The following is a 288,358-nucleotide window of genomic DNA, read 5'->3' as shown; positions in this document are numbered from 1 at the left end:
AGTCTCTGGATTTAAGGATTTTACAGTTCAGTTGGAGGGAGGAGCCCATGAAAAAAATAAGTGAAAGAGCGATCTCAATATTGTGATGGAGAAAATGCAGATTGCACCTTGAGGTGTCAGAGAAGGGTTTCCGGGTAGGACAAGAGGGAATAGATGGAACTTGAGAGAAGGAACACCAGAGCTCTGAGGCAGGGCAAGCTCTGACAGGCCTGACTACAGGCTAGACAGATACCTCTTAAGTGGGAAAGGGCTCAGGGAGCAGCCGATCTGACTCTGAACCAGCCCCAAATTTCCAGCAGTGATGGCTAAACATTTCAAATTTGGTGATTATGAACACACATTTTTCTAATTCAAAAGAACTAACTACTGCATGTCTAGGCAAGAACTTTTCATTTCCCTGTTTCTCAACTTTTTGCTATTTGAATCAGGAGCCTCGGGGAGCAACACGGGGGTGGAGAGTCCTTCACGATGGATGCAAAAGCCACAAAGTCTCTCCCCCGTGCCTCTTGGATAGAGAGTGGCGGATGACTTAAAAGCCCTATATTTCAGGCAAGGAAGAGTTTGTTGGCAAAACCACACAGGAGGCAGCAGAGTGCTAAATTAGAGCTTTCGCAAGCAGGGTATTTTTATCACTGAACTCTTGGCTAACACTCCAAATGGTCTGCCTTAGCCGAGTCCACTCACCTGCGGATGGGTGAGGGCCTTGAAATTACAAGTTTGTTGCAAATGGTCCACAAAGAAACCAAATTAACATTTATCTTACTTTCTATAAAAAGATAGTATGAGAAGAGGAGGCTCTTTGGCTACTAAACTGTGAAACAGGATTATGTTTCTCCGGCTGTGAAGAGTACAAATTAATATTCTATTTGGGGAACCTCAACCACATCACCAAAAGGCCAATTCCATGTTGTAGAATCATGTCGCGGGTAGATATGGAGTAATGCCACAACATTCCAGATCACACAAGATATAAATGACATACTATTCATCTTAGGTGAATGTGGCAAGAAAATATAATCCTTGGGTGAGTAATCAGAACAGACTAAAGACATTTGGGTTTCACTGTAAACCACGTCCTCTAGATCAAATTACGTAATAGGTTAGCCCATGAGTGTAGAATAATACATGCATTAGCTTATGACAATAAGACAATCTTCAGAAATGCCTTAGTCACTTCTGGCCCTAAATTTAGTCCACCAAGTGATTAAGGAATTAAGAAATAATAAAAATAGCCTGGGAAAAATTGTACCGCAACTGTGCAGCCACTAACCTTTTACATCAACCCAAGGTTTCTCCAAAAATGCTAATCATTTCTAGAACTATCCGGGGGGGGGGGAGCACAAATTTTTTCTTAAAGGGCCAGATAGTAAATATTTTACGCTTTGCAACTCTGCCATTGTACACAAAAGCAACCATAGACAACCTGTTCATGTATGGCCATGGCTGTATCCCAATAAAACTTTATATTCAAAAATAGGAGATTGGACTGTGGGCCATATGAGCTAACAATTAAGTTCGCGAACTTGTTGCAACGATGTCGCTAATTTTTTTTTGGTATCAGAGGGATTATTCATTATGAATTTGTACCAACTGGACAAACAGTTAACCAAGTTTATTATTTGGAAGTGCTGAAAAAGCTGCATGAAAAAACGTAGACTACCTGAACTTTTTGCCAGCAATTCGTGGCTCTTGCATCACAATAATACACCAGCTCACTCGGCACTGTCTGTGAGGGAGTTTTTAGCCAGTAAACAAATAACTATATTGGAACACCTTCCCTACCCACCTGATCTGGCCCCCAGTGACTTCTTTCTTTACCCGAAGATAAAGGAAATATTGAAAGGAAGACATTTTGATGACATTCAGGACATCGAGGGTAATACGACGACAGCTCTGATGGCCATTCCAGAAAAAGAGTTCCAAAATTGCTTTGAAGGGTGGACTAGGCACTGGCATCGGTGCATAGCTTCCCAAGGGGGGTACTTCGATGGTGACCATAGTGATATTCAGCAATGAGGCATGGAGCGCTTTTTCTAGGATGAGTTCACGAACTTAACCAACCTTATTTCTCACTTCATTCCTATTTCCATGTCTTTGCTTATTTTTGTCCCCACTATTTCTCCTATTAATTAGAATACTTCCTCCCTGGGTCAAAATATAACTATAATATTACCTATAACAAATATAAACCTAATATTATCTGTAAGAAAGAGACAGGGTGAAAAGAAAATGAAAGCTGTATCTGTTCCCTTCCCTCTGACAGCCAACATTCTGAAGTAACAGTCAATGTCTGGTGACCATTAGAAACATGACAAAACTATAAAAAATACATGAAATTGAAGCTTCTGGATGAAGATAGCAGAATGAAACACACATTTAGGTTTTACGCTTCTCAACCTCCCCACATAAAACTACATTAAAGGTATTTATTTGGGTTAGGGAGTTGGAGTAAACCGTAAGGATAAAGAGAGCGAAAGAAGATACCAAAAGAACCAAATTTTTGGAGGGTAGCAAGCAGAAAAATGGTATTGGACTTGGCTGACAAAAGACCAAACTGTAAACTGACTTTAGATAAAGATAAAAATAAATTCTTTATCTTTCTTTACCCAATATGTGCCCCAGAATCCTTCACACAGGTGAGGGTGGGTATGAAGTACTTAAAACAGGAAAAATAACCGAATGCATATATACTGAATACTAAGTCTTCCTGCTTTCCTCCTCCACTTTACCTTTCAGACAAGAGAAACTGGAGTACTACTATTCTGTGTAAAACATGATCATCTCCAGAGGCATTATCTAAAGATGCTGACTTCAACAGTCCCTTCACAAACAACGCAGAGATCATCTGACATCAGTGATTCTCAACTAGAAGCATATGGCAATGTCTGGAGACGTCACAAACCTCAGAGGAGTGGTACTGGCATCTAGTGAGTAGAGGCCAGGGACGCTGCTAAATATCCTACGATGCACAGGAAAGGCTCCACAACAATTATCCAGTCCAAAATGTCCGTAGTGTCACTGCTCACAAGCTGCCTGACATGAAACTCATGGTCAACCTGCCCACCAACACAGGCAGGTTTCCAATACTCTTCCCACTCTGTTAAGAATAAGCAGAAAACAAACAAACAAACAAACAAACAAACAAAACCTGACCAGACATATGAGGAAAACTTCTAACAAGGAAGATAGAGAACTAGACAGAGAAAAGCAATGTGAAGAAAATAGAGTGTAGGAAGAGGAAAACTCCAAAAAACTATACTTGACTTTCACTTATGACTATGATGGATTACTGGGGACATTTACCTTTCTGCTCTAAATTAGAAAATTAGACATTTAGATAATTGCTTTCTGATATTGAACAGCAGGCACAGGAGGACTGCCTTTCACATTTAAGTCATGGATTTGACTTTTGTGTGTAGGGATCCAGTTTGAATTTACTGAAGAATTTCCCCACTGATTTATAATGCCACCTGTGTCATATACCACCTTTCTATGGATGTACTCGTCTACTCCTGGACTCTGTCTGTCTTTGTTAGGTACCATACTGTCTTCAGACTTCATTTTTGTAATAAACTTCTATACTTGGTACCGCAAGTCCCTCCAACTTGTTATTCTTTAAAAGTGCCTTTTGGCCCTTTGCTCCTCCATATAAATTTTACAGCTTGTTGAGTTCTATCTTGTTTGATAAAATTTTATAACTTTCTACATAAATGACTTGGACATCTTCTATTATATTTATTATATTTTTGGTTGCTGTTACATACAGTGTATTTTTTAATTACATTTTCTGTTTTGGCTGCTATGTAGAAATGCATTTTACTTTTGTGCAATGGTGTCCTTTGTGGTAAATTGGATAAACTAAGTTTATTCATCCTAATAATTTGCTGTGGATTCTTTTGGAATCCACAAAGTACTGGAATACCACAAATAATGACAGTTCTGTTTCTTCCTTCTGGTCTCTATATTTCTTCACCCTTTGTCTTGTTAGGGTCTCCAGTATGTTGCATAGAAGTGGGAGAGTAGGCATTCTTATCATTACTGATTTTAAAGGCAATGCATTTAACACTTGATATGAATTTGCTGTGGGCTTTTTGATGTTACCCTTTACTAGGTTAAGAAATTTCTGTTCTAGTCTACTTACAGTTTTCATTATGATTGGTTATTGGATTTTATCAAAAATAGCTTTTTCATTAATTTGTTAACGTGGGTATTAATAGGTTTTTCTAATGTTGGCCAATCTTGTATTCTAGAGATTAATCCACATTTGTCACAAAATACGTATTAACTGTTGTGCATTGCTGGATTCATTTTCAAATATTTCCATCTCTGGTCCTGATTGATAATGCCCCATAATTTTCCTTTACAGTATTTGCCTGGTTTGGGCAACAAGGTTATACTAGCCTTATAGGTGAGTTGGGGAGTATTCCCATTTTTTTCTATTGCTTGAAAAGTTTAAGTTTGGAATCACCTGTTATTAGAATTTTTATATAACTCACCTATAAAACTATCTCATTCTGGTTTAACGCCTGATAAAATTTATGGTTTCTTTAACTTCTTATAAAATTTCTTTAATGATTATAGGTCCTTTCAGATTTTTAATTTATTCTTGAGTCAGTTTCAATCCCTATTATTTTTATATGAAAGTGTTTCACCTAATATTTTTCAAACATTGGAATAAGATTCTTGAAAACATTCTTTTTTAAAAAAACCTGTGCTGCATCTGTAATTACATTTATTTATTCCTAAAATTGACTGTTCCTTTTTATCAGTCTTGCTACAAGTTTTAGAATTTTACTAGTCTTTACAAAGCATTTTTTGTTCTGTTGAGCTCTATTTCTTCTATTTTATCTTTGTTTTATGTAATTCATTTATGATTTTATTTTTATTAATTCCTTTTTCCTGTCTTTGGACTTGTTTTCTAACTTAAGTTCAATTCCTAGCTCATTGTCAGACTTTTCTTATACAGCATAAGCATTTAAAGCTATATATTTCCTTCTAAATTCCACAATATTCTAAATTTAGCTGTATCCCACAAGTTTTGATAAAATATTTTCGTTATTGTTTGATCTTAAGTATCGTCTAATTCCGCTATGATTTTTTGATTCATTGGTTATATAGTGTTTTAAATTTCCAAATATATGGTTTTTAAAAATTACCTTTCTGCTATTGATTTCTAAGCTAATTGTATTATGGTTAGAAATTGGTTTTTCTGATAGCAAATTTCTGAAAATTGTTGAGACCTGTCATGGCTTAATACATGGCTACTTTTTGTAAATGTTCCTTGCAAGCTTAAGAAGAATGTGTATTACTCAGTTATTGGGATATTTTATATGTCTATTAGATCAAGCTCATTAATTATATTGTTCAAATCTTACTGAACTTTTATCTTTCAGCTGTTTTCCCAACTACTGTAAGAAGTGTGTAAAATCTTCCACTACAGTAGTTTGTCATTTTTGCTTTATGTATTTTGAAGTACATTACTAGGAGGATAAAAGTTGAGGTTTTTTTTTTTTTAATCTTCTGGAAAGTTCAGCCTATTATCACTGTGTAATAATGTTTTTTCTTCTAGTTATGCTTTCTTGCCTTATTTTCTCTATATTAATATAGCCATATCAACTGTTAGTATTTGCCTGATATACTTGCCCATCCTTTTACTATAAACTCACATTTAGCATACATTTAGCTGGAACTTAAAAAAAAAAATCAATGTGATAATATTGTCTGCTTTAACTGGAAATTTTAGTATATTCACATTAATTGTTATTAGAGACATATTTGCATTTCCTCCATCTTATTTTCTTTTCTCTTTCTTTTCCTTTCCTCTCCTTTCTTGACTTCTTTTACATTGGTATTTTTTCCCTCATTCCACATACTTCTGGTTTGGAAATTATGCACTTTATTTTATTCTTTAGTCATTTAAGAAATTTTAATATATATTTTTAACTTGACCAAGTTCAAAGTTTGTCATTATCTTTTACTTTTTGAATAGTTACTCTAATCAACCAAACTATATTCTATTATTTTCTAGTATTTTAGTTATTTACTCCACAAATGTGATATTATCATTTTATATAATCAATGTTTTTCTACAATTATAGGTGTATTTACCATTTTCTGGGACTCACTATTCTTTCTCACATTTTATATCTTTCTTTTGAGCTCATTTCCTTCCGTGTGCCTTTTGGAATGTCCTCTAGTGAGGATGTTAGTTGTAAACTCATTTGCTTGCCTAAAAATGTCTATTTCATTTTTCTGTTTTTTAAAAGAACAATAATGAAAAAAATTTAAATATATCTGTTCTGGAACATTGGGTGGTAATGTCAGACCATTTTTCCTCTTTCATGTTTCAATTTCGATTTCAATTTTTGATTTCTGGATTTTTGTGCTGCAGTCTCTGGTGAGATTTTTTTTCTCCCTGGTTTTCCCAGAGCTAAGGCCAAGACACAAAAGTATCCCCACTATCTTTGTGCATATGTGGGGGTAGTCTAGTAAACCGACTGAAATTGTTGCCTTGCAGGGCTCTATACTTCATGCACACGTCTCTGATCTAATCTTCCCATCTTGCTCAAGCCCAAGGGTTTGTCTTCCATGTATGTGATGCCCTTTAAAGCTTAGGTTTTAGATCCTGGGAGATTGGCAGATATTCCTTAAGGCAAGCACTGGCTTTGGTGTTAGTTTACCTTTTGAATTTGTACTTCTCCTTTATTTCTGGCCTCCGAGGATCATCATTACTTTCTTGCCAGTGCAATCATGTGCATATTTAAAATTACACACATACATATAAATTTTGTATACTTATATGCATACGAGGTCAGACAATTGTTTGTGAACCCATCCTAGAAAAAGTGCTACATACCTCACTGCTGAGTATCACTAGTCACCTTCGAAAAAATCCCCATGAGAAGCTATGCACCTATGCCAGCACCTAGTCCACCCTTCAAAGCAATTTTGAACTCTTTTTCTGGAATGGCCATCAGAGCTGTCATTGTATTACTCTTGATGTCCTGAATGTCATTAAAATGTCTTCCTTTCAATATTTCCTTTATCTTCGGGTAAAGAAAGAAGTCATTTGTGGCCAGATCAGGTGAGAAGGGAGGGTGTTCCAATACACTTACTTGTTCACTGGCTCAAAACTCCCTCAGACAGTGCTGTGTGAACTGGTGCATTGTCACAATGCAAGAGCCATGAATTGTTGGCAAAAAGTTCAGGTCGTCTAAGTTTTTCACGCAGCCTTTTCAGCACTTCCAAATAGTAAACTTGGTTAACTGTTTGTCTAGTTGGTACAAATTCATAATGAATAATCCTTCTGATAACAAAAAAGGTTAGCATCGCTCCAACAAGTTCACAAACTTAATCGTCAGACCTCGCATGTATGTATGTATGTAAATATTTTCCAGGATTTTTATTGTTATATGGTTAAGTTTCCCTGGCTATCTTGTTCACAATTTTGTTGGAAACTTAAGTCCATTTATTTGATCTTTAAGTTGCTAAAACTAAATCTTTTAGTATGACGAAAAATTAAAAACCAAGAAAGAACACCATTGCCATCTGGTGGAGAAAGCTTCTATTACCACACCTAAATGAGACCCACTATGACTAACCTCATTCCCCCTACATTTAGTCAACAAATCCTGTGGAATCTTCTTTTACCAGGTCTTTCCATATCTATCCTTTCATTTCCATTCTCCTAGTACCACCTTAGTCTAGTTCCTAGTTTTTTGTTTTGCTAGTATTGCTTTTGAACCAGCTTCTCTTTAGTCACTATTTTTTCAATATATTTTCTTTGTTCCTATTGTCACACCTTACTTTTATAATTTTACATTAATTTGATGGGTTATCAATTTCCTGCTTAAAAGAAAACATTTTAGAACCAATAACAGCAGTCTGACTAGGTATGAAAAGAAAGTATAGATCCAATAAATGTTAGCTGAACTGAAAAAAGTATTTAGTACCATTTGTTCATTTGTCAAATTTACCTGCGAGGCAGCTTACGTACAGAAGTTTCCAAGGTTTTTTTTTTGGTAATAACAGACTGATGAATGACACTCACATGTGTAATTCCCCTGTGGGCTTGGCTTACCTAAATTTTTTAAAAAACTTAAAATTATTTTTAATTACAAAATGCATGACCAATATAAAAAATGAGTAATATATTGTTGGGAGCTAGCATTCCCACTGTAGAAGATACAAATACGGAATGGAGAAAGGCAAGGAAGAACCCTGTGGGGTTTGAATGGAATTGGAGTTATCGATAAAACCTGTGATGTTTAATACATATGTTTTCTAGATCTTTCTGTTGAGGCCTAGAGGCAATGACAACCCAACAGGCCCAGATCTTAGTTTCTAAACACTATTCTCCACTAAAAAAAACAAAGGATCTTTGGAGAAATGGCTGATTCCAGAGCTGGGGTGGGGGTGGGGGGGAGATAAACTTGGAACACTTGTGCTGGGAAGTATTTTTCAAAAAAATGGTAAGAACATGTCAAAAAGACCCAAGAGACAGCTTGAAAGGTCTCCCACTGGCCAAATCTAGGACAATTTGACATCAAAACATGAAAGTAACAGACTGAATAAAAAAGGAATCCATTAGTTCATACTAATATAAGTGAGAAGAAAGAAAGTATTTTCTTACAATAGAATGCCAACTAATAAATGTAGAAGGAATGATAGAATTGTAAAACCACCATTTGGCAACCATCAGAGTATTAATTCAACCAAGAAACATCACTGGATTAGTGTGAAAGTTTGCTGAGAAACAATAGTCTCAAAGAATCTCCCCATGAAATGCTTAATTTAATAGGAAAAAAAAACACTTTATAATGGAGAAATCTAGCAGATGCCACGTAAAACAAGTAATCAAAATTAACACCTTGAAATGGGACAACCGACAGCATATGATGCACTGAAAAATACACATCACTTCTATGACATTCAGGTCAAGATGTATAAGCTCAATCTAATTGTGAAAAAACATCAGAAAAACTCAGACTAAGGGGCATTCTATATAATAACTGGACTATATCGTTCATGAGTTTGACATGTTTGACAGATTGAAGAATTGTTCTAGATTAAAGGAGACTATAGAGACACAAGAGGTAAATGCAATATGTTATCCTGGATTGGATCCTGGCCCAGTTTTTTTTGTTTTGTTTTGTTTTTTGACAAAGGCCATTATTGGAACAACTAGTAAAATATAGAAAAGATTATAGTATTGCATTAATGTTAATTTTCTCGTTTTGATAATTGTACTATGGTTATATTATAAAATATCCTTGTTCTTAGGAAATACACACTTAAGCTTAATTATTTGAGGTAAAGAGGCATCATATCTGCAGCTAACATACAAATGGTCAGAAAAAAGGCATTTATTCTATATTGATAAAGGGAAACCTGTTCCTTAGAGTAGAATGACAACTAATTAATACACAAAGAATAATGTAGTTAGAAAATAACAATTTTGTAAACATCACAGTAAAATTTTTTTCAGATAAGACTCATCAAAGGATGCTAATCTAGGAGGGGCGGATTTGATGACTAGAGTATCAAATGGTCTCAAAAATCTCTCTTCACAAATTAACCACTAATTGCAAAGGAAAAACAATAACTGTGCAGTGGAAAACTGGCAACATCTTACCGAAGCAACCAAAGTGAGTATCACCAATAAGGGGCAAAGGGAAGTTCTATGAGTCTGGATATGACACTGGAGGATGCATCAGAATATTTCAGCCCACACTGCATAACCTGAATTTAACCATAAGGAAACATTGGAAAACCCACACTGAGGGATGTTTTATACTTTTTCTGTCCTATACTCTTCAAATACAGCAATACTACAAATGACAAAGAGAGTCTAAAGAACTATCCCAGATTAGAGTCATGATAAAGTAACATGATCTTGGACTAGATCCTGTAACTGAAAAAAACCCAAAAAAAACCAATTGAACAAATGAAATTGAAATAGGGACTATAGATGAAACACTGTTACCGATGTTATAATAAATTCCTGAATTTGATAACTGTACTCAGTATGCACATCTGTTGTACTGAATGGTAAAGGGTATAATGTCTGCAATGTACTCTCAAAAGGGTCAAGGAAAAAACATATAACAAGAGATCGAAAATGGTAAAGCAGATATGAGAAACATTAAAAAAGAAGTCAAAGTGCAGAATATATGTATTTTTTCTATTTAAAATTCTCAAAACAAATACATACATGTGCATGTAATTGTCTATTTCTAGGATACTAAAATTAGTAGTACTCTCCTGCTCCCCTAGGTAAGGGAACTAGGACTAAAAAGTATTAGGTGATTGGCATGAGGCTGTAAAGGGTTAAGTCTCTCTTTTCCCAACCCTGAGTTCCACTGCTCAGAAAAAACAACACTAATAGCTTTCAGATGTTTCCTATATGTATACCCAAACTTCTGCACATATATAATTCTTATATCATCTTGATGGCTACATATTCAAATGAATAAATGTATTGAAGAAGTGTTCTATTGGTACTTAAGTTGTTTCTAATATACTGGAGGTGCCAAAAACAAGTATACACATGACTTGTATTCAACTTTTATTATCGGTATATATTGAGTATTACAATTTTAAGTATTTTTCCTTTCTTAAAATGTGTATGCATTTTTTTGGCACCCTCTGTATATATTTAGATACGGTCTGAGATTTAAAAAAATACCTTATTTCATCACTTTTTCATTTACTTTGATGAAAACTATGTTTGGCCCTAATTGTGTCATCTTATTTAATGTTACAGTTTCTGTTTTTATGACTTTTAAAAAAATATTTTAAATTCATGTTTTGTTTTGGGATTTGACTTCTCATCTAGTAACGTCAATGTATGGAAGTCATATTATTACTTCAACAATATGAGTATTTATAATACTTATATTCTGTTCTGTGATTTAATATGAACAAAATTCTTCATAGGAGAAACTGAGTCTGGCCACTGGATCACTTATGGAAGGAGGCTCCTCAAGGTAGGAATATGAAATGTGAGTTGCGGAAGACCAGATCCCAGTTAATACCTAAGAAATGCACCTTTCCCTAAGTCGACCAACCCAACTTTTAACGGATCTGGGCCACTCTCTAAGTGGGTCCTATTATGAGTCCCTTGTGGTAATTTTAACTGAAAATCCCCAAAGTGACTAAAGCATGAAAAGATACTTCCTGTCTTCACAGCTATTGTTATTTATTGTATTTTACATTCTTCTTGTGCTTTCAGAATATGAATAACGTATCCTAGAAACACTATTTAAACAACCTTATAAACAGTTAAAACTTTACTTTCCATAATAACTTTAATATAAAAAAGCAATATCTATACTATGTATAGCATCATGTTACCTATTCTACACATTTTATAGTGATAAGTATTTATACATACTGTACTTGGTAGCAGGGAATGCTTTTTTGGTCTCCCCTAGTAGGCTGCAGATTTCCAATGAAGGCAGCACAAGAAAAAAATCTTTCTTTGAAACCTAAAAAATATATATATATATATATATGTACATATATACATACATACATATAAGTATACATATATATATGTATACATATATATATCAAAATGTTCGTTTTGTTCTATTTATTTCTTTTGGGGGGCGGGGGGGAATACAAGAAGTTTGATTTCTGCTTCAAAAAAACTTTCCCAAAGAGTGGTGACTCATTTTCATTATACATCATCATGGATGAACACTGTTCTCCAGGCTTTTATGACAGTATGAATTCAAGGTAATGTGTATGACATATTTTTCTGAAATCCAGTGCATTTATTTGGACATATATGGGGTGTCCCTTGTGTTCTTGTTCTCAGATGAAAGGTATTAGCACTTTGGCTTCAAGAACAAAGTTTTAAAAACCATAAATACAACTTGTGTTTGATTTGGGTCTTGGCTAATTACTAAGGAACCATTCAGCAATAATGGTCTCAGATATTTAAATACTCTGTGAAGCTGCAATTAATTAAGGGACTACTGATTCTAAGAACTATGCAACCCACAAGAGAATGAAGGTAGAATTATAAGTCTGGATGCCAAGTTCTGAGCAAATATCAATAGTTTCCTTCTCACTTTTGCAATATCTATAAATAAAGGCGAGGGAGAAGAATTATATGAATAATGTTAAATAAAAAGTGCATATAGAACTGGGAAATTTTTTGTTGTTGTTAAATTTGCCACTTAATTCCAGTTCAGTAAGATGCTTATAAAGAAAATACAGGAGCCTTAGTTACATTGTTGCTATTTAGAACTTCTTGAGAGCAAAGAATGAATACCAATCAACTTCCCTGGTTTAAACTTAATTTGTCTTAAAACATGTTATTTTGTAACTTGAACAACTATGATACACCTTGAAAATTTAAAGCAAAAAGCAAAATGATACAGAAAGCCAGAAACTTCATCAATACATCTAGACAGACGTTTGTTTGTAGTTCTTGGTATCCAAAACCTTTTTCCCACACATTGCACAGATGCCTAAAACAAACAAACAAACAAAAACATGTGAGCAACCAAATCATAATACAAACTAATAATACCAATCAAATATCTAATACTAACAGTTTGGTTAATATAAAGCAATACTGAAGCTAAAAACATAATTTAACAGCATCAGAAAAGAGAAAAAAAACCTTTTAATAATGAACAAGTTCTATTTTGCCTTAGGAAAAAAGAGAATTTTACTACAATAGGATTTACGAAAGGCTACTCCTTTTTCTCTATTATCCAAATCAGTACTAAATGAAACAGGTTTGATATGAACAGAAAAATGGTATTAAACTTACCCTTTTTGTAGGCACAGCCCTGGCAGTAATGAGAACCGGGTTGGTGCACAGAACTTTTACAAATTCTGCAAGTGGAAAATTTATTCTTTCCATATGGATCGAATCTAGAGATTTTTTTTTAAAAGAAAGAAAAATGTATAATGGCAACACTCTTAAATAACCTCACTTAAGCAATAAATGAGATTAATCCATGCTCTTTATCCCGTCAAACTCTATAACTCTTCCAGATGGCTACTCTCTAAAATGCCTACACACCTCTGCCCCTTCCATGTAAGTTGTATGCTTATAAAGAGTCATTTGTACTTAACCCCAAACCTGTTTATATTAGCTGTATTTGGCAATCTATTTGTGTGATAAAATTAAATGCTATGAAAACTGATGAAATATGAGTGCAGAAACAGTGATTGATTCTATGAAAAACCAAGTGAACGCTTTAGGATGACTATGTAAGTGTGAATCATTAAAACTTCGATTGTTTTAAGTATGGATAAGACAACTGTTAAAAATTGGGGAAAAAATCATAGCGGGAGGATTTGGTACTTTGCTACTGTTAGTTCATGCTCCACTTTAAAGATATTGGAAATATATATTCTGGTTATGATTTGTGGGAGAAAAATGTAGAACTCAAACAGCCTTATGTCAAAATCAAGTGGTTGATGAATTCATGTACAATTATGTGCTTTAAAATAAGGTATGTGTATTTTTAATGATAGTCTAATTTAACTGACATCTTCAATTAAGTGATCCAATATCTTCAGATAAAAGGGTTCCTACTATACAAAAATGCCACCTTATAGTGATTGAAGTGCAAAATAACTTCAGAGGAAATACCTCCCCCTAAATTGGCAATAACTTTTTCTAACAATACTCATATACTGAATAGCAAGACTGTTTCTTCTCTTGGGGTACAGTACAATAGTTCACATTCAAAGGTTAATTTTCCCAAACTCAAAAGAACGTCACTTTACTCCCCACAAGAGAAGACAGGCACTATTCTTCTTTTCAATAAGCTCAATTTGTTTGGACCTGTATGTCTGGAGATTAGTTTTTCTTAAAACCGTATTTTATCATTCTAAGATGTATATTTTATTATCTCTGAAATCTTAAAATTAATTGGCAGAGCTTTTTCTTTCTTAAACCAATGATGCACCCTATAAATGATGGTATCTTAGCTACAACACAATACAGTAGTAAAAATTTCCAAAGTGAGATATTTAGAGAATCAAAACTAATAGTTACTTTTTAATATCAGAGTAAGTTTGGGAACATAAAGGAACTAGAAGTATGTAAAATTTTACAATCTATAAAAATAACTTAGTAATAACTGAATGGTCATAGAAGAGCTCATTAAGTCTGTCAACAATATAGTGTGACACTACTTGTCACTTAAAAGATTAAGTCTATTGTGCTATTTTACGTGCCAGGTACTGTATACAGTAAAAGTTTTACTTTTATTATTTCTAATCCTTGGGATGAAGTCATGAAACAGGTATTTATTTATTCGTTCAGCAAATATATACTGAGTGTCTACTATGTGCCTATTACTGTTCTAAATACTAAAGATGAACTTGGCAGTCAAAGTGTCTGCCCTCATCAAGCTGACGTTCTAGTGAGAGGAGATGGGCAATAAGTAATGAAACAAACATGCTTTTCAGATAGTAATATACAGTGTAGATAAAATTCAAACAGGATACTATGGCAAACATGAGGGGAAGGAGGGAAGACATTAGTTTAGATGCCAGTTAGGGACACTCTCTGAGGAGGTGACATTTCAGTTGAGACCAAAGTCACAAGGAGCCAGCTATTTAAGCTCTGAGGGGTGAGCTGTAGGAGAGAGAAGCAAACACAGACCTCTTTCAGTGGGAGCGGGCTTGGCATATCTGATGCAGAAGTTGGTACAATAGGAAGCAGGAGGGGACAATCATGGAGGACCTTGTAAGAACATACATAGTAGGGAGCTTGGATTTTATTCAGTACAAAAAGAAAACCAATGGCGGGTTTTGAGCAAAGGCTTACATGCCCTTTAAAGGACCACTCTGGTTACTTTAAGACTTAACTGTAGGGAACTAGAGAGGAAGCAGGGAGACAGACAGTTATTAAGGTATCCAAGTAGGAAACGACAGTGGTTTGGAATATGATAATAGCAGTGAGACGGACAGAAGCAGGTGGATTCAGGTTATATTTTGGTGGCAATGCCAAAGAACTTGCTGGTGGGTATGGGAAGTGAGGGAAAGGAGGCAACCGGTGAGCAATTCTAGCTTTCAGGCTTACACAACTGGATTGGACAGTGGTGCAATGATAAGACAAGATTAGAAGACTGAAGGAAAAAGAAGTTGCCTGTTAAGACATCCAATTGGCTAAATCAAGTGGGCAGCTGGAGACATGTCTGGAGCTCAAAGGATAAGTCAGAACTGAAGATACACACTTGGGAGTCATTAATGGACAGTTTGAACTTAAAGCCATTGTACTAAAGTCACTTGAGGAAAAATTATAAATTTATGAAAGTCTAGGATTGAGTGTAGAGGCACTTGATTAAGAAAAAATAGCCAATAAGTTGGGAGGAAAGAAGAGCACGGTGTCCCCGAGCCAAAAGGCCATCATTTTAAAGGTAACGTGTGACCCTGACAAGAGTAGTTTCAAAAGTGTGGTGGGGAGGAAGGCCTGACTGGAGTGGCTGCAGGAGAGAATGAAATTTAAGGACACTGAAAGTATCTAATAAGGCTTTTGAAAACTTCTGCTATAAAGGGAAGCAAGGAAATGGGATGGAAACTGGAAGGGTTCATGGGATTTTTAAGACTGGATATAATAAAGCATAGTGTCAAGAATTGTTTTTAAGGTGGGAGACATTTTTATCCCCATTCTCAGATGAAAAAGTAAAGTTCAGAAAAGTTAAGAAAACTGATTTAACTTGTGTAAGGTCACACAGATAGACAGTGACAGAGTCTGTATTCAAATTGAGGTCTGACTCTAGAACTTAAACTCTTTTCACATTTTTGTGCAGCCTCTCATTTGCAGGATAATTAAGAACTAGAAAAAAAAAGTCATGTTTCTGGTGAAATTATAAAAAGAAAGTGGCACTAATAACTTCATATAGTGATATAGTGAGGAGGGACAGGGTGAAACTAGCAGGTTATAACAGACAGCTTGGTTTTGCGTGACAGGAACTATCTAACTCTATGTTTTATCACAATAGAATGATGCACACCAAATTCACTTCAGCACGTGTAATATTAAAAAGAGTGGTAATTTTATATATTACTGCTCTACAGATGCTCCTATACCTACCTTGCTTTTTTTGAGGTCAAAGCTTTATTTTCATTCAGCTTTCTTCCACCACTTTCTATATCAAAATATACATGTATTTCAGTGAGTCATGTCTACACATTTCACATATAAAATATACATATAACATTTAACAATGAGTTTAAAAGTTCATTTTGACATCCTACTAATAGACTGGCCTATATCAATATTTTCAAAAATCTTCATTTAATATCCAGGTTCTTAAGACACTACTTAAAACATTTATTAGGAAAACAAAAAGAAAAGCCAAAAAAAATTGGATAACAGAATCATTTTATTTCTCAGACTCAAAGCAAGACTTCAGGAATAGGTCTACGTTTAATGTATGTATATAAAACCTAGAAGCCACACTTTGGTGCCATAGACCTTAAATACAGTGGAAGTATTTATTTTCCTTCCATTTGACATTTTCACTGTATTTAATGATTAGGAAGGGGAAAACATTTAAATGATTTGTTTAAGAATATAAAAATCAGGTGAGGAAAGGGGGAATTAAACACCAACTATAATTATATAAGCTGAATCAAATCCATTACTATGATATACTCATTGCTTGAAAATTATTTAATTATTATGTCATCATATGCCTACCAAATTAGGAACTCTGACATGTAACTGAGAGAACTAAATAGAATAAGATATTAAATTGCTGGGGGATCCAGTATCCAGTATTCTTTAATATTTAATAGATGAAATATTTTGTACCCATAACATTTCATTTTACAAGTAATGTAAAAGTTAAAACATTATTCACAGGAAGTTTCTGATTCAACTGTGTTCAAAAAGGAAAAATACCTGTGGTATTCCTTGCACCATCTTTCCATGTATCTGGAGTGATAACAGTACCAAGTTTCTTTTCACCTGTTATAACAAGATATTAAAAAGAAGGGGAATTAGTCTTTACTATCTAATAAATACACTACATTGTACCTCAAGTTCACAATAGCATTAACAGTCACATTAACAGTAGGAGCCTGTTAACGCTAATGCTGGAGTCGGGGCCAGTGACCTGAGACTTCAGATATTAACTGTGGGCAATGGAAAACTGACTGACTCTTAGTAAAATCTGTAGTATAATCGTATGGTTTATAATAAGCTTCCTCTGTACATGTATACTTTGAACAAATCAGGTAAACGTATCTGTTAAGTATATTCATTCCATAAATAGTTACAAAGCATCTATAAAGCATTTATACTATGTATAAACTATTGTACAAAATACAAAAGAAAAACCCAATGAGTTACAGTTCTAAATTTCAAGGAGCTTGCTGATTTCTCTAACAGTAACTGGGTTTCACCGGTGGACCTTAGGAGATACGTGAACTAGATGAAATTGTACACAAACCTTTTGTATATCCCTTTTTGAATAGATTTTGGTCAGAACTTACAGTTTTCAACAGATCCTCAAAGGGTTAAGAGAACCAAGAAAAAAAAAAGTTAAGAACCATTCAACTAAATATAAGCTACAAAACAAACAGTGTAAGCATTGAGAACTAAAATATATTGAGAGCTAATGTACTAGGAAAAATTCCATGGAAAAGAAATAACCTTGGCTAGGAAAATCAGGAAAACTTTGTGGGAAAGGCAACAGAGAGGATACGTCACAATCAGACTGTGACGAAAGAGGAGGAAAGATGATGGAGACAAACTAATAGAAGAACACGTCCTGAAGAAAAGCATGGAAAGCTAAAGGTAGACATGGGCATGCAACATAGTTTGGTTTGGCCAAAGTGGGAAGAGGATAAGGGTCAGTGAAAATGAAACTGGAAAGATAAGCTGAGGCCTTATTGTGGAGGGTGGTGCTGAATGCCAGGCTCCAAATATAGAAACCACAAACTATTCTCCGCAATGAGAATTTATGAAAGTAACTCGTCCGTGTTCATTCTTTTACCTAACGAAAGATCTGTGATTCAAACTCATGGGTGTCTGTGTTCAAAGTTTTATCTACTGGGGGTATATAAATGAAATGGATCATGTTAGAAAGTAATCAGGATACGAGGACTTGAAACATGCCACAGAGGAGCCGGGGATGTCTAGCCTGAGGAAAAAGAGACTTGGGTATATGACAGCTGTTTTAAAACAAACAGTTTGCAAGATAAAAAAAAAAAAAATCATAAGGTATCTTTTATAAATCTCACGGGTTGGCATTAGAATCATTGATGGCAACTATAGGGAGGAAAGACTTTTCTAAAAGCCAGTGAAATCTACACACACTACTTGGAAGGTGTTGCGAATCTCCCACCACCACGCCTCAAGAAAAGAGCGCTTAAGTAATTGGATGGGAGATCGACTTAGGGTTGTTGGATAAAATACAGGATGCATAATTAAATTTAAATTTCAGACAAACAACGAATCCTTTTTCTGGAAAGACTGTCCTAAAAGTAAAGTGCTTTGGAGCAGCAAACAACCAAGTCTCGAATACTGCATGGGATATACTAAACATTATCCGTTCTTTACCTCAAATTGAAATTTAAGTGGGCGTCGATATTTTTATTTGCTGAAATATGGCAGATGTAGAAGTGACTAAGATCCATTCCAACCGTGAAGGTCTGTGAGGCGAGGGAGCCCGTTAAGAAGCTGTAGGGGATGAAATCCGGGGTAGGAGGAAAGCAACAGAAATGGACAAATAGGTGCCAAAACTAAAACCACCCCGAACGCACAACATATAGGGCTATATGGTCGTTGGGAAGGGGCAGGAATCGTCAGAGGGTAGGGGAGACGGACAGAAGCTATAACCAGAGACCTGAAGCCGAAAGAAAAACAAAGAAAGGGCAAAGTTTCTGGGGAACTTCAGTTAGGTTGTTCTTCCCTTTTCCCGCTCCCGCAGAAGCGGCCCCTTAACTCACATTTTTCGCACACCATCCTTCCGCGACTGTTCTCTTCTTAGCCGCAAAAGCAGCAGCAGCTTGAAAACGTCAATATTATAGCCAGGGAAAGATCCCTCTTCCGGGTTACGAAAACCCACTTCCGGTCCCTCCTCCCTCCGCCCCGCCTATCATACACCTGGAAAGGCGAGGGAGGAATAAACAGCAGCGGGAAGGCGGGGCTGCTTCCTTTGCCCGCCCCTCCACTTTTCCGATTGGCTTTGCTACTTTGCGTCTCCGCCCCACAGGACTGCGCCTGCGCCTGCGCCTGAGCGAGGGTCCTGACGGCTAGGCGCACCTGATGGTGGGAGGTAGTGGCTACCTTTTCCTTTGTGCGGGCTGGAGAATTAGGTAAGCAAAGCCGAACGCTCCATCACGCGGGCCTCCTGGGTGTGCAGGCAACTCCCGCTAACTGCCCAAATGGCTGCTAGCTTCTGTGCCCCCGGCCCTGCCGCGCCCGCCACCTGCTCGTGCGCCACCCTTCCTGCGTGACCCACGGGGCTGCCGTGATGGACGGGTCCTCTGACTGTGTCTGCCCCTCCGTTTCTCCTGGTCTCCACGCCTGTGCTTTTTGATTATGCCTCTCAGCTCGTCCCGCGCTGCTAAGCCGGCTGAGCCTTGGGCAGAGTCCCGAGCGACATAGTTTGGGATGGGGATGCTAAAGGTCCGGCGATCCCGGCGAAATCGGGAGCCGTTCAGAAGGGCCTTCTTTCCCGCCACAATATCTGCGGGCACTGGCCCGGTTAGACCTGGGACGCCAGGGCCGTGGCCCCCGGAGGGGAAGCCTGACGGGTGTCCTCGTACGCTCGCCCGGGCCTAACACAGGACTGGTTTCTCAAGAGGGGCAAACCCTTTACCCATTCTCCTTTGTTTCTTCGTTGCCTCGTTCATTCGTTCATTCATTCAGCAAACATTTGAGTTTGGGTACTGCTCACTGTATTACATCCAAATCTGCTCACATCAGTTGGGATTCTGAGTGGGCCGTAAAGAAATGTCCGAAGGAGCGTCGAGACATGTATTGTGGATCCCCCACCCTGCCAGGATAGGACCTGTGAGAAACTTTTCCTTTCTCCCTCCTTGCCGTTCATTCTCTTCTTGAGCCCTAGTATATACATTTATAACAGAGAGGCTAGGCTTTGAAATGGCTTTAACACTTGGGACCTTGGACGTGTCCCTTAATCTGTCTTAGCCTGTTTCCTTATCAGTAAAATATTTGCCTTTGAAAATTATAATGTGAATTAAATGAGAGCTGTTTGGATAGGGCCTGGACTTTTCCCTTTTGCGTTAGTGGGTGTCTCCTCTGTGTGTGTATAATATATACATATATAATATATATATTATAATCATATATAATACTATATATTATATATATATTCTGGAATATTCACCACAGTGTAACTAAATTAATAAGGTCCTTAACATTAGTCAGTGCTATGTATAAACTCTGTTAAGTCATTACAAATAAGTATATATGTATAAAATGTTTTATTTATATATATACACACATATATATAGAGGAAAAGAGAGAGAGAGAAAGTAAATTTTTCTGCTCCCTCCCTTTATGCTGTACTTTTGATTGGAAGCTGCACCTGTAACAGACATTGTCATTTTGGTATTTCTGGAACACTGGGATCTCTTAGTTTAGCACAGTGTTCTTTAAACTCTCTTGATTACACACTGGCCACGGTTTGAATATTCGAGTGTGTATTGGTGTCACTTGGTGTTTGCTAGAAGATGTGAACTACTGTGATGTTAGGCAAGGGTCCACAATGGCAAAATATGCCAACAGTTTAGCCAAAGTATATTCAGGGAGGTTCTAGAAAGCCTAGGCTATATTTCCTACAGGGGCAGATCACAGTTTGTTTTCACCTCTGATTTTGGCACAAAAAAAAGAGAGAGAAAAGAAATTGCTTACTTGGTCCTAGCACATGACCCTTTGCAGAAAATAGTCACACATATTTAAGAAATTAGAAAATTTGTTCTTTTTAGGTTCTCAGAGCTGTTGACCATATTAGTCTATATGTGCATTTATACGTATGTATCTTCCTATATTCTGAAACTAATATATTATTAGCCCATAGAAAATTGTCTTTGGTTCGTGACTTATTTTCAGGTGTTGGAGCATTTAGGACAGTGGAAAAAGTATTATTGCATATGCTCTTCTTAATTTGCTTTTCATTAGGTAGCTACTGAAGAAAACACCATGAAAGATACTGATATCAAGAGACTACTGTATATCCATCTTTCATGCATATTCTCAGTTATCCTAAGCATCTTCATTCCATCATTCTTCTTGGAGAACTTCTCAATATTGGAAACGCACTTGACGTGGTTGTGCATCTGTTCTGTTTTTGTAACTGCCGTCAATCTAGTATTGTATTTAGTAGTGAAACCAAATGCATCCTCTAAAAGAAGTTCATTATCATATAAGGTAAGGCTTATTTCTTGATAACTGATTTTTACATAGAGGTTGTGTTTCTCATAATGGGAAACAAAGCATTAGTCAAGTACTTATTAGGTTATTTACAGTGAGTAAAGAGGACCTAATTTTTATTTCAAATTAGTAACCTGTTACTTGCTGGAAGGCTACCCACATGGAAGGATTTATGTTTGATAAATCCTTGCCTTGCACTAATTGTGGAACTTGGACGTCTTCAGGCTAATATAACAAATGTTCCATGTATCATCACATAATAAGGACTGTGTTTGTGTTCTTATGTTCTAGCAGTCTGTTATTGGCAACTATTTCATAAGTACTGATTCACAGCATAGCTCAGTACATACCATACAAATAGGCAGGCTTTTTGACTCTAATGTTAGTTGGGTGGGTGGAATATGATGGGATTCTTGCCTTACAGACATTTTTACAGGCTGTACTGAGGGCTGTGCACGTGACTATGCACAGGATATGTGATCTGACTTCAGGATACCCACATCCAAGGAACATTCAACTGTTTCACACATGGGAATACGCTCTATTTATATATAAAATGGAAGCATTGGCTGCCCTTTAGGCATTCTCTTGAGTTTTTAAATTATTCATTTCTTTTTTAGGTAACCAGATTTTTGAAATGCTGTGTCTACTTTCTTATGTCTTGTTTCTTCTTTCATGTAATTTTTGTTCTGTATGGAGCACCACTAATAGAGTAAGTCTGAAATTTCTACCTTAAGGCAATTATATTTTAAAACATTCATTGACTAAATAAAGGGCTAATTCTTTTGGTGATTAGAGAAAACTGGTGTGTTTGATTACTGGGTCATGGAAGGATACTGACCTCATTGCCCTTCCTTAGCAGTGTTATTTTTTTTTAAAAACAGTAGAATAACTTAATTCATCAAACGCTCCTATTACCTAGCCTTCTATTACCTAATTGCATGTGGGAGGAGGTCATGAGAAACTATACTATACCAATAAATGTGTGGCCCTTAGAACCTCTAAGAGAACTTGTTATAGTAATACAGATAAGTTAGTTATAGTAAGCATGTAAGTTCTTAGTAAGTGTGATTCTGAAGTGCTTGAAAATAATTTGTTTTCTTAAGAAAAGTCAATAGAGTCCTGTATTTAAATACTTGGTATGCTAATGTTTATAGTTTAATAGTAAAATTTAACTCAATACTTTTTCAAATCTGACCAATTTTAAATTAGTGAAAATTAAATTCATGAATATTTCTTATATAATGTTTATTATAGTTTGGGAAACTTTAGTTTAGCAGTAATTAATGATCATGGTGAAATGAGTGATGTTTTTTATATTTATACACACAAATATAGCTATACAGCTATATTTATACACACACACACACACACACACACACAGTAAATTAACAGGTAATTCTTTTCTAGAGAAGGGAGGACAAGACCTTTGTAATGGTAAATGGATGTTTGTATCTAGTCCTTATTAGAGGAGAATGAATGTCTAGACCAGTGGTTCTCAAACTGTGGTTCTAAAACCAGCAGCATCAGCATTTTATCGAAATGCAAATTCTCAAGTCTCGGTAGAAACTCTAGAGGTGGGCCCCCCCATCTTTATCCAGCTTTCTAAGTGGCTCCAAGATAAGCTAAAGTTGAACTACTGGTTGCAGAGAAAGTTCCAGCGACTACTGAGGAAGAAAGTTAATGATCTAGAATGGGGTTTCTTGCAATGGACAGTATGGATCATAGGGTATTTAACACTTGTGAGCTCATTAAAGTCAGATGTTTGATAGATTTTTTTTTTTTTTTTGCTTGCATTTTTTATAGTAATCATTTTGGTAAGACTTATGTTACCTTTCAAGGTAAAGTATAAGTAAAATATTTTCATATTAAATCTACTTAAATAACAAAGGTTAGGTATGTGTGTATATGTGCTCCTTTAACATTTTTTAAAAAATTGACGAAAATTTTTTTTTCTAGGTTGGTGTTGGAAACATTTTTATTTGCAGTTATTTTGTCTTCTTTTACTACTGTACCTTGTTTGTGTTTGTTAGGACCAAACATCAAAGCATGGCTAAGAGTTTTCAGCAGAAATGGGTAAGTTTTAATTTTATATTTTAGTGATGTTTGAAAATCTTAAAAACGTAATGTACTTTTCTATTAATGGCAACTTGCTGATTGTTCCATGAGTGTTTCTCAGCATTGTATAGTTCTTGGAGATGCCTAAGGGCCCATTGCATTTGGGGACCGGGGACAGGGAAGGGGTGGTGTGAACTTGTGGGGGATACAGACACAACTACAGGTTCCTCCCTCTACTTTAGCAAGATCAGCTCTGCATTTTTTCTGTGGTAGAATTCCACTTAGCCTTTTGTTTGAAAAAAGGTTTCTGCTACCAAAGGTTTGAAAAACCACTTCTCAGGGATAATTTGTCACTGTGATAAAATTGCTACAGATAAAATTGCTTCCATCCATCTTATAATGTAGAATTGGGGTCCACAATCTAAAAATGTAAGAACTGTTAATTTCTCATTTAGCCTCTTTTGTGATATGACATCCGGGTACAAGTTTTACAGGATTTTATTTCCTTGGCAGCCATGTGTATTTTCAGTATAGCTAAATGAAAATGTAAGCTTCTTGAAAGGCATTGAAATGGTTTCTATCAGAAATGGTTGAGTTGTAACTAACAAAACTGGAAGGTTATCTGGTGTCCACGATTTTGTCCTGTTTATCAACTAGCAGTAAAAGCTCTTGAGCTCTTCCTCTGTGTTCCATGTTGTACAGCTCTGTGTGGATTCTCAAGTCTTAGCCATGATTCTCTCCCTGAGGAACTTGTATGTTCAAGGGACAAGAATGAAGTGAGTAAACTGTGAGGCTAAAATTGTGTAAATCAGAAAATCAGGATTCAAAGCGGTAGGCGACCACTGAAGAATGAGCTGGAGGGGGCGTGATCTCTGAGGGTCTTGGATCAGGAACATGAGATTTGGTGAGACGAGGGGAAAGGGAAAGACACTTCGTGCTAGGAGAATGAATGAAACCACGGAAACTGAAATGAACGTGGTATTTTTGTGCGATTTGGAAGGGAACAGCCCAAGTAGAGCAAAGGTTGCATGCTGGGTCGTAGGCTCCATAAGATTACCGACTTTTTCCTTTTAAAATGAGCACTGTTTGTTCCCCTTCAGAATCATCCTCTAGTGTTCACAAAATTCTGGAAAACAAAGTGTAATCGTTGAAAACTTTTCCCACACTGTTACCATAGTATCCCAAATGGCATTACTTTCTTTTAGCATTTTAGTTTCAAATTTTTAAACAGTAAAAACTGGTTGAAACCTTGTTGATTTGGGTTGATGATCATCCAGCTTTGAATTCTGTTTCTTATAATGGTGTGTTTGGGGGAGACATTGTCATCTGATTCCACAGTTAATCCTGCTGTAACATGGCACATGCATTCCTAAAATCCCCGCACTGTGCAAAATTGGGCAGTAAAAAACAGAGCTTATAGGAAAGATGGGATTGGGGTATAACACTCAGAAACTTCATCAATAACACATTTGAAAAGATAGGAAATTAATAAAAATGGTAGGACAGTTTTACACATTAAATAGTTAAGGAATACATGAATATTATAAATAAATATGGTACTGTTCCTTAAATTCGCTTTTGGGAGTAGGTATGGGAAGGGTTGCCTCTTGCAAGTTATGAAGTAGTAAAGGAAGGTTGTTGGAAATCTGACAGAAAGTTAAGAACGGATGTGGCTCATACACATGAGGGGAATTGAGGTAGCCAGGAGGAGAGATTTTTTTAAATAGCATTACAATATAATTCAAATACCATATGCTTCAGTTAAAGTGTACACTTCAATGGTCTTTAGTGTATTCATAGAGATGCACGATAATCACCACAGTAAATTTGAGAACATATTCATCACTTCGAAAGGAAACTGCATACCCTTTAGCTGTCACTTCCTTTTCTGCTCTTCCTAGCACTAAGCAACCACTAAGCTATTTACTGTCTCTATAGGTTTACCTATTCTGGACTTGTCATTAAATGGAATAATATAACATGTTATCTTCTGCATTGGGCTTCTTTCACGTAGCATAGTGTTTTCAAGGTTCGTCCATGTTGTAGCATGAGTCAGTACTTCACTCTTTTTTATGGCTGAATAACATCCCATTGTGTGGATGTATACTACACTTTGTTTATCCTTTTATCAGTTGATAGACATCTGGGTTGTGTCTACTTTTTGCTGTTATGATGAAGCTGCTTTAAATATTACTGTACAGGTTTTTGTATGACATATATGTTTTTATTTCTCTTGAGTATATGCATAGGAGTAGATTGCTGAGTCAGTGGTAACTCCGTGTTTAATCATTTGCGGAACTGCTAGACTGTTTTCCAAAGTGTACATTTACATTCCCACAACAGTGTATGAGGGCTCCAATTCCCCTACCTCCTCACCAACAGTTGTTTATCTGACTCTTTGCTTATCACCATTCTTGTGGGTATGAAGTGTTATCTCACTGTGGTTTTTATTTGCATTTCCCTACTGACTGATGATGGCATCTTTCATGTGCCTGTTGGCCATTGTATGAGGTCTGAAAATTAAGTTCACGAACTCGTCCTAGAAAAAGTGCTCCATACCTCATTGCTGAATATCACTATGGTCACTTTCAAAGTACTCCCCATGAGAAGCGATGCACCGATGCCAGCGCCTACTCCACCCTTCAAAGCAATTTTGGAACTCTTTTTCTGGAATGGCCATCAGAGCTGTTGTCTTATGACCCTTGATGTCCTGAATGTCATCACAGTGTCTTCCTTTCAATATTTCCTTTGTCTTCGGGTAAAGAAAGAAGTCACTGGGGGCCAGAGCAGGTGAGTAGGGAGGGTGTTTCAATACAGTTATTTGATTACTGGCTAAAAACTCCCTCACAGACAGTGCCGTGTGAGCTGATGCATTGTCGTGATGCAAGAGCCATGAATTGTTGGTGAAAAGTACAGGTCATCTAACTTGTTCATGCAGCCTTTTCAGCACTTCCAAATAGTAAACTTGGTTAACTGTCCAGTTGATACAAATTCATAATGAATAATCGCTCTGATATAAAAAAAGGTTAGCAACATCGTTGCAACAAGTTCACGAACTTAAGTGTCAGACCTCGTATATTTTCCTTGGAGAAAAATCTCTTGAGATCCTTTGCTCTTTTTAATTGGGTGATTTGTCCTTTTGTTACTAACTTGTAAGAGTTCCTTATGTATTCTAGATACTAGTCCCTTATCAGATAAATGAGTTATAGATATATTCTCCCTTTCTGTGTGTTGTCTTTTCACTGTCTTAATAGTGTCCTTTGAAATACAAAAGGTTTTAATTTTGATAAAATCTAATATATCTTTGAGTTACTCTTATGTTTTCTTTTAAGAGTTTTATAATTTTAAACTTAACATTTGGGCCTTTGATCCATTTGTTAGTTATTGTACATGGTGTGAGTTAAGGGTCCAACTTCAGTCTTGTGTGTGGCTATTCAGTTGTTCCCGCACCATTTGTTAAAAAGGCTATTTTCCCCCTTTGAGTGATCTTGGCACCCTTGTCGAAAAGCAATTGATCATAAACACATTTTATTTTTTGGACTTTCGCTTCTTTCTGCATTGGCATATAAGTCTATCCTTACGCCAGTGCCACACTATCTTGATTAGATGGTAGATGTTTGAGGGGTGTGAATGCTTTGCCTATTCTGTTTGATGAATTGGGTGCAGTTTTTTGTATTCAAATTAGTGTTTTAGACTAAATTGCTCGTGTTATTCCTTGATATATCAGTCAAATTGAAACAACTTTGAATGTTCAAAACAAGCATTATAGCAGAACTGATTGTATATATAAATTCCTAACATTCTAAAATTAAAAAAACAACAACCAAACTTTAAAGCTCAAGGGATTTAAAACTTAGCTATTTCTAGTTTCTCTTAGTAACTTGTCATGAATTTAATATGTATACATTTTCTGAACTTGTTTTAATCCTATTTCTACTCTTGCCTAAACCATATCTTACAGTAATGCCTATTATTTTCTGCTGGGTTAAAAACTTCTTATTTTTTATTCATTATAAAATTTGCCTTTTGCATCTTGGGAGATTTGCAAAATATATCTGTTGTCATCTTGTTTCATACCTACCAGCACTTCTCAGAAGGATCTATAACAAAAGTAAAACTAAAAAGTATAGGAAGAGGAATACCATTTTCTAGCTAGCAGATTCACAAAGATCCGTAAGTTTGGTAATACATAATGTTAAAGATTTGGCGGAAGTAAATGCCAGTGGGAACATAAATTGGCTCTAACTCTATGAGGGCAGTTTGGTAATACCTATAAAAATTACAAATACCCATCTTTGACCCAGCAGTTCCACTTGTGGGATTTTATCATAGAAATATTTGCACACTTACAAAATGTATATATAAGATTACTCATTGCAGCTTTGAAAATAGCTTAAATGTCCTTTAATAAGGGATGGATTAAACTTAATTGAATCTACACTATGCAGCTGTGAAAACAAACGCCTAACCCACTATTTACTGATGTGCTGTTAGGTGGAAAAAAGCAAGGTGAAGAAATGTGTGTAGGATGCTACCATTTATTTAAAAAGTTGGCAGGAGACAATAGATATACCTGTATATCTTTGGTAGGATACATAAGAAACTGATAAAATACTGGTTCTCTCTGGGGAGGGATCTGAGAAGCTAGAAGACAGGTAAGGAAGCTTTCCACTGACTGGACTACCCTTTGGTATCTTTTGAAATTCAAAGCATACTAATGCATACCTACTCAAAATCAAAATGAATATATTCAATCTGTACTAGTTTAATTTAATTTGTGGCCTTAGTATTATAATTGTTGTGGGTTATTTTTCATTTGCAGACTTTCTTATGACGGAAAGTAATAATCTACCTTAAACCTATGCTTCTCATTGAAGTTTGCTTTTTCACTTATTACTTCTTTTGTGCCATTATTTGAATATTTAAGTCAGAATCGGATCACTTCTGGTGAAATGAAAAAATAATTTCTGAATAGATTCCTAAATCTGGTTGTCTTGCCAAGGTGAAGGTAGTAGATCTATTTGTGTAGACAAAGACAACAGGCCTCTTTTTGTCATCTTTGTATTGAAATGGATTTTGTATTGAAAAAACCACTGTGAACACCAAGTAAAACGATATGAATAACCAAAAATGTATACATATAAAAAATAGGTAATTTAGCCTAGATGTGGGCACAAAAATTTAGTGGCAAAGAGGTATATTTTAACTAAATTTCCTCATGATCTTCATATTTCTATTTTTCTTTTTTTTTTTAAGAGGCAGTGATTTTAATAATCATTCAGTGGCTAAGGGGAAAGTTTATATAGAATTATATAAAACATCTTCAGCCACTAGGAGGAGTTGTGTGGTGTTTCTTTTTCATATGAAGAGATGAACTGTTAAAAACATCATCTCCATCTAAAAAGCGGTTGTGATGACAGGCTGTCTAAGGCATAGTAGTTACTTTTAACTACCTCAGGTATCTGATAAAGTCTGGCACATACTAGCCATCAAAATGTTCTGCTTATTTCAATTAATGTTTGATGTAGTGAATTTCAGTGGAGTCAAATAATGTGGACAGGTACTCGGAACTCATCGTCATAAAGACTGATCTGCAATACTGCTTTAGTTACTTTTTAAGTTTATTCATGGTGAGCCATTTATTCTATTCTCAGCCCTATTGATTATGTGTATACAATATGAAAAAAATAGCCAAAAACCATAGAATTCAGATGACTTTATTAGGGAAACATAAAATGAGAATGAACCAATGTCAGTACTGCTATAAATTAGTTTGTAGAAAGAAACTTCCTTTTTGTTTGTTTTTATCTTGTTTATTACCAAAGAATATATATTGTAAACATTCAAATAATAGAAAAATACAGAAAGTTAAGCATCCCACTAATCCTATCAAAGAAGCAGCCATTACTAATAGATTTTATATATTCTAACTTTGTCTAACATGTATGTAATTTAAAAATAAAAATGGTTATACTAGACAATGCTTTATAAACTTGCTTTTTTTCCCACTTTTTAGGAACGTTTTTAATTGTGTGTATATATTTCTTCAAAGTGTCCTTAGTATGTCTTCCTTCATCTATAAGTAATAGAAAACTTCAGCTTATACTGGTTTGAACAATAGGGAAACTGATTATCTCACATAACAGGTTGTGTGGTTCTAGATACAGATAGTCAAGGTGTGGCTGTGCTTCTCACTGATCCTCCTGGTTCTCATCCTTGGATGGTAGTGAGATGGCAGCAGCTTCTCTTCCTTGAGTTTTCCTTAACTAGTCACTGGGAAAGAGAATGGGATCACCATGGTTTAATTAGTCTAATCATCAGGTGTGAGATGAATGTAGGGTAATTAATCATTACAAGTATTCCATGTACCATGAGTTATTTAACTAACTTCCTGTTGAATGTTATCAAATTTTCATGATTATAAATAATGTTGCTATGAACATCTTTGAACCATTTCACTGTGTATAATTGTGCAAGGATTTCTGTAGACTAGATTCCTGGAGTAGAATTTCTAGAGTAAAAGAAGTTGCTAGGCAGTGCCAAACTAAAGTTCTAATTTGAAGGATATGTATATACTTACATACCTGTATACATATGTGTAAAGGTGCTGGTTTCGCTGAGTCCCCATCAAAGCTATATACATTTTATCGATCTACCAGGGCTGTCTACTGGGCTCTGCCAAAGGGGCAGATTGTGCTACAGTAGCTTCATCTGATTTCTAATGGGATGCATAATCCGGGGGCAAAATTTTTTTAAAGTTTGATTTGTGGAGCTACCACTTATTAAATTTCAACTGAATATTACTGATTAAACCTCAGAAATAGCATTTTCCTTTCTCTGTCTCCTTGAACCCATTCTCTCCTGCCCTCATATTACAGAAAACTGGATAGAAAATAACATCTAGTCCTCAAAAGCAGCTTCAGCACAGGAAAAATTGGTGCCGGTTAAGATGGGATGACCACTGATTGTATCTTGGCAAATAGGTAGTCTGGGCAGCCTGCCCATGTGAAGTGTGGGCAAGATGAAAAGAAATGGCATGAAAGCCCTAAAAACGCACTGTAGAAGAAGAAAAAGGCATGTGGAAGACAAAGAATCCAGCCTGGAAGAAAAATACTGCCCAAGGAATAAAACCCAGAAAACACAGTTTACCATAGAGTAATGTTATTGAGGATATAATTCAATATAAGAAGAGCTCTGAGATGAGATAATGAAACAAAATGAGATGGAGAAGGAAATTCCAAATTAATGAAATAAATTGAGAATCCAAACCACACCATTCAAGATCATAAATTAGAAACAAATGAGAAAATCAAATTCTAGCATGGAGGAAAGATTTGAGCTGAGGAACAGCTCTCAATGAATCAGGGATAGGGAGGGGGTTGGGAAGAATAAAGCAATTCGAGAAGAAATGACAAATAGAGAACAAACAAATGAGATCAACTTAAGATGAGTTAGTGCCCCTAAAATACAAAATAAAACATTAATTCAAAGATAAGATAGGAGACAAGTTTCCCCAAATGAAATAATTAGTTTGCATATTAAAGGTGCTCACTGTATCAAGAAAATAATTGAATTAGGGTTTCAGAACAATGTAAATACTATAAAAAATAACATAAGCAATAGAAGTTATACAGTAGGGGAAGGGAAGATGGAGAAAATATAATTGTACCCCCAAACTACTCGCTATCGCCAGATCCTGAGCCTATTCGGTGCAACTTCTTCAGAGAATAAGGATTAAATAAAATTCTACATACTGAAGAATGAGTCCTCACCTTACGCCTAGTTCTTTTTATCTGCTTGGCTTAGAATACTGACAGCCAGGCTATATCACCTGGGTAGAATGTTGAAATATTTCTTTCTGGGAAAAATGGTACAAAAGAAAAACAGCTACTGACCTTTGGGGGTTCTCTAAAAGGCAGGGGTCCTACCCAGTCCCTAGAACAGTGAAGCCCAGCAGTTGAGTCGTGCTATTCATGCACAGTGAACATCCAGTCAGCTGTTTAGTGTTTCACTTTTTGGTATTTAAAAATAACTTTATTGAGATACAACATCATACCATAAAGTGGTTTTCAGTATAGACACCGTTTTGCAACCATCACCACAATTTAATTTTAGATCATTTCATCACCCCCCAAAAAAACAATGCTTACTAGCAGTCATCCTCCATTCCTACTTTTCTCTCCCACCCAGTCCAGGCAACCACTAAAATACTTGCTGTGTCTACAGGACGTTTCATATATAGTGTTTTAAGCAGAATGAGAAATGAAGAGTCACTAGACATCTGAGTAACAGTTGTCTGAAAACAAAAAACAAACTCAGTGGAAACAAAGGCAGAATAAAGGTAACTAAAAAAGCATATGTTTTACATCCATAAAAAATGACCAGGAGGCAATCAAAAGGAGTACTGAGAGAACAAGAAAGCTCTTGAGAATTAAAAATACGATAGAAAAAAAATTTAGTAGAAGTAGAGACAAAGTTAAAAAGATCCTTTAGTCAAACAAAAAGTCAAAGATACAGGAAATGAGTTAGAAGGTAAGAAAATAAGAGAATTAATTCCAAATGGTAGTATTCCTAGCAAAAGGGTAAGAAAAACAAAATTCTTAAGGGATCTGGACAGAAGAAAAGCAAGCCTTTAAATAAAGGAAAATTTCAAGAACCGAAAGACCTGAGATTCTAGATTAAGGAGGCCCATGTATGTCCAGCATAATGGATAAACCCACTCAAAGACACATTATTGTGAAATTTTAAATAACCAGGAATAAAGGGTCCCAGGGAGGGAATGGGACAGGGGAAACATCTTACCTACAGAGGACTAGGATCTGCATGGCTCTGAACTTCTCAGGTGGGAATCAAAACAATGGCGTTATACCTTCAGAATTCTGAGGCAAAATGATTTCCAACAATTACAGCCAAGTCATTTTCAGACTTAAAACATCTCTCAAATCTGTTTTCCGTGTACTCTTTTCAGGAATCTAATGAAGGAGGTGCTTTAAGGGGGAAAAAAAAAAGGCAAATGGAAGCAGTCTCGGAATCTAGGAAACGGGAGACCCAAAAGCACTGAGAGGCAAAGGGAATTCACAAGATGATGGTGTAGGGAGCTCGAGCAGCAGCTGTGCCTCAGGCTTAGGGAGCAACCAGTCCGCTTTGAAGCAGGTGAAGTGTCTCCACAAAAGAGAAAGCTCAAGCGAGCATTTAGAGGTGACGCTTAGTTTCTGTGGAATATTTAAGGATGATTTCATGACAAGTACGTAAGCAAATGGAGGCGAAAAGGGAGGCAGTTCTTAACATCCAAGGAAAATTAAAAATTATATGTACTATAAGAAAGGAAATATAATTGTGGCTTACTGCGTGATTCAGCTGTGATGAATATTTTCATAATCGTAATACTGTAGATACTGTGTTCGGGATTCAGCCGAGAGGAGATGTTATCAAAGAGGGGGCGATGAGTCAGAAATGTGTATGTGGGAATAGGAGGCTTGTGGGTAGAGTGCTAAATCTTCCATCATAGAAAGCAGAAAGTAACTAAATCTTGAAAAATCCATACATAATGTATATTCTTTGGAATTTGAGGTACACAGAAGAACCCGTGAAGAATTGAAAGCGTCTGTCGCAGGAAGGGATTTATATTATGATTAGCCTAATTGTAATCTTTGACTTTAAAAGTATTGATATATATTACTTTGATAAATATAAAATTTTAATTTTAAAAAGGCTACAGAGTATTTTTTAAACTAGGCTTTGGTTCCATTTTCTTTTTACATTTATTATATGTAAGATCATAAACACTCTTGGATACATCAAAAAAATAGAGGACAGCCTCTTAGATGTTTGCACTTTTTAATCTTAACAATTATAGGATGGCCACAAATGTGCTGTAACAAAACTGTGAAGCCATCGGTCTTGCCCCTTAGCGCAAGTAGCTTGAAGCTTAGAGGTTCGACAAGGCATGTACATAAATCCTATTGAAACGCAGGTCTGGTCATACTGCTGTCTTGATGTAAAAACTTCAGTGGCTCCTTTACTCTGCCTTTTAAGGCTTTTCTAAAATGCTTACCCTGAGTCTACCACAGTGAGATAACACTTCACATCCACTAAGATGGCTGTAATCAATAATAGCAAATGTTAGCGAGGATGTGGAAAAATTGGAGCCCACATACACTGCTGGTGGGAATATAAAATGGCTCAGCTGCTTTGGAAAACAGTCTGGTAGTTCCTCAAAAGGTTAAACATGGAGATACCACATGACCCACAAAATCTATTCCTTAGTATATCCCCAAGAAAAATGAGTGCATACTTCCACATAAAACTTGTACATGAATGTTTATAGTAGCATTATGCATAATAACCAAAAAGTCAAAACAACACAAATATCCATCTACCGATGCATGGAAAAAAGAAAATGTGCTGTGGCCCTACAACAAAAGAGAAAGAAGTATTTTTACATACTACAAAATGGATGAACCTTGAAAACATTATGCTAAGTGAAAGAAACCAGTCATAAAAGACCACATGTTGCATGATTCCATTTACATGAGATGTCCAGAATAGGCAAATTTATAGAGACAGAGAGTAGATTAGTGGTTGCCTAGGGCTGCGGGGAAAGGGAAATGAGGAGTGACTCCTAGTGGATGGAGTTTCATTTTGGGGTGATAGTTGCACAAGTTGGTAAATATACTAAAAAAAAAATTGGGTTGTACACTTTGAATGAGTGAATTATATGCCTGGAGAAGGATTTTTTTTTTTCAGCAAGTGTTTACTCAAAAATCCTAACTGTAAACTACCTGTCTAGTCTTATTTCTCATTCTTCCACTCAGTTTCAACCAATTTTACTACTAATCCTTTTTTTACCTGCAGTGCAGCTCTTTCTCCAGTTCTTCAAGACCAAATGCTGCCAATTCTTCCAAATCCAGCGAAACTTCCTCCTCTTCCATAAAATGGAAAGAGTAAACTCTTCTGAGCAGAAAGTAAACTCTGCTCTCAACCTCTACCAGACTTTGTGTCTTTAGGCACAGCATGTTATGTATTGCAACATAGAGGAGTTTCATGTTAACTGAAAAGCTACTCAATATTTGTGAGCCACATACAAGTCAAAATTACTCTAGAAAATCCTTCAAATTGCCTGAACAGTACAGTTCTCTACGTACAACTTGCTAATTGTTTTTAAAGCTTGTAACAGATATCTGTTCTGTTGAATGCTAGTTGAAGAAATTGACTTGCATTTATAGGTGTTATGTAAATAAAGAACAATAAAGCCCATCAAATAACAAATTTGCATATGTGGTGATTGGCACCAACCTTCTTTCAGCCCCAATTTTCAATAGAACAAGCTAAAGCTCTTGTATAGGTGAGGAAAGCAGAGTAATGAGATGACCAGGTGATGGAGGGATTGGTTTATGAACTGACTTCTCATTTGAGACTTCTTTAATTCAGTGTACCTTTTGGTGTAACAATTGGCTTATTTCTAATAAAAGAAATTATCTAACAAAACAAACGTTCTCCCCTTTTGCCACACTAGCTGGAAGAAAGTGCATTTCATAAAATTCATAATAACCCCGCATCTTAAACAATTATTTGGACCCTACTTACTGCATTGTGGTGGGGTTTTACTCTACTGTAACCAGACTCAACGTTCCCCATGGCTAAGTGGTCACACTGTTAGGAGCAGGCTGAAACCAAGACCTACTAAGAGAATGGCAGAATTATGTCTTTCCACCTTTGCACTCTAAGATGTGCACTTAATAAGAATGGTAGGCAAAATTACTGAATCTTTTGAAATATTTTGTTCTTGTTCTCTACTCCTCCACCAAATAAATAGAATTGATTTGTTTAAATAAGATGTGCCATAAGAAGGACTAGCTGAATAAATGATATTCCCTCCTTACAGTGGAATACTATTATAACTATTAACGAGGGAAAACATAACAGTAAAACTGGGTTTATAACATGATGCGTTGAGTTTTGTTTTGAAGGATATATACATATATGTGTGCATATATGTAAATATACATATGTCATTCTAAACAAAAGTGTGTGTATTTGTGCATGCATAAAACATTTCTAGAAGGATATGTAATACGTTGGTAATAGCAGTTGCTTCTGGGGAAAGAAACCAGCGGTGATGATAAGGGTGGGAGGAAGACTTAGATTTCACTGCAAATGCTCTGTCGTATTGTTTGACTTTTACTATGTGCATATATTACTTTTCCAACTGAAAAATACTTATTACCATTTAATTGTTAATATTTCATGGTAAATAATTGTCAATTTGAGATGCTTATTTTAAATGAAGAGAACATATATGAGTATGTATAATGTTCCTTTTGTGCTTCTGTTTCTTTGATTCTCCAGCAGCTAAAATATATACCACCAATGATTTACGTGTTTGTATTTTACAGACTTACATCCATTTGGGAGAATAGTCTCCAGATCACTACAATTTCTAGTTTTATAGGAACATGGCTTGGAGCCTTTCCTATTCCACTTGATTGGGAAAGACCATGGCAGGTTGGTTTCAGCTACTTAAAGCAACAAAATAAATGTTTGTACAATAATAAAACTGATGAAGCTATAAACTGAAACTGATATATGTATAAGTTGTTTTGTTGTTCGATTAAGTAGGGACGCCAGTTCCCTCTGTCACTATAACCTAGGTGATTTCTTTTTGGGGCCTGTCTGTGTCACAGGCGTCTACAGCAGTCTGGGTCTATCTTCCAGCACTATTTTTTCTACATGTATAGGTGAATAAACAAGCTTGGTTTGTGGGTATGGATAGGAGTTTTTGAAAAATAGGCCAGAAGTTGCAGGGATTCCCTATTTTCAACTTGATATTCATTGTCTTTGTGGTCTTAGATTCATATTTTTGTTAACTTGATTGATGGCCAAATTGAATGATCTTGAAATATTTTTTAAAAGCATATAGCAAAATAAGTTTTTAAAAGGGATATGTGAGACCGATGTACGCCTATAAACATCAGGTTTTTTGTTTCCTATCCCAGTAGGATATAGCTAATATGCTAGGTAAAGCAATTTGACAAAAGTGTTCTTTTTATCCCCATTTTACAGTTGAGGAAAACAGGTAACAAGAAGATATGCAGTATTTCCAAGGTCACTGAGCTAGTAATGCATATATCTTTGTCTTAATTTTTAATGGCTTACTAGTATGCCATTACATAGTTATTCCAAAATTTATTTAACAAATTCACTATTGATCATTTAGGTCATTATCAATATTTTACTATTAAAAATAGTTCTGTCATAAACATCTTTAGATCTGTATGTCTTCATAGATTTTTTTACAATTATTTTCTTAAGATAATTTCCCCCCAATTTAACTGCAATATTAAAAATAAATATACTTTCTTTTTCCAACATGAAGAGAATTTTTTCTGATTACAGTTTATATTTAGAAAATTTAATCAGTATTAATAATTATAAAGAAAAAAGCAGAAATTCTCAAATATCCAACCACCTAGAGGCAACTCCCATTTGTTTTTTGGTGATAATTTTTGCAGCTCTCTCCATGTCTATTAACTATTCATAATATGTTATTTTTAATCTGCTTTTTTTTTTTCAATGGAGCTTCAGGTGGAGCTCATTCTGTATCAGTGAAAATTTACATACATGTAATATTCCATTATTTGGGTAAAATCACATACCAATTTCTTATGAATGGACATTTAGATTTTTTATAGTTTTCCCTACTATTTTATTATTATTATTATTATTAAGGGTGATTATCATACTTAAACATAGATCTTTGCATATTTGCCCAGTTTCCTCTTTAGTATAAATTTCTAGGCAAGGAATGGCTAGGTTAAATCTTTGATACGTATTTCACTTTCCAAAGGCCCTTGAGGGAGCCAGGCTGTATGTCTTCCACTTAACTGCCTGCTTTTAAGTCCTTTCTTTGTGCTTTTTAGTAGATGTTGTGTCTCTCCCAGACAAGTTGTTCTTGTACATTCCATAAGTCTGGTGGGTTTGCCATTCCCTGTATTGGTTCTTCATTTACTATACGTTATAGAAATCCCTAAGGGTTTGGAATATATGCTGTCACTGATACCCTTCCCAAGGCTTTTAGTACTAAAAAAGGTTTCCTTTATATTTCATTGGCCATCTCTGTGATCATTGGGAGATGGGGATTCATTTGTACTGTTACTATCCGATGGAACTTAATTTCATTCAACAGTGTCAGTGATTTCCAAATTGGGGGACAATAAGAGTCATTTAAAAGTACACATGGAGAATTGCGTTTTAATCTGTAGTAGAGTCATTACTTTCAGATACATGCAATTAAATCTAAAGTATTGATATACAAAGCATCATGGACCATCAACTTTAATGAGTTGGTAAGGTAATGTGTAATTAACATGTCAGTTTGCATATAGATGGACTATTTTATAGTGTAAAAGTTTGATATCTTACACTTGTTTAAAACTTCTGTTTACAAGATTTAGAAGTAGAAATTGAATTATGGGGAGTAGATGTTTCTTTGTAAAATCTGGGTTTAGGTTTGTGTAGAAAATATGTATCTTATTTATAATCCAATTATTCATTTTGGATTGTTCAGGCTTTTAGCTACTCTCCTTTTTCAGTGTCAGTGCTTGTTTACAATAAGAGGTGAGCTGGATCCAAATTGAAGGAATCAGACTTTTAAAATTAATATAAAGTTTCCATTTGAATTACTGACCTTTTTTTTTTTAAGTTTATTGGGGTGACAATTGTTAGTAAAATTACATAGATTTCAGGTGTACAGTTCTGTATTACATCATCTATAAATCCCATTGTGTGTTTACCACCCAGAGTCAGTTCTCCTTCCATCACCATATATTTGATCCTGAATTATTGACTTTTTAAAAAGATTTCTAGCTGTCAATTTAAATATGTAACAAGTGTTGATCTTCATTAAGAATGTTTAATTCGACTAGAATATTACTGGTTGTTTAATTATCTTTACCGTTGTGTTGTTTTTAGAATAGTCCAAGTTAATGACCCACTCATCACTGTTTTAAAATTATGATACATACTGTTGGTGGAATGGTAGAACTGATGTATAACGAATCATCTTTTATTTATATGATAACTACCCACCCCTCTCCCTTTTAGCAGTTATTGGCTAGAGAAAAGGTGAGGATTCATTTTTTTGGCTTTCATTTTTTATTTTGAGCAAACAAGGTTTTTTATTTTGTTTTCTTCATGAGTCTGACTGCACGGAGTAAGTACTCAGTGTGGCTCATTATGCTGACAGAATCTGCCAGAAGAACAATAAACCAGATAAAAGAACATGGCATTATCTCAAAATGGAGACTTTTCTAGAATGTCTTCATGAGAAGACACTACTGTATTTTGTATCTAAAATATAACATATTAAGAAGAGATTTTAGTTTTCTGTCCCTTGTAGCCCAATTCAGATTTGATACGTTTGTGGTAAATCAAACTTTACTGGATTGTGATCAAGTTTTATTTGTATTCCAGTCAGAAAAACAAGAGTATCTGGTTAAGCAATTATACCTTCTTTAAAAATGCTCACGCACACTGCCACAAAAACTTTTACGTTTTATTTCAATTTTCTCTACTTTGAACTCAAGTCTGACTTTGTATAAAGTTCCAAAGGCAAAACGTAAGATTATAATGGTGTGAGTTCTGTATTGAGCAATTTCAAGCATATTTATATTTTTTAAATTGTTTTATCATTAAAGGACTGGAAAGGCCCATTGAAAATATGTAATCTCAATGAAAAAGTTTTACTTACTAAGAGGAATTTTAAATAATTGTAAATAATGACAAGTGACGAAAGATGTTATTCATTTTTCTCAGCAGTCCTTCAGTTGGTAGAGTGGATTGTTAATTCATCTTGTTGTTTCTCTGGTATTTAGGTTTTTAGGGTATTTGGACTTCAAATAATTTTCAATCCTGACATTTCAGATGGCAATAGAAAGAAAGCCTAATGTTTAGATAACCCTATGTATGTGGAACTTGGCACTGTCACACAAATATCTTAATCCTGACAACCGTAGTGCGAGGTAGGTTTCATTCCCATTTTTACACATAGGAAAGTTAAAGTGTGGGGAGAGGAGTACGTATCTTGCTTAACATGACTTGGCTGATAAGAGGAAGACTTCCTTTAGGATCCAAACCAGACCACCAGGACACAAGTCTCTTCATTGCTGGAGACACTAAAACAGTTTTTGTTTTTAAAAAACGGCCATAGCTTACTCGTACATCTTTTCGGAAAAGCTTTAGTTGTTACATTGTATTTCTCTTCCCACATAAGAATTTCATTTAAATGCCATGACCACTCTGCTGGTGTATGTATTTTAGACCATAAAATTTAATACATTTGTAGGAGAGCATTTGAAGCTAATATGCAAAGCTTTTGTGCCTCGAAAACCTACAAATGCCTTTAAACTTTGGACTTAAGTGCTACTATCTCCAAAATGGATTTGAACCAGGTAATCAAATCTCTTCTGACCTTACTTATTTTTTAAAAAGCAAAGCTGAGATTGTCTTTAAAACAATTTAAAATGGTTTTAAAATCCTTGTATGTATTCCCATCAGATACCAGATAAAAGAAGCATTGTTATATTTAAAAATCCTTTTTGTTCTCTCTGGTATTATTAGGTTAAAAATGTAATATTTGGGAAACATATTCATTTTGTAAAGTCACAGATGCCACAGATAATTCTTCCATAAATTGAAACTAGAGAACATAAGGATTATGACTAAATGAATGACTACAAATAATGCTACGTGGAGTGGGGGATAAAACAAAGATTATGGCTTTAATTATTGAAGAGTTGCCTGTTTCTAGGTTAATTAGTGTTTCTGTTGCCAAAGGTATTATACAGTGTTTTAGACAGACCAAAATAAATTTATATGAATATGATTTATTATGTTCCAAACATGGGAAAGAAACTGTAACACTTAACTGACAGAAAGCGATCTTGGATTTAAAGGCAGGTTCATTATAGGGTAATCATGTTGCTCGTGCTCTGCTCGCAGGACTTTCAATGTGAAAGGAACAGTGCTGGACAAGTTACCTTATTTGCATGTGATTGTGGCAAGGTCCATTTAGTGTCACTGACAAGAAGTTCCGACCAGACTGTACTCTGAGGCGTAGGACAGCAGTAGCGTATACATGCATCGGTGCAGATTTACAACTAGAGAAGTGTGTGCAGAAGAGATCATCTGTACATGTATTCCTGCATCAGACAATATTTGCTTTAAGAACACCTGGAAAAACATCACTTACAACCAAATTCAGAGGGAAATATAAATGGCCATTTAAAATCAGTAGAAGTGTCAGCAAGCTTTGAAAGATGAATTGTCTGTCCTGCAGATACAAATTTGTGATAAGCACAATAAACAAATATTAGGTTGGTGCAAAAGTAATGGCGGTTTCTGCAATTTGTAATCTCTTAAACTGCAATTACTTTTGCACCAAGCTAATACATTAAAAAGTAGCTCGTGAGAAGTTTAGAACCGACTGCCTGGGTTTTATCTTCCTTTTTTATCTGAAAAAGCCAGTAATCCTAATGGTTGTTGAGTTGTTCTAAGTGTTTTTAGGTGTTCTGGTATCTGTGATGGCATATACCTCTCTAACACTTATAATTAATTATATTGCAACACATTTTTAAGAATTTGTTATTCAAACATATCTAAAATTAAATAATTTGTACCTTAACTGCTTGGTTTATAGAGACATAATAGTTGTGAATGAATGGAATCATTCATAAGAGACGCTTAAAAATGACACAAATGTCTACCAGTGGTTGGTTTAGAACCTACATTGTTCTGTACTGATGCTTTTTAAAATTTATGAAAAATGACAGCTAGGAGCAGGAATTGCCCTATTTCTGAGGTGAGGCTGCATATGGTTAATACAATGCAGTGTGTTTTCTGTTGTAAGCTTCTTATTCCCCAGGTATTTCATGTAAAGAATAGCATGGATTAAAGATGATTATATTACAAGGGCAAGGGAGTAGTTCCTACAGCACAATATAACATTGCTCATGAACCATTTGTTCTAAACTGCTGGATCTAATTATTACCTCGCAGTGTCGTTACCTAAAAAAGATTTACATTAGTGATCATAAGTTTAATGTTTTTCAAGTTAGAACATGTAATATACAAAATGATACTGATGCATACATGGTACTTTACAGCTTTCATGACAATGTAAAAATGTTACTTCATTTAATACAGTAGCCCCATGTTTTAAGTACTAGAGGTGCTAGTATCCTGGTTTGCACATTGGGAAACTGAGGCTCAGGTGTTAAGTGACCTGGCCACGGTAATGTGGTCAGTAAGTGGCTGACTTGGCCCTGCAAACTCACATCATTCTCACTCCACTGTCCCATGCTGCGTCCCAGAAAAGCAAAATAAAGCTCCCAAGTAAAATGTGAAGTATTTTTAAAAGTAGTCTAATGTTTTCCTATAATTATTTTTCAACTTTTTGTTGAATATTTTTAATTTGAAAAAAATCATAGCTATCTAATTTCAAATACATGACCATTTTAGGAAATCTGCAGCAGCTAATAAACAACCATAGTCAGTGACAATACCAACTAGCTGTTATATGGAGTATGAAAAACTCGGGAATGTCATTTTAATGACATTACAGGGTTAAAAATCTATTTGTGCTTAATATAACAGGAACCTACATAATAATGTGCATATTATAATTAAGTACAATTTAAACTTTTTACTCAAATCATATAACAAACAAATGCTATCTACATCACTGAAAATGATCCTTAAAATTCTGAAACCAAAATGTAAAAGGTCATCATATTTCTTTGGCTAACTAGAACTGTTAATAAAAATACTTGTTAAGAGTGGTGGGCTTCTTACCCAGGAGTCCATAGATGGGCTTTCAGAGGTCTATGAACCCCTGAAATGTGTATGTATGTATATATGTATTGTGTTTGACAAGAAGGAAACATGATTCTGTTAGATGTAGTTTTTTAAAAAAATATTTACAGTACTTAAAATTTGGGCAGGACTTTTTTTTTAATAGGGGCAGCGTTAGAGATGGTGTATTTCGGGAATGACGGTGTTCTACACTGTAATACAACTTATTTCATATGTGCCCATTGGGAATATGAACTAAAAGATTATCAAGGATAGTTCACATGTACATACTGTTATAAGTGTGGTTGTAAGTACTACATTTATCTCATTTAATCATTACAGCAACTCCAGGAGGCAAGTTTTATGATGATCATTTTGCAGATGAGTAACCAAGGCACAGAAAGGTTAGGTGATCTGCCCAGCGTCACATGTTAACAAATGGCAGAGCTGAGGTTCAAATCCAGTCTAATACAAAAATCAGTGTTCTTAATCACTGTTCTGTACTACTTAATACGTGCTTTGAAAAATAAGCACTATATAGGTACACTGGTACTTTCCTTTCCTAAAATGTAAGCAGAGTTCTACAGTAATGCATGATCAGAAGAGAGCAATGTGGTTTTCACCTTGCCATAGTGTAGTTCTAAATGTTTTAAAGCAATTATAAGGTTAGTGAGAAATTGCTTGAGGAAAGGTTCTTAGTGGGCAACCTCCCCCAATTCCCTTCAGCTCGTCCTTTGCCGTACCCTGTCTCAGTCCACAAAAATCAGGAACGTTGCCCTTGTAGAGAGATTCTTTTTTAAAAATGGCTGTTAAAATTAAAGACAACTTAGGCAAGTCAAGCTGGAAGACGTGATCCATCACTAGGAAACAGTCTTCAAAGCCAGTCCAACATTTTAATTTGCTGATGGCATGAATTTCTCGAGAAATTTAATAATAGTAAGTGTTCCAAGCCTTACCCCTTCATTAGACAAAACTTCTAACTAATATTTATTTCATTTTTTGGCTTTCCACTGGAGGTGAAGTATAGCAGCTGTTTAAGGAATGTGTGTGTGTGAACGTATGTGTTTAGAAACAAAGAGCCATACTGAAATTACAACGTGATTAAAAGAGAACTTAGTAACCCACATTGGCATTTGGCAGGGATGCACAAGGGGTTATTGTTCTCCCCACCCTGACACTGAGCTTTTTAACAAAGTGCAGGTGCTCACACTTGGCCGATGATGAGTAGACTCAACAGCATGAGAAACAAAGGAAAGAATATTATCCCAAATATTTACATAGGGTGTTAAATAAAAACTATTAAGGTAAGAAGTTCAATGCTTTACATAGATAGTAAACTATGCATATTATTTTATTTGTAACCCCATGTGTTAAGATGGGACACTGTTAAAGTAACAATCACTTAAAAAGCAACAACCAACAAACCAGTATTTAATTTGGTACTTAAAATTAATAAGTAAAAATCAAATGGAAGCAATGTCTAAAGTAACTAAGATAATGCACAATAAAAACCATTAGTTCAGGCTCTACTTATTGGAAATATAGTAATTCAAAATGGGCTAACCTAAAACGTACCTTTAGAGATAGGTGTAATGTAAGTTAGCAAAGTATTAAATAAGATTTCAGGGAGCCTGTAAAATCACTTTTAAGAACTTCAGAACTGATTATACACAAAAAAATATTAACCAAGTTTAACTTCATTCGTACATGGCCTTATTTGAAGCAGTATATTTGCATTCACTAGCAAAACTCATGTAAGATATTTTTTGAAGTATTTAATATCCCAGGTATTTCACTAGTTTGAACTAGCTGTTCCAGGACTAGTTTGAATTTCTGTTGAAACCTAAGCCTTTAATGAAGATGTACTTCTGAAAATAAGGCAATTTTCTACAATCTGCTTATGAATAGAAAACAAATCTTTGGTTTTTAGTTAAAGCGGCAGGAAGGGTTTTGCAAAAAAAAAAAAAAAAAAAAAATACTAAAGAACCAAAGCAATGAAATGGCTCTTAATAAGCAATGGGAAACTCCAAACCCCATCAAGGTCAATAGAATACCTAAGGCACCTCAGGTTAATGATACAATCGTCTTTGCTTAGAGTTCTAATAATCTATATACAGGATTTTTACCACCTTAAGAATGTGAAGCTGAAAAGGTAATGTCAAACCATTATTGTGAATAAGAAACAAGAGAAGCATGAGTTGATGAATGGGAGAGATACTGGAGAGCATCTCTTCTACCTCTCATATTTATAGATGAGGAAACCGAGGCCCAGTCATGAAACCAGATGACACCAGAGCTGTGTTTCCAGATTCCTAGTCCATTTCTTAGGGTAGGACAAATTCTAGATTTTAAATTTCATTGGCTAGTAAACAAGTGTGAAGAGTTTCAGAGATGAGAATTTGAGGGGGGAAAAATCCCATCAAATCCCCAAAGGCAAGTTGGAAATGTATAATACTTTAGTGTCTTAATTCTTTTATACCAAGTGTTGGACAACTTAGCTAATATACTAACTGATTTATACAATTCCTTTCAATTCTATCTAAAAATAGCAGACCAAAATTAAAGGAGAAAGTTACATAAGATTCCATTTGAATATACATAAGGCCGTGGTACTTAATGTGAACGACCACTTCTTGGGAGATAGAAGACAACTCCACTGTCCAATTCCGAGAGAAAGCTCCTGACTAGGTATCCAGTAGACTCTCCACTCCTCAGTAGGGAAGATGATGCTTACATTTCTTAAAATCTTTACAAAGCTCACATACAAGATTGTACATCCCAGATTTGTGACTGATATGATGAGCATTTAAGGCTGTCATTTTCAAGTATAAAAGTTTAGTGTTCCATTACCCAATCTGTGCAACAGACACAGCTATAAGCTCAAGTCATGGAAATTAACAGGAGCTCACAAAAGGCATAAAGAAATCATAATTTAGGCAACAGCAAGTTTAAATGTAAGAAAGACTGTTGGGGGGAGAAATCTATGAATTAGGTTGTTTCTCTGAACTGCACTAGTTTGTTCACACTGAAACCTTGTCTAACACTACTGTCTGTTGCATGGCATTTGGAATAAGGCAGATCCACAACAGACCAAACAAGGAAGCTTAATTAGGTAACAACCAGTAATTAAGACGGTTCACCTCTAACACAATTCTATGGCCTATTCACCCAGAGAAAGGTTAGAAATGGCTCTACTATACCAAATAAGTTTCATAGTTGAACATGAAAAAAATTTTAAAGCAGGACTTTTCACCTAGGGACCAATATACACTGCTTGTGGATGAAATAAATCAACATTTACTTCTGGCTTGATGTAATATTGTGAAATGTAATATGGCTAGGGAAAATATGGGTATTTGGAAGCAAGTATTTTGTTTAACTTACATTCTAGGCATTTGACTTAAGTTGTAGTTCTGTAACTTCTGCCATGGTGCCAACATCTGTGTCTGAAAGGTGACATCAGTTTTATAATGGAAGCAGTTGCTTTGTTATAAATTCCATGTAACATGCTTGAATTGGAGGTCTTTTCTCTTTAACACAATTTAAAATTTCTCGTGGTTTGGTCAGCATACATACTTCTCATTTCATTTGCTATACAGCCAATGTGGAAATTCAAAAACAAAATTACCAACTAGTTCAGAGAGCTAAACTGAGTCCAAGATTATGGTCAACTCTGACCCAAAATTTTAATTTTAGGATGTCTGTCATGCAGTTTGGGGAGCATCAAACTAAATCTACAGTCGCCAGAAGCCTTGTTACAGTTAAATGCACATGAACTAAAACGTGTACATTTTTAGTGTTCATGATAAATGCAGTTACGACCTTATTACACTTTTGGCATTGTTTAAGAAAGCACATTAAGCTTTAATATAGAAATATGTAGGTTACACTTGTGCTCAAGTAATAATAAAACATTTGTTCTTTTTTGACCTCATACATTCTCTCCTCAGGTATGGCCCATCTCCTGTACGCTCGGAGCGACCTTTGGCTACGTGGCTGGCCTTGTTATCTCACCATTCTGGATATACTACAATAGAAAGCAACTTACATACAAGAACAATTAATTGGAACAAAGGGAGAAGATATTTCTTTGTGCAGATTCCATCAAGACTGTGCAGAAATGTATATGGTCTAAGCCAGGCAGTTCCATTTACAGCACTGTTTTTTATGTAGTTACAGGATGTGACTGTAGCTTTTTAAACTATGAAACCCCTGAGAGATTGTACCTTCTAGTTGAAATAAAGTATTTATAATGGATTGTGGCTTCAGATGCTGTTTGCTGCTTCTTGGACCTTTAAGAAACATTCTTAACTTTATAGAATTCTGAGGAAAGCTTTGTTTTTTTTCTTTCAAGTTTTAAACTGCTTCAGTGTTTATAGGAGGTCTGGGTATAGCTGTAGCATTTCATACGCTTTCTTAGAAATGGGCAGTTTCCTTGGCCACTGAAGATGTTTCTCACGTTATCAAACAACAGTTTATACATCTTGATCCTATTCTTTTTTTTACTGTGTGTTTCTTTGGAGTCAAAATGGCTATGATAGCCTCATCAAAAACAGTCTTCAGTCCCTTCTGGGTTAAAGCTGAACATTCCACATAGCAGCACGCTCCTATCTGGGAGGGGAAAAAAAAAATCACAAATATATAAAATCTTTTTTACATAATTGGAATGACACAAAGATACCATTATAAGAGAATTATAAAATACAGCTATGCAAAAAGAATGAAATCATAATACCCAGAGATAGCTAACTTAAAATACTAGTGAATATCCTTCCAAACTTTTTCTATGAAAAATTCCTTTGTTCATCAAATACTGGGTACCTACTATTATATGCCAAGCACTGTTTTAGGTGCTGGGGATAATGTCAGTGAAGTGAGTGGTAGAGCAAATCCCTGCTGTGTGATGCTAACCTTTGCTGAGGTCCTACTGGGGGCGGGGAAAGGAGGCACTATAGAGCAGATGGTGGTACATGCTCTGGAGAAGAAGACAGCAGACTGAGGGAGATGAGGAGAGCAGAAGACGGTGGTGGTGGTCAGGGAAAGCTGCTCAACAAGGTGAAGTCTGGGCAGTGGGGGATACCTGGAAGAATTTCTAGGCAGACGGAGCCACCAATGCAAGACCCTGATGCAGGAGCTAGGGAGGGGTATTCAGGGACCAGTAAAGGAGCCAGAGTAGCAGGAGAGAGTGAGCAGCAGGGGGGATGGCAAGAGATGAGGTCAGTGAGGTGGCCTGGGGCCACCCTAAGGACTTGCACTGCTTCTTTGGGAGGGAACCTATTCATTTCCTCACTCACAGAAAATGTATTGAGTACTCTTTGCCAAGTGAGAGAGTACAGCAAGGAAAAAAGTAAGTCTGCTCAGGAAGTTCACACTTCAGAGGGAGAAGACCATGAACTCATAGAGACGTAGAATGTCCAAAGGTAATATGGAGTCTGGAGAAAACAGGTCAGGAGTGGGGACAAGATCAGGCAAGGTCTATTAAAGTGATACGTGAGCAGAGATCGGTAAGAACATTCCAGGAAGAGGGAGCAGCAAAAGGAGCAAAGCCCTGAGGTAGACTTCGGAAAACAGCAAGGCGGCCTCGTGTCTGGAGCAGTGAGGCGACCAGGTCTCGGGGGCCACAGTGAGGACTATCGCCGTGACTCTGAGTGAGCTGGGAGCTGCTGGAGGATTCTGAGGAAAGCAGTGAGCTGGTGGAGCATATATTTTAAAACACTCAGGCCGCACTGTTGAGCACAGATTAGCATGCGGCACAGACCAACGCAGAAAAGTGAATTAGATGCGGTCCCATAATCCAGGCCAGAGATGGAGGGGCCTGAACCTGATCGATGGGGGCAGGGTGGGGACAGTATGGTGCGGAGGGTTTGGATTCTGCAGGAAGAGCAATAGCTTTTGCTGCAGGGTTGGCTCTATGCTATGCGAGAAAGATGCAAGGTCAAGTGTGACTTCAAGTTTTTGACCTGAGTAACTGGGAGGATGCGCTTGGAGGGTAAATTTAGGAACTGTTCTGCACATGTTAATTTTGAGATGCTCAGCCACCCAGGTGGACGTGTCAAGGGAACAGCTAGATAACGAAGTCTAGAGGTTAGGGAAGCGATCCAGGATGGAGACAGGTATTTGGGAATCTTCAGTCACAGACTGTTCAAACCACAAGACTTCCTATCAGCTCACCTAGCCCTAGAGAATGAGTGTGGATATAGCAGAAGAGATGTCAAAGCAGTTGAGTGCTGATCCCTGGGCCCTCCAACATTCAGACACAGGGAGATGAGGAGATAAAGGACAGGCCAATGATGGGGGAGAAAAACCAAAGAGAGGGCATTCAAGGAAGCCAAGTGAAAGCATTTTAAGAAGGAACCAACTGCCACATGCAGCTGAGAGGTCTAAAAAATGGGATTGTATTGTTTTGCAACCACTTTTTTTTTTTCTTAAACTACATAAAAAATATGAACATCTCAATGGATATATTAGTATAAATTTTTAATAGTTGCAGAGTTTTTTGTCCTTATAGACAGTGTAGCAACTTTGTAGCCATCTCTTGAAGTACATCCCTAATGATTTTCTTAGGATAAATTCCTACGTATGGAATTGCTTGATCAAAAGTGCATGATTTTAAGGCTTTTGCATATCATCGAGACTGCTTTTATGCAACGACCAACAGTACAACAGACTGCCCACTTCCTTGAACCCACAGAAGAGTAGCTATTATAATTAATTTCTCATTTGTTGCCAATTTTGGAGGTGGACATTGACTACTAAGGAGTCTGGACATATTTCCTAACTTCAATGGCAATCTGCATTCTAAAAGTTTTCCACTGATGTTCTTTTCTATTGGGCTATATGTGTCTTTTTCTGATTATTTCATATACAATGCTTCCTGTAAACCAAGGATATTAACGCATTTTTCTGCCATATTTGTCAAGTTTGTGATACTTTTAATTTTATTTCTGGCATTTGACGTATTAAATTTTTATGTAAATCATCAATATTCTCATTTATGACTTTTACCTTCATGACATTTAGAAATTCCTTCTCTCCCCAAGATTATAAAATTGAATATGTGGACGCTTTAAACTGATTGGCTGGTGAAGCTATTTATCTTTTGCTTTAGGAAAAACTGTCCTCCAAAAAGTGTCCTTGCTTTCTCCTGCCTTCTGATAGTACAATTTAAAAGACCTTATTAGATTCCGTTTTCCCCAAAGTCCTATTAAAGTCACAACATATAAAAAATAGAATCCAATAATGTTAGGACCCAATGGAGAAAAAAGTAAGCCTAGCGTTAGGACAAGGGAAGAATACAAGTTACAAGGTAGTATGCATATCACAGTTATGTGTTTTTTAGAATGCTACTATTTTCCTATCTTTCATAAAAAGATTGGAAGAAAATTCAACTCACTTTTCAAACCTACCCATCATTTTTTGTTTTTAACAGATTTAAACTGTCACCCTACGCCACTCCACTACCTTCTCCATGAGTGTCAACTGAACCCAGGGCCTGATCTGGCACAGTACAAATATTTAAGTGATTACGAAGAACTTAAAGATCAGCACCTTTTTCTGATGTCTCTTTCTACACATGACTTATTAGGAAAACATGGGTGGTAGTGTAAGACCCTGGGCTCTAGAGTCAGGCATTGACTGAAAACCAGCTCTGCCATTCATTACCTGTGAGACCTGACAAGCTACCTGACATAGCCAAGCCTCCGTTTTCTCTTCTGTCAAACAGGGAAGTAGCCAGATCTACCTCACAGTCAGCACAAGGATGAGATAATGCACGGAAAGCACTCAGCACAGTGCCTGGCATACAGTAAGTACACAATAAATGTTAGCTTCTATTATCACCTTAGCTGCTCTTACATTTACTTTTAAATTCTTTAAAGATTTCATTACCTCTTTTGCTAGTTTCTGTCCTTGTTCCACACATATAGGTTTTTCTTTCATATCATTCAGTCTTGCTAAAGTTTTGGGGTCATCCCGGAGATCAATCTAATTAAGAAAGGTCAATAATGTCCCATAATATTACAAGTCTTTAAAGATAAATCAAAGCATGTAGACCCATTTAATCCCCACATTCCAATAAAAGATTAAACACAAGAACTTAATTTTTAAAACCAACTAATATAATAAATGCCTCCTTTTGGCACTACTTTTTCCAAAAATGTGATAGCATTTGTTACAACTTACAACTGAGATTAAACATGTGCACCATTTGCTAAACCTTAGGACCATTTGTCTGAAAGCAACACCACAAGTTAGGCCAGAGAAATTCTTCTGAAATGGGTAAAATCAAAGCAGACATACCTGAGTTCCTATTAATAAAAAGGGTACATTTGGTGCGTATTCCTTCAGTTCTGGTACCCACTCCTCTTTCACATTTTGAAATGAGGCTGGATTTACCACAGAGAAGCATATAAGGAAGACATCAGTCATTGGGTAAGATAAAGGCCTCAGACGATCATAGTCTTCCTAAGGAAGAAAGAAAAATCTCATTATTTCCATTTCTTTAGTTTACTAACAATATGTACCTTAGATCACATGGTCAAAGAAGCAAAGTCAGGAGTACTCCACAAGTGGAATATATGGTACTCTACGTAAAATAAGATAATGCCATTTATTTTTGCTATTTTTTAATCTCTGAAGTTCTGAACACCAGTGGGGTAAAAATATGACAAGATCATTGACGACTACAATGAAACGTGGAGAAAACATGTGGTTACTAACGCTGTCATTGGAAACATTTTTAACTGAAAAGTTTGCACAATGAATTGATTGTAGCTAGATGTTGTCTAAGTATTATCATTTATAATAACTAACACCGAATGTTTACTGCGTCAGGTACTGATTTGTATGCTCTCCCAAGTATTATTTATTTAATCCTCATAACAACTACATGATAACGTAAATACCATTATCCCTGTTTTCCATTTGAGTAAACTGAGGCACAGAAGTTACATAACTTGTGTTAAGGATGTGAGGCAGTAAGTAAAGGAGATGGGATTTAAACCCTGGCCGTTTTACTCCAGAGCCCATGCCTTGCCCACTATACATCTTCGCTGAGACCGTAAATCTTTGCTTTCCCTGTGTTTTTTTTTTAATTGTGTGTGTGTGTGTCTGAAAATTTAAAGATAGAAAAATATAGAATAAATCCACACAATGCCCCCATTTCCTCCACAATTTCCAGTCCCTTCCTGAAATGGAGATGTTTTCACATGTATCTTTCCAGTTCTTTCTCTGTGCATGTGTGTACCTACAACTGCACACATTCAAACACCTGTACATAGAAGAGACCGTGCAATCTGCGTTGTTCTGCACCCTTCAGTATGTCTTGGAGATCTTTCCAGACCAAAATATGTTAGACTACAAAGTCATTTTAAACGGCTGCTTCATATTCCATAGGAGAGCTGTGCTACTGGTGGCTGTTGTAGCATCTCTGTCACAAAAGGCAGCGAAGATCTTGTCTGGCTTAGACTATTTTCTGTGACACAAAATTCTGCTTATTTACATTCTGGTGAGTGAACAGAGGCAGGATTCCATTTTTTTTCAGGGCTAGCCTGTCATTTGGTTTCAAGGAAACTATTTTTGGCGTAGGCCACCACCCCACTTAAATGACCCACTTTACTACTAGAACTTCAATGAACGTGGAACTAAAAGAACATTTCAACACATCTTTCACTCTCAGTCTCAGCAGTAGAATTTCCCTTGTGGAACCATTTTCCTGTCATGTCCTCTTCTAACACCTTTTCTTACTGCAATGTGCAACTCAAGCATATGAATATCTCAGAGTCATGATTTTGGAGTTAAGCCTGTTTTTCTGCAGTGTTTTCGAAGAGCCCACCCACAGTCTGGAGCCGTGGGCACTGAAAGATTTCTCAGGTATTAGCTATTACCCGACAAGAGGGGAAATGCCATCTCCAACCTTCTTTACCCTTTATTTTCAAAAGTGGAGGCCTCTAACTGGTCTTGAATAAAGCAGTGTCTGGTGTTATGAAATTATTCATGAAGAAATCAAGTAGAGGCGGGTCCCAGCCAGCTACTATTAGAGGACTATTATCAAAAACAGAACATGTTTTGAAAAATCAGTTTGAATGTTAAGTAGTACGATTGGGTGCATTAAATATACTGTCTGTGCTCTGCTGCCTATTTCAAACTGCATGTCAGTGGTGGTGGGGGGGGGGGGGGAGAGACAGCACTTAATCTTAGTATCTAACCATAAACTACATTCCAAGAGAATTTGGCATGGTCAAGGAATGGGGGTACTTTTGTTTAAAAGTCTCTCCTCATCCATATGTAGACCTAACTTTTACAGAATTAGAAATGCAGATACTATCTCATTGGATTATGAGGAATGAATGAAATAATGCCACGAAAGCACTCAGCGTAGTGCCAGGTACAGAAAAGAATTCCTCCAACACTTTCACATAAATTTTTCATCCCACGGGAAACTTGATTCTCCTGTTCTTCCACAAATCCAAGCAGGGTCCCAGCAGCCCCACACCAGGCCTGCTTTTGCATCTCCCTCCAACCACAGAGAAGAAAATCCTTTAGTGAGAAATAAAATTTTGTACACTGGCATCAACACACACGAATCAAACTGAGGTCTCTTGAGGACAGTATACTTTTCAGATTAATAAAAAATAATATTATTACTGTACTAATTAGTCATTTGGGGACTCAAAAACCTTTCGACTATTTAAAATGTAACCAGAAAAAAAAAAGATTTATATATTTCTAAGAAAACCAAATTAGGTTTTTTAAATGAAATTTTTACTTTTCAAGCAAGTTAACCTACCTCATTGGGGAAACAGAATGTGCACTCTTTCTCTAGAAGAGTATTACAGGAATGAAAAGTAAGTGAATGCAAAGTTCCCTAGAAATGCTTAATAATATTACTCCAAATATTCTGCAGAACATAAGTTTGTTATATGATTTGCCTTCATAACCTTGGTAAATACTGACTTTCCTCAATGAGAGACATGTGAGCACAAAGGAAAGATGCTAGACTAATCATTTCTAGATATTTGTTAAATTGCAGATTTTGGTGAAATAATTAAAATGTGAAGGATTTGGGTTATAAAAAAACAAAGACAAGTATGTTTAGAACTCCTTAATAAATAAATTTTACCCCTTAAGTCTGAAGTCTACTATCTAAAATGAACTCCTATCTGTAATCTCCAGGTAATAAATTGGCAGTTATTATAAGAATGAAACCTTCCTACTTCAATCCAGCCAGAGTAATGAGAAGCCTAATAATAAATAGCAAATTAAAAAAATAAATTATCCCCTATGCATACTGTACCCTGCATCATATAAAATCATGTATATCCACTGAGCAGGATCTTGGGTGAAGTTAATGGGAAATTCTGGATTTGGGGAAAAATAAATTGAAGCACGCATCACCTTTCATCTCCAGCTACTGAAATTTGACAACACAAAGAAAGTTAAAATGTGGCGCAACTGCCCTACTTTTAAATAGCCCCTTATCAAAGACAGAACTTCACACCAATTCTCTAGTGTCCTCCTAATTAACAAATCAATTATATTTTACTGCTTTAAAAAAAAGGTAGGTATTAAAACATTTCAACATGGTAACTGGAACGTAGAGAAAAGTGTATTAAACACTTTTAGGAATAAAGTGCATTAAACACAAATGTTTTACATCAAAACCATGAAAAACAATGTGTGAGTTCGGTCAACAGGATTGTTGGACTACTTTGTAACGTCTTTAGTTTCTAACCAACTGGCTAATGACCAATTTTTTAGACGTGTCTTCTGGTAGCTTAGGCTCTCCATTCTTGTCACGACTCTTTAATCTGTGACGATGACAACCTTAACACCCGAGAAATATCCCACACTTACAACCTGACAAGGATTCACAGACAGAAAGAGACCGAAGAAATGTGCTCTGAGAGGAAACCAAAGACCTTCTGGTGTAACAGAGCTGTAGCCAATGACCATCAGGTGGGAGACCCCCTTTTTATGTACAGCTCAGCCAGCAGTGCCCAGGAGCACCCCTACTTCTCTATTACCTTTGTCTCCTTCATGTGGACCTGGGGCTCCCTTCTATTTTAGTGGATTCTCTTTAAAATACACATTTTTTAGCATGTGTATTTTAAAAACATATCCAAAACATGAATTTTAAGCAAAACCACTCACAGCACAGGCCTTGCCGTGCTTTGTTAACTGGCAGGCTGTCCCACACTGGTCACTTCAAATCAATTAGCAAAGATTTATTAGCTCCTACTGCATGGAAGGATACATCTAAGGATACACATAAATATAAGAAATAACTGTCGCCCTGGAGCTGATAGTTTAGTTGGGAATTTAAGACACATACATATAAAAAGATAGTCATACACAACAATGGGAGAAAGAAAAGTGTAAACTGAGCAGATGAATATATAAATGCTTAATCCAAGAGACATTAATAAGGCACCTAGTATGTGTCCAGAATGGTGCTAAGTGTAATGAATCACCAGAGAAATGAAGGAAGGACAAGATTCAGATCCCATCTGATTTGTATAACATCGTAAAAATATTTGCAAAGATACCTGGATGGTAAAAATAAGGTAACGAGCTCAAATGAGCAATAATAGTACACGCAATGTAGCCGTGCACCTCAGCAGGGCTTTGCAGACCTCAAAGCCACAGTCTAGAAGAGAAGAAATCGTGATGCTGGTGTGGGAACATGCATAAGGTTAGCACAGAGGAGGAAGAATTTGATAGGTGGGGAGAGACACAAGCATTTATAACAGGCTCTGCTCTTAAGGAGTTCATGGTAATGGAGAAAAATGTATGTGAACGCAATACTACAAGTCAGAATATGGTAAACAGCAAGAGTGGTAATTAGGAGACACCAAGGAAAGACTAGAATCTTAAAGGAGGTGGTATTTGAGTTGGGGCTCACAGAATGGACGGGATTGGCACATACACAACCTATTAGGTTGGTGTAAAAGTGATTGTGGTTTAAAAGGTTAAAAACAACTGCAAAAACTGCAATTACTTTTACATCAACCTAATATTAGCAACGTGGCCCTGGTCAAGTCACTTATTTCTCAGAGGCTTAGTTTCTCTGTAAAATGGAAGCGTGTCAGTGACAAATGCTTTGAAGACTATAAAGTGCTATAAGAACATACGCTACTCCTGAATAATCCAGGATGTTCCTTTGATTTCAGAAAGTCATTTACCAAAGCCTCTAAGCGTTTCCCTCTGTAACAACCTAGAATGAGAAAAAGTGGGATCACAAGCAAATAATTCTTTAACCGACACGCCCCCGACTTCAGAAGTTTAAAACAGCTTCTAACTACTTTAAGAAATACAGAAAATGTAAGACAACTAAGAATGCCCCTGACAACTGGTGGCTTGTGGTATATGAAGGAGCAACTCTGTCACTTCCAAAGTGCACAGTAATTTCCATCTGAAACATCTGTTTCTCGTGAGAAGCCCAAAATAGGTATCAGGCACGGCTCTTGAAACACTGCAACCCCCAAAGGGTGCTGTACTAAAGCCAAGAGGCCACGTGGACCGAAGCTAGCTTCCGAAGATGAAAAGTGTTTTGTCATAAATCTAACTTATAAATTATAAACATTCCTACAATATTACTTAGTAATAATAGTCTATGAAACCTCATTTCCTTTGCATATTCCTTTTTGTCATTTCTGAGTTCATTTTGTATTTAACTTTCCGAAATGAAAATATTGTTTTTCACCCCCTTAACAATAATTCTGTTTTCAAAGGAAGCTGGGTTGGATCCATACGGGAAGCATTTTGATAAGTTTGGTTCCAAATGCATCAGTAATGAGTTTGTTGAATTTGCCTGCCACCACCTACTACTGCTGGATGAAACAAAGTTTGGGGAGGAGAAAGAACTTTTTAAAAGTGCTATACATTCCTAAGAGGTAACTGTTTTTCAAAAAGTTTTCAAACATTTGGCCTTTTTAATAATCTTCAGTTCAGTTGTAAAATGGTATTTATAGCTATCACTGACCTGATTAGCTCTTAGTAAAAGAATTCTTGAAATTGAGGGTTTAGCTTCTAACTTTCAGCAACTGTCATCTTCATATATTTTGATGTATAAGTCAGTCTCCCAAGTGATTTACCAACTATTTAAAAGCTAGTGAACCAGACAGTTGGCTTCTTTCCCATCACTATTTTCCTTTTGACTGCCTGACTGACCCTAACTCCTGTTTAGGTTGGCTGGAGAGAAAGGAGAGAAAGTTTAAACGTGCTATAGCAGAAAGACAATCCGCTAGAGAACTAGCCCAGCCCTTATCTAAACATGTCATTATGAACCAGCACTTCCTCTTCTCTAAAAGGACAGGACTGAACTAAATCGCCCCATTACATGCTTCAAAATGCTCAAACTAACACTTTTTACCCTGGTGAGCAGCCCTAGTAACAGATTTAACGTGGGAGGAGATTTAAACGACGGGTAAAAAATCAAGCTTTAGGATTCTGTTTTATCTAAGCTGACCCCACAAGGCAGAGGATCAAGACTTAGCTAAATATGGCCCTCAGGCAAGTTCCCCATCTGTGAGGGGAGAATAAATATAGCATACACATGTTAAGATAAATGAGGGAGCTGGTCAAGTGTTTTGAGCTCTTCAGTAGACGAGCCTGACTTGCCAAAAAAAGACAAACCACAACTTCAGAGCTGGTGCAGTTTTCTTTTGTGCATGGTGAGACGACTTCCCTCATTGTAAAGGATTTAGAACCGAAATTCTACATAGTCTGGAGCTATAATGACAAATCTCTTTCACTAAAACAGAGGTCAGCTGGCCTACGGCATGCAGAAAGAAGGTAAATAAATGTCAGGTCATGCTTCCAGGCGGTCTATTCCTTTTTGAACTTTCTCGGCACAAGTTTCATGCTGGTGGACTATTCATTCATTTATTAATTCTAACAAATAACGACCAGCTCGGTGCTAAGCATTGTATGTGCTCTAGTGAAAAACAGAGCGGGTCCCGGCCTTCGTGGAGTTCCTAGTGTAAGCGGTGAGGGAGCAAGAGCCTCTCAACTAGGGCTGTGCTACTCTACGTCTGGCGTCTGGTGGACGTTTTGGAAATGTGGGAGATGTTTTTGATTGTCAATATGAGTGGGGGTCACTATGAATGACAGCAACTGTCATTCAGGGGTGGGAGTCAAATGTTACCACCTGTGTGCATGACTGGTGAGTGTATGCGAGGCATTGATGAACACGAAAAACCCCTTTTATAATTACTCGAATCTTAGGACCTCCTAACTCGTGTACATAAAAGCACAAAGTATGTTTTGTACGGTTTTAATGAATTTTCTAGGAAGGTAATTTTAGTGCAAATTGAAGGAGACTGTGCTTACCACTATAGAAAATTGTACAACACCGGCAATACTGCTCTTAGTATTTGAATCACCAATAAACCACAACTACGTCAGGCAACATTTGTAGCTGTTGTATTCATGGTAATTATACTTCTAGGTGCAGGCACAGGACTGCTCATTATGACTTCTGGAGTACTTCAGCTCTGGGAACTTAGGAATTCAATACTGAAATAAATATTTTTATTATGAATTACTTTCTTTTTATTTCCCCTTCATTTACTGCAAGGATGTTATACTGATTTAAAACTATGTGTACAGAGAGGTTATATTACCTGTAGATTTCATTTGAGGATAAGAAGAAACATTTGTTTAAAAGTGGGGATAGTTCTGATGGGGTTGGGGTACTGAGCCAGGCATTTAATAAATTGGACAAAAATGACTATAAATGCAAATTGGAATATGTGCTATGAAGGAAAAGAGCCAGGTACTAGGAGAAAGGACAACCAGCTTCAGTCTGGGTGGTCGGAAAAGACCTCTCAGAGGGAGCAACATCTAACCTGAGGTATGAGGGAGGGTTTAACGAGCTAGATAAGGGTCAGTGTGTGCAACAGTCCCATAGCAGAAAAGCCCTGACAAAATCTGAAGGCCCTGGGAAAAACGCAGGGTGATTCAGTGGGGTTGGCGAGGTAGCCATTCTGAGTCATAAGAGCCCACTGCAATGGAAAGTCAATGAAAGGTTGAGAAAAGGGAATCATGTAATGTGTTTTTTATAAAAAACAATTCAGGCTGCTTTGTGGAAAATGAATTAGAGGTGGACAGGAGCACAAGGGGAGAGAGTATTACAATAATTCAGGTGAGAGAAGATGGTGGCTTGGACTAAGTGGTAGCAGTTGACAGCTAGAGAAATGGTGGATTCTAGATATATTCTGGAAGTAAACTTAGGCTTGAGTGATGGGCTTGATGTGGGGCTCAAGGTCAGGGAAGTCTCTGGAATAATCCATGGTTCAGCTTGTTTAGTTGCCTGGATAATGCCTTTTACAGGGATGAGGAAGGCTGAGGGTGGAGAAGAACATTAGGGAGAAAACTCAGGAAGCCAATTTTGGACATGTGAAGCTTGAGGTGTCGAGAAGACTGTCGGAAACGTCTATATGGAGGAGCTCTCTACCTCTGGAGTTCCAGACTCAGCGACGGACACCTCCTTTTGGCTAAGAAGCATCTCAAATTCAGCATTTCTAAACTAAACTCATTTCTTCCCCCTCACCTCTGCAACACCTCCTGTGTTCACCATCTCAGTAAAAGATAACACCACCCAATCAGGCTCAAGCCAGACCCCTGGAAGATCTCAATATCCACCCCAAACACACAGCAACTCAGTCACTTGCCCAGCCAGCATCCCTGTCCTTTCCCTTGCCACACTCCCTTACCTAAGAAGCTCTTACTCATCTTTCAGGCTTTGGTCTAGAAATTTCTTCATCCAACAAATCTTCCCTGAACCCCCATTCAGATTTAGCATCACCCCTTAGTATTTCTGTAGCACCCTGGCTTTTCCTGTCATCCCCTTTCTTACCCTGTAATAGAATTGCCTCTTATGTGTCATCTCCACAGGACTCCCTGAGGGCAGGGACTAGTCTACAAAGCCTGGTGTATAGTAGCTGCTTACTAAATTCTTGCTGCGTGAAAGAGGATAATATGGGGAAGGTGAAGTCAGAGAGGTAAACTGCAGCCAGATCACAGGTGGCTTGCACTGTGCTGGCCTGCACCTCCTTCACCGGCTACAAAGTGGGAGAAGGTGGATCAAGTGTCTGACTTCTGCAATAACAGGCTAATTTCTCAGGTTGCATTTACCACATTCAGCCAAGAATCAAACTGCCTCCTGTGATCAGGATTATTTTTCTGTGGTGTACTGATGGGTCCAACCTATCTGCCCAAACAATGGGAGCTCTAAGGAGGAGAGCCTCAGATTGGGCCATAGACGTTGAGCATTTCAGTTCCTGCTACGTTTTTTTCACCGCTGCCTTTTTTTTCTCATTGTCTAGACATTTATTTTACCTAGGTTGACTGTCTATTGAGCATCCTTCTCCTATTTCCTTCTTCTTCCCAAGGACCTACCTTTCCTGTATCTAGACATGCCCCTGGGGACCCTGACCCCGTATTTAGCTAAAAGAATTCCTGGTTGGTTTAAGCCAATCATGAAGTTTCATTCCCTGTGCCCTAGCCAAAGCCATTGGTTCTCAGATGGGCACATGACCTAAGGAGTCCAATCAGAATGAAGTATTCCCTAGATTATCTAAGGTGGCTTCTCACTCACCCTTTTTCTCCTTCTGCTGGTTCTCCTCGTTTCTCCTTCTCCTTCCCTCCCTCCTCTCACGCACTATGTAAGGATTGGCCACTCACTGAACCTCATCTCTGCAGCTCAGGAAGACTGTTCAGGGATCCCTTGTACATCAATCATTGTTGTGGTCCCTGTATCATACCGGAATAAATGCTACCCAGCACCAGCTATCTAGAGGGAGGCACATACACGTTCCGGGCCTCACACTTGCATGGGAACAATCCTCTCACCCTTTTCAATACTTAGGCTATAGGACCCTTGGGCATTGTGGATGCAGGTCACCGGGCTTCCCACAGTGGGGCTAGGGGTGGGGGAGGGGAACAGCCAACACAACTCTAAGTTATGGATGGGCCAAATCTAAAGAAAACACCATACTCCTCAGCGGTGGACTAACACCTGCTGCTGAGGTTGGAGAAGGCGCTTACAAAGACTTAAGTCTCTCACTGGCATGTACCCTTACACCTGGCCTTTTAATGTACCAAGAAGACAAGTAGCCAAGCAGCAAGAGAGGACCCCAGGAACTACAGTCTGATTAAACCTGACATACTGGTTTCCTCCATGACCAGATGAGGCAGCCAAGCTGCATGGAGGAGTGAAACCATGACTGACAAACCCATTTGGAATTTGAGTACTTGATCCACACTCCTTGGCCAAACATACAGTGCAATCTACCACCTGAGGACGAGGAAGGCTTCTCAGCAGGAGAGCAAAATCAGGATGACCCAATGCAGTTTGAAAATACACTTTTTTCACAGAACAGACGGTTTAAAAACTACAGTTTCTGTTGGGGTCATGAAAATGTTTTGGAATTCTATAGAGGTGGAAGTTGTGTGTCACTGTGAATGTACTCAATGCCACTGAATTGTCCACTGTAAAACGATTTTAGGTTGTGTGAATTTCACCTTAAGAAAAATACACACAGGTCCAAAAGTGCAAAGCTGGGACCTTGCGGGTCTCCACACACAGGCACGTACACGCTCGCGCGCACACACACCCACACACACAGCCACAGAAATTTCTTTGAAATTCAGAGAGGTGCTGCAGATGGCAGAAAGACCCTGCAGGAAATCCCCAGAACCCGACACATCAACTCCTCAGGACCTGTATTAATTAGAAGTTTTGCTGGTTTAATAAGTGCTTATGTTTACATGGTAGGCAAGAACTGAAGTCGTTTCTTAATTAAAACACCTGAATATAGTGAACCCAATATACCTCAAATATGATTTTTTTAAATGATGGTTAATGAGACCTAGGAAGTGAAAAGGAGTCAAGATGCATGTGGATTTTTTCCCCCCTTCTTCCGCCTCCCCCGCCTCCCACTCTGGTTCAAGCCATTGTTTCTCAGTCTAGTTGTGTGCAGGACACAGCTCCCTGGCCCATGCTGGTATTATGAGCCTTGTACTACCCGCCCCTGGCTGAGGCAGTTGGTCACCAGTCATCGGTTGGCAGCTCACGGCAGCTCTCGCCGGCTGCCGGCCACTCACACTGGCCACTGCCCGCTCCTGGCAGCACATGGTAGCCGGTAGCAGCACACAGCAGCCTGCGGCAGTACTCCAGCAGCACTCAGCCGGCTGCAGCTCACGCCAACCTCCAGCTGCTCACGGCAGCCCAGCTCCAGGGAGAGTCGTTGTTCACAATCTTAGCTGTAGAGGGCGCAACTCACTGGCCCATGTGGGAATCGAACATGAGACTTCTACTGGGCCGGCCCTGTGCATGTGGATTTTGATGTGACCACTGAGCCCTTCCTTGCTCGTGTGTTGCACACAGCCACAGGCAGTTTTCAGTGGCTGACTGTAAAAGGTTAATTAGACACACGTTTGCACCAGAATCCTTTGTGTTCTAAGAAGCTCAGCCAATCCAGGGTCCGACTTCCCACTACAAAGAACCTGGCTAGGGAGACATGACATTTACCGATGTGAACCGAGAGCCAGGGAAACAAAATCAAAGAGAAGCCACACTACAGGCAGACGAGGATACTGGCAACAACTACAAAAACAAAACTCAATAAGAAAAGCACCAGCTAAAGGTCATTCCAGTGGTTTCAAGTGTCCATTCTCTTTAGCGTATCCTCATAAAACCTTTGGCAGCAGCATTAGGACAGGTGCTTTCATCCTGCCCTCCAGGACAGTGAGCGCAGCAGCTGAACACAGGGCCCTAGGTGAAGTGTTGCCAAAACTATTAGTGGGGCATTTGGACTGGTCAGGATGAGAGTGGGGGTAGTTTTTAAACTTTGAAGTATGGACCCTATGGTCTGGTCAAACTGCACAGGAAACCACGAGGTTCCAGCTCTTAGCCCTGCCCTGTGTTACCCACTAAGGTGAGTCCTGTAGGAGCCAACAGTCGTCATGTCAAGTCCTTCACTGAATCTGTGTTATGTGCTGCCTGGAAAACCACACAGCATACATCTCCCTTCAGAGAGCCCACTCGCTTAGTTAGGCAACCTAGTAAGACACTGGCAGCCAGACGAAGTCGCTAGAATAATGAATTCTAGATCTAGAATCAGATGGCCTGGTCAGAGTTCTAGCATTGCCTCTCATGGGTTGTACACCCAACCTGTACAGGACATTTCAGTGTCTCAGAGTCTTTACGGATCCATTAAAAAAGGCAGGGGAAGGGGGAGGATAGTATCACCCCAGCAGGTCACTGTTATGATGAAATGGGATAAACAGGCCCACAGAAGTCCTCAAATTGTAGACACGACATTATTGACAAGAGACCCATATGCTAAGTGCCACAGGAATTCAGAGGGGAGAGAATACATCTACCTTTGAGGCCTAGAAAAGGCTGCATGGAATACCTTGTCCTACCTGTGACCCCTGCCCATCCTGAACCCATACACACATGCCATCTCCTCACTTAGGAAAACTGTTCGGACTCTCCTGCCACCATCCCCAGAGCTGAAAGTGCTCCTTCCAGCCTCCCAATGTCATTGACACCTGTAAATACAGTTAATAAGTATAGCAGAACTACAGTAGGATACCCTAATAATTTGGCTTAAGGCTACATTTTGAGAATTAAGGAAAATCAAACCATAACAGTTGTTAGTCATCTGCTGTGTGGGTCATACTAAGAGATGACTGAAACACTTGAAAACAGCCTTCTAATCAAAGTAACTAAAGAATGCTGTAACCTAATAAGAGTATGTTTTGGCCTGTCTGAAAAATATTTACTGAAAAGTCATGGTCTCTAAAGACTGTACACAGAGGAGAAAGGAGAAATTGCATAATTAGAATGTTAATGTCTATCCAGCTCTGCCCGATGCTAAGATGCTGAACTTGATGGGTACACAGGTCCTGGTCACTAGAAAGCTATGCTCTCATGCGGAAGGGAAAGTTCATCATGAGATTCCAGGACCTGGAAGAAATACAAATCTCCTCTAAGACTTCTAGCTCCTTTTGCTCCGAAGCCTCAACCCCAAACAAGCTTCTCATGAATGCAGTTCCCCAGGTACCCTGATGCTGAGAAAAGATACACTGGATAGCAGGCACTGGAAAAGAATACCCATCACTGTAGCTTTGTTCTTCATAATTTGTTTTCTAATTGTAAAAAAAATTGGGGAAGACTTCAATTAAATCCCAGCTGATTGAACACATATATTTATCTCTGATATCGCCTAAGTCCTCTCACAAGTACACTAATTTAGAAAAAGAAAAAGGAATAGAGTCACAAGGACAAAGCAAACAGGAAAGGAGACAACAGCAACATGATTTTGGACACTAGAAGGCGAAAGAACAAGTTGGAAGTGATTTAGCAGAGCCAGGGAGCCAAATCCTGGGCCAGCAAAGAAGAGAAAGGTGAGAAGCACAACAGAACGCCCAAAAGTGTGGGAACCGTACCGGTGTGTTCTGCAATTGGGTTGAAGGTAGAGCCACCAACAAGAGGGTGGATTGACAGTCTGCTCAGGAAGCCACTAAATCCCAGATCCCTTTATCTGTCATGGGAAACACTCTCCCCAAGCCTGATGAAAAGCAGAGAATATTTATTCTCTGGAAAGGGTAGAACAGCGGGTTCCGTGGTTGGGAGGACACAAGGCCCAGATGAACGCACCAACCACACAAGGCCAGGGTACACACTAAAAATTGAGATTCCTACCCTACTTCCTCTACTCACCTCCCCGAACACTGGCAGCCCCACAGGAACCCCTCAGGCAGGAGAACAGAAGATTCTTTTCTGGAGAATATGACCAGCCCAAGAAAACTAAAGTCTGACATTAGAGCTTCCCCAATGTAAAGGCTCAGACAGATCACCCTACAGCAGTGGTTCTCAACTGAAGGAGTGAGGGGAACAGTTGGCAATGTCTGGAGATATTTTCGATTGTCATGACTCGCATGGGAGTGCTCCAGGCATCCAGTGGGAAGAGGCCAGGGATGCTGCTAAACATCCTACAACACACGGGACAGCCCTGCACAATGAAGAATTATCCAGCCCAAAATATCAATGGTGCTGAGCTTGAGAAACCCGACCTCTAGTCAAGGCCAGAGTCAGCCAGCCCCACGCATACACAGAGCTTCCCACATGCTCCAGTGACATTCTCGTAAATATGAGTAGGCACTTGAGGAACTCCCAGGAAAGCCAGAGATCAAAATGAGAGACTACGCAGGGCGACATAAGCTTCAAAAAACTACCATTAATATCCTCAGAGAAATTAGAGAAGATACTCAATCAAAAAGCCAAACCCAACTTAGAAGACGCTAAAGAAAAGGAACATCCAGAGAACAGGAAAAGACTCCTGAAAATTAAAATTAGAATTACATTTAAAAACATAGTAGAAGGGGGAGATGATAATATTGAGGAACTCCTCCCAAAATAAAGCCAAAAGACACAGAGGAAGCAAATCCAAGGAAATCAGAGGCCCATCCTAAGAACTCCAACATCTAAATGCTAAGACTTCTAGTGTAACAGAGGAGATTAACTGGAAGCAAAGAAATCAAAGAAATAAACCAAGAAAATTTCTCAGAATGGAAGGACTTGAGTTTCCAAATTGAAAGGGCCCACATAGGGAGCTAGCCACTCCAAAGTCCATGACCGTGAAATTTCAGGAGCATGAAATGGCAGATCCTGAAAATTTCCAGAGAGGAGAACCAGGTTCCTAACAATGAATCAAGGATCAAATTGCCATCAGACCTGTGATAGCACAAATTGAAGCTAGGAAACAATGAAGACGTTTTTCTTCAAAGTTCTGAAAAAAAGACGATGACTTCCAATCCATTTTCAAACTGTCAATCAGGTAGAAGGAAATAAAAACACTGTCAAACACAGTAGGTATCAAAATGTTTTGCCTGCAATGCATCTTTTCTCAGGAAATTAATAACATATATGCTCCACCGAAATGATGGAATAAACCAGGAAGACATGAAAAATAAAAATAAGGATCTACTACAAGGGATAGAGCTAAAGGGAATCCCAATAACGAAGAAGGGAAATCCCAGCACGACAGCTATGTAGCAAGCTAGAGGCAAGCAGGTCAGGATCACGAGGGATGCTTCCAAGAAGAAACTGACAGAATACCTGATATGCTACATTGCATGGAAAGGCAAGTTTGACATGCAGTGAAAACTAAGCAGGGGAAGAAACAATTATTAGTTCCAAAGGAAACGAAAAATGGTAAAGAAGGAAAAAGTAATTATAGTACACTTAGTGGCTCAACTGTGATAACATAGTAATAAAAATATAACCACTAGTCAAATATAATTGAAAAATAAAATTTAAAAAAAGCAAATGGCAGCAAGGAAAAAGAAATGTATAACCACTGATCAGTGATCAAATTACAATATAGCTGGGGCGGGGAGGATGAATGGGAAGTGGAAGGTAAGTGTGAAAGAGAGCTAACGCCTCACCATGCGAGCTGTGAAGTCAATAGAGGATTTTTTTTTTTAAAACAAAATAAACAGCTAAAAGTTAAAGTGGTTGCCTCAGAGAAGTGGGAAATGGCTTTACTGTAGGGGAAGTTAATAGGGGTCTTTTGTTTCTCCATAATAGGATCTTATAAAACTGTTGATCTCTAAGCCATCTGCATGCATAACTTTAATAAAAAACGACCTTTTTAAAAAATTGGAGGAAACCAAAATAAAGCATAAAGTAAATTATTAAAAATATTTAATATCACCACCGAGAACTAACCAATTTAACAATTGGACAATTTTGTTCCAATCTTTTCCTTGCACATTATACATACGCATATTTTCCATTTTGTAATTATTGTTGTAATCATTCTATATATATAGTTTTGACTTCTGCTTTTCCACACTTAACACATAATTAGCCTTTTCACATATCTTTAAATATTTTTTTGTTAACTTTTTTTAATTAAAGTTTATTGGGGTGACCATTGTTAGTAAAGTGACATAGGTTTCAGGTGTACAATTCTGTAATCCATCATCTATATATCACATTGTGTGTTCACCATTCAGTCAGTTCTCCTTCCATCACGATATATTTGATCCCTTCTACCCTCATCTACCAATCCCCTCCCCACTTTGTTGAAAGTAGTTTTTAATGGCTGTGATTAATCTAATACACATCATGCTATCATTTAATAAACCCCTTTTTACTATGCATTAATGTGCTTATAAGTTATCACTATTATAAATATTGTTGTGAAGAATATTATTTTATGTAAATACAGAGGGTGCCAAAAAATGTCTATACATTTTAAGACAGGAAAACTGTATGAAAATTGTAATACTCAATATATACTGATAACAAAAGATGACTTCTGCAATTACAAGAGGTGCTCAAAGTGGTTACCATCAGCGTCCAGATACTTCTGATTATGATGAACTACTGCTTGAGCAACACTGACCAAAGTGTCCACTTGCAGATGTTTTTTTTTTGGCACCCCCGGTATTTGTGTACTCTGGATGTTTCCTTGGCATAAATTCACAGAAATGGATCTTTAAAAATTTAAGGTCTTTGCCAAATTAACCTCGGTGATATTGTAATTTATAAGAAGAAATATGTATTTGGTTTTGGTCCCTTTTTCTCGCATAGAGCTAAAACCCTCGGGATTTCCTAAGTGATGACAGCATAAAGGTGTCTCTTGTGTTGATGAGGTGACTTTTGGACCCTATCCTTAGGTTACCAGGAAACCCAACCATGTCATTATAGGGTTGGAACTTGTAGTCTGGGAAGTGGGGAGGAAAGAGGGGCTGTCGTTGAACGAATTACCAATGGCCAATGATTTAATCGTGTCTATACAATGAAGCTTCCACAAAAACCCAAAAGGAGAAGGTTCAGAGAGCTTCTGAGTTGGTGAATACGTGGAGGTGCTGGGAGAGAGGCATGTTGGAGAGGGCATGGAAGCTCCACACCCCTCCCCACATACTTTGCCCTATGCAGCTCTACATCTGGCTGTTCATGAGCTATATATCCTTTTATAATAAACCCGTGATCTAATAAGTAACATGTTTGCTAGAGCAGTTCTGTGAGCTGCTCTAGCAAAATAATTGAACCCCGAGGAGGGATTCATGGGAACCTCTGATTTATAGCCAGTCAGTCAGAAGGACAGGTAACAATCTGGATTTCTGATTGGCATCCTGAGTTGGAGAGGGTCCTTGGGAACTCCAACCTGTAACCGGTCGGAAGCACAGGTGTCAACCTGGGCTTGCAACTGGTATCTGAACTGGTGTGGTGGTAGGCGAAGAGTCTTGTAGGACTAAACCCTTAACCTATTGAATCTGATGCTGTCTCCAGGTAGATAGTGTCAGAATTGAGTGAAATTCTCGGACCACCCTGCTGGTGTTTGCTTGTTGTATGGGGGAGGATGGCCCCCACCACACACACACATTGAAATTGAGTCTCAGAACACTAAATGAACCTCCAAATGGTTTGTATCAGTTTGTACTCCAAACAACAGTGCACAGTGTATCCACTTCTGGGCAACAATTTTTCCCATCTTGTCCAATGTGATAGGTGAAAAAAGAAAGTTTTTATTTGCCTATCTTTGCATATCACCTGTTCACTGACATTTTGCTTTTCTTCTTTTGTGAGCTATTGGTTTATGTCTTGTGTCCATTCTTCTACTGAGACCACATGGTAAATTAATCCTTTGGCAACCTCATTTATATCTGGATCTCTTAGGAATCAATACAGATCAGACCCATGGACCTGATGACCTGTGAGTGCCTCAATAAAATCAAGTTTCTGAATCTAGACGGCCCCACTGAGGCCCTACCTGTGAGGCTCTGGGCAAGTAGCCAAGCAGTTGGGCATCTTCATGACATTCCTCACACTCCACAATTTTTGGCTTCTCAAGGCATGTCCCATTTTCTACCTGCATTTTGGTCACCTGTATATATCTTTCCCTGCCACTAGACTCTAAACTGCTATGGGGAAGAACCCTATCTGATGGCTCTTTATGTCCCTCATCTCTCACCTGTGGTAAACAGATGTTCATAACAGATGTTCACTTGATGAATAAAGATATAAGGGTGGGGACAGGGGTAGGGGAGGCTATGAACAGAGCCACAGAAAACGAGGACACTGGAAGGGTAGAGGGGAGACCACGCCCACCCCTGCCTAAGGCAGGGATTAAGACAGCACAAGACTTGCATGACCAGCAGAGCCTCACTTTCTGCCTCACAACCTGGAAAATGACTCCCAGAGCCTGGGGCAAAATGCCCATGTAATAAAGACTGATAAAAGGGAATAAAAAGCAAAGACAATGATTATTCAGCCATAAAAAGGAATGAAGTATGATACATTCTACAACACGGATGAACCTTAAAAACATTATGTTAAGCGAAAGAAGTCAGACACAAAAGGTCACTTATTGCATGATTCCATTTCTATGAAATGTCCAAAATAGGTAAATCCACAGAGACGGAAAGTAGATTAATGGTTGCTACGAGTTGGGGGGAAGGGAGAATTGAGAGTGACTGCTAATGAGTACATGGTTTCTTTGGGAAATGATGAGAATGTTCTGGAATTAAATAGCAGTGATGGTTGCACAACTTTTTGAACATATAAAATCCAATGAATGTGAATTACATCTATATTTTTAAAAATACATCAAGCAGTTTGGCCCACCAGGAATCTCTGACTAATCACTTTTTTCACAACACCAGCTTGCCTAGACTCTGATGATTCCCGCGCTGTTAGGTCTGGCAGCAGAATGTCAGGGGTCCCTCCAGGACAGCAGGCAGCATTCAGCTCCTTCCTTCCTATCAAGGCAGAGCTGAGCAGGTCAGCCATTCTCTGCGCCCTCCCTGCCCTGCTTCTAACAGAAGGGGCCACAGGACACTCTAGAGCAGGGGTGTCCAAACTTTTTTCAACGTTTTTCACCAAGGGCCATATGCGGTAAAATACACAAACAGTTGGGCCACTAACTCGAGGTGAAGTACGTATTGCCTCACCTGGTTTATTTAAGTAAACTAAATGTATTTTTGGAATTTGCTGCGGGCCAATTAAAAATGGATTGTGGGCAGCAGTTGGCCCACGAGCCGCAGTTTGGACACCCCTGCTTTAGAGGGACAAATGACATTAAGCATACTGAAGTATTCTTTAAATTCCAGAAGTGCTAGAGAACAGTTACATACACATCTTGGCCAATATCTTATCCAAACAGACCTGGCAGCCTTTCTGCTAATGGGCACCATGAGAAGAAATGCGTTCTATTGTGCTTAAATGAGCAATACTTTAAGATGACCACTTATAACCTGATTTTAAAGACATTTAATAATGTCCAGACAGATCAGAATCCCCCTTAAAGTGAGCTGATAAGAAAGCCAATATGGAAGTGATGTAAAGTCATGGGAAAGGTTCTTTCCACAATAATTGTGTGAAAAGATTTCCCTAAATCCAATACATACCTGGTTTCTACTGGAGCCCCCCCAAACCTTGTGCTAAGTGCTATGTGCCACTTTACCATCTGGGTGCCTGCCAAGTAAAGATTTACATGTGAATAAAACCAAATGCTAGACTACAGCCTATAGGCAATTTACTCAGTTGAAATTGAAAGAAGGGGGGCCAGCCAGGTGGCTCAGGTGGTTGGAGAGCCGTGCTCCTAATGCCGAGGTTGCAGGTTCGATTCCCACATGGGCCAGTGAGCTGCACCCTCTACAGCTAAGATTGTGAACAACAGCTCTCCCTGGAGCTGGGCTGCAGTGAGCAGCCAGAGGTTGGCGTGAGCTGCTGCAGGCTACTGTGTGCCACCGTGAGTAGCTGCCGTGAAGTGGCCGACTGATGACCGACTGACTACCTCAGCCGGGGGGGAGTGCAAGGCTCATAATACCAGCATGGGCCAGGGAGCTGGTCCTACACAACTAGACTGAGAAACAACAGCTTGAACGGGGGGTGGAAATGAAAGAAGGAGTTCAACCTCAAGAAGGCTGGGGTCACTGAGGAGAGCATGATGCCTCAGCCTCAGAAGGACCTTTTCACTTTCTGCAACTAGATGAAGACTTAGCTACCTCCTAGCAGACAAAGGCCCTGTATGAAGAAAGCAGGGACCCCACCTCTCAACTCTGTCCCCATCTCACCCCATCTCACCCCAGTCCCTACCCCATCCCTCCGGGGCCAAGGAGCCCACTAGAAATACCTTAAGGTAGTAAATGTGAGCCCTCAACCAGGTTACTGGGGAGGACAGCCCTTTGAAAATTAAGCTGGGGTTGATGGAACTTTAATTGAACTGGATAATCAGAATTAAATGTGCTTTCTCGGCATCAGCTCTTAGAGGGAGCATTCTTTGAGACAACTCATTTATAATCCCAACCATTATGCTGTTTGAAAGAGGATCGTTTCTCTACACCGGCACAGTTTGGAAAAAAAGAGAAAAGTGGGGGGAGAAAGGGAAAGAGAAAGGAAGCTAGAAGGACCAAGAATTTTAAAGTGGTGTGTGTGTGTGTGTGTGTGAGAGAGAGAGAGAGAGAGAGAGAGAGGAGGACACTTAACACAGAAAGCTTGAATCAGCCAGAGAAGTAATAACTGCCAATACGGATGTCTGAGTAATAGCCTTTCTTCCAATCTCTCCTGCTGACCTGCCTGAGAAGTTTTAATACAAAAGGACCTCATTGCCCATCTCTTGCTTTGGAACTAATTTAGCACAAACCACACTGGCATCCTCTTCAGGGGCTGGCCTATCACCACCCAACGTGCTAACCTCAGTTACAGTAAACAGAGCAGAGCCCGGGCCCCAATCTGTCTGGCCGTTTACTGTACAGGAGAGAAAATGGCTTGGCCCTTCGGCCTCATCAAGGAATACCCATGTTGCATACTGTGTGCACAGCCCTGGGCCAGACTGCGGACCAATGGAGTCAAGGGAGGCTTAGGAAATTATGGCCCCATCTCCACCAGGTGAGCTGGGAAGAGTGTACCTGTGGCTGAATGATGTTGCAGCCATGTGTAAAGAACTGCAAAAGAGGTGTGTGTGGCGGAGCTGGGGTTTAAAAAAGGAATAAATTATGTGCTCCGGGGCAAGTGTGTAAGGTGGGGGTGCCTCGTGTGTGTGTGTGTGTGTGTGTGTGTGTGTGTGTGTGTGTCTGCGCACGCGCGTGCACACAAGGATAAGGGGAGAGGAAGAGGGCTCGCTAGGAGGAAGCACATAGTACACAAACACTAAGTCACTCAGTGGCTCTGACAGTTCTACCTGCATCAGAATCACCTGGAGGCCTTCTCCCAAGAGGTGGCCAAACCTTCCTGATTCAGGGGGTCTGGGATGGAGCCTAAGAATTTGGATTTTAACAAGTTCCCTGGAGATGAATATTGGTTCAAGGAGCACATTTGAGAGCCGGTGCAGTAATTCAAGCCCTTCTTAAGCACCTAGTACATGTAAGAATCCAATCTGAGCATTTTCTCCACCAAAAATCAATCTGGAAAATCCCGTGGTCAGCTTACCTCTTAGGAGCAGCTCATCTCCTTAGAAGGACAGACCTGGCCTTCTCTGTATCCCCAGTGAACAGGTACCCACGTCTCCCCCATCACTCACTGTTGGCCCAACCCCTTCATTGAACTGTGAGCTCCTGGGGGTAGGGCCTGAGCCTGACCTGCTGTGTAAGCCATGCCCCTGGCCCCAGCCCAGATTTGGTGCTTGGAGAATGTTCCTCCAGGCCTGACAGCCAGCCCAGGCAGGAAGACAGGAGAGCCCATACAGAGGTCGATGGGGACAGCCCAGGAAGACGTGCAAAATGAGCAGCAGGTGGCAGAGGAAGCCTGGGTGTATCCAGGGCCTCTTCAGATGGAAGAGGGAGAAAGATATGAAATGGCAGTTTTCACCTAAATAAAAAAACTCTTAGAGGAGAGAAAAAAGGCTTGGGGCAGCTGCTTGGGATGCAACAGACACCTGTCGTTTGCAGGCCAGAACTGCCCTATCCAAAGCCCCCAAACAGCAAGCTAATGTCAAGGCTGGCAGGCAGAATAGGGGTGACAGTGCAAAGGGGCTGGGAGGTAGTTCTGGGTCTGAGGAGAGTCAGCTTTTGTCAACATAAAGTAGTCCCCTGGCCTCCTTCCCCGGAAGAGGCTCCACAAATGGCACTGAGCTTCTCCCACACACTCACCAGTAATGCGGCCACCCAGGCATGCCTCTTTTTAAGCAAGAGTAGAGATTAATGAACAAACTGACAAAACACCTTAACTTCCCAGGTGGGCGGGGGGCGGTTTTTTGTAGTTATTTTAGCAGCAGCCCTTACTGTTCCATCTACAGACACCAATCCACCAACTCTTCTGTCTAGAAAAGCAGTGTGCTTGGAATTTACTCTTCACATTAAATATTCAACGATGGAATATATGCAATTAAGGGAGACATTTAACATTGTCGAGCTCTTTGGCGTGAGTACTTTAACCCAGGACTCACAGGTGGACAGCCTGCCCTACAATCTTGGTGTTGCCTTTTATCAGCTGTGTGGCCTGGAGCAAGTCACTGAACCTCCTGGAACCTACAAAATGAGGCAAATACCACTGGCTTTTTTCACTCTTGGAGCAGGTAAGAAGGCTCAAGGAGGTACCAAATGCAACATGCTTTGTACTCTGTAAAAATGCCGCTCAGTGATGAGTGTGTCATTATTCAACCCCAAGTTCTAACCTGAGCCCTGGAAGGACTGGCAAGTCTGGGGATCAGGAGAGAGGGAGCTGGTTTACTCCTCCCACCAGTCACTTGAAAAGAAACAGCGACAACAATAAAAGCCCCTTCCCCCACTTCTTGTTTTTTCTATTAAAATCAAAAAGCACCACAGCACTAGATTAATACCTCTCTAATTACTAAGTTGTCAGTTACTGGGTGAAAAACTCTATAATTTAGTTATCAACCCTACTCCACATGTTGATACTGACAGCAGGGATCCAGAATCACAGAAAGACACATTCGGGAGCCCCCCTTCCCCAGTGCCTGCACTCCCCACACTGCTCCTTCCTATCCTTTCTATCCAGCACGTGAGCTCCCATGACCCTCTGCCTGTATGAACTCATTTAGTCCAATGCTTCCCCAGCTTTCACTTTATGGTACAGAGAAGAGAGATTATGTGTTCAACACACAGCAGTTGAGATGGAACGGCCATGAGGCAAGTGACAGAAGTTGGACTTTTCAAACTGGAAGGGACAACCCAAGCCCAAGGCTGTCTGTCTCAAGCCCCACCTAGCCACCTTGAGCCTGAAAAAAATCCATTTTCTGGGACATGGGAAGCTCTGAGTTGATCCAATGACTCTACAAGGAAGTACTATTGTAATCCCCATTTTACAGATAAGGAAACTGAGGTTTTGAGAGGTCAAGCCCCTTGCTGAAAAGTGAGCCCTAGCAGTCCAATGTGAGGACCTGCCATGGGAACCAGGATACTCTACTGCCTCCCATCTCTTCCTGAAAGTCTAGATCTTCCAAAAATCTTATCCCTGCCATCTCTTCCTAGTTGGGACTGTGGAGCACTCAGTTTCACATGATGAGCTTTCCCAGTTGCATAGGTGGACCTTTCTGTGGTCTGATCCCCCTTTCTTCTCCTGCAGAAGGTAGGAACACAGAACAGGTACTGAGTCAACCCCCACTGAACTGACCTGGAGTGCAGCCCCCCACGCTGGTCTGGGCTATCACTCTGACTTACCACTGACTGAGCACCAGGCCGTATGGGGCAACTGCATACTTCACCTCTAACTCACAGCAACCCTGAAAGGCAGACATTATCTCCCATTCATAGGGAGGGAGAAGGCTGGGATCACAAAGGTGAGCAGGCTTGCTGATTGTCTCACAGCTACAAACAGGAGGACCTGGTATTTGAAGTTGGTCTGCAGAATCTAAAACCCACACTTTTACTGCCAAGCTGCCTCCTCCTCAGGCAACCTGGAAGTGAGAAGTCTCAGGAAAGATGCAAAGGCCTGAGCCCAAGAGAGAACCGGTGGGCCACTGGGGACCACGACGCCCCAGGTGCTGGGTGGGGTAAAACTGTATACCTCTATACAGTCACTCTTTTGAACCTTGGAGAACCTACTTTTTAACAAAGCTTTTTTCCCCCAAGAAAGGGGTGGTGCCTGAAGCTATAACCTTAGTCTTTAGTTAACCTTTTAGCAGAAATGAGTTGACAGCCAAATGAGAATCAAATCAATCTAAGAAATATTTTGTTGCATGCCTTCTACACACCAGGCTCTGGAAACATGGAGAAAAAGACAGACATAGTCATCTGTCCTCATGGAGCTTAGAGAGAGCAAAAGCAGAGCAGGAGGTGCTAGCAGGCAGTGGATCTGGGAGAACTCTTTTTGGGGAGGTGGGAAACCTGGGGAAGTTCTGATGACCTGGCCACAGCCATCCTGCCACCCCATGCAGCCTCCTTGGCTGCATGTCCCCTCGCTTCCTCTGGCAAAGCAGCTGCCTGCCAGAAACTAAAAGAGGAAGAACAAACTGCTGAGGTCAAGGAAAGCTGCTCCTCGACTCACACAAGCCAAAATAGGATAAAACCAAGCCCCTCCAAATAAAAGGATATTCAGCAGAGGTTCAGGAATTTTAGTTTTTGAAAACGACCAGTGGTCTTTGGTTTTGTTTTTTTGCAACTGCTTCTCTTGCTTCCTTCTTGAAGTATTGCTATTTTGTATATGAGGCCTCTTGGACCTGCTGCTGCCAACACATATGTCATTGCTAGAAACTGATACCCCCCACTCCTTTGGACAGCTGCTTTGTTTTGTTTTGTTTTAATGCCATTAGGTCTCATCTCCCGAAACTCCAAATTCCAGGACAAAACCACAAACACGCAGCTCTCCAGAAGGCCTCTGACCCATGAACTTGAAAGCCATTCTTCCTTCCCACCTTCTTCATATCCTGGCATGCACAGAAAATGGCAACATATGCTCAGCCCCCTTGGGGCTGCACTGCGCACCCCCCAACTGAGAGGATGGTATCTCAGCACACCTGTAACACCCATTCCTGATACACCAGCTGGGGAGCTCCCAGAGTTTAAATGTCACCAAACCTCAAGAGAATCATGACCGAAGTGGAGAAGCCAAAGGGGTCAAAGAGTCAGGAAGGTGACAGGCCCATCTGAGGCACAAAGAGAAACCAATTAGAGCTGGTTGGGGACTGTTCCCACCCCGAGGTCCCTGCCTGCCGGTCTGAGGTAGCATTTCCCAAACGCACATGACAGTCCCAAGAGGGGGAGCATAGGGCATTTAGTCACTGCAAAGGCTTTGGAGCCAACAAAGGCCATCCACCTTCCCAACACAGAGGAGGAAGCCAGCATTCCATGTGATGTGGTTCAGGCTGGAGATATAAATAGCTTCTAAAAAGGATAGCAAAATGCAGATGACAAATCTACAGTAGGTTACTAAGGGAAACCAGGATGCTTAGTGCCAGCATCTCACCTGTTGCAGCTGATATCTGGAAGGAAGCCTGTGGCTCCTCCCAAACTCTGCTCCCTAGGTCCCTCAGGAGCCTGGGTGATGGGAGTGGGTACTCCCTAAGCCCTACTGGTGTGCCCTGCAGGTTCCCTGCAAAGTAAAGAAAAACTTTTTTCCTAACCGCCTCTCTGTCTGCTTTCCATAAGCCCACTCACTCTCAATTTCCTCATCTGGGAAAAGTCTACCTGGGAAGATATTGCGAGGAAGGCAGCCTGAAGGTGGAAGGAATTCGATGAGTGGCAAAACTCTGGCCCTCTTTCCGTTATACTGAGCCCTTGGTGCTGCCCCATGACACGCAGAAGGGGCATTCTGAGGCTGCCTCTCGGGAAGATTCCCTTCTGGAGGGGAAGTGCTTCCCTGACTGTCCAGAGCGATTGCAGGGCAGCCACAGCTGCTGGGCTATGTCAAGTGAGACACAGACTTTGCTTGTCACTGAAAAAGCAACCCCAGGGGACCCCTGAGTTAAGGAAATTTATAGCTCTCATGTATGCGCCCTTGAACTTGTGTGTGTTTAAGTTAACAGACATAGCAAACAGCATGCCCCAAGCGCACATATGGACTTCCACACACCGAGGCACTGGCTAAATCTGGAACTCTAGCGAACCCAAACTCACCCCTAACACACTCTCCTGAGTGTGGGTATTCCGGGACCTGGAATAAACTGGGCGTCAGTCCTCTCTCTTCAGGGTATCAAGTTCTGCCTTCCTGCCAAGAATTAAGATATCAGCCTGGAGCCAGCAACTGCAGAGCAGCTTGCCAGGCAGCTCCCCCTGGCTTGTCTGCACAGAGAGTGAGAGCTCTTCCCACTTCCCATGTGCTTCAAACAGTGCAGAGGCAGGGGAAAGTCTCGTCTCTCCAGTCCTCCCTGAGCAGACAGTAGGGCTGGCAGCAGCCTATGTTAAGTCCTCAAAGCCAGGCAAGAAAAGAGAAGCTCCACAGAGGCCCAGGCCGGAAGCCAGACCCCCGCACAAGGCCCCAGGGAGGAGGAAGGCGATGCCCTCAACTTCCACTCCAGAATGCTTGGCAGTCAAAATGTCAGCTGCTCCTGGACCACCCAGGGGCTTGGCCAGGAGAGGGGGCTTTCCTTTGGCAGTAATGCTAATGAGCGTGTCAGGGATATGGAGGGATGTCCCCAGGCAGAGCACGTGATGGGGACTAACACTAACCAACACACTTACATTTGTATTTCTCCCTCTCCCCTCTTCCCTCTCCCTGTCCGGTCTCCTGTCCCCTTTCCCCTCTCACTCTTCCTCTCCCTCTCCCCAGTAGCAGCAGAGGTCAACAGGGGAAGTAGCCTGCTCTGGAAGGCACAGGGTCATCTACTGTAGGCATACCTCAGAGACACTGCAGGTTCTGTTCCAGACCACAGCAATAAAGCGAGTTGTAATTTTGTTGTTGGTAGAAGGTCTTGCCTTCAATTTGTAAAACAATGCAACAGCTATGAGATGCAATAAAGCGAAGTGCAATAAAATGAGGTATGCCTGTACAGTCATCCTTTGAGTTCCCTAATATAGGAGTATAAACTGGGCAAATGTTTGACTATGGTTTTGAACTTCGCGGGAGTCAGAGTTAAGCACATTGACCAGAAGTTCCAACCAGAGGGAGGCGCTGTTGCTGTTATTAAAATACAGTGAGTGCCCATGTGGAAGAGCAAACTTTCTACAGAAAGCATCTGTGGGCTTTCAGTGCTGTGAGCGTCCTCCCCATCCCACCTTACTTCCCAAAGTAGAATCAACTGAAACCTACACACGCCACTTGTTTCTCAAACTCTACACTGAACTCTTATTTTTCTAAGAGTTCCTTTTACATCACTGGGGACACAGGCTGTGATTAAGAAAGGAAACCATATTAAAAGGAAACAAAAGGAAACCATATGACACAACAGTGCACTTAGAGCAGGGAGCACTCAACGCTGTCCATGAGTCCGTGATGGGGGCTGTGGGAATTAGAAAGTGCAACGCTGGCTCCACAACTCTGCTGAGAACAGTGTAGGATCTGGCATCCTAGTAGAATTGCTATCAACTCCAGCCATAACACGCTGTCCTCTTCCACCCGCGATCCGTTCCCCCCACAAAACTGCCAAGAGTGGAGTACAATAATTTCTTGTAATATTTATTACACATATACTACGAACGAAGAACAGTGTCTGCTGCTTTTACATACATTAAACAATATAAGCTGACCTACAACACTACACAGCATAGAGTCTAATTATTCATATTTTTACTAGGTCACGAAGAAGGTAAATAAGTTAGCTGGAATCACATGACTAGTAGAACAAGCAGGAGATCTGAGCCCAAGCCTGTTTGGTTCCAAAGCCCATGGGCTTTCCCTCTGCTGCCCATCAGGCTTAAAAATTCTGTGTGCATGCGCGCGCATGTGTGTGTGCGTGTGTGTGTATTTATTGTTATTGTAAGATTAATCTGATACAGATTCATAGACATATAGAGGTATGGAGTCTTCATGACCAACATAACACAGAAATCTGCTACATAACACACATGAACAGGCATCTGTTCCAGACAATACTACCTATGCTGTCAGCAGCCATGGCAAATCTCTATTTTAAATTCATTCTTTTGTAACCCCCAGGTGCTTAGCGCAGTGCTAAATACATGGTGGGCACCTGTCATTTAATCGCACTGATGATTCATTTGCTAAGATTGCTTATGAACAATAAACTCTTAAATGCTGAAAAATGAATTATCACTAACTTTGATCCAAAACCAAAAGTCTTAAGACACTGGGAGAAACACCAAGGGTGCCTAATACACTCCTTGGCTAACAGAGGAGATGTTCCATTACTGGGTAAAAACAGTAATATATCATTTGAACCTTACGAATAGGTTGATCCGATTTGTATATCTTACCATCTCCACGGGAAAAAGAAATTATGATGACATATGGAAAGCCCTGGTTTTGTGAGTGGGCCCACATTTGGGTGACTCATTGGATCTGAGTTCTCTACTCTGTAGGGGTGGCATATAACCCCCACTCAGAGAATGGCTGTAAAGATTCCAGGTACCCTATCTACAGACACACAAGCAATCCAGTCAACCCAAGTGGTATCTCAGCACCTCCCATAGTTTCCTGTGTATATAACCACCTCCAACTGGGGCAGAGTCAGGTCCGAATCCCAGCAACACCTCTCAGTAGCTGTGTGACCTTAGGTTAGCAACCTAACTTCTCTGAGCCCCAGATTCCTCATCTGCAAACATGGAAGATCACCTATCGTATAGGGTTGTTTTGTGGAGAAAATAACATTTGCATGTGGCTGTCCCATGCCTGATATGCAAAAAGAACTCAGTAAATATTAGCTGGGTTTGAATGTGCACAGAATAGCTCTGACATATACAAGTCCTGCTGAATAGGGCTCATGGTCCAAGAATGGTCATAGTGACAAGTAAAGGAGAACAGGAAAGAGGGAGAGTGACAGAAATTAAAATTAGAGACAATTTTTTAAAACCACTGTCTTTTCAACCAATAATTTCAACCTTTTCTTTATCAACTGTACTGCTGAAAACTTGGTCTTATCTGATTGAATAAGTTCTGCCTCTTTGCCCCTCCATACCTTCTGATAGAAGGCATAACAACTACAAGACACAACCGAAAGGGGCCCTGAATCACTTTGGTGAAAGGGGGCAGCCTCAGGCACCTCTCATTGCCAACAGGCTATCTTCAGATGTTCCTCTAACTTAATTGTTCAGAAATCAAAGGCCATATCAAGGCACCCCTCCCCCCATAAGACGTTTTTCAGAATCTAACCTGGTACCACAATTTTGAAACCCAAATCTAGAAGAACCACAAAGGACAGCTCTCCTTTATTCAGCACCTACCTAGTATGTGCTCGACTCAGTGCTAAGTATCTGGCATATCATATCTGCACAGCAGAATGGTCTGGGTCTTTTAAGCCTCATTTTACAGGTAAGGAAACTACTACTGGACATCTCCCAAAGACACTCTCTAAGCCCCTCAGCTCCTATGTCCTCAAGGAAACAAGTCTGCATGACAGGTGGAAACTTCAGACCTAATCACAGGGCTGGATTCTGCAAAACTTCATCACACACAATCATCTTAGCCTCACAGTAAAAGTGGGTCTGGGAAGAGGGTGAAGCTGGGACAGAGAGAGAGAGAGGAGATATATTCATCTTTTAGGAGCCACCTCTAGCTTGCAAATAATGGTCAGAGGCTATCTGGAGGAGTATGACATTTTCTTTCTGCACAATAACCTCTCCCAGAAAAAACCCAGACAAAAGTGACCTGGCATTTCCAGGGAAAAATAAAAAAATAAAGCTCTTCCTCCAAGACTCACACTGAACTCCTAACCCTTCCTGCCCCTCCCTGTGCCAGAGTGTGGCTAGATGGTTATTGTTTCTTTTCTTTTTTCCCCTGTGGTCCCCTGGTAACACAAATTACGTTTTCAGGGACTGGAGTCCCAGAGTGCAGTGATGTTGTAATAAACATAACCAGGACCAAATGCCTTCCCATCATATTAGATGATGCCATTTTCCACCAATCAGGCTCCTCCGGCGGCAGACCAATCACCAATGAGGGACCAGACGGAGGCTGTGAGGGGGAGACCTGGTCATCTGCAACTAAAAATAAGGGCGCTTCACGATTGGCCGCTGCCACTTTGCAACAGGAGTTGGGACCCACACACCAAGCACCATACTGAAGGCACACACAGGGAAAAACTTTCACAGCCCGGGGGTTCATATGAGGTGGGCTAGTCTGGGGTTGTTGGGTTTTTTTCCTTTTCCTAATTTGCTGACTTGAAAAAAGAAATAAAGACTTGATCCAGAGGGGACCCTCGCAGACACACCCTCCCTCCTAGATACCTCAGTTTCCAAAGGCCCTTCGCAGCCACCCTGAATCGAGAAAGGGAAAGGGGTGTAGGCCAGGGGCCAAGACACTCACCTGTCCGGCTGTGTCATAGAGTCCCAGGAGGTACTGCTTGCCCCCTACGGTGACGCTGACTGCAAGGGCAGAAGCGGGGGCAGGGAGAAAAGCTCACAATTACTCTGGAGCAATTTCGCTCCCCACCAGGACCCTCCTTTCCCAATCCAGCTGGAGGCAAGAGGGTGCTCGCAAAGAGATGTCATCCCTTTTCCCTCGCGCCCGACTCACTGTGAAGTGGCTTGAGGTTCGGGGTGCAATGGGGCCCCTAGCTGCTCACTCCCTTCTCCCAAGTCCCTTAACCACGACTCTCTCGCCCAGTACCCCCAAATATTTGGGACAGTAGGGGAGGCGGTTGTGGGAAGGTCAAGGAGGTCGGCCCAGGACGCCAAAAGGGTTGGGAAGTGCGGGGAGCTGGCTCTGGGCGCGGGGGTGGGGGTGGGGGATAGGAAGACGGGTCCGAGCTGCCTGCGAAGGGGATGGCTTAGAGGCAAAGCCTGGGGGTGGGGCCGGGCGCCTGGCAGAGGGCGCGGCGGGAGAGGGGTAAGGAGAGAGCCCAGGGGAAGCAGCGAGGGGGCTCCACCAAAGTTGCTCCAAAGTTCCCGGCCCGGGGAGCGGCCCCTTAGTCAGCAGTTCCGACTCTTACCTGCGTAGTGGTCGAAGACGGTGGGCACGTACTCCTCCGGGAAGGCGTCGTTGGCATAGCTCATAAGTAGGCACGTCTTGCCCACCGCCCCGTCGCCGACCACCACACACTTGAGCATCAGCGCGCCGGGCCCGTGAGCCATGCTGCAGCCAGCCGGCCTCCGGGCATGGTCCCCCCGGAGCCCCCGCCCCGGTCCCCGGCTCAGCCCCAGCCCGCCTGGGGGGTCCGCCGCCGCCGCGGCTCCGCGCAGCAGGACCGCCCCCCCGGCCCCATGCAGCGGCTCCCCACGCTGGAGGGGAGGAGGCGGCGGGCCCGATGTGCTGCCGCCGCCTTGGTTGCTGCGCGGATCCCTGCCCGGGCCCCGGTCGCAGAGTCCGCCCGCTGCCCTAGCCGCTCGGCTTCCGCGCCCTCTCCCCAGTCCTGCCTCCCCAGGAGAATCCGCTGGATCATAAGACTGTCCGGCCCTGGGGAGACCGCAACTTTAGGGAGGGCAGAGAAGGGAGGGGCCAGGCGGCTCTGCCCGCCCCTCGCCGCGCCGGCCCCGGGCCCCTCCCGGCAGGGCCCAGGAAGAGGGCGGGCCGAGGCACCTCCCCCAAATGCGGGCTCCTGCGCCCCGCGCCCTGCACCCCGCCCGCGGCAGCCACTCGGCCCTGCCGGCTCACCCTAGCTTGACTCCCCGCGAGGGCAGCGGAGAGGGGGCGTGGAGGAGGAGCCGAAGAGGAGGGAGGGAGGTAGGTGAGGCTGGAGGAGGGAGTGGAGAGGGAAGCGCTTGGGAGGAGCCGAGGGTTCCTCTCGAAAGTGCCCGCAGCGCCCGGAAGCGTCCAAAGGCCCGGTTGCTGGGAGAAGACGTGGAGGCCTCATGGGGGACCCACGACGACTCCAATGATGACGCAATACTCATGCAAAATTGTACATATAGATTTAAACTCCACCCGGACGGCAAGATCCATCCCATCGGCCTCTAAGTGCACAACCGCTCTAGAAATAGGAAAGGAAGAAAAGATAAGAAGGTTAAAAAAAAAAAAAATTTAAGGCGCGCGGAGTGATGGGAGAGGAGTGGTGGTGGTCCCTGACTTGGAAAGTAGGTACTCCTGGATTATTGCTTGGGCCCCCTTCCCACCATCACCCATGCCGTTCACAGCAGAGGCTTGAATCATTTACTATGAAACTGGTGACTAAGGAAGTTACAGCATCTTGAATCACTGAAGCATCCGCAACCAGCCAGAAAAGGGAGACACTGCTGGCTCTGAATGACAAATGTACCTGTGTTCCCCTGGAGACGACCTTCTCTGAAGCCCCCTGGCAGTGTGCCTGGAAGGTGTTAAGTTGTGATCCCTGAGGAGTGATACACTCTTGTGCTCTAATACTTGGCCTGTGATCCAGGTGGCAACCCCTTCCTGGGCAAAGCTTGGAAACACCTGGCTGGCCAGATCCAGTTCACTGGCCAACAGTACTGCTTTGAACATTAGGCACTGGGGGAGTGAGGTAGGGGAGAGTGAGTACACCCCCCCACACACTGCTGACCTGAGATAAATCACTTCCTTTCATCGATTCACAGGATTAGGAAATGCTGTCTTGAGAAGCAGCACACAGCTCAACTGGATCGTCTTCCTTAGATCTCCCTTACTTTGTAGGTAAGCAAACAGACCTAGAGAGCTGAAGTGGTTATCCCAAAGGCTTCCCTAATTCCAGCATTTAAGGACTTGGAGCACACTTTGCGAAATACTGCTATGTCCCCACACCCCACTTCTCAGTCCTCAACTCTCAACCCCGAAATATGATTTCTGTTGTCACAGGAAGATTTCCTGGATGATTGGAAGTTCCCTGTGGAGTCACAGGCCACATGTCACCTGACCCCTCCATGTGCATCTGAGTGTGGGCATTTGCAATGCCTGCTGCTTTAGATTAAGCAAGGAATCCGAAAGATAACTTTGTATGTACTGAAGGACAGGTTAAGAAAGGCAGCTTTGAATTCAGGTCTTGGTTTAAGACCAGTTTCTGCTGCTTCTTAGAGGGGAAGAAAGGAGGACTGGCTCCCTTTGCCTGCAATACCATTTTTCAGGCATTTGCTGGGATCAGTATTCTGAAAGGAGGGTCTATCAGAAGAGGTTAAGGGGCTACTGGAGTACACTCAGCCAGGAGAGTGCATTTGTCCCATCTCTGATGCTAGTTAACAGTGTTACCTTAAGCATGCCACTTCTCTAGACCACGACTTTCTCATCTATAAATGTGATCGCATCCATAAGAGTAAGATCAGGTCTCAGCCTTGAAACTCTAGGGCTGTCTGGAATGTGTTCTGAGAACTCCCAGTAGTAGCCTTGGAACAAGGGGAGAAGCAGTTGATGGAGACATGGGGAAGGCCTTTATAAAGGATGAGCAGGTCTGCCCCAGGCCTGGAGGATGGAGGCTTCCTGGAGACTTCCTGTTCAGGGCTCCAGCCTCCCAGCTCTTACTCTAGTTCTCAGAGGGGCAGACATTTACTAGGGATGCAGAGATCTGGAGGATCAGCTCCAGAACCTTGAAAAATATCAGGGACCCCAGGTTCTGGATGCTCTGGGAGAAGCTCGGGGAATATCAGAGCACCCCACGTGAGGAACTGATGTCAGATGAATCATGCAGTGGTGACTTCATTGGTGAGAGTGATCTCATTCCTTTGGCCCGTAGAAAAGCCAAAACTGACTGCCAGTAATGCTTAGAGCTCTGGGCTGATTCCACCAGTGTGTGTGTGAAGTGGAAGGGGAGAATTATCCTGGATGACCCAGGTGGGCCCATGAATGGGTTAGCTGGAAAGACCAAACAGATCTTAACATAAATCTCACCTTCCTATGTGCAAAGAAGACAGTGTCTCAAGTGGATTAAAAAAAGTCCTCAAATTTCAGGGATTGAGAGACAGAAAGCAACCGATTCTAAGCCTCCTATAGGCTCTGTGCTCAATTTCCTTCCTTTGTGTCAAATGCAAATGTCAAAACACATTGATTGGTCTGTGTGAGGACAGTGAAATCTCTCCTTAGCTTTCCCTTTTTCCTGTAGTTCCCACTCTTCATTGATACACTAGTATTTCATTTCACAAGCATTTATTGGGGTCTACTAGATGCCAGGCTTTATGCCTGGGCAGGGGACAAAGAGCTGGAAAGCCACAATCGCTGGAGGGAGAGGTGGAAAGGAACTGATGAGCAGATAATTACTATATAATGTGATCAGTTTTGGGGTAGAGGATAAAGGACGGGCTTTTGGAAGTGAAGGGGAGGCAGTTAGTACCTGGCTAGCTCTGCATGTGCTCAGGAAGGATTTGCACAAGGGTGTGTCATTGGGCTGGGGTTTAAGAGGCTAACAGGAGTAAGAGAAGAGTGCCTGGGAAACACAGCCCCAGACCACAGCAAGAAGGAACAAGCACACAACTTCTTGGGAATGATGAGCCATCTAGGGTGGACAGTGCAGGATCAGTGGTGCAGAGGAGCTGGTTTGTGTTTAATTGGGAACTGAAATGCAGCCAGTCCTTGGGCCTCTGAAAGCTTTGTTAAGGAGCATGCAGGAACCCTCCCGGTCTGTGCAGTCTGAGCACCGTACAAAGGTGAAGGGAGAAATCTGGCCCACTTGATATCCATCCACAAAGCCATAACCCTGGCTCAAGGCTGTGTTCATTGGAAGAAGGAGCATTCTTTTCTTATCATAGATATGACTTCTGGTTTGTCAAACCTGTGCCCATAGGGCTGCGTCCACCCAGAGAGGGGCACCATTTTCTACTTAGCAAAAAACAAAGGCACTATCTAGGTAAACAGTGGCTCTGGGAATGAGAATGTGATGAAGGGAGGAAAGGAGAGCTTGCAGGACATCTGCTGTGTACTTAGCTGTATACTATGCCCAGGCACTGTCCTGAGTATTTGATGCTCACTTTTATAGCGCATCTTGTTTCACCTCCAAAGCAACATGCAAGATAAAGTTTGTGGAGAGTATCTATTTGTTTGCCTGTCCAGAACAGCACCATTTGCTTCTGCTAAATATTCTTTCTAATTTAGTCTCTGTGATCATGTGGTTTAAATGGAAGGCGCCATCTTCTTATATATCCTGCCCCTGACCCCCGTTGATGAGCCCTGGGTAGGTAGCTGATCTAAGATGGGGCAGTCTGAGCCATCCTTGAAAGGTTTGAATTTAGGATTCAAAACAGGAGTCTCCCCTCTTTTACTTACTAAACTGGAAGATGTTGGCCTTTCATGTTTCATGTTTCAGCCATTCATAAAAAAGCCAATCCAAGCAAATGAACCTAAAATGCAGAGAGAATAAAAAAATGGAGAGATAAAGCCCCCTTCTAAACAGCTCCAAAGGTAGATATAACACAGACCATTTGTGAGTTCCTAATTCTAGGTATCCCCAAGACCCTGCTGCGCTACTGTTCTTCATTTGGTCACTTGAGTTAATAAGTCCCCCTTCCCTTTTTGCCTAGTGAGTATGGGTTAGTTTTCTGTCACTGGTAACCAAAGAAATCCTGACCACTACAGTATTATCACTGGAGTTCAGATAGGTGACGTGCAGAGAGATTAAGAAATTTTCCCAGTCACACAGCTGTTAAGTGGCAGGGCTAGTTTTCAAAATGATCTGTCTTCAAAGCTCATGTTATTTCCCATTGTCCGTATCAAGGAGGCATCAAAAGTGTTTCAGTAAGAAAATGACAAGTTGAGAGCTGTCATTTGAAAAGAAAATGTATAGAGAATTTTGTCACTCTGGGAGTGGTGTAGAAAATGGATTTGGAGGGGATGAGAGTGAAGGCAGAGAGAGTGAAGAAGAGACAGATCGTGATGGTCTGAACCAAGCATGGTTCAGAAAAATGAAGAGGCAGCCATGGGTACCAGGGATATTTAGATATGAGAATCTTCAGGGCTTGATAACACAGCATGAGAAGACCTAGGGTAACTCTAAGGCTTCTATGTTTTGATTCCATCAATTTTCTCTCCCTCTCTCTTTTCCTTTTTAATCTCCTCTGCCTTTACCCCTTCTACTTCTTCTTTGGGCTTCTTCCTTACTTTTTAAATCTTTCCCATCGCCTATGGATTCCTAACCATGCAACCAACTGCGTAAATCAAGCTGAGAGTAGGACTCCAGGACAGTAAGATTCTAAAATATACTCATTTTTGTCATTTTGTTTGTGTTCCCTCACATCTATCCCAGAAATGGCAAAATGGATTCCAATAGATCATTTGATGTGACTAGGATGCTTTGGGTTGCAAGGAATAGAAGTCAGCCGAAATTGGCTTCAACAACAAAATAACTATAGACTTCTTTAACTGAAACATCTAAAAGTAGCTCAAACTTCAGGTATGGCTTGATCAAAGCTCTGGCTCTATTTTTTTCTACACTTTTTCAGTTTTTCTCTTCTTGGGTCAACTTCCTCCTTACATTGCGTTCTCTCTTAGAAGCAAAATGGTTGTATCAGGACCAGGCCTCACAACCCATCCACCTCAGTGTCCAAGAGAGAGACCTTCTCTAGACCCACTCATTAAACTAAAATCTTGGCTTTCCTCTGATTAGATCAGATTAGTTCATCCCTGAACCAATCATGGTGGCCAGCAGAATGTCATATGGTTGTTGCCTTAGGTCTGGACCACTGCCCATCCCTGAAACCATTACTGTGACTCTCTTGATTGGGCCTATCAGCGCCCACCCCAAGGCGAGAGTTTTATTCCCACTTAAAGTATAGGGTACTTGTACAGTGGGTGGCAGGTACTGGGGGGAAATGCACCCTGGGGAGGCACCTAGCAATATCCATTACATCTGGATCATAGCTCACCGAGTGTGCTAATCCACACCCCCATTCTGAGCTGCACAGTAAATAAAGAACTTTAGAAAAGAAGCAGATTTTGAGGAGAGAGGGAGGTAAGAAGGATCCAAGTGAAATCCATGATTTATTCCAAATTTCAGTCAGTTGGTTTGTCGATACATGAATCCATACTCGCTCTGAATCCCTAATTCTTGGCCTATAGTAGGTACTCTTATTCCTCTCTGAACCTCCTTCTTAGAATAATTGGTAAGGAGGTAAAATGGTTATCATCCTTTTCTCTGGTTCACCCTGTTCTTCTATTAATGCTATTCCCTCCACACATGCCCAGTATCTTCAGACTACCGCCCTTTCACTCTTCAGGGCTCTCTTGCTTCCCAGACTCCACTTGGCCCACCTTTATAGCATCTTGCTTTATGCCACACCTATTCCTCTTTTTCTCCCCACTTCTAAAACCTCCTTTTCTCTTAGGGCTCAAATGTAATGTACATTGCACAAGTTTTTGAGCTAAGGTATTAATGGCTTAAACACTGCAGCAATTTCTTAAAGATCAGTGGTCCCTAATGATCATAGTGATAAATAAATCCCATAAGATTGGGTCACTTGGTTTTCATTTCTAGTTATGCTTCTAGAATGCATCTAGTTCCCTTTTCCCATTTCATAACAGAAACTCCAAAGTATGCCCCAGCTTCAGAATTTTGGCTCAAGCTCCCTTAATAATGTTTTGCTATCTTCATTTCTGTCTTCTGCTACAACCTTTGGTCAGGAGACCAGTTGTTATTAAATGATGGTATTGGCACTCATTGCTGGGCTATAGGAAAGGACACTTCCTCAGAGGTTACTGTATGGAATATTCCAATGATCTGGGAGTGGCCCCTCTCATAAGCTCAAAGGAGGCTGAATCACAGACCCCTCTTCCAGCAATGAAATTAGTGATGTTATTCCACGCGTCAGTACTAAGAATGCCAGAAACCATCTGAGACTCACTTATGGTTGTTCCTTTAAAGCGCATGTTTTGGCTACCAAGCATCATGATCACATTTCGAATCTGGGGAATCTCTCACTTTGAGGGTCTTGGTGGGAAGAAAAGAGCATCCCTTATAGCAGCTGAAAATTACAGTCCTGGTTTCCTTGTCAGATTCAAGAGCTATTGCAACTACAATTAAGTACAGGGCACACTCCCTCTGGAGGCTGCAGCTTTAGCGGTGGGTATACAATTCAATAACTGACACAGGAAGTGGCACATAAGGGTAGGCCATGGTGGCGGTTGTGGTATAATTGAGTTCCTGGTGCAGAAGTGACAGCTGTACACATTGATTGTTTAGAGTTTGATGGCAGCAATGGTACCAAAAGTGGTTTTCTTATTAGAGCAATTCCTGAGACATGTTGGGCACAGTTCCTATAAAGACAGTCCTGAGCAGCGTCTCTAGCCCTCCCACAGTCCTGTGAGCTACATATGATCCTTTGAGGTTCCTTTTTCATTCAGTCAGCCACTGATAGCTTCCGTGGCTTACAACCCAGCCTCCTAAGAAGGGGTTGGAGGAGCAGATCACTGTAGTGAATGTGCTTTACGCAGAGGTTCCCATTTCTGCTATACCCAAGGAATTGGTCCTAGACCTACCTGCTGTCTGAGTCCAGGCCAGCCGCTACAACAAAATACCATAGATTGGGTAGCTTATAAACAACAGAAATGTGTTTCTCATAGTTCTAGGGACTGGAAGTGCCGGATCAGGGTACCAGCATGCTTTGGTGAGGGCCCTCTTCTGAGCTGAAGAATTCTTGTTGGGCCCTCACATAGTGGAAGGGACTAGGGAATGTTGTTGGGCCTCTTTTCTAAGGGCACTAATCCCATTCATGGGGGTTCTGCCCTCATGAGTTAAATCACCTCCAGAAGGCCCCATCTACTAATACCAACACTTGGGGAATTCGGTTTCAACATATAAATTTTGGGGGGACACATTCATCCTACAATACCCTTCTGATGTAAGCAACTTGGAAATTGCACAAAATATATAAAACCACTGTTTTCAGATAGCGGACAGCACATAGCACAAGACTATGATTCCTGAAAAAAAAAAAAAAAAGAACAAATGGGGCAAGCTCTACTATCACCCTTTCTGCCAGAAGTACTTTCTGAATTGCAGCACAGTGAGGGGAAACCAAAGCAGACCATAGTGGTTTTGCTGAGTTGAGGAGGTAGATGAGGAGACTTTTCAAGATGGAGTACCAGAGACGAGGGAGTAAAGCAGCACAAAAAGCTCCAGCATGATTCTCTTGAGTCTGCTGCTGATACTAAATTGTACATGCATCTACAATTCCACAGTGCCAGGGAAAGAACTGCCAGGGAGCATGAGCTGATTGGTTTCCATGGCTCACGCAGGGCGGGGAGATGTTTGACTTTCAAACCAGCCAATGGGAAGAGACCTGATAGAATGTCCAGAGGATTCAGTAAAAACTCTAGAAGGGTTAACATTTGTAGAAGGGCTAAATTAGCCCTAGAATAAAAGTAACTCTAGATGTCCCCCAACAAAGTTTATAAACAAATCTCATAAAGAAAAAGCTCATCCACAATTACCATAACTACCACCTAAAACAACATTCATCATTTTTAAAAGGACAACAACAGATACAGACTTTCAACAACATAAAATTCAGAATGTCAAGAATTACTAGACATGCAAATAAGTAGGGTAATGTGATCAGGAACAAAATCAGTCAATAGAAACAAACCCAGAAATGACAGAGGTAATGGAATTAGCAGACAAGGATTAAAAAAGGAATTATAAATATACAAAAGAATTTAAAGGAAAATGTAAAGATCAGGAGGAGAGAAATGGAAGATATAAAAAAGTTACCAAATTGAACTTCTAGAATTGAAGACTACCTGAAAGGAAAATTTCACTGGCTGATCTTAACAGCAGATTAGACATTATAGAAAAAAAAAAAATGTCTGTGACATTGAAGACATAGCAATATAAACTATCCAAACTAAAGCACACAGAGAAAAAGACTAATGAAATAAAACAAAACAAGAAACACAGTAGCTGTGCCCTAACCTATGTATTGCTGAGGCCTTTGGTTGAAGGTGAGAATTTCCAGCAGATGCCTAGGGATAAGAGTAACCTTCAAACCTTTTCGACAGTGTAGCCGAACAGGTTGTATAATAACTGAAATAATTTCATGTCGGTTGGTAAATGTTCCCTGCCCTGAGTCCTCCTCCCCCAGGTGCCCCAGTCACCCCAGACCTTTCCCTGGCTCCCTCTGACCTCCTGATTCAACATAAAGGGCTAATGCTTGGCGGAGCAAGAGGCCTTCAGGACCCTGTTCCAACCGAGGCAGGCAGGGCTACTCTGATTGGTTAGCTGTTAATTAGGTTGAGAGCCATCTCAGATTACAGGATATGTTAGGATTGTGGGAGTCTACCTGGACCTTCAAGTTACCTTTTGTGTATAATAGACTCCACGAGAGGACTGAGGGAATTCATTGAAATAACTTACATTTTTAAAGTTTTTGTTGAGTTCTGTGTTCCAGGAATGTGGGCAGGACTGGAGGAGGTGTCCCTCTGGGGCAGGCCACAGCTGTTTCTGTTCCCCTGTTCCCATCTCCCCATTCCTCCCTCTTTTTTCTGAAAGAGGGTTGCAAATTCCTAAGGTTGTGATAGTCTATAGGGGAGACTTCTTTCCTCACCACCATCTATTCATCTATACGTCCAACTTATTATTAAGCAATTGCTGTCTACTGGACTCTGTGGGAAGTATTAAGATGAGTCAGAAATGGTCCTTTCCCCAGTGAGCTCATCATGGAAGTGCCACTCATGATGAGGAACAGAGTTTGATGAATATACTCTCTTCCTCGCAAACCAGAAACCCGTATATCTCAGTAGAGGTGAGGCCACGACCTATCACAATGAGTGTTAAGTCAATATTAAAGCAGTGTTTGGCATCTGAATATGTGCCCTGAGCTGAGTGAGGACCGTGTGTTTCTGAGTAAGCGGAACATCTGAGCTCTGTTGATGCTGTCCTTGCCCTTGGCTCACAGGCTGGAGGCTTAGCCAACCATTTCTCTTTGAAGGGCTTGTGTCCTGAGGCTCCTTGCTGACCTCATACTAACTCTCAGCACCCTGGAGGCTTCCTGGGGCTCTAACCTCTGGTCTGGACCTACCTTTCCACAAGCACCTCAAGGAGCGTGGTTCTAAGAAGGGCAGAATGAGGGGTGGGGTGTTTGTGAATGACATCTGACATCCAGTAGCACTTTACAAAGCTGTTCTAGCCTTGCATCATTTGGCTTTCACAGCTCCATTGAGAGAGCAGCAGAATTCCTCATTAACATCCTTATTTTACAGATGAGCCTTTGTGTCTTTATCTGAATGGAATTCAGGTAGATTTTGAGCTTTTATCCAGATTGCCCAGCCTCTGAGTGACATCAGGGCTGAAACCTGAACAGTCTAATGCACTTCTCATGACACTAAGCTGCTGCCCGTGGAGGCATTGGAGGCCAAGAGGGAGACTTCCTATTTCAGGGGCAGCCTGGTTCCTACCCTCAGATATCTCCTGGTATGCAGAGGGAGAAGTGGGTCCTGCCTTGGAGGAATTACCATCCCATGATATCCCATAACCACCCAGAACATGGGGCATGCTCAGTAAACATTAGCCATATAAACTGCTTATACATCATGTATTATAACTGGAATCTCAGACCACTCCCACTCACCCCCATCCCCACCTTATAAGAGGCCTATTTTGAAGGGTGAATACTTTGAAAGGTGGATTAAGTGAGATCTTCCAAAGGTGTCTGCTTAACAACAGATGGTTGCTTAACTGCTTTCTGAAGAGGGTGGATTCAGTTAACTTGATGCCAGTGTTTCTCAAAAGTTTTGTACTGCCCATCACAGTAACAAATGCAGTTTTCACTGTGTATCAGAATATATACAAACGTACTTGTTACATATATCTATGCATATATACATACATGTATACACCTAGACATATACATATAGGAAATAAAAGTTTGACTACACAATATTTAACCTTATTACCTGTAATGATCTCTAGATTTTTCTATTCCATTTGGCTGCATGGCCCACTCTTTGAAAAACCCCTCTGTAGAGCTCTGTTTGCTGGATGGCTGTCTGGCTTGCAACTGGAAGTGAGTGCTCAGGACCACAGAGGAATAAAGAACTACAATTCAACAATAACAGCAACAAACAACCTGATTAAAAAATGGGTAAAGGACCTGAATAGACATTTTACCAAAGAAGATGTGCAAAAGGCCAATCAATAAGCACATGAAAAGATGCTCAACATTGCTAATCATTAGGGAAATGCACATCAAAACCTCAATGAGATACCACTTCATACCATTAGATATTAGCAGTTATAAGACAAACAAACAAACGAAAAACAGAAAATAACAAATATTGTCAAGGGTGTGGAGAAATTGGAAACCCTTGTGCATTGCTCGTGAGATTGTAAAATGGTGCAACTGCTGTAGAAAATGGTATGGCAGTTCCTCAAAATATTAAACAGAATTGCCATGTGATCCAGCAATTCTACTTCTAGGTATATACCCAAAAGAATTGAAAGCAGGGCCTCAAACAGATATTTGTATACCCATGTTCCTAACAGCATTATTCACAATGACCAAAAGATGAAAGCAACCCAAATTTTCATAGATGTATGAACAAAATGTGATATATAAATTCAAGGGAATGTCATTCGGCCTTATAAAGGAAGGAAATACTGACACATACTACAACGTGGATGAATTTTGAAAACATGCTAAGTGGAACCAGCCCATCACAAAAGACAAATATTGAATGTTCCACTTATATGAGGTACCTATAGTAGTCAAATTTATAGAGACACAAAGTAGAACGGTGGTTGCCAGAGGCTGAAGGGAGGAGGGAATGGGGAGTTAGTGTTTAATGGGTACAGAGTTTCAGTTTGGGAAGATGAAAAAGTTCTGGAAATGGATGGTGGTGATGGTTCCACAATAATGTGAATGTACTTAATGCCACTGATCATTACTTAGCGGTTAAAATGGTAAAAATTTATGTTATGTATATTTTATCTCAGTAAAACAAAGAAAATGGATGAATTTTACTTTTAAAATGGCATTTCCAACTTCTATAAAATACCAGATCGTATGACCCCAAGTCCACATTTCCTAAGGCGGCAGAAGTCTGGGCCCTTTAAACAAGGATGGAATCTTTTCGGGGAAACCAGGATTGAAAACCTTTTAGCTATGCAACTTTAAGCGATTTGCTCTTGGGGAGAACCTGACTGCTTTCAAGTAACTTTCCTGCAGAGGTTTGAAAAAGAGAAATTAAGGTGTGAATTCTTAATGTAAATTATTTGAGGAGAAATGTCTCTTGCCCTGCCTGGTTCTCTCCTTTATATGACCTGCCTGGCCGCTGTAGGAGGTCTTTGGAATATTTGGAATAATATTATATGTGTCATGTGGTAGCTCTATTCTTAATTTTGTGAGGAACCTCCATAATGTTTTCCATAGTGGCTGTACCAAATAAATTTAAATATATTTCTGTATTTGTATTTGTATATATTCGTATATACACACATATATATGTATATATACCGGGGGTGCCAAACAAAAAAAATGTATAAAAGTGGACATTTGGTCAACGTTGCTCAAGCAGTAGTTCGCCGTCATCAGAAGTGTCTGGATGCTGATGGTAACCACTTTGAGCACCTCTTGTAACTGCAGGAGTCAAACGTGACTTGTATTCATCTTTTGTTGTTGGTATATGTTGAGTATTACAATTTTATTACAGTTTTTTCCTTTCTTAAAATGTGTATACATTTTTTTGGCACCCTCTGAATATCATATATACATATATATATATATATATATATATATATATATATATATATATATAACTGTATATGGCCCCTTACTCATCAGCACTGAAGCAGAGACAAAGCTCTCTGGGCACTTCTGATTTTCTGTCTGGGTGTCTCCCTCTATGTCCAGACCATTGCCTCTCTGTGGCTCTTGTTGGTCTTTCCTCAGTTTGCTCTGAAGGCAGCAGGGCGCTTAGTGCCTGCTTTCCCTCCTCCTCACCCTGAGCTGAGCTGCTCGGCCCCGTGAGTGGAGGTGCAGGAGGCACCGTCAGGGCCTGACTCTAAGTCGTCAGACCTGCCATCTGGCTCTTGTACCACATCTTTTTCCATCCCAAAGCCTCCCTTCTTGTGTTCTTATCTAAGCCTTCATCCACACACAGACTCCACCTGGCATTTGGCTTATAGCCAGACTCTCTTGCCTCCGCCACCACAGGGCTAATCTTCCTACACCCAGGTTTGGCCAAGTTTCAATCCTGCTCAGAAGCCTTTGATGGGTCTCCTTTGCCTAATGACCCAATCTCAGTCTGACATTTCAAACCTTCCCCAGTTGAACTAAAACTGGCTTTCTGGACACTGCTCCCTGCCACGGCCACTGCAGGCCTGTCTGCTGCTGCCAAACCAATCTGGTCTCTGCACCCAGACCTCCTGCAGATCCCCACCGCCGTCCTTTGCCCATAGCATTCTCCCCATCTAGACAATCTCGCCCTCTCTTTCTACTTATCAAGATGGTCAGTCCCTCAATGCCTGTCTTCACTCTGCCGTCCTGGATTGACCCCTTGCCCACCAGACCACTCCTTCAGCTGAAGCCTGCAGCCACTCAACCTGTATCCATTCCTGGATCTTATACCATCCGATTTTGGGTGCCAAATACTGTTCCATATTTCTGAACCATGGTTCTCTCTGGACACCCAAAGGTATTGCCTGTAGAGTCAGGTGTCCATAAAGACTCATTCGATTCTTGTCTATTTGTATAAATTCTTCTCAATGAATACTATCAACTTGCTACCTTTTCCAGGTGACTTGTCTCCAAGTTAAGGCATCTGTCAGTGATGGTACGTTACCCATTATAGGGTTTACCTGTCTGTAGGACAATACATTGTAAAAGAGCCTGTGATGAACTTGGAAGAGGAATCAGGGACTGGATCCCTTTCTTCACTTAGTTTTCTTGAAACCTCTGGTTCCTAACATCCCACACTGTCACATGATTATCTGCTTAAGGGTTCCTCTCCCCCATTACATCATGGGCTGGGGAGGCAGGGCTGGTATCTGTCTTCTCTATTCTATCTCCAACGCCTACACAGTGCCTGGCATGTAATGTAGAATAATACTGTTCATCAAGTATTTCTTGAAAGACAAAAAAAGGAATGCCTCCTTCCCACATATTTAGCATTTGAAATCTCCCAAAGGACACAGTATTCCTCTAAATTGCCTCACCTACGTCCTGGGCCCTGTGAGTTGCCCAGCGCTCCAGGCCCTGGAAAGCCCCTTCCCTTCCTCACTCTGCAATTTCTCTGTGTGTGGAGGTCCAAATTGGGTTACCTCTCTTTTGGCCAGAGGTAGGGAGCCCACTCCCAGACATATTTGCCCTCAGACTTACAAATCCTAGCTGGAATGAAGAACAGTTGTTTCAGGGTCTGGGCAGGGCTCCAGACTGACAGACATGTTTTGCCCATTGAGCACTTCTGCCTGCCCTCCTCCCTCTCATGGTGCCGTGGATTCTACACTTCCCCACGGTGCACACAGGCTCTCTCGTAGACAAGGATGAGGGGGCCAATGAAGGGAGATTTCTAAGCTCACACTTCCACCAAGGACTCCTCCTATGGCCATGAATACAAAATCATCAGTTGTTTTTTCGTGTTTTTTTTTTAATTTTATTCAGGAATATTGGGGAACAGTGTGTTTCTCCAGGGCCCATCAGCTCCAAGTCGTTGTGTTTCAGTCTAGTTGTGGAGGGTGCAGCTCAGCTCCAAGTCCAGTTGCTGTTTTCAATCTTTAGTTGCAGGGGACACAGCCCACCATCCCATGTGGGAATTGAACTGTCAACCTTGTTGTTCAGAGCTTGCGCTCTAACCAACTGAGCCATCCTGCCGCCCCAAAATCACCAGTTTTGAAATGTCTCCTTCATGTCCTACGGAGGGGCTTCTGGGGTGCTGGTAACGTTCTATTTCTTGACCTGAGTGGTGACTACAGGATATTTGTATATCATAATAATTCATTGAGCCATACCTTTACATTCTCTACACTTTTTCCATACGCATATTATACTTCACAATAAAAAAGACAAAAAAAGAAAGTCCTCCCCAGACCCTCAGCCCTTAATCCAATCAATACATGTTAATTCATGCCTATTTCCACCCATCCCATTGGTGCTTGTCCTCAAGGAATATCCTGGAAGAAGCAAAATAATTGTAAAAATGACACTGAATCCAGCTCTAACTTGTATCTGGAACATAGGCCATGCTGTCATTTTGAGGAGGACTCTAGGGGTCAAGGAGGTGGTGAGACTCAAACTGAGCCTGAAAGTATCAGTGGTATTTAGGTAAGTGGAGAGGAGCAAAGGAAGGCATTTCAGCTGAGAGACCCGTATGACCAGGTGCTGTTAGGTGGGGCAGAGCCTGCCATGTTTAGGGGGCCAATGAAGAGACCCTGCTACTGAACAGCTCATGGGAATCAGACCGTCTTGAAGGGCCCTAGATGCTGTCCTGGCCCCAAACGTGGGCAATGGGGTTGCCACTTGTAGCACAAGCCTGCCTCATCTTATCACAGGGGTCTGGGCCCTCACGCAACAGCAGACATGGTGCGTTTCACATTTCTCAGTTTGTTTTGCTCAAGCCACAGGCCCATGTGGCCTCATAATCCCCATCCCAGACAGACTGGAAGTTACATCTGCCAGACATATTACATGGGTACCCAAATTCCTGCAGAAACACTTGCTCAATCCCTGACTTTTAACCCTGCCCCACCCTGCAGCTGCCTTCTGGTCGCTGCACTGATAAGCTATTTAGTAGCAGGTGTGTGGGAGGAGGCAGGATTGTGATGTGTGACAGTCTGTGAGATGACTCCACCCAGGCCCACGAGCCCTGGAATCTGGGGACTTCACCCACCATCACTAAGGATATGGCCAGCCACCTGAGCCTGTGGGGAAAGGTGCCATGAATTGTTGGGGGGTTCCCAAACTCCAAGCAGGGCTCCTAAGTTTAACACAATACAAGGAAGCAAGACTAGACTGCATTTCCACTTACTTTAGACTGCAAACCAAATCAGTCACAGGTACTCTGTACACACAAAGAGTGACTGAGAAGGAATGCGGCATAAAGCAGAGGAGAAAAGAGAATAAGTAACAGTAACGATGATAATAATAACTACCAAGCATGACGATTAACTATGGCCTAGCATTATGCTAAACATTCATTTCTTTCATTTCATCCTCATAACAATCCTGTGAAGGGGATATTATTTTTCCATTACACAGATGAGGAAACTGAGGCTTCAAGGGGTGAGCGGCTTTGTCATACAAATGGTAAATACAGCACTAGAATCTGAATTCCGGCAGTCTGTCTCCAGAGCCCATCCCATGGAAGCTGGCGATGCTCGTGTCAGTCCCATCTGGGCCTGCAGAAGATGGCCTCCCTCACCAGCAAGAGCAGACTAGCCCCTGTGGGGGGGGTGGCCCTCTTAAAGACCATCTGGCACATCTTACTTGCTCTGGTTTCTCGTTAAACCGCCTTTGGATTTATCTTCCCAAGCGACTCACGTACAGGAAAGAAGGCCAAGATCTGCCAACATGACAGCTGTATTTTTCATTAGTAAATTAATAAACTGGCTGCCCGTGTTCACAAGCATATCCATTTCTGAAGGCTTGGCTAAGGTGAGCCCACCCCAGACCTGAAGTCCACCATATGTCAACTTAATTGCGATTCCAAGCATGCAAGGGTAGTCCCTGGCATGGCCTGTGTGCCAAGGAAATCCCTGTTGGCCTCCCCTTGCAGACTTGGCCAGCCTTCCCCAGTGTCAGTCTGGCTCTTTGGATTCAAGCTGCCTGGGCAGCCTGTGAGGGTCGTCTGAAGAAAGAAGGAAGTAACAGTGCCAGGTTCCAGTGTGCGTTCCAAGTTCCACATTCCGCCTGCAGACTCCCGGCGCCAGAGCAAAGGCTGGCCTTTGGTGGGGGACTGGTAAGAGCTCATCTGGTACATTTTATTTTTCGACACGCATAACCTGGGGCTTCCTGGCTCTCCCCCTCTCTCTGCTTTCATTGACAGTGGTTTCCAAAGCTGGTGACCAGCAGGGTTACCCAGGGAGCCTTCCCCCCACCCCCAACCATTTAATTGACTGTCTTATTTAGGATCAGAGAATGTTTTGCTCTATTTAAAAAAGTGCAGTTTAGAAAAATATATTACATTCTAAAATAATGGGGCAATGGGTGGGATAAATCATTTTCTTTTTAAATTCCAATGACAGTGTGTTAGGTTGAACCCAAAGTCTTGGTCTTTGTCACAAACACTGGGTTATTTTTCCACCAAATTTGGTGAGTGGTGCATCTTTCTGGGGCAGCATTCTATTTTTTTATTTAAAGTGTGTGAAAAAACACATAACAGGAAATCCACCCTCTTAACAAATTTTTAGGTTACAGTGCAGTATTGTTAGCATTGTAAACTATATGCATATTGTTGCATAGCAGATCTCTAGAACTTGATCTTGCATGACTGAAACTCTGTACCCATTGAACTTCAACTTCCTAACTCCTTTGCCCCTGGCAACCACCATTTTATTTTCTGCTTTTATGAATTTGTCTACTTTAGATACTTAATTTAAGTGGAATCATGCAGTCTTTGTCCTGTGACTGGCTTATTTCATTTAGCATAATGTCCTCAAGTTATATCCATGAAGGAATTTCCTTGTCATATTTTAAGGCCAAAACAATATACCATTGTGGTATATACAACATTTTCTTTATCTATTCAACTGTCAATGGACACAGGTTTTCTTCTACCTCTTAGCTATTGTGAGTAATGCTGCAGTGAAAATGGAGGGCAAATACCTCTTTGAGATCCTATTTTCTATTCTTTTGGATAAATACCCAGAAGCGGGATTGCTGGATCATATGGTAGTTCTATTTTTAACTTTTAAAGGAGACTTCATACTGTTTTCCATAGCTACTGCTCCTTTTTACATTCCCAACAATAGTGGACAAGTGTTCCCATTTCTTCACGTTCTCTCCAACACTTATTTATTTTTTGCTGCTTTTTTCTTTTCTTTTCTTTTTTTTTTTTGTTAATGGCTATCCTAATAAATGTAAGGTGATATATCTTTGTTGTTTTGACTTGCAGCTCCCTGATGATAAGTGATGTTGAGTACTTTCTCATATACTTTTTGGGCATATGTATGTCTTCTTTGGATAAATGTCTATTCAAGTCCTTTGCTAATGAAAAATTTTTTTTTAATTTTTTGCTTTTCTTTTTTGCTATTGAGTTGTAGGAGTTCCTTATATATTTCGGTTTAATCCCTTATCAGATATCTAGTTTGCAACTATTTTCTCCCATTCCATAGGTTGCCTTGTTGCTATATTTATTGTTTGCTGCACAAATTTTGAGTTTGATATAGTCCCATTTGTCTATTTTGCTCTTGTTGCCTGTGCTTTTGGGCATGTCAAGAAATAATTGCCAAGACCAGTATTATGAAGGCTTTCCCTATGTTTTCTTCTAGGAGTTCTATAATTTTAGGTCTTATGTTCAAGTTTTTAATCCATTGGAGTTGATTTTTGTGTACAGTGTAAGATAAAGGTCCAATTTCTGTCTTTTGCACACAGATATTCAGCTTTCCTAACACCGTTTGTTGAGGACACTATCCTTTCTTTATGCTGTAGTCCTTGTACCCTTGTCAAAAATCATTTTACTGTATATATATGTATGTTTATTTCTGGGCCCTCTGTTCTGTGGCATTAGTCTATAAGTCTGTCTTTTTTCCAGTACCATACTATTTTTATTACTGTAGATTTGTAATAGGTTTTGAAGTCAGGAGTGTGAGGCCTCCAGCTTTGTTCTCTTTCAAGATTGTCTTGGCTATTCAGGGTCCTTTGTAATTCTAAATGAATTTTAGGGTTGTTTTTTCATTTCTTTAAAAAATGTCATTGGGACTTTGTTAGGGATTGCATTGAATTTGTACATAGTTTTGAATAGTATGAACATCTTAATATTGTCTTCTAATCCATTAACATGGGATGTCTTTCCATTTATTTGTGTTTTCTTCCATTTCTTTCAGCAGTATTTTGTAGGTTTTGGTGTAAAAGCTTTTAGCTTCCTTGGTCAAGTCTATTCTTAGCTTTTTTTTTATGATACTGTAAATGGGATTGTTTTCTTAATTTCCCTTTTAGATTATTCATTGTTTGTGTAGAAACACAACTGATTTTTATATGTTGATTTTGTATCCTGCAACTGAATTTGTTTATTAGTTTTAACTTTTTTTTTTTTTTTGGCGGCACTGTTAAGGTTTTCTAGATACAAGATCATGTCACCTGGGACTAGAGATAATTTTACTTCTTTCTTTCCAATTAGGATACATTTTCTTTCTTTCTTTTGCCTAATTGCTATAGCTAGGATTTCAATACTATGTTAAATAAAAGTGGCAAGAGTGGGCATCCTTGCCTTGTTCTTGATCTTAGAGGAAAAGCTTTTAGTTTTTCATTATTGAGTGTGATGTCAGCTGTGGGCTTTTCATATATAGCCTTTATTATGTTGACGTAATTTCCTTTTATTCCTAGTTTGTTGAGTGTTTTTATCATGAAAGGGTGTTGGATTTTCTCAAATGCTTTTTCTGTATCTACCAAGATGATCATGTGATTTTATCCTTCATTCTGTTAATGTGGTGTGTCACATTGATTGATATTTGTATGTTAAACCATCCCTGCATCCCAGGGATAAATCCCACTTATTCCTGATGTATGATCCTTTTAATAGAGTGTTGAATTCAGTTTGCTAGTATTTTGTGAGGATTTTCATGTCTGTGTTCATCAGGGATATTGTCTTGTAGTTTTCTTTTCTTGTAGTGTCTTTGTCTAGCTTTGGTATCAAGGTAATGTGGGACTCATAAAATGAATTTGGAAATGTTTTCTCTTCTTTAATTTTTTTTGGAAGAGTTTGAAAGGTATTGGCATTAATTCTTCCTTAAATTTTTTTTTAATTTTTATTGGGGAATATTGGAGAACAGTGTGTTTTTCCAGGACTCATCAGCTCCAAGTCAAATCGTTGTTTTCAATCTAGTTGTGTAGAGCGTGGCTCACTGGCCCCTGTGGGAATCGAACTGGTGATGTTGGTGTTAAGGGCACTGTGCTCTAACCAACTGAGCCAACCGGCCACCCTCTTCTTTAAATTTTTGGTAGCATTCTCCAATGAAATGATCTGGCCCTGGGCTTTTTTGTTTGTTGGAAGGTTTTTAATTACTGATTCAATTTCCTTACTAGTTGTAGATATGTTCATATTTTCTACTTCTTCATGGTTCAGTCCTGGTAGATTGTATGTTTCTAGGAATTTATCCATTTCTTCTAGGTTTTCCAATTTGTTGGCATATAATTATTCATAGTAGTCTCTTCTAATTCTTTTTATTTCTGTGGCATCTGTAGTAATGTTTCCTGAGTATTGAGCCATCACTGACTAGAAAACGTCTGGACTAGGTCTGCCCTAACCATCTCATTATTGTTTGATGATAAGAAGGTAGTGAGTGTAGTGGAGACAGAACTCTAGAAGCCCAGGTGCAAGTCTTTGTTCTTTTATGGTATCGCCTTGGACAGGTTGCTTTCCCTTTCTGGGCCTCAGCAGTGGATAGCTGTTCTTCATGATCCTTCCCTTTGGACGCTGACTCTCTCCTTCCTCCCTTTATCCACAGCTAAGGAAGTGGAACTCCAGAGACACTCCTGAAACTGCCCTAAAGCAAAGGAACCAGAAGATCTGCCAGTTCTCCCTCCACCTCCCTTTCTGGGAGCAGCCATGGCCCTGAGTGATGTTGACGTGCAGAAGCAGATTAAGCACATGATGGCTTTCATTGAACAGGAAGCCAATGAGAAGGCAGAAGAAATCGATGCCAAGGCTGAGGAAGAATTCAACATCGAGAAAGGACGCCTTGTGCAAACCCAACGACTAAAGATTATGGAGTATTTTGAGAACAAGGAGAAGCAGATAGAGCAGCAGAAGAAAATCCAGATGTCCACTGTGAGGAATCAGGCAAGGCTGGAAGTCCTGAAAGCCCGAAACGACCTCATCTCAGAGTTACTGAATGATGCAAAACTGAGACTCAGCATGATTGTGGCAGACTCAGAAGTCTACCAGGGGCTGTTGTTTAAACTAGTGCTCCAGGGTCTGCTCCGACTGCTGGAGCCTGTGGTGATTGTCCGCTGTAGGCCGCAGGACCACCTCCTGGTGGAGGCTGCGGTGCAAAAAGCCATCCCTGAATACATGGCAGTCTCCCAAAAATGTGTGCAAGTCCAAGTCGACCGAGAGCTGCACCTGGCTATGAACGCAGCTGGAGGTGTGGAGGTTTACAGTGGCAATCAGAGAATCAAGGTTTCTAATACCCTAGAAAGTCGACTGGATCTCTTAGCCAAGCAAAAGATGCCAGAAATACGAAAGGCCTTATTTGGAGCCAATCCCAACAGGAAGTTTTTTGCATAAGCCTCTGGGAAATGTTGAACTGTTAAGTCATAACATCATAAGTTATTAAGGCAAAGGAAACTATTTATGTTTCCTGTTCTTTGTTGCTCTGATATTATTCCACCTTCTTTCATGATATACCCTTTGAATAGCTAAAGGCATTATACTTTGGAATAAAGCCTCACTAAATGCTTAGACATCTAATTCTAGTTCATCCATAATACCACAGCTTCTGGTCAATTCTGCAGTCTGGGTTGAAGGGAGTAAAGACATCTATTCTTTAGCTCATTCTCCAGATGAGATGCGAATAGTATACTTGACTTATGGATCTGAGTGCCCCAAGTTTCTTTAATATGTACACGAAGTGTGTTTTCCGTTTTTCGCTTCAACTTCCTGTACTTATGTTATTAAATGAGGTTTATAGATCTTCCTTATATGTACAGAGCCAAGTTCATGGGCTATGTAACCAGTGCAATCACACAGGGCTCTCTGCTCAGAAAAACTTGGTGCTTGGGGTTTAATGCTCTGTAGCTACTGCCTTTATATTCTTAATTTTTATCTTTGAATGTGTATGTGTTTTGTAAATGAAGCCCCATGGAACTTTGGAGCATGGGCCAGGGCTTAGAGCCTTGGCTCATACATGGTGCCAACTCTCGAAGTTTACCTACCACACCATGGGATGGGTTCTTGGCCATCCACTGCCCAGCTTCCTGGTGCCCCTGAGACCCAGCCTTTCTTTCCCTCACTCAGTGAATACTGCTGCCCTCTGCCCCTGGTGATGGCCTGGCATGCAGGCAGGGAGGATCAGGGTGAAGTATGCATTGCGTGTTCTGCAAAGTCTTATGAATGGGTATAATAGAGGCCATCTTCACCCCTGGCTGGCAGCTCCATGGCACATTCATCAGGTGACTCAATGAGGGTGAGTCTCTTACCTGTCAGATACTGAGCACATCCCAGTGTGGAGGTTTCAAGACCCTGGGGTTCGCCTGTCTGCTGTCAGCCTATTGGAATAGAAGATGCCTGGTTGGGCTTTCCTGACCCTAGCCATGGCATAGCACATAGACCTGGGGGCTATTGGAAAGAAGGATGCAGTCGTCGTCAAGCTTGCTGGTCCTGAGTCTCAGGGTGGGAACGTCAGGGTCTTATGAGGCTCTGCACTTGCCCTGTAAAGTATCCCATGCCTGACAGAGTTCTCCATCAGACAGCTCAGCGCCTGGGGGGCACTTGGGCTCATCTCTTCCGGCCAGCTTGATGAATCTTCCAAGAGAAGCCAAGAAATACAGACCGTAATTTCAGTGATTCAACATATGGGCGTTGCACAATATAGAGATAAATGGTAAAATTCATGCTAATGGTTTAAAATTTTAATTTTAATTTTCTTAGACATTAAATAACAAATGAACACCATGACTAGTCAAAAAGAGACACTGCAGAAAAACGGAAAAAGCTTTATATTTTAATAACTTTAGTAACTTTAACTTTTGAACACAGGATACATTTTCATTTTGCATTGAGCCCTGTAAGTTATTATATGTAGTCAGTTCTGCATGGATATGATGATTTAAAGTCTAATTTATACCCGAGTGTGACTTATGTATTAAAATAAAAGTTTTTTTGAAGGAAAAAACCCCAAGTAACTCTCCCAAGGGCGAAGGTTGCCTTGTGTGGTCAGGAATGTGTAAGGAACAGAAATTTTGTGAAGCTCCCACACAAATTAGGGGACAGGTTATTAGTAAACCGGGGTGTCTCCCAGAACCTAGGGATAGGACTCCCTCATGGTCTCAGGAGAGGGCTGGACTTGGGGATCAGAATCCATCTAAAATCATCTGGCCACTTCATTTTCTTTCTTTAAGGAGTGACTTTCTCTACTCTTCAGTTTAAATGTGGAGTATGCATACCCCACCAAGTTTACATTCCCAAATTTACATATTGAAGTTCCAGAAACAAATTTGCTTCTCGTGGAGTCAATTCCACTTTTCTGAGAGGGCATCCATTTGGCCTAGCTCAGGTCAGATGTCCACCTATGGTCCAGTAGGTGTCTGGAGGCAGTTCTCAAAGAAAAGGGAGTCTTCTTCAGCTAGACAGACTCCCCACAGGGTGTCTTCTATGTGGGCTCTTTTGAGTTGCAAATCATCATTCAATGCATTTTCTGAATGCCAACAATGAGCTAGGCCCTGTGCTAAGTGCTAGGCTGCAAAAAATACAATTTGGTCCTGTCCTTCTATTAGTCACAGATACATAAAAAGATAATCGTGGAAATGAGACAGTGTAGAAATGCCAGTCTAGTGCTATATACAAGGTACTGTGGGAATATAGTAACAGGAAGAGAGGGTCACAGAAGGCTTCTGGAGTGTTGGATATTGAGTTGTGGAAAGTACTCCAGGCAAAGGTGGTGGGAAGGAAGCATAAGCAAAGGCCCTGGGGTATGAAAAAGCAAGTTGTGTTAGAAGAACTACCGTGTTTCCCCGAAAATAAGACTTAGCTGGACCATCAGCTCTAATTAATTTTTGGAGCAAAAATTAATATAAGACCCAGTTTTATATTATATTTATTATATTATATTATATTATATTATATTATATTATATTATATTATATTATATTATATTATATTATATTATATTATATTATACTGGGTCTTAAATTTATATTAAAATAAGACCGGGTCTTATATTAATTTTTGCTCTGAAAGACACATTAGAGCTGATGGTCCGGCTAGGTCTTCTTTTCAGGGAAATACGGTATGTGCAGTTTGGTGTGATGAGTATGGGGGTGAGGGGGAAGTGACCATGGATGAGGCCTGAAAGACGGACAGAGCCTGATTGCATGGTGCTTCAGGCCCTGCTCAGGAGTTACATGAATTGGTGGGTGGGTGATGAAGGGTCATTGAAGGACTTTAAATAAGAGTGACACCATGAGAGCTAGACTTTCAAAAGATCATTTTAGTGTCACTGTATGTGGAAGCCACATTAGAGGGAGAGCGAGACTGGAGGCAGAAGCTCCATTGGTGGCGATTTATCCGCCCAAGGGAGAAATGATAAATAATCTACCCAGATCTTCTGTGAAGTAGGTCAAATTCATTGATACATAGGCTGGAAGAGATTAGGATCAGTGACCTACATCCTATCCACTCCCACCTCCTTTCCTCCCACCTGAATAAATCCTTGCACTTGTCTAGGACTTGAGGCTTTTCATCACAGTTTCACATCATCTTACAACTTTTTCTAATCAGAGTCCCCCACCCTCATAGTCTTCACCCTTTTCTCCTCGCCATCTCCCAGACCCAGCAAAGCAGTCCCTTCCCAGATGACCCAGCACCTCACCATCCCCCCTTTCTGAGCACTCAGACCCCACTTCCTGTAGCCCAGGAGTCTCTGAACCCCATTGGCCTACTCCCAGCTCAGGCTCTCTGAGCTGCCCTCAATCCATTATTAAGGCCCTGATATTAATTCATCTCCAAAACAATTGATAGGTAGGTTCTGTGAAAGATTTTGTGGGAAGTTGAGGAGAGCTTTCCATCGCGCTGGCGGGGCAAAATTTCCCTTAAGTCCCATTTAAACATCTCTCTGTTTTTCCAATTTTCTCTCTCCCAAAGCCAACAGATAACGTTTTCTTTCTCCCCAACCTTCTCCACAGCCCTCTCAACCCATGGTTCCAGTCTCCTCCCTCAAAATGTTCCCTCAGCAAAACAAAAATTGGTGGGCAACCAAGCCCCGCCCCCCCTCAGTTCCCGGTTGCAAGGGACGGCCCCTCCCAGTTAGGCCTTCTCCTCCTGGATAGCAGCTTTTCTACTCATCTCACTTTTTTAAAACCCCACTCCTTGTGGGCAGGAATATTGTTTATTCTTTGCATTCCCTACTGCCTTGTTTTTTCAGTGCCGATGTTGGCTGTGCATGTAGTAGGTTCTGAACAGACATTTATGGTTGCTACATTCTTCGTTCCCGGCCTGACTCCGGTTTCTGGATGGAGACCTCCAGAGTCTGTCTCCTCTTCAGCCCATAGATTGTGCCATGGAAAATGGCAAGGATGTGAGATGGAGGAAGGGAAGATGGGGCCGCACTGTCATCCAGAGATGGTGCTTGACAAGAAAATCCTTCTCTACTGCTCCTGGGGAGAAAGCTGTGGATGTGTGGAGCCTGAATTTAAGCAGGATTGTGCCCTTTACTCACCTCAGTCAGGGCTTGGTTACTTTCTGGACAAACCTAGGGCTTTATTGCCTTTCTTCCCTCCTTGGGAAACTAAAGGGGGAGAGGGGGTGTTTTGGACCTGGGTGCAAAGCTAGGGTCTGTGGACAGGCTGGGTCCTCCTTAGGGGCCTCAGCTATGGGAGAGGTGACCCCGAGCTTTTATGTTTCTGTAGCCCCCAATGCTAGCCTTGCCCTGTGGGGCAGACTGCTTGTCACCATTCTGACAGCTGCACTCCTGTAGGGGTCTTTGCTTTAGAAATGCTTGCACTGGTACTTTCTGTTCGTTGACTGGTAAAATCGTACAGGCATTCTTTATTAGCCTTAACTGTCCTACCCTCAAGAAGGCGTGTTGCTCCTTTAAGCTCCTCAATCCCTGAGAACCAAAAAGAGCAAACTGTTACAACCACAGGCAGGCACAACCCTTCCCCACCGCTTTCCTCATTGACACTTCTTCCTGAGGTGCAAGGGAAGCTGTTTGCTGCTGATGCCGACAGAGGCTGTACTTAGGGCGAGGCTGCTTTTGTAGGCTCACTCCCTGCTGGCGGAGGAATGAGAGATCTGAACACTCACGCACAGCCAGGCCCCGCCCCTGGCTGAGGCCTCCACCCCAGGAATCCTGTTGGCAGGGGAACTCAGAGCACAGTGTCAAGGTAGTTCTGATTTTAAGCTGCCTGGACAGCCAGAAATGGAGGGGATACTTTGAACCTGTGCTAGAACCTCAGAGCAAGCAAGGAATGCAAACCAGCAGAACAGAAAATGCTGAGGGCCTCCTCTCTGTCCCTGGGGTCCCAGGACCCCCGGAAGAGGGTCAGATCCAGAGCTGGATCAATCATAACCCCCACGCCTCTGGGGAGCAAACGCAGCCCCAAGCTGAGCTTTCCTGAGAAATTGCTCTAGTTTTTGTCCCTCCCTGTGCTTTCCTCAGTTCCCATCCCTACCGCCTTCCAATTCATCACCTCATCCTGAAATCATGCCTGTTACTGACAGCACTGGGAAATGACTGAGTCTTTCCTCCCTCCTCCATCTTCCTAGACTCTTCTACCTTGTTCTCTCACAGCACCCTAAGCTTGCCAGCACAATCTCACAGTTCACCCCGTGGCCTTTCCCTGCAGGCCAGCAGCCCTTTCCCTGGGAGGCAGGCTACTCCACTTCTCTCTGCAGACACAGCAAAAGGGACCCCTGCTCCCAGAGACAGTCCGGAGACCCTTGCCCCAGTCACCACACCCTCCCACACACTCTGGGATTGATGGAATTGAGTGTGTTCTTTTTTTTAATTATTATTATTGGGAGATGAGCTCATAGAGGGTGATGTTTGACTCATCCTGGTGGCTTCAAACCTGAGTGGATTCACATCCTGGAGGTTCCAGAAGGTTTAGAACTTAAAAGAATCTTGAGAGCCAAATGTTCATTAGAATCTGAAGCTCAAAGGAAGCAAGAAAGCAGTCCAGGTTCATAACCGGCTAGTGAGACTCCTGGGACTGCAAAGAAAAAGCCTGAAAAGACTGGGTTGTTGTCATTCATTTTATGAAAAACTTCCTATATAGAAGCTTCAGAACTTTGGTTCCCAGCAGGACAAATACCCGGGGGGGGGGGGGGGGGGCAAAAAATGTATACACATGCCTTGTATTCATCTTTTGTTATCAGTATATATTGAGAATTATAATTTTAATACAGTTTTTCCCTTTCTTAAAATGTGTATGCATTTTTTTGGCATCCTCTGTATGTTAGCAAATGCATGGCCACAGACGAGAATCCTTCTTTTCTCTTTTCTTGGGTGTTCTAGCCTCAGGGCTCAATCACAATGAAGGCCCACAGAGAAGGGGTACCAGTGAATGAGTGCATGAAGGATGTGATTTGAGGGGACCCAGGGAAAGACTGGGGCCCTGTGGGAAGTCAGGGCACTAGGGGCATGTTGGGGAGCAGAGTGGTTAGGAAGGTGGGGCCATCACATAGCAACTAACCCAGAGTTAGCACAGAGCAGGTGCTAATGAAGCTCTGTGAAAGAAAGGAGGGAAGGAAGAGAGGGAGGGAGAAGAGGAGAGGAAAACGTGGAAGCAAGATGTGCAGGGGCTCATTTGGAAGAAGGTGAACAATAGGGAGTGTTTGAACTCTTTCCTCATTTGGAATTTGAGCCCTGGGTTTTCACGCAGTTAAATTCAAATCAGCAGACCTCTTATTCATTCATTCATTCCACAAATATTCATTGAGTGGTTATCAAATGTCAGGCTTTGCCAGGCTCTGCAGCTCTTGTAGTGAACAGGACAGTTAAGGCCCCAGCTTTCACAAAAAAATATTCTAATGTGGATGGGGTGGGTGGGTGGGAGGAGTCAGGACTGGGAAATGGACACCAAACAAGTAGACAACTGGTGATTTGGGGTTGATCTCAGTGCTACAGCGATGTCAGGGGCTATGGGCAGTGAGGCCTTCCCTGACCACTGCTCAAGTGGGGCCCATGCATCTAAAGCTTGAGAAGGAGCTGGCCATGCAGACAGCAGAGGGGGAGGGTGGGTGGGCAGAAGGGAAGGGCATTTTTAGCAGAAGGAACCACAAATGTAAGGCACCAAGCCAGAAAAAATTCTTCTGGTTTGAGAAGCAGTGAGGAAGGCCAGTGGAGCTTCACTAAGCCAGTGAAGGGGAAAGGAAAGGGTCAGGGACAGATCATAAAAAGGTCTTGTGGGTGGCACTAAAAAATTTTAGATTTATTCCAAGTACACTGGGAAGCCATTGAGGGCTTGCAAGCATGGAAAGGGCATGACCTCATTTTACTGTGTAAAATATATAAGGTTGGTGCAAAAGTAATTGCGGTTTAAAAGGTTAAAAATAATTGCAAAAACCGCAATCACTTTGCACCAACCTCATGGCATGTTCTCTGTTTGGTTCCCGATATATAGCACTTGCCGCTTTCCCTTCTTTGCTTACAAACCACACCAACCCCACAGAAACAGGAAAGCAAATCAGCCAGTTCAAACCAATGGCAGGTCTCTTTATGGGCAACATTGTTTTTTTTTTGTTTGTTTGTTTGTTTGTTTTCTGAAAAGCCCCCTGTAAATAACATTCGGGGCCAATGACATCCCCTTTCCTTACAGAAAGTACCATCAACTTTATTTCGTCTTCAGTAGCAGGAACTGCTAACATTCAGATATTCCATGGTTTCTACTCCGAGGTGGGAACAAACACTTAAATGCACTATTTACAGAAATCACCTTGTTAGGCCATTTTCAGGCGGGGAACAGGAACCTTTTTATCTTAAAAGCCATCTTGTCTTGCTTTGTATCTTGTACCTGTCAGCTTGTGTTTGCCTTAGGCCTGCAGAAGCCGCCTGGAATGTAGAAACCATCTTATTCTGTCTTGCTTTGTACTTTGTTTGTTTCCTAGGGGCTTGTGATCTGCAGGCCTGGGCCGGCCTGGACGGTCAGGTCAGGTTGGAGGCCTGGGAGCCAGGGTGAGAGGGCTTGGTCGTTCCCGATATCCTTTGTTGATAGAGACAATGCAAGGAAAACCCCCTGAAGCATTGAAGGGGGGAAACCCCCCCCTCCTATAAAACTCCATACCCCTTTTTGCTTGGGAAGGTTATGGTCTTTTCTAGCCTGACCTCCCACAGCTCAAACATGACAAATAAATTCTAATGGGCCAGTTTTGGTCTCCGGTGACTCATTCCTCCTAACAGAGCCGATCCAGTCACTCACACCTCCGTTTCTCCTCATTCAGGGCCTACCCTGACATCAGGATTGCTAAACCTAGGCTTAGCTCCCCCTCATAACTCTTTGTGACACTACCACATCCACAGAAACTTTTGGTTTCTCGTAGCCCTTTATACTAGCAGGCTTCTCTTTCTGGGTCACTCAAGTCCTACCTCTTCCAGACTCCTCTGGCCTTCTGGAACCTTGCCCCACCTGGCTCTGGAATCCCTGGACTTGGACACACCCTTGGACTCTCAGCCCATTGGTTTGTTTCCTGTGCTTTGGAGTTTGGGTTTGTCTCCCTGGAGAGGGAGTTGCCTCCTTGCTGGTTACTTCCCAGATTTTTTCCACCTTTAACTATGGGGTCTCTTGACCCCCAAGAGGGGTGGGATTGGAGATAGGGTACTGGCTCTAGCCCCATGAGAACAGAAAAATCTGGTAAGCAGGGATGGCACTGGGTTTATCTTGAATTAATTAATGAGTCTGACTCTGTGAAGTCTGGTGGCCTGGCCTTTGACTGATTCCCTGGGGTTTTGGTTTGGATTCACTTCTACTCTCTTTGGCAGGTCACACTCTATCTGTTAAGTGAGGGGCAGGGCCTGATGATGAAGTTCCCTGGGGCTTCTCAGACCCCCAGCCCCCTATTGCTGGGTTCACACACTGCGGCTGACCTTTGACCTCTTCTGATCTCTCTTTCCAGGCTTGCATCTCCCGTGTCCACCTGGTTTGCAACTGGCCTTTGACTTGTGCTGGCCTATGGGGTTCCTGCTCCTCTAATGGGGGCTGTGAGCAAGGCTGTACCCTAAAGGGAGAGGGGGAGATTAAACTGCAAATGACTGACCTCTCTCTCCATCAAAGGGCAAGATGTTTCCTGAAAGCCTGTTTTGGGGACAAGGCAGGCTGTGTGTGTGGGTATGGGTGTGGGTGGAAGGGTTTGGAGGGTGGCTGGAGACAGCCTTAGGCGTGCCCTCTCTGAAGACAAAGAGCATAAATAGGGTATGCTGCCTGCTTCCAGGCTCTCACCCATTGGAGAGAATCAACACTTGGATTTCAGAGATTGAGGTCTTAATAACAGTAGCTCGTATTTTCTAGGCAGAGCCATGCAGCCTTTTACATAAAGGAATGGTTGTGGTTTATAGGCCAGAGGCCTGGAGTGGGAGACTTCAGGCCTAAATTCTAATCCCAGGGTATATTAGCTAGTTTACTCCAAGTAACTCATTCACCTCCTTATGCCTTAACTTTCTTATAGGTAAAATGGGAGAATAAAAGCCTATTTTCATTGGGGTGATTTGGCAATGAAATGAGCAAAACAGAAAGGCAAAAGAGATTCCCATGGAACACCATGCTAATTTTGATAACTGAATCTTAACTCAATGAAAATATTTGTATTATTATGCAAGAAATAGGAAAACATTATAAAAGCTCAAAAACTTTTTAAAATCACATATAATTTTACCGTCTTAATACAGCTACTGTTTTCTTTCAGATTTCACAGCGAAAGCCTCAAATAATTGTTCATTATATGCTTCCCATTTTATACCATGATTTTTCACATAATGGTATCACTTGGTCTTTGTTACTCTCCTTTTCAATGCCTGCAAATTATTGCACCTGATATGTTTTATAATTTATTTAATTATTCACACAGTAATTGACATTTGAGCTACTTTCAAGTTTTCATTATAATAAGTAATGCTGTAATTGACACATGGCTTTTTCGTGGAATCAGTCTGTATATAACATTTTGTCTACTTGTTAAATTAATAGACACACATTGTAGAAAAATTTAAATATCCAGAATAGCATAAAGAAAATTTAAATCATTGGTAATTGTGAAAATGTGGTGTCTGTTCTTCCATTCTTTTTCTAGGTATATATTGTGTGTAGGGACACACAAGTGCATACACGTTTGTGGCCTGATGCTGTGTATGAGCAGTGCTGCATCCTGAGTTTTTTTCACCAGTTACTATTGTGGCACACAGTTGAACGCATGGGAGTTAAGAGTCTGGATTCTGAATTCAAATCCTGCCTCCGCCACTTATTCAGTGAAACCCTTTGAATGAACTCTAAGCCTCAGCTTTCATACTTTACTAGCTAGTCAACTTTAGGCAAGTTTCTTCTCCAGGTTGCAGTTTTAGAAGGATAACAATAGTTATCTGTCTCCTAAGTTTGTAAGACTCAGTCCATATAAAGCATTTAGCAAAACATCTGGCACATAGTGAGTTCTCAACATGAGTGCTCCCTATGGAGCACTCCCTATGGTCCCTATGGACCATACTCCCTATGGTCATTTTTTCATTTCATGGAAAATTCTTGGAAATCACCATTTATGAGTGCCCAATATTGTATTGTTCTTTTATACCCCAATCTAGTCAATTTCATATATATATATATATATTAGCTTCAATAACAATGCAGTGAAGTTTGTGTACCTAAATCCTTGCCCCAGGTTGGATTATTCCCATAGGCAAGCATCCTACTAGAACTGGAATTAATGGGTTAAAGAGTATGACGATTTTCAAAAGACTCTTTAATACATATGCCAAATTACTTTGGCAGAAAAGATTTTAGAGAACAGGAGCTTAAGCGTGGTTTTCAAACTCTAGGAGCAAGAATCTTGGACTTTTTTCCTCTCTTCTCTCCTTTCTTTACTAGCCCTTAAGTTGTAGCATTTGGATCCAAACCCTTCAGTGTCTTAGACTTTTGAGACGGTCCCTTGGCTTGAAAGGGGCCAGCGCTCCAGAGAGGGAGGAGGGAGATAACTGGTTTGAATGTCACACACCTCAACTGTCTTAGTAATTGCACCACAGTTGACAGATGCAGCAGCGGTCACGTGACCCGAACATGACCTCATAGCTCCCAGCTCCACCGGTTCCTCGCAGCCGACCCGGCGGCCGGAGGCAGGAAGGGGAGGGCGTTTTCGTCACTCCTAGTTAGGAAGTTACCTGTGCAGACCTGGAAATTTGGGAACTGTCTGTCCTTGGTTCCCTGGGCGAAGAAGAAGGGGGACACTAGAAAGCCCAGACTTCGGTGATCACTGGCCAGCGAGAAAATTTAACCGCACGATCAGCAAGTATTTGATGAACACAACTGGAAGCTGCAGGCTCGGCTCGGTGCCAGGCGCTGTTTAAATTTCCTCTCGCTTAATTCTTTTTATTCACATCTTACTGTTGAGGAAAGAGACTTGGAGACACAGACGAGAAAACTTAAGGCCTAGTTGAGGAGTGAGCCCAAAGCAACAGAAAACTGGAGGAAGCAGTGGGTGCCACACGCTTAAAACTGGTATTAGACTGCGGCCACGAGGCTGCGTGGCGTGGGGTGGAGGTGGGAGTGGGGGCACTGTCTGCCCACAAAGTTTCCGGAAGAAAGGAAGGCTTGAGGCAGCAGGGGAAAAACGCAGAACAGATCCCACACAGACCTGATGGGTCATCTATATTGGAGAGAATGGGATTTTGGAGGAATGCTTAAAACAAAACACAAAAGACTGGAGTAATGTATAGATAGGAGAAAGGGACCGCTTCTTGGCTCATTTCCCAGCACCCGTGATAGTCCTCCTCCCCCTTTAAGGGTGATGACAGGTCCCCCAAGATTTAGGGACTAGTCAAATCTGTTGATTTTGCGTTTGTTCTAGGCACACTCCCCTTGCAGGCAAGAGCCAGACTCCACGTGATCCTAGGGCTCTAAACATTTTCTTGCAAACTCCTTAAAGAATTTTGAAAATTAAAATGTTTTCATAGGATAGTTACATAGGGTGTGCTTTCATACATAGGGTGTATGCAAATATTGACATTTTAAAGTAAAACTGTTTCAGTTCTCTAAAAAATCTTTCTAAATGAAATACTATAGTGATTGGATATCCACCACCATCCTTTTAAAAAAATACGTGAAGTTCTTCCTTAAAAGAGGGAAAAATTTTCATCTTTCTTTTTTCTCCTTGGATTTATATTTCCATTTTACTTCCCCCATAGAATTTTATCCTAATATATTTTTATGATTGAATTTATTTTATGTATCATCCTATCATGCTGCTGTCCAACAAAGCTATGCATATAAAACAAATTTATTTTTTAAATTTCCTGTGACCATAGACTGTAAATATTAGAAATATTTTGTCTGGATTTGTACCATGATGTGTAGTACACAATTAATCAAAACAAATGCTATTGGACATTTTAATAGATACTAAGGAAGCATAAAAAAATAAAGCTTAATTGGAAATGCATCTCTTAATGAGATGAAGCTTTTCTCCCTCCACACTAATTAGTTCATATATCCATGGATGACTATTACTCATTGCTAGAAGGGGTCAGGGTTCAGTGTTCTATTTCTGGTATTTTTTTTTTTTTTTTTTTTAGATCCAAGAGCTGAGCTCAGAAACATTTTCACATACATAAGTACAAAGGAATGTAAAGAGTTTTGTTACCATAATGTCACTCAATTTCACAAACTCCTTTTGAATTATATGCCAAAGATCATATGGGTGGATCATTAAAAATTAGCTGACAACTAGAATAGATTTTCTTTCACTTTAAATGAAAGCAGAGAATTGGAAGCTAGTTGATCTGCCCAGTCTTAGTAATTCCTTTTCTCAACTTGGATACCAGAATTTTGACTGCCCCTTTGTTTCACCATATGTTTTCTTCCCTAAGACAATGTAATATTTGAGATGGGTGCCACAAGGACCGTTCTTTTGGGAAGTGGAAGAGATAGGAGAACCAGAAGCAACATTCATCCATGTGCTCAGAGATCATGCCTGTATTTTGTGGAAGTGGAGGGCTTGTCGTGTGAGGCTCTTAAAATGACCCACACCCAAATATGTACCCTTTGGAGAATCTTCATGTAACCCAAAGAGTGCCTGTACCTTAGTCTGTACTGTCCTTTGCTGGATTGATGAGAAAAGAGGGGAAGGTAATAGGGTGAGGGGTTCCTGCAGGTTCTGAAGGTCTATTTATAGTAGGAAAGATGCTCTGGGCAGATGTGTCCTCCCTGATGGGTGATCACCTCTCTGTAGCATCTTTCTGAGATAGCAGAAGCAACAGCAATCTGAACCCCAGATACTCTGGCTTCAGTTTGTCTTATGATCTAGACTCTTTTAGAGCCTTCATGCAGGGCCTCTGCAGGCCAGCATGGGGTTCTCACAGAGTAGTCAGAATGGAGAGGACATAGTGGGGCCAACAAGGGCCAGAGAAAACTAGAGTCCCGGTCAGCCCCTGACAGAGTGCTGGCTGCTTTACTGGCTAACCTCCATCCCATGAAGTACTCATGCATGGGGCCTTGGTTGGCCTCAGTGGCACCTTTGTATCATTAGAAAAAGGCCTCCTCTGGGTGGATGCAGACCCATGATCCCCTGGGTTGGGGCACACAAGACACCTTTGTGCTAAGGAAAAGGCTCCTCTTCCACTGCACTGAAGAAGCTGTGTGCTGAGGGGCATGGCTTGGCCAGGGCAGGGTGGGCTGCCTTTCACCTCCCACTTGTCCCCTCACCTGGGCACCTTCTGGCATTGCACAGCAGCATGATCATGTGGGTATGCTGCTTGTTCCAGCCTCTCTGCCTCTGGGTGCACTGTTTCCCGGAGCTGAAGTGTTGACCTTCTAGCTATATTAGCCAAATTCTACCCATCCTTGGAGGTCCAGTTTAGATGTCACCTCTTCCTCCAAGAACCAGGCTGTTGCAGCCCACAGTCATCTTCCCTTCCGTGGGCTTCCTGCAGTGCTGTCAGTGTATAGACATTAATTACGCTGGAAATTGTGGGGGGTTTACTATAGAGCAGTGGTTCTTAACCGGCAGCAAATTTGACCCCCGGGGACATATGGCAGTGTCTTGAGACATTTTTCGTTGTCACAACTGAGGCAGGGAGCCTTTTATTGACATCTAGTGGGTAGAGGCCAGAGATGCTGCTAAACATCCTACAATGCACAGGACAGGACCCTTTACCCCCAACACAGCAAAGAATTTTCTGGCCCAAAATGTCAATAGTACCAAGCAGAAACTCTGGATGAGATGATCTCTAGTCTTGAAAGGACTTCATGTCACACCCTAAATGGTATTGTGGGATTTTTTTCATATTGTATTTTAATGACTTCAGTGTCAGTGTTATTGCCTCCACCAGATGGTGACTTCTTTGAGGACAGAGACCACGTGTCTTGCATGTTTCTACTCCAAGGACACTAGCACAGGATCCCCCAGGGTTTTTGGCCTTCAGGAAGATGTAGAAGAAGGATGAACAATACTCTCTGGCCTGCCCCAGCCCGGCTCTCAGATGTTTCTCATGAGCTTCTCTTAAAATGTCTTGCCAATTGGACTCTATTACATTATATATTAACAAAGCAAAACAAAAAACAGGAGAACAAGACTGACATAGAATTTCTTATTGTGGCTTATATAACCACCCCAGTCTTCAGCCCACACCTCACTACATGCCTAAGCTGTGGGCTCAGCTGAGAAGACGTTGAGAGAAATCATTAAACTTCAAGGTTGTGGGCAGGCATGTGTCAGCTTTCTCTTTAGCCTGGAGCAAGGAATCTATGAACCGTGTTTCACAAATCCTTAAATGCAGCCTGGGAAAATCCCACACCAGCATTCACAAGAAAGAAAAGCTCTGATAGATTTCTCTCTTAAATCTGACCAGGAGGTCAGATCTTTGTATTTGTGGGGGTCCAGGGGACAAATGGAGATCCGCAAACCATGTGCTTGAATATCTTACAATTATAAAGCAAGCTAATAAATTGTTCAAAGTTCTAGCTTCCTATCTTGAAAAATGTATCTTCACCATGACCTGGAAGGTCAAGTTGAATTGAGAATTCTCATACTCCTCACATCACCATGATGGAACACAGTGGTTGTGGGAAGAGCTGGCCCCCCAGATCCTATAGTCATGGCACATGGCCTGTCCCCTTCCTCCTCTCCCCCCAGCTCTGCCTCACCCTTTCAGGGGTCTGATAAGGGTATTCCAGCTTACCGATCTAAGTTCTAATCACACCTCTTGTACATTCACTACCAATTCAGTCTGCCCTGGGGAAGATGGACATGGAGAAGAGGCCTAAGTGCTCTAAAAATGGGTTTGGGGCCTTTTGGACAAGGAATTCCTGTATACCTAGGGCATGGTTTAGGAAGAAGCTGTGAGTGTGGTGGCCACATCCACTTGGCTTCACAGACACCTTACCCGAGGGAGAGACAAGAGAAGAGCCAGAGTGGGGACCCCTTAGAGTGCCAGCCCAGCGTGAGGTTCTGCTTCTGTGGTCTAAAGACAGAACAGCCTCTCAGAGTAGCAGCGGCTGCGTGATATGCCCTGGGCCCCTGGAAGCCGACTCCCAACTCTTGCCCCACCACACATTGGCAGGAAACTCAAGAGCCTCTTTTTCTGGTAACAGCTTTATTGAGATATAATTCATATACTATACAATTCACCCACTTAAAATGTACAATCCAATGGCTTTTAGTATATTCAGAGTTGTGCAACTACCACTACAATCAACAAAAGAACATTTTATCACCCCCAGAAGAATCCCTGTACCCTTAGCTGTCAGCCCCCAATCCTCCTGCCCCTGTAGCCTTTGGCAACCACTAATCTACTCTCTGTCTCTCTAGATTTACCTCTTCTGGACATTTTATATAAGTGGAATCATATATTATCTTTTATGATTGGCTTCTTTCACTAATAATGTTTTCAAGATTTATTCATGTTGTAACATATATCATAGAACTTCATTCTTTTTTATTGCCAAATCCCACATTTTAGATCCCACCCATCAGTTGATGGGCATTTGGGTCGCTCCAGAACTTTCATGGTCTTTTCATGGACCCTTTTGCGAGTGCAGTGCTCTTTATATTGGCCACACATGGCATATGGTTGTCTGTGGTGTTTCCCACTGGGCATCGTCTTTCAGCTGGGGCCACGCTGCCATTTCCCTTGGTACCTTCATGGTGACAGAACAGGGCTGTTTTCCCTCAAAAAGTGGGGAAATGGCTTCCTTTCTTGATCAGAAGTACATGTGAGAACTCCACTTCCCCCCATGTCTCCAAAACTCCCTCATTTAGTTTTAATCCCACAGCTTTCTCCATAGGACAGGCTGGAAGCAGATGCCATGATACCTCCTCCATTAGCTGTCGCTGAGCTCAGGTTCCAACTCATATAATCCTCTTTCTTTAGCCAAATTGGAAAGCTCCATGATTTAGAACTTTTGGTTCCAAGTGACAAAAACCTATTCAAATCAAAGTTAATAGCAACAGAAAAGCTTAGGGATGTCATTTTAGGTGGATCCAGGGGCCCAAATTATGCCAACAAGAGCTCACTTTTTCTCTCCTCTCCTCCATCTCTCCTTTCTCCCTCCCTATCTGTGTCTTCTCATCTCTTCTTTCTTTTTAAACTTTTATTTATTTAAGTGTGTTTTTCCAGGACCCATCAGCTTCAAGTCAAATCGCTGTTTCAATCTAGTTGTGGAGGGCGCAGCTCACTGGTCCATGTGGGGATCGAACCGGCAGCCTTGTTATTAAGAGCACCGCGCTCTAACCAACTGAGCCAACAGGTCACCCTCTTTCTCACCTTTTCTTGGCTCTAATTTTCTGTCAGCTTTATTCTCAGGCAGGATTTCCCCAAGTGGAACAAGATAGCCACCAGCCGCTCTGGACATATTTTCTGTCAGCTTAGTACCCAGTGGAAAGAGAGTTTACTTTCCCAAGAGTTCCCGCAAAAGTCCTAGTTCTGAGACTCACTGGTCAGGCTTGGGTCATGTGTCTACACAAGAACTGAGTATTTTCTTCGGGAGATGGAATGCTCTAATGGTCAGGTCTGGGTCTAAGGCCCACTCTTGACTGTGAGTCAGCCGACGTGAACCTCATGGACAAACATTGAGGAACAAGGATTTCCCCAAAAGAGAATCAAGGGAAATGAATTCTGGGCACACAGAGCAGATGTCACCGGAACCGTCCTGTGGACTGGCCTGTCTGGAGTCTGCCCTACTAGTTTATCATACATGTTCAGTTTTGCCTGAACCTGAGTAGTGGACTTCCCTAGACTGAAGCTGAGATCCTGGCTACATGTGATCAATTAATTTCTAATGAGTTTCTAGAAATTGATATCCCAGATATTCGCCTTCCTAATGAGGGGCTGTCATTGAACATGGACAAAGCTATAGTTTGAGAAACTTTGCCCTAATGGTGGAATTATAGGCTTTATGGAAGTGCAGTGGAGAAACTATTTTTGAATTCAAGAGGCCTTTTGAGACCCAGAGGATCAGTAAGTAGGTACCCGTCCAGGCCACCCTTGTTTAGGATCTAAATGTCCGTGATGTAATTTCGCAGTAATTTATGCCAGGGATGAGCTGAGTCCGGTGGGGGGGTATCAGAGGAACCAGGTTGTCACAGACAAGGTTCCTGGATGGAGAGGAGACGGCTGCTTACAGACAGCAGCACAACATAGCTCTTCTCTGAGCTTCACCCCTCACTCTCTCTCCCTTTTCCTTATTCTTTTGTCACCATGGCAACTAATGATGCTGCATCCTCCTCTTCCCTTCTCTGGCCCGCTTTGGTCCCTGGCCCCCACCTCTCTGTCTGACCAGCCTCACAGAGCTGCTGCCATCCTCTCACTACATCACTCAGCCTGGGCATCCAGCTCTGCCTTTCATCCCAACACACTCTCTCTCCTCATTTCCCTGTTTCCAGGGCCCTTCTTTAATCCTGATCCAGGCTTGAGCCGAATTCCCATCTTTCTTCAAGACGTTGTACGAAAATTAGATTTTTGCCCCTCTAACCTGATTTGAAATGCATTAAGAGGTCTGTCTCTTAAAACACATCAAGGTGAGGCAATTTGTGAAGAGAAGTGTCCCTTATTGCTTCTTCTGTGCTTAAACCCTGTGCTAGAGTGAATCACATTCTATTTTTGTACTAGGAGTGTTTCTGTTTAAAGAAATCCTCCAGCAGGTCTCTCGTGTGAAACAGACTCTATTGTAAGGGAAATCACATCTTAAGTTCAGAGACTGTGAGCCGGTGGGCCCACAGACTTTTGTTAGATCCCTAAAGTGGCTAACAAACTTGAATCAATAGCTCGACATCAGCAGGTATCACGTACGAAAATTCGATTTCCGGCTGCCCTTGAACAACGGTACATGAGGTCTGCTTCCTCACATGGTCAAAATGGGCAGGAGGGAGGTGCGTAGGGGCTGATGTTTTTACACTGGCTCTTCCTTTCCTGTAAGCTGCACCTGGCCAGTGTCCCTCTTTTACCTGCCCTACCTGAGTCCTACCGGCAACCCAGTTTCTGACCCCTGCTGTAGGTGACCTGTGTTGAGAATCAGGATTGTCTTGCAGCCTGTGGCTTGCTTAGGGCAGTCAGCTGAAGTTCCTTTGAAGTTAGCTTGATATGTGAGAGCAGGGGAGCTTTCTACCACTTTGTTCTGCTTCCAGGGTCTTCCAAAGCACATCATTTTGTAGTAACTCACTGGGGTAGCTCTGATACCAGGGTGGTCCTTGTGTATGTGAGAATACAGAAATGGCCCAGAATTGAAAGTCAGAGAGAGTGAGGTACAAGGTTTCTCTCTGGGCTTCACCACCTTCCCCTACTTTCATACACCTGCCATAGTATCCTGTCTTCAGAGAGAGGGCTATGCATAGCTGATTCAAGAGGGAAGACCCCCAGGCCAGCTACAGACGCACTCGCCTGACTAGAGGGACAAAGTAGAGGATGTTGGGAGGGGTTCAGATGAAGCTATCCAGGGCTTTGAGTATGGATCTCTCAAGAAAATGGCAGGCACGTGGAACGGTTGGGCCAGTGAGTGAGGACCTATATCCTTCTCCCCTCTGAAAGACATTTCCCCCCCACAGCCTTTGCTGGGAGGGTAGAATAAAAGGGTAGGTTTTTAAGTCAAACACCTTTGAATCTGCTACCACTAGGTGTACCCGTGGAGAGAGACACATGGGGCCTCATGAGACCATTTGAAACACAGTAGCACTACTCTTTACGTCATTAAAGCAGCTCTGAATCTTCATCCACAAACCCAAATAGATATGACATGTATGTCTTTGTTTTCTTTAAATCAGCTTTCAGCTCCTTGCCACACTTGGTCTCCGTCACCTTCTGGCTGAGGAAGCTCCGGCCACTCTTGAACCTCTGAGTCTGCTTTCTCAGCTGCGAAGTGAAGACAGTAAGAGTGTTGCCTCAGGAGGTGGCTGTGGGAGGCAGTGAGATGACATAAAGTGCACTGGACGGGCAGAATATACAGTAAGTATTGGGTGCTCCCTGTCCCCTCCCCAGGAAGCTTTCATAGACTACTTCAGTACGTAGAGACTTTCTCAGGTTGCCGATTGCATCCTTTGGTTCATTGAATTGTTCATTCATTTATTTCTCAAGCATTGATTCAGCCCCCATCACTTGGGTGGTCCCTGCAGCCACGCTATTAGCTGCTTCGGCATCTCCTGGCTGAAGCCAGAGCTGGGTGCTGGGACAAGAGCGGCTCCATAGTAGTAGGGAGCATTGGCACTAACCCTTCCCGGGGCGGAGGGGACCTCTGGAGACCCCTTCCCCCAACCTCGTCAGCCAAGAGTTGCCTTGCTCAGCACTTTCTGCCTGGCTTCCTGGTGGCTTTGTTCCAAGGCCTGCTTTCTGCCCTGGGACCTTACAAAGGCCCCTTTCATGAAAAGTTGGAGGCAAAGGGACTGTGTCATTTGATACAAATGAGGCTCATGGGGGTAAAAGTTGAGCTTTATTCTCCTAATTTTGGATTTTCTAGCCCAGAGCAAAATGATCAGCTGACGGGGGGGGGGGGGGGGGGGGGCCGAGGGGTGGAAGCCAAGAGGGAGGGGAGTCACGGAGGGAGGGGAACCACAGAGGCCTGGGGAGCTGAGGCTTCTGCTAGCCCAGTGGTTAGGAGCTGCAAGCCTGGGGCGTGACCTCCATGTAGAGAGGTGCCTCCTGCTCCCCCAGACGCTACTTCCAGAGCTGGCAGGTGAACCAGGAGCGCACTTTTCCCAGAAGTGGGACTTTCCTCCCCTTAGACTACAAGACTCAGCTTCCTGGGCCTGCTCCTGTGGTCCCCCTGCTCCCCTCCCTCCTGCTAATGGGGTGGCCAAGGACATAGTGCCTCAGGGTGGGATTTGAGAGACACAACAAAGGTCCCCTACCCCAGTCTCCTTCATGCACCTCTAGGGCTGGCCTCTTGGGCATACCACCAGGGCAGCGGCACTGGGCCCTGAGCTCAGGGAGACCCATATGTTCAGAGGGACCCTTGTGCTGGGTGGGGGTTGCCACACTTGGTTTTAGGCTCCACTGTTACCGTCTTGAAATTCTTAATACTTTTTGAACAAGGCACCCTACATTGTCCTTTTTGCACTGGGCCCCACAAATCCTGGAGCCGGTGCTCTCTGCTTCTTCCAATTCTTGAAATCAGATGGGCTATCCCTACACCTTCCCTGCTCACCTCTTACTAACACCTGTCATTTGTATAGATCCACATTTACCAGGAGCTTGTAGCCCCCTTATCGTATTCACTTGTCACCACCTGTCACCTACTCATGGCTGAGGAGAAGGTAGTTAGTGGGGATTTGTCCCATGGTTCCAGGCCCTTTGATCTCCTTGAGGAAAAAGTGCCTACCTCCTGACACATCTATAAGCCCCTCTTACTTAAGTGTAGAAAATTTGAAAGTCCAAAGCTGATTCTCTACTTTACTCTTAAGAGCCAACCAAGTCCTCCAAGGGCGCTTAATAAATACTGACTAATGAACCTGCAGCTGCTGCTCCTTTGTCTAATTAAGTCTAATTAAGTCACAGACTTTAAATTATGCAACAAGGGTTGGCCAAAACCGCTTAAAAATGTGGGAGCCCTAGCTTTTCTGCTCTGCCCTGTGGAAAAATCCCATCTTTTAATCATGCTTAACCTTCTTGAAGGAACAGTGGCAGCCTTTAAATAATGAATGAATGTATATTAACAAGATTTTCTCAAAGCTACACACATCAGAGCCAGATCAAAAAAGGCACGGAGGCAGAGACAGGCCTGGGGGGATTCCTGAAGTTTCTGGTGAATCCCAGAGTCCTGGGAGCTATTATTTGTTTTCTCAGAAGGCGGGAAGCAAGGACTGCAAAAGAGCACAGGGGGCAGAGGAGGGATGGACCAGCACCCTGGGCTGCACCCAAAGCTGACAGAGGCTCCCACAGCACTTCCTGCACCCCGTTTCCCAGACTCTCCAGGCCAAGAGATGTGTCTTCACAACAAAGCATAGGTTGAACTGAGTCACCTCACCTAGAGCAGTGAGCTTCTTAGACTTTCTAAGGTGCCCCAGGAAATGTGGATGCAGCTGGTCTTTTCAGATCACATGTTGAGCAGCAAGGATTTAGGTTTTGTCATGTTGGTTGCCCATGACAACCCCCCACCCCCCACACCATTGTAGATCAATTAAATCAGATCCTAGGCTTTGATCCTTTAATTTTTTTTTTTTTATACTGAGTTAGAGTCTAGATAACTTATGGGTCACCCAAATGAAGCCTAGAAAGTTTAACCGCCTTGCTTGCAGTTGGCCATCTGTTAACCTGGGATGAGAATCAGGCATGGCAGGGAACCAAGCCTGCTGGGAACCGAGGCTGCTCCCTCTTCCCTCTCGCAGATTTCAGCAGTGTCCAGGCCTCTCGTCTTGTCCTTTAGCTTGGGGTTGCAACCTATGTGATTCCACGTGGGGAGAAGGAAAGATATTTCCATCTTTCTCTCCCTAAGCCTGCCCAAAGCGTTGCCAGTACTGTTTGTTTGGGTGAAAGCTGAGTGTAATGTTGTAGGATCTGTTATGCACTCATTCTATAGCAGCTTGACGTGAGTGGGCTCACAGGAGAGGTGTCAGGGGCGCTGGGCTCTGTTTTGCGGGATCTGGGACTCAGTAGGGGTGGGGACTCTAGGGGCAAACTTGCCTCTTCTTGCAGCTTTACTGAGGGCACCCAGCACAGAGAGACCCCAGGCAAGGCATCTGCCCTAGTTGTGTAAGGTCATGAGGCCTCAGGCAGAGGGCAGGAGGATGAAGAAAGAGCTGTTCCAGTCCTACTTCCAGAGAAAATCATGACCTTTCTGCTGTGGTATGTGAATGAGACCTTAAGGCAGAAGTGGGCCAGACCCAGCTTGGCTGCAGCTTGCACCACCCAATTGTCTCAACCTCTACCATGACTGGGTCAGGGTTGGGGAAGGAAGTGGGAGCTGGACCTTAAAAAAGCAGTGGTAGACATAACCACTTATTCACTATCCATCCTGCCCTCCCCCTATACTATCAGAATCCTAATTTTGTTCAATTCTTCCACAGTGTCCCGGCAAAAAACTTACCACCTCAAATGCCTGTTGCTAGGAGCAGCCCCATGACCAGACTGGCCAATGAGAGGTAGGCAGAAGTCTCTAGGTAAGTCTTTCTAGAAAGCTTTTAAAGGGAGTCCCATTTTCATTTTTCTCTCTTCTGACTTGGAGTTGTGGACCTGATACATGATGCGGCAGCAACCATCTTGATCATGAGGCTGAAAGCCGTGGCATGAGGAGGATAAAAGCTGTGTGCTAAGGATGGTGGAGCAAAAAGAAGCCTGGGTCCCCTATGACTTCAGAGAGCGATTTCACCAGTCATGGACTGTCTTACCTGGGACTTATTAGTATGTGAGAAATATAGACCTCTATTTGGTTAAGCCACTTGTGGCTGGGTTTCTTTTATAGCTGAATGCAATTCTCACACACAGGACCTTAGAAAGAATGTTCCTGAGATGGAAATGGGCAGAAGGTCAAGGAAAAAACATGGTCGCCTGAGAGGAGGAGGAAAGGAGACTTTTCCCCCGCTGTGTGTGTGTGTGTGTGTGTGTGTGTTTGTGTGTGTCACTATCTCACTCTGCAATCTTCAGGGATTCCCTATTCCCAAGGGATTAAGTTGATATTCCTCAGACCAACATTCAGGACTATAAAATTTGGCCCCAAATTAATTTTCTGGGCCCGTTGCCCTTTGTACCATTCACTGGAGCCAGGATGAGCATTCTCTTTCTCTTGAATACATCTTATATACTCCACCTTGATCTCAGTTTGTATGAGTTCTCCCTCCTCCTTCCTGTCTCAGGCTTACCTGCTCTCATGGGATGCTCTTTTAAGAAGACTTTCTATCACCCTGGGCTCCAGGTGCCTTCTTCTTTGATTTCCTTCATCACCAAAATCTTCACTTTTTATGTGTCTTGGCCTCATCTCCCCAGCAAGGCCGTTGTGTCCTCCAGGGCAGGATCTTGGGAGCATGGTAGTGTAGAAGGATCATGTGCTTGGGATTCAGACTTGAGATCGAAGATGGTCTTGAGTATGTCACTTAACCTCTCTGAGCCTCAGTATCCTCGTCTGTGGAAGGGGGATAAAACGCATTTCTACCTGCCGGGCTTTTGGTGAAGACAGCCTCCACAAAGCACTGAAGGAAGTGCCTGGCGCACTGGAGGTGCTCAAGAAGTGTATGTTGACATGTTGCCTGCGTGGTAACCCCTCAGCTGTGCCTTTTTCCTATCCTTTGCCTCTCTTTCCACCTTTGTCTATTTCTGTTCTGATTTTCTGCTTTGCACTTGAATTGGGGGAGACCTGTACCAAGTTTGGGGAGTGACCCTGAATTGTTTTTGTTTTTGGAGAAGGCAGGTATTAGGCTCCTGGCTTCAGTCTTCAGTCACAGTAGGAGGTGTACAGGGGAGATTTCATGCCCATTGCTAAGGGAGTGAGATGAGGTGTTACCTGCTCAAGGGAGTTAACTAAGTCTTTCTCTGAAGATTGATTGGTAAGGAAAATGGATGTGTTAAAGCCCAGTTTTATCTGGCAACAGGTGACGAACTAAATGACCTTCTAGCACTTGTTAATGTTTTGCAAATTCCCAATTCTGTCTGTGATAAGGTAAACATCTGGACCTCAACTTTTTAAAAAAAAATTATTATTTATTTATTTGTTTTTTCGTGACCTTGGGATAGGAAATATTATTTTATTTATTTATTTATTTATTTATTTATTTATTTATTTATTTATAAGGAGGGCGCAGCTCATAGTGGCCCGTGTGGGGATCGAACTGGCAACCTTGGTGTTATTAGCACCACGCTCTAATCAACTGAGCTAATCGGCCACCCTGGGTCTTAACTTTTTTGATATCCTGATCGCTGCCTCCTTTTGCCTCAATTCCATCCCAGAAACCCAGATCAAATAAGATGGTTGTGAGAAGTGACCTATAGCAAAAAATCCTATCATTGAAGGTTTAATGAGAAGTGATGGCTTTCTTACTTCCCAATAAATCCCTGTCACATGGAGCTATAAATCGGGGTAGATGCATTGAATGGGGTAGAAAACAAGAAGTCACCGTAGACTTAGATGGCAGGCTAATGTGTACAGACGTTGAATCCTGGGGCAGTCTTCCTCTTTTCATGTGTTTTCACTTGAAGAACCCAACAAGACAGAAACTTACTCTTTTGTCCCTCTTAGGGCAGAGAAGGGGTTTATAAAGACCTGATTGATTGCACAGCTGTGTCCGGCATCCTTCAGTTTCCCCGCATTGTCCCCTCAAGTCTCCTATGCCTCAGCCAGGCTGCCAGCCATCATTCCTGGGCGAGATGGGTGGGGTCAGGGCAGCTATTAGCTAAGGGCTATGTGTGGTAGAGAAGGGGTCGTGGAGCTGGCAATGAGGGTGTTGAACCCCTTTTCCTTGTTACGTACACACCAGGCGGTTTCATTTTGTGCTTCCTGTGAGCCCTCTAGTGTTCAAAGACTGTTCGTTAAGGTATGGTTGACAGTTTATTTGGGGGTGGGGCTTGTACACCTCCGTTGGGGACAACTGTTTATTTGCTCTCTCTCTCTCTGATTTGAGGGTTGGGCTGTGTGGCCTGTTTTTTTTCCTCGTCCTACTTTTCCACTACAGCAGCATTGCTGACTTGCTGGGGGCCCAATCGGGCGTTCAATTCTTCCTTCCCAATGCCCCTAGGAGGACACCTCAATTTTGCCACCCCGCCTTACCCGGCATGCACTGCTCAGTGGTATGGATACCCTTTGCCATCAGATTCTGATAGGCCTGTCCTGGGCTCCCTGGAGCTTCAGTGTCTTTTTTTTTCTTTTCTAACTGTATGTGGCCCAAGGGTAGGCTCCAAGCCTGCAGGATAGACTGTGTACAGTCCTGCTCAGGCCTAGTGCTAAGTGGACCTTTGCCAGTGGTCTGGTGATGCTATCTTGACACGTTTGCAGAGCTGGAAAGAGCTTGAGGAGTCTTGGCTCCTATATTAGTTTCTTGTATTAGTGTTGCTGCTATGACACATAACTACAAACCTAGTGGCTTAAAGCAACTCCAGATTATTTTTACATTTCTGGAGGATGTAAAATGGGTTGGCAGGGCTGCATTCTTTCTGGAGGATCCAGGAGAGAACCCATTGTCTTGCCTTTTCTAGCTTCTGGAGACTGCCTGCATTCCTTGGCTCATGTACCCACATCACTCCAACCCGTTTTCCATGGTCACGTCTCCTAATCTGATCCTCAGGGTCCTGTCTCTCTCTTAGAAGGACCCTGTGATTACGTTGGGCTCACCTGAATAATTCAGCATCATCTTCCCATTTCAAGGTCCTTAATTTAATCACACCTCAAAGTCTCCTTTGCCACATAAGCTGACATATTCACAAGCCCTGGTGATTGGGACATGGACATCTTTGGAGGGCCTACCCCCAAGGCTACCACAGCTTCCCACACCTCAGAATCTATGAAAGTGAGTAGATGTGATGGATCCCAAGCCAGTCTGGTCTGGTCATGGTGTGATTTCTGTAATTCTGGAAAGGCTTTCTAAACCCCTTTTCCCTACAGATCCCTCCCTGTTAACTTCTGAAATCCTTCTCTTAGCAGATAAAGCATGTTCATCGACAGTGGGAACTCAGGCTCGGTACAAGGCTGGAACATGCTACTTCACACTACGGTGTGAATGGCTGGCCGCAGATCCTTTCCTAACAACAAGTTCTGACGACTGGAGGCAGGAGGTGCCACGGAGGTAGGAGGCAGGGAGGCACGGGCTAAGTTGGGTCAGGTCTTAATAACACTTTAGCGTGGAGGTTCCCAGTGATGGACAGAGTGAAGGCACTTGGAAGTATGACCATAAAGTTTTAATCAAACAGAGCAAAATGGCCACGATGCAGAACAGGTAGTGCTTGGAGAAGAGAAAGATCGTCATCTCCTTGGTGACATAGATTATGTGTATAAAGATGAAGCAGTACAGGAACATGGCAAACTGGTTCTGGGGGAGCAGGAGGTCCTGGAGGCCTCCCGAGAACTGTGGGGGAAAGAAGAGGGTGGAGCTGGCAAAACGGGGGCAAGCGCCAGGCAGAGCTGGGCTTCAACCCTGCTCGTGTCCCTTCCTGAATGTAACCGCTGGCAGGGCTTCTTCCTCACCCAAGGGAAGGGGAGTAGCGCCCACCTCACAAGATTATGAGGTGGGTGAGTGAGACAAGAAATGAGAAATTCCTAGTCAGCTCACTGGCATATAGAGGGCGCTCATGAGCTTTTACTGCCTGAGCCTGCTCTTGTCCCTCCTGGCTCAGGCCAACACCTTTCTCTCTGGCCGTTCCATCCAGCCTCTGAGGCACACGGGTGTGCAGTCTCTCTCTGACTCTGAGATCCCAGATTGGGATGCTAAGTCCTGGAGTGTTCCCTGGATGGTTTTCCCTGATACTCAAGCTTGTTTTCTGGACAGTGGCACAATGAGAGGGTGCCCTTTGGATACAAATGACTGTTTCTGATTCTCTTGGTCCTGGCCCATGTCACATGGAGTTAGTACATGGTCCTTCAGCCCAGGGTTTGGTCTCTCCTGCAGACAAGTGGTGAGAAATGGGTGGTGGGCCTCCTTGAACTCTCAGAGACTTGGGCATAGGGGAAAACAGCTTGAGTTGTCTGGCTGACGCTGCCTCTGTGTTGTTCCTTTCCAGAATCTATGTAATTGAAATTTGACAGAGTCCATTTTAATCGCAGAAAGCATCAACATATAAGTCAAGCAAAAGCTGATACAGTATTTTGATCTGCAGTGAAGATACTACCCATGGTTTATTCTTTAAAATACCTTTTAAAATCAGGCCACATTTTTTTTTGTAAGAAGGCAGATGACAGGGACTGTGATTCCCTAAACCAGCTAGAAACTTACTCACAGATGTCTTTTTCAATACAATGAAATTTACCTACCCACCCATTTACCCAGAAAAAGAGAGAGTGGGCAAGAAGCTTAAAAATCAAGTCAACTCTCTACCTTTCAGTAAATCCACAAAGAGTAGAACACTTTTGTAAACTATTACCAGAGACAGGGGTTTTGGGCACACCATTATTGAAACAAGTACATAAAATGTGAGGGCAGCTAAATAAAACTGAGGGGTCAGAAAACAACTCCAGTGATGCTACCTGTAGAATGAACAGCAAGGGAGGTGGAAGCCCAGAGGAGGAAACCTGGTGTTTCAGAGGGAGGACAGATCTAACGGCTTTCTGCAGACCCCACATGGCTCTGGATCTGTTCACTTCCTGCCACCTTGTGCAGTCTGCATGTGTTTTCAGTCTGAAATGCTGATAGATGATATTTATGATTTAGATAACAAAACATGCATCTGTGAAACCTTTTGTTTTTTTTCAAAACACTTTCAATGGTCTAGCTTTTGAGAAGAAGACGAAGAGCAGATAGGACTATATACCAAGGGGTTCCAATTCATCCAGCAAGGAAAAAGATTTTCAAACGGAAAATGGAAAACAAATATGGTTAGGAGGACACATTGACCAAAGGCATAGTACCACACCATATGTGCTTTCAATAGTTTCAGGCTCCAACTTGTAACAAATTTTATCCCAGAATACTGAGAATAAAACCACAAGTTTGGAACTGGAACTTATTTTTTTCAGGTGTCAAAAATATTAAGAAATGAGGAAGAATCTTAGAGACAGGCAAATATTTTCTAGATTTTTAAAAAGAGGGGGAAAAGGATGGATTCTGGAAATCGCAGTTCAGTAAGCTTGACTTGGCTCAGCAAAATCATTTAGTGTATAATTGAGTATATTGTAACCAAAAAAAAGATAATTGTTAAGAAGCCAGCATGTGTTCATTGAGAACAGATCATGTAAAACCAATCCCATTTTCTTAAAAACAATCGACCATTCAATTGGAGAAATGCTACCGGTAGTGTAATATCTTAATTCAGGGAAACCATATTTCCTTGACAGTATGTTTCAGGATAGTTTTTTGAACAAAGAGAAATGTGAGCTGGATAAAATGTAACACAAGGGTGGTGATTAATGGAACACAGCTAACCTGTAGGGAGATCTTTTAGTGGTATTTACTTAAGTCATATCCTCCTCAACAGTTATGACAATGACTTGGATAAAGACAGAGGCGAGTTTCTCAGAATTGAGGATGACTCAGAGCTGGGAAGCATAGCTAATACATTACATTCCAATCAAATTAAAAAATGATGAACATAAGTTGTTGCATTTGGGTTAAGAAGTGAATTGCATGAGTACATAAAAATGATAATAGCTAATGTTTATTGAGTGCTTACCTAATGTGCCAGGCTCATTGCAAAGTGCCTTATGTGCATTCTCTCATTTAACACTCACGATGACCCGATGAGGTAGGTATGACCTTATGGATGAGCAAACCGAGGCTCCAGGATATTTAGTAACTTGTCCAACGTCACACCATTTATACGTGGTAGAGCCAGGGTTTCAAACCAATACTGATTTTAAAGCCCAGATGACATTGCTTTAAACAATAGCATCTTTCATTATTTAGTGCTTATGATGGCTAAGCATAGTACTAAGCATGTAACATCCCATTTAATCCTAAATAGGCATTCTTATCCCTATTTAGTACAGATTAGGTGAGAATGGTCCATTTCTTGCCAAAAGAGGTCTAAGTTTTAGTTGACAATGAGGCAGAGTGATCCAACAGCAAAAGCAGCCCTGATCAGAGGAGGTGGTGTTTTTATCAAAATCCACCGGCCAGACTGTGGTGGGAGTTCTAGTGTTAGGCATTACATCTCTTAAAAGAGATGCAGAGAGGAATGGAGAGTGGTGGAAATCCAGTCACAGAGGAAACGTTGAAGACTTTTCCCTGAGAAGGAAAGCCATGGACAGGTGGGTGGAAAAAGTGGTTCCGGAACACCTCCTTGGGCCAACTCTCCTTAAAGAGGCGAATCTCAGCTTAGCATAGAAGCTCTAAAGCAGTGAGCAGCCCAGCTCTGGATCCAGGGCAGGAGGCAGTGGTGAAGCAGGTAGGGTGGGCTCCCGGACATGTCAGGGACAGAGGTGTCCCTGATCCCCAGAATCAGCCCCTGGCCCTTGGGGCTGGACCTGCAGGTCTCTTGGTCAGTCCCCCCCACCCCCTCCCTGCCACCTACCAGGCGGGGCTTCGCCTGCTGCTGCAGCTGCTCCATCATCTCCTCGTGCTGCCGTTGGCGCTCATTCTCCTCATGCAGGTACCTGAGCCTTGTGAGCTCAAACTCCATGCGCACCTTCTCCAGCTCTAGCTCGGCCTTACAGTCAGTCCCTTGTGTCCCCGGGGCCCAGGACGGCACTGCAAGTTCTGGTCCATCACCCGCCTGGCCCTTGGTGGTGGGGCCGCCTTTGGGGGACAGTGACATAGGTGGCCCTGGGCAGCCTCTGTCGTCACAAGTTTCCATCTCCTCCAGGTAGTCATAGGAGGAGTCTGGCTGAGGGGACTCTGCCTCCTGGGGCTGGGAAGGGGGAAGTCAAGGGATGGTGAGGGGTCAGTATGGGACTGTCCCCCACCCCTACTCCCACCCCACGGCACTCCCATTGCTCCAAGCCACAATGAATTCAGGTGTTTCAAAGAATGTTGTGAGTTGTAAAGATCTAGACTGAGTTCTTATTAGAAACACACTAACATGGAGTTATCAGGACCTCAGAGTTAGGAAAAAGAAGAGGACAAACTGACACAAAGGAATGGTACCCTAAAGTTGCAAGAGGAGTCACTGAGGAGATGAGATAGAGGCTATTTTTCTGGTGATTTTTAAATCACCATGGAGGTCACTTCCCTTCCCCCAACTGTACCTAACTTTGAGAAGAGTTAGATACCCAGTCCTCTTGGGGCTACAGTGGGAGGAAGAAACCAGGGTCTGTGTGCAGAGAACCTAAATATATAGGAATCAACAAAAGGACTCTGAAGGGAGCTGGGTCCTATTCAGAGAGAGGAAATGGCCCCCAAAGGGGAAGTAGATGGGAAAGACCAAAGCTAGCTTCAAGTGACTTCACAATCTTATGACGGGCTCCATGGTTATAGCCGGGTGCCAGTGGTGAGGAGGGGGGTCCACGTCACCTGCTCTTCTTAGCAGCTCTCTGGAACCTCCTAGCACTCACCTACTGTCACCTGTCCCCACAGGACTCTCCCTCCCTCTGAGGGAACAGACTTGGGCAGTGCGAGCAGGCATTCTCCTTACCAAAGCAGCCCTCGGCTTCCCTTCAGACATGGGGTCATCAGGCACCATCTTGGGGAAGTTTGGGCAGCTTTCTCCCGCCCCCCGAGCTTCCATCATCTCCCTTTCCTCTGTTGCCATCCAGAGCCACAACGCTGCCAACTGGGGTCAGAGGACATCTTTAGAGGCACTGACATTTGGCCTCCTCAGATTCCACAGCCCGGCCATCATCACAATCCCCTGTCCTCATAATAACCCACATTCTACCAGTTGCTAGGGACCCTTTGGCAGAGGATGTGACACCTTTGAGGTGCCACTATTAAGAACTGCAGGCTGGGCCTTTGCCACCCCTAGTGACTGCTTTGAAAACTAGAATTCCACGACTTGAAGTCCAGAATTCCATCATTTGAAATCTACTCCCTTGGGGTCCACTTTTAAATGCCGACTGTATTTGGATGAGTCACAATTAGCTCCACACACCCTGTTATTGGCTGAATTGTGTGTCTCCCCCATTCATATATCGAAGTCCTACCCCCAGTACCTCAGAATGTAACCTTATTTAGAGATAGGGTCTTTACAGGGGTGATTAAGTTAAAATGAAGTCATTAGGGTAGTTCCTAATCCAATATAACTGATGTCCCTATAAGAAGAGGAAATTTAGACACAGACATGCATAGAAGGAAGATAAGGGGGAAAATGGCATCTATAAACCAAGGAGAGGCCTTGTATGAGTCAGGGTTTTCCAGAGAAACAGAACCAGTAGGATATATCTATCTATCTACACACACACACACACACACACACACACACACACACACGATTTATTATGGAGGCTGAGAAGTGGCATATTCTGCTATCTGCAAATGGGAGATTCTGGAAAATTCCAGTCTGATTCTGAAGGCCTCATACCGGCTTGCCCCGAAAATGAGACCTAACCAGAAAATAATCCCTAGCATGATTTTTCAGGATGCTCGTAATATAAAATAAGCCCTACCGTATTTCCCCGAAAATAAGACCGGGTCTTATGTTAATTTTTGCTCCAAACGACGCATTAGGGCTTGTTTTATATTACGAGTACTGTGAAAAATCATGCTAGGGCTTATTTTCTGGTTAGGTCTTATTTTCGGGGAAACACAGTAAGCAGAAGAGCTGCTGATGTAAGTTCCAGCCCAAGACCAGAAGACGGCGGCTATCTCAGTTCAAGCAGTCAGGCAGAGAGCACCAATTCAACCTTCCTCCACCTTTTGTCCTAGGAAGGCCCTCAAAGGATTAGACGATGCTCATCTACCCTGGGTAGGGAAATCAGCCTTCCTCAGCCCACCAATTCAAATGCTAATCTCTTCCAGAAAAACCCTCACAGACACACTAAGAAATAATGTCTAACCAGATAGCTGGGCCTCCCATGGCACAGTCAAGTTGACCCACTAACCATTACAGGCCTGGAACAAAGTCTCCCTCACAGCCTTCAGAAGGAAGCAGCCCTGCCGACACCTTGATTGTGGACATCTAACCTCCAGAACTGTGAGAAAATAAATTTCAGTTGTTTAAGCCACCCAGTCTTTAGTATGTTGTAACTGCAGCCCTAAGAAATTAATACAACCCCTGTTATTTATAGAGTGAATTGAGGGGAACCAGCAAAGGGACTGGGGGGCTGGGGAATATACTTTGCTGCCTTCAGTTTTGTAAAAATGACATTTTTGGTAGTTGGAGGAAGGGTTGCATTACAGAAAGAGAAAAGGCTGCATTAGCATTCTAGCTTTGCTACTCTCTCTAGCTGTGTACTCATTAGTGAATAGGGATGAGGGTTTAGCTACTCCCTACTTTGTAGGACTGGTGTGAAAATAAGATAGTATATTTGCCCACTACCTGCCTATCCAGGGGCTAAGTAAATGATAACCATCATCGTCATTATCATAAGGGGTGGGTTTGTCACTGGAGAGAAGAAAGTACTCAGGATATACCTTCTTGCAAATCTTTAACTGGACCATGGCTTTCCTATCCCACTATTATGATGGGGACCATGGGAACTATCTCATAGCTATTGGTACGATGTCCGTTCTGCCTCAAGCACTAGAAGTAGGGTGGCCAGATAAACATAAGATGCCCAGTTAAATTTGATTTTTAGATAATTTGTAGTATAAATGTGTTCTAAAAATCACATGAGACACACTTATACTAAAAAATTAATCAGTGTTTATCTGAAATTCAAAGGTCACTGGAGAGCCTGTATTTTTATGCGCTAAATCTGTTACGTTAACCTACCCAAAGAAACAATTATATATGACCAAATAATGAACGGCTATTCAAATCACCAAGTACTGAAATGTACAGTAAGTGTTATGGGTAGTTGTGTCAGCTGTTACACCAAACGAGCATAAAATCTCAGTGGCATACAACAATAAACATTTATTTAGCCTGGACATCTAAGAGTTGGCTAATCTTGGCTGGGCTCAACTAGGGGTCTTGGCCAAGGCAACTTTGTTCCACATGTCCCTCATTCTCTTCTTGGGAACTGTGGGCTGGCCTGGGCATGCTCTTTTCGTGGCAATGGAAGTAGCATAAGAAGTCTTGGAACTGGCACACCATCACCTCCATCTTATACTATGGGCTTTGGCTAGTAATATAAGATGTTTAATGGCCACACGAGAAATCAAAGGATGGTGAAATGTACTCTGCCCCTTTAGTGGGTGTGGAGTTGGGGCAGGATGAAGAGTTGGGGCCCAAAAGGTAATCTATCATTATAGTCAAGAAGGTCAGTGCTGATATGGTTAGAACAGCGGGGGGACGTTTGGTGGATGAGGTGACATGACGGGTAGGTGGGATTTGGGCAAGATGGAAGGCTCAGCATGAGCAAAGTCTCGCCTGAAAATTATTATCCATTTGCTCTCTATTCCTGCTCTCTGCCCTTTGCCACCCTGCCCTTTCCCTAGAAGGCTGACCTCCAAGAAACCCCATTAATTCATTAAGCAAAGTAGTATACTCTCACACAAAACGGAGTCTAGGACTCTCATTTCCTCTCTCTCAAGGTAAGATCCTCACACACCTATTCTTTAGGGGACTCTGCAGGAAGCTGGGGAGATAGGTCTCCTAAGCTTTGGGTTGGTTTGGCACTTCTGGAAGCATGAAAAGAGTCTCCCCTTTCTCCATTGAGGCCAGAGAAAGAAAGGGATATTATAGTAAAGCCACAGGAGAGAACAATAGAGACAGGACAGGGACTTGGCTGACTGAGTCCCTTGGGGACTGTGCTGGATTCAGCAGCCAGGGCGGGCACACCTTCACATGCTTTGTCATTGTTATAGCTTCTCTGCTTCTGGTGTTTCTGCTGCTCCGTATCCTTTCACTTTTCACCAACATCCTTCCTGATATTTTTCCTACCTCATAGCTGCAGTGTATGCAAGGTTCCTCCGCATTTCAATGTACTTGTGACCAGCTTCTAATGGCCCTTCATGACCCTGACTGCATGGCCTCTCTCCCCATGCCTTCTGTGTTGTGTCTGTCCAAACTATCTTTTTTTTTTTTTTTTTTTTTTTTTTTAAAGATTTTATTGGGGAAGGGGAACAGGACTTTGTTGGGGAACAGTGTGTACTTCCAGGACTTTTTTCCAAGTCAAGTTGTTGTCCTTTCAATCTTAGTTGTGGAGGGCGCAGCTCAGCTCCAGGTCCAGTTGCCGTTGCTAGTTGCAGGGGGCGGAGCCTACCATCCCTTGCAGGACTCAAGGAATTGAACTGGCAACCTTGAGGTTGAGAGCCCACTGGCCCATGTGGGAATCGAACCAGCAGCCTTCGGAGTTATGAGCATGAGCTCTAACTGCCTGAGCCACCGCGCCGGCCTCAAACTATCTTAGTCACTCATGATTTCCTAGTAGACTTTTCCAAGGGCAAGAATTAGAATGACCTGGTTTGTCTCTATTTGGGCAGAACATTTCATTCTAGCCACTGCACAGCCTGCAGATTGGGAAGATGCCCAGCCTAGTCCAGTCAGGGATGAAGTGGAAGGACGGGGAGGGCAGGGACATATGGGGCCTGGGGTTGTGTGTAAACAGGAGCTGTGTATAGAGGGTCAAGTTTCCCTTAGAAGGCACCATGTTGAAGATTGTGGGCACATTCATAGAACAACATGTCAATTGTAGGTTTGGCAAATAATCAGAGGAGAGACTTGTGTATGAGTACAGCACTCAGAAGTTTGTGTGTACATGATCTCATTTGATTCTCAGAATGCCCTTGTGAGGCAAATGAAAGCAGGTACAATTATTGCTTCCTGACAAGCAAGGGACCCCAGTCACACAGAGAGATGAAGGGATTGGTGTCTGAAAGCAAAGGACATTAGTGGTTGAACCCGGACTGGAAGGCAGGTTTTCCACCCCCTTCAACAAGCGGTATTTTTATACTAGATCATGAGAATATGAGAATGGTCTTTGGGGCTCTAAGAGATAAGATAATTTTTCTACCAAAAAAAAAAAAAAAAGGAAAAGAAAGAAAGAAAGAAAACAGTATGTAGATGTTTATTACAACACTGTTTATAATAAGAGCAAAAGACTGGAGAAAAATTAAATTTCTGCCAGAAGCGATCTGGTTAAATGATTAGTGCTGTATCCATATTAAGAATACTATGAAGATTTTTAAAATAATAAGATTAAAGAAAAAAAGACAAGTAAGGTAGATGCATCCGTGCAAATATGGAATGCTTTCCAATATATATAATTCAGTAGAAAAGCAAAAACAGTGCTCCCATATGTATTAAAATAAGAACATGTATCATATTTGTATATGCCTAGAGTATGCAGGAAGTTTAAGATGTATAACTTGTTCCAGCTGAGGACAGACAGGCACCTTGGAGCCACTGGGTCATAGCCAGCCTACACATCATCTCCCACCCCTTTGCCTCCTACCTGTCTAGGGTAGTCTTTAATCACAGACGGATGTCTTACTGCTGCAATGTCCTCTTTCCTTCCTGGCTGCTTCAGATACACACTGTTGTGGTTTTGGGACACTTTAGCTCAGATGTACAGGAGCATTTAGAGGATTATAATAGTAACACTAATAATAGCTTACATTTATTGGGCCCTAACTATGTACCAGGCAGCAGGAATTTTCATGGATTATCTTACGTCATTTTTCAGAGGAACTCTGTAAGAGTTGAGAACTATGTAAGTATGAGTTAAGTACTATTATGATCCCTATAGGAATGAGAACTGAGTTTCAGAGAGGCAACGGCACCCAGGCCACAGTGACAGGAATAGGGGAAGCCGAGACTGAAGCACCAAAGCCCCTGTAGTAAATCCCTTCCTGCTGGAATACTGAGAGTGGATTCTGTTTTCTTGAATGAACTCTGGCCATACAGGGGGTATTCAAGAGGAGGAGGTGACTCAAGATGCTCAGAGGATTTGCTGGGGAAATCCAACTGAGGAGGAAGCAGGGAGCTGCTCGAGGAGGGCCCCTCCAGGATGTTTGCAGGGATGGGTGTGAAGGCATGTGTATGAGTGTTGTATCAGTCGGGGTCCAATTAGGACACAGAAACTACATAGACAGTAACTCCAACAGGGAAGGTAGACTGTAAAGAATTATTAACTACTAATAGGGATTGTCTACTTAGAGGTAAAGAGAACTCCAAACAATACAGGAATACATTTGGGAGAGGTGTTCCTCTGAGGCTGAGATTCAGATCTCATTGGAGAGGGTGTGGCTGGAGCCACTGGATGGTGTAAAAGTTCACTGAGGTCGACGTCAAGCAGGTCAAGGTCAAGCAGGAAACTACTCAAGGACATGCCAACAAAACTGATCAGGAAGCTGCCTAAAGGGTGGTGTTAAATATGCTAGGAAGTCACGAGAGAACCTCAGCTGAGAAACTTGAGAAGCTGCCCCTAAGGTGCCCATGGGACTCTTGGGAGTTGAGTGCCACTAGGTGTGCTGGCCAAGCACTGCCGCGCTGAGGGAGTAAGAAAAAAGGAACGTGCACCAGAACCGGAAAGAGGAGCCTTTTCTTCCTGCGATGTTTCTCTGGCGCCCTCTACTGACAAAGCTTAACATCGTGGACTGGCAAGAGAAATGTTTATAAGGTTCAGCTTGAGTATCAGCAGGGCAATGAAGGGTGGATCTGTAGCTGAGAGGCAATAAACTGATAACTGGCACAGCGTGTGCATAGCAGGAATTTAGTTCCTTTTGAACACATCTGCCTCATTGCCCTGGGTGGAGGTCCTGCCCTTTGAGAAGTTCACCCAAAACAATATTTCAGAAGCCCCTTCCAGGTTCGTAACCCTGTGCTTGGTAGGTCCTGAGGGAAGACCAAAGATCACCACATACAGCTCTTACCTTTGTTGACTATATAATCTACACCCGATACCTGCTTGTCTTCTTGATTTTTTGCTGGCGGTTTCCTCAGCCCACAAAATGCTCTCTCTTTATCTCCACCTATGATAATTCTCTCCAGCCTTCAGAGCCCATCCCAGTTACAACCACCTGTGAAAGTGGGTGCTTTGTGTGTCTGACTGCTTTGTCTGAAAAGTATCCGGTGTTTGTTTCATCTCTCCTCCTAGATTAGCGGCTGGGCGAGCACAGAGCACGTTGTCTTGCTCCCAGTAGGTGACAGAAAAGGGCTGGTTTAGCCCATGGCCCTGGCCAGGCTGTGGCTCCCTTCTCGCTCTGAGTGTGACAGGCAAGCCGACCAGAGGATCAAGGAGCTACACCTTCTGTTCGTCTTTACACACCCCAAGAGGAACCAGAGGCCTCCAGTCCTAGGCACTTTCCTTGTTTGATCCCTTGATCCTAATGTGGGTGAATTAGCAATAGATGAGTTGCCCCAAAGCCGGGTGTAAATCAGTCTTTTAAGTTTAACTTTATTTTGGGAAGTAGGATGATGAGTGTGGGAACTTTGTTATTTAAAGGAATTTTGGGTTTAATTTCACAAAGGTGTTTTTCCCCCAATCTATAATTTATGCACATCTATGACCATTCATCTACTGGGCTTGTTAAAGCAAAGTCCACCTGTGGTGACCTCAGAGAAGCCTGAATACAGGTGCCCTTGTGCTCTAACCAGGCTGGAGCTCCTAATGGGAGGAATGTTCCAATGAAGAGCCCGCTTAAGCCTGAAATTCTGGGCTTTCATTATTTAGAGCTGGAAGGGGCCATGGATACCCTCCAGTATGAGCCACAGTGACGCTCAGTAACAACTGCTGATTAATTCATTTGGGATAAGAGACGCAGCCCAGGGGAGTACAGTGAAAAACGTTCTGCACCAGGGATAAGGGGTCTGGGGTTCTGGCCCAAGCTTTGCCATAGCTAAGCCAAGCCCGTGGTAAATCACTGAAACCCTCCAGAGGTAGAGCTTCTGCCTGTAGTAAAAAGCTGGGGCAGTTAAGGCTGCCCTCTTTCATACAGGCCTATTATAATTGTTTCCACCTTACAACAGGTGGGCTTGGAGTCCAGTGGTGCATTTGCTATTAGAGCTGCCCCACCTGGCCTTGTACATGTGCTTTCCAGCAGTGGGTCTCTGGTGGGGTTCAGCTGGAAGAGGTAATGGGATTGACACTGTTGAAGTCGACCGCAAAAAAGCCTCCTGTCGTGCAGGGTATCAGGCGGGGTCTCTGCTCCTGCTCCCACTATGTTCTCGCTGGCAGCTGGGGTGGAGACACAGGAAACAGGAGCCATATGATCTGCAACCCTCACTCTGCCACTTGCTAGCTCAGCCGCCATCTTCTTGCTAGCCCCCATTTGCTGCTAGCGTAGCCACTGCAATTATATTAGTGGCCAATGGCTCACTGGTTACAGCTGACGGCCAAGTAGCCATAGCTGATGGCCATCCAATCACAGTTGATGGCCATTTACTACCTGAGCCAGCACCTTTCCACGTGAGGCCGAGAGCCTGGAAACTGCACTCCTGGCTCTGTCCCCACACCTCCTTAAATGTCTTACCTGACATATTTTTTTTCCATTTCATGTAAGTTTACATAAAATAAACTTATTCCCATAAAGGACTTGACTCTCCTCTTCTTTGTGCTGCTTCATACCCCTCCCCCTAACCACAAAGTGACCACAACTCTGTGAAGCTAGTGTTGGCCAATGCTGCCCCCTGGTGGTCCAGCTTCTCCTTACTGGGAGGCTTTCAGCCCAGGAGTTTTTCTAGATTCCTGCTCCAGGCCATTTGCAGAATTATCAGATGGTCACCCCAGAAAAGCTGAACCCACAAGACCCTTGGGAGGGCTTGCATCCCCAGAGAATGCCTGGTGACAACCCAAATCTGCAGAACTGGCTTTGTGGAGGTCTGTGTTCCAGGGAGAAGATTAAAGTGGAGAGGAATACGTCACCAACATAAATACCTGGGAACAGAGCCCAGACAGAATCACATGAATGAGAATGAAAATAGAAGGGGCCATAAGAGGGGCATTCGGCATTTGGGACATCTAGCTGGAAGCAGTCAGCAACCCTCCCAGCAGGCAGGTAGAGTGCGACCCCTGCAGGTTCCCTCCAGCAGGTAGGAGAGCTGTGATAGCAAACAACTGGGTTTGTCTTGGGGTTTGGGGTAGGACCCCTGATCCTTGAAGAGTTGTAGGGCTACAGATCTGGGGGGCCCGAAGTGGAGTGACAGGCAGAAACTAAGACAGGAGGAGAGGAGTGTCTGGCAGGCAATCAAATTTGGGGCTTAGAAAATAAGGTGAGGGGACAAGAGCAAGCGCTCAGGTCTTCGAACTGGGGTAGCAGGTGGGCTCAGTTACCAGAATTAGGGGTCACATTAGAGCAGGCCTGGCCTTGAGTCTGACCTATGCTTGTAAGTGCTATGTAATCCCACAGGTGACTAGAGGCTTCAGGGTAGATGGAAGTCTCCAGAGGGGGTGCTGAACCTACAGGAAAGTTAAGATTAAACGCCTCTAGGGGCTGTCACTTCAGGCTTGTATTTAGCTTTTCACAAGATTCCATGTAAGACCTGAGCTTGATAAATTCTGAAAGAGCTGACCTTGAGTTTCTTCCCTGCCAGACTTGGCAGAGCCCTGTTCCCCTCAGACAGCTGGGCCTGCTCCTTCCCTCAGCTTGTGCACTTGCTTTGGGCCTCAGAGCAAGTTTCCCTGCCAGGAAAACAAGGCTGCCCCTGGGGCTGCTACCTGAGAGGGATGCCATCTACTGAACACACCACATCTGGTGGCTGCTGGGGGCTCATCAAGGCGTATTTGCATTCGGAGTGGTATCAAGTCCTCTACACTGAAATGATGGAATTTTAGGTGCAGAGCAGAATAATGGGAGAGATGGCTAGGAGTCTGGGGAAGGCATCTCAGAACCCCTCATTGTTCCACAAGATGAACACCCCATCAGCTTAAAATCCAGCACTTATCGTGGGACAATCTTAAAAATCCCACATGTGGGCCATGGCTATGCTGTCTTTGCTGGCTAAGAGGGTATTTTCACCACTGGATCAAGAACGGCGTATTCTGACAGGGACTGTTAGCGCCTTTGTCCTGCTTGCAGTTTATAGGAGTTTGGGATGTGGTCTTGCTTTCAGGTGTCACTTCCCAGAAAGCCAATCCTAAGGGATGCGTATGAAGGTCAAGTTTCCATGACCAGATCAGTTTGGGAAGCACTATATACCATACTTGCCTGCTAGAATCCTCAACCCATATCAGCAGATTATAGGTCTGAGAAGCCTAGCAGCAAAGGAACTGCATACTTTTGTTTACTGTGACTTCCCAAATTTATTTGCTCTAGACTCATTTTCCTCTGTGTGCTCTGTGCGTCCCTTCCTTAGAACTAGTTTCCTACGGAACTCACAGGGAACCTGCCTTCATGGCACTGAGATCATTATGAGAGGGTGAATCAAAATGTAGCTTTGACCTGCAGAAGCTGCCCGAGTTCCCCGCACCTTCCATGGCAGCCGCAAACTACTTCCATCATCTCCCTGGGCTACCTCGGGCCACACCCCCAACATGAGATTGGAATTAGGGCTTCCAGATTTAGCAGCTAAGAATACAGGAGGACCAGCTAAATCGGAGTCCAGTGAAACAACAAGTAATGCTTTAGCATAAGTATGTCCCATGCAGTCTGTGACAACCCTGCTTGGAAGATGCCTGAGAGGTGGGGGGTGCCTCTGGGAACAAGTGAATGCATACACAGGTCTTCAGAAGAACCACAGTAGGACTTTGGCATCTTGCCCTGATGAAACCACAGCCAGTCACTTATGGGGGCCCGTGTGTGTGAGGTCTCGGGCTGGGCTCTGCATGCTTTGCTTCATTTAATTCTCCAGGAGCAATTGTTATCATCACCTTGCAGCTCAGAGACGTGAAGTCACTTTGCCCATGTCCTATAGCTGTTAAGTAGCAACGCTGAAATCCAAACCCAGGTTTCTTTTACTCCAAAGTGTAGTGTTTTATTTTCTTTTGGCCACAGCACTTACTGTCCCACACCTACAGACTGAGGCAATAGCCGTATAGCCACCCCCCACGTCATCATCAAAAAAGATCCCACAACCCTTCACCTCTCCCCCTTCTCTAGATGCCTTCCAGGCCCGCAGTGACCAGTGTTCTTGTTCTACTAACAGCGTTGCTGACCACTGTGGAGAGTGAAGGAAGTGGTGAGAATTTTCGATTTGACAAGACTTAATCGAACCTTCTCTGCCCTCCCTTTCTGCTGCTCACCATCAGTCAAATGTCACCTTCTCTGTTCCCTTTGGACCATTCCCCCTTTCTGCCCCAAGCAGACTTCCTCTTTTGGGGCACATGGTACACCCCTCCAGGCACTAATCACATTGAAATGCGTGTTTCTGGACCTCTGGACTTCAGGCCTTTTTTTTTCCTAAATTTTTTTTTTTTTTTTTTTTTTAGAGAAGTTTTAGGTTCATAGAAAAAGACTTTAGGCTTTTTATTTAGGACAGGGCTGCCTGATTCATCTCTACCCCAGCACTTAGCATGGTATCTAGCACATAGTATGTACTCTACATGCTTGTTAAGTGATAGGTGAGGCAAGACGCTCTGCAAATGACTAAAAACAACAGCAAATAAGTATATCATTAAATGTACTTTTGATGTAGAAAATTAAATTGATTACAGAAATACCTTGTTTTATCTTGCTTCGCTTTATTGAGAAGAGTAATTTTTTTTTTCAGATCCTTCCCTGGTAGATTTTCAACTTTGCCCTAGAAGCCTCGCTGGAGAATCCTCTCCCTGGCAGCAGTACCGCCTTTGTCCACAAGATGGCGGGAGAGGCCAGCAGGACAGCTTCGCGCTGTAGCCCGGCCTGTGCAGGTGACCCCTTTTCATAAAAGATGAGGAAACCTGAATCCTATCGGCCAACCCTATAAAGGCGCAAGGGTGGTGAGAACTGGCCTTTGAGGTAGGTTTTCTGGTTGATCCCTGTGAAAAGCAGCCTTTCGGAAAGGGTGTTTAAACGAACAATGTGACAGCAGGCGGTGGAGAGGCTGCTCCTCATAAATGTTTGAGTAGTGTTTCTTGAAACACGTGGAAAACGAACTTAATACAGAGCAGACACAGTCCTCAGATGCTAAATGACTCAGGACAACATCCTTTTTGCCTCTTGAAGTGCATTTTCTTTGGAAATCACTCCCAGCTCTGTGGCCACCTCCCCAGTTAACTGGAAGCTTCTCTAAGGTCACACCCCTCTTTGTGCCGTCTGCACACTCTGAAGAGGTAAGTAAAGACTTTTCTGGCTTGAGCTGACTGAAAAGAAGTGATGGATTAACAAAATGGCCTGGGGAATTTCCAGCACGATGGGAAGTTGCCAAATAACTCTTTTGCAGGGCTGATGAGGCCTACCCGTATTTTCTCTTCAAAGCAAGCTGTAACTGCTAAGGCAAGGCAGCTATCCCCTGCCCCAGGGGGCATAGGTGTGACAGTGGGAAGAGGGGAAACATCTCCCTAATATTGTGCTAAAACAGGTTTTAAGGCAGCAGCTCCCTCCACCCCTATTTTCCTTCTGACCTAAATCCTCCCCTGAAGCTGAGCTGGGCTCCAGGCCAGGGTGTCAGCTGTGGACAAAGGCGCCCTGTTTTGAAGGCCTGGCTACTGTGTTTTCCTACAGTCTGACAAAAGGTGTTGACCTCCCCGCAAGTTCATGAGATAACATAGAAATATGTAACGAGGGCAATTGCCTTAGTCCTGCCTCCCAGGAAACCAGAAGCACTGCCTCCTCGTATTTCTACCACACAGCAACGGGGTTGTTTATATGCAGCTGCCCACTCCTCTGCCCCAGGTCTGTCTGATCATGTGGTACCGGTGGCTGCTGTGCCGGAGGCTTCCTCAAGCCAGAGCTTGCCCTATTTTTTCTGGCTGACAGGGGCGCTGACCATTACTGACTGCCTTTCCTCAGGGTCTTTGGAGCGTGAGTGAGTGACGTTTTCCTCCCCCCACACCCCCAGGGCCAGTTCCTTGTTACCCCCCACCCCTTCCTCTGGCTCCTCTGCCTCTCGGTGGTGCGAGAGGGCTGGGTTGGAGACCAGGACCACTTCTGCCGAAACTATCCATTCTTGTGAAACTTGGAGACAGAGCTTTCAGCTCTTTGGGCACAGTTTCTGCTCCTGCAAAATGAGGATAATAACATCTGCCCTGTCTTCCTTGCCAGTTGTCTGGAGGCCATGTTCATATAGATGGTGCGGATGACAAGTGGAGTATGCATTCAAGATGGGCAGGTCTCTCTGTGGGCCTGGAAGGTGCAAGAACGAGGGAAGGTTGAAAGAATGAGAGGGATTTAGACAAGTGCACATTTTGGGAGAGGGTGTGCCAGGTGAGGAAACGGTGGGAACAATGGTACAATGACAGGAATCCATGAAACATTTCCTAGGAACAGTGGGCACATCATTCTGGCTTAGTCAAAAGCTGTGGTGTGTGTGTGTGTGTGTGTGTGTGTGTGTACACATGCAAGTGTGCCCTTAACGGGGAGATGAATCTGGAAACTTGGTATGAGGTCTATTATGGACTGCCTTGAAGTCCTGGCTCATTAGTTTGGGGAACATGGCACGTTTATGAGCAAGGATCATATACAAGGTAGTGGGAGGAAGATTAGTGTGGCTATTTGTGTATGGCAGCGGGTTGGAGAGACCAGGCAGAGGGGGCCCATTTAGGAGACTACTGTAAGTTTTAGGTCAGAGAGGAAATTGTGAAGACTAAGATGGCACTTGGGGGACAGATATAACAGCCATTATGCAGGAAGAATCAACGGGACTTGACTGAGGGTAGGCCTCAGAGCCTAGGAGGATGATGATATTATGGAAGAAACAGGCAAGGCAATACAGGCAAAGCCTGCAATGGGGAGAAACTTCAGCTCTAAGGCAATTCCACCTGAGATTAAAGGGTTCCTTTGGACAAATATAAACAGTAATAGGTGAGGACAGTTGATAGGGTTTCTCCAACAGGCTCTCCTCAGCACTCTAGTCTCCTTTTCAGAACGTGCTCTCCACGCTGGCCCTGTGTCTTGACTTAGCCTCCAGCTACCTACCAGTTTAAGAACCTGGGCCCGCTGGCCTGGCTCTGTGCTGAGATCTGAACTTGGCCTAGGCAGAAGGATCCCTGGCTATGGCTGGGCTTCACCTCACCGGGAGCTGTTGTTTCTCTCCCTGCAAAGCCAGGCGTCAGCTGGTTTTGCTGGCGAGGTAGAAAACTTACCCACCAGAGGTTCTGTCTCAGAAAGGGGAAAGAAACAACAAAGATGGTAGATCATTTTCTGGGAAAAGCAAAAGGCAGCAGGAGGCATTCAGGGCCTTTCAGACATCTGCTCACATGATTGATGGAGACATTGATTTGCTGGAGTTTCCTTGGAGTCACTAATTTCTGGTAAATGCTCAGCTCCTGCAGGAGAACATTGCTAGCATTGTGAAGTGTGCATTTTCATTCTAAGGGAGTTGCCGATGCAGGCAAGATACTGATTAAATATAGAACTAGCAGGAGAAGGTAGGTGTTAAGTACCCACAAGGAGGAGTTGGGTGGGGGGAGGGAGGCCCAGCTCTGTGGCTAACCAGTCCCTTCCTCCCTCCAGACCTCGGTTTTCTCACCTGTAAAATAAGAGTCCCAGCTGGAGGACCTTCCAACTCCTTTTGTACCCTGATGGTCTGCAATTTAGCTTGTGTCATGGTCCCAGGCTGGACCGGGGTTATGTGGGCAGTGATGGAGAAAAACATATAGACTTTGTCATCTGGAAAAGGCCACCTCAAAATTGACCACTTCGGGCCCCTCAAACGCTTTTGAATGAATCTTGATCAGCTGAACAGAATTCTGGTCTTGTGAGCCAGTGGCAAAACTCACATTGTCCAGAGTTTGGCTCCTACCAAAAGCCGGTTTATATGACATAACTTTTACGAGAGCTGGTCAAAGACTAATTTTCAAATATTTTTGAAACCAATGAAGCCCTTTTTTCAAAGGGAATTTTATGTGGACTGCAGGTAGCCCAGATAAAACTCTAGCTATCCTGGTAGAAGGGACCTAGAATCCCCAGGGTCCTCTGTGAACCCACAGGCTCTGCGGAGCACAGTTTGAAAGTGGATGCCGTAAGGGTCAGACTATCTAATGACAGACACAAAGACAAGTGAGTTCCTGATTCCATGTCCATGTCATGCCATTGCATTTTAGCAAAAGTCACTTTAAGAACCAGTGCACGAATGCCCCCTTCTGTCTTCTGTTGAAGACACTGCACTGTAACATCATGTAATGTCCTCCATGGAATGTCCCACGTGAGAAGTTTCTTTCAGCAGTTCCTATTAGGAAAATCTTTCTTCCCCCTCTACCCCCTCCAGGAACTAAAACGTCCTTCAGTTCTTTGTTCTAAAACAAATAAACAACGAACAAGCAAACACTCTGTCTCCCCTGAGAGGAGGAGCTTGTCCATAATAAGATGGGTATCACTTCACGCAATTCCCTCTGTGCTGTGGTGGGGATGCTGTGGATTGGCACTTGGCATCCATTTCAAACTTCATCTATGTGTTTTCCTGTACCTGAGAGGCTAGAAAGCTAAAAATGGCCAATTCCCCTGCTGCTGAGATTCTAGATTTAAATTAGTTTCCATCATTAGAGGCACTAAGGCAATATTTGGAGGTGGATGTGAAGGGAGTCTGTCTTTCTGCTGTGCTGGCTGTTGCTGGCGACCAGTGTGATTCTGGGTATGGATGTTTCTGCAGCTGTGACTCTATGTGCAGCCACTAACTCCATGGAGCCACTAACTGTCATGGCACGTGGGTGGGGTGGCCATGCTTTCCTGGTCCTGGAACTGGAGTTGTGGTGTGTTCTTCATTTCTACGTTTCCATGTGTTGGGCTTTCATTCTCTGCCATCCTGATTATGGCAGAGGTGGCAGCTTCCCTCATGGGCCAGTTAGGCTGCAGGGTTTTGGTCAGCATTTTTGACAGCCCAGCCTTGGGCTCTCTTCTCCAGCTCTTTCCATGATGCATTCTTTAAGCACCAGATTCCTTATGTTACAGCATTTTTGTTTAACAAACATAAGTGGATTCTTTCTCCCTGAGTGATACTCTTCAGTTACCAGGATGCTTAGAGCCAAGTCTTTTAGCTCCTTGTTGAAGTTCCCTGAGCCTCAATTTCCATAGCTATAGCTTCATGATAGTAGTAATGTCATTGTATTATATTGTACTTGTTTGTTTCCTTGTATCTCTCACTGGTGGCTCCAACCTCTCTCTGAGACTAACATCTGTTTGAAGTTTTACAGCTTACCAAGCTCTTTCCCCTATTATCACTTGACCCACACAATCACCATGGTAGGTCAATAGGGAGGCTTTATCCTAATTACAAGATGACAAGGTAATTGTCATGGTGGAGGCATGTACAAAATGTGACTGGAGAATGAACGGAATGCTTCTAGGTGCCTGAGGGAACCAGAGAAGGCTTTAGGAAGGTGTTGTGCCTGAGCTTTGAGGAACAAGATGTCTAAAGACAGCTAGGCAGGGAAAAGCATGCACAGAGGCATGAGCAGGCATGGGAGATGGCAAGCGTGAGTGCAGGGCTGTCATAGTGGGGACAGGAGGGGTGTGGCGGGAGGTTAGGCGGGCATGGAGGGCTCGTGTGAAAGGCCTGGCACTCCTGCCTGAGGGGAATTCAGACCTTCCCCTGTAGATGGCTGAGAGGCAAGGAAGCAACACGAATGAGTGATCATGCTGAGAGAGGAGGAGGAGGAGCTGGAGGGGTGAGGTTAGGAGAAGAGAGACTGTGAGAAGCCTGTGATGGCAGTTCACGGAGGAGGTGATTAGGAGATGGCAGTGGGGTGGACAGAAGACGACTGGTGATTGACTGCATGTGGAGGGTGAGAGAGTGGGAGTGATCCAGGGTGATGCCCAGGTTCCTGGGTTGGACACTTGTGCAAATGGTGCTCACTGACCGAGAAACGGAACTCTGAAAGAAGAGCAGGGTTGGACACATTGAATTTCAGATTTCCTGGTGACCAGATGATGATATAGGTCTGAAACTTGGAAAGAAAAGGTCTATCTGAAGATGTAAATTTTAGATCAATGTTCAGGTGGCAATCGAAACCTTGAGTGGATGACCTTGTTTAGGGAGAATGTGAAGACTAGGGAGAGGGGAGGATTGGGGATAGGGCTGGAAGGACCATCACTCCTTAAAGGAGGAGAAACATGCAAACAGGAGGGGAGGGGTGGCCAGAGATATAGAAGATAATGAAGGGAGGAGAGAGATTCAGGGGAGACACCGTGGTCAACAGTGTCAGAATTGCTGGGAGATACAAAATGGTGAGGACTGGAAAGTGCCCCTTGGAGCTGGTGAAAAGTCACCAGTGACTTTGGCAATTTAATGGAATTCATTTTCAACAAGCATGTTGAGTGTCTACTGCATGCCAGGCTCTGTTCTTAGCACTGAGGATGTATCGGCAAATAATTCTATTCTAGTGAGGGGAGATAGCTAATAAAGAGTGGACGTTACAAATAAGCATATTTATAGTATGCTAGAAGAACTTTAGAGTCAGACATGTTAAGGTGGAAATCAGGAATGTTGGGCAGGCGTTGAAATTTTGAATGTGGTGGTCAGGAATTTACCTGTATGCAAATACTTGAAAGTGGTAAGAAGTTAACCATGTGAGTATCTGGGAGGAAAAGCATTTCAGGCAAAAGACATAGCCATTGAAAAGGCCTTAAGTGGGATGTGCCTGGCGTGTTCTAGGACGAGCAAGGAAGCCAGTGTGGCTGGAGGGGAAAAATAGTAGGAGATAAGCTCAAGGAGGTAAGAAGGAGGGGGAGGCTAAGCTTCCAGGGCCTGGAAGACCATTGGAAAGACTGACCCTGGGGAGTCACTGGAGTGTTTTGAGCCAAGGAATGACATGGTATAATGCATGTTTTAAAAAGAGTATTCTAGTACTGCACTGATAATAGACTGTAGGGTGGGGAGAGTAGCAGCCCACAGGCTGTTATAGTAATCCAGGCAAGAGATGATGGTATCTTGAGTCAGAATGGTGGCACTGGAGGGGGTCAGAAGTATCAAATTCTAGAACCCCTGATGGATTGGGCTGTGTGGTATGACAGAAAGAAGAAAAGGATTATTTTGAATTTCTTAGCACGAACAATTGGAAGGATGGCAAGGATTGTGAGTGAAGGTTTGCGTTCAGACATGAGAAGTTTCATTTTGGATGCGTTGAGTTTGAGCTGTTCATTAGCCACCTGAATGTAAATGCTGACTAGGCATTTTCAGTGGCATGGGAGGGGTAGAACCCAGATTGTCCATGTTTGTGGAGTGGATGGGAGGTGAGAAAGTGGAGACTGAAACTCTAGACTACATGTCCTATAAGTCTGGCTGTGGAAGAAGGGTGAAAGATGGGGAGGGATAGGTTGAAGGAGAATTTTTAAAGAAGAGGAGGCATGAGCTTGTTTAGGAGAAAGTGAAGAATCCAGTGGGAATCCACAGATCGACAATCATGGAAGAGCAATTGTTCCTAATGGAGCCAGGTCCTTGAGGAAGTTAGTGCTAATGGATACATCTGAATAGCCAGATTGTCTTTTCCTCTGAGGAGGAGTAGTGTTGAGGGCAAATGTAGATATATTTCTAGGTGGTGGCAATGAAGGGGCAGGAAGTTGAGAGATTTTAATTTATATTTCTGTACAATAATAATTAGGGTCAACAAAGAGACAAGGGAGAAGTCACGGAGAAGTTGCTGAGAGTGATGAGGACGTAGCTGATGCTGTACATTTGTGGGGCACCATCCTTCATTGTGGTGAGATTTTTCTCCAGCGGTCCTAAAAGTAACGCTGGTATAGGAGGTGGGTATCTAGAATAATCCAGGGTTAGGAGTTCATGGGGGTAGACGCGATAGAAAGACAAGCAGATGACAGAGCTGAGGTGGATTTCAAGAGAACAATTGAAGTGAAATCTTGTAGGATCTTGGCTAAATGGGGAAGGAAGTGAAGTCAGGAGATGCTGATAGATACGGAGAACCAGGTAGAGTTAAGAGCTCAGAGATCAAGGTGAGGTCAGATGTAGGTAGAGTGGGAGGACCGGAGTGAGAGCTGGAAGAATCAGAGGTGGTGATGTGGGAGTGGAGTATTGAGGCTACGATTTCAAAGATGAAGAGGTTCTCAGTGGTTGTAATACAGAAGGTGAGACCAAGGGGTTGGGCGGTCCAATATGGAAAGGAGGTAAAGGTCACTGGAGCTGAGAAGGTTAAGGACCTGGAAACTGGGATGTTAGATATCATTTAACATGGATACAGAATTCCCCCAAGATGATTCTGGGAAGTGGGTGACAAGGAAGTCAGTGGGTCTGGATGATAAACTCCTCAATCTAAGTTAGGGAGAATTCAGGTAGCCCCTATAGAATTGTGATGATAAGGGGTTGGGGACAATGTGATGGTTGGCTTAGCCACCAAAGAGGGAAGGGGTCTTGCCACAAAGCTGAAGAGGAATGGCCTACTAAGTTTGTTCCTCTTTCTGAGGTTCCTCTGCATCGTTTTTGCACCTCTGTGATAGCCTATATTTCATTTGGCCTCCTGCTATTACAGGTAACTCCCACATAACAGGGTTGTTAGGTACCTAGAAAATGCCGTGTTATGTGAATCCATGTTATACCAAACAAAGAACTAGTACAAAAAAGGGGGTTGGTTTCCAAAACTTAAAAAAACATACTATTATATTTTTATAATTAAGAGAAATATATTTATTAAACAATTTTCACCAAAAGTATAACATATTAATATGTATTAAATAATGTTTTCTTCGTCATCACTACTAAGCTTTTATTACGTTCTGTGTTGTTCAGTGATTTCCCTGATTTTGAAGGAGATTTTTTTTGTTCTTAAAAGCTCTCATTACGCTCCATGTTGTTTGGGGATTTCTCTAATTCTCAAACCATGTTAGAGTGAAACTGTGTTATAGAGGTACCGTGTTATACAGGGGTTACCTGTACTAACCTTTTTCAGCCTTTCTTTTACAATATTGTTAGATCCTTGAGGACAGGTATAGTGTACGCTCATGTTGCAGGTACTTAATAAATGTTGGTTTAAAATGGAAAGTTGGTCAGATTGTGACTTATTTGGGTACATTAACTGAAACAAGTTCTTGAGAGCTTTATTTTTCCTCCATCAATGTGTATTTTAACATGAACACCCCATCCCCTAAATTCAAGGTCATGATGGTTTGCCTCTCACATGGAAAGTACAAGAGATGTTAGATTCCCATATGTGTCATCTCCTGGGACCTTGGGGTCCGAAAGTGTCCCTGAAACCTGAGTGTGCTCAGGCTCCTGGTGAACTGACAACTGATGAGGAAACACAAGTAACTGGAAAAGGTGCCAAGCCCAGAAGTGGCTTCTGGAAACCAAAGACTCTAACAGAAAAATCAGTTGTACAATGAACAGCAAACTGTATGCAAAAGCAAATATTTAATTTGAGGTGGAGCTTTATTTTCCTTATATAAGAATAATACAGACTTTGGATCAAAGCCTTGGGGACTAATGTCAAAAAAATTAAATTAAGTGTAATTATATGCCACTCAGACTCCTGGGAAGCCATTCAAATATGCAAGTGTCCTTTGTGAAAGGTGGAGTTAGTTCTTCCTGATGGAGAGAGGCAAACTGAAGAGGAGGTGGGTTGAGTGGTAATTATATTTGATAAACTCAATTACCACTTTCAGCAACTGTAATGGGTTTTGCTCAAACAATGGAAAACTGATTATGTGTTTTATCCCTTTGATGATGCAAGTGAATAAAAGAAGAAATAACAAAGTTTCTAGAACCTGGCAACTTCAAGGCAAGACCAGATCCTAAATTATGAAAGCTACTTCAAGACTCATTAATACTGACCCCTTTAGCACACTGGTGGATAGCAGATATTTGAAAGCCAGACACAGAGGGATGTTGGGATCCACCTGAAGGCAGGTACTGTGTTTAACACTCTTTGTTACCCTCCTGCACGTGGCATAGGAATTAGCCATAGTTGGTTTGGGAATACTCACTCTTTTTGTTTTTGTTGTTGTTGTCAAATATAGTTTGCAAAGGGAAAGAACAAGTACATTTTTTAGAATACAAGTATACAGACACAGCATCACACACTGGGGCCCACAGGAGGGGCAGCAGAGATAACACTTTTCCCTGGAAATAGCAGCTCCAATCCTAGGAATGGTTCTTGGCAGATGGTGGGGTAGCCTGGAGAAACCTCATCCAGCCCCAGCCTCAGCCCCTGCTTCAGCTGGGATGCACCATTTCCTGTACCTCTCCCCTATCCCAACTCCTTATAAAGAGCCCCAGGAGCTGTGACTAAGGAGAGGATCATGTTCCTTGGGCATATGCCCCATGTCTCAGAAGAAATACATACACTGCACAGCAAGCATGTGGGAGAGGAGGGCCACCACAGGACAGGGAGAGGCAGGCACCCCAAGAGGTGGATGGGTGGAGCTCCCAGCCAGGGGCTGCTCACTTCTGCTCCCCTGAATAAGGAGGATTTGCTGGTGTTTTCGATATACAGTTTTCTCTTTGAGGCTGATTGTAAAAGGCAGCTTTAATCCACGCATTGATTCTGCTTTAGCCCTTAGAGATTTAATGTAAAAATTAGCAAACAAAGCAAACCAAACCATAACTTTAGCTGAAAACGAGTTAGGAATTGAATTGGATTAACAACATTCATATCACTCTCAGTGTTAATAAATGTTTTGTCTCCCCAATTTGTTAACCCTTACTTTTGTCCTAACCTTAGACCACATGTCCAGCATCCCTTGGTACTGGCTGCTTCCATAGGCGCTTCACATACAACCCTTCCCTTCTCCTTCTCTGCACCTTGTCCCTCACTATCCTCCCCAGTGGCCTCCACCCCCAACTGCTCAGAGTAACTTAGGGTCACCTTTCTCTGTCAGCTAGTCCAATGGGTACTTCCCAAGTAGCCCTCTCCCAACTTTCCTCTAAAATCTGTCCTCTTTACTCCAACCCCAGTAACACAGTCCTAGCTCACTTGGACGGGAGCAGCCATTTTCCAGCTGGCCTCCCTGACTCTTCTCAGGGACCCATCCTTTGTGTTGTTCTGGAATACTCTGAAAACAAAGGCAAACGAAACAACACAAAGGCATCACATTGCACGTGGCATAGGGGTTGAGCGCACTGACTCTGGAATAAAAAGCCTGGGTTTGAACCCCACAGCTCTTCCTTAGTTGCCTCACTGGTAAAACTAGGACAGAAAATAATCCCTCTTTTTAGTGCAACAACCCAGTGAGCGCGTCTGTAAAGAACAGAGCCTGGTGCAGAGTTAGCATTCAGTCAGGGTTAGCGATCAGTAGCCTCATGAAAACCCCTCCCATGATTGTCCACCACTTACAGCAGTGTTTTTCATACCGTGCTTTTGGAGGGCTGGGTTTGTTGTGTCAGTGTAAGTTTTTTGCGGGAAACTTACTCTGGGGGAAGGAGGGAGCAGAGCAAGGACACCTAAAAGATTATTCAGGGTCTACCTTTATTTCAAAATTTATATGAACATTTTAGGTAGAACACTCTAGTTTCTCCTTAAGCTTTTAAGTTTGACCTGCAAATTTCATAATTCTATTGCTAAATCTAGCAAATATTTAGAACCTCATTGAAGGGGGACCACTGTAGTTTTTTTCTAAAATATTCAAACTGCCTTTAAAATTCAGTGTATTCTATTTTTATTTTTAAGAGCTCCAACTGTCTGAACAATCAATATTCTGAAGCATACAATACTTGAAAAAAATTTTCAAAAGTAAATTAAACATATAAATATGGTAACTCCAGTGTTTTGTATAAACTTAAGAAAGCATCTTAGAATTTTCAACTTAAAATCATAAGTCCAAAAGTAATACACATTTTATATTAGAATCACAAGTCTAATTTGTCAGATACTTTAATATACAAATTCTTTTAAACATTATATGGACTTGAATATTAAATTTACATAAAATATTCCTAATTTTAACATTTTACCATTTTACCTTTAATATAGATTTGACTTATTTAATAATTGCTATACTTTTAAATTGCCTAGGTTTAGAAAGGCATTATCTGATAAAATAATCATGTCATTTCAACTTGAGTGGCTTGGCGTCTCTGATACCAGGTTCCATGTTTCTCATTGACTAGAGAAAACAGCTTGATGCTTGCCCAAGAAGACCCAGGCCACAGGGCTTGATGCTTGCCCGAGATGGTAGAGCAGGGCTCAGGGACCTGGGCTCCAAATGAGCACTGTGTATCCATTCTTCTATATTCCATATCAATTTACACATTGCTTAAATTTTGTGACTATTACTCACCAAGATTACAACAGACTCTGCCTCTCCTTTAGTTAAAGTTTGCATTTCTTTGACTGACTTAAGGTATTTTGCTCCTAGCTCTTTATATCCTTGCAAAATAAGTTTGTCATCTCTTGGAATTTTATAATCTTATTTAGGAGGATATACACACCCTCCGCTCCCCCATTTTGTTTGCTTTGCAGTGGCTACCACTGTCACAGATGTTAAAATGACACCAACAGTATTGACTTCCATTTCTGCTCACTATGGGATAACAGAGACTGGAATGACCCTCCTGCCTGAAACACCTTAAAAAACAAAAACAAACAAACAAACAAACAAAAACAGGCAAAATATATGAAACAGTAGCTCTCAAGATTTTGGACAAGTAATAAGAAACAGTAGTCCCAGAAAGACAACATATGAGTGAATCCTACACTTTCCCTAGCTTATGACCTGGAGAAATATTTCAGGCTGTGGATTAGGGAGGGGAAACCTGGGCACTGTCCCCCAGTCTCCTTGAGTTAAAGAGATGGAACTAGGAGTCTAGGGAAACCAAGATGGCTAGGCTTTGCAGAATAGAAAATAAGAGAGGCGAGAACTGCACGGAAAGAGAATTTTAGAGATGTGTAGAGGGTACCCTTCAAGCATTCTGGTTTGTGCTGATTAGTATGTGCATGTGAGGAAACTACTTGAGACCTGGAAAAGAACCACCTGAAAGGATCAGAGGGAACAGTGACCAGAGATCACATATAGTTGAGAATAGTGCTTAGTCCCAAAAGCCAGACTGGAAACCTCATAATTTACAGGGTATTTGTTTGGGTAACTTAGAAGGGTTTTCCCTTTGTAATGGAGAAAATGAAGCCTAGATTAAATGCTGTTCACTGCTAAAAATAAAGGCCTGAAGGGATCATCAGTGTTTACAAATAACTGCATTTGAGAACAAAGCTTAAAAGTATTTATAGGAATTCAAAAAAGATTCAGCACACAAGACAAAATTCACAATGTCATCTAATAAAAAATTCCCAGGCATGCAAAGAAAACACAAAATAAAAAAAAAACCACACACACCCACACACAAAAACAAACAAACAAAAAAACCCAACTACTGAAACTGACCAAGAAATGACATAAATGGGAGAATTAGTAAACTAAAAATAATTATTGTACTATAATCCCATATGTTCAAAAGCTAGAGAAACATATTAAGTAGAGACATGGAAGATATAGTTAAAAGAACTAAATTGAGCTACTAGAGGTGAAAACTCTGAGATGAAAAATACACTAGATGGAATTAATGGCAGATTATAAATTGCAGAAGAAAAGATTAATGAATTTGAGGCAATAACAGAAATTATTCAAAATGAAACAAAGAGTAAAAAAGACTGAAAAAAATGGGCAGAGCATCAGTGAACTGGGATAACCTCAGTCAATTACGTATGCATTTAGCATCTCAAAGGAGAGGAGAGAGAAAAAAAATCTTTAAGGAAATTATGGGTTAAAAATTTCCAAATTTGATAAAAACTATAAATCCATAGAAACTCTATGAATCCAAGTACAAGAAACATGCTGAAAGCTAAACCAATGCATATCATAATCAAATTGCTTAATACCTATGATAAAGAGAAAACCAATCAGGCAACCAAAGAAAAAAGACAAAGGAGCAAAGATAAAAATAATTCTTATTGCAAACAACGTAAGTAAGAAGACTGTGGAGCAACATCTTTAAAGTACAGAAATTTTTAAAAAGTCAACATAGAATTCCTTACCCAATGACAATATCCTTCAAAAACAGATGTGAAATATCAGACCTAAGATTTTATCAGACCTAAAAAAAAAAAAAATAATCCTGAAAAATATTCAACACCAGCAGACCTGCACTATACGAAATGTTAAAGGAAGTTCTTCAAGCAGAAGGAAAATGATACCAGATGTAATCCAGAATCAATGCAAAGGAATAGAGTACTAGAAATAGTAACTACATGGATAAATTTATAGACTTTTTACCTTACTATTTAAATTTCTTTAAAAGATAGCAGACTTTATAGCAAAAATAATAACAATGTATTGTGAATTTTATAACATACGAAGAAGTGAAATGTGTGACAATATTAGCACAAAGGACAGGAGGGGAGAAATAGAAGTATACTGGTGTAGGGTTTTCATTCTCTGTATGAAGTTGTGTAACACTTAAAAGTAATAATGAACACTATAAGCCCTAAAGCAACCGCTGTGGGGTCTAGTGCAGAAGCCATCAAAGGTGATAACGTGAATCATCAGAAGTACTCAATCCAAAAGAAGGTAGAAGAAGAAAATCAGGACAAAAAGAAACAAATATGAAGATGGTAAATTGAAACTCAAGCATGTCAATATTCACATTAAGCGGAAATGGTGTAAGCACCAAATTAAAAGGCGATTACCCAGATTGTCAGACTGGATAAAAAACAAGGCCAACCTACTTGCTGCCTACAAGAAACCCATTTTAAATATAAATATTATAAGTACAAAATATAAATAGGTTTAAAGTAAAGAGATGAAGAAGATATACCAACTATAGGAACTATATTCATGTCAAACAGAGTAGATTTCAGAACAATAGATATTATCAGGTGTAAATAGAGTCATTTCTTAATGATAAAAGGGTCAATCATCAAGAAGACAACAATCTTGAACATTTATGTGCCTAACAAAAGACCTTCAAAGTATATGAAGCAAAAGGTGATAGAATTGCAAGAAAAAAGAGAAAAATCCACAATTATAGTTAATGGTTTCAACATCTTCTTCCCTTAATTGTTGATAGAATAAGTAGATAGAAAACCAATAAGGATATGAAGACTTGGACACCATTATCATGACCTAACTGATATTTTATAGAACACTCTACTCAACAACAGCAGAATACACATTTTTGTCAAAGTACACAGAAAATTTACCAATATAGAACATATTCTCGGCCATAAAGCAAGTCACAATACATTTAAAAAGACTCAAGTCATGCAAAGTATATTCTTTGACCTCAATGGAACTAAATTAGAACTCAATAAAGCAATATCTGAATAACCCCCAAGTATTTGGAAACTATATAACACACTTCTAAATAACACATGAGTTGAAGAAGAAGTAAAAATAGATTAGCTATTTCATTTTATGAATGGAAGTGAAAACACAGTATTTCAGAATTTGTGGGATGCAGCTATTGTGGCACTTAGGGGGGAAGTTGTAGTACAAAAATGTTTACATTAGAAAAGAAGAAGGTCTCCAGTCAGACTTCTCAGGAAAAAGAGAGAGAAAGCACAGATGACCAATATCAGAAACGAGAGAGGTGCTATCATTATGAAGAGGGTAATAAGTAGATATTATAGCAGCAAGTTTGAGACAACTTAGATGAAATGGACAAATTCCTTGAAAGACGAAACTACCGTTTTTTTTTCATTGAGACAGAAAGGAATAATCTGAATATTAAATAAATTGAATATACAATGTCGGACAATTAAGTTCGTGAACTCACCCTAGAAAAAGTGCTACATACCTCATTGCTGAATATCACTATGGTCACCTTTGAAGTACTCCCCTTGGGGAGCTATGTACCGCCACTAGTGCCTAGTCCTCCCTTCAAAGCAATTCTGGAACTCTTTTTCTGGAATGGCCAGCAGAGCTCTCGTTGTATTATGCTTGGTGTCCTGAATGTCATCAAAATGTCCTCCTTTCAATATTTCCTTTATCTTCAGGTAAAGAAAGAAGTCATTGGGGGCCAGATCAGGTGAGTAGGGAGGGTGTTCTGATACAGTGATTTGTTTACTGGCTAAAAACTCCCTCACAGAAGTGCCATGTGAGCTGGTGCATTGTTGTGATTCAAGAGCCATAAATTGTTACTGAAAGGTTCAGGTCATCTAACTTTTCCATGCAGCCTTTTCAGCACTTCCAAATAGTAAACTTGGTTAACTGTTTGTCCAGTTGGTACAAATTCATAATGAATAATCCCTCTGATATCAAAAAAAGTTAGCGACATCGTTGCAACAAGTTTGCTAACTTAATTGCCTGACCTCTCATATGTGCCATACTGGAATTATATTTTCTAATAATATGCAGATTTTCACTAGGCTGGCTTTTTAGTTTTCCAAATGAGTGTGCATGCTTATGTGTATTCTTGTGTGTTCCCATATGCAGGATATTTTGTACATGTTTTCTGCAATGAAAATAATTTTCAAGTTCATGGAAAGGAGACTTCTTTTCCATGAATACCAAATGTTTGAGGGGAAAGGTCTGTTTTTCTGAGCTGAGATGCAGATGGAAGATTTCCAAGGACTGACTATCTGGAGATGTTAAAACCTAAACCACCAGATTCCACATGCTTCTCAGGTGTTAGTAGGATGTAAGAGTGTCATTAGCTCTCCGCCATAGAAAAACATGAGTGCTCACGTTGTGAGGGATCCTCCAAGGTACATGAGAAGGTTTGAATGAGCACACTGAATCAGCACAGTGGCTTGGAGACTCCATGCTCCCTGGGTCTCTACTACTGGCCCCTAGGAAGGATTTTCAGAGCTGAGGATGGGGCTCTAGTGTAAGGCAGGTGGGACAGTTTCCCCTGGAATTTTTAACAACTTGAGTTTAGGACGTCTTAGTTTGTCTCACTTTATTCAGTGGAGAATAAGCTTACAGACCTCGTCTCCTATAGAGAGTCACTGGCTGGGAGTCGGAGGGAGGCTTGGAAGAACTCTCACCGCTATTACCTGAGGAAAATGGGGCCATGGTTGGCAGACGAGGCCCAAAAGGAGAATCAAAAGGACACTGGCAGTTGGAGAAGCAGAAGTGGAGATACTGGGTTGAGATGGGGAGACATGAGACGGGGCTTCAGGAGGGGGACACCTCTGGGATTGTGTGGCCTACATTGCAGCAGGTGCCCAAGAGCTGTGGGGGCCCAGGAGGCAGGGCGGGAAGAGGCAGCTGCCAACAGTGCCTTAGAGCATTCCAGTACGTGTGCTCTACGATATTCTCTGTTACTTAAACTTTTACCATTCCTCTGTGGTTAGAGGACTCGTTCTGTATATTAGATGTTCATAAACTCTCTGGCCAAGGGGAATATTCCTGCCAGACACATTCCAGAAGCAAATATCTGGGAGGATTTGGTGGACAGATTACTTGATTGGAGTGTTACAGATCAGCTCATGGATGGCATTCCTATTGGATTATGAAGGGCTACTCAGGGTGTTTGGGAATGCCTCTGTTTCAGGTTATATTCCACAAGTCCCCAGTAAGCACATGCTATGTGCCTCTACCCAATGCTGGATTCCCTGGGCCTTGGTCCCAGGTCTTCCCAGCGGGAGCTTTCAGTCCAGTTCAGGGGACAGGGCTAATAGAGAAGAATCAAAGAGACAAGATTGGCCTTTGAGTATGACCCACAGAGGAAGCACTCAGGCACAAGCAGAGGCAGGGCCAGTGTGGGCTGGAGTTTGGAAAAGGGCTGATCTTAAACTGAGTGGAGCTAGAACAGATATCAGAGGGCAAATATTGGGCTGGATGGTCTATTTGGCTAACACAGGGTGACTTTCCCTATGTTATTAAATGTTCAACAACTCCAGTAAAATAGATATGATTTATAAATCAGGTGAATAAAATCTAGTTTCTGGGGGTTAGGATTTTAAGGGGCTACAAAAGTTTGTGTGTCTCTATCTGGAAAGGTCCTCTGGGATCACTGTAGAGAGGGGACACCAGGCTCTGTGGGCAACGCAGGGCCCCTGATGGGGGAGAGGGATGCATTGGGCTTCATCAGCCACACTGAATTATCAGTCCCAGTTCTTCAGCTTTCCTCAGATGTGGGAGGGGTCCCCCCAACTGTCAGACTGTGGGGAGTGGTAGTGACGCAATAACTCAGGAACACTATGGGGATAGGGGCCCGTTTCAGAGTCTTTCATTTGTAAGAACTGAGGACACCAGAATTGAGGGATGGAGTCTCGGGAACTTGACTCTCCAGTAGCAGAACTTGTCTGAGCACATGGTAGTTATGAGTCCCGTTCCAGGGCCCGAGCTGAGGCCCATGCCTCAGGTCTGGGCTCTGGGGTGGGGCTGGGGGGGTTAAGCTTTGACCAACAGCAGCACCAGCTATCCCCAAACGAAGACTAAGCTCAGAGCATTTCGAAAAGTGGGGGTGCCAGAGTTTTGGGATGGCTATTACAATCGGTATAAGTACCCTGGCTGGCAGGCCTCTTCCTGTTGTGAGGAATTTAGAACATTTCTTGGCAAAGAAAATGAAGCATGAGGCTTGTTGTCGTTTTTTATGAGGTAGCCCTTAGAGTGACCAGGCTCTGGCAACTTCAAATAAAACTCAGATTAACCAAACCAGCTCCAGTTTGCACATGAAGTGTGTCTTAGAGGAAGGAAACTGGCCTTCAAAAGGTAGTGCTGGAAAAGAAAAGGTAATGCTGAAATGATTGTTTATATTATTACTTGCCATGCAACCCCTTTAAAAAAATTATTGAAAAATTTAAATACAGGCCTTTGGGGGAAGAGGGAAGATGGAGAACCTGCCTTTCAAATCAGTCTCCCCTGGGGTCATTTCAGCTATTTGTCTTAAACAATTTTCTTTACATCATTGTACCTGTGCATGCATATTTGGTAGAGTTATGACCCACAATATGTACAGTTTTTTCCCCTTCATCTTGGCATTTTTACACATCGCTTCATGGGTTTTAAATGACTTTTTCTCAGGGTTGCATAATGTTGCAAGGCGCTAGCAGTTCAAAGTTTAATGAAATGTTCCTCTTACTCTTACATTGACAGCGAGCTGGTTTCTGTTTATAGTCAGCATTTTCATGTCAAATTTAGTGATTTCTTGAAGTAGAATGTCTTGGGTGCAAATGAGGGAACAATTTAAGAAAGGAAAGCTAAGCCACTTCAAAAGTGGGCAAAGAAACTTGAAACCAATGCAAGAACAGTCCACGGTCATTTGCTCTTCTGCTCCGCTGGATGCCCCTTGAGGTCGTGTGCTCTCCTGGATGCTGTGGAATTTGTTCTGAATCCCCTCCTCTGCCCTGTGTTAGGTCGGCTCAGACGCTGCATAAAAGTGACTATTTTATTTTCGTATAACACAAGAAGGATGGGACCCTCTCAATAAGAGTCTGAACAGAAAATCCAAACTTAAAACATTTTCACTCTGTAAAGGGATAATGGGCTTTACAAAACCTTTTACTAATGATCTCTATTGCATCTAAAATATTTTATTCCTGATCACATTGGTAGGACTTCTGATTAGGAGAGGAGATGGAAATTAAGGGACTTTAAACCAAAATCCTAAAAGTCCCCACCCCCTTAAAAATTGATGGAAAGCAATAAGTACAGTCACACAGCACAGAACTCAGTTTATAAGAATTCAGGTAAGTAAACGAACAACTAGAAAATGAGGTGAACAACATGTTCTGAACTCCAGCCTCAACTCTATGGTGGAATCAGAGCAGATCAGCCTTGAGAAGGACCCTTGCCCCTGTGCCCTGCTGAGTGATTCCTCTCTGAGGTCTCCTGGCAGATGGGCATGGAGCTTTGGGCTTAGGACATTTCCTGGGGTGGGGAAGTCACTACCCCTATGAGATACCCTTGGATGCTCTAATTGTAGGCAAGCTCTTCTTCCAGTGGTGATGTCATCTGCCTCCCTTGGAGCTTCCTATTGTGTCCCTTGGTTCTGACCCATGGAGCAATGCCAGACAAACTCAACCTGTCTGTCCGCCATTCAGCTGGTTGTGGCCATCATCATGCTTCATTTGGGTCTGCTCTTGTCCAGTCTAAATGCCCTTATTTCCACTTATTCCTCATCAGACAAGGTCCCCAGACCCTTGTCATTCTGGTTCATTCTCCTCTAGGCAAAGGCCAGTCTGTCAATAGCTATCAAAAATGAGGTACCCATAATGTTTCTGAAATTAGGATGTGATGAGCAATCCTACTTAAAGTCTTAATGGGTAGAGGAAACCTTCCTGCAGTGATGTTTTCTTCTTTGTAGGACAGTAAGAGTAACAAAGGGACAAAAAACAGACCTAGTGATTCCACCAAACTTTAGTTACTTATTGACCCTCTAATGATGGAGGCAGTTACTTCTCTGGGTCATTAGGGGTTCTGGGGTGGGGGGGCAGGGAGAATGGATACAGGAGCATCAGAAAAAACAGAATTGGCTTGACCCGCCTCTTTTCAGAACAGAAAATAGGATCTTTTTCATTTGTAGTCCTAGAATGTAAGAGCTGTAAGATTCTTAGAGGTCACTTCCATCAACCTCCTGTTGTTCATATGACAAGACTGATGCCCAGAGAGGTTAAGCGACCTGCCCAAAATCACAGAGCTTAACAACATGTCTTAAAGCAGAGCCCAAATCTTTAGTGTTCTTTCCATCAATTTCTGCTGCCTCTACTTCTCTCCTTACCGGATCTCAGACTCTACCTCTTTACCCTCTCCAACCTCAGACCTCTTTGTCCGTCTGACAAGTCTTACCTGAAAGCTTCATTTTGAAAATACAAGCACCAAAGTCAGAAGATGCCTTGGCACCTTTCTTTTTTTTTTTCCCATGAGAATCTTTTGCACTGTGGTTTGTGGAGGAAGCTGACTTTAGCAATCTAGGTGCTGTGGTGGTTATCAAAAGAGAACAGTGGCTGTTGAGATAATGTATGGGTCTAAACAATGTCAGCAGGTGCAAGAGTTGTCTTGTCCCACTAGGGCTACAGGAAATGTATTTACCCAAATATACAGGTCACAGATAGGTCAGCAGATAGTGCAGTACCAGGGGTCAAAGCAGCCATTGTGGTTTCTACAGACATGTTGCCTCTCTAGGGCCAGGGCAACAGAAATGCCCATCTCTAGAAAATGCCTGAGTAGTCACGTGGGCACCTAGGGAGAAAACTCATTTAAACAACATTTCTGCAGAGTCAAGGGTCATCTTTAGTTTTAATCTCCAGTCTACTCACTGCTTCTAGAATATATCTTAGACATTCCAGTGTGTTCTTTTGTTGTTCTATGCTTTTAATTCATTCATCCATTCACTCATTCAATAATTATTTTTGAGTAACTCCTTTATGCCAACAACTCTCCCCTCTTCCCTATCTGAGTTCTACTTGGGATCCTTTAAGATTCAACTGAAACCCCACGTGCTTTGGGATGCCTTTGTTGTCCACCCCAGCTCACAGAATTTTCCATCTGCTTTTCATGCTGCCTGAAATTCTCATCTGCTTTGAGCACTTAATGCTCTCATGTGTAGGCTTTGCCTTACCAACTGGGTGAACAAAACAAACATTTGTTGAGCCATTTGCAGCCCACCAAGTTCATGTATATTTTCAGATTTCATTTTCCCCCGCCACAACATTAGGTAGGTAGTATTATCATTCTCGCGGCAAAAGTGAGAAAGCTGAGGGATCAGAGAGTTTAAGAAACTTACTTGTCACGTGGCTAGTGGTTACAGTGCAAGAGTCAAATCTCAGGTTGGTTCATCTGACTCTAAAACTTGTACTTTTTTGTCTTTCACCACATAGAAATGTCTTAAACTTTTTATTCTCTATTTGAGTCTTACACATTTTCAGTACTGAACTGCATTCTTGTTGACTGAATTGTTCTAAAGCCTTCTGCTCTTGTTTGATATATCTAGAAGGACATATTCACTTGGAAGCCATCACAGAATTATGGAAATGTCAGATTGTATTGTGGTCATTTTTGTTTTTAGTGTTATCCTAATTGCTTAGGCTGAGCCTGCAAGAAGATATGGAAAAAGATGAAATAAACATATTGCCATTATAAAGCAGCTTATTAGTATACAGCTATCACATTATGCTCTACCCTCCAGAACAAGAGTTAATTTCTGGGGTGGAGGAGCAGAGAGAGCGCTATTGAGTTGGCCTCACAGAACAGAAAACTTGATATCTGACTAGTGAAATTTCTCACTTTTTATCTAAGTGCCTTAATATCCGTATCAACTCAGTTCAAGTTTGCTATTTAAATTGGGAGTTTGGCTGTGTTTGCTTTTCATTTTTATTTTATTTTCACGTGGGCTCTGGCAGGTCTCTAGCATGAGCTTAAGAAATTAATTTCACTCTCTTGATTAAAAATGATGTGACCAAATTAGTAAGGGTCCTTCCTGTACTGGGCGCCAGATTGACCTAGTTACATAGACAATCATGTCATCTGTGAACAAAGACAGTTTCATTTCTTCCTTTCCCACCTGCAAACCTCCCCCCACTCCCCCCTTTTCTTATTTTAGTAGCTAGGACTTCCAGTGGGATTGTGAAGAGGAATGGTGAGAGTGGACATCTTTGCTTTTTCCTGATCTTAGGGGCAAGTCACTCATTTCTCACCATTAAATATAATGTTGGTTATATTTAGATGTTCTTTATCAAGCTGGTGAAATACCCCTCTATTCCTAGTTTGCTAAGGGTTGTTGTTGTTTTTTCCATAAATGCTTGTTGGATTTTTGTCAAATGCTTTTTTGAATCAATTAATATGATCATATGATTTTTCTTCTTCAGTCTGTTGTGGATTACATTGATTGATTTTTGAGTGTTGAACCAGCCTTGCGTACCTGAAAAATTCCACTTAGTCTTGGTATATAGTTTGTTTTATACATTGTTGGACTCTATTTGTTAATTTTTTTATTGAGGGTTCAGATCGGTCTATTTAAGCCACAGCTATGAATGAATAAATCATTCCCTTGTTCAAAAGCCTTAATGGCTCCCAAGTGTAATCCACTAAAATCTAGATTCCTTAGTCATTCAAAGCTGTCTATACTATGGCTGCATATTACCCTTCTGTGCTTCTCTCCCACTGCTTTCTGTGATGTACCCTCTATTTCCCTAAACATTTTCTATGCTTTCTCATCATTCTGTGTTTGAATATCCTGTTCCCTTCACTGGGGATTAGGTATAATATTCAACTCTTTTCTACTCCCATTATCTGAAATCTTATTATTTTTTTTGATACCCAGCTCAAATGATAACCCTTCCCTTATTTTGGGAATTGTGTCTTTTTCATCTCTCTGTCTCCTGAAACACAGTGTCTCATATATAAAGTGCTTATAAAAGAGACCTGGGATTCAGCTTTGGCCTCATTTCTCAGAATCTGACTTTCAACCTTTGTTTTTGGTTTTTTTAAATTTATTGGGGTGACAATTGTTAGTAAAATTACATAGATTTCAGGTGTACAATTCTGTATTACATCATCTATAAATCCCATTCTGTGTTCATCACCCAGAGTCAGTTCTCCTTCCATCACCATATATTTGATCCTCCTTACCCTCATCTCCCACCCCCCACCTCCCTTTGTTTTTTGATTTCAGATATTGAGATCATCTAGTCCAGCTTTTCAAGCAGAGTAGCGATCTCTTCTGTATTATCTCAGACAGAAAGTTTCTGTAATGAAATATTCATTACCTCATGGCCTATTCCATTGCCAGACTTTGTAACTGTTAGAAGGTTTATGTGTTATTGAGCCACGGTTTGCCCACTTATGACTTCCATCATTGGTTCAACTGTCACTGGAGGAGCTTGTAGCTTTCATGAAGTATTTTTAGGGCCACAGCATGGTAGAGTGGGAAGTGCTTAGGTTTTGGTATTGGGCAGTCTTGGATTAAAAGTCCACTCTGCTACGTACTAGCTGTACTGTCTTGGGTGAGTCAATGGATTTGCCAGAGCCTCTGTTTTCCCATCTTTAAAATGGGGATAATAGCATATTTCTAGGAGAATTGTTAAAATGACTGACAAAATGTATGTGTGAAATAAATTATGGAAAGCTTCAAGTGTAACGCCTGGAATAAAGTAAGTATTCATCAAATGATAGTAATTGTTGAACACCTACAGTGTATGCAGTGCTCTACTAAGTGTCATGGGGAATCAAAAGTGTATAAACTAATCCTTCCCTCTTAAGGCACTTCAGGCGAATTTGAATTGTGTTCCAAATTCATTGCTCCAGATGAATCACAGGAGAAACTTTGTTCCTTCACTTGCCTATGGGATGAGCCCAGGTTGGCAGATGAGGTTTGTGGTTTCTGATGGGAAAATGTCATCGTTCCTTGGGATCAGGACTGGCCTCCTAGACTTAATTGATATACACTTAGTTCAGTTGAAGTTTCCAGTGGTGGTTTGGAAAGGCCAGACTGTCAGTGTGACACTTGTGTGGAAAGGAAAAAATGAAACAGACTTTCAGGGTTTATTGGGTGAGTTGAGTTAGCTAGTAAGCTTTGGACAGTGGAGCTGGGTGGGGGGAACAAATGAGAATTCCTTAGAACTTTCTTTTCGTGTCATCAGAAGACTTTGTGGGGACAAGTGTCTATTTTCGAAGACAATAATTCATTGTAACAGCCAAACCACTTTTCTCTTTTTTGACATTGGTAGACTCTTTTCCCTTCTTTCTAACACTAGCACTCTCATTCCGTGACTTGTAAAGGTAACTGTGTATAGCTTGTTTTGGTTAGGCCATGCAGTGCTTTTTATGCATGAACTGGTATTACGATTCTAAATGCCCAGAGCACTTTGTTAAATGTTTTGTGGTCTTAGCGGGCAATCGGTAATTTTCACTTTGAATGTTTTCTAGGCTAACATGCAGTGGTTGATCTCTATGACACACAGCTTTTGGGATGTTGAGACAGGATGGAAAAGATGCAGAACTAATTCCTGTGGGAAACTTTGCTGTTCCTTTTGGCGCTCTTCTGTGTGGAGGTTCCATGGATTTCCATGCTGGCTCCAATCCCGATTAGGCTCTTTAACTTGGCAAAGGAGGACTTTCGCCCCACCCTCATCTGGCTTATGTCCATAGCATATCCAGTCTTCCTTGAATAGAAACAATAGATTATTTGAACCTTAAGGTTTTACTTGATAGTTTAACTTCAAACTCTGCAGCTCTATTCTGATTAGAAGCTCAGTTTTAAGAAATAATGTTTATAGAGGATTGTTTAAAAAATAAGCCATTCATCTGCTTCTTTAATTTCCAAAGGACACCAGCAGATGGCTGCAGACTTGGACTGCATCGTCTGGTCTTTCAAATAATTCGTTCTGATGAATTGAACTTTGACCTGTGCCATTAGTCTGTACTGAAGGATAGCCCCTTGAAACCTGCTGTTGTATTCATTGTGGGTCATTATTGAGGGTGGAATTCAGCGTACTACATTGGGGCAGGGAGAAAATTCTCCCTAGTTTTAGTACTAGTACACCTGTGCTTTTCCCGGGCACCTGTTTTTACCTTTTAGAAACCAGGAAACTTATCACCAATATTACCCTCTGTGTATTTGCCCTGGGAAGCATACTGTCAAATTTGTGGTCCTCTCTCTACCTAGCATGTATTCTACTCCTTGCTTTATCTCTTTTGCCCATTTTAGTTTTCCTTCAGCACTATATTCTCATTGAAATAAAACTCTAATTGTACTGTATGGATATCTGTAACTGGCACAAATCCCTTCCTGAGCAGGTCAGGGCAAGGCTAAATTTGTAAAAGCCTACTCTCCTTTGATGAAGGTCAGCGTGGCATGTAGAAAATTCCAGAGGAAAGAGCAAAGGGGAGGCATTCTCTTCAGAGAACAACAGTTAGCATCTGTTTACATCTCAGTTCTGCAAAACTTTCTTCTAACCCTCACAGGGAGTACACTCAGGCCACAAGGCTCAGCTTTCTCAGGAAATCGTGGAGATGTTCTAGAAATGAAGATCTGGGCTCATTGACCAGAAATGCAGTCATACTGGGTAGATGATTAGAGTCACAACCAAAACCAAACATATCCTTTATCAAGACCCCACAGCCCCAGTCTGCCTCACCTCTGGGGGAACCAACAACTGCTCTGAATACTTTCCCTGCCACCCCACTCACCCTGCCATGGCAGAGCCTCCAGAGTTCCATAAATCTCTGTGGCTCTGCTCTATCTACAGGTCTCTAATTGTCTTTATTTTCACCACTAAAGAGACAGATGGGCCAATGAGCTCTGTGCAATCCTGACAAAGAGGTAGAGGTCCTTGCCATGACCCCGAGGAGAAGTCATGGAGTCTTCAAGCTGAGAATGTCTTTCTCAGCCATGGCCTCTGCCCTTGAGACATCCTCATGCCCGCACTCTGCCCTTTGCCTATTGCAGCCTCCCAAGTGCTACATAGCCTTTAAGGTTCACTCAAGTCCTTTAAATTCTTTCCACACCACTAACAGTTATCCCTCCACACCTGGAATTACTGTAGCCTTAGGTCTGGGGCATGCTTGGTCCTTTAATTCTCTTGTCCTTATACTAGGCCATTTCTCCACTCCAACTAGATTTTAAACTTCTGTAGGGCAGCACATGTATCTTACCTAAACTTGGTCTTATATATCTCACAGACATTTCCATGATTCCAACCACTGATAGGTGCTCAAAAATGTCTCCTTCTCTCCTGGTTTTCTGCCTTCTCCTCTTTGTATTTCTCCTGCTTCTCCTTCTGCTTACGGGTCTCTCTATGTTAACCAGTTTTGCTATAGTTCTAAGTAACCCCCAAACCTTAGTGGCTTATAAAACATATTTGTTTCTGCTGGGTCAGCTGTGGTTCTGCTCCATGTGTCTTTTCACCTGGGGCCCCAGCTGAAGGGGAAGCCCTGACTGGAGATGAGACATAGCTGAAGGAGAGAGCAAGAGAACTGGAAGAAATTTACATTGTCCCTAAGGCTTTTTCTCTGTCATTTCCATTCATCCCGTTGGCCCAAACAACGTATGTGGCCAAGTCTGACATGGGGGGGATGTGAACCCCACCTCCAGGGAAGCACTTAAGTCACCTGGGAATGGTGGGATGCATGATCATCTTTCAAGGAAGGGAGCCAAGAGTTGGGAACCATGAAATATTTTATCACAGGCTCCTAATAGGTGCCTTCCCTGCTGGGAGTATCGCATAAGGCAATGCACGTTCATGTCTAGGAAGAGTAGTTCCAGGGCACGTAACAATTTTAGCCCTATTTTATAACAAGGAAACAGAAGCTCAGATAATTGAAGCAGCTTTGAAATGAATGAATGAAAGAACGTCTGTATTTCTTTTAGCTCTTCTGATTGACTACTAATGCCCAGCCCATCAGCATTTTCCTTCTCCAGATAGTGCTTGCTACCAATAGATTGCTTATCTCTCCCGATTAAGATATTTGCATTTTCAATGGGATTTCTGGAGACGCCTGAATCCCTAATGGTGAGTCTGATGGTGGAAACTTCAAGTACCACCCGCAATGTAGGACTAAGGGAGCCTGTTAATAATACATGTTAAGCCTCTTTTAATATATGCCGCAAATTGCCGGTCTCAAAGTATGAATGGCTCTTGACTTGAAATCAATTTAATGGGTCATCAAAAACATATTTTTAAAAATGAAATAAAATAGAATGCAGTAAAAAGTATCAGCCTGCATCGCATGTAGTAAGGACACATTTCACCAAACTTATATCTCAGTTATGTGTGTGTCTGTGTTGTATGTATATAGAGATGCAATCTAAAATGTACTTTTTATTGAGTTGCCATCAAAAACAGTTTTGAAAGCCATTGCTCTAAATAATACCTCCTTCAGTTCATTCAACGAGCCCATGCTTTCTGAGATCCAGTTTAGTGAATAGCCTTAAAGGCCAAAGTCCATCTTTGTGTCCCATCTTGCTGTGGAGGACTGACCTGGATGACGAGGATGACCTCTCCCTCTCTTCCAGGTATCCAGGGCCTCTCCTAGGACTAGGCATGTTGCAGGCTCCCCCAAAATGATATATTTATTATGTTACCTTATGTTTACAAAAGGTTGATCAAGATACTCTCTTTAAGGTCCCTTTCAACTCTATGATTCCATCATCCTATCTCTTTGATTGCAGAAACAAAACAAAACAAAACAAAAAAACAAACAAACAAAAAAAACAGTCCACCAAAAAAAAATCTCGGTTTTTTATAACATTTTGGACTCTGTCTTCATACTTCCCATGTCACTAGATGTTTTCAAAAACTCAAATGTTTGTCAATTCACGAAGATAGTGGACATTGTAGTTTTTTTGTCTGGCTAGCCCTCTTTCCTGCCAGTTCTGTTCCTACTTTCTATTAACAGCATTCAACCATAGCAATTGGACCAATGGATAAACATGTGGCCCAAACACAGCCAGCAGAAAACTTCTTTGAGATTTTCTCTGGGAAAACTGAGATAGTTTCCTCTTTGTCTGGACCCATAGCTGGATACTAGAAATGATGTTAAGCCTAGAGCCCTTTGTGCTGTTTCCGTCCCCTGTCTGCACAAGAAGGCTGTACGCAGTAGAGGGCGAGGGCTACACTCAGAGAATGGATGTGTGGCGGTAGTTTCAGAATGAAAGAGAAATCACAAAACATACCAGGTTGAAGATAGCATGGTTTGAACTCTTGGATCCCTCTGACCTGAGGCCAGATCTACTGTTTTATTCTGAGTCACATGTACCAATACATTTCTTGTGTAAGGTAGTTTCAGTTCTGTTTACATACTTTTGTTAAAAAAAAATTGCATTCCTTCTTTCCAAAAATATTTATTGAGCACAAAAATGTGCCGTGCACAAAGTTAGATCTAGACAATAACAGTTGTAAATCAGACCTATAGCAAATTCTGCTTCAATCTTTTCCCCAATTTTTGTTTAGTGTAAAAAATAGCAGCACATCATTAGAGAGAACTTTTAAAGAATAAGATTTATCTCTATTTCCACTAATGTATTTTTTTTGGTTTTCTGTGTTTCCATCTAGTATTCCCCCATATACAAGATAGTTTTCCATGGTTAAAATCATGGTATACCCCACATTTAGAATTCTACTTTTTCTATTAACATCAAACATAAAGTCTTTATGTTATTAATACTTAATTTCTATGTAACAGGGTATCTCAACCTCAGCACCATGGACATTTTGGGGCCCGTCCTATGCATTGTAGAATGGTTAGCACCATCTCCGGCCTCTCCCCATTAGATGCCAATAGAATACTCACCTCTTTCTGCTGGGACAACAGAAAATGTCTTCAGACACTGCCAAACGTCCCTTGGAGGGGACAAAATGGTCCCTGGTGGAAAATCATTGCTGGATATTATTGCTTTGACTTAACACCATAATGTTCTTAACAAATCCCCTATAATTTGGACCTTGAGATTACTCCGGATTTATTGCTATGGCAAATAATGCAGAGATGACTACCCTATGCATGTATTTATTTATATTATCAAATCGATATCCTGAGAATAAATTCATCAAGGTCAAGTGGTAGGAATGATAGTTATTTCCAAGCTGTTTTTTGAAACAATTTCACCAGTCTCCAGTATAAGGTGTAATTTTAATTAATTAATTGTTTCCTCACCACCTTGCCAGTATATAGTCTAACATGTTGTAATTTAAATGCAATTTCAGCTTTCTGTAGTGAAAGGAATCTAGAATTTGGAGTCAGACTGGTCTGGATCAGACCAACATTAGCACTGATGATAACAGGTTAACCTCAGGTACTTTCTTAATTTCTCAGTCCCACGTCCTCATTTGTAAAATTGTTCTCAGTCACCCCTACAAGGGTTGTGCTCAGTCACAACTATTAACTGTCATTGTCCTTTACTGCTTTGGATGCTCAAAATACCTGTGAGATTGGCACTGGAAAATATCATTTGTGCTTTGAAAAGCCTGGAGAGGGGTAAGAAATGTACTGTAATCACACAGGAGATCTGTGTTCCCCACAGAGGTGGATTATTGCGTCAGAGAAGTTGTTGCCTCATATCTGCCATCTGTATGTGCTGTGCTAGCTGCCTGCCCTGCTGGAGGCTGTCAGGGCCATCAGAGAAAGGGGTGGCAGAGGTAACTGACACCTGAAATTACAGGAGCAATAGGCAGAAATGACAAAACTGAGTGCTGAACTGGGTGGAAACCTGTAATAAGGGCTGTGGGTGTACTCAGGAGGACAGGAGGACAGGGGCTGTGTTTTCAAGGGGAGAATGCTTTATGAGGACTTAGGGTGGGCTGCAGGTAAGCACTAATGAGGTAGAGCAGATGAGGAGGTGGTGGGAATAGGGCGTGTCAGTTAGTGGGGAGGGGGAGGAGCCAAGAAGAGTGAGGAGCCTGGGCCAGCACTGAGGGGAGCAGGAGTGTGCTAGAAGCAAGCAGTGGGGTGTCAAGGAGGGCAGGCAGGGTGGAGCACAGGTAGAGTCAGGACAAAGCAAACCGGAGTGGCCCAACATCCTGTCCTGCTGCTGCTGTTGGGATGTTTTTGACCAGGTATTTTCAAAGGAATTGATGGTTTGCTGAAATGACCAGAAAGCTGATTTGAGCCATAACAGCAGGACTCTTCTTAGTAAAAGTGACAGAAATACAATATGCACACCTTTGGGCAAATAGAAAATACTACTATTGGTGGTTCTTCAAAAAGTTGCAAGAAATTCCATATGACCCAGCAATTCCAATCCCAGGTAGATATTACCACCACCTCCCCCCCCCCCTCCCCCCCGCCAAATTGAAAACGAGGCTCAAACAAAAACTGTCTGTGCTTGTTGGTAGCAGCACTACCCAGAATAGCCAAAAGGTGGAACCATCTCATATGTCCATCAATGGATGAGTGGATAAACAAAATGTGCTATATACAAATAATGGAGTATTATTCAGCCATAAGAAAGAAAGCAATTCTGTTACATGTGACAATACAGATGAACCTTGAAGACATTATCCTACCTTAAAGAAACCAGGGGCAACAGTCACATGTTGTGTGACTCCACTGATAAGAAATGCCCAGAATAGGTAAATCCATAGAGACAGAAAGTAGATTAGTGGTTACTAGGGGTGGTGGAGCTTGGTGGGGGAGTGACTGCTTAATGGAATGGGGTCTTCTTCAGGATGACGAATGTGTTTTGGAATTAGATAGAGGTGATGATTGCACAATATTGTGAATGTGCTAAGTGCCACTGAATAGTACATTTTAAAGTTGTTAGTTTTATGTTGTGGGAATTTCACCTTGGTAAGGGTCATTGCCACAGACTCAGGAATGGCGGGCACACTGCTGGTCCTCAGAACCAGCTGGAAGCGGAATCTGAAGCCCCTGGGAGGCTTCTCTCTGCTGCTTGTTGTGTGTCTGCATCATGGTCTCTCACTCCTCATGGAGGAAATCTGGCAGCTGACAGTTCCAGGGTGCGCTGAGCATGGCGGCCCCCCCGTCTCTCTGTCTCTGACAGTGTTTCACATTGGTCCAGCATGATCAGCTACTCACTCTTGGGTCACTCATGCGGCGGGACCAGGATCATAAAACCCTTCAGGGACTGGGCAAACAGATGAAGCTGACAGTGTTGGGGTGAAGTCACTTGGGGGCCCATATATAAATTAGACTCCGAGGGAGAATGAAAAGATCTTGCTGACTAGGTCCACCTCACAAATTTAACAAGGGTGTTCAAAATAAATGCTACGTTTCTGAGGAGCACCCACTTCCAGCCCCCACCCCAAGTTATTATGACAAATGAGTCTCCTCCAGAGAGTCCAAAACAGATTTATGGAGGTGGCTTTGATTTTGCTGCCGTTGGGGCCCCACAGGGCCAGCCCTATGCGCAGTAGGTCCTCAGTACATGCCTGGTGCTACTCCTGATTCCAGGCCTCCAAGGATTTGTCTCTTTCCTTCATTCCCAACACTCACTCCATCAAGTTCAGTCAGCCCGACGTCCACTATCCATCCACCATCCGTCCTGATTCCTTGGACTCTCTCTCCTACTAGTGCCCTGCCTTCGGCTGTCATCCCTCCACAGTCCACTCCCCACAAAGCCTGGGCATCTAAAAGGTAAATCAGATCACATCACACCTTTCCCTAAACCCCTCAATGCCTTCTCAGTGCATTGTGAATCAAGGCAAACTCTCTATTGGGGTCACAGCACCACACCTCAGTGGCTCTCAGCCCTGCCTATGCTTTAGATTCACCTGGACTGCTTTTTAAAAACATTGATGCCCGGGCTTTCTACAGACCTATTGAATCAGAGTCTCAGGGTGAGGTGTGGGAGCTGAGCATGAGTATTTTCCAGAAGCTATAGAGTTATATTGCAAAAGGAGTTGAGAGTGACTGCCCTACATGGTCTGGTAGCTGCCTGCCTCTCTGAATTTTCCTTTGTCACTGTCCCCTTCATTCCCATACTCCTGACACGTTGGGTTTCTTTTTGCTCCTCAAGTCCAGACATGCTCATCCTGACCCCAGGGCATTTGTACTGACTTACCATTTGGCCTGGAATGCTTCACCCTCAGGTCTTCTCTTGATTGGCTCCTTCTTGCTTTTCTGTTCTGTGCTCAAATCCCATCTTCTCAGAGAGTCCTTCTGACCCTCTGACCATTTTATCTGAAGTTGTTTCCACCATTTTATCATCAGTTGCTTTCTATCAAGTTACCTTATTTTCTCTTTTTCACAGCACTTGTCACCATCTGAAATAAACTTAAAAAGAAATCTGTTCATGTCCTGTGTCTCTTACAAGAATGTCAGTTCCATAAGAACAGGAACCTTTCTTGCTTTATTAACCCTTTATCCCCAGAGTCTAGAATAGTGTCTGATATTTAAAATACAACTGAACCCTGCAGTCCAAATTGCACATCGTTTAGAAGTGGGCTGTTTGTATGGCTGTTGTAGAGCACTTAGTATATGGCTATTCTGAATTGAGATGTGCTGTAAGTGCAAAATACACACCAAATTTTAAAGACTTAGTATAAAAAAATGTAAAATACCTTGTTAATAGTTTAAAAATTGGTATTACATGTTGAAATGATTATATTTTTGATATACTGGTTAACTAAAACATTATTAAAATGAATTTCACCATTTTATTTTTACTTTTTGTAATGTGGTTATTAGAAAACTTAAAATGACATGGGGTGTGTTAAATTCCCATTGGACAGCTAAGGAGTTGAAAGGGCAGATGAACTTGTCAGTGGGGTATCCCCACCAATCCCAGTGTCAGAGCCCCTCTACTTGGTGTTTCACCTCCAGGAAGGTTTGGTGATCTTCACAGTTTTCCTGTTTCTGCAGACAACGTCCCAAGGGGTTGACAGGCTAAGGACCTTTGTTACATCGGTTTGAGCCCTCTCCCTGCTTCTGTTTTTTTCTTCCCTTCCTCACCATTAGTCCATCTTTGTTCTCTTCTTGGGTTTTTCTGTAACCTTTTCCATGGACAATTGATCTTAAGCTACTTGGCAGCCATGCCTTTTGTTTTTCTTTATATCTTTTCTAAGAGCCACAAAAACCATTGGAAAAGAACCAGAAAATTGTGAGAGCTAGATGGGACCTTAGGGGACATTTTATAAATCAGGACGCTTGAGCGTCAGAGTGCAATGGCATTGCTTAAGGTCACTAGGGAAGTAATCGTTGAACCCAGACTCCAATGCAGATGTTGATAAGGTGTGTAAAACATGACATGCCATATAAGCCGCAGCCCCCATGCTCAGCAGACGTACGTTGCAGGTGGGTGGATGAGGCATGCGCAGATGAGGACATAAATAATATGTATGCGCCACGACATGAGAGGAAGGCGAGATCCCAGGGGGCCAAGGGCTGGTGCCAACGTTGGGCTAACAAAAGGAAGGAGGCTTGAGCTTAAGGGATGGAGGACGTCTACCTGAAGAACTAATTTGGCACCTTCCCGAGCCCCAGCATCACCCAGGATCATAGGATGGTGGTTTGCTCAGATGTAGACAGTTCTCAAAAGGAGTCAGTTATCTTAGCATCCAGCGGTCTCTGAGCCAAATCTGGTATTAAAATCCTTCCTTTTTCAGGCTGATTGGACTTCTATTGTAGTTCTATGAAAAAACAGGAAATAAACGCATTCATTCATTCATTCATTCTATAAGTACACTTGGAGAACCTACTATGTGTCAGGCACTATAAACACAGAGTTGCCTAAGACACTGTTGCTTGGTACCACAAGGAGATGTCATCTAAGAACAAGATAGTGAAACAGATATGGGGAGGACCTGTCCTCAGTGGCTTCCCTGGGGCTCTGAATAAGCCAATCCTGCAGTTTCCTCTATGCCTAGATCTTCTCATTCTAAGGCATTTTTATTCAAGTTTTCCTATTGTTTGCAGCAGAAGGTAGCCTAACTGATAAGACTAGTGTTCTTGGGGTGACATTTCTACTCCTGGTTATGTCCCGGGGAGAGTTCATCACATCACTTCTAGATCCCCATTGCCTCTGAGTGAGATAAGCAATGAAAGGTACAGAATTAGGTGGGAAAGATGAAGACATGGTTTTCCTTGCAGCATCCACTTCCCATTGATCCTTTTCCTACCTTGCAACTCATCAGCACCCCCGTTCTTTGTGTCTGTCTTTATCCAGCTTAGATACTGTCATCTGTCATTTCACGATCACTGTCAATATCCTAAAAATCTCATCCTGCATTAGTTATACTGTCAGCTTTCTTTATGCATTCATACTTTTCAATCTCAAATAGACTTTCAGGTCTGGTCAGCAATTAAACCACATTTCTCTTGTCAACTCACTTCCTTCCATTCCACAAGTTTTAAGGGAATGGGGAGGTAGAAGAGGGTAAGGGGGTCAAATATATGGTGATGGAAGGAGAACTGACCCTGGGTGGTGAGCACACAATGCAGTAGATAGATGATGTATTACAGAATTGTACACTTGAAACCTATATAATTTTACTAACCAATGTCAGTCACCCCAATACATTTAAAAAAAATTTTGAAAAAGCAGAAAAAATAAAACTTTTGCCAACTTCCGTTTCATGCCTCAATATCTCCTATATGCTAAGAAAATCGAAGTTATCATTTGGGAATCCTCTTCGATTTCCATACCAATCTACAAACCAACCTATATTTATACCCACCTTTTGTTTCTGTCTTGCCATTTTTATAGGTGTGGCACTCCCTTTGCTTTCTAAAACCATTCCTTCCACCTGGCTGGGATCTTACCCCTTGCACTAATCATCAACCATTTTTCACTTTTGTCAGTATAGTTAAGTCTCTCTCATCTTAAAAATATCCTTCCGTGATCCCATAACCTATTCCAGCTATTACCCTATTTTTTACCTCCCCACACAGCCCGACTTCTAGAAAGAGTTGTCTGTATTTGCTACAAGGCTACTGGAATTTTGATTGGGATTTCATTGACTCTATAGATCATTATGGAGAGAAATGGTATCTTTATTGGCATCCAGTCCATGAACATGGTGAAAAACCTTTCATTTGTTTTCATCTTTCATTTTTTTCAATAAGGTTTTATACTTTTCTATGTGAAGGTTTTGCAGAACTTTTGTTAGATTAAGTCCTAAATATTTGCTATTTCTTTTTGCCATTGTAAATGGTATTTTAAAAATTTCACGTGTTTCTTGCTTATACATACATAGAAATATAATTGAAATATTTTTATTGACCGTGTGGCAGCAACCTTGCCTAATTTACATATTAGTTGTAATAATACACCTGTAGATACCTTCGGATTTTTTAATGTATACAATTATATCATCTGCAAATAACACTTACTTCTTGCTTTCCAGTCCTTATTGACTTATGTACTTGTTTAGTGCCTCTAATACAATGATGAATAAAAGTAGTGATAGTGTGAAAACGTGTCTCATTTCTGACTTTAAAGGGAAAGCTTTTACTGTTTCCCCAATAATTATGATATTTGCTATAGAGTTTTTTTGTTTTTACTTTTTAAGATAAATTTTATCGGATTAAGAATGTTTCCTTTTATTCTTGGCCACTTAAAAATTATTATTTTTTAATCATGAAGAAATTGATGTTAAATTTTATCAAATACTTTTTTGCACCTGTTTACATAATCTTTTTTGCTTCTTTTATCCTATTAATGTGACAAATAACATTAATTGATTGTTCAGTCAAATTTATATTCCTGAAACAAAATCAGTTTGATTATAATTTCTTGTGTTTCACTATATCACTAAATATTTTGCTAATATTTCATGTAGGAAATTTTTATCTATGTTCATGAGTGACACTGCCCTGTAAGTTTTCCTTCCTTAACATATCCTAGTTAGGTTTTGGTATCAGGGTAATGCTGATCATGTAAAATCAATTTTGAAGCTTGCCCTCCCTTTTGGTTCTATAAAAGAGTGTGTACGACTGGTAAATCCCTTGATTAAATGCTGGGTAGAATTTACTTGTAAGCATTGGTGCCTAAAATCTCTTTGTGGGAAGGTTTACAGATTACATTTTTTAAAATAGTAATATGACAAATTAGATTTTCTATTCTCTTTTGTTCGTTTTAATGCATTTAATTTTTTTTAGGAATTTGTCCATTTCATTCAAATTTTCAAATTTATTGGTTTTAAGTTGCTCAATTTATGATCTTTTCAGTGTCCATAGGATCTGTAGTGATACCCCTGGTTTTACTATGATATTAACTATTTGACCTTTCTTTTTTACTTGAATAATCTCACCAGGATTTATCAATTTTATTAGTATTTTCAAAGAATCATCTTTTTGCAGTATTCATCCTGCCCCAAACATTTGTGGAGTCTAGGGCAAGAATACAAATCGAGGCTTATATTACAGATATTTACAATAACAAATATGTATCCTTCCTTGACAAATAAAACTATGTAACAACAAAACTGAAAATCGTGAAAGCTATGGTTTTTATATGGCTAAAGTTGGTGAAAGTTCAGAGATAACTGAATTTATTTTTTATTGGGCATGTCGTGATGTTCTGTATATGGGCTAATAATTTTTTGATTAAACTTTTATTTTTTATTTTAAACAAAATTAATATGTTGTTATAATCAAGGCTTTCACATAATTTGTGTTTGATTGACAGTATTACCAAATTATACATTATATCATGGGTCTTTGTAGTTCTTAATTTTTAAAATTAAGTTTAATTGGAGAAACTTCTTTCTGCTGAGGCAGTACTAACTAAAATTTTCAATTTGATACTTAAAGCATTAATTCAATTTGGAAATCAACCAAGAATTTTACATATAAGTACAAGTATTGTAATGTGTTTGCATAACATAAATTACTGTTACTGCAGAAATATAAAATGTTTTGATTTCATTAAATAAATCTTTATACATTTAAAATAAAATCATTTAAATAAACCCTTATCACCATAAATTAAAATAATATCTGATCCCTACAGTATTCTTAAGTTTTCTCACACTTTTCAGTACTTAGACATTATATAAAAAACACAGAAAGCAGCATTTGTTGCTTAGTTTTTTGTTTATTTTTTTTCAAATTTATTTCAATCAAGGCTGTATTTTGAATTATAATTGTCAGAAGATAGATTATAAAAATTTTGGAGGGGCCTTATTTGAATGTGAATCCTCTCTTTTATATTCATGCAAATATTTTTGTTTCCTTGTTTCAATTTTTTCATCTTATTAGAATGCCACTTTATTGCGTATTTCTCATGCAGATTTTTTGATGTTAAAGTATCATTTTTCTCTAAAAATTGGTGTTAAGTGAAGTATTACATCCTTTTTCATATTTGTCCAATTGAAACTTCTAAGCATTAGTTCACATCAGATTGTTGCTGCTATGTGAAGAAGGTGGATGCCATTTCCTAGGGTCATTGTTCAATAAGCAGAGGAAAGCTATAGAGGTTGCTTGTTTCACATCACAATTTTATGAATGAAATTTTGTTCTTTTAATGGGAAGTCCAGAATTTAATTTGTTGCTTTTGAGTTGTGAATTAGATCAGTTCTTTTTCATTGTCATTGTTTTAAATAGCAGTTAAATCTTTGTTTATTATGAAATTGCAAGAATTTCATCTGATGTGATCAAATTGCAGATTTGACAAAAATAATTTCCTTGCTCATTTTTATTGTTTTGAACAAAAATTGAGGCTTCATTAAGTAAAGATATTCTAATATCTTTTTCTCAAATTCTCTTTTCGGTCATCCTTGAGAAATCTATTTTACTTTCATTGCTTCCATTTAGAAATTTAAGCAGATCATCACTGAATATATTTCTATTACTTTTTTCTTTTCAGTTTTTTCTTTCCTGAGTTCTAATTTGCCACTTTTTATTTCTAGCATCATCTTCATTTCTATACTTGTTCAAAGATTTACAGTATTAAAAATTTACGTGTATTCGAATGAAATACAAGTGTTCAAATATATAAAATTTAAATGTTTTCACCAAAGTAAAATGATCCCTCATATATGTATTTCAGAAAGTTATTTCTTTCTTCTAAACTATGCTAAATTATTTACTAAAAAGGAAAAATACAAAGTATAATTGAATTCTCAAATTTTTAAGTAAAAAGTATTTAAATAAATCTGAAGCATTTAAATATTTTACTATTTATTTGAAACACTAAATTTTTTTATTAAAACTATTCAAATTCTAGCATTTATTGTTGACCTAGTTGTCCTGATGAAGAATCAAAATTACATTTTGTGCATATTACATCTAGCCCCACATATATACAAATTTAAGAATAATTTGAAATGGCTTAATATTGTAAAATGCTCCTTAGCCATTGTGAGCAGCTATTGTGAAATCTGTACTAATTTGTGAATATGTCCAGAACCACTAATTGGAATATAAAAGAAGCAAGAAAATGAACACTCAGCACTACTGGAAAATAATAAATTTTTATGCAAGAATCTATTGAATTTATGCTGAGAGTTAGGATTTGACAACTTAATCAATTTGTCTTTTCACTTTACCTAAGTACTTTGTTACTTAAGTCCTGTCCACACTCTAAAGTAGTGTCCATCTCTGATGTTGGCAGGAGCAAGACATATAAATCTTCTTGGCCTTCTGATGGGTGCAAGAAATTCTCTGAGAGTCTCTGGGAGCCTGAATGGTGTTAATCGTGACACTGGGTATTTAGATAATGCATTGTGATGGTGCTGAGTGCCAGAGCCTAAGTGACGGCGGTCACCATGTGTTCTTTAATAAATTGTGTGTGTATGTGTGTGGTGGAAGGTATAGATGGAGATTCATGTTTTCTGCATGTGGATATCCAATTGTTCCAGCACTATTTGTCGAAAAGACTATCCTTTCTCCACTGAATTACCTTTGAGTTTTTGTCAAAAATCAACTGACATGTCTGTATGGGTCCATTAATGGACTCGATTTTGTTCCATTGATCTATTTTTCTATCTTTACACTGTCCTTATTATTGGTGTTTTTACAACATCTTCATTGTTTTAACTTAGTAATGCCTTGAAATTGGGTTGTATAAGTCCTCTGATGTTTTTCCTACTTTTCAAGGGTCGTTTATGGTACCATTTGAATTTTAGGATCAACTTAATTTGCTACAAGAAAGCAAGCTGGAATTTTAATTGGAATTGCATTGAATCAAATTTAATCATTTTGAGATAATTGACATCTAACCAATAGTGAGTCTTCCAGTGTCTGAACATGATACATCTCTTTGATTAGGTTTTCTTTAATTTTTTTCAGCATGTCAGTGTATTATTTAGTTTTCAGTGTTTATAGATCATGAACATCTTTTGTCAAATATCTTCCTAAGTATTAAAATATTTAAAAAAATATTATGATTGTTTATGGCTATTACCGCGGCTGCCAAAAAAAGGTATATACATGACTTGTATTCATCTTTTGTTATCGGTATATATTATTACAATTTTAATAGTTTTTTTCCTTTCTTAAAATGTGTATACATTTTTTGGCACCCTCTGTATATAAAAGTATAACTGATTTTTTGGATGTTGACTTTGTATCCTACAATCTTGCTTCATTTATTTATTAGCACTAGTCGCCTTTTTTTGGTAGACTCTAGGATTTTCTACATAGATAATCGTGTCATCTCTGAATACAATTTTACTTCCTCCTTTGCCATTTATTTATCTGTCTCTCTGTCTATTTATTATTGCCACCTATTACAATGGCTAAAACCTCTAGAGCACTGGTTGATTAAAAGTGGTGAGAGCAGTCACCTTTGCATTGTTTATAATCTTAGGGGAAAAATATTTAGACTTTTGCCATTAAGTAAGATGTTAGCTATGGATTTTGTGTAGATATCCTTTATCAGTTTAAGGAAGTTCTCTTCTATGATGAGTTTGCTGAGAGTTTTAAAATCAGGAATGGATGTTTACTTTTATCAAATGCTTGTTCCGTGTCTATTGATATGATTATATATATATATATTTTTTTTTTCTTTCCTTTTTTAGTGTGTTAAAATGAGTTATCTTGATTGATTTTGAAATGTTAAGCCAACCTGGCATTTTTGGGATAAACATCACTTACGTAGTTATCATGTTTTATTTTTGTATGTACCACTGGATTCAATTTGCTGAAAGTTTTGAAAGAATGTTTGCACCTATGTTTATGAGGAATACTGCTCTATGATTTTGTTTACTTGAATGTCTGTGTGGTTTTGGTATAAAGATAATACTGGATTCAAATAGTGAATTGGGAAGTAGTCCCTTCTCTTCAATTTTTGGGAAGAGTTTGTGCAGAATTGATGCTATTTATTCCTTAAATGTTTGGTAGAATTCATCAATGAAGCCACTGAGGCCTGGAGATTTCTTTAAAAGGTGTAAAGTTATTCTGGTTATTTATTTCTTCTTGAGTGAGCTCTAGGTATTTTATGTCTTTCAAGGAATTTGTCCATTTCATGTAAGTTTTTTAATTTATTGGCACAAAAGTATTCACTTATTATCCTCTATAGCATCTATAGTGATGTCATCTCTCTCATTCCTGATACCAGCAATCTGTCTTCTCTTTTTTATTCCTGATTCATTTGGCTAAGAGTTCATCAATGTTATTGATCTTGTCTAAGAACCAGCTTTTTAGTTTCATTGATATTTCTCTATTGTTTTCCTTTTTCTTGGTTCTCTCATTTTTACTCATGTCTTTCTTATTTCTTTTGTTCTATCTACTGTGGTTTAATTTTCTCTTCTTTTTCTATTTTTTAAGGTGAATGCTGAGATTGCTGAATTCAGACATTTCCTCTTTTCTAATAAAAGCATTCTAGTGTTATGAATTTCCCTTTAAGCACGGTTTAACTTTATCTCACAAATTTTAATATATTCCAGTTAGCAGTCTGATATAAAGTGTTTTCATTTCCCTTCAGTTAGAAATACTTTTAAATTTTCCTTTTAATTTCTTCTTTGATCTATGTTTCTAATATTTGGGGATTTTCTAAATATTTTTCTATTATTACTTTCTAATATAATGTCAGAAAACATTTTATATGACTTGAAGCCTTTTAACATTCAGGCTGGATTTATAGCCAAGAATGTGGTATATGTTGATAAATATTTTATGGGCACATTAGAGTAATATATGTTCTGCTGTTGTTGAATGGATTGTTCTATAAATATCAGCACGTCAAGTTGGTTGAAAGTGTTTTTACAAATATTGTGTCCTTGTTCTATCTCCTTGTTCTGTCAATTACTGAGAGAGGGATGTTAACACTTCTGATTACAATTTGGATTTTGCTATTTTTTTCTTATACTTTTATAAAACCTTTGCTTTATATATTTTGAAACTCTGTTATTAGGCCCAGGTACATGTAGGATTATATCCTCTTGATGAATTCACTCCTTTTATATTAAGAAGTGTTCCTGTTTATTTTTGGTAATATTCTTTGCTCTAGTTATTTTAGCATAATGTTAGCTATCCTTTTATTTTTAATGTATGTTTTTCTTTATATATAAAGTGCATATCTTACACGTGGCACATAATTAGGTTTTGCTAATTTATCCAATCTGACATTCTCTGTCATTTAATTGGGGGTATTTAGACCATTAACATTTTCTGTGATTAATAATATGGTTTGGCCATCTTGTTATTTGTTTTCTGTTCATTCCATTTGTTCTTTGTTCTCTTTTTCTACCTTCTTTTGGATTTATTACCTGTTTTTCATTATATATATATATTTTTTATTGGATTATAGTTATAAGTCTTTGTTTTGTTTAGTCAGTGGTTGTTTCAAGGTTTACAGTATATATACTTCACTTGTTACAATCTACCTTCAAGTTATAATATACTTCATGGATAGTACAAAAAACTTAACAATAGTTGCATTTCCTTTCTCTTAATCATTGTGCTATTGTCATACATTTTAGTTCTACATATGTTATAAATCTCCTAACATATTGCTATGATTTTCTCTTTAAATACTTGTTTTAAAGACTCTAAACATAAGAAAATAAGTGTTTTGATATTTACCCACATATTAATTCTTTCTTTGTTTCTTTATGTATTTCATATCATTTTTCTTTTGCCTAAAGGACTTCCTTTAATATTATTTTTGGAATGCAGATCTGCTGCTGATAATTTTTTTCAGCTTTTGTATTTCTGAGAAAGCCTTTATTTTGCATTTGTTTTTGAAAGATTTTCATTGGATCTAGACTGTTAGGTTGATAGGATTTGTTTGGTTCTTTTTCTTAAGTATTTTAAAGGTTTTCTTCTTCTGATTTTTTTAGATGGCATTGTTTCTAATGAAAATTCTGATGCGATTCTTATCTTTGTTACTCTTTATATAGTATATCTTTTTTGTCTGCCTGATTTTAAGATTTTTCTCTTAGCTTCTGGTTTTAAGTAATTTAATTATAATACTTTTTGATGTATTGTTCTTTTACTCTTTTCTTTTTTATTTTTGCTTGGTTGAGCTTTCTGTATATCTGGAAATATGGTTTGCATCATTTTGGGAAAGTTTTGACCATTATTTCTTCAAATAGCATTTCTGTCCTCCCTTCACCTCTTTAGTTGCATGTATTTGTTCACTCAGTTTACTGATGCTCTGTTTCCCTCCACCGCCCACCCTCATCTTTTCTTTCTGTTTTATTTTGGATACTTTCTATTGCTATGTCTTCAAGTGCATGAATCTGTTTTGGGGAATGTCTAATTTCTTGTTTATTGTAGCCAGTGTTTATTTTATTCTAGCCATTGAACTTTTCATTTTTAGAATTTGACTTGGGTAGTTTTTAACATTTTCTGTCTCTACTTAACATATTCAATCTTTCGTCTATCTTCTTGAATATATAGAATATAGTTCCACTAATTATTTTAATGGTTTTGTCTACTACATTTACCATTTGTGTTATTTTTGTATGTTTCTATTGATTGATTTTTTCTTCTTCCAGTTCCTTTGTATGCTTGGTAATTTTGTATTGAATGTGAGACATTATGGATTTTACCCTTTTGGGTGCTGGATATTCTTGTATTCCTACAAATTTTCTTGAAGTTTGTTCTGGGATGCAATTCAGTTATTTAGAAACAGTTTGATACTATTGAGGCTTGCTTTAAGTAAGGTGGGGACATCATAACTTTTTGTCTAGGGCTAAATTTCTACTGAGGCAATACCTTTCTGAGTAATCTACCTGATATATCATGAACTACAAGGTTTTCTATTCTGGCTGATGGGAATACTAACTACTCCTAGCCTTGTGGAACTCCAGGATTTTTCTTCCCTCTCTTTTCTTGAGTGGTCCTTTCTCTAGCCTCAGGTAATTTCCTCACATGAATGCATTGATTCCCCCGCCCAGAAGTCTCAACGGGGACCCTCTGTAGATCTTTGGATCTCTTCCCCTCTGCTCCCTTGTGCAGCTCTCTCCTCTCTGCTACTCTTCCCTGAGAACTCTCACTTTCTTGGGCTCCCCAGACTCCCAGCTCTGTCTCCTCAACTCAGAGAGATGGTGAGATTCTTCCTGGCTTCCCTACCCCACCCCATACCATGGCCGCTAAATGCTCTCCAGGCAGTAAGCTGGGGAAATAATGGGGCTCACCTTGTTGGTTTCTCATCTTGTAGGGATCCCTGTCCTGTATTGCCTTATATTTAATACCTGGAAACTGTTATTTCCTCCCTTCCCCACCCCCTCACCCCCACTTTTTTTGTTGTTGAATCTGGGATGGTAAGTCTAGTCTGTATTATTCCATCTTGGCCAGCATCAGAAACTCAACTAGATTTAAAGGCCTCAAAAGCACTAACCACTGTGTTTTGAACTCAGTGAATATTGCTTTTCTACTTTCTATAATGAATTGTCCCAAACTTAGCACAATACTCTAAAAGACATAAATTTGAACTAAAGCCTGTTTTAAAATTTTCATTGCTCCTAGGTACAATAAATTCATATGGGACTTGTTAATATGCCATTAGAGTCATTTAAAGCTGAATGATTGCCTACTGCATGGTAGGCCCTGTTCTAGATACTGAGAATACAGCAGTTAACAAATCATATATGAATTCTTGCCCTCTGGAACTTATATTCTAGTGAAAGATTGATAGATTTGACCAGGCAATAGCTAACATTTGTTGAATGGTTACTATGAACCAGAGACTAGGCTTTTTATTCATATAAATTTAATTCTATCCTTAAAACCAGTCTATGTGGTAGGAACCGTTGTTATACTTATTTTATAAAGAAAAGGAGAGGTAAATTACCATGCCTAGGGTGGCACAGTTCGTAGGGGGTAGAGCTGAGATCAAATTCTATAGTCTGGCTTGAGCACCATGTTATCCTGACTCTCTATGTATGGTAACTCGGATATGCTGTTCGAGCTCAGATTCCCATGAACATTCAGCTTTTACAAATCAAGGTCAAGTGTTTCAAATTATGCAGAACTCAGACCATTCTCCATTGGTCTCTGTTTTCTTGCTAGTAACTATGATGTCACCTAGCGAAGAGGTCTTGCCCCCAAGCCATTTAAGAGCAGCTTAGGATGTTGGGATCCAATCTCTCCTTGCCTTTATCATTTCTACAGACAGTTCTATTTGGTGTTCCTTGTCCTGTTTTGAAAAGGTGACTCCCCACCCCCTCAGCTCACCCAAGTGGGCTGCCTGAGTATTGCTTCTAAAATGAATGTCAGTTTTTGTGCAATAAATTGTAAGCCAGGGCTTCTTGGTCCAATGTTCTACAAGAGGTGCAGGCAGGGTCTAGGTACAGCTTTTCCACTTTAGAACGTGTTGCCACATCTTGGGGGGAGGTCAGGACAAGAGTATTAAAAATGGGGTATTTGATTCTGGACTGGAATTAGTTGCAGATGATATTGGGCTGAGCTGCTGGCCATGACTGAAGAAAGAGATCATCTAAATTGTTTAATTGACAGCTTTTAAATCTGTGGGTCCTGTGCTGTGATATCTTTTATTTTGCTTGGTCTACCTGATTAAGACCACAAGCTTCTTGGGAGATGAAGCCAATCAATATTCAGGTAAGGAGAATTTCAGGAAAAGGTACCTTACATGTTATCTGCTATATGTTTGACAATAAGTGGTCCATTCTTGTCTGTTTATACTGGCTGTTTAATAATCCTAAAGACATATAAATAATTAAATATTGTTTGTTTAATTATAAATTATATATAAATTACATAGTTATGAATAAATTAAAATAAAATAAAAATACTAAAGATAGTAAAATTATTTTGGACACTATTGTCAACATGTGGTGATGTGTTGGTCTCATGATTTATTTTATTAAATGTCAAAATAACTTTAGGGCTGAAAAAAGTCACTCTAAATCTGTAACTTTTGTTTGAAAATCACAGTTATAATGGCTGCATATGACTTAGAACAGCTTTTGGCCAATAACCGCAAGTCTCTCCCTGCCCAGGCATGGATATTTTAGCCTGAGATTTAAAGGAAATAGCAATATTTGGCTGGGAGGTAGGGTTGGTCTATTTGTTATTTGCACAGTGGGAATATTTCTTTTTATTTTTATGTTTTAAATTAGGAGCATGAGAACTCTTGGCTTTATTTCTTCCTGTCCTCTTTGGGCTGTTCATTTTTGTGCTTGGCAGAAAAAAGAACTTGGAGAAATTAGCTGCCCAAACGTGTGATTTCTTGGTCTGCCACAGCTGGGCACAAAGCAGGTGCTCCCAAGACATTCGCGGGTTGTCCAGGGTGTTTGTAAGGGGATGGGAAAGTGCCCATCCTGGCTAGACATTGCAGTAGCATCGTTTTCCAGTGTCCTACGGGCTCCAGCAAACTGGGTCAGTCCAGATCTTTCCAGTTCTCTGTGACAGATGCAGGCTGTTGGTGACATGTGGGGCTGACAGTTACCCCTAAAACTTGGACACGAGGGAAACAAGGATACAAGCAGTGTGCTGGGTGTCTCCAGGAGCAGATGTAGGGCATCTTAGCCTCTTACAGTCCTTCCTGTCTTGGAGTCTCTGTGACAGGGACAAGAGCACTGAGTGGACATTGAAGCCCTGCGTTCTGTTCCTAGCTGGTCATAGGACAAATAGTTTTCTCATCTGTAAATGAAAGGGGGGGACCAATGAATGATCTGTACGGTCCCTTTGAGGATATCGTCTATGTTCTATGATCCCATTTCTCTGTGTATTTTCTCACTCTTTTCTGTTACCACTTTGGGGCCAAACATTGGCACTGTATGTGATTGGAAACAGACTTAGGGAGAGGTGTCAATTGAGGGTGGGGACAATGTCTCCCCACTTTGGCTCTCACTGCCCTTCCTTTCTTATCCTCTCCTTTTCCCCGAGGTAAAAGTGCTGCAGGAATCTCAGCACTTGGAACACCCCCCAGTAATTTATGAAGCTCAATATGTGAATTAGTGAACCAGGCAAGCTCTTCTTGACTGAAAACTCTTAACTAGATAACCTGTTGGGGTGTCGAGAGAAATGCCAGCTGTCTCAGGTGAATTTGGCTAATATTGAAGTTACTTAGAGAGCTGGCTCCAGGGGAGAAGTGGTGTGTGTGTGTGTGTGTGTGTGTCCTCACCTGAGCCAATGACACACCTAAACGGGACCTGGGCCAGTGGCTATTGAGGCTGAGGTAAACACCTTGAGAAGCTTTTGTCAACAGAACCTCAGCCCTGTCTGTATGTGGACTGGGAGACAAAATTGGGCCTCACAATAGCCCAGAGCAGCCTGGCATACTTCCATTTAGAGTACTTGGTTTTTCTCCTAATCCTTTCAGCTCTCCCCTCCGAGTGTGTGTGGGGGAGGAAGGTAATGCTATCCTTGCCTCGCCAGCTCAGGGAGGTTATGTAACCAGCCCCAGGCACTGGGAAAGGGCCAGTCCCACCTATGTTCTCTCTGTGGGCTGTGGGAAGACCAGCGAGGCAGGAAGCCCAGTCCTAGGGCTGGATTCCCCACTGCAGGCTGGAGAGAAGGGAAAGGAGGGCGCCTTCCAGATCCTCCTGGGGAACTTCCAGGCTGTCTGGACCTCATTTACCAGGACCCCCAACATGTCAGAGTCCCTCTCTCCACATTCAGCCCTTGACCTTCTCCCTCCTCTCTCTCGTACACTCCCTGCCTGACCTTACGTTCCCCAGCAGCTCTAGCTACACCTTGCTTCCAGCCCAAGCTTCTGCTAAGCAATAGACACGAAACCAGCGTCTCAAGGTCATCGTGGAGCAGAGACGTTAGTAATGCAGGCTCTGAAGACCAGATCATGGCTCTGGTACAAGCTTTCAATCACTCTATGCCTCAGCTTTTTTTCAGCTGTAAATGGGGATAATATCAGTACCCTTCTCAAAGGGTTGATGTGATGTTTATATGAAATAATTCATATAAAGCTCCTAGATCAGTGCCTAGCACCTATTATGTCTTTTCTTTACCCTCTCACCCCTCCAAACCCTCCCCTGCTCCGGTCTTCCTACTTCTGATTAGTGGCTCCATGGTGACCCCAATCATCGTGGAATCTGCCGGTTCCTCATCCTGCATCTAATCAGCTCCATGCCTCAGCGACTCACCTCTTCTCCATTCCTGATTCCACGGTGTTAGTTAGTACTTCTTTCTTTCTCTCTTTGCTATTGCAGTAGGCTACCCGCTGGGCTCCTTACCTCCTGTCTGTCTCACTTCTTCCAGTCTAGCTGCCTTGTGATACACCCGCTGAGTTTGATCCTTACACAAAGGCCTCCAGTCTCTCTCCGTCAGCCAGAAGACCAAGCCCACACGCCGTGGTACACACCGCCTGGCAACATCAGGCCTTTGCCTACCTCTCTGTCTTCATTTCACCACGTGCTCCCAGGTAGCGGTCATGCCAAGCCACAGCGCATGCTTTCACTTCCCTGCCGCTGTTCCTGTGGGTCCTGCTTCTGGAGCCCCTTCCCTAGGCCCTGCCTCATCTGCGAAATGCCTGCTTTTCCTTCAAGACAATAATATGAATAAATACAGAACCCAATAGCCAACACTGTTCTAAGTGTGCTTTACCTGTATGAATTTATTTAATCTTTTCAGCAACCTTATGAAGTAGGTGCCATTTACAGAATGAGAAAATTGAGGCACAGAGAGGTTAATAAGTTGACCACACTCGTAGAACTAATAACTGGCAGAGCCTGGGTGCAAACCCACACAGCCAACCCTAGAACCTGTGCCCGCCCCACTACAGCACACTTCAGGCCCTCACTGGCACTGCCCTGTCACAGAACCCCCTCCCCACACGCCACCTCCAGACCCAGTTTGTTGTTTGGCCTTCTGTACTGGTGATTATTGTTCCTTTGAATAGTTGTCTGCCATATTGCTTTCTCCTGTGAGCCTCTGGAGGACAAAGACCATGTTCTATTCATTTTCATATTTCCGTTGCCCACAGTGCTTGGCACTTGGAGGGTGCCTAATACATATTTATTAAATAAAAACAAAAGAGCTGGTGAGTGCTTGCTTCTTCAAAGAATCCTCTTCTTTTGCTTGAAGTATTCCTTGCCTTTGCCCATGACCGTATATATGGTCTGCGGATGGCAGAGGAGCCAGCCTACTTGGGAAAAGCTCTGGTTTTCTGGTTCTCTCTGGTTTAGGAGAAGGAGGCTTTGTGGTCAGATCTTGCCCAGCTGGTACAAGGACAGAATGAAGAAGGGTGTGGGGCTGAGGGTAGAAAACAGACCCGCAATGGATCCTGTTGGGACGTCTCTCTGCCATCACAGCTGCACTCTCCCCAATAACACAAAGAGCAGCAAGGGATTCAAATGCAGAACTAGGGGCCACCCTGTTCCCACATGACTGTAATCAAGGAATCCATGTATAGAATAAAAGAAATGTCTTTCTCGCAAAGTATTCATTCTGAAACCCAAACTGTGAGTCAGGGACAAGACAGGGCATTTTGAGGCTCATGAAAAGTTGCCACAACACTGAGAAGCTTCCGTTTGTCTAACAGCCTGTGTTTCAGGGGTGCTGGCAGGGGTGGCAGTGAGGCAGTAGGGGCCTACCACTGATGGAGCTCCTTCTATGTCCCAGGTAGTGGGCTGGGTGCCCTTCACACTAGTGTCACGTGGTTCTCACTGAGACTCAAGAGCTGAGGATCATGCCTTTTGTACAGAGGAGGAAACCAAGTCAGGAATCAGTTCGCTCACCCCCAAGTGTGCATCCCCTCAGATGTCTGGTAGCTCTAACGTCAACCACTCAATGTTTGGGACACAATTCTTCCCTTCAGTTTGTCTTTCCCATCAAGTGGGGTGCGCACCCCAGAAGAAACAGGTCTGTGAGCTTTAGCAGTGTGAGCTCTTCCTCCAGGAAGTCTCTGCTCTTTAAACATGTTTTGTTTCCAGATGTTTCCTGCAACTTCAACCCCACTCTTCCTGTGGAAGCTGAAGAGGGCTTGGAACATTTTCTTAGCCCCCTAGATATAGCCAGTTTGGTGTGGATGTGTCAAAATGGCCCTGTCCAAATGGAAAAATCGTTGGTTATTTCTCGAGTACTATGTCCCTCCCTCAGCCACCATGTCCCTACCTCATTTCTCCTTCTCTCCCTACCTTGATCCTCATGCCCCATCCCTGACTTCCTCACCATCCCTTAGCTTCTTCTTGACCGTCAAGATCTCAAGTGATTGGTGGGAGGCAGGGAGGAAATAAAGCGTTTGCCCCTTACTATGTAATTTTTCAAAAGCAAAATGTTTAGTGTGTGTGCGCGTGTTGCTGTGTTGGATTTAGGTGGCATTAAGTTGTTCCCAACATGGGCCCTTTTCCAGAGTGTCGAGGGTTGTCCCTAGGAAGTGACCTTGCAGAGAGTGGGGCTCCCTGGTCACAGCTTCAGGTGGGGCTAGGCCACAGGTTAGCTGGGACGTCAGTGTTTTCAGCCCCTGGGCCTTGCTAGCTCCCTTCTTGACAACGGGAAGGGTGCTAAGAATCCCTTAGGCACAGAGCCGGGCTCAATGCACACAGGGCAGACCACCCCTGGGGCCCAGTGGAGGCCCTCAGAGAGCACAGCCAGTCTCTCAGGGCCAGGAGGGAATGCACTCAGCTGAGTCACGTGGCCTGTGGATGCAGGCTGATCGAGCTTCAGCTTTGCTGTGTACTACCTGGGTGACCTCGGACCTGCTCCTTAAATGCTCTGAGGCTCATGTCCTCATTCATAAAAGGAGGATAATGATACCTTTCCTTTAAGTTTGCTCTGAGGGCGAAACACCAACATGTTGTTCTCATGATTCTCAGAATTCCCTTTCTCAGAGTTCCATTGACCTACTTGTATGCTATCTCCACCCTTACCCTCATTCCTGACATTTCTTTATCCTCCCTCACCTCTGCCCTCTTAGGATTGACCTAGGAACACAGCAAAGTAATAATGGCTTTCTTATTTCCAAAAAGACTTTCTCTAGAATAGTGGTTGCCTGGGGATGGGGATGGAAGGAAGGAAGGAGGAAACATTTGGGGGTGATGGAAACATTTGCTATTTTGATTGTGGTGATAGTTTTGTAAGTATATGTCACAACTGATCAAATTGTATACTTTAACTATGTGCAAATTATTATACTTCAATTATACCACAATAGATTTAGGGACATAATTGAAAAGATATATTTCAAATGAGCACCAAGGACAAAAATACACTTTGTGCTACATTCACATTTCGTTAAACTATACCAGAACATTAAAAAAAGCTTTGTTTGTGGTCATCTCAACAGACCATCACAGTTGCTCCGTGAGTGAGGCCAATGTGTGCTATAATTCATAAGCTCTGCAAGGATGTTTATGGTTATAGTCTTCAAGCTGAGCCCAGAGCCTGGTGCCTAGTAGGCATGCAAAAAGATTGATGGATGGGTGGGTTGATTGATTGACTGGATGGATGGATGGATGTGGAAACTAAGATTCAGTTAAGAGAAATGAATATACATGCAACCAGCTCTTCTACATCAAGCCTACTTTGAAGAAGGAGAATGTTGTCAGGACTTTCTTCCTAAATCCCCTCACCTTCGGTCTGCTCAGGATGCCACGCAGGGTTCTCAGTGATTCCCTCCCTGGCCCCCAGAAGACCTGCTTTTCCTGTACATGCTTCCTGGGGCCTTCATTGCTATCTGACAGCTTCATCTGCGCGCAGGTTGAAGGTGATGGTGCCTCCCAGATAATGTATTTCACGTTCTGAAGGAATGTGGACCATGGGTGCCTCAGTTTCCTCATGGTATGTAAGGAGGGGTTGGACTGGATGGTCTCTGAACCTCTGCCCTTCTCTGGCATCCTAGGGTGCCTTCACTCCGGACACCATCATGAGGCCAGGACCATGTTTCTGTTTGGCTTTATGAATTACACTCTGACATGGTACAGAATTGAAAAGGTACAATAGGATCATTCTCCTCTCACCCTTGTGGCTCTTCTCCTAGTGCCGGGTCACAGAGGCTACTGCCACTGCTAGTACCTGACGTGTCCTTCAAGGGACATTGCAGCATATGTAAACCTAGAATAAGGCTTGGCTGGGGCCAGATTGGGTCAACATTTGTTCGTTTGTTTTGAACGCTGGTATGCTATTGTTTAGCTGCCCCATAATTTATTTAATCTGTCCCCCTCAACCCCACTCCCGACATTTAGGCTTAAACATAATGTGGCAATCAATATCCTTGCGCATGTATTTTTGTGCACATGTGGAAGTATAACTGTAAAAGTCCTATAAGTAGAATTGCTGGTTCAAAAGATATATATGGCATTTCAATTTGCATAGCTATGACCAAATTGCCCTTTGAAGATATTTACAATGTATACTTACACTCACAATATAGAGTGCCTGTCTCCTCACATACCTGCACTAACAAATAATATTTATAAAAATTTTTTTTCAGTTGATAAAATTTTACTGAGGTATAGAATTCATGCAGGAAGGCACAGAACTTAAACATGTATAGTTCGATGAATTTTCCCAAAGTGAAGCATATCTATATAACTACATTCTGGTCAGAAAGAGAATATTTAACAGTATTGCAGAAGCCCTCCTCCTGTGCTTTTTTTTTGTCACTATTTTTCGTTCTGCCCAAAGGTGATCAATATTACTTTTCATTTTAATACCACAGGTTAATTTTGCCTGTACAAAACTTATACACGGAATGATACAGTTTGTTCATTCACTGCTCCTGGTTTCTCTAACTCAGCATTTATGAAGTTAATCCATGATCTTGCATGTAGCAGGAGGGCATTCGTTTTCATTGCTGCAGTATATTCTATTTTTTGAATATACCACAACTTATTTGTCTGTTTTTCTGGTGATGGATTTGGGTTATACTTAGTCTGGGGCCATTGGAAATAATGCTACTGAGGATGTCTTTATACCTGTCTTGCTGGACAAATGCACTCATTTCTCTTGGGTATTTCTATGAGAAGAATAGCTGGGTAAGAGTGTGCTTATGTTCAGCTTCTCTACGCGGCGGTACGCATTTACACTTCCACCAGTCCCGTCTGCTTCACGGCTTCTCTAAGACTTGGTGTTGAGAGTTTTTCAACTTAAGCTATTTGGTGTGTATGTAAGTGGTTTTTCTTTGTGGTTTTAATTTTCATTCTCCTGATGACTACTGAATCTGAGCTCCATTTTCTAGTTTTATTGGGCCATAAAAACTTTTGTGAAGCATCTATTCAAGTCTTTTGTTCATTTTTCTATATTTTTTTAAATCGATGAGTTCTTTATATATCCTGGACATGAGTGTTTTGTCGGATGTAAATATTGCAAATATTCTCTCCCATTCTGTGGATTGCCTTTTCATGTTTAAGATGTCTAGAAGTCTTGCTTACTTTGAGGTCATGAAGACATTTTCCAGTGTTATCATCTAGAAGTTTTATTTATCGTTCACATTTAGATCTCTATTGAATCTGGCAATTTTATGCTTGGTATGAAGTAGGAGTCAAGAATATTTTTTTCCCCATACGAATATCTTATTGACTTGGTATATTTATTGAAAAGAACATTCTTTTCTTAATGCTCTGCAACGTTACCTTTGGCATAAGAGTGAGTGTCCATATGTGAGTGGGTCAATTTCTGGACTATCTTTTTTGTTTTATGGGTCTAGTTGTAATCCTTATGGAATATCACATTATTATAATTTTTGTGATTTATAAACTTATCAAAATAAGGTTTTATATCTTAATTGTGTACTTCAATCTTTTATACCTTTATGTACTGTTTTTATTGAGATATAATTCACCTACCAGAATATTCACACCTTTAAACTGTACAATTCAGTTTTAAAAAATATGTTAACAAAATTGTGCATCCATTACCACTATCTAATTTCAGAACATTTCATCACCCCAAGTAACCCTACCCATTTCCCCCTTCCTCCAGCCCATGGGAACCACTAATTTACTTTTTGTATCTATTAGTTTACCTATTCTGGACATTTCATATAATTATCTGGCGTCTTTCACTCAGCATAATGTTTTCAAGGTTCATCCATGTTGTAGCACGTATCAGTACTTCATTACTTTATATGGCTGAATAGTATCTCATTGTATAGATATGTGACATCTCCTTTATGTATTAATCAGTTGATAGACTTGAGTTTTTCCATTTTGGGCTGTTATCAGTAATGCTGCTATGAACATTTGTGTATAAGTTTTTGTATGAACATATGTTTTCAATTTTCTTGGGTATATATGTAGGAGAGGAATTGCAGAGTGATATGGTAATTTTATTTAATATTTTGAGGAACTGCCAGATTGTTTTCCAAAGGGCTGTGCCATTTTACATTTCTACTAGAAATGTATGAGGGTTACAATTTCTCCACTTCCTTATCAGCAGTTGTTATTGTCCATCTTTTAGATTTTAGCCTCCTAGTGGTGGGTGAAATGGTATCTTATTATGATTTTGCTTTGCATTTTCCTAATCATTAAAAACCATTAGCATCTTTTTATATGCTTATTGGCCATTTATATGTCTTCTTTGGATAAATGTCTAAAATCTTTTGCCCATTTTTAATCTGGGTTATTTTCCTTTTAATTGTTGAGTTGTAAGTGTCCTTTATATATATTAGTCCCTTATCAGATATATGATTTGCCAATATTTTCTCCAATTTTGTGGGTTCTCTTTCCACTTTCTTGATCCTTATTTACTTTTTCCTGTTTGTTCTATCAGTTACTGTGAGCACTGTGTTAAAATTTCTTACTATGATTATAGATTTTCTGTTTTTCCTTGTAGCAATATCAATTTCTGAGACTTATTAGATGCACACAAATATCACATTATAATATCTTCCTGTTGCAGTGACACTTTTTTTTATTATGAAATACCCCTCTTTATTTTAGTACTGCTTCTTCCTTAAAGTCTATCTGATATTAGTAACTACACCAGCTTTATTTATTCATTTATTCTTATTTTTTTTTAGTGTTTGTATACTGTTTTTTGTCCTTTTACTTTCTCCTGTCTACAGTCTATTCCCTTCCATGGCCAAGCAATATTCCTACATTGTATATATGTACCACCTCCTCTTTATCCATTCATTCCCTGATGGGCAACCAAGCTGCCTCCATATATTGGCTATTGTAAGTAATGCTGCAATGAACATATGGATGCACATGTACCCTTGAAGTAGTGTTTTGGGTGTTTTTTTTTGGGTTTTTTTTTTCTGATAAATATCCAGAAGAGGGCTTACTGGGTCTTTCTTTGTCTCTTGTTATAGCCTTTGCTTTAAAGTCTATTTTGTCTGTATAAGTATTGCTACCCCATCTTTTTCCCCCCCTCCCATTTCCATTTTCATGAAATAGTTTTTTCCAGCCCTTTACTTTCAGTCTGTATGTGTTTTTCAATCTGAAGTGAGTCTCTTGTAGGCAGCATATGTAAGAGTTTTGTTTTCCTATCCATTCAGCCACACTGTGTTTTGATTGGAACATTTAATCCATTTACATTGAAAGTAATTGTTGATTGATATGTAGTTATTGCCATTTTATTCATAATTTTGATTTTTTTATTGTCTTAAAGACGTCCCTCTAACATTCCTTGTAAAACTGGTTTGGTGGTGATGAAATCCATTGGTTTTTTCTTATCTGGGAAGCTCTTTACTTGTCCTTTGATTTTAAATGATAGCCTTGCTGGACATAGCAGTCTTGGTTGTAGATCCTTGCTTTTCATCACTTTGAATATTTCCTGCCAATCCCTTCCGGCCTGCAAAGTTTCTGTTGAAACGTCAGCTGACAATCTTATGGCAGCTCCCTTATAAGTTACTAGTTGCCTTTCTCTTGCTGATTTTAGGATTCTCTCTGTCTTTAACCTTTGCCATTTCAATTATATTATGTCTTGGTGTGGGCCTGTTTGGGTTCATCTTATTTGGGACTCTCTGTGCTTCCTGGGCTTGTATGTTTATTTCCTTCACCAGGTTAGGAAAGTTTTCAGTCATTATTTCTTCAACTAGGTTCTCAATCCCTTGCTTTCTCTCTGGTACCCCTATGATGTGAATGTTGTTATGCTTGATATTGTCCCAGAAGTCTCTTAAACTATCCTCTTTATTTATTTATTTATTTATTTATTTATTTATTTATTTATATTTATTTATTTATTTATTTTTCCTTTTGCTGTTCCAATTGGGTGTTTTCTGCTACCTTGTCTTCCAAATTGCTGATTCAGTCCTTGGCTTCATCTAGTCTGCTGATGGTTCCTTCTGCGCATTCTTCATTTCAGTTATTGTATTCTCCCTTCTGACTGGTTCTTTTTTATGGTTTCTATGTCTTTTTTAATGCATGCTATCTCTTTGTTGAAGTTTTTACTAAATTCCTTGAGCATCCTTATAACCAGTGTTTTGAACTCTGTGTTTGGTAGGTTGCTTGCCTCCATTTTGTTTAATTCTTTTTTTTTTCTGGAGTTTTTCTCGTGTTCTTTCATTTGGGATGTATTACTTGTTTCCTATTTTGACTGCCTCTCTGTGTTTGTTTCTATGTATTAGGTAGATCTGCTATGTCTCCCAGTCTTGCCAGGTGGCCTTATGTAGTAGGTGCTGTGTGGGGCCCAGTGGCAGAGGCTCCCTGGTCAACTGCACTGAGTGCTCCAGGAGTGTCCCTTGTGAGGGTTCTGTGTATCCTCCTGTTATAGTTGAGCCTTGATTGCTATTGGCACTTCAGTGGGTTGGACTGACCCTCCGGCTGACTGGCTGTGGGGTTTGGGCTCATCCACAGCTTATGGCCTGTTGTGTGTGGGGCTTGCCACGTGGAGTGGGATTTGACCCAGCATGCTCTGGTGACTGTTGGGACTTCCCTTTGTGTGTGACACTTGTGGGGCTAATTGGGTGGTATTCTGCTATGGTCTGAAGCCAACTTCCAAGTATGTTGGTTCCAGGGGCCTCTTGGGAGGGGCTCTGGTGCAGGTCCAGGTCAGCCACTGCCTGTGACTGGCCAGGGTCTACATGTTAGGAGCTACAAAGTGATTCACAGTTGGTCACTGACTGTGCTGGACCTAGAGGCGTGTGGGAGAGTCCATGTTGTGAACCAAGGACAGTTGCCACCAGTAGTGGATCTGGGATAACTCTACAAAAACCCAGTATGTACTGAAGCCAGGTGCTGGTTGCTAGTTCCCCTAAAGTTCAGCTACTGATAAAGCCTTGTGTGGTGTAGAGTTGGGTGTGACGGGGTCTCAGTGAGTCACCAGGATGGAGTAAGCAGAGTTCACCAGGCCATCAGATTCAGATTTGGCCATGGGTGTGGGGGAGAGCTCAACATAGGAAAAATGGCACCCACCTGCCAGTGGCACAGGAGAAGGGCCCCACACAGGGTAAATACTGACTATCTTCCAGCCATCTCCCCAAAGTCACGCACCTCAGTCTGCCCCCTGTATGTCTCTGATTGCCCCAAGTCACTGTTCCTTCTTCAGAGCCCAGGGTAAGTGCTTGGAGGCGAGTCTATATGGGCCTTTAAGAGGATGTCTGGGTTTCCTGCAGCCTCTGTCCCATCCAGATGGTCAGAATCCCCACTGTTTTTCACAGCCAGATGTTGGGGGGGGGGCTCCTCTTCCTGGCACCAATACTGCAGGCTGGGGAGTCTGGTGTGGGGCTGGGGTCCCTTGCTCCTCCTTGGGGAACCTTTATGGTCGAGATATCCCTCCCAATTTTCATCTGCCACATGGAGGCTTTGGGCCAGCCTGTTTCATGTCTCCGCCCCTCTTACCAGTCTCGACATGGCGTCTTCTTTGTATGCTTTGTTGTAACTTCTGTTCAGCTATGCTTCAGATGGTTCTCTAGGTTTACTGTTCTATAATTTAGTTGTAACTTTAATGTATTCATGGGATGAATCAAGCACAGTGTGTATTATATCTACTCTGCCATCTTGGATCTCCTTCTGATGCATCATTATTAACTAAGTACATACTTTATTCACATTTCCTCAGTTTTTGCCTAATGTTCCTTTTTTCCATCTCAGAAACCATATTATATATAATTATCATGTCTCTTTAGATTCCTCTTGACCATGACAATTAGTCAAGTTTACTTGTTTTCGATGACTGACAGTTTGGAACAATATTGGTGAGGTATTTCATAGAATGTCCCTCATATGGGATTTGTTTAATGTTTTTCCTGTGATTAGACTGCTATTATAGGTTTTGGGGCTAAAGAACCAGAGGTAAAGTATCATTTTTATCACATGATATCCAAGTTACATACAATTAACAGGTCTCTCAAAAGCTGGGTCTTCCTTTGACTGTGGGTAACTATGCGCATTGACCATTCCAGGAAATGACCACATGTCCCTGACAGGATAAGAAAGGAGTAGTGAATTGCATGTTTCCTCAGGGAGTCTATCACCATATCCCCCTCAAGGAGTGAGCATCTTGCTGTGCTGAATATAGTAGTGATTAAAGACGTGTCTTTTCTTTACAACATGGTCCCTAAATGTCTGCCAACTATTTCATCTGGTGTTTGTCCAAAGAAACCAGATTTGTCCTGACACTGGAGGAAGAACTGGCTGTGCTGGGCTGAAGAGAGGTGGGGTATTAGTTTCCAGCCTGGTCACACCTTCCGTGGGGGTTCTCAAGGTAGTTTTGACTCAGGTGGTTTTTGCTTTGCTCACTGACTTTAGCTGTGACTCCATAATATCTCCCAAACAGAAGCAGTAAGAAAACTATACAGTAGAAATGTATATTAAGAAAAACATTTTTAAAATCTAAATTCAACATGATTTGTACTTTCTTCTGCCCAGACAGGAGATAACACTTAAGGGGCTGTGCCAACACCCCTCTGATCATTCTGGGTTCCATGGGCCATCTATGTTTGATGGCCATGCTTTATCTACACAGAGACCTGAGCAAAGATTTGAAAGTATAGCTTTTCTTTATCTTTCCCAGATGTCCTTCGATAGTATCATCCTCTAAATAGCTTTCTTTGGTGATCAGGGGAAAGATACTATTTCCTTGTTATTCTGAGCAAGCAAACACTGACACATCAGGGAGGAGTGAGGTTTACTCTTGAGTTACTGGCAGATTGAGCAGAACTCTTTTTCTGAACCTACAGACCTAATACTATCCTTTGTTGCCACCCAGAAAACCTCTGCACACTGTTTTTTCAGATATTTGAAGGAGGGCTTTTGAGCTGCCCTGATCTTATTTCCTCTTGGACAAACTGTCTCAATTTCTCCAGTCATTTGTTGTGACATGGTTGCATGTCCCATCAACATTGTATTTAACTTTTTCTGAACAAAGTTCTGTTTATCTGTATGTCTATTAAAGTATGGTGCCCAGAGAGAGACATACTATATCGGGTTGCTCCTTAGCCCATGGTATTGTAGAACTATCAGGTCCCACAGCTCAGTGAGGCTCAGAATTGGTGCCTAATCTTCAGGTCCTTGGTATATGGGATCGTGGGCATAACTGACCCTCATGGCAGAACCTCTCTGGTCAGCATAGCTGCCTCTCCATGTTTTAAGAAACAGCAGGAGCAGACACCCATCCCCTGGGTTTCCTGCACTCATCTGGGCCAACCTGCCCCAGTCTGGAGTCATCTATCCAGATTTGAATCTTTAGTTGGATCCCTGCCTTGGCCTTTAAGCACGGACCCCTAAATGATGTCACTATTCATGCTCAGCTGCCCTCACTTCAACCAGGCTAATGAGGATGGGAAACCTCCCTTTGTTTTAGGCCAATGGGTCCTCCAACTTCAGCTGTCTTCCTTTGTTCCTGCAAAGGCTGGGCCCACACACAGCCTTTAAAAGCAAGATTCTGACAGGCAGAGAGGGAGAGCCACCCCTTGGCCACGCTCACACATACCTTAGAAAGCAGCAACTCTACTTTATGTTCAATGAGTATATTTGTATGTTGGTCCCTAGTTGCTGCAGGATATAAGGAGAGCGTAGAAAGCTCCGCAGACATGGCAGGAGGGCACAGCTGTCATACCTCCCTGCTGTGCCCCCGTAGACTGCAGGGGAGTCACCCCCAGCTTTGCAACTTGAACCTTGAAGACTTCCTCAGGATAATACATCGTCTCTACCACTGTATTTACCTCAGTCACCAGTGGCAGACCAAGGCTTCTAAGTCACCTGGCCTCTGTCCCTGGACGGTTCATTGTCTCCCATCTCCCACCCTTCCCCACCCTCCAGATCCTTGCACTGCACTCTCTGGAAGACCGTCTGACATCAGCCACCTCCTAGATCTTCCCGTCTTCTCTGAATGTGCCTTCACCTTCCTGTTTAACTGGAGCCCGACTCTGTGCTGACAGCCTGTGCTCCCTGCGTTCCTGTCTCCCTGGTTCTCCTTCCAACAGGCAGGTGTCAGGCAGGCCTCGGAGGTAGAGGGGGGTCCTTTTAGATTCTTGATGCTGCTTCCAAACCACTTCTTCTCCCTTTTTCCTCCCACTCATGTCATTGAACTTCTTGTTTCTCCTCAAAACTGTCAGCCGTGGCCTCTGATCATGCCTCCTTCAATGATTTCAGTTCCCAGCTCATGCCTTTCCTCTGTCACTATGCTCAGTGTCATTGTAACACCTACCTCACCAGTCCCAACAACATCCTGTGTCCCCTACTTCCTCAGGTGGTCTCTTCCATGTTATTTCAGCCACCTCTGTAATCTCAAATTTCACTTTTTTTTAAAAATTAAAATATGGTTAATAGACAGTATTAGCTTCAGGTGTACAAGATAGTTATTCAATATTCAGTGAAGTGATCACCACAATTAGTCTAGTAACCAGCTGTCACCATATAAAATTATATTATTGACTATATTCCCTATGCTTACTGATTTTATAACTGAAAACTTGTACCTCTAAATTCCCTTCATCTTTTTTTCCCTTCCTCCCAACCCGTTCCCCTCTGGCAACCATTAGTTTGTGCCATATGTGCCATAGTAATGTTAGCAATAGAGGGAACTGGGTGCAGGAATGCTCCATAATATTCTTGCAACTTTTCTATAAATCTGAAATTATTCTAAAATAAAAATTCATTAAATGTTTAAAAGAAACGACACTTCCCTTGACCCCTTCCTTCAACTTTACTGCATTTCCCTGCTTCCCTTCACATGGAAGCCTCTTGAAAGAGTTGTGTATTGCTGTGGTCTCCACCCCAGCCAGCTCATTCCTCAATCCACTCCCGTCAAACTACTGTCCTTAGCTCTCCACTGAAACTGCGTGGATCCAGGTCAATGAGGACCTCCATGTTACCCATTCCCAGAGCCATTTTTCCCCCTTATCTGTCTCCTCCTTTGACTTCTACCAGCATCTATAGGGTTCAGGGCTCTGTCTTAGGACTCTACTCTTTGTCTATGCTCTTATCTCAAAGGTATATTTCATCTAGTGTTACGGAGTTAAGTACAACTAACCTACTGTTGATGCCCAAATTCATATCTCTGGCCTTAACTCTATGAGGTGGGGACGATTATCATGCTCCTGTCACAGGAAAGCAGACACAGGCTCTCAGATATTAAGGGGCTTTCCCAAGCTGACACAACTAGAAGCTGCCGAGCCAGGATTTGAACCTAGATCTGTCTGACTCCAGGCCTGTGCTAGGAGTGACCAGGCTGCCCCTCTCCCTCCATCCCAGTTCAATTTGAAATGCGCCTCAGAGACCATGCTTCAGGAGAAGGTAAAATTTGCCCTGTATGGACCAGAGGGAGCCAGGGCTGGCCTTGCTTCACTAGGTGGGGCTGCCTCCTTCCTTAGCTCTGGGTCTGAGGTACCGTCCCAGAGACACTTCTCATCTGTAGGCTGCCAACCAAAGTAAGTGCTAGGACATGTCATACCCTGCTGGGGCTTGCTTGCCTAGAGGAGAACATATCTAGAATTGGGAGCCCCACTGGCTGAATGATTAGTAATTCTACATAGGGGCCTTGCCTCTGGCCCCACACACCTGGCCATGCAGATACATACCTACTCCTAAGCTGAATTTTGAAAAGTAAACTGTGAAAGCAGAAGCATTTAAGTCAGTCTTCACTGGATTACTTGAGAGAAAACATGAGGGAAGCAGGGGCAGCTTGGATGGGGCCTGTGCCTTTGGAGAGGCCAAGGTCCTCTAATCCATGGGGACCAGTGGACTCAGTACACTCCCCAACCCTGACCCCGACCCCGCTGCTGGACTTGGAAGCAAGGCTCTGCCTTCACCCCCAGGGGCTGGAGGACGTAATCACAGCCTTCAAGTGGTTAAGGACAACAGCCCTGCCCAAAGATGCCTTGTAGACCCACGGCCCGCTGAAGTTGCTGTTGGGGTGGGGGTGGCAGGGTCGGCGGCAGGATGTTACCCATCCATGTCTGACTCCTGAACTTGCCAATGCTCAGAGGCAACTCTGCTGTTGAAGGCTGGGCTAAGGAGTGTCATTCGCAGAAGAGCTTCAGAAAAGAATAGATGATGTTTTCCAGAAATTCAAGATGGCAGGCAAAAGAGCCCAGAAAATCCCATCTGAAAGTCCAGGCACCAAGTTTGGGAAGAAAAGAGATGAGGAGAGTAAGCAAAAGAACCAGAAGGCAGTCTAAACGTAAAAGTAATAAAGATAGAAATATTCTTTTTGGCAATGAAACAGAGTCCTACCGTGTTTTCCCGAAAATAAGACCTAGCCGAACCCTCAGCTTTAATGCGTCTTTTGGAGCAAAAATTGATATAAGACCCGGTCTTATTTTACTATAATACAAGACCGGGTCTATACTATACTATAATATAATGTAATATAATATATCGGTTCTTATATTAATTTTTGCTCCAAAAGACGCATTAGAGCTGATGGTCCGGCTAGGTCTTATTTTTGGGAAACACAGCAGCGTAAACTCTACCTCCCTGGAGGCAAAGGCAGTGTGAGAGGAGTAGAGCGTGGCCAAAACTGGGCTTATGTTTCATTTCTTCCAACAACAGGGTATGACTTGTGGAAGCCACTGCATTTGACTGTTTCACCTGTGAATTGGGTGCTCACGGGACTGTTTAGCCCGAGGATCAAGCGAACTAAGCAGGTAAGTGGGAGACACACACTATGTGGACTAAACCATTGGGTGAACAAAGGGCACGATCCTGGAACAGCTGGTTCCAGGACCGACAGTTGTGAGCAAGATGGCTGCTGGGTCTCTCCCCACTCCCCCCGTCACACCATGGAGACAGCTGTCTGTTTATAAGCAGGTCATGATTTGGAAAAGTAAAATTTTGAATTCGGGAACTCATCATGCCCATATCCAATTTGGGGCTTTCACTGTGCTCTGTCTCTGGCTTTCTTTTTTGGTTTCTTTCTTTTCCCTCGCCTTCCCATTCTACCTGGAAAGTCCCCACTTGGGCCCTGCCACCTCCAAACTGAAGTCTTTTGACTGCTGGAGCCCAGGCTTTCCCTTCATCATAGAGCGTGTAGTGTGAACACACGTAGACCAGCACGGCTGTCACATTGCTTCATGTAATTTTCTGAAAGCAGGTACCGTGACTGCTTTCCTTGGATCCCCGCATTGGATACAAAAAGGGACCTGGGGCAGATAGAAATATAGAGAATGCAACATAGCTTCCCAGTCTCAGGCAGTTTCCAAGTATTAACATTCATTAGTCTTTTCTTCCTTCACCCGTCTTAGTGACACTTGGCCTCAGTTGTCTCACAAAGATCAGTGCCAATGTTCATTTTCTGTAAATTATTTAATAAATACTTTGCTTTACATCAGGGTAACCCACGATAAATCCATAGGAAACAAGAGCCACCAGCAGTGGTAGGATCAGAATACTTTAATAAGATATCAGTGTCAAAATACATTTCCTTATAAAGTTAAGCTCCCATATAGTAATAATGTTGTCAGTAGGAATTCGACAAAATAATAATGTACATGAACTCGTTACGTTTATGTTGACAGGTAAGGTTAATATTGAAGCTCGGAATATTTTTCAGAGTGTTTTAGTAAAACTGCAAGGGTGAAATACCCTTAATGCTGAGGCAACACACACAGGAATCAAACACCAGTATTTACATGTCAGTAGCCCTTCAAGTTCTATTGCCGTGTGTGGAACAAAGCTGTGGTGCTTAAGTATGATTTGGGCAACACAGTGACTAGGTAATTAGACTTGTAACTTAATTTCTTCTGAAATTTAAATTTTTTCGTTTTGTTTTTGGCAATAAATCCATCCAGGCTTACCCAATTCTTGGCCTGCTGTGCATTGTGTGTGTGTTTCTAGAAACTTCATTGTACCCATGACAGAAGAGTTCTGTGATTGGTATTTAAAAACCAAAGAGTATTGTCCCTCTTACCCAGTGAGTTAAAGTGCTCTGAGAACACTCTATTTCCAGTGCTTCCTACCTATACAAGTCACTTCAAGTGACAAACAGACTTGGGGGAGGGCCTAAGGCTGGGGCTGTGCTGGAGGTGTGCCTGCTGCTCACCAGCAGGAGGCGCTGCACCTAGGCCTTGCAGGGCGATCTGAGAGCAGGAGGAGGAAGGGGCACTGGGATGGTCAGGACTAGCTGCTCCTACTTTCTGCGCCCTCTAAGTCCAGCTCCATGTGCTCCGAGGTGGTAAGCTGGGAAGACATGGACTGGATCACTACAACATTTCTGAATCCTTACTTTCTTTCCTGCATTCCCATCTAAACCATCTCATGGTAGTTCTGGAAATATCCAAATGTGCCACAGAAAGCCCATTAGTCACATAGCTCAGTGTACTTGAAGGGCTAGCGACAGAACCTTAAGAAAAGTTAAAGCACTTCCTCTCCCTTAGATTTGCCCCACCCTCCCCCCCAACCCATGATGTGCCATCTGACCCTCTTGGCAGCAAAAATAATATATACATACATACATAATACATACAGAACATGAGGAGAAGACAGCTCGCAATGCTCCCACTTGATTCCCCGTCTTTGATTGTTTGTCACGCCTATGGTATACCCCAAAAGCAAAAGCCAACAGCGAGGGACCTTGTGCAGTGTTAGTACAGGCCCATGGAGGTGCTGTACAATTCTGCAGTGTCAGCCACACCAGGAAAAAGAAAATTAACAGCTTAAAAAAGATCTTAAAGTGATTTTGTGAGCAGGATTCCATTTCCGTTTCTAAGTTTTAGATATTACAAAGTACCCATATATATGATAAACACTTAACCCAGATATAAATTTTTTTAAAAAAAACCCTCAGTTATGGTTTTGAATAATAATTAAAAAAAAATCCACTGAATGTGGGGGAAAAACACCAAATAGTTTAGGAAAAGCCACACTGTGCAACTTTCACAGATAACCACATACACTGGAGTTCATCCTTCACATTTCTTTTTTTCCCCAAAAGTCATAAAAATTAGAGCAAAGAGTTGGATTTAAAAAAAAAAAAAGACTGAAATTTACAATATGGTGATTGGTTTTAAAAAAGAAAGGAGAAGGGCTGTGAGAGGGAGAGGCCACAAATCAAGCTTGGAAAGCAAAATTATTTGTTTCTCTTTGGCAACAACAACAAAATCTTTTTAGTTAAATGAAGCCAAAGCTTTCCCTACAGTAGAACAAACATACACTGCACTTGTTAGTATGACTATGTGTGTGTGTGTGTGAGAGAGAGAGAAAGAGAAAGACCTATGAATAATATAAATTAGAAGTACTTGAAGTTGAGGGGGAAAATCTTACAAAATTTAAGAACATTTTCATTGACAAAGTAAAACACAGAGGGTAAAACAATTGTGTATTTTAAAAATATGGATAATAAAATGAGCATCTTCCAAAAAAGGCCATTACTTGGTGACTTGGGCAAGTTTGCCAGGTAAGTACATCTTGTAAAAAGTGTGTTGGTGTTAGAAATACCTTGTTGCAAAAAAAGACAGAGAGAGTGAAGCTGGCAGGATGGCATTGGCAGGGGTGCCTGCCTGGTGGAAGGCTCTAGTTCAAGTGGCCTGGTCCAGGGCTCTGAGGAGGTCCCCTCCTTGCAGGAGGGTGGAGCTTCCTGGTACAGGAACGTTCACCTCACAGTCATATCTGGTCAATTCTGGCAGCAGGTAGGGCTCAAACGAGGGCCCAAGCAGCCGACTCGCCATTCCTGAAAGAATGATTGGCACCATGTTTTAAACACTCTAAGTCAAACCTTTGGAAAACAGTCTATTTCTTAAGAGGCTAGCAGGGATGAGAAGGGCACATGCAGAGAGCAAGAGGCATTTTTCAGTTGTCATGACTTGGGGGTGTGGGTGGGGCCGCCCTAATAGCACTCTGCTTCTTCAATGTTCTCTTTCCTCAGTGACCTACTCCATGCTTAGAGGGTGGACCCAGGAGAGAACGTGTCTGCCTCTGGACCCATCTCACTAGGTGGGGTGCTAAGTCCCAGGGAAGAGAGGAAGTGCACAGTGTAGAAAGCAGCAAGAGGAGGGTTTTGGGGGGTTTGTGTGGAGGAAGACCCCAGGAAGGCTTCCTGGCCTCAAAGGAGGAGACATCAGTGAGAGTGTGTGTCCACCGTGCACTGGCAGCCGGGAGGAAAGGCCCAGTGGAGACAGGGAACTCTGAACCAGCTGCTGCCTGCACACACACTTGTGAGTGTGCTGTACCATACACACGTGTGCATGAATATGTATACATGCATCTGAACAGACATGCACATACAGATATGTCAACAAACATATCCACATTGCAGCAGATGGGCAAAGGGGACTCTCACAGCACCCAAACCCCACTACCCTGGAAGGGAGGCTTAGGTATCCGTAGGACAGCCTGGAAGTCCTTCATTGGGCCCCTCTAATGTGCGGTACCCACTTTCTCTTCCCTTGCCTTGTGTGCAGCACCCCATCCCTGGGGCCCTCTTCCTCAGCCCTTTCCCAGGGTCCACACCTGCCTCCCCTACTCGACAACGCTCCTTTGTAGTTGGGGGTGGGTCTCATGTCTCTCTGTAGCCCCCACTGTAGCAATGGATACTTACTATCCCTTTCTAATCCCCCCTTCTTTTACTTACTGTCAGAAATAATCTCCCTTGATTTCTATAGTTCAAGGAAACTTGTGGGTTCACAGAAGGAATATTAATGTTGGTTATCAGTACTGAACACAAACCACACCAGAACTCAATACTTTGAATGCAAACTTCTCACTTAAATGTGTGGCTTGCTCTGTCCTCAAGCTGGTAAAGAGCAGAGCTGGAATTTAAGCTCAGGCTAAAGGGAGGCTCTAAAGCCTGGATTCTGAAGCACTGAACAGTAATTTGCCGCAAACCATACTGCTGAGGAAACTGCCCTCTTTTAGGGCAGGGGTCTGGTACATTCCACCACAACCATGAATTACGTATGTTTATGCTAAATAGCAACTTTCTCATGACAACATCTATGTTTTACAGACGGTAATAGACAAAGGAGGACCAGGAGAGAAGATGGTCATCAGGTGACTAACCCTCCCAGGCACAGCAGGGTGAACCCTCTCAGAACTTTCCAGGACACCCTCCCAGCAGCACGTTCTCTGCTCAGTTCCTGGCTGAACTCAGAGCAATGCCTCCAATGGTTAACGGGGCATTAGGCAATATGGTAGCAGGAAGAACCAAGTAAAAGACGCAGGGTAGCAGACTCCGGATCAAAAGAGCCCTAGATGTCACCTGATTGTTGGGAGGGTCCTTCTAAAGCCCTGTGGACAGACAGCCTTCCAGCCCTGGCTGCACTACTTCTAGGACAGCGGACTCACCCTTCTAAGGTAGTGGCTGTTCATGGCAGCAAGTCATTGTCATACTGAGCAGAGACCAGCTGCTTTGTGACGTCCGTCTCCTGGCCCTTACCACTGTCACACACATCAGACTCTGGCAGGAGGTTCGAGCTCCTGAGCGCACCCACCTGACACCTTGTGAGCTGATGGCAGACTGCAGTCCTGGTACGGGAAGGCACAACACTGTGAGGGGAACCCGCTCTTGGCGTGCTCCCTGGGGCTCACGGCCGATGGTGGCTGTGATGGTGGCAGGTGTCTCAGAGGCTGGCTCAGACCTCTCATGGGATTTTGGGTGAACTCATCTGAAAGATCAATGTTGCAGAGTGAGAGACAGTGCCGACCAGAAGGAGGAGAGAGACTGTGAAGCCCCAGCACCCCCACTTCCTTCACCAAAGGTGCTCAGAGCCACCAGAGCAAGAGCCAGCTCCCGGGGGCCTCCAAGCCCAGAGATTTCTGGTGACATCATTTGAGCCAGAGTGGAAAGGGTAAGTTGGGTGTAGGGCAGGCAAGGCAGGGGGGTGAGTGGGTGGAGGAACCAGGATAGGCCCCTGAGTCCCCAGCCCTTCTACCTGCAAATGCCCTCTCCCACCCGGGTCCCCCAACCCTGCTGCTCACCACTGGGTATGTCCGCACTCAGCAGTTTGTCAGGCATCGAAGGGCAGTTCCCACAACCCCTGAGATTCTTCATCCTTTTCCACATCAAATGTGAAGTGCTGCTTCCTGGAGGGTCCCCCTGGGTGTGGGAAGGGCAGATGTAGAGAGCGGAGGGCTTGAGACAACCAGATCTTCAGACTGAGTCGGGGTGGGGTGGGGTGGGGGTGTGCTCAGAGCAGCTGTGCCTGGAATGGGGCTGATGCTTGCTCTCTATGAAAGGCCACCCCTCCCTGCTGCTCCTGGCCAGCAGTCTGAGCCTCACAGCAGTAAGAGAGCATCCAGCCAGCCTGGATGTCTGCTCTCAGCCCCGAGTCCCGCCCAGCTTGCCCCACGGGCTGTGGAACCCACAGTGGTACCAGTCAGGAGATGGCTCACCCCATTCATGTCCTGGAAGGCTTGCTCCTCACATTCCAGCTGTCGCTTCAGCTTCAGCTTGTTGGAGAGGGCCATCATGGCCGGGCTCATTGAGTCTGGGCCCTGAGGCCTGAAGCGCTTTGCAGACCTGCCAAGCCCAAGAGAGTGGGTCATGAGGGATTCTGGAGCCCCACGCCACCCAGTCCCTTTACCTGATGTCAGGGCCCACAGAGGGCCTTTCCAGAACTAATACTTATGACTGGTGGCTCTAAGACCCAAAGGGCAGAGTCTCAGAGGAGGCACATAGGCTTAGAAGGGGCCTGAGAGTCGGCTCTGCTACCCTTTTCCAGCTTCCTCTGCCTGTGAGATGCTGACGTTCAAGTCACCTGTACTTCTCTCCACACATCTGTACCCGGGCAGCCCTCAGGCCTGACATTGTTTGCAGATGCCCAGCCAGGAAACATCAGGCTTTAGGAAGGTTTCTTCTGCCCCGTCTCCCCCTGCTCTGCTTGAAGTGCCCCCACTGAGGACCAGTGAGCCTGCTCTGTCAAGGGCAAGTGCCCCAGGGCAATGTACCCAGTGGGCTCCGGGAGCTGCAGGCCATGTGCCAAACACTGTGCCTTAGCCCAGGGAGCGCCAGTGGTTAAAACGGGGCTCATTTGGGAGATTTGAAGGAGCCAGGAGAAAGCAGGGCAGGAAAGGCAATGCCAGACCTTGAGCAGCCAAAAGGCAGAGAAAAGGCCTGGGCATCTTTTCACTTTTCCCAACCAGGGCTTCATGAGAGAACTGAGGACATCATCGGTCAGGTAACTGTTTTCTGTTCTGTGGCTCAGGCAAGAAAGGCACTCTAAAGGGTGGTCTGATAAGAGAGACATCGGTGTTCAAGGCCTGGACAAGCCACTTCTTTCCCTTTTCCTGTCCTCAGTGCCCTCTCAGTCTCCTCTGGACCTGATAAAAAGGTGTCCCACCCACGGCCTCACAGACCTTGGGGTGACCCCCCCCCCATAGCCTAAGCTCTTGGGCTTCTGCGAAGGGCTAACTGGAGGACCAGCCACTACAGAGTGGGAGTTGGTGATGGGGCAGGAAGCCTGCCCCTCAGTGGGTGCTCATGCCTCCCTTCCCTGTTCAGCATGGACTTTGCTGAAGCAGCCAAGGGTCGGTGCCACTTACCTCTTCTTCAACATGGAAAGATGGTGTGAGGTGTCAGGGGGCTCCAACGGCGACGCCCCCAAGGCCTCAGTGTGCTGATTCCCAATAGGCCACTTCGAGGGCCTGAAATGTAAGGGTGGATCAGGGGGCCACTGTGTGTTGAATCTGCCCCCCAAAGAAGAGAGAGGGGTGTTGGCCTGGCCGTAGCACAGTGGCAGGGATGCTTTGCTCCCGCCATCAAAGAAGATGGAGGACATGGGCTGGTGCTCAGCCTCTGTATTCTTGCTTTCCAGCTGCTGTTGATACTTGTCCAGGAGGAAGGGGCCGTGAGAAGCCATAGGGGCCAGTGGCTGGAAGATGTTTGTCATGGTACTGAAGCAGTGCTGGGGGGTGAACTGAGGGTTCTCCGGCAAGAGCCTCTCCTCTGGGCAGATGGGGCTTAGCTGGAAGTCTTCCCCATCCATGGGGATGTAGGGTGCCAGTGTCTCCAAGTCCAGCTCGTTGAAATCCATCTGAGGAGACATGGAGCAAAGACAAAGAAGCTCAGTGGTTGGCACTGCCTCACACACTATTCCATCTCAGCCCCCACCCCCCGGCCCCTGCTAAGTCATTCGCCCAGGCACAGCTTGACAGGGGCACTGCCCTGCTCTAAGGCCTTCATGGGCTCCCTGTGGCCCACCAGGAGGAGACTCAGACTCCTCTGCTAGCCTTTCCATGTGGCTTAGCCCCTCTTCAGCCTGTGCCACATGTCTCCACACCCCACTCAGACATCCCTCCACGACCTACACTCGTGTCACTGCCCTCACCCAATCTGAAATGCCCTCCTCTATCTCACAGGCCCCGGCAAATCCCACCTCTTCCACAAAGCCATCCCTGTCTACTTTGGCTCACGATGACTCCCCCGTTCCTGTCCTCCTGTGACACTTAGGCCAGTGGTACGCACAGCGGCTCCTGGAGAGCCAAGGGCAGCTTTGTTCTCTCTTCCTCATCTGCCCCGACATAGGCCTAGACAGTCAGTGCCCAGGGTCCATCTGTGGATTGCTCATAGAGGGACAGATGGCCCTAGTGGTGGAGGGACTTTTATTCCAATCAGTGAGTCCTCAGAGACGGCCCCTTAGGTCCCCGGTAGCATGATGCTCACCACCGAGAATACTCACAGGTAGAGGCAGAAAAAAGGTTCCACCTTCAGCGAAGGACACCCTCCCTTGGAGGATGCTGCTTAATGTATTAATAATTACAACTAAATGAAATGGTTAAAGAGCAGAAGCAGATAGTTATGATCAAGGGCTAACTAATAAATCCTATAGAAGTTCAGAGGAGAGAGAAGGGAGAGTTGAGAGTGAAGGGCTGAAATAGGGACAGTTTTGCAGAACAGCTGCAACTTGTGCCAAGCAGGATAAAGCTTCAAGCTGAGGAGCAAGGTAGACATTTGGATGAATAACACAGACTAAGCCAAACGGGAACTAATGGGTTTTCTGAAACATACTCCCATCCCCGCCACCTCAGCCTTGTTTACAGTTTTTGCAAGAACATTTGGCCTTATGTAATAAATGCTTTCCTGAAAAGTTGTATGTAAATGAAAATTTATGAATCAGATGTTATTTTTAAATGCATTTAAAATAAAAGTTATTTCAAAGAATCCTAAGATGATTATGCTTGTGAAGGGAGTAATTGTTCCTTATGCTTATAAGTGTCTTATACCTCTGGATGTACTGTTTACATATTGGGCTTCCGTAAAGAAAGGTTCAGTCATAATTTTGGTTTCTGTGCACTAAGAAAGAAGCTATCTCAGTAAGTAGGAGATAAATAAGGTGAGAGTTCCAAATGGCAGGCCTGGATTTGACATACGTAAAGCCGCAGCAGTGGGAGAAGGGGACCGACACTGGCTCCAGTTCCCTGCACCCTCCCTCATTTAGTGACCGTGGCCTTGGCCAAGCATCCTCACTGTTCTCGGCAATAAAGGGACAAGACTGCAAGAATGGATATGAGGCTTCACTGCCACCAGCTGGCAGGCGTGGCACACCACCCGGCCTTCTCCATGGCCACCTACCTGGGTGCTGCATGGGTCCTTTGCCTCGGTATCCATGGCAAAGAGCTTCTCAATCACTTCGATCTTCAGATCATCATTCAGAGACGTGTAATAGTCTTCAGGGCTGCTGGGCTGGGGGCCAGGAAGGAGGGGGACCACGTCAAGGGTATGACAGTGGTCTTCCCGAAGTCCAAGGTGGAAGGGGAAATACCTTCTTGGACCCACAGATCAACTCCATTCCACTGAACAAGTACTTGTAGGGGGCCACTCCCTACAATCTGTGTGAATTAGGTCAATTCATCAACCTCTCTGAGCCTCAGTCTCCTCCTCGTAAAATGAGCCTATGTTTAGGAGTAAACAGGGTAAAGGCCATGGCCTTCCAGTTCTAGAAACTGTACAGCTCTGTGCCCCAAGCAGGATGGTTACTGCCCTGCACAAGAATGGAGCTGGGGCTCAAAGCTCTGTGCGACTCAGCCCCTGCCCTCAAGGAACTTATCATTTAGATGGCGGTGGGGATGGATACAGACAGCAAACAAACAGCTTGGATACCTGGCAGGCAGGTAAATGTCACCACCTCTTTAGGGGTCTTTAGGATAACTTGAGTAGGAGGAGAGCAGTATTTCTGTCTGGACTGTCCAGCCATCTAGCAGCGGTCAGAAGAAGGAACGCACCTTTTCCAGGCCCTCATTCCAAGGGAGGCTTACCGTGGAGCAACTGCTGCTACTGGTGGCACTGGGGCTGGTGTTCCCTGGGGCAGCCACCTGGGGCATGGTGAAGGCAGGCAGGCTCTGGGCCTCGCTCTGGGCACCATGGCTCTTCAGTTCCTTGGCCCATGGTTGGCTCGGGAGCAGGATGGTCTCGCCATAGGCTGAGGACTCCTCGAAGCTCTGGTTCCCTGTGGAGACAAGGCCTGATTAACACCCACAACCACCGGGCTCAGCCCTGGCGCAGACAAAGCCCAAAGATGCACAAGAAACCCTAAAGGGTCGGGAAGTCACGACTGGGGCTGGGCCGTCAGCACTCTGAGGCTTAGCTGGGACAAAGGGGCTGCCTTTCAAGAGGACACCCCTCCTGTCGCATTTCGTTTTCAGAGACTAAATGTATTAGGAGTGTTCTTCCTTGAAGAGCAATCCAGAATGTAGATGAGGAGGTTATGAGAGGAGAATTGGGCAATTTGCCTCAGTACTACCACAAAAGAAGGAAACGACAAGACCTCTCAACCCAGGACTGTCCTTTATGATTCTCTAAAGTTGCGAGTCTCGACCTCTCAAGAACATGTCCAAAGGGGCCGAGACAGTTCAGAGAGAGTACACAGAGGTGCACCTGTTCCCCCAGCAGCCACAGCAAGGCTGTGGGTCACACACTGGGCAGGAAGGGGCCCCAGCTACACACGAAGGGAGCTTCCAGCATGGAAGTGGGCTAGGACCTGAAATCTCTGTCTGAGGCCACCAGGACCCAATGTTCCCATGGGACAGGCACACATGTTAAAGAAGTAGAACCTATGAGGGCTAAATTTGGGCCAGAATCTTTTCTCCATCCAAGTTTCTGGAATTATCTCTCCCAACATTATTTCACCCTACCCCTCTGCCTCAATAAGCAATTTGTCCCTCAAGGCCAGGTAAAGATCAGCCCTCTTTGTGGAATCGTGCCAGTGGCCTTGGAGCAGATCTCTTGCTCTCTCCCTCTCTCATCTCAGATTCCCACTGCCTGTGGGCCAGATGGGACTCCTCAGGCGGGGTTCCTCCATCACCCCGCCTGGTTCAGCACTTTACGAGGTCAGAAATAGGACCGTCTTACTCCGAAGTGACGTGGGTACATGTGTTGCACCCAGCACAGTCTGGCCACGAACAGATCCTTAGCAAGACTCAGGGAAGGGACAGGGTAGCTCTGGTTAAGGAATAGCTGTAGTCAGGATGGCCTGTTACAGTAAGAAGCTCCCCCACCCAAAGAGGGTTTGGTGGGCCCCGGCTCAGCTGAGAAGCACCCACCGAAATCCAGAGAAATGATGGTATCTCCCGCCGTGGGAGCCAGCTGGGCCAACTCCTCAGGTTCCTCCTTCAGCTTGGTGAACAGGAAGTTACTCTTCTCAGACATAGGCAGCTCGCCACTGTTGTCAAAGATGCTGCTCATGGTCATCAGGTGCGGCTTGAACAGGGATTCCGTCTGGTCCATGGAGAATACCACGTCGTTCTTCTCAATCTCACTGGAGGGACAAGAGCGGGCTTCAGTCCAGTCACAGTTTCTAGCGAAATCCATTTGCTCCCCAGACACATGCAAATGCGGTGGCTAAGCCTTTCCACCTAACACATGGGTATGGACACTGTGTGTCCGCATTTTGTAAAGAACCATGCAAGGGAAATTTGAGTTGAGGTCGGGGTGCGGAGAGTGCCCTCTGACTATGTATTTATTGCCTTGGATGCTATTTTATTATCAGACGCTACATGGTGTATATGGGTTTGAAGATTTTTATTTCACCCTAGCAATGACTTAATTCAGCTTTCTCCCCAGGTGTGACAGAGTAAAGGTGTTACATCTTCTTTCCCAAAACATGCAAACGATTCTCTTCCCTTTCTCCCCATTCAGAAAATACTTGTTAAGTGCCGACTATGTTCTATCTGCCTCCCTATGCGGGTCAGAGGCATGTCACAGATGACACACCAGGGGGAAGGGGCAGAAAAAGCACTGTCAAAGGGAAACCCCAAGCATCACACTGTTCCTGAGACATCCACAAAGCCCTCTGGGTCATATGGGTCAAAACTGCAAAGAGCTCACAAAGAGCCCTCGGAGAAGCTGGGCATCCCCTAGGCCTGCGTTCTCAGTCTGGGGAGCTCGGGCACCTTGCCCCCCTGCCCACCCACTGGCCCTCACACACTCACCTCAGGACATAGTTCACACACATGATGCATTGGGGCTGCAGGTTGCGAGGATTGTAGATGACTGTCCCCTGTGTCTCTAGCCACACGTAGCCGCCGTGCTTTGCCAGCATCCGGTACTGGCCGCTCACCACCTGACCCTTGGTGCACACTAGGGAAGGAGAAATGGAGCCCGAGGTCAGGGAAGTGGGGGAGTGGAGACCCCACTGGGAGTGCCATCTGTGGGGAAACGGACAAGACTAGGTACTAGACCATGAGGACTGGGGAAGGTGAGCTGGAAGGCGCTAAGAGATCATCTCACCCAACTCTTCATGTTAAATACAGAGAAAGGAGGGCCAGATGGGATTGAAGGACTTGCCAAAGGCTGTCCACTGAGGGAGTGGCTCATCGCCAATCCCTTGAGAAGTGGCTCGCCAACCTGCTCAGCTGTAAAAGGAACCAAGAACAGCATCGGCCCCACTTTTCCTCTAGGCTTCAACGACAGGAAGCCCCCTGCAGGGGATGCCAGGAAGAGCCTCGTCTGTGTGTATGAGGGGAAAGGGGAGGATGTATTTGGAAACAGCTTGAAGAAAGCCCTCCTTAGGGCAGCCCTTTGTAGCAGACCTGCTACCAAGACTCACTTTACGAATAAATGCAGTTTTAAAAAAAACATTATTCTTGATTGCTTCAGGTCATCTGTCAGGCCTGCCACCTTAGAGCCATAGAAGGTTTGTGACTCATAGCAAAGGCAGAGGGTAGGCCCTCGGCCCCCAGCTGAGGTTGAAGAAGGGCTGGGCCCCCAGCAGCCTGCACTCAATCTCTTCAAAAGCTGTGGTAAGTCCTTCCTGCTCCTCCTCCCAGCTGCCCAGCTAGGCTGCCTACATATGACTTCTTTCCAATTCCAGATTGTTCTAAATGTTTGCTTAATATTTGTTTTTACTGTATAAAAGCATGGGGGAAGGGACCTCACATCCCAGCACCTCGTCTCCCTGAGTCCAGAATGTTCTATCTGCTCCCATTAAAAATGAATCAGTAAATCTCTTTAAATGAGAGTCTACTGATGTTAGAATTTCTGGTAGCTTTCCAAACTGCCCACTTACTTTCATTCTTTGGGAATTCATTCTTCAGAATCCCAACTCAGAAATCCCCAAATCACAGAGAATTGTAAAGAAGCATGATGGAAGAATCAGGAAATCTTGCTAGCGTGGGGACTTTGGGAAAAGAACAATTACGCTTGGGTTTGGTTTCCTTGCCTATAAAATGGGGTATTGATAATAATAATAATAGCAATGACAATAATTATCATTATTAGCTACGCAATATGCCCCAGCTGTTTGTACTGAGGGCTACATCTGCCTGGCTGGCTTATCAGGTACAAGAATGTTGACTGAACGTCACCGACAAACGCTATACAGGAAAAGCCACCTCTTCCCCAAAGTTACTATAATAATATGGATAACGCCAGGCCCTGTCACATCTCCAGGTCACATTTGTAGATAGTGTCATGAGGGGCCCTGTGGGAGAATATCCAGATTCTCTTGGTAGGCTAGTGGGCCACCTCCCCATTCACCACCCTTGTGTGGTTCAGAAATGCAGCTCGGTTCACACTAATTTATATCTTCTTGGTACATATTACCCTTTTCAAAAATGTAACAAGTACCTCCAAGGTACAGGAAATACCGTAACTTACAGGTACATAGTGCTTTGCACGGTTCAAAACTGTCTCAAGACTAATTCATGTCTGCAAAGCAATAATAACAGTGCTTGGCACATAAAGCATCAATAAAGACTGTTAGTGTTACCGTCACCTCACTTAGGACACAAGAACACCATGACGTATCTTATTATTCTTGTTTTACACCTGAAGAAACTGAGGCTCAGCACTATTGAGTGATTTGCTGCAAGGCCCTCATCTGTGGAAACAGTAGACAAGATGATAGCCCAAAGTAAAGACTCCTAGTCTAAGCTTGTTTTGGTTAGGTTTTCATTTTTTACAACCAACTTCAGTGAGGTTTAATTTATCTTCAATAAAAAAGGCACCCCTTTAAAGCATACAGCTCAATGAGTTTTGACAAATGTATACACCCTTGTAACTATCACCACACTCAAAGGAATGGGACTTTTCCATCAAACCCCCTCCCCACCCCCCCCAATTCCTTATGCCTCTTGACAGTCAATCCCGGTCCCAGGCAATCAGTGCTGTGTTGTCTGTTACTCTATATGGAAATACTCTTTTCTCCATTTGTATATAAGTGGAATCATACAAAACTATGTACTCTTATGTCTGGCTTCTTTGCACTCAGCATGTTTTCCAGAGTCCTCACGTTGTTGCAGGGATTCATGGTTTGTTCCTTTTCATGGCTAAGTGGTATTCCATTGTATGGATGTACCGTCACTAGTTTATGCATTCACCTGTCCATGGATGTTTGTTTTCAGCGTTCGGTTATTACGACTAAAGTTGCTATAAACATTTGTGTACACATGTTTCCACAGACATGTATGTTCATTTCTCGTGGGTACAGCTAGGAGTGCAAGGGCTGGGTCATATGCTAAGTATATGTTTACTTTTAAGAAGCTGCCAAGTTATTTTCCCAAGTGGTTGTATTATCCTAATCTTTAAAAAAAAATCTATTGGGACACTGTGCTCTCAGGAGGCTAGAGATCACCTTCTTTTAACTTGAGGCAAACAAGGGCAGAGGGATTGTGACCTGTTTAACATCACCCAGGACGATAGCGACTCAGTCTGGGCCAGACAACAGTCTTGCGGCTCCTAGTCCAGCACTCTCTTGAGCAACAATTCACTGGGAAGACTACATTTGCTGTTGCCTCTGTCTAGAACCATCATGGACACTTCGGCCAAAGAAATAACTTCTGTTCTCCCTGACTTCACTTTATCTGCTGAGGCTTCCCTGCTGCAGTGAAATGATTCTTGCACAATTTCAAGTGGCTGGAGTTAACTTATTTAGACGGTTCTTAATGCAGACAAAATTCAGGGCTTTTATTCTTCTTGATTAAACAGTGCAGTGAGCAAAGGTTTTAACTGCATTTCTAGCGATTGCAGGCGAGGGCCTGCTGTCAGTAGAATATAATTACGCCTGCCTTCTAATCATCTGCTCATTAATGCCAGCCTTGGTGAGGGGCCTGTTACTTGGTAGATAGGCTTTTTATGGCCTTTAATCTTGTTTCCCTAAGAGCACATAATGTCCTCACACAACAAAGAGAAATCAACCCCTCCCTTCTGAGAGTAACAACAGTGTAAATTACTAATCCATTTGGAAATGATGGCTTTCAATTATCTAAATCTGGTTTGAGGGCTGAACTTCCCCAGCGATTTCAACAGTGAATGTTCACAGGCTAAGACATACATACGTGCCGAAATTCGGGACGCTGGTGTGTCAACGTAGACCAGCCTCAAACATGGGCCTCCAGCTATTACACAGCATGAGTGTGGGTCTGTGGTGCAACTGTATTTGCACAAATCCAATGAGAGGGAGAGTGAGAGAGAAGGAAAGAGGGAGAGGCAGGCGTGGGGGCGGGGGACGCTTTTGTTTTAGCCGGCATTAACCCAATTTCCAACCCATGAAGATTTCCCTTTGCTGGGTTTGGGTTTGCTGGTTAGGTACAGGCCTCTAAGCTGACAGCAGCTTTACTTGGTTCCACCAGGGGAAGATGGGAGCCTGTGATTTCTGTTTGGGCTGTGAATTACCTTGAAGTGTGCCTAGTGCTTAAATACACAGATTCCATAAAAAATGTCATATTTTCCCTGGAGTCAGCAGAAAACTTATATGACAAATTTTTATCCCAGCTTGTTTTTAGGAACCAAAGCTCTTCTAAGAAGAAGAAAGAAAAAAAAAAATCCTTTATATAGAGAGCAGTCATCATTTTTGTTTCCTTGGAAAGGAGTTTCCTCCAGTTTCCCATCCCAGAAGACAAAGTATAATACTGTCTTCCAAGAATTCCCAGAAACTTTTACTGTTGTCCCTGCTTTGACTTCACCTTTGGCTGAGAAGAAAAGCTGGACTTTCCCCCTATTTTACATCTAAAGGAGGGAAGGCCCAGAAAGCCCAGCTCTGGGGAATCAGTGGGGCAGCTGGGCTGGAGCCCAGGTCCCTAAGTCCCTGTGTCACGATAACTTTGGGAGCAGGAACAGTCATGGACCAGAGAAGAGCACGGGGGGCAACAAAGTAAAAGCTGGAAGCACATCCTATAATTTCAAAGCTGGGGCAGGGTCACTCCCAGTCTTGCAGGCAGGACACACAAGAACACCTTCACCTCCCTCCCCCATCCCTGGGTCCCTAAATGTGGCTGAATTGAGATTGTTTATTATATATTTATTTATTTGCCAGACAGCAACTTCTCAGTGAGAAACTTCTCTGAGCTATCATCAAAGGGCCTTGTTTGTGGCATGGTCAGATCAACCCCAAAAGTCATGAGGAAGAAGCAGAGAAACCAGTTAGAAAGAGAAGACCTCGCTCCATTAGAGACTATTAACGGTGCTCACATACAGGTCATGGGGTTGCTGGTCTGTCAGCTGCTCTGAACTCCAGCTGCCCTAATCTTGGGATAGAGGAATGGATTTAGGGATAATGAGCAAATAGCTGTGCTTCCATTTTCCTCATTGCCACTTCAAGCTACAGCTACTCTTGAGGGCCCCAGACCAGCAGAGCCACTGGGAATCTTCCTAGACTTACCTTCCCATTTTTAATTCTTCCATAATCCTCTCAGCACCTCTGTTTGCACTACTGTGGATACTTATTTTGAAGCATTCTTCCCCAAATATGTTTTTTGCCCTTGGGTTTGTCATTCATTTAGTACCTGTACTGTACCTGACACTATGCGAGACACTGTAGCTAAAGGTATGAGCCACCTGGCTTCCGCGGAGCCCACAGCCACTTCCCCCCCAGAAATGAGATCCCTTAGGGTGAATACCAATCCTATCAATTTCTACGACCCTCAGTGGGCCAAGTATAGGGTTATAAACCCAGAGTCCTTGCAGGTTGATAGGCTGTAGACCCAAGAAAATGGTCTTGGGTTACCTACAAATGGGAAGACTGACCTGGGAATATGGCCACGTGAATGCACTAGAACTGCCCTGTCCAATATGGTGGCCACTAGCCAAGTGTAGCTAATTACATTTAAAAAATTCAGTTCCTCAATTGTACTAGACATATTTCAAGCACTGTATAGGTCACCGGTGGACTATGCAGATGTAGAACATTTCCATTGCAGAAAGTTCTATTGGACAGTCCTGTTCTACAGTCTTTCATAACTCAGGTTTCTTACAAGCTGAAAAGCACCGTTTCCATTTGCCATCACTGGGTTACCTGGACAGCCTCCTACCACTTAGCTCTCTTGATCCAGCCAGCAAAGTCTTCGAGAACCATGTCTATCTCAACACATCTATTACATTTGTATCCTACTACCTTCCCCTCTGTTTAACTCAATCCTCCCCTATCCTTCAAGGTGTCCACTCAAATGCTCTATCCTTTTCTTTCCTGAACTTTCCCAGCCCTCCTCTTCTCTGAATGGATACACTTGCTTCTGCAGCACATAATCCAAGGTGATTACATGTTGTCTTGTGTTACTCGCTACAGGGCTGTTCCACAGAGCTGTGCAGACTGTTGACTCTGCAAGGGTGCTCAGCAGAGGCTGCTTGTGGAGTCTGAGATTCAGCCCACCTTCCATTCTCCCAGCTGTATGCTTTGACGCCGGTGTGTCCCCTAGAGGAATAGGTCTTTTTCCTAATTTGCATGAAGGTGTACTAAAGGCTGGTGGCAGCCTTGGTGCGCTAACCATCCTGAGGGCATGAGTCTTTCTGCTGCACAAGATGGTGGCTCTATGAAGGAAGTGACCAGGTCTTCTCCTGTCTCACTAGTCACACCCCACTCAAGGCCAAATTCCACAGAAACAAGGGAGCCACATAGGGTACCCCATGGACTTACAGTTCTGGTGACTTTTGGTCATGTTCTCTGAGTCCAGTGCATGGTAAAACTCATAGGCTGAGCGGCCAAGAAGCTCCTCTGGGTGGTAACCAACCAGTTCTGTGATTCTGAAAAATATATTAGGAAAACAAATTGTGGGGAAAAGAAAACATATGAACGTAGACAGAGGTTCAAGGAGCTATAGAAACCCAGAAGGTAAATGAAATGCACCACATTCAGATGAAAACACTCCAGGCTTCCTGCCCTTCCTGAAGTCATGTTTGGGGAAGAAGGAAAAGCACTTCCTCAGGGGACGCCCTACCCCCCCAACCCTAATATACACATATGCCTAGTCTCCAACAACCATTGGAAGGGGCTCTCAGTCCCCACTCCCCAGGTTTTGCAGATGAGGGGGTAGAGATCCAGAGATGGAGGACATTTTGCTTGATATTCACAGGTGTCCAGGGATCAGAGCAAGAATGAAAACCAGGACCTCCTGATTACCTACTAGATCAAGCTTATTCTAATAGAGGGTGATATAAATGAAAAGTGAAAATTACATGGCCCCAAGTGGGGAAAAGCATAGAGATGACATTTGTCTGTGTGTGAACCACAGAGTAAGTGAGGATGAACCCCACACATGGAGAACCCCTTCTGTGCTTAAAGCTTCACTCCTCTGAGTGCTTCTCCTCATGTCCTGCCTGGGGACCTCAGATTCCTCTTGGACATGGAGTCTGCCTTCTGGGTTCTTCTACTTGTCCCCTACAGGAGGGAGGGCAGGAGTTGCTGAGAGAAGAAATACAAAATCACAGTTGTAGAAATGTGCCTCCTCGTTACACTTTCTGGTAAACAGGAAGTTCTGAAATGACAGGACTTGGCTGTCCCAAATGTCCCTTGCTTCATCTTATAAGGTGTCTATTGTTGATGGGAAGTGGGCAGAGAAAAGGCAAAAGTGGAGCTCCATGAAGAATCACCTAACACTCCAAGGACCCTTTGCTCTGTACTGGAGTCATTAAAATAAACAAGCCCTGCCCAAGATTAACCACTTTCCCATGTCACACCTAAATACAGAGGGTGCCAAAAAGATGTACACACATTTTAAAAAAGGAAAAGAACTGTATTAAAATTGTTTTATACCAATAACAAAAGATAACAAGTCACGTTTGACTTCTGCAATTACAAGAGGTGCTCAAAGTGGTTACCATCAGCGTGATTTAAATATAGTCTTTTTCCTTTCTTAAAATGTGTATACATGTTTTTGGCACCCTGTGTATTATTTTTCATAATCTTTGTTATCTCATGCATTTTTCTAATGGGCTCATTGTCTTGTGAATTTGGCCTATCACAAGTTAGAAGTGATGCTGTTCTCATCGTTCTAACCGCTATTTCAGAATGCATGACTTTCAGCCATGGCCTCATTATTTATCTATGTTGGAGATGAATAGTATAGAGAGGACAGCAGAAGTGAAAGCAGAAGGAGTGGTTCCTTGGGTTCCTGTCTCTACTCTCCTTCCTCTTCCAATTGATAGCATACATCTATCAGAATAAATCATCCTAAAATATTATTTCCATCATGTCACTCCCCTATTTAAACATCCCCAGCTTTCCCTATTACCGACCACATCAAGAGTAAATAAACTCTCTGCCTAACTTCCAAGGACCCCTAGCATCTAGTCTCTATCTTCCAAGCAATTTGATTTGCAGCTCACTCTCAGCTTGTCTTGTACCCTCTGCCTGGAGGATTCCTCTCCTCACAGTCCCTCGATGCCTCCTCTTCTCCCGTTTTCTAAGCCTTGACTATGGCAGGGCCAGCTTAAGGCTTCACCTTCTCCATGAGGCCCTCTCCAATTCCTCTGCCAGTGTCACCTCATGAAGTCCTCACAGGTGAATATCACAGAGAATTATGTACTTGTCTCTCCACATCCCAGGCTATCAGCCTCTGAACTTAGGGACCATTTTCTCCTTTGGCCTCCCTTACATGGGTGCTCAGTAAATACTTGGGTTGCTGGACTGATTCTCTCTGAGGACCTGACGTACATCCACAGCACTGTCTATCTCAGCACTGCTAAGGAATCTGGGTACCAATGTTCTACTTGTCCTCCAAGAATATGATGAACTGTCTCAATGCAGGCTGGTGCTCACACACACAGCCCTGAGCAGAACCCCTCATGACATTCAATCTATCTTTTCTTCATTCTGGAAGGTGTGTCTGGTGTTGACAAAGGCAGAGAAGAGGCAAGTTGTCTGCCTGGGTGAGCCTTGCAGGCTTAAAGCCTTTGTCAGACAAGGGACAGTCCAACAGGGCTGAGAAGCATAGGTCTCAGCTGATTGAGCCCAATGGAAATCTCTCCAGTGAGATTCCAGAAGCTCACTTGCACCAGCTCATTTACACCAGCCAGCTCGTCTCAGACTAGGAGGCTCTGTCCCCTTACTCGGCTCTGAGCAGAGATGTCTCTGAACTCATCAGCAACGGACACGGCCCTGGTCAGCCTGACCCCAGGGCTGGTGCCCAATGGTACCTTAGCTAAGTAGAGATTGGGAGAGAATAAGGAGACAGTTGAACAGTGCTGGCTCTTCCTTTCCTACAACCAAATAGCTTTTCTGTCAGGACCAGTGCCTTTCTAGAGCAGCCTGGGAAACAGAATTGTACCAGCAGGCTCTGCTGACATTGAGCTGGCCATTTACAGGCTCACCGATTTGACAGATAAGCTGCTTCTGTTTCTAGATAGATCTAGAATTTTCTAGAGACTCAAAAATGAGGCTATTGGGAAAGATTTGATTCTACTCCTTGAAGAAATTAAATTTTCTTTCAAGATTAGAATCTTTAAAATGTTCAAAGCAAATGTTTATTCTAGTCAGCCTCATAATAAAAGTCGTCTTAATCTAATTAATGTACCATCCATTCAAAGGCACACAATAGGCATGTTTTGGAAGTAGACAAACAAACCTACATTTCAGAATTGCCAGCTATCTTCCCAGCAGCAGCCTTCATTTATCTTGTCAACTAAAATAAATATTTAACGTCTCTTTCTTCATTCCTTTAAACAAACTACTATAAAAACTGGGAAATACGTATACCCTGAACACAATTGAAGAACATTCAAGTTGTCAGACTTCACAAAGCCAGGAAACCCCAACTTAAAGCTACTGGTCATTCGCCTTCATCTGTAGGCACACAGACGCCAGTGGGGAGGTTAATGAACCCAGCTTGTTTATAGGGTCGGTTACAACAGCACAGAAGGGCCTTCCCTGATAATTTCCCAGAAGCCTCTGGAGCTGGGCTGTGATAACACAGTTTCGCCCGCTCTCTCCATCAACGGCAGGGAAACTATTTATTTTTTTTCTTTCTAATTAAGGTTTCCTGACTCACTGGGGAAAATATCAGCTTGGGGTCACCCATAAATTTAAAAAAGTCCACTCAGTAGGGCTCTTCTGTTTTTTAGAGAAGAGGGAAATGTCAAAGGGCTTAACTCACCAGATTTGAGAAATGAGAATAGAGGTCCCTTTTCAATAATAAAGTGGAAAAAGAAACAGATCAAGGATGAAGTTAGGGAGGGAGCTGTAGACACAGGCAACCAGAAGACAGAGAAAGAAGGAAGACAGAAAAAAAGAAAACAAAATATAGAGGAAAAAGCATTGTTAAATTCTGAAATTAATATTATCCCAAGTAAATATGTGGGTCGGACCACTGGAGTCTGGATTTCTGAGTTAGATACGCCTTCGTAATGTAAAATGACACTTAGTCATGGCTCTTCAATTGCTCTTTACCCTTAAAAATGTTCAGAGGCTCTTTTCAACATGGACTACCTGTGGACGAGTGCTAGGAAGAAAATTATCCTCTTGGCTGCAGTGTCAGTGGCAGCATCTCAGATGAAGAAGAAATCCAAGGAGGCCAAAGACGGCTTGCTTTTCTTCCCAGTGACACTGCCTCGTACCCGTCCATGTGGGACCTGGCAGCAAGCTCCCTGACTTCAGATACCCTTGCCTGGAGTCAAACAAGGTCTGGCTGCAGTTTCTGCCCTGGTCCCCACAGGAGTTATGGATTCGCTAGGTCAATTGTTCATGTAAACAAGATGGTTAGAATATTTAAACTACTTAAGAGGATAAACCACCTGCTTGTTTTCCAAAGAGTGCATTTGTTAATAAACCATACTTCCGTTAAGGGTCTGCTTTCTTCCCTTCCACCCTCAGGCAATGGCCTCTCCTAGGCAACACTTGATTCGCCTCATTCTGGTTTCTATACGTGCTTAGGAACTTTGAAATTTCATTTCCTTAGTAATGTCCAGACTAGTCACTAACTCAGATTTCAATATATTCACTAACTCTGTTGCAATATATTTTTATCCAGATTTTGCTTGTTTTAAATAACATTACTTAAGCCTTGTGTTTTCCTCAAATATTACATGGTTATGTGAAATCTATACAACCGGCTCTATAGTTAATGGATAATCAGTTTCCACTGTGTCAGTGTGATGTGTTACGGGTGGGGTGAATTTATTCATAGGCAGGTTGCCCTGGCTCAGTCCTGGCTTGACCCTGCTCTGCGTGCCACTTTTTTTGTAGATAAAGAATCACCATAAATTTATTCCACAGAATTTGAAATGCAGGCATCTTAGCTTATTAAACTTCTATTATTACACCCTATGCTGTCCTAATTCAATGACAAAGCAGGGTTGCTCTCAAATCCTACTTGTAAAGATTACGTGACCTTCTTTGTTAATTTAAAATTTTTACTGCAACTTTGATGCCTTTTCCCCCTCAGTAATACAGATCCTATTCACATAATTTGCCTTTATAATTTGTTTCTAAGATACAGGAAGACTCATAAAACTGACAAGATTTTTGTCCTGCGCTCCTTAATGGCTTGATTTCCTTCACAGTTATTCTCTTTTGCCAGAAGATGGCACCTCCATCTGAATTGAAGAATCATCCAATTTTAAAGTTAAACTATTTGGGAACAAATTTTGTCTGCCTTTTGAGTGAATGGGATGCTCTATTATGTACTGTTCACTGTGGTTTCATTAAGTTGCTTGTGTCTCAAACTCTAAACTCTTAGTGCTCAGGAACCAACTCTTTTACTTCTTTGATATAAAAGTCTCTGGCACAGGGTTAGATACATAGCAGATGCTCGATAAATAACAGTTCATTAATTGGTTACTCAGTATTTTAGAAAACAGAGTATATAAATGGAGGTGAGATTATTAATTACACTGGTAACTGGGACATTTTTCTTCTTTAACCTTGCTACTCAACTCAACTCTCCCTGTTGGGAGCAGTCAGCCATATACCAAATATGACTGACACATAAATTGTTATAGAATTTGCTTTTTAAAATATTCACCGTACTTCAGATAATTTATACAGGACTTAATAGGGTCTTCTGACCCTTTATTAAAAGGAGCAGGACAAATGCATTTTGAACCATCTGCGTTCCTTCTTTCAGTTTCAGAGTTTCAGAACAATAGGTGGTTTCAGGTAAGCTGATTTTGGAAACCTGAGAGTTAAACACAAGATTTGAGTCATTTTTTCTCTTCTTTCTGTTTTATTTCTTTTCCCCTTTTCCTCTTTGTTCTCCCTTCTTTTTTTCTCCACGATCCTTTTCTTTCTTTTTTGTTTGTTTGTTTGTTTGATTATGTTTGTGGTCTCAATACATCTAAGGAAAAGCACAAAACAGCCTCAAAATTTTGGAATTGCCTTACATTTTCATCAGATTTTTTCTAATTTTCCTTATGGGAAAATAATTCGCTTTGTGGGAAATCATAGCCCTTAAGGTGTGTCAGATATCATTAAATCTAGTGAATTCCATTATTAAAATGGAAATTCCCCCATTAGCTATTATATGCAAGTGTTGGTTTTTGAAACATTGACCTCAGAAGGGTATTAAAAAGAATATGTTGGAGAGGAATAGAGAGAGAAAGAGGGAGGGAGGGGGGCAGAGAGAGAGAGAGAGAGAGAGAGAGAGATAAGATGCATATGCTTTCTCCCATCCCAATACAAACAATGAAAACAAAAGAAGCTACCAACACTAAAAATTCCCAGTTCTCATCAAAATAATCGAGAAATAACACTTAGGGATTAAGGACTTAAAATAGTCACTTTATAAACTGTCTAAGCCACGCCTGTGCCCTTGTGAACTAATCTGCTAAGCGGTTAAACACAACTTCTGCGTGGTGCAGCATTCTATGTATTCAAATACCTCTGCATTCATCTCCCCAGCACCACTGAATTCAGAATTTAGGCCATGGAACTAGGTGTCTTGAAAGGCAAGGTTTTGCTGAAAGTTCAATGTATCTAGCTGAACTTACAGGCAATATCCCCTTCCACACTCTGAGTCACAAAGCCCTAAATCACAGGTTCCTTCAAGCCAGTATGGACTCTGGCCACCATCCCTGAACCCAACTAAACACTCAGTGCAGGGTCACTCTCCTTTCTGTGTCCCTTGCCTCTTTAACCACTCTAAGGCCCCCAATTCCTTGTATGTTTTTCCCCTCCTCTTTTATCCAAAGGTTAGTTGCTTTCAGGAAATAACCTGAAACATTCAAAATAAGGTACTGAATGAAGGATAACTTCGAGTTACCCTTTCCAGAGGATTCCCCCCCTTTACTTTAACAGGGAGCAAAGTCTTAAGCTTAAATATAAATCCCTCTTTTCTGTTATCTAGGGAATGACAAGTTATTTTCTAGGATCCCAGTAGGGTTTTTTTCAGTGCGTGTGAGGTCACATTAGGGATGAATTTCACTCCCAGGGGCTACACGCAGCTTTCATCATTCATAGCACTACAGCTGCTGCCAGGCTATATGGCTAACAGTTGGGAGCACCGGCTAACCTGGAAGCCAGAGAAGAGACACATGGGCTTTGCAGAGGTATTTCCCTTGTCATCTTGGAAGACTACGCAGAGGGGTACACCTTACAAAACTGTCTTCTGCCCAGAATGTTCATGTGCATACAAAGACTCCATCTGATAAATAACCTTACACACAACATGGATTTCTCTGGTGTCTGCCTTTGGAGCAATCTTCTCTCTAATCATCATCATCATTACAATAATAACAGTACTAACGACTGTAATTAATGATGACTGTGTCAGTTCCAGGACGAAGGGCTTCCTATGTGACATTTTCTCCCTATGAGGTTAAAGCGCTTATTTCTACTTATATAACCACTCACTACCTCCAACAGCCTTGAGTGCTGGCACTTATGGTGGTTAGAACTGGGAAACAGGAATGACACAAGGGCACTTTTATAAAAATTCTTAAATTGCGTCTGCAGTGGTGGCCAATTCTAAGAAGGGGCACCAGCCAACATCAGGTCAGTCTAGAATCAGGGGAGGGAAACTCAGCCTAGCCTGGAAAGTTAGGCCCCACCCATGAAGAAACCCAGGGATGTCCAGTGGATGAGAGAAAGGTGGGTGGGCATAGGGAAGGCTGAGGGGTCTGGTGGCTGGCTAGGAAGGCAAGGCAGTTTCTTCCTGGTGGTCTCTTCTTGCAGGCCCCAAGCCACTACGTGCCTCCAGAAGTGATCTTGGCCCTTGGGTTTAGTAGGGAGACTTACTTCGGGGGAGGGCAAGGACAGGGAGTAAGACAGAAGCAGTAAAAAGCTTCACACCAGGTATGGTGTTCATGGTTTTCAAAGTGCTTTTATAGCCATGATCTCATTTGACAATGATCCTGAGAAACAGGCTGAGAAAGTATTATCATCTCCATTTTAACCAGGGGAAGCTGAGACCTCAGGGTTTTTTGAGAAACCCTAGAAAAAGGGGAGTAGTTGAGTAGCAAAGAGTTACCGCAAAAACTGTGCCACTGGAAAAAAATGGCGGCTCTGGAGACTGCAGGAAGCTGAGGCCAGGCTGAGAGATCTCCGCCCTGACGGGCGTGTCTGGGATACACTGATCAGCAGGTCACAGCGGCATTCACTTCAGCCAGGCCTATTTCCACCTCACCTCGACTTAAGAACTAGAGCTGACATGGCTCACACATGCCATGTTTTCGGTGCTCTTTTGACAACTTTAAGAAAGAAACCCTTGAGGGTGAGAATACTTACACAGAACATTTCCTATTGGATTCGAACCTAGGCCGTCTTGCCCCAGAGTCGATGCTCTTAACCACTCCACTCTCCCCTAAGAGAATTTCCACTTGGGCTCAGCGCTGAGGATTAGAGTCTGGCCTAGCTTCCTTCAGCAACATGCCTTCAAAACGAGGCTGGGCAGCGGCCAGAATGCAGATGACACAGGAGGAGCAAAGACTGAGGGAGGAGCTCAGTAAAGGCAGACAACGCACGGCAGTGAGAACACGTGGAAGCCAGAAGCCGGACGCCCAGCTGGCCTCTGAATTGGGAATGCTGATGGACCTCTCTTGACAGTCATCTCCTGGGGACGAGGACTGGCCTGGAAATCTCCTCAGGAGTCTGACACATACGTGGAGGAACATGTACACACCCCAGTGATCAAAAATGACAACAGAGTCTCACACCAGAACAGCTCTGCAGTCAGACGGTGTGGCTGCCTCAGTGGGGAACCACCCAATATGATATTCAGAACCCCTTAGCTGCACAGATGGAATGAAACAGTGACACAGGCCCACAAGCTTGCACCCCGCAATGCAACACTTATGCCCCAGACCCACACCGATACCCACAAGCACAACTACTGTCTCCCTCCCAGGCCCTTACCTGTCATCGCAGTAGGTGAACTTCATGTCCATACTGTGGCGGCTCAGGAAGGTCTTGCTGTCCAGGGGGATGTCCATGTGGGACGGGTGCTGGATGGGCTCACACATGATGACGAGGCAGGAGAGCAGGGGCTCCTTGTAGCCACAGAGACTGCTGTGAGGGGGGCAGTTGTTGTAGACCTTCAGCTGGCCAGTGCAGTGTAAGACCTGAAGAGCAGCCATGGAGTGTCAGATGTGGGGCCGAGCGCATGGGGTGGGGGCACATCAGGGGCTCCAACCCACACCTGACACGGTCCTACCTTCCAGGTGGCAGACTTGAGGTTGACAGTTCGGCCTCTGTTGGTGACCGTGCACTTCATCCTCATGAAGAAGTCCCTCTCTGTGGACATGTCTTTGCTTTTCTTCCCAAAACCAGAGCCTGGATGGAGAACAGCGGAGAGAATCAGCAGAATTTAGTTTTTCACTTATATTCAGAAGAGGGACCCAGTGCAGTATTTTCTGGGCAACATACTGTTTGTACTTCCCAAGTATCTGCTGTCTTAGCACCTGTAGCCTGCCATGAATGCAGAGTAGCATGTTGGCATATGGACTAAAGCTTTCTCATCTCCAGCTTGTCCCCCCAACTGGAGTATAAGCACCTAAGGAGTAGGACGATTCCGCTCTTTTATGTCCACTGCACCTGCCACGTGGTCAGAGCTCCCTTCAGAGCAGTGAGGCAGTGAGTGACTATTAGCCATAATCTCAGCAAACCTCTGCTGGGGCAGGCCCAGGTTTCCTGGGAGGAATTTCCAAAGGACAGTCTGGGCGAGACCACAATTATCCAAGGGGACAAGCCTCTCAGATTAGAACTGTCCCTCAGACATGACTGTCTTTTCTTCATTCGTGTCCCGCAGAAACTGGAACCTTCCTGTGCTCTATTTTCAACTAGCAATAGCTGCAATCAGGATAATGTACTATCAGCCTTTTCCCTAAAGTGACATACGAGTATGTCAAGCTCAAGAGACACCTCTGGTCCAAACCTCCTGGGATTTGTTGAGCAAGTCCACTCCAAAGATGAACTCAACATGGATCATATCCTTTCTCAGCCAGAATGAAATAAATCACCAAGACAAACAATACAGCTTCCTTCCTTATAGTCTCCACATAGCTTGCCCATTCAGAACTTTCTCCACTTTCTGTCAAGCAAACTGGTGAATGCAGTATGCGTCATCTGAGCACCCTTATCCATGTCTAAATTCTGCCTAATCCACTGTCCCCATCCTGGGCCTCCCAAGTACATGCCTACCACCTGTCTAGCATCACAGAACAATCCAGAGCCTTGTTTCAAATACTCACACCCCTCCCTCCAGGCATGGCCACCAGCCTCTGCACCTAAACCTCCAGAGGGCTGGGATTTATTTGATTGACATATCCCCAAAGATCTGTGTGACCACTGGATTGTGTCACCTTTGAATCTATCTTAACCTTAGGAGAGCCCACTAAGTAATGGACCAAATGGTGAATCTGCTTTCTTTTTAAGAAAGAATATTCCTCCATCATGATAATAAAACCATGACTCCCAGACTTACGTTTCTTACAATTTTAATTTTCATAGTTGGGGTTTGCATATCATGAGATATTCTCGTAATCTCATACGAGATTGGACCCACTACCTCTTGGACCAGCTCTGGTGTTGGGGATGTGTGTGGCTGTGGCTTAGGTTGTTATTATTGTGGCCTCCTAACTTGCTAGACTCTGGATTCTTGCCATTCTGCCATTCGATAATCTTTCTAAACACAGTTCCAATCAGATTACTCCACTCCTGCTCAAAACCCTTCAATCGCTCCCCTCTGTCTACAGGATAAAGTTCGAGGACCTCCACCCGGCCTTCAAAGGCTTCCACAATCTGCCTCCTGACCTTATCTTCCTCCAGGTGCTCACACTAACCCTTTGCTTCCAGATCATGAGTCCACTCAGGCCGGCACCTTCAATAAGCATTTGCTTGCTGATTCATTGAGTTTGATACCAAGTTCACGAGAACCAAGAGACCTAAAGTTCTGCTCAGATAGAGTACTATCATGCTGTGAATCATGGCACTTGAGAGCTGGAAGGTCCTAGACTTTGCCTGGTCCAATACCATCAATTTGAAATGAAAGACTCCAAGGAACAGAGCAATGAAGTGACTTGCTTCAGGTCACATGTTCAGACCGCGACTAAGGTCAGTCTGAGAATGAGAACCCAAGGACCGAAGGGTTTCTGGAGTAGAGAAGATATAAGAGACTCTGGTTTCTTCAGGCTTCAAGCACCTGCTTTAGAAAGCGATTCAGAAAGTCTGGTAGCTCCTTCCCCGCAGAACCAGACAGGACTTTCTCTGCAGCACAGCTCAGGTATTGAACAGCCCATGCAGTTGCTCTCCAGACTGGACTCTAGGAGCTAGGTGGCCCGAGGCCTTCAGGGGGGAGAAAAGAGGCGCTGCACGAGAAGTCAGTGGGCGGGATGGGGTGGGTTTAAGTCTGCATTTTGCAGGCTCAGACTGCAGGCTCGGTCTGTAACAAGGGTGGAAGTGGGCCAAGAAAGTGTCTGCTCTTGCGATGTGTACAGTAACAGTATCCAAACCTTGCAGGCTTAGTATCATGGCTTCTGTTATTCAGGTTGGACAAGCATACACCCATGGCAGTGACAGGTGAAGGATGTTAAAGGGGATGTTTAGACATGGGCATAATCTTCCCAGGACAGTGATTGAATCTCAGGTTCAGAAGGGATCGTTAAAGTCACTGAGCCCCACTTCCGCCCAAAGCCTCAGTCCTCTTATAGTATCCCCATTCATCCCTTTCCTTGATTGAATGTCCCCAGTTACATGAGATGAACCAGAAACTTCAGTTGTCATTGCACAGTGTTTTCTGTTTGTATGGGCCTCCCATCCATCAGTATTTAATGGATGCCCCCACAGCTAGAGTACTGTACACTAGACCTTTAAATTTCTTTCCATCAAAAACTACCTGTCCTATTATCTCCACTAGGGGACCAAATTTAGTTCTTGGCTCCTGGAGTAGCTAGTCTCCAAAGGTTGGCCCCAATGGGCCACTCCTCTTGATATTCATGGCCTGTGTAGTTCCTTCCACACTGATTTGAGGCTGGCCTGTAACTCGCTTTAACTAACAGAGTGGGGCAGAGTGACGCTGCGCCAGTTTCTGGACTAAGCCTTGGGAAGGCCTAGCAGCTTCCACTTTTGGGAACCCTGAGCTGCCACGTAAGAAGTCTGGCTACCTTGGAGATCCCAGGTGAAGAGAGAGAGGCTCTGAGACTCCATGGAGTGAGACAGAGGTCCAACTGTCCAGTATCCCAGCTGGCCCCAGCCTCCAGACACAAGGTCCCAGAGATGTGGGTAAGCATCTTGGTCATCCCACCTAGCCTGGTCCCCAGATAATGGCAGCCCAGATGACATGACATGGAACAAAAGAACCACTCACAGAACCTACAGAATTGTGAGAGGTAATAAAATGACTGTTTAAACCACTACATTCTGGGTGGTTTGTTACATAGCAATAGACAGCTGCAACAGTTCCCATGAACACTTTGGTACAGATGAGTTGACCGGTTTGGGTGGCATTATTTGGCAGAGGTGCTGAACTCTCTGGTGATGAAACCTCCTGGAGACAGTGTCCTAACCCCATGGAGTGCCCTAATAGTGTGATACCAGGCACCGTGCAGGGCCAGAGGACATGTTTCTGAGTACTCGGACCTTTCAGGGCCCTCGATCTCATCTCAGAGGCTCTGCTGGATTTTTTTTTTTTTTTTTTTTGGATGTCAGTTTTTCCTGGATGATATTCATGATCCATCTCTCCTACATTCATGTGCAAAGAGAATACAGGTGCCCTACCAGGTGGCACCAGAAGGAAGGAAACCCAAGAACACGTTACCATTTTTGAGACTCAGATTCTCACGGATCTCCTCGTGGTCACAGGGATGAGTAAAGTCAAAGATACTATGTCCCGTTAGCTCCACCTGTTTCAAAAACAAGGTCGGGCTTCATTAGTCCTAGATTGAGTGATAAGGAGGAGACTGAATCAGTTCTTCTCACATTCTCAATCTAGTGTTAGGTCCCCAGACATAGGGATGTAACTGAGGGCTGCTGTTGGTGACAGAAACTTCATTCACAAGGGTGGGCCTATTAATCTAGTCAGCAGAGCTGTCCACCAGGATGGCCATCGGCAATGCCAAACTCAATGCCAGGGAGTGGAAGTGGCCTGAGATCAGAGAGGGGGCCGGTGGGTACGTGCGGGGAGAGGTCAGGAGGGATGGTACCAGAGTCTTCCACTAATTTCTACCCCCAAACGGGAACATGTTCCCTTTCTGAAAGAGCCAGAGGAGGGTGTCACCTGTGTGAGTCCCAAGAACTTGCTGATGTTTTCCGACAGAAAGATCATGTCGCCATCTTGAGTCACCACGGCAATGAAACCCTCCAAGGCTTTCAGGTACAGGTTGTCCATCTGCTGGTCAGCCTCGGCTTCAGACTCGTTTTCAGAGCAAACTGGAAAGAGAGGGGGATGGGACGGCTTGTATGAATGTGGTGTTAAAACACATGACTGGCATAGGCGGATCTCTGCCAGGGATGGTACAAATCCCTGGACTTTTCTGGAAATGCACACTGCCAACCATCTAAGAGTCTGCCACATGCCCAAGCAGTGGGCATGGGAAGAGCTCACAGGATCAGTAAATGTGCCAGAGTCACAGATGCTATCTGCAGAGGAATAGAGCAGGCCCAGGCAGGACAGGCCAGCCCAAGAGATGGGCTGTGCAGACTAGTGTACCGAGGCTTTCCCTGGTTTGCTAAAATGTTGGAACAAAAGGAGGGAAATTCTTTCCTCTTCACACCCTGGTTCTGGTGGCCAGCCTGTGGGAGGGGAGACCCTCTCGGAATGTCCTTATACCACACACCCACCCTTGATTCCGGCTTAGGGTGACTGCCAACTAACTAGTCAGCTGAGCTGATGATAATGAGCTGAAGCCCAGGTGTGGGTGACGCCTCTGACAATGTTAGGGCTCTCACTTAACGTCTACACTTAAACAGAGGCTTTAGGAGAGACAATGATTGAAAACTCAGTGCTTTCAGCGTGCACCAGAACCATGTGGAGGGTTTGCTAAGACAAGGATTTCTGGGCTCAGGACTGCTGTATAATTCGCGGGGCTCAGTGCAAAGTAAAAATGTGGGACCTCTTGTTGAAAAATGAAACCAGGCCAAGGGCCCTTCTAAATGTGGCGCCTTGCAGGTCGGTATAAGTCACACACTCAGGAAGCTGGCCCGGGATCGGCCTGTCTGCAGAGGTCCTAACTAGGGAGGGCTCAACTGGGGGCTGAGAATGTGCATTTTCAACACGTTCCTAGCGTTGATGTCAGCGCTACTGGCCCTAGGACCACAGATGGAGAAGAACCACTGTAACTCAAGGTCCTGGAAATGACCCCAATGCTGGGAAAATCAGCGTATTTTGGCAGGTGGTGACCTATCTGGGGGATGGGTGAGGAGAGGTTTTTCAGCACCATTTAAATCACACCAGATAGGTGACCACCTTCTCCAGACAGCAGAGGCCAGCCCTGTGATTTCTGGCCTATGAAGATTTTTTTTCTCTTCCATTTCTTTGATCTCAGTGGCAACACTGACTTTAAAATCTGGAGTAATCCCAAGACAACCTTATTTGGGTTAACTAGGCCCAGAGGAAATAGTTCTGCTTAAAATTTCCTGTTTTTAACAGTTCTGACACAGCGAAGCTGGTTTCCATCCATGCCCAGTACACTTGCTTCCAGGAGGTGGCGAAATTGGCTACAGCAGCTGGCCAGCTGGCTTCTGGGAGGGAGGGAGAGGGGCGCTCGGGGGGCCACGAATGGAAACAGAACATCTTGGAACTGAAGTCACAATGGCTGGAGGGTCAGGAAGCTGGCGGGCTGGCCCCCAGGGACCCTGGGACAGCCAGGCCTCTTTCCTCTGTGGAACTATTTACTCCTGCGGCACCTGCTTATCCTGGGGGCTTCTGAATAGTCTGGCTAGCTCACTGTCAGCTTGGAGCGGAGGGTGAAAGCTGGGGGTGAAGGCAGCCTTTCCCACAAGGGGCCAGGGCTCCTGCACATCACCCCCCTGCTGAAGCTGCCCGGCCTTTCCCTGCGCTTGTCTGCACAGCACGCCCTCCCTGATGTATCATTAATCTCTGACTTAGCGTTAGGCACATGGAAAACTCACTCATTAGCTACCGTTATTATGCTCCTACAGTGTCTGCCGCGTGCTGAACGCAAAGCAGGAATCACGCCTCTGTGAACAAGTGTCACTTACTCTGTGCTCAGTCCTGTCCTAGGGAGAATCAGGGATACATACCAAAGGGTGTAAGAGCAATCCTTTCACCAGGACTCTACTGGTGGTAAAGACAAAGATAAACCACTGTAAAGTTACACAAGGGAGAGAAATCTTTGGTGCCCAATAAAGAGGAGCCCACAGTAGGTGCTCAATAAGCCACCAAATGGGGGGTCTTTAAATCACCTTGGGTTCTCAGTCTCAGGTACTTGCCTCCCAGGACCTTTCAGGGTCTGACCTGAGAGACGAGGGGCAGGTCACCAAAATCAGAGGCACTCTGCTGAGAACGAGGCCTGCCCAGCCCCGGGAGCACAACAAGATTCTTTAATGCTAAAAATAGCCCTGTAAACAGGCTTTGATGACTCCCCACAGCCAGGATGTGCTCCGGCTGAGGTTTCGGAGCACTTTTTCCGGAGCACCGCTCATTTCCTTCAGGCAGCACCACCCTATGGGGTGGGACCCACTAGGCAGTGGGAACTAGGCATCTGGGGTGAGCAGGCAAGGGTGGCAGGGCAGACGCTCCTGACAGGGTCTCTGAGACCGGGCTGTCACACGATGCGGCTGCTGGTCAGGATGCATTTTTATTCCACCAAGGTCATTTTCCCTCTTTGTTTCCTATTCTGAGAAGTTCCAGGATTGCTTTGACTATTCTCAAGACCATTCTGCTGTGATCTTCCCGGTTCCGATGTGCCTGGCAGACAGTCGTCACTTAGTTTTGATCACAGGGGCTTTCCATTTAAACGGATTCCTCCCCTCACGCTCTCCCAGGGCCATAGATTCCCGCCACCCTCCCACCCCCTTCTTGGGTATACTGATTGCAAGAGCAGGGCCACTCAAACCATGAATAAATTATTTTTGGATCGCTTACTGGCTCATTAGCCATACCTTTAGACTCCACCATTACCAGGCAGTAGGCCTGGGCTCCCTCGCCTCTCTGGCAGAAAGTACTGTGGGTTACCCAACGTTGCAGGCATCCAAAGGGCCCTGAAAGTCCACCATTAGAGATTCATTCCTTTGTTCTCGACATAACTTCCTATCCTATCTTACCTCTCCGTATTGACCTTCGTAAGCTGTAGCACAGGGTGGAGGTAAGCTAAGAGAATAGTCTGAACAAGGTCAGTATCTCGAGAAGAGATTACACATTAGCAGCTCTTAGCAATTCACATCCTAGCACAAATCAGTTTATCAGCTCCTCTCCCAACAGGACAGAAAAAGACCTTGGTGTGGAGGTTGGGTGGGCCAAGGGGTTGGCCAGTAAAAACAGTAGGGGGTGAAAACTTAGGAAAGGCAGTCTGAAAGTGGCACCTAAGAAGGCATCAAAAACTATTATCTGCCTCCACTGTTTTCCCCGTTTGGTTCCACTTTCTCTGCCTGAAAAAGTCATGGTAGACATTTTAAAATCCTTTGCCCCACATTTTAATATCTTCCCTTTAGTAGTCTAGAGATCAGGAAAACATAATCTCTTATGAAGACCAATGTCTTCACTAAGCAAATGCCAATGAATCAATAATAAACCTGACATTTCTCTTCAGAAAACTTGCTTCACGTTAATCTCCAGCTCTTGTCTAAAATCAATTTGATTTCACCGCAGGAGAGTGTGGGGAAGTGAAAAATCTGTTTTATGGTGAAAAGCCAATTTTGCATATTTACTGCTGTTTATTTTAACGCCCTTCGAATGCAGAAGTGACGCTCATTTGGTCTTGATTTGTGAGGCTCATCTTGAAAGAGGATTTAAGACAATCAAGTGGTATTTCCACAGATGTTCCCGTCAGAGTGTGTTCTGTTCTCGGCCCAGTGTGGAAGCTAATATCATAAAGCTATTGTTTCAGTTTGCTTCCTGTGATACGAATCTCAATTCGCAGCCCAGACTCCTAGCCTGAATTTCTTAGCGTTGAGGTTTCCTCTCCAACATTCCCACACAGAACAGCCTACTGTGAAAATCAAAGGGAAACGTGTTACTAAGTAAAGAAGAAACTTTTCTAAAGCAAAACCTGGTCTTTTTTAGCCTTTTGAACTCTGAGGTATGCAACCAGCTATTTCCTATTGTAAAATGAGCCAACATTAGTGCTCACCTTTGTTAGAAATGTTTCAATAATGAGTCTGTTTTGACTTGGAAAAGCTTGCAGAAGATAGTATACTTATTAAGTATGGTATTTATATATACTTAGTATAAATCAATTTACTTGTTCATAATAATTTTGATGTGTAAGCTATAACCTGTCGAGAGCTTAGTATGTGGCAGGCAAGAGTTAGATAAGGGCCTTTATGTCCATTATCTCCATCCTCAAACAGCATCCCAGGGTCAGTACTGTGATCCCCTTCGGGGAGATGAGGCAAGTCAAGCTCAAAGACAGTAGAGATTTTCACGAGGTGGCAGAGAAAGAAGGCAGCCAGACCGAGGTTCCAACACAGGAGCTACCTGCCCACAATTCTTACACTCCTTTGCACTGAGTCATATGTGTTGAAAAAGCAAAATATGATTAGAAAAGAAAAAGGTCCTGTCTCCCCTGCAATTCCTGGAAGACAATTTTAACAATTGGAAGAGAGGGTAGAGCAAGGGGCTGTTGAATGCCCTCTATCTCCTCCTCCCCCGGGGCGCTGCTTGTTTTATGAGAACTGCTCTCCAAGGACATTAGGACCAGATGGTCAAATGTAGACACTTTTTATCCTTTTCTGTCATTTCTTTCCTTGGGATAGAGAGGATCGGAGCTGACATGCTGAGGACGCTGGTTGGTCTGGGGCTGAGTCCAGCCAGCGGGCGGGCAGTTTGTGTCCACAGTTTGCAACAGCTCAGTGAGAATACATGATATCTCACTGTGGCCACTCTGGTCCTTTCTCCCTGGGCACGTCTGGCACACAGGGGATTCACATCAGGATACGTGCAAGCAGACATGCCCTGCAATTCATGGTTCCCTCAAAGCCAACCTCTGATCACTGAGGGAAGATTAGGCTTATGTGTGAGAGAGCATGGAAAACAGGCCATCCACCAAGAGAAAGGATAGGAACAACTCACTGAATGTGTGAGGACCACCTCCCTTCCCCCTAGGTGATCTCCATTTAACATTGGTTGCCCTGCCTCCCCCTCCTCTTCCCCACCCGCCCTTGTCAGCATCCTCACCTGATCACGTGTGCACATTGCTCCTGCCCTCCTGTGTCTGTCTTTCCCACGGATCGAGATTCAAAAGGACTTGAGTTCCTGGTGTGCATTCACCACGTGCTAAATATGAGACTTTGGGCAACCTTAACTTTTCTGTGCCTCACTTTTCATCATCTGTGAAATATTCTGCAAGTCCAAATTCAATCAGAGAGGCATCTCAGGATTAATGTATTGTCTCTTTCGGGCTCTCTTTTAGTGGAGGAATGCGGGTGGTGATGGAAGGAAGCAGTGATTAACCCAAAGGAATTAATGTTTGAGTTAAATTGTAAATACCACAACAAGGAAGTTTCTGGATGTGGGGAAAGGGTCTTCATCTAGTCCCTAAATCCTCCACTGCCTACCCTGTGTATACATAAAGGTGTACCAGACACTGCCCTCACCTATCCAGGAAAACGAGCCTCTTTAAAAGAAAGAGGTACACATGTACCCTGAGATGGCATCGCCAGGCTTTTCTCACGCTTCAGCCCGTTGTTCCCTCTTTCGATAGCATGTAGGATGACGAATCTGCTGCTGCTTTGCATTATTTCTTTGAAAGTATTTATAGAGCACGCCTTTGCCCTTGGTTCTCCCCGTCCTGTCTGCTCCTTTCCAAGCCTCTTTAGACTTGCAGTACAGGGTTAGCCCTCCAACCCTTGGACTCACTGAGCTGTCATCCTATTTTCTGAGTCTTTCCCCCATATCCTTCCTGTGCTCCAGGGCCCAGAATAGCACATGCCGGTCTGGCCTCCCAGCCTCACACTGGATTCCCTCTGCTCAGGGTTTCTTTCCCAGAATAGCCACTTCATAACAGGATGGCAGAATCCACCCAGCTCCAAGGCACCGGGTTCACTCACAAAAACTATAAACCAACCGCAAAAGAGCCTTCCCCTACCTGCCTCCCTCACACTCACTATCTCGGATGCCACCCAACCAGTGGGGAGGGACACTACCCACTGCCCAATTTCCTTCCAAAACTGACGGATTAAATAGGACTGTCACATAGGATCCAAAACTGGAAAATTCAGGCCACCTCTTTCTGGCCAGGACTAACAGGAAATGGTTTTTTTGAAGAATGTAAACTCCGAGGAAAAAAAACAACAGAAAAACTTTTGTGAACTTGAGACTTGCCGAGATACCAGGGAGGGTGAGAATGAGTTGACTTGGTGTGGAGGTTGTTATCCATCAAAGACTCACCAGTGCGAATATGTGTGGTGTGTCAGGTGCTTGCAGACATCATCTCGGTTAATTTTCACAGACACCCTGTACAGTAAGTATTTTTAACCCCTTTTTATAGATGAGGACACCAAGAGCAGAGGCACCAAATAATTTGCCTGGAATACTGGCTAGTAAGAGGGTAAAGATCCTATGGGCACACGTCTGCCCTTTTGGAGAAGGCAGCTCACCGAGAAGTACTAAAACACTTCTTAGGGAGTCAATCTAGAGTGGGTGTGGGTCTTACAGCCAGATGGAAAGGCTATGGGAGGCCAGCAAAGGCTGCTCTTGTTCTCCTCTCTCTCCTCTTCAGCTTCTAGGTACCCAGGTGCTTCCTTGGTCCTGTCCTTGCCCTTCATCCCACGGCTGTATTCATTGTAAAGGTCATTGCTGGGAAGGAGATGTGCAACACGAAGGAATAAAGCACCAATGACAGTGTTTCTGTGGGCGGAAGTTTTGCAGATTGGGGATTGCTGAGCGGGGAGACCTTCCCAGTGGCCTTCTAACTCTCGCAGCACAGATCCTCCTGTGTGGAGGGACACACTGGCAAGGCTGCTACCAGGGCCAGCCTGGGGGGCCTCCCAGCCTCACCTGAGGACAGGAGCTTGTGTGTTCGCAGGAAGCTGATAGCCAGCCGCATGATGGAGGCTTTGTCCAGGTGGGAGCTCACGCTGTGAGGCAGGGGCAGCTCGTGGGCCAGCTCATAGAAGACCTCCGTCTCCTTGCTTCGCCGGCACCTTGCTGCATCCCGGGACTTCTCCTTCCTTCTCTCGGAGCTGCTCCTAAATTGAGAGAGAAGAGGTTAGTCCCTGAAATATCACTGTCATCCTATCACATCCCTGATCAAGATGTCCCCAGGGCCCCCCAAACCACGGTACAGCCAAACTGTCCCACTGAACCTCTCTGGGCTCACACCCGTCGTCGGAGCCACACACCACCTGCTTTCTATTGTCAGTTGCATGTTTCTGTCTTCTTAACCACCTTCCTCCTCCCGTAGGTCCACGGTGTCCAGGACAGGGCTTCACATGGCTTAAGCAGACTTGACAATTAAATTCATCCACTGGCAATGCCGTGGACCTGGCCCTGGGTTATCTGGGCACTGAAGTGAAGGTGCAGTGATGGGGAGGCAAGTGTGAAGAACTATGGCCAGTGACCCAAGCGGCTATGTCAAAGGCTCTGGAATACAAGATGAAAACTGTTTCAAGATCCTCTTTCTAGGTAAAAGGCACTTAGGACAAATTAAGTCCAGTACTGAACCTTAGATCCCATTTTGTATTGGAGTGATTTCCATGGTAAAAATCGAAAATGCCATGAGAGCCCGAAAAGAACAGTCCGCCACTCCATTAGGCGGGTGACCCCAAGTGCACACCTAGCAAAGTTTACAGAAGAGTGAGCACACAAACATTTTCTTTCTAATCCTGCCAGCCTAGGTTACCAGCCTGTTACTTTAGCTTCTTTAATTCTTACACTGCCGTTAGAAGTAATTATTATTATTATTCCTAATTTATAGATGAGGAAATAGGTTCACAGGGGCTAATCTACCTGCAGCCTCTTGGCAGGTAAATGGGGAAGTGGGGCAGGTGGGCCCCAGAATCCAGGCTCTTAGCCATGGATAACTCTCCTCTCTCTACACAAAAATGTTAACAGTTTCAGGATGGTGAGGTTATGGGGAGTTTATTTCTTCACCCTTATCTGTATTTTCTTATATTTCTATAAACAACCTGTATTGTATAGTTAGTAAATGAGTTTGGGTTTTTTTTGTATTTTTTTTTTTAACCTGTCCAATGCTGTTCACGGCTCTCAAGGCCTCATCCAATCAGTCGCGGCTCCCTCTGTCCTCCCTCTGAGGTTTCGAAACCAGGGGCTGCTGCTCCTTTTGTTTGACTTTGGAGCCTGTTATCTAGACAGATAATCAGTATTTGGGGGTTCATGGAATGCTGCCATGCCTTTCAAACCCTTCAAGTTTTGGGGCAGAGGCATTGTTTTGCTTCCTTTTAAAAAATAGAACATCCAGCAATCTGAATGGATTAAGCACCATGTACTCAAACTGCGGAATGTCCAATAGCTGTTGGACAAGAAGGGCCTTCAGAAAAATTGTGAAATGGGTGAAATTGTTTTTCTTGTCCCATCTCTTTCTTCTGTTTTCTTTACCTAATCCTTGTTTCCTCGTCTCCCCCTGACTTCCAATTTCCAGAACTCTCCCCCTGCATCCCACCCATCTCCACCCTCTCAGACCTGCCCTGGGGATCATTTTGCTTTTGCACCAGACTGTTACTGACACTTTGTATGTTAGCCCCTCCCACTTGTATTTTAGTCCTGACCTCCCACTGTGGAGCAAAAGCGGTTGTTCAAGGTTTGTAGGCATCCTGGCACAGGAAAGGAGGGTGGGAAGGGAACAGGACACCAAAACTTTACCCATCATGCCTGTGTGTCCTGAGAGCCAGGTAAAGGATAGCCAGTGTCTTTAAGATGTTATATGCCATCCTGCAGCACCAACCCTTGCACTCTCTGACACATGATCAATCTTCAGGGCATCTAGAGAAGCCATGCTGGGGTGAAAGAGATCCCCAGCACAGGCTGTGACATTAACGCCAATGTCTACATGAACAGTTTCCCTTTGCCATTGCCCCTTCCTTAGAGTGGAAGAGCAGACAAGACAGAGAGAACCAAGTGGGGGAAAGGCAGTCTGAAGTCGGTGCTCTGTCTGGCAATGGTATTTGACATTTGAGTCTTACTATGTTCCCTGGACAATGCAAACATTTATTGACACCTACTTTTGTGCCTGGCATTGCACCAAGAACCCTACATTATATTACCTCATTATGATCCTCCTAACAACACATTATGGTAGGTATTGTGAACACAATTTACACATGTGGAATCTGAGGCTCAGACGTAAAATGTAAGTTGCCCAAGATCACAAAGTGAACACCTGCATAAGCCCTTGAAGACTGTATAGTCAGTGAATAGACTCTTAGAATTCTTGAGACACATGGATGCGCCCTGTTTAATTCCATTCTCATAAACTACATGTGAGATGGGCAAGACAGGCATTGCTGCTGTCCCCATTTCACAGATCTAGAAACTGAGGCCCAACCCAGTTAAGTGACTTACAAAGGGCAATCTAGCTAATTAGTGGTAGAGCTAAGGCTAGAACCCATCTCTTCCTAGGTCAATACACTTTCCATGGCTTAATGGTAGGAGACAGTGACGTTAGCAAGAAATAAAGAAAGAGCAACATCTTAACACTTAGAAAAAGATTGAGAATCTCACGCAGTCTCTTGGTTTTAAAATCATGAGCTCCATTTTAGCTACCCTGTTTTTACAGTTGCACTCTGGGGACTAACACAACTTTAATTAGATTAGCTAGTTAAACTTGACACAGCCCAGAGATATCTGTCTAATGTTGACTTTTGGAAGACCAGACAAAAATGTGTAACACTGCCATGATTTAATTAGTAACACTGAAGAACAAGTATAATTAATGCTAAGTGTGAAGGTAAGACCTCCCTAAGTCCAACTGATGCATATACAATCTACTTCCTTACACAATTTATCACAAGTTAAATTTCTTAACAAATAGAACAGGGGACTGGAAGTTAGGAGAACTGATGTTTTAATATATTGTCTACCGGACTATGCAGATATCTGAGTTTGGACAAGAAAATACATTCTTTGTACCCTGATAGCCTCATCTGTAAAATGAGAGCACTCTCATGTCTTAGTTGTCAGGATCAAACGAGACGAGTGTAAAAGGGTTGGAAGTCTAGGCATACCTCGCTTTATTGTACTCCACAGATGTTGCAGTTTTTTACAAAATGAAGGCAAGAACTTCTACCAGCAAAAAGATTGCAACTCACTTTTTTTGCAGTGTTTGTTGCTGTTTCTTTAATTTGTGCTAATGCCATTCTCTCCTACCATTGGGGTAGTCTGGAACCAAACCCACACTGTCTCCGAGGTATGCCTGTCCTAGAAAGAGGTCTACAAATGAAAACCATCATGACAGATAATAACGATCCCATTATCTGGCTAATCTGAGCATTAATCACATTCAGACTTTTGGCCAAAACAGCTGCTCTTCATCGCCACATCAGTGCTGTCTTGAGGCTGGAGATGATTTGCCGTCAGCTCTTTGTGTCATCTTGCTGAACCTCCTTAGGTCAACGAGGCTTTGTTTTCTAAACTACTTGCACTTTATTTTCTCTCCCCAGATGGGTGATAGAATGAACTGCAATTGACCAGGTTTTTTGTTGTTGTTGTTGTTGTTGCTTGTTTTTAAGTGACAATTCTAGACATGGCATGTTAGAATTCTCCAGTTTCTTGTAAAAAAGAAAAATTATCCTAAGTTTTTCAAATAATCAGAAAAGACTACAAAATTTATGTCTTACTCCAAATTGCTCTTTCTACAAAGTTCCTGCTCCTATCTTTCTGGGTGACCCGCCTGTGACCACAGGGCGGTCCTACACAATGTTTCATATATGGAACACACAACAGAAACCGGGCCCTGGGTCACTGCCCCCTTGTGCAGACCCAGAAGTGTTTACTGAGCTCTGGGCTGGACCCTGTGGAACTGTAGAGTGGACAAGGCATACATTCCTTGTTCTCAAGGAGAATGCAGTCTAGTTAGGAAGCCAATAACTTGAAGCATTTCTATTAATGACAGAAATAAGCACAGGCAATAAAGAGTATAGGTGGTTAAGATAAGAAACAGGCTGGTGTGAGCAAAAAAGGTCAGCGAAGGCTACTTGGGGAGGCAGGAAGGATTTCAGCTGATCCTAGAACAAATGACAACTACAGTGTTTGAGGGCATTTTTCCTCCCCTGTAAGTCTCCCAACAACACTGAGAGATAGGAACTATCATCCCCATTGAATAGATGAAGAAGTGGAGATGTAGAGAGATTAAGTAATTTGCTAAAAGATGCTGTGTTCTTTTGGGTCTAAGATCAAAGTCTTCTCCACTGGTAACAAGGAAACTCACTGTATCCCTTCAATGGCACGGTGCTGTGTTAGAGACTTGCCCACAAACTGGATGCTGATATACACGATGGGAGGAAGAGGAGGGTTAAGATGTGGAAAAGAGACAGGGACATAAAGATTCCGGGGTGGGTGGGAGGAGATTCTGTCCTTAAGTGAGCACCCACTCACCTCGGGAAAAACCCCGGAACGTTAGGAGTAGGATTAAGAACCAATGGGGTGTGAGTAGGAAGAAGGGGAGTCAGTGCAGTGGGCCTTCACGGCAGGCTGCCTCCACGGCTGCAGTGCGGCAGGGCAGGGAGGTGTGAGCAGCAGTGACGCCATAGAGTCCCATAGAAGCTGCGGGTCCAAACTGCAGGGCTGCATCTCTCCACGCTGCTGGCGGAGAACAGCAGTTTCTGTCTTTTTGTTTTCTTTGGACATCTGAATATACACCAATGTATACTTAGTCTCCCCAAGTTGGAAACTCAAAGTCTGAAACATTGGATCCCAACTCAGGGAAGCAACCATGTAAGGAACAGGCAGCCAGTCAAACGACAAAACAAAGCTGGCTGTCCTAAGGCTCCAGCAGGGGATACGTGACACCTCAGCCAGGGAAAACCCCTTATTCCAGAGCCTCATTATCTTCAAAATGTCTCAACTTGTGGGTCACTGCTCCGGGCCTGGCTTAGGGATCCCTAACGTCAGTCATTGAACCGTTATCAGTTCTTGGTTAAGATGACCCTGGTTTCTGACTTATAGGTGAACACAGCCTGGTGGGGGAGCCTCCAAGATGTCACCAGTTGCACCAAGGGGGTTGGCTGTTTAATTAGCTATAGTCTCCCGACCTTTAGCATGTCAGGACTCCCATGCCTAATGCCTAGGAATCATCCACGTACCAAAACAATATGGCTGTCACCTGGAAGGTTAGCTGCTTAGAAGCAGAATGGATTTTAGGAGGTCAAGGAGAGAGACTGAAGCTACTTAAGCCATCTTAGCTCAGTCTTTTGTTGGTGGTAAAATTCTAAGGGGATGACAATTTGCAGGCGCTGTGAATGGAGGAAACAAAGGTCACAAGCAATGGGGAGGCTGAGCCGCTGCTGCACAAGGGCTGCCTGAGGGAGGAACACAGCAGCTTCCGGTCCAAGTGGCAGGTCCACACACCTATGGGGTGACTGCTGAGTGGATTCAATTACAGCAGAAGCAAAGCAGGTGTTTCTCGACCTTCGGTGCTCACTGCCATCCTCAGAGGAACCTTAAAAACGGACGCCTGGGTCCTCTGCAGACTCACCCCAGAGATTCCAATGTCACAGATCTGGGGTGCAGCCTGAGCCCTAGGGGTTTAACGCTTCTCTCGTGATTCTCAAGTGCAGCCAGGGATAAGAACAACTGTGGCAAAGCAGTCAGCTTTAAAATAAAAAGGCCTCTTTTTTATTTTTGTTTTGTTTTTTGGTGTAAAGCAAAAGAAACAGATATTTACTGAGCACAGGGGCTAGGTACGTTTCCTCAACAATCTGATCTGCTCCTCACTTGAATTATGCAGTGTTTTTGGTCCCAATTTTGTAGAGCAAGGGTGCACAACTTTCACCTGCAGCTGACTCACCTGGAGGCTTATTGAACTGCATGTTTCTGAGCCCGTGATCATATGTCTCTGGAGGATTGACGCCTAGGTCGGTTTCTTAAACCTCACCACACACTTTCCCTCTGAAACGCACTGTGTTCACATTCACTGTAGCCAGCAAATTTGAAGTCAGCAATCCTAAATTAAACAATTATTTGCCTGGGAGCTCGTGTGACCATCACCGTACCAGACCTATGGCTGACAGAAAGAGGGAGGTGAAAATAGGCAGTCAGAGATTTGCATAGATGCCACATACAAGGCAGCTGCCCCTCAAAATAGCCATCTTGGGAAGGTACAGACTTTACTCCAGTGAAGTGTTTTGGGAGGTCTCTTAAGAATTAGCTGCAGAGCCACACAAGAAAATCAGTCATAACATTGCACAGAACATGCTTCATTTTAAATCCCCCAAAACATCACCCCATTTACCCACCCCCTGTAGTCGCCAGACTTAGCGGTGGATGGAATTTGGTTGTTTGAAAGAATCAAATGTGCCCTCAAAGATAAGGCTTTGCCACAATTGAAGGTTTTCAAAGGAATGGTCTTTGGCTCAGACGGCAATGCGAAAGGAGGGGCAAACATGTTTTAGAAGAGGGCGGTATTCTGGTGACCAACTTTCTGGGGACATGCTGGTGCCTTTCCAAAGGCAGTAGTGATTAATTGGATAATCTATTATATAGAGGAGGAAAAGGCATCAATGTTAGCCAGTCAAAATAGAAGAAATCAAATTAGCAAATTCAGGAGGAACTGGGCAGAATAGACAGACCCAGACAAGGGGAAGAAGGCATCCATAAGGAACATGGTCTCTGCCCTGAAGGAGACCACCACCCAACTTGGAGATAAGGCTAATACCTCAGACTAGTGTATCAAAAGTCCAAAGAGAGGGGACACAAAGAGGAGGTGAGGGCCGGAGTGGTTAAAACAGGAATGGATGTTTTCACTCACCCCTTCCCTGAAGGAGGAATCCTGAAAAGTATCTCATACCTCAACCTCCCAATTGCCCCTCCTCTGGGGCTGAGGCCCCGGCTCCCTGACTCACCCTGATGGCCTGTGCCCCTGGACAGAGGGCCTGGATTGCATTCAGAGCTGACAGTAATGTCTGGGGCCTACCCAACATGGCCCTCTAATAGTCAATTCTGCTTGGGGCCCATGAAGATGCTTATCTGGTGGCCTTCTCTGCTCCAGGCAGCCTCGGAAAAGAGCAGCAGATCCAATTACCAGCAGCCCTATAGGTACAGTCCATCTGGGGCTCCAGATAACCCAGCTCCTTATATAATTGGAGGACGTGTGCAGTCCCCAGCACAGCTGGGGAAAGCCATGCATGTACAGGGGTAACAGTGACAAACGTGACCCTGTGCTTAGCTTCACCAAGCCCAAGCCTTAGCAGCGTTCTCTTTATTCAACATATTAGTGAGTAATATCTCTTTACATTTGTATCACTCACTACAAAGCACTTTATAAGTAAATCTGTAAATCTTAGACAGTAGGATAGAAAGAACATATACTATAATGGTCATTTTAGAGATGAGGAGTATTGAGGCTCAGAAAGGTAATGGGAATGTGCGGAGTTGGAACAAAACTCTGCCTTTGAGCTCTGACTCTCACAGAAACAGAGAGCCCATTGCCAACCAGCATCAGGCATGACATAACTGGAAATAGGCCTTCATTATGCATTACCATCTCATAACCTAGTTTATCTTAACAGGTCATTTCCTTTTTAAAAATGTTTAGATGGAAATAAGGGTAACCTACATTTAGTGTAGGCAACTTTGAAAAGACAGGAAGGTCTAAAGAAAGAACACTGAAATCTCATTGGATGCATGGCTTGTCACTTAACATTTAATCATATTTTAAAGAATTCTTTAAACATATTGACAACAGCCAGTGATAGCATATTGTGTGGCTAGATCATCAACAAATCCTGATGATTGTTCAGAGAGTTTCTCATTTCTAGCTGTTATAAATAACACGATGATATCTATCTTTGCATCAGGTGTTGCTTTTCCTTTTTTTTTATAATAAAAGATGACACATATCCCGCTTGCTGCTGGTTCCCCACAGCTTCCTTACAGGGATCTCCTGGGAACGTTGAGGAGACGGGTTTGGCAACATCAGCACTGTCAGGACCACGGCCACCACTACTGAATGTGGAGCCCTGCAGGAGGTGACGCAGAGAGAGGCATCAGGTGGAGGGACAGGATTATAGACCAGCACTTCTCAGACTTAACTGTGTGCACGAATCACCCAGGATCTTGTTACAATGCAGTTTCTAACTGAGTAGGTCTGGGCTGGGGCCTGAGACTCTGCATTTCTAATAACCTCCCAGATGATGTTAATTCTACTGGTCTGTGACTACATTTGGGGTAGAAAGAGACCCAGACCCAGGGACACCTGAGATCTTGAGACCAAGGACACAATAGAGATGCCAACATCTGGCAGGCTTAGTGCTACCCTCATGCTATCCTTATCCAAAGCCACCTGAAGTCTAACAAGCCAGGTCTCCTGCCAGGAAGAATATTACTCTTTTATTTATTTATTATTATTATTTTTTAATATTTCTTTATGGGATTTCACTACATCACCTCTTTTGATGTCTCTTCCCTCATGTCTTCTCTACCTCTATCATCTCATCCCTTCTTATTTCTTAGAATTCCATCCTCAGAGCCAGTTCATGTGCTACTTCTTCCAGATGCTTCCTTGGCCACCCTCTCTCCCTTCCCCAAGGGGTTTCTTGCCCACATTACTCACAAGGCCCCCTTGTCAGCCTGGATTTTCTATGCAAACCTCCTGATACTATACCTGGACTTGTAAGTACCTTGGTGCTTTGGGGGTGGGGGACACAGATATGACATCCTTCACATGACCTCAGGCCACGGCAGACAAACTGAGTAAATATTTGCTAATTGAGTGTAAGAACAACTCAAGTGTGCCCTTTACTCTTCTCCTTTCCCTCTCAGGGAGGACAGAAAAAGTGATCCCAGCTGCCTTGGCCTCCATCCCCAGCCCCTGAGGCCTTGCTCCTCTCCCAGGAGCTGCAGCTGGGCCAGCTTAGATTTTAGTTCTCGGCAGCAACTCTTCCCTTCAGCGAAGAGTTAAAGCATTGGGAAGGCTGCTTCCCACTTGGAAATCTCCATTTCCTCATGCAGCGTGAACAAGAGAACATCTATGGACAGAGGCTGAGCGAGCCAACTGCACAGGGAGTGAACTCACTCTGAATGGGGCTGTTCTAACACCCGCCAAGTCAAGTCATTAAGATGCCATCCCTGAGGTGCAGCCCCCCGCGTCACCTCTAGATATCCCCCTGAAGCCTGAATGGCGAGCACAGAGCCCAGTAAAAGCAAGCTCTTTCATGAGCAGGGGAAGAGAGGACCTCTGCCTTTGCGGCAGAGGGGGGTAGGGGTGCTGCCGAGGAGGCCAACGTACTGGTCCTCCTCTCCCACTGCCCCCCTTCACCACGCTGAACTAAAATTAACCCCCTGATTTATGCAGAGTTGCCGAAACAATTGTTCCTCAAAAGGCAACCAAGGTGTGTGTGAAGGGGGTAATAACATTAGAGAAAATATGTGCAATGCCAAAAATAATCATCCTGTCACGAGAAGACAGAACTGGGCCGCCTCAGGGGCGAGCAAGGTGTATTCAGGAAGGAGGGGGTAGAAATTACCCTGGCAGTGTTGTCAGATATGATATTCTGGGTGAAAATATTTTAAAAGCCGTAACTGGAATAGACAATTGTCAGAGAGAGCTCTTTTAAGTACAGGATATGATTTTTAAGGGTGAGTTCTCTCTTATTTCAGACACTTAAATTTCAAAGAAAATAACATTGCTTTGGTCTTTTAATTGGGATTGACGCTTAATCATATGCTAATAGTGAAATACCCTAGGATCTGCTTTACTAATCCCAATGTGAGGCCAGAACTCCCAGTGCCTGGTATTTGAAGCATTTCAAAAAGGCAAGAGAAGGGGGTGGGGGAAGCACAAAATCTCTTACTTTCCTCCCCAGAACCTGAACCCACAATCCCTTCTCTTCTTATTTTAAAAGAAGAGAGACAGCAAAAACAAAGAAAAAGTGAAAGGAGCCCAGAGAGAATCTCAGAGACCCTTTCTCTCTGGGGCTTCCTTTAGAACCCCAATTTCCAGCCTACATGGTCGCATGTCTGGAACTGTGGGATCTGATTCACGGCCACAGCCACAGCACAAGCCTGTGTTTTCTCCCAGTTCTGCCCCGTCATACTACGATGAGAAGTAAGAGACTCACGCACATTTAGGAACCTACACGCCGTTCCTTTGCAGAGGAGTCATCAAAAGCCATGGGAAATGCCAAAAAATCTTTCCCAAGTTACTATCATGCTGTCAAATGATAATATGGAGCGATTTGGGAAATAGGGTTGTTTTTTTCCCCCAGCAGTAGCTTTTGCTCTCCACTCATTCAACAAATATTTATGAATTCCCCTTCACGTGCTGGGGCAGTAAGCCCTGGAATGAAACATGGAATGACTATTTCTGACATCACGGAGCCTGCAGATAGAGTGAAGTCCTGAAGGATGGGCCTGGTGTCCGTGATGCGATGAGAGTGAGAGGAGGGGGGTCTGCAAGGCTGGACCGTCCAAGAGAGCTCAGTGCTGGAGATGGGGCTTGACAGAGGAACAGGTATGAGAGGCACTCAGGAGGGCAGGAGGGCTGAGGACAAAGCCTCTGCTGGGGAATGAGCAGGGAGGCTGGCGGTCAGGAGGCAGGGTGGAGGGCAGGAAAAGTCAGAGTGGGGAGAACGCATTCCGCAAACTCCGTTGAGTATCCACAAGGTACCAAGCACAGGGGAGGGCTTTCACCAACAAAAAGACTGGTAAATAAAGTCAGATGATCTGATGACTGCCTCTGCCATTGACTAGTTAGTGGCTGATTTGCTAGGTCATGGGCAGGGCACAACCCAGCCTGGATTCTTCTTCTGCTGGTAGAGCTTTTGCCACACAGCAAGTATGAGCACCCCTTTTACTTGGCGGCAAAGCCAGGGGCTATGCGTCCTTTGTTAGGAGCTCTAAATATGGCAGCAACCCTTGGGTCACCACAGGCTGGAGCCTCGGTTCAGCCCACGGAGACCTCGGTGAGGCATTCTTGCTGAACAGTAACTCATAAATGCTACCCATGGGACGAAAAGCAAACTTTACCGAGGGCACATGACTCCTCTGGCTCCAGTGGTGTTGTTTATTTTTAAAGACCTTAGTCCCAATCTTTTTTTTTAGTTGTTTCCCCTTCCCCTCACCTCTGTGACCACTGATCAAACAGAATACGATCCCAATCAGATCTCGGGGAGAGGAACAGGTCACCAGTCCATTGCCCCCCCCCCAAACCATTTCAGCATGTCACGCCCATATTTAAAAACAGGAGTGGCTCCCTACTTCCCTCACGATGAGGTCCAAGCTCTGGATGCCCCTTGAGGTCTATCAGCCCTGATCTTACTTTCCAACCTTAGCTCCCACAAGCTCACAGCACCCACGCTGCTCCAACCAGCCTACACTTTGCACCGCCACCCACCACTCAACACCCATCTGATACCCAGGTATTCTTTTTTTCTACCTGAAATTCGATCCTTCTTTTCCTACTTTCCGTACTTGACAGTTTCAGAAATCACATAGGCCCACCATCTCCATAGAGGTTGTGCTGGTCACTTGAGGCAGCCCACCTGGATCTCCCCTCCCACCCCGACCCTGAACACCTGGAGAATTGATCTGAAGTGCTGACTGCAAGGTAGTCCCACCTCATTATTCCTTAGCTTAAGGGTGTTCTCTGAGGGGAGAGGCAAGATGTCAAACGTCGTACGTCTCACACAGCCTGGTACTATACCTTACCCCAACAATAGCAGTTACGTCTAGTGCTCTCAGATACAGTACAGAGGGTGGAGTGAAGGCTAAAGCAAGGCATGACCCCCCACCCCCCCGTTCCCCACCCCCAGCTGTAGGACTAGCATGGCGGAGGGATAATGCTTTGGTGCTTTCCAAAGAAAAACACCAAAGAAAGTGGGTTAATAAAGATGAGTGACAGTGGCTGCATTCATCACTAGGTTACCAAACATCTGATGACTCGTCACTGTCCCCAGGAAACTGATCCCCATACCCTAAGGATGTTTCCATACAGAAGTTGCTGGCTGTTCCTGCTGGTCACATCACAGGGGGTATTCAGTGAGCTAGAAGCCAGTCAGCTTTCACTGATACTGGTGAACAAGCCTGAACAGGGGCGGCCCCCTTCCTCCCCGCCCCACCGTTTCCACCCCTCCCCTCCCCTCCCAATGAGACCAGGGAGGTTTTTGCCTCTGACCCCACCTCCTTGACACGCAGAACAATCTGTTGCCCAACACCACCTATTGCCCAAAGCCCTCACATGACATGTGTAGATGCCCTTCTTGGAGTCAGATTTCTGCCAGGGAGGATGCCAGGGTTTGGCCAGGGTTCCACCCTTTGGTGATGTAACATGGAGATGAGAAAATGGGCCAGGCCAAAAAAAAAGCCACTAAACACAGAAATCCTAAGGGTAAAAGCATCAAACAAATTAAAAACCTAATGACAACGTTAAAGTTCAGCATGACCCACACTTTGGAATCAACACTTTCCATTAGCCTAAACTTTGTTTAAAAATCTAGTCCCCAAACCTCAATCTTATCCCCAAAACACACACACCAGACCAGGAGGGGGTTAATAGAATCCAGCTGCTCCCCTTATCTGGCTAACTTGCTAATGGCGAATCTCTGCCATGGAGATTCTATCAGTGATTTCTGCAAATCACTTTTATTAGAGATAATGTCATTTTTACTTCATTATCCAGTCCGGCAGTCAAAGGGAAAACAAGTTGTATTTTTTCTGTGAAACGCCAATTCGGTCCATTAACGCTGACAGGTGACAGCGAACTGAAACTCTTGGCCACACTTTTCAAGAGATTTTGGTCAAAAGACTGGGCAGTTAACCCTTTGTCTCCTGAGCCAAGCAGAGCACCCACAGCAGCCTCTTCCCCTGCGACGATAAAGCAAAGGTTGGTTTCTATGTTTGTGCCACTCGCTGCCCTGACTGCTCAAGGAGGGAGCGTGGTTCCGCAGCCGTCGTTCTGCACACTCAGTTCTACCGGGCAGATAAATCAGTTGTATAACGTCCAGGCAGGCGAGTGCAGTTGCACGGTTAATTCTACTTTGTGGAAAGCAATAATTAACATGTGAGTCAGCAGCAGAGAAAGACTTTAAGCCCAAGGAAAAAACAACCCTAAAGTCCCTGAAGCCTCAGAGGCCGCACCGTGTTCGATTAAACGATTTACAAGATTAGCCTGAGTGTAAGGAGACCTGAGCGGAGGGCGTTGTGCAACTCCAGTGGCTCTCATGAGTCGTCTGTCAGCGATGCCTGGAACACTCCAAGTCCCGCTGCCACTGGGGACAAGGAAAAGGGTCATTTCTCCAGAATCAACTAAGAAATGCTCTTTTCTGTGTCCCGGCTTCGTTTTTTCTCCTAATTGTTTATAAAACGCCAGACATGGCTTTGGTTTCACTGGAGTGATTTCTCATCGATTCAGAGAGTATGGCAAACCCAGGTGTCCTATACCCACCGCCGTCGGCCAACCTCACAACGCTGTGGCACCTAGAACAACGCAACCAGAGTTCTAAAGAGCCATGCTTTACCTAAAAGAGCAAGTATTCCTTTTCATTTCAGCATTTTTGCAAGAAGGGTGGCTCTTTGGAATTAATATCCCCTCTGATGTTGATGTTTGGGGAGCTTCAGCTTTCATGAATTCAACATGTGCTGAGACTCTACTCTGTGCCAAGCACTGGGGGTACAGCTGACAGCCTAGTGATGGAGACAGACAAGCAGACCAGTGCATGGGGCCAGGTGGACTGCCTGGGCTTGGGGGCTCAGACACTTCCTCTGTGACCTGGGGCAAGATACTTAGGCTTTCCTAAACCTCAGTGTGCTGTAAAACAATCACTCTAAAAGTCCCTGCCTCCTAGAGCTCTTGTGAAGCATAATATATACATGTAGCATGCTTAGCACGGTGCCTGACACACGGTGCGCTCGGCAGCACTGAGATATTGCTGCAGAAGTCAGGAACAAGTGCTCTGGGAGCACAAAGGGTGCCATGACCCAAGGCAGGGACAAGTGGGAGCCTTGTGCTGGGCTTTCTTGGTGAGATTTTAAGGACAAACACAAGTATCCAGGACAAAGAGGTAGTGAAGGGGTCCCAAGAAGATGGAGCAGAATCAGGCATGTGAGGCCCACTAAACAAGCACTCGACTCAGGTTTTAGGAGCACAGGGCTTACCAATCGGAACTGACCTCCAGAATGACAGCTGGGACCGTCCCTCCCGAGGTGTCCCAAGGTGCCCTCAGCCAGAAGCAGAATCCTGGGTTAGCTGAACCATGGGGCAACCCTGTTGTGGCATTTCTTCTATTTTTGCATTCCTTGTGCTTTGACAATGAGATGATTGTGCGGATATTACAAGAGGTGATTATCTCCATGGGCACTGAGCCTGTTTTAGTGCAAAGACCTTGCCTTGCCAGAGCCAAGACTTCTGAGGTCACAGCTAACTTGCCAATTCTAAAGAACCTCTGACAAACCCCAAGGCCACTAGGGGACCTGTTCTTTGCAGGATGGCTTGTTTTAAAAGATAAGATGCATGAAACAGGTGTTTGACATGGGATGGTTTCAATTCAGGGGCTGTGGCCTAAACATCAATGTGTGCCTACCTTCGTGTGCAAGGATTGGAGGAAAGAGAAAGGCAGCATCTGCCATGAAGCAGTAACAGCTCAGAAATAGTCATCCACATTTCTAGATTTCATAAAGCCTTTTTTCCTGAGACCTCTGTGGGGGTGGCAGTGCCTGGTGCAGTTCATGCCATCACAGGGGTGGGAGGGCACAGAGCTTGTTTCACTTTGTCGTGATTAAAAGCATTGAGATGGAAACTTGGAGGAAAAGTTCTAAGAAAAGGGTAAACGAAATATTACTAATTTTTCTACGTATTACCGGGTTTCCCCGAAAATAAGACCCAGACAGACCATCAGCTCTAATGAGTCTTTTGGAACAAAAATTAATGTAAGATTCAGTCTTAGGTAATATAAGACTGGATATAGCATAATATAATATAATATAATATAATATAATATAATATAATATAATACCGGGTCTTACATAAGACCAGGTGTAATATAATACAACATAACAATATAATATCAGGTCTTATATTAATTTTTGCTCCAAAGGACGCATTAGAGCTGATGGTCCGGCTAGGTCTTATTTTTGGGGAAACACGGTACAACAAACACAGGGCAGCACGAACGTTCTGGGACCTCAATCAGAACACTTTCAGCAGTTACACAGTCTTAGTTGGATTTAAGTCATTCTGTGAATGATTCATCCTGATGCCTATCGGGGAACTTCCTGGCTATGAGGGGATAGATAACTAGGGAAACGAAAATGTACGATCTTCCATATGAGACATGCAGAGGCTATATTGATAGCCAGTGGTATTTTATCTTTAGGAAAGTTTTTTTTTTTTAAAGAACGCTTACTATTCTTATTATTCCTTAGAAGTAGAAATAGAGATGAACACAGATCAATGAACAGGCAAGGTCTCCAGGAAAAAAAATATACCTTGTCTTTGAGGGAGGGCTCCTTGGTCTTATTATCTTTTAGCAACCAGCTTCCCTTGAGCGTCTTCCTGTTCTTTTATGGGTCTCCCTTTACCTCGAACTAGGATAACATACATGTTCCTCTCCCGTCTTGCAAGCAAGGACCCAGAGAGTAGGGGCTGAGTCCTAGGAAAGCAGGAGCATTCTAGAAATGGCTCCTCCTACCCTGTTGTTGCCTAGCACCCAGAAAACAATCCCCAAACCAGCCTCAGTAGCCAACCATAGGTCTCCAGTTTTGGACATGGTCTAATCAGCCAGGAAGGAGTTCTGGAACTGCCCTTATTAAGGAAAAGAAATGTAAGATGTAACTTGACTTAAAAATCCAGGAAGCTCTAACATTCTATCAAGTTCTTAAGACTTTTTCTTTCCTCCATAATCCTTGGCCAAGTTCAAAGGTGAGCACTTTCCCAGAGGCTCATTAGGAATAATGTTTATTTCATACATTTGGAGGTTGCAAAGTTTGGTTCCATCTTGCTTATTTGGGGAAAAAATAACTTTTTTTTTTTTTTAATGAAAGCGAAGGAGGGGGAAAAGGAGAATGAGACAGGGTAAAATTGGGGAGAGAAGAAAGGAAGAAAGGTGCTTAGAATACTGGCCTGGAAAGCAGACTTGAGTTCTGAACATTTTTCATCTCTTATTTTCTCTGAAGGGTTAAAATGGCAAGTCACTGCACCTTTCACCCTTCTGAACCTCCACGACCCCATTTGGCCTCCCTGCCTTTGTGGGTACTTCGGTGAAGGTTTGTTTTGATGGCAAATATGATATGTCTTTGTGCTTTCACAGAAGTTGCTATAGAAATAAAATGTACTGACAAGTATGACCAGGATTTCTGGGTTCTTGACTGTTAAGGAGATTCAGCAGAAATCTCTCTGCGGGTTTGTGGTCTGCTCATTTGAAGCCAGGATGTCACAAGCTAGCCTATCAAGTCAGACCATTGCTGACTGCCTGGGAGATGAGTGGGAATTCTCAGCAACTGGTTGAGGCCAGGGAGTTCATGCTTATGCCTCATCTATCATTTCCATCTCATTTCTTTCCCCCAGGATAAAATGCCAGATCAAACTGGCTCTGCCACTTCCCTTGTTTGGTTAGTGAGGAATAGTATGGAGAGTATCGGAGGGGGCAATGGAAGTACTTGATGCTTCTAGCTATCTTATCTGCTGACTTGGCCTCCCTCCGTCTTCTAGGCTCACTCCAGCCCCCCGCTCACCCATTCCAGGAGGTGTCCTCAGTTGCCTGGGCAGGGTGACCTCACTGTCTACACCCCTCTTTTTGGCATGTAGCAGTCTCTGCCAAGTATTGTGAAGTCTCTTGTCACCTGTGTAGGCCAGGGTCACAAATGGCCCAATCTGCATATCTCCCTTGAGGAACTATGGGAGGTTGCAAGAGAAATTTGAGGCTGTTGCCAAGTTTTCTTAAAACCTCAATTCAAACGCTGCTGGGGAGAGAGGCTCTGTACTCCCTAAGGTGGGGAAAACTTCAGGAGCAGGGGAAACCTTAGGGATCAGGAGAACTCATGTTTTGATAAGGAGGGCTCATCAGGAGGCATGAGGCAACAACTACGCCCTCACAAAGCTGTGGCTGGAGGACTGTGCAGGGCTGCCGCTGTGTGCTGCCCTCTAGAGGCGGGGCTGAGAACACCACCAGAATGGCCGGGATATTCAAAGCTGAGGAGTGCAGAGCACTGGCTGTTCCCACAAGGCATTCAACAGGTGACTTGTTTTGTGCCTACTTTGTGCCAGGCACTGTGTTCTACTGGAATTATCATCCAAGAATATATAGAAAATCAGTTTGAGCCTCTTTATAGTTTCAGTCTATGCTACCGCTTTGGGCAAGGAGTTTTACAGATCTTATCCCATTTAAATCCTAAAGAGGTAACCATCTTTTTCTGCCGTTCAACTTTAACTGAAAATATTAATGCAATGTTCCAAGCTGAAGAATTCTGGAATTTCTGCAAACAAGTCTAAGCTCCTGTCTGCAGTCCTTGTGGTTCTAGATATCGAATTTATTGTATAAATATGTCAAATCTCCTGGCTACTTTGGTCTACTTGAACCTCTCTATTCCTAGTCTCTTACTACCATACAACCAAGCTTTAACTTCTCATATTTCCTAATATTCTAATAGTCTCCTGATGAGTAATGTTCTCTCCTCACTTGGATTATGCTTCTTGAGGGCAGGGACCACATATTTTACTTTCTCTTTTTCCCACCATGCTCAGCACAGTATTGGGCACACAGCAGGCACTTAATATACACTCATCCACAGAATAATAGCATTTTAGAATAAACAAAATGGTAGCATTTATCCAGTACCTTTAATGTACAAATAGGGAAACTGAGGCCTGGAGGCTGTCAGTCACGAACTCTAGGTCAGCACAGGTTCTTCTTTTGGTCTGGGAGCTAAGATCAACTTTATGAGCCTTAAGGCACACTCTCTGACATAGGTACTACAATGGCCCCCATTTTGTAGTTGCAGAAACAGAGGTACAGAGTGTTAGACTTACCCAAGACGCCTCAGCTAATACGTTGCAGGGCCAGGACTTGAATGCAGGCTCTCTGGCTCCAGGGCCTACACTCTTACTACCTTTCTATCCTGTTTCTCCTTTCTAGAACCCCTAGAACCGCTTTGCCCACTTCCCTGACACAGCATTGACCATTTCCTGCTTGACTGCGATCACCTTCACACTTGTCTTACCCCCCACCCAGCTCCCGCTAGACTGTAGCTCTTACGGGCAGAAACAAAGGCGTCTTATTCTCCTTTAATCCTCTGGGGTCTCCAGCCCAGTGCCTTCCCTGTTGAATAAAACTCCAGGAAGATACAAATAAAGTGTGCAATGCAAGGTAAGGCGATTATTTCTTCCTCCTAAAATGCTGTGCAGAACTTTCAATACAGACATACCTTGGAGCTATTGCAGGTTCTGTGCCAGACCACTGTAATAAAGCAAGTACCACAATAAAGCAAGTATCACAAAAACGCGAGTCATAATTCTTTGCTGGTGGAGAGCCTTGCCTTCCATGTGTAAAAAATGCAATCTCCGTGGAGTGCAATAAAGCAAAGCGCAATAAAACAAGGTATGCCTATACTTGTTTTCCCCATGGGGGAGATAGGAATCTATTAGGAGCACAGATGTGTGTGCCAAGGCCTCTCCACCCTGGCCAAATGTTGCCCAACTCTTACACAACCATGAAGTCAAATGGGAGGCTCATCCCACTAGCAGGCGATCCAGCTATTACGTGCTCCTTTCTTCAGCCTCGTCACGCTTTTTATTCCTTAATTCTTTCATTCTGCACAGAGGACTTCACCCTGACCCCCACACTTAAGCCACTCCAAGAAATCTTATTTCCCTTGTTATTAGGCAGCTGGAACTGGAAGCTACAGTGGAAAGCAGATTTGCCACTCCCCCAGCTTCTCCCAGGAGCATAAGTTGATCCCCTGCTGGTGGGAGAGTCAGTAATGACTACTGGATTCCAGTGTTTCCCAAACCCACACAGGAGAGGAAACTGGGTGATCCCCAAGGGCAAATGATGCCTGGAGGGAACTGCCCCAAGGGAAGCAGCAGAGTCACTTCCATTTCATACTGAATGTCACTCTTTTCTCAAATATTCAAAATAGCATCCTTGTTATTCCAAGGCTGCCCCTTATGTAGACTAACTGGGCCCCATAATTACAGTTTCTTTGTAGGAAGTAATCGCTACAGCTCAGCTATTTTCTCTCCTCAGGATTTAAAGGGGGGGTGGTGGAGGTGAGGGGCTTTCACTAACCTTGTAGATAGCTGTTTTCTGTTTCTTCTATATTTTTTGTGTCCTATTTTTAAAATCAAAAAGCCCTAACACAGATTCTGAAAAAACACCATGGTAATAGAATTTCAACTTTTTCACTAAAATTTTCATCCATGCAGCAGCTATGGGTAAACTTACATAACACCTCCTGGAAACGGAGGTGTACATCCCAATGGAGTTGTTCCGTAAAGGGGGCAGGAACAGAGAAAATGGTTATGGAACTCATCCTCCATCACCTGCCTGATGCCACTCGCCCAACAGGCCAGCCTATCCCTGTCGAGCAATAGAGGAAGTCATCCTTCACCTGCTTACAGGACATTCTGACCCTGAGACTACGAGGGCTTTTACCACAAAGGAAGCACACCCTTGGTGCTTCGCATACTCCCTCAGCCCCCAGGAAACACCCACAACAGCAAAATTTTTCTTCACGTTCTGTTTTACATGTGCCTCTTCTATCTACAATGGATGGGGCAAAATAGCTCCTCCCTCCTCCCAAATACCTATCTAAAATAACGTCAAAGGACATTAATATTCTAATATAACACAATAATTATTTTTAAAAGTATTTTTTATCTAAGCCTCTGACCCAGAACCACTGCCCACTGGAGAGCAATGGCTCATCCAGGTCCAAGGGAGCCGCCTTCTCTGTGTGTTTAGGGAAGGACGTGTGCTCTTCCCAGGGACCTGTCCTTAGAGGAATTCTCTGCTCCATCTGAAAGGTCCAGTCCATCCTAAAGATAATCTGGATCTTTTTTCTTCTCCTTCAATGTTAAATGAGCTACATAGAACATACCTATATATTAAACAGCCTCTCTGTCCATGGGGAATTTCACAATCCAACACTGTAGCACAAGTCTGTACCCTCACTAGGTAGGGCAAAAGTATGGCTCATGCAGGCTGTGAGACCGCCTTCAGCCAAATCCATTTTCAGCACAGAGCAGAAACATTAGCCGGTTTTGGATTCCCCTACCCTGGACCTTTAACAAAACAGGCTCCAAAAGGAAGACTGCCTCCCCTGTTAAACCTTTGACAAGGTGCAGTTAGTTTCCTATTTATGTAGCTGCTTTTACTACATAGCTTTTCAAATGTAACGCAGAAAAACCTTGGTATCCAGAAACTGCCCAAAGATGACCATTTTTCCCCTCTAACCAATCCTAGTCTTGTCCACCATGAGGCATCATCACAGTCCAAATGGGCAGCAGAGATGATGCCCTTCTTTTTTTGGGCTCCCAACAAAGCATGTACACTATTCAGCCAGGACAGAGGAAATCATACAGGATTCTCTTTTTCTCTCTAGAGGCCCGATGTTTAAGTTTTCAGTCATTGAATAATCTGTACTCATTGATCTATTTCATTTGACCTGCATCACTATGGTCCATGACTTTCAATGGCCAATTGAGTCACCACCGTGTGTCTGCACAAGATTTCAATCCCATACATGGTTTCACTGACTACCCATGTGGCTGTTGGAAAGCTTTCTTGTCAGGACATGTTTGTTGGATGAAATTTTCTGCTTCCTTTTGTCAGTTAGATTACACAGGAGGTCTTATTAAAAAACAAAACAAAAAAACCATGACTACAAGCACGCGCATATAGAAATACGGGCATTAAAAATATGCACAGAAAGTTGAATTTTCTATACAAAGGGGGAGTCCGAGGTATGGATGGTCAAGTACCACAAAGTCTTTCCTCTCGAACAATTAACAGGGCAAAACCAAGGAAGGCTCTTCAAGGTAATAAACATAAATGCTCCCTGTAACTGCATCCTGGTTTGGCCTGAGACACCCCTGAACTATTCTGTTCTGAGGGTGACTTTTCCCTACTTCCAACATATACCTTCCTTAGTGATGCTCTTTTCAACCCTGGCACAGATGACCTCAGCTCCAAGCTTTCCTCCTCCCCAAGCTCATCAGGTGCCCCATTCAGATCTGAAATGCAAAATCACCCACCACTTAAAAAGTACATACACACAAATACCCACAGACACACGCTCACTTTCATGTCAGATATACAGGGTAGATGTATACACATAAGCACATCTTACATGTATTAGTATGCTTAGGAACATTACATTGTTTCTTTTCCCCAAGGTTTTGAAAAAAATCTGTACTTACATGTAATGAATATTGATTATCAACTACAGATAGGCCTTGCTAAGTACGGTGGGGGTACTCGAAACATATAAAAATATAATTCAGCCTGCCCTTGCTTTTAAATTGCTTACAAACAGCAAATGAGACAAGAGATTTCCCTGTGTACACAACAGAAACAGAGTAAATATTTATTGTTGGTGATGACGAGGGCCAGACATTGTGTGGGCTGGCAGAAACATGCAAAAGACAGCGGTGGGTTATTCCAGAGCACAGGAGAATCACGCCTGACATAATGAGTTTCCTTTAATCCCTCACATATTCCTATGCAATTTAGAAGGCTCTTGACCTTTGTAAATTCTGTTTTGACTTCCATTAACTTCCTTTGGAAAACTCTGAGCAAGTGTCCGAAGGACGTAACAGTGGCAATGCCTGACACAATTCATGATTTTTAGAGAGAGAGAAAAAAGAATTATTCCCTTGATCTGTCAGTTTGACCAGTTTTCTATTAATCTCTCATAAGAACACAAAGAACATAGAAATCTATAGATGCTTTTGGGACTCAGAGGTGCTATGTAAATGCAAGGTGTTATCTCTGTTCAATCTTACTTAATCTTCCTGTCCATTTGTTGAAAGATCTCATCAAGTGTGGACACAGTTGCCTCTGGCACCTACTTTATGTTTACCTTTGTTAACAAGTATTTACTGAGCACTATTTTCTATCCATCACTGAACTTAGGGCCAAATAATGGCTAATAACTAATTTCTGAGTAAAATGTAGCAGAGACGAATTACACAAATTATGGCAGCTTTAAAAAACTCTCTTCGCTAACTATCTAGATTTTAAAATTTTGAAGGATACGGGCCCCTGGCCAAGGATCCTGCCTTGCCTGGGTGCGGAATGAAGACTCTAGTCAGTGAGCCATGAGGTCCCAGCACAATTTGGGACAACAGTGCTTCCTGCAGCTCCCAATCCACCATCCACTTCCCTCCTAAGCAGAGCAGAGCAGATGGGCGCTCAGTCTAGGGCTCTTTTTAGATGTTCATAGATTGCTGTTTTGCTAACATCTCTGTTTTAGAGAGGCTCTATCCGTTGGCATAGGTATAACTAATTTCAGCTCCCACCGATGGGTAGGTATGGCTGTTGGGGGCAGTGTGTGGAGGATACCAAGGCTGCCCTGGGCTCAGAGATGCCGTGATCGATTACTACTGCTGGTCTCAGGGGTGGGCTAGATGAGGGGTGCTCACGGGCTGTGCGCCTGCTCCTCCTGACATAATGGAAACAACAGAGGCTTTGGAGGGAGGGCCTTCAGCTTCAGATTTGGGCCTTGGCGCTCTGTCTGTATGACCCGAGGCAAGTCAGCTGGCCTCCGGACAAATCAGCTCCTATAAACGAGGATAACGTGTATTTCACAGAGTGGATGTGAGGCAGCGGTTTTCCAAGTGTGGTCCCCAGGCCGGCAGCGACAGCATCGCCTGGGAACTTATTAGAAAGGTAAATGCTCGGGCCCCACCACGACCTCCTGAATCAGAAACTGTGGGGACTCTGCATTTTAGTAAGTCCTCCAGGTGGTTGTGATGCTAACGTCTGGAACTCCTGTCAGCATGAGTCACACAGTAAATTAAAAATCCCAGAATACATAAAGACAGGGGCTTCCATCGATTACACAGTGACTAGCAAAGTGCCAGGCTTATCACAGATGCTTAATTAATTCCCAGTTATGTCTCTTCCTTGTCAAAATATAAGCTGCCCACACACGAACTTCGGGGGTGGGAGAGAGGAGGAGGTGTGTATATTTGTTTTCAGTGGAGAAATTAGACAGTGGGGCTCATTTAAAGACCTAGGAAAACCCTTGGCAAGACGTCTGGGGGATTTCCTCCTCAGGAATGGGGAAGAGGATGGGCTCAGGCTTCCGTAGCCAATGACAACAATGACAACTCTCGGGGCAGAGGGGCACTTATGCCTACACATCACACTGAAGCAGGAAGAGTTACACAGGGTAGGCCCAGCCACAACAGGCTTCCTTAGGAAAATGTCATCCAAAGGGTTGCTGTTACTTCAGCCCTGGAGGCCTCCATTTGAAGAGTTTCACTTGCTCCACAATACAAACTTTGAAAACAGGTCTCCTGAGGTGCCTGTACTGCATAAAATAATCACATGGTGCCTCTCTCCCTCCCTTCCACCTTTCACTCCCAACAAACATCACTGCATCGATAGTCTCATTTACCTCATAGGTATAAACAATGGGGCAGTGATTTTCATTCCCACACACGTGACAATATAGTTATAAAGACAAATAAACTGCTAATCACCAGGGAAATGCCAGATAGAACTACAATGAAATACCACTTCACATCCCCTAGAAATGCTTTTGAATAACACCCACAGAAAATAATATATGTTGGCGAGAATGTTGAGAAATTGAAACACTTGGGCATTGCTGGTGGGAACGTAAAATGTTACAGCTGCTATGGTGGTTCCTCAAAAAAAATATTAAACATAGAGTTATCATATGCTCCAGTAATTCCACTTCTAGGTATATACACCCCCAAAATTGAAAGCAGATACTCAGGTATTTGTATACCCATGTTCCTAGCAGCATTATTGACAATAGCCAACGATGGAAACAACCCAAATGTCCATTGATGGAAGAATAAACAAAATGTGGAATATCATACAATGGAGTATAACTCAGCCTTAAAAAAGAATGAAATTCTGACACATGCCACAACGTGAGTGGAACTTGAAAACATGCTAAGTGAACTCAGCCAGACACAAAAGGTCAAATGTTGTGTAATTCCACTTTTGTGAGGTACCTAGAACAGTCACATTCATGGGAAAAGTAGAACAATACTTACTAGAGGCTTGGGGGAACTGAGAAATGGGGAGTTATTGTTTAATGCTTATTTTCAATTTGGGATGATGAAAGCATTCTTGAGATGGACAGTGGAGGGGGCTATACAACAATGTGAATATACCTAATGCCACTCAAGTGTACACTTAAAAATGGTTAAAATGATACATTTTATGTTATATATAACTTACCACAACATTAAAAAAAAAAAAAGTAGTTAACCACCTCCATCCACCAAAGGAAAAAACACCACAGTGTAAACCTAAACTGCTCCCAAACGCTCACATAAAGTAAACATCTTGAATAAAAAAGACTCCTCTCCATGCTTGAAATATAAAGTGATAATGGCAGTTACACCCTGTCAAGACAAACAGTATCCCCAATTTGCTTCGGCTTGCCACGCTCCAAGCATATCTGATGTGAAAAAGAGACACTTTAGCTGTGGCTCTCCAGTGTGTGCACTCGGTGACTTCAAAATCCCCATCCTTCTTCCCGTTAATAAAGGTTTGCTTCGACCTTTCCATTAGCCCACAAACTACTATTAAAAAAGCCATTTATCAGATTAACACTGAGTACTGCAAAAGTCATCTGCCAGCAGCATGCGCTTTTCCACGTAGGGGTTGCCATGCCAACAGCTGCTCCATGTTCACTGTACAGAAGTATCAATTTCAACAAAGTCCTGTTTCATAATTCTGAGGACCAGTTCAGTCTTGCTATCTCTTTCCCCACTTCCCAAATGTGCACACATGGCAAAGACCTCACCAAAGCCAGGTAATGACCAAGAAAGGGAACAATTACAGAATCAATGTGTTGAATGTCTACATACCAAAAACGTTGTAAGAAGGCAAAGATTATATTCATTCCTCTCTCTAACTCTCATCACCCTTCTAATTCCTTAGGAGTACAGTCAAGAATTTGATGTAATAACAGTCTGGGCAGTAATTCTAGAAAAAGGAGTCCTGGGTGAATAAATTGAGGGAGCGACTAAAATTATGCAAATAGTCATAATAGATTATTTGCCAGGAGAGCAGACAACTATAAACAAAATGGAGTAAAACACTTGGATTCTATCAGTGCCAAATTCTGTTGCAAATTTTTGTTTTAAACGATGTCTGAGAGTTTTTCAATAAGTGTGTTTTAACTTACTAGCAGTATCATGCTTTTTGATTTAGAAGTCTGAAACAGCTCTAGGAAACAGTTTGTCTTGACTCAAAAGCAAACCTAACAAGAAATTTCCAACCACAAGCAATGAGCCCCAGCCTCAGACTACAACTCCTGATTAAATAAAAAACTATCCAATCCAGCTTAAAAATGATTCAAAGAAAACAAGCAAATGCTGTAGACACCTGGCTCCCAAATGCACAGGAGTCATCTCTATGCTGAAATTTACTGTAAATCTAGGCCACACTTCCAACCACGAGTAGCAGTGGAAGAAAAAAAGCTCATCACCACCCTTATGAATATACAGCTTTCAGGGATGGGTAGAAGCATTGCACAGAGAGCATCTATTTCAGGTAAGAAAAAAGAAATTTAGATCTTCCAACTGTAACAAATCTGAATGATACTGAATATGCATTCAAGTTTTCAGTATCATGAATACACTGTGTAAAGAAGAGTACCTTTTCAAAAAATATAGATTGTGTCACAAAGTTGCAGATTAAAATTAAAATTTTAAATGGAGCTTATGTGAAACCTTGGGCACAGGAACGCCACAGAAGACAAACTTGTTCTCCCAGCTAATGGCTTCTTGCTCAAGCAGATACATGGGCCACATTGGGAGACCCAGCCCCGCTCTGACAGCTCTCAGCCCTGCAGCCTCTTCTCCATAATCACGTGAATTATTCTAAGCCTAGAGAAAGGTCGACATGGGTACAAAACCTTTGAATTCGTAGTCATTTCTGGGACACCAGAACTAACACATTGGTCCGGCATCTAGAAGAGATGCTGCTTTTCCAGTTGGAGAATAATCTTTAGGCTGGTTAGAGCTTGTTTTCTGAGCCTGGACACATTGATGACTAGGGACTGCATTATGATATATATATAAGTAGAACTTACTACAGCTCTATTAAATCTATGCACCTCGATATTAAGAGATAATTCTGATATATTGCTGTATAGAAAGTACATTTTCACAACAGCGTATAATATTCTGTCCCTCCGTATCCACATTTATTATATTGAAGAAGTGTGTTCACCAAAGTGTTAACAGTGGTTATCTCTGGGTGGTGGAATTTTGGTGATTTTTATTTTTATCTTGATGCCTTCCTGTACTACGACTTTTTACAGGGGACATGTATACTTTTTAAAATCAGAAGAAAACAACTTAGCTACTTTAAAAATAATTTTACAGGAGAAATGACTTATGAGGATGTGTGTGTGTGTGCGCGTGTGCTAGCACCGTCTCCCCTAACTACCCTTATGCTAAAATCTTCCACCAGGTAATTTGGGGAGCCCTGTTCCTCCTTCCCTCAATCCACAGGGCCCAGAGCACCCCTGGACAATGTTTGCACATCCCCACCCTCCCTCCACATCCTGCTCAACGTCCAGCAGCGTCAGTGAGCTGCCCCCGCACTGGGGGCAGCCGTTCAAGAAGCAAGGAAATATTATGCAAGAGCACAGGAAGTCAGAGGAGACAGGATTCTGGGCAGGCCTGGCAAAGAGTCTGTGTGAACTGCAGTGAACAAGCGGACTTTGCTCAGCGGGGCCGAAGCCAGCAGAAAGCCTTCCCAGGGCGGCAAGGGACAGCCGTCCACTGCAGGTCTCTGGCCAGCGGGAAGCCATCCAGGACTTAATGTACCTGATGAAAGGCAGATAAACTCAAGTCCCAATATTTCCACTTTTTGGGCACAATTTCAAGGTGACTCCCCAACACCCATGCACCGTGACTCACCTCTGGCCCACAGTGCACCCCCCTCCTCCCCAATGCAGTGTAACTCCATTCAGTAATTTTCTAACCTGATCCTCTCAAAGCCTCTGGCTTTCTAACTCCATTCTCTTTCTTTCTCGATTTCTTTCTCTTCCTCTCTCTCTCTCTCTCTCTCTCTGCCTCGGATCAAAAGACACAGTATTTTTAGGTAAGAGTCAAGATTATGCCAATCATTCCATGTCAGTATCAACTGAGCCCTCCAGACGTCCTCACTTACACACATACACACTAATATATAGACACGTACATATGAATCATAATAGTAATAATCCCCTTTTGTAGCAGTTTATATTTTCCAAGCCCCAAACCAATTGGCCAGGCAGCAATTGATGCAGCCATCTGACAGATGTGGAAATGGGCTCAGAATGAGTGCATGGCAGGCTGCCGTGTGGTGTCAGAGCTGGGAGCCAGGTCTCCTAGTTAAGGGTATTCTCACTCCAGCAGCCTGCCTCCTTCTTCCCTGACATTAGGAGACCAGGCACTGCCCCTCTTGATAACACAGCTGTTCCCTTTTGTAGAAACCACGGGGCACTGCATATTGTCATATCTGAACCCACTTCCTTCTTAAGGGTGGTCCCACTGCTATTGTGGAAGTGGATCCAGCCCCTTCTCTCTGGCATCATGCCATGTCCAATAGTGACTTCCAAGTCTCTGTCCCTCTCCACTTTAACAGAACCTCTTGTAGAGGGGGGAGTTACAGGGGAATTGGAAAGGCTTCCTCCAACCCCTCACTGATCACCTTTAACCTCCCATCTTCTTTCCCCAAGGAGGCACCTGGAAACAAGAGTCAGAACTAGGCTCCACTTAGACTGTTCTTCACAATGGAATCAGAACCCTGGAAGGGATCTTTGAGTCAATCTTGTCTGGTTCCCACCTACTGGCCCATTTTAAAGATGGAGAAACTGAGGCCCAGAAGTCACCCCGCTGGTTAGCACTTCTCTTTCCTTTCCACCGGGCCACAGGAGTTCCACTAGACAGGACATAAACAAGACAGGTCCCAAGCAGAAAGGGCCTAGGTGTGTGTGGTAGGATAGATGGGACCAGGCAGAAATGGGGCTGTGGTCCTACTCCCCTTCGCCTCTGTCAGGAGCAGGCAGTGGTGTTTCAACATGCAGGACCAGCCACGTAGAGAATGACACCCACCCAGTTACTACCCCTGGCCTGACAATTGCTAATTGTGGTAAGGACCGACAGTGGCATTCTCCTGGGACTCTGTTGTGTATTTCCAGACGCCACCAACACACAATGGCCCCTACCACTGCGGTGTAAACATTGCCAAATAAGACAAACAATAACATCACCACAACAGAAAAAAAAGAGGAAAGTGCCTGGAGAGACACCACCAGTCAGTGGAAAGAAGCTGGGGCTGGGATCTCTTAACATGGGCTCTACTGCTCTCTGGCTTTGGGATCCCAGTTTTGTGCTTCAGTTGTTTGGTCTATATGATGAGAAAAACAACTACTTTAATATACATTATGAGCTTTGGGAAAAAATTAAACACTGAACAAATGCGTCTTCAATGCGGAGTTGAAGACAAAGACCCAGCAACCCTGAATTCATTATTTTCCTTAACCTGTGTTTAAGGGGCACCTAATATGTGCACAGCACTGCCATAGACACTAAGGATATGCTGGTGAGAGGGTCAGCACAGTCCCTGCTCTCAAGCAGCTTACAAACTAGAGGGGAGCAACAGACAAATAAATTACAGCATGTAGGAAGTGTTGTTAAAAAAAAGAAAAGGAGACCAGAAGTGGAGGGATGGAGGTTAACTGAGGGAGGTCTGGAACGCCTTCCCTGAGGTGATATTTAAGCTGAGACCTAAGGCCCAATTCAGCTGGCTGCCTCGGCTTGGGCTGAGGGAAGGGCAGACTTACGGACAAGAGGTATTAGGGATGCGGCAAGGTGATGGGTCTGACCCAGAGCTGAGTGACCTGCCAAGTCTCATGGTCACTGTGCTGTAGAGCCAGACCCTTCCTACCCAAAGCCTCTTCCCACTTCTAGTAACTCCAGGAGACCCAGGTATTCTTCAAGGTATCATCCTGCCCCTCATTTCTAGATCTCCCAGTAAAGTGGTCTGACCTTGTAATGACTTTGGGCCAGGCACTTAGTCCCTTTGGGAGCCCACAATTAGGTCTTGCATGTAAGATGCAGAGCAACAAGTGGACCAGAGCAGATCTAATATGGATATAGCCCATTAGGTCTAGAGATTTGGGGGTGTTACATCAAAGGGCAAACTCCCACTCATGACAGGATGGAAGCTGGCATGGCCCCTCTCTCTCCACAGGTGAGGGGAGAACAAGCCAGGCATGGAAAGGGCACATTCAAGGTCATGCCATTTTTCAGGAGTCCAGGAGGGTTCCTTGTTCTCTTGGTGTTACCAGATTTCCTCACATCTCAGAGTATGGGGAAAATATAATTCATATCCTGAAATCACTATTGGGAAGGGCTCATAATCCTGAAAAGCTCAGGCAGGGATTGAAGTGGGGGTGGGGTGGGATTTAAAGGCCTGAGAACAAGCACTTTTTAGATTCTCCTAAGACTCCCTTCCAACTGCAGTCAAACCACTCCAACAAATGATGTGCCAAATGATTATATTGCTGGGCTTGTTAATAATGATGCCTTAATGGTCTGTACTTTAAACTTTTCAAAGGTCTTTCTATGGATATAATGGTTACAAGAAGATTTCTAAAATGTAATACACTTTTAAAATGCATGGCTCTGTTGAACCTCTATCTCATTCCAACCTCAGAATAGTCCTCTTAGAAAGCAATTAGTGTGTCTAACCCCCATTTAGGAATGGGAAACATGCAGAGAGGTTAAATTACCTGTTCTAAGTTACACAGGTCAGAAAAGGATCTAGAACAGTCTTTCTCATTCCTAGAGCCTTTTTGAGTACTCCTTTGAACCTCATGTGCAGGCAGGCTTTGCCAGGGACACAAAAGAAGTAAGGGTGGCCCTGGGAGCATTTACGAGTAAAATCTGTTTGGCAAGACAAAGGCTAAAAAATATGCAACTCTTGTGTTCAATCCCTGACACTAATTTTTTTTTTTTTTTTGAGAATTTTTATGAGTTTATTTGAGCCAAACTGACAACATATGCTGGGGAGCAAGATCTGAAATGCTCCCCCTGACACTAATTTTGAAGGCAAAGGAATTCAAGTGGGTGAAAGTTTGTCCCTTTCCAAAATAAACATGTACTCTGCGTTGGCCCGGAAGATCTAACTCACAGAGAATTAAGCTGTCATCATTACCCTTGTAATATCTGAACTCATACAAGGAGCTACAGGTAGCCCAGAATCACAAGGTTGGTGTTGATCTGAATATGGAAAATGGTTTCTAATGTGCTCAAGTGAATGGCTCAGAAAAGAAGGAATCATGGTCATCTCAGCATGCCAAGGCCTAAAGCCGGCCAGTGGCAGCAGGGACCACATCACCCCCAAGTGTGCCCAAGTCCCATCACCTCACTGACCCAGGTGGGGGAAAACAGTTTGCAAGGAGTTCAGGAGAGACAAAGTTGGAATTTTTCAGAAGGAACTTTTACTTTGGAAAGGAAACGAACAAAACAAGGTAAGTTCACAGGTTTCACTCCCTAATGGCGTAGTCACAGATTAGCTTTGTTAGATCACCTTCCTTTGCCTTCCTGAGGCCTATCTGCGGCTGTAGGAAGGTAGATGCTATACTCACATTTTCAGCTTTGGCTAGATTTGAGTGAACACCACTTTCCGGCCTATGGGTTTCTTAGGACCTCCTCGAGGCAGCTTCCTGGGAGATGCCCACAGCCCCAGACAGCCTTGTGTCTGGGCTGGGCAACCTGGGCTCTCCAGCCCCTTCCACCTGACTCCAGGGGCCCCTCCCTGGGCTCAGGCCCAACATTCAGCAGCCTGCACAGAGTAGGCATTTAAATGATTACTGAGCACACCATTGAATAAAGCAATCCTGCCTGGGCTGGGCAGCAGTTTCCTAGTTCTACAACCATGTACTGATGACTGAGGGGATAGAAAAGGAATGAGAGGAGACATGCAGGTATCATGATGAGATTAAATTCCAAGCCAAGAGCGTTCAGGAGCTGCATTTGAAGTACCACAGGACAGGGTACACTAAAGTGACTTTCTTGGCCTTTGTTTGTCCCTAGTGTGGGAGCTTCTCCAGTGATTCGGGATCTCTGGCCAAAGCCCTGCTCACCAGTGTCCAGCCATGACCTCAACTGCTTCTAAATACCTCTAGGGGAAAGGTTAGACCTGCTGGAGGAGGGGAAAAGCCCCAGCTGCCCTACCTAGGTGACCCTAGAAAGATGGCTCCTTTTTCTGTCTCTTCTGGCAGCATCTGGCCAAGAAAGTCAGAGGTCGGGCTTTAAGGAATGGTGAAGCCACATCACAGGAAAGCAGAAGGCGAAGGAACAGCTCTGCTGCACTGCTCCACAGGGCACGCAACAAACAGTTGGTAAAGATGACAAAAGGAGTGCTCTGACTTAGATTAGGCCGCCGCCCTACAAATCGCAGAGTGTTAAAGGGACTGTCCTATCTTTCTACAATGATCAGACTCAAAAAACCTAGAATCTGGAGAAAGGGGAAGAGGGGCTAGAATGAGAGTCCTTAGCAAATAATAAAGGGGACAAAAACTACCATCCAAACAAGAGCACAGGATGAGGGTCACTGCACCCCTCCCCAAAGCCCCAAGGACTCTGTGTTACAATAGGGTAAACTGTCTCCTTCCAGCTCCCCCTCTGCACACGGGGAGACATTTATTACCCTGAGGGGTGGTACAGTCCACAAAGAAATATGTTCCAGATCAATTCAGGCATTTTCAGGTGAGCGATTTCCTAAGGGAAACGGGGACATTTTCAGCCTTTGAGGTCATTCTTATAAAGAATAATAACGACCTTTTCCAACCACGCTTTGGTGCTCACACTAGAACCAGGCTCCTGGCTGGAAGATATGGAGGTGCCCTGAGCAGCTCCCTCAGGTTCCACTAATTCCTAAGAGAGGCATGCACTGCTCCTGTGGCCCCAAGGCAGCCCAAAGATTCCATCGCAACGTGACTCCGAGAGGCTTGTCCCTCAACTTCCCAAACATCTGTCCGGGCCTGGTCCTCATCGCCTGTCCACTAACAGAGCTCCAGACTCAGTCCTGGAAGGAGCCGCTCACCAGCCTTTGCCTGCACACCCTGTTGATTCCGCCTTCCTCATTTGACTCAAGCGGGTCACCCCAACTAGAACATCCCATCCCCACCGGCCCATCCAAAGTCCACCTAATAATCAAGACCTAGATCTTACGGCTCCTCCATGAAACCTCCCTCTGATCTATGCTGCTCACCCCTCTTTCTATCAATTCATAATACACAAGAGCTATTTACCCAATTCACTCTCACTAATTACTACCAAAATTCCACTGTTTGCTTCATGTTTTATCTGAGCTAATTTTGACTATCTAACAAGATAGCAATATCTTAAATATGGCCCGAGGGCACCCATTCATGAAACCATTTTGCAATATTTTAAACAAATAATTTTAGGTATTTCTGGACTCTCTAACTAGACTATATGCCTCCTGAGTACAGAGTCCATCTAACGCCTCTTCATAACCTCACTGCCTGGCATGGCACCTGAAGGTGGAACGGAACCCACAAATTTTTACACACAGTGATGATGCCAGCGTCCCCACCCACCTTACTACATGCACGGTGGGTGACCAGGAGGATGGATAAGTTGATCTGAGAAAAGATTCCTGCCTGTGCCTCTAAGCCTCTGCACTAAGCTCCTGTAGTTTCTGACATAGTACAGAGTTCATACACAATCATTGGGCACCCAAATGTAGGCCTCTGTTCTGGGTGCTGTGGGAAGACAGAACAGAAAAGGATGACAGGACCCCTGCCCTTGGAGGGCTTACCACCTAAGTGGTGACCAGGGACAGATTCTCTCTCTCTCTTCCTCTCTCTTTCACACACACACACCACTCAGAAGCAAGTTGTAAAAGCATCATACAAACAATAAAATATAGACTGAGGGCCATATAAACACAGGGGTAACCAATGTGCTGCTAATTGGGGAGGGCCCCCCAGGGAAGTAGATTTCTGAGCTGAGAGCTGGGTTTCTCTTGCACACACTTCCCCGCCTGGCTTTTTAACTTTGAGATTAAGCTAGAGTACTTTATTGTTTGGCTGGTCCTTGCCTTAGTGTACTGGGCATTCTGGAAGTGAAGCATTGGCATAATACTAGCCTAAGGTTTGCCTTTGATGTAAAATCATTTATCACCAAGACCTGCCAGTGGTCCCCTCGATTTTTTCTTTTCCAAAAATAATGAGTAAAGGGCTCAAATCTATAGGAATGAAAACAACAAGGAATGAAAGCCCAAGAGGCAGGCTTCCTAAGGACCCAAAAGACAACAAAGCGATTCTGATTTTTTTAAAAATTGAGGAAATTCCTAGGGTTTTAGGAGCTGTGCCAGAAATGGGATGAAGTCCAGATCTATATTTCTTACTATAAATCACAATATCACACTCCTATACCTCACTTTGTGAATTGTACGATGCAATCAGACAAATAAAAATTAAGCAGTGGCTCAAAGGTGCATCTTCTCTGAAGATGCCATTAAAAAAAATTTTTTTTCAATAAATAAAAATTACGATTTTAGGGACTCAAGATATGCAAGGTACTACAGGGCACATCAGAAAATTAGATATCCTTGCCCTTGAGCAACATGCACTCTTGTTGAGAAGACACAAACACATAAAATGTCATTAGATAACAAGGAAACATAATCAGGCAGGCTCTTTGGCAAACATAAGCAAGAGTTAGAAACAAGTGGAGGGGGAGGTGCCAGTGTGGGAATTACTACAGAAGGGTTTGTAGGAGTTGTGGGTTTGGGCTCACGCTAGGAAAGTGGGCGATATGTGAGCAGAAAGAGAGGAGAGGAGCCTCCAAGATGAAAGGACTAGGGTGAGGGAACAGAGGTGGGAATGTGTCCTGTGACACTACGCAGGGTACACAAGCCTTTGGGGCAGAGGGAGGAAGTTTGCAACTTTGGAGCTTAGGAGACACGTGGGGTGATGGTGAACAAGGTGAGAGAGCTAGGATGGGGTCCCTTACAATCAGTGAGATGAACTCCCACTGCCCTGGAGGCTGCCCTTGGGCCAAGGATCTGTGTCTTCATTCAGGCTCTGAGTGTGTCTAGCTCAAACCTTGCTGATCTTTAAGGGAAAAACTCAAATCCACAAAAGGAACCCCTGCCCCCCCACCCCCCCAGACTCTCTGTGCTTTGCCTAAAACAGGGGCACTCTCAGAACCTTGCAAACCTCTTCTGAGAGGCAGGAAAGCTATTTTAGCAGCCAGACTCCTAGATGGTCAGACAGCAGGAAAATGCACTGGGCACTGTCCATGTAATACCAGGAAGCTCCATAGAGTAGGGGGCGGGGGTGGGGTGGGGTGGGGGGAAGGACAGAGTGGACTAGGATTTCCACCTCCCTTCTTGGCCACCCCAAAGGGCCTTACCAAATGGGAGGGGCATGTCGGTTTAGCCAGAACCTGCAGAGAAGCCAAAAAACTGGGAAGGGCCTTGCCTGGCTCCCAGGCCCCACCCACCATTAAGTCCCCTAAGTCCTGGGTATAGAATAAAAGACAGACTCCTGCTGCACTGTGATATGGTTACATTTATAGAAGCTCCCTTGTCACCAGCGAAATGTGACCTTCATACTTTTCTTATCTTAATATCTGGGTAAACGTTTGTTGTGCAAGCACACAAATAAAGGTTCTAAAGGTGAAATGTGGTGTGTCCGGTAACACCACGGTGCTCCAAATCCAAGCACCAGAAAGCCCTTTTGGCTCTGCAGGTGACTCCTCTCTCCCTTTACCCTGGGCACCAAAATTAGCTTCATCAACCTCAGCCAGTGCCGGAGTGAAGGCTGCCATTCTAAAATAGCACTGACAACTCCTGGAAACGTAGGAGAGAAATGCAAGGGGACCATGGTTTACAGACTTTTGCTGAAGAAAGCAATTTCACTGGAGTGCTTTTTAAACCACATAAAAGGAAATGAGCATTATCAGGATTTATTCTAGAATCTTGATAAAGTGAATGATATTCTTCTAACTCCCTGAATCTGCCACATGGCACATTTTATACGTCCTGATTGACTCCATTAAGCAAGACTGTTTTCATTCAGAAAAATATTGTAGAGGTCATAGGTTCATCAAACAGTGTTTATCCAAGACCTGTGCTTTAACTCACAATAGTACGTTACTAACTTGCACAGTCCTATTATTTCTAGAATATTCTCTAAAAGTATCATTAAACACTGGGTGACCCATTTCCCCATAGAGTTGATAATCCAGACTTGATTTTTAAAATTTTGTTTGGAAGTTCAAAGAATAGATGCTCAATCAGCCAGCCCCTCACAAGCCTCGTTTTCTGTTGTTTGCACATGGAATTCATAAACAGAGTCAAGCAACTGATTTTGTGTGTGTGCTTAAAGACACTGTTTCCTGCAACCGTGTATGACGTATTTTTCCAGGACTATCTTTCTCAATACTCCAAAGTGCTTCAGCAACAGGAAGTCGTAAAGGTAGGAAAAGAGGCCTGTAAATATTTGCTGTAATTACTCATTAGTAATGAGAATAGTTAGTATTAAAGTTTGAGTCATCCTCTCTGTGCTCCTGTGTCTTCATTACCTTGTCACAGGAGCCCGAGGTGGTAGATAGAGGCCACAGCTCACCAGGGACACCTGAGCCCAGTTTTAGATCTCACGGCATACGGCATGACTCGCTGTTTTCAGCAGTTCAGTTTCCCAAACATCAACTTTGTTTAATGTGTTGCCTTTCCTTCCCTCAGCCCCCTACCCTGAGGCAGTTAGGACAAATCTTATACAAAGCGGTGACAATATGAAAATTTTATCAAGAAGCAAATATATTTTATTAATATAACTACAACATCAAGAGACACAGAGAGAGCACCGTCTGGCTAGAGATACACAACACAGTGATTTAAACGATTACTACCAAAAAATAATCACACACTTTCATTGATGTATTGTAAAGGAATTATAAAATGCTTCTGAACTGTCTTAGATGAAGCCCATGTGTCCTCACTACAGCTGTTACAGAGTTGATTAATTGCTAAAAAGACTATAATATTGGCTATACCCCCAGCGTTTGCAGGCAGCAAACACGGCAGCGGGCTTAACCACCAGCGTCACAATCATGAGTGAACCACGATGGAGTCATTTTCCTGCTCATGTGTTTTATTACATAGCCTAACCCAAGAATATCCCTAATCTGTTGATTCCTAGCACTAACCTCGCAGGTTTTTTCTATTGGAGGGCGCCACAGAGAGGGGATACAGGAAGCCACTTGAGGAATATAAAAATAGAGTTCTAACAAGCCACTTCCATGGCTCTGTAGAATTGGGAAAGTGCCAGATGGGTGAATGGCAAATAAATGAATATATTCTTTAATGGGGGGTCATTTTCCTTACTGACAGCCCACCCTTTCTGAAATATCTTTGCATGTGAAAAAAGGAACTGCTTCCCAGAGTCATTATTTTGCATAGAAGTTACTTGTAACTTTAAAATTGAAGAATTTTCCATTTTAAAAATGGGGGAATACATGGTGTTTCAGGTGGTGATGGGCTATAACAAGAGTTTTTACTGACGTACAAGTGGCTCCTAGAAACAGCCTAAAGCAGTCAAGCGAACCAGTATCTCTTGAGAAATTAGGGGAAAATGGAGGCCACTTAGAAGTAGATAACATGCTGGTCCATTCCACACCTGTTTTCTCAGCTCCAGCGATCTTCAAGGGCCCTGCCACTCTTCTTGATTTCATGCTGGCAGATCAGTTCTGTAGCTTCTAATTGCAGGACCAGACAACTGGGACCAAATTACACCCATCTCTACTCGAAAAATCACAGATGCTGTGAATGGCATGTACCCATGCATGGATACCACACATACGGTGCTATGATATGTGTCAGTGCAATTGTTTTACGGCACTTGGACAACTCAAGAGGCCCTTCTAGGTTCACAGTGCAGAGGTCAAAGGTGTGATGGCTGCGAAAGCTCGGAGCTCATCAGAGAAAGGGCTTTATAAAAATGCAATGTATTATTATTATTGCAACGATTATAGCTATTTTTTATCCCCCCATCCATTCTTTCCTTCCTGTGCTGGCAATTTCAAAAGATCAAAAGAACCAGAGGAAGTCTTGTGCATCTTGATTTGGAGATGGTTCTTCAGAAGCCACAGAGGAAGACTTCTAACAGGTTCTTCTGCACAATGGAGTCCGAAGGCTAAAGTAATTATTGAAGTCTTGCCACCAGTGAAGGGTGGGAGGTGGAAAGCTTTGAACTTCTTTGGGGCAGGAGAGAACCACCTCCTGCCAGAGTTGAGGAAAGCCCATGAAAAATAAGAATTTCCAAGATTGCCAATTCCACCTTTCAGATCTTCAATCCCTGTCTACGTGTGAGGTTCAATGCAAGTGATGAGTCAGTCACAAAAGGGAAAAGTAATTATAATAACTATAAATCCAACAGCAAAAGCAGTTATCATTTATGGAGTACTTACCATGAGTCAGGAATATTAAATACTTTATTGATATCTTGGGGAAAGTAAGGCGGTATGGATCAGTGGTTAAGAGCAGACTCTCTGGAGATACCTTGCCTTGTTCACATCCTAGCTCCACTCATACTACCAATTTGATCTTTGGCAGTTCACCTTTTTATACTTCAGCTTTCCCATCAGTGAAATGGGGATAATAATAATGCTTATCTCACAAGGTTGTTATGAGGATTAAGAGAGTTAATCCATATAAAGTTTTTAGAACAGTGCCTATACAAATATGACTAAGTGGGTTGGTTTTTTTTTTTTTTTGTCCTACCGCATATATGATTTCTACTAAGGACACACACATTCCTAGTGCATAAAAAGACCTCCAAATAACTGAGGAAGATGGAAACTGTAAGGATAAACTTTCACGGCCATTTTCAGCAGCAGTAATGAAATGAATCACAGCAGAACTAACCCTGTGCAGGGCCCTCGGCTCCCCTTCCTTCCATGACGGTCGGGAGACATGTGGTACAGGTAAGGTTAAGCTGTACCACGGTATCTTTACTAGATGCAAACACCAATCTCCTTCCCCATCTCTATGACAGTGAGAGACACTGGTAGAGAAACTTAGGAACCATCTGGGACCTGAACAGAAAGATACTGAAATGTACGGCCGTCACCAACATCCTCTAAGGGCCAGGGCTTACCTTTTCCAGAACATAGAGCCTTTGAAAGGCTACTGAGAGCCGAACATACTTCCATCAGGGGGAAAAAAAGTGCTTAAAGACATCATCCCTTGCACAGAATTTCAGAGGCTCACAGACGCCTATTCACAAAGCCTAGGATAAGAAACACCCTCTCCCTTCTTGGCCTTCCTGGAGCCGTAGCTGTCTCCACTGTCATCCTCAGCGGGACAAGAACCGGGAGCCCTATCACTCTCGGAGCCCTACTAGATGCCTCCCTCTCTGTCCAAAGCAAGTGTGTAGAGGACAGCAAACACGCAACATTGGGGGCCTTTCTGACTGGTGTCAAAATACAGGATGGGAAATACTCTTGAACCCTCCACTTTTTCTTTCCTCTCATTATCCCCTACTCACATTTGACCCTCCGTTAGAGCCCCTGCCTCAGAGCCAGTCTTTATGCTGGTGGTCAGGACCTACCCTGGGTGATTCCAGGGAAAACTAGGAACCCACTCTCCCACCCCCAAACACACGCAATGCTTTTTAATAATTGTGTGTACTGGTGTAGATGGTTACCACTGCCTGAAAAGCTAAGAGCTTCTTCTCTTTAGCTTCAAAAGACTTGATCCCAACAGAAAAGTCACTTGTAAGCTGCTAGCTACCTATATTTTTACTTAAGCTTCCTTGTGTGCCTTCCCCTCCCCCACCCACCCACCAAACTAAGGGACTTGAAGACAAGGACCACATCCTCTGTTTCTCTGTCTCCTCTTCAGTGTTTTATTCAGAGCAGGAGTAGGTGCTCAATACACATTTGTTGTCTTATTTATATCGTGATGTGAGCATGGTATGGGGTAAGGCGGGGGTAAAGGGTACTGAGGGCCCAGCAAGCACACGTTGCTAACTTTACAATATTAGGAAACACTCTACCTGCTGTGATTGATCAGCGAAGGTAAGTACTAGAAGCCACAGGAAAGATTCAGTAGGCTAAAGTGGGAAACTTATGAGGGTTTCAGACAGGACTGGGGACAATACAAAAAAGCAAATATTACTGGATAGATTTCCTGAGATGTGGAAAATCCTAAATCTTGAGACACTTACTGATAGCAAATATTTTCAAATGTATTGGGTTAAAATCCTGGAGCTCACTAAGATTGATCTAATTCGGTTCCTTCTATTTGTAAACATTTTATACAGTAGATTCCTAGAAACTTGAGTATCATCCTACAGAGACAGACATAGAGACAGAGACAGAGCTAGGGATAGGGATGGGGGGAAGAGAGAGAGAAAGAGATTGATTTACATTCAAAGCTCCTTAAACAGTTTTAGTCTCAGGCTTTTCACTCCTAGTGAAAATGCCACCTCACTCAGTATAGGAATCAATCTAGTAGCTGCTTGAATGTCTCCTCTGACAGGGAGTTCTCTACTTCACAAAGCAATCTGCTCCACTGGAGAACAGTCCTTGCTTTGATTTTGTTTAATGAGGTTCACATATAACTAATTTTTTTCTAAGTGAAATAAAGGAAAAGCACTAAAGCAATGAATTCATACTTCCCAAAGTTTACAGATACTGGAACCGGCACCAACTCTACTTCCTTTTTTTGTAAAGAGCAAACAGAATCACTCCGTCTGCAGCCTGAAGTCTTTTATAATTTTATCTAGAAAAGCAAGTCTCCTTTCTGCAAGGTTCAGTGTTTAGAGCTGGTGAGGGGGGTGGGCACTATAATCCTTTGGGACTCATTCTCACTGTCTAGAGGCATTTCAGGGCTGGGGGTACTATTCTGTCAATTATTCTCACCAGCAATAACTATCCCTGTGACTGGAGGTCACTTAACTACTCTGGGTCTCAGTTTCCTTCTCCAGAAAGAGAAACGTTTGACTAGATGATTTCCACAGTCCCTTATAAAATAATTCTAAGCTCCCCATTAGTGACACTGAAAAAGCCTGTAGTCACAGCATTCTTTTGAATTTCATGAAAGCTGTATGAATTAAAAATTTAACTACCTGAACCTATAATGTGTTACATGAATTCCTTATCATCCCTGAATCCTGGTAATGCAACAGAAACAAACATCAAATGTTGAAGGAATATTTATAGAAAATATACTTAAATTGAGAAAAACTGTCCAGCAATATTTTTGCCTTCAGTACTGAAAATAGATGGACTTTGGTTTTATTTTAGCAGAGGAACAAATATGTCCAGCTGGCAGGGGGAGGAGGAGATAGTTTGAAAACTTCTGATCCAGATGTTTCTGACTCCTTCCACCACTGGCCCCACACTAAGCCTTCCAGAAAGTGTTCTGAGCTGGGTCTGGCTTTGGGAATGGACTTTGATCCCTGATTATCCAAGGACCTCATTTACATTTACCCAAACCATTCTATTCCCCACAGTACCTAAAAACTTCCAGACTCTTTTCTCTTCCAGGGAAGGGACTCAGAAATTTTCATATCAGGAGGTGAGTAACTCAGACACTTTCTAGCTCTTTCTAGAATCAGGAATCTCAATTAATGAGGCCTCTACTTCACTCCTGACAGATCAGGGCAGAAAGGCGAGGGCAGCACCCTTATCAAGCTTTGGTTTTTGACCATCTCTGATATCACCAGGAATGCCCACTACTACCAGAAAGTACACTTTAATACCCTCTATCCAGGCCAGACAGCCAACTCTTAGAAAGCAAACTCTTTATTATTAAACATTAATCTACCCATCAACACATGAACATTTTGGAACAAAATGATCCTGCCCACTTCTTGAAGGGCTGTTGTTGAAAGGAACATTGCAAGTGTTCCATGCATCTTGAATTTGGGGGAAGAAACGGCTCTGCTGAATCAAAAGAATCACAACTCTTAACAACTACTGGGCAGAATCATCACCGGACAGTCCCCTTTGGCAGGGGACACACTGCACTTGTGAGGTACTCTGGGAAAACTAAGGACAACCACTTACATCTCACACCAACTTTCAATGTATTTGGTTCACCTATTTTAATTACACCTTTGCCCTGCAAGGAGCCTGCAGCCAGCAAACAGCCAGAAACGAAAAGTAAATATGTCTTTAAACAATTAGCCCAACAGGAATTGGACAACCCCTACGGGGACTCTCGATGGTTGAGGGACTTGCTGTTTGCCCTGCCAGCCTGCAACGTAAGAAATCAAGGCAAGTCGCAGAGGGCAGTCACACTGGGCGGTAGCACCCACCGAGCAGTGTCCTAGGCTACTCGCAGGCAATCCTGGAAGTCGTTCTTAAACCTGCCGCGCTCACAAATAATTCGGAGTCTGATTATCCCACTTTTTTCCTGCTTCCATTCCAGCTCCCTCTATCTCTAACGAAGGCGGCACGACAGGCAGGCTTGTCGAAATAATTCTTCCTCTGCTCTCAAGTTTCTTGCGACGATTAATATACATAATAGCACAGGACCTGCGCCCGAGCGGCACGGGAGAAGCTGACACTTCACACATCTTTCAAGATTACCGTCAGGCCCCACCTCTGCGATTGCGACATTCACCAATAGGCATGACAAATGTAAACGTACAAAAAGTTCCCTCGCCGGCTCCCGAGCCCGGAGCTCGAGCAGAGAAGCTGACTATAACTTTGCTTTTTGATAGTTCGGTCATTATTATTGGTATTATGAGGCAGGCTACATTGGTTTTACAAAAGGCGTTGGACTCCTAAAGTCTCTTTCCTGCTTCGCTGCCCTTCAAAGACAGAGGACTCCAGAGCTACAGTCCCCCGGGGGCACAGTCTCAGGGCCCTGGGTGACTGGGCCAAGATTCGCTCACCCTTCTCAGGCCTGGGGGCGCCACAGTGACGCGGGAAGGGGACTGCGGTCGGGGAGGGGGGAGCCGGGCTCAGTTGCTTCCCCCCATCGATCAGAGAACGGACGGCCAGGGCTCCCTGCCAGAACACCAGCGAGGTTTTTATCAAATCCTTATCGGTGCCCCGAGGTGGGAACTGCGGCTTTCGACCAGAGGATACACAGTTTCTAGCTCCGTTCTCTCAGTGGAAGTCAGAATAGAGCAAATCGGCACTGACACTGAGTGAGCTCTTCGGTCCCCCAGCTCGAGGCCAGTCACCTCCTCTCTTCGTGGCTGGGTCCGGGGTCTCCGCACCACCTCACAGGCGCCCAGCTGATCTCCTGAGGCTCAGGCTGTTCAGCTGGCCGCGTTCAATTCCAAACACCCCCCCCCCCCGCCCCGAACCCCAGTCTTGCCAAGCCGCTGCGGAGTTTTCGGGGCTGAAAGTTCCAGCCCGCTGGGGCAGCACCAGTGGAGATAAGGGAAGTGGGGTGCAAGGCGGCAGGCAGTGCACGATTGCGGGAAGAGACGCGGTACTCATGTCTGCGCGGCCGCGCGGAGCACTCTCACTCCCGCCGGGAGAGGGCCAGGCGGGGAGCCGCCCGGAGGGGGCGGGAGGGCAGTGAGAGTTGGCCGGAGTTGCTTCTCACACAGTGCCTAGAGGCTTGGCAAGGGCAGGCAGGCAGATCGCGGCTGCCCTTCTCTGTCCTCTTGGGTGGGAAACACGCCCGTTGTCGCCATCCCCTCGCTGCACACCAAGACACCTACTACCCCCGCAAAGCAGCCCCGCCCACTACCCTCTCTCCCAAGGAGTCAAGGTGCGGGATCAGGAAGGGGGTTTTCTAAGCGTCAGTGGGGTCTGGAGACCCGGAATGGGGGCTTTTGCTGCGTCCGAGCCCCTCCGCCTGGCAGTGTCCCAGCGTCGCGTTCCGCCTCCGACCACTTGTCCGTTGGGGCGCACAGAGGGCATAGCTATTCATTTGGACCGACCCGAAAAGTCCGGAGTAAAAGAGAGGTGTGGATGCTGCCCCGCATGCGAGACTTAAGAAAACCGAAAGTTGACTTGAGTTAAATCAACCTAGAAACATTTCAACCTGCTGGCCGCGGGAGTTTGGGGTAGGGGCAGGGGAGATTTTGGAAGGTACCCCGGGAGCACCTCCGACCTGCAGGGCCATTTCCCTTGGCCTCCTGGCCTCGTTTCACGCTCTGATTCCCGATTCTTTCGGGCCACAGAACTCTCCACTGCGAAGCTGCAGCACCGCGTCCCCAGACGGGGCACCTGCTTTCCCCCCGCAAAACCTTCCAAACCGATTCTCTCCGTCCTCCTCCTCGCTGCTCTCACCCGCGCCGGCCCCACAAAGCCCAGACACCCCTTCGGACCAGCTCCACGGCCGGCTCGGACGCGCGCATTTACCTTTTCTTTTCCTTGTCAGCTGTCATTGTCGCGGTGGCCCTTTTGAGACGCCGAGCACCTGGGTTCCTTGGCCGGTGGGGGTTTGCAGCTGCTGGCGCTTTCCCACTCCCTGAGGTCCGGGCCCGTGTTAATGGTCCTAAGTGCTCACAGGCTCGAGAGCCCCGCACAGTCAGGTGCAAGTTTGCGGGCTGCTGGCTAGGTGCGGGGGAAAGGGGGTGGAGAAAGGTGACAGGGAGGAACCTGCACCGGGAGGCGGGGTCAGGGGAAGGAGTGGGAGGAGGCTGTCAAACGCAAAAACGAGGGGAGCGAAAAGGGACCGAAGTTCTTTTTCTTCTTCGAAAAGCAGCCACTTTCCTGGGTTTTCAAAAAAATAAAAAATAAAAGTGACTCTAACGACGGCAGTTGCAAGAGTCTGGGGCCGGGCGGGCGCGGTGGCTGAGATGACCATACAGTCTCAGGACACTGCCGAGGATTGTACGATCGGCTCAGAGCAGCGAGGCGGGACCGCAGCAGACGCCGGAGCAGTGCCGCGGGCTGCTCCCGAATGTCTAGTTCCCCCGGCTGCCCTCCCACTTTAAAAACTCCGGCGGCCCACGAGGGGGAGGGCAAGAGGGGCGCGGGCGCAGGGGGCGGGGCGGGTGCTCTCCGGGAGGCCCCGCCCGTGCTGCGCCGCGCGCCCGGGCAGCCCACTAAGTCCTGGCCAATGGAGAGGCGCGGCCTCAGCCTCTGCCCTGACCTCGGCCCGCCTCCTACCCGGGCTCTGGGCTCCGCGGCGGCCGGCCCTCCCCGCCTCCTCCCTCCGCTGTTGCAGAAGTTGTTTATGAGGTCTGCAGGGTGGCGGGTAGCAAGGTGGGACTCCGCGCCGGGGAGGGGAAGCTGATGTGGGCTACACGATAGCAATAGTCGGTCCCTGGGAGTGCTGCGGGGAGTGGGAGGGCTCCTGAACGCTGGTGTCCTCCTACCGCTTGCCGTGCCCTTGAGTCGAGGGCAGGACCGCCAGCGCCGAGGGTCCCGCGCCTGGCCTTGCTTGCAGAGCCGTCCCTCACCTCTCTGCATGGCCCGTCGGCCGGGTGGGGATAATTCCGAGAGCCCCAGCAGCCGCGCTGCAGGCCTGCGAGATGCGCTTTCCTCCGCAGAACGCCCCGAATTTGCCATTTGGAAGAAGAGATGGGGAGACCTATCACCTGCTCCTGTCGGGTCTGGAGAAAATAGTACAGTGAAACTGAGCTAGGGTCGCGCCTGTTCTTCCCCTTCCTCCACTGGCATGTCGGTTGCTTGCAAGGTTGTACTGGGAGGTATACCGGCTTTGGCTGGGATGCAGGAGAGTAGGGTCTGCCCTGCGA

At 43.1% G+C, this 288,358-nt stretch overlaps 6 protein-coding genes and 2 long non-coding RNA genes across 14 annotated transcripts; 3 read left to right on the top strand and 5 right to left on the bottom strand.

Annotated features, from left to right (window-relative positions):
* Window positions 1-9,347: 9,347 nt before the first annotated feature.
* On the bottom strand, window positions 9,348-19,080 carry CRIPT (CXXC repeat containing interactor of PDZ3 domain). The gene is made up of 5 exons (XM_019748592.2): window positions 18,940-19,080; window positions 16,889-16,954; window positions 16,076-16,130; window positions 12,791-12,894; window positions 9,348-12,482 (listed from the first exon to the last, which is right to left on the bottom strand). The coding sequence occupies exons 1-5, from the start codon at window positions 18,953-18,955 to the stop codon at window positions 12,418-12,420; spliced, it is 306 nt and encodes a 101-aa protein (XP_019604151.1). The 5' UTR covers window positions 18,956-19,080; the 3' UTR covers window positions 9,348-12,417.
* Window positions 19,081-19,177: 97 nt separating this feature from the next.
* Window positions 19,178-46,555, top strand: PIGF (phosphatidylinositol glycan anchor biosynthesis class F). 2 transcript variants are annotated; one of them, XR_012496343.1, is made up of 7 exons: window positions 19,178-19,308; window positions 21,140-21,388; window positions 22,012-22,103; window positions 23,351-23,467; window positions 35,845-35,953; window positions 39,322-39,468; window positions 46,249-46,555. XR_012496343.1 is itself a non-coding variant. In XM_019748619.2 (6 exons), exons 2-6 carry the CDS (start codon window positions 21,161-21,163, stop codon window positions 46,360-46,362), a joined length of 660 nt encoding a protein of 219 aa, XP_019604178.2. In that variant the 5' UTR covers window positions 19,179-19,308; window positions 21,140-21,160; the 3' UTR covers window positions 46,363-46,555. The 2 variants fall into 2 exon arrangements, 1 of the variants encoding a protein (XP_019604178.2); XM_019748619.2 differs by lacking the exon at window positions 39,322-39,468 and having other exon boundaries at window positions 19,179-19,308.
* RHOQ (ras homolog family member Q) lies at window positions 43,611-82,082 on the bottom strand. Of its 2 annotated transcripts, XM_019748620.2 has the most exons (5): window positions 81,265-82,035; window positions 80,640-80,698; window positions 50,597-50,761; window positions 50,186-50,281; window positions 43,611-46,909 (listed from the first exon to the last, which is right to left on the bottom strand). In XM_019748620.2, the coding sequence occupies exons 1-5, from the start codon at window positions 81,404-81,406 to the stop codon at window positions 46,754-46,756; spliced, it is 618 nt and encodes a 205-aa protein (XP_019604179.1). In that variant the 5' UTR covers window positions 81,407-82,035; the 3' UTR covers window positions 43,611-46,753. The 2 variants fall into 2 exon arrangements, with proteins under 2 accessions (XP_019604179.1, XP_019604180.1); XM_019748621.2 differs by lacking the exon at window positions 50,186-50,281 and having other exon boundaries at window positions 81,265-82,082.
* Window positions 82,083-82,120: 38 nt separating this feature from the next.
* On the top strand, window positions 82,121-103,251 carry ATP6V1E2 (ATPase H+ transporting V1 subunit E2). 2 transcript variants are annotated; one of them, XM_074331944.1, is made up of 2 exons: window positions 82,121-82,898; window positions 101,773-103,251. In XM_074331944.1, exon 2 carries the CDS (start codon window positions 101,874-101,876, stop codon window positions 102,552-102,554), a length of 681 nt encoding a protein of 226 aa, XP_074188045.1. In that variant the 5' UTR covers window positions 82,121-82,898; window positions 101,773-101,873; the 3' UTR covers window positions 102,555-103,251. The 2 variants fall into 2 exon arrangements, with proteins under 2 accessions (XP_074188045.1, XP_019604161.1); XM_019748602.2 differs by lacking the exon at window positions 82,121-82,898 and adding an exon at window positions 97,393-98,066.
* Window positions 103,252-113,255: 10,004 nt separating this feature from the next.
* Window positions 113,256-210,599, top strand: LOC141571539 (uncharacterized). Of its 3 annotated transcripts, XR_012496340.1 has the most exons (6): window positions 113,256-113,518; window positions 121,434-121,614; window positions 124,668-124,760; window positions 143,863-144,403; window positions 205,694-205,788; window positions 210,084-210,331. It is a non-coding gene; the product is annotated as an uncharacterized LOC141571539 (long non-coding RNA). The 3 variants fall into 3 exon arrangements; XR_012496341.1 differs by lacking the exons at window positions 113,256-113,518; window positions 121,434-121,614; window positions 124,668-124,760 and adding an exon at window positions 141,128-141,246 and having other exon boundaries at window positions 143,863-144,089; window positions 210,084-210,599; XR_012496339.1 differs by lacking the exons at window positions 113,256-113,518; window positions 121,434-121,614; window positions 124,668-124,760 and adding an exon at window positions 141,147-141,246 and having other exon boundaries at window positions 210,084-210,599.
* TMEM247 (transmembrane protein 247) lies at window positions 128,372-133,514 on the bottom strand. The gene is made up of 3 exons (XM_074333973.1): window positions 132,805-133,514; window positions 131,746-132,075; window positions 128,372-128,648 (listed from the first exon to the last, which is right to left on the bottom strand). The coding sequence occupies exons 1-3, from the start codon at window positions 132,919-132,921 to the stop codon at window positions 128,409-128,411; spliced, it is 687 nt and encodes a 228-aa protein (XP_074190074.1). The 5' UTR covers window positions 132,922-133,514; the 3' UTR covers window positions 128,372-128,408.
* Window positions 206,519-287,586, bottom strand: EPAS1 (endothelial PAS domain protein 1). Of its 2 annotated transcripts, none has more exons than XM_019748604.2 (16): window positions 287,016-287,586; window positions 243,323-243,513; window positions 236,423-236,574; window positions 235,964-236,048; window positions 232,364-232,482; window positions 232,066-232,271; window positions 223,420-223,526; window positions 217,502-217,649; window positions 216,614-216,828; window positions 215,330-215,520; window positions 214,647-214,757; window positions 212,618-213,108; window positions 211,469-211,595; window positions 211,055-211,172; window positions 210,568-210,741; window positions 206,519-208,808 (listed from the first exon to the last, which is right to left on the bottom strand). In XM_019748604.2, exons 1-16 carry the CDS (start codon window positions 287,039-287,041, stop codon window positions 208,657-208,659), a joined length of 2,613 nt encoding a protein of 870 aa, XP_019604163.2. In that variant the 5' UTR covers window positions 287,042-287,586; the 3' UTR covers window positions 206,519-208,656. The 2 variants fall into 2 exon arrangements, with proteins under 2 accessions (XP_019604163.2, XP_019604164.2); XM_019748605.2 differs by lacking the exon at window positions 287,016-287,586 and adding an exon at window positions 243,670-243,707.
* Window positions 251,112-258,383, bottom strand: LOC141571540 (uncharacterized). Its single transcript, XR_012496342.1, has 2 exons — window positions 255,411-258,383; window positions 251,112-251,457 (listed from the first exon to the last, which is right to left on the bottom strand). It is a non-coding gene; the product is annotated as an uncharacterized LOC141571540 (long non-coding RNA).
* Window positions 287,587-288,358: the final 772 nt, after the last annotated feature.

This window comes from Rhinolophus sinicus, linkage group LG05, assembly GCF_036562045.2.
Source record: "Rhinolophus sinicus isolate RSC01 linkage group LG05, ASM3656204v1, whole genome shotgun sequence".
Lineage (NCBI taxonomy): Eukaryota > Metazoa > Chordata > Mammalia > Chiroptera > Rhinolophidae > Rhinolophus > Rhinolophus sinicus.
This window is presented reverse-complemented; position numbering and strand designations above follow the sequence as displayed.

Coding starts and splice junctions, on each gene's coding strand:
- CRIPT (XM_019748592.2), bottom strand. Junction 16,131..16,888: donor TGGTGCAAGGAATACCACAG/GTATTTTTCCTT, acceptor ATTTTGATATAG/AAAGTGGTGGAAGAAAGCTG. Junction 12,483..12,790: donor GGGCTGTGCCTACAAAAAGG/GTAAGTTTAATA, acceptor TGTTTGTTTTAG/GCATCTGTGCAATGTGTGGG.
- PIGF (XM_019748619.2), top strand. CDS start 21,161: ATGAAAGATACTGATATCAAGAGACTACTGTATATCCATCTTTCATGC. Junction 21,389..22,011: donor GAAGTTCATTATCATATAAG/GTAAGGCTTATT, acceptor TTTCTTTTTTAG/GTAACCAGATTTTTGAAATG. Junction 35,954..46,248: donor ATTGGGAAAGACCATGGCAG/GTTGGTTTCAGC, acceptor TTCTCTCCTCAG/GTATGGCCCATCTCCTGTAC.
- RHOQ (XM_019748620.2), bottom strand. CDS start 81,406: ATGGCTCACGGGCCCGGCGCGCTGATGCTCAAGTGTGTGGTGGTCGGC. Junction 50,282..50,596: donor TTTTATTAATAGGAACTCAG/GTATGTCTGCTT, acceptor TTTCTTAATTAG/ATTGATCTCCGGGATGACCC. Junction 46,910..50,185: donor GACAGAAACTAGCAAAAGAG/GTAATGAAATCT, acceptor TTCCCCTCCCAG/ATAGGAGCGTGCTGCTATGT.
- ATP6V1E2 (XM_074331944.1), top strand. CDS start 101,874: ATGGCCCTGAGTGATGTTGACGTGCAGAAGCAGATTAAGCACATGATG.
- TMEM247 (XM_074333973.1), bottom strand. CDS start 132,921: ATGGCAACAGAGGAAAGGGAGATGATGGAAGCTCGGGGGGCGGGAGAA. Junction 132,076..132,804: donor GGAAGCCGAGGGCTGCTTTG/GTAAGGAGAATG, acceptor TCCCAGCCCCAG/GAGGCAGAGTCCCCTCAGCC. Junction 128,649..131,745: donor AGCAGGCGAAGCCCCGCCTG/GTAGGTGGCAGG, acceptor TTTCCCCCACAG/TTCTCGGGAGGCCTCCAGGA.
- EPAS1 (XM_019748604.2), bottom strand. CDS start 287,041: ATGACAGCTGACAAGGAAAAGAAAAG. Junction 214,758..215,329: donor GTAGCAGCAGTTGCTCCACG/GTAAGCCTCCCT, acceptor CCTGGCCCCCAG/CCCAGCAGCCCTGAAGACTA. Junction 208,809..210,567: donor ATCAGCTCACAAGGTGTCAG/GTGGGTGCGCTC, acceptor TCATTCTTTCAG/GAATGGCGAGTCGGCTGCTT.